Below are 288358 nucleotides of genomic sequence, written 5' to 3'. Positions count from 1 at the left end.
TGTATTTCTGCATTGTTCTTTCATCCCAATATAAAAAAATTCGCATCGCGCGTGTCGGGAGTGCCGCAAAGTATCGCGCGACCATTGTATTGTTCCGATTACTGAGCTTACGATTGTAATTAACTGTGATTTTGTGAGTGAGTGAGTGAGTGCTATGAAGAAACCAGAGGACAAACGAGAAGGAAGAGGAACAAAAGGCCTGGGGAAGCATAAAACGACGATAGAGCAATCATGAGGTGAGTACTGTTAATCAAATTTTATAAATATTCCGTTTACATAAACGTATCATTATAATCGAAAATCGCATTGCATTTATATCTGTCGTTCAAATTCTTTAGTCATAATACCTATAATATGTTAATAAAATATAAATTATTTATGAGGCGATATTGCATTATTTACGACTCTCTGATGGCATTGGTAAATTAATTCTGCGCTGTGGAAAGTGCAATGAAAGCCACGTTAATGGGAAATTCGATCCGTGAGAAGTTCATAATTCGTTTGATGCTTATTACCAAGCGCAACATACTTCCATGAAAATCTTATAAATCTCACACAAGCGTCATTCGAGCATCATTGTATGTGTATGTGTGTGTGTGTGTGTGTGCGCGCATCATATCGATATATCGCTTCATATTACAGGCATCGTTGCATATTTTACCCTTGTATAAGCAAGAATGGCGTTTATTTATTAATAGCTATATCAGTGTTACTTACCTGAATAAATCGACTATCTCTATAAATAAAATTAATTTTCTGTCAGGGTCGCAAGATACAAGAGAAATCAGAACGAACCGTTATAAAAAATATTTAAAAATAAAGTTTTTTATAAAATTGTTTTTTATAAAATTTAATTGCATCCGTGGATAATTTTTAAATTATGCAATAATATATTTACATTTATGAACATACATTTGTTTTAAATCTCTTTGTTGTCTTAATTATTTTGATATGGCAATATACAAATTCAATGATTAAAGCTTATTAAAGAAAAAATATATTAAATACATATTCTACATATAATAAAAATTTTTTATATTCAATTTTATCTCAATGTTTTGAGCGGTGATGTGTTTTAAATGCTGTATTTATTTCAATAATTTAAATTATTCTTTATTAATAAATTTTTTACGCGGTATAATAAAGTTTTAACTCGTACAACTAAACGTATTACTAGACTAGCTATTAAACATAAAAAAAATTGTTAATTTATTCGGATCGCTGACTGTTTCGCTTATACCACTTGGATATTTAGAAACTTACTGCATCAAGCTCATGCTAGTTATCCTTTCTGGTTACTTCAACCGATTCAACTACGCGAAGACCGCCAGTACGTAGTACCGAAGTTTATATTGACTTAATTGGTTTTAAAACTGAAACTTAAACGAACTTTTCCAAGCGCGAGTTTCGCTATATGCAATATATAGCGCAATTCTAGATGTAACATTACTCGAAAGGAATCATTGCATTAACACTGGAGTTTTATACGCGACATCATAGCCTATTAACGTAAGAAGAAAATTCCTTTCAGCGATACATCACTTTTAATCGAAAATAATCACTTAAAATTTGTTGCAATAAAAATAGATATGTGAAAAATTTTTATTATATATCGAATATTTTAAATATTTTTTTCTCTAAAAGGTGTTAATACTTAAATTTTTATTTTACCAAATATAAAAATAATTGAGATAACAAAAAAAATAAAAGACAAAAAAGGTAAAAAATAATAAAAATTTATAAAAATAAAAAAATACAGAGATTTTAATTTTAACTTTTTATTTAAAATTTTTTATTGTACACACATAACGTTACGTAATAATATATAATTATGCATTTAATTTATAGTATATAATAATGCATTTAAATATTATTAATAAGTGACGAAATAGAATAACTCATTTTTTTCAAACAGGTTTTTTAGCAAATGTAACTACAGTTTTTAAAACTTTCAGCCTGAGAGCGCGTTTTATACATGCGTGTATAACATCGATATCTCATAATTTATTGACTACTAAACAGTCTATAGCTGGGACCGTGTCGAGCCGCCTTTTGGCAGTGATAGACAGTAGGACGATACACGTGTCACTGTCCGAATGCCGGTGACTAACTAAATCCGAATCGATGCAACAGAAAATGGATTGCGTGTTTGACATAGCTGACAGAACTCGCCGAAGCGGATTATCCTACAAATGCGCAGCATCTGTATTCACTGATTCTTGCGCGTGATTGCATTGGAATTTTTTTACATTTTTTTGTATAAATGCTTTATAAAAGCCATATATATATATCTCGAGTTATACATATATACGCTTATATTTTGTCAAGAAATGATGCTTTCTTCGACATTAAATTCTCAAGTTTTTTAAGAATAATTATAATATCGTATAATAGTTGTAATAATAATTTTTGAGACGGTTAAAATACATTGTCTATAATAATATATAAATATTTATGCCTGTTGAAGAATCTACATAAAACATAAAATTACATACATTATTTTTTTTACATTATTTTTTTACATACTTTGTCGAATTAACATTTTATGTTAACGTATAAAAAAACGTGGCTTTACTCGCAAGATTGACTTCCATTTTTATACCATATGAAGAAATCCATTTTTATACGATATGAAAAGGAATTTTCCACGGAGACGCTATTATATGCTGCGCATGAAGCGGAAGTTAGAAATGAAGAAAATGTATGCGCTACGATCGACGTTCGATGCTCAAATATCGAATGAAAATATGACAATATGGGATTATTATTATTATTATTATAGGCTATAGATACTGTAGACTACCCAGAAGGTAGATTTTCCCATTTCGAAGAGCGACTACGAATACATATCTTATAGTTCTATTACAGTATGAAGAATATTTCGTCGCGAGTAGAGCCTCTATCTTTCTATCGGTTTTTATTTTAGTATATTACGTCGGCAATTTGTCATCTTCTTTGTATTCTTTTTTTGAACCGTAATTGTGTATTTAATATTTATTTGAAGAAGCGACATAACATTTTGCTGTTCAAACTACACAGTAAAAAATAAAATGTTAATTATTAACATTTTTTACATGTCCCAGAAAGTCCATTCTAAATTTTAAGTTAAAATAACTCATTCGTCATATGTTATTTATTGACAAACTAAAAATATTAAATAATTGACACTCTTTACATTTATTTTTGTTATCGTGACTTTAAGTGAGATGTAAAAATAACATACAAATTGAAAAATTACATGAAAAAATAATTGTAATAACTCGTAAGAAATGTTGAGAATATTAACGTATAATAATAATTATTTTAACTTAAATTATTTGTATAGAAACATTTGATTTTAGTAAATTTAATTATTTTTGTACGTCAAAGTTTAAGATTATTTGAAGATTAACGTTAACTTTTTTTAGAATGTTAAACTGACTTTTAAACATGTTGATTGTTTAAAATAATTAAGTTAAAAATATTCAAAATAATATTCCATTTCTAAGAGACATATATAAAGTGTCAAATTATGAAGATGACATAAATGTAGCAAATGAAAACGTTATAAAAATAATAATTGGAATTAAAAATAATAACTGGATTGTATGTTAATTTTACATTGAAGTACTAATCAAAATGTAGTAACACAAGAAAATTTTAACGTATGGACGCACATTTTTTTACTGTGTACATAACATTTCAATCACTCTTTTAAAAATAAGTATGAATTTTGCTATTAATTTAAAAGTGCAATTAATTTGAAAATTCTTTTACATTTTTTCTAAGCAACTATATATGCAGCTTACGTAAATGAATCTAATTCGTTGTAAATACATATACACATAAAACTATAATTATTTCAGCAGAATGATTTAATTTGATCAAAGTGGAACACATTGCATTGATACATGTTAATTGTTTTAACGAAATTCTAGAGTAATGAAACGAACAATTCTTCGATACATTCTTAACGTAGTATATCTAACGTCGAAATCACAACTGTAGCAATCTGCATAAGAAATTATTCGTCCGACTCACGCAAAGTCGCGCGGTTTTTCACGCGATTCGGTAACGGTACGACTTCCGGCGCAGATACGACTGTAGAATAATAAAGCCGCAAATGCGAATTCGTTTATCCAAGGAAATAGTGAGCAACGGCACAATCACTGCGCGTCGTTGGCAGTAACGAGTCTAACAAACAGGCGGATTCGCGGTTGTTTAAGGCCATAATCAGAACTCACATTTACGATGCGTCGAGCGCTGTATAGAACGGGATTAATTTAGCTTCTCATTTGCATGATTTCCGCATGATATTTACATTCTATACTTTTTACGCCGGTACGTTCATGCAACGCAAATGAGAGCGAAAGCCCGTGTCGCGTTTACGAACACGCGCTAATATAAAATGCAACACACGACATTCGTTGCTGTGTATTGTGGGGCGCGTATATGTACTGTCGGGTCACCCGCTAGCATCTCTCATTAACGCGCCCTATAATCGGATCGGATTAATTATAACGCCATAATCCCCCCCGGGTTGGGTAATAGAAAAATGTACGTACGTTCGCGGAATATTAAAAGCGTCCCCGGTAACGAATCGGCGCAATGCGGATCGCCCCGTCGAAAGATTATTATTCCAATTGCGTCTTTCCGACGGTAACACCCTTCCAGAGGGGTGGGAGGAGAGGACAGGAAGGGTTACGGCGGAACGGAGCAGCTGGAAAGCTTAATTTGTCGGAGATATCCGCGGCTTTAATACATATTTATAAAGCGCATTAGTGTCGGCTAAAGAATATTCATGAAAATCTTGGCGAGTGCCGCATCCGGGACAGATCTATCCGCTTCCATTTTCAAGAAAACAGAAGTAATACACCGAGGCGATGCCGTTCTGCGGACGGTTATATAATTTGTAATTTTCCTTAGCAAAACTTGCAATCTAGGTCCGTTATTTCGCCGGAGCAAGCGGAAGACGAACTTGACGTTCTCTGGCATTCGTATGCAAAACGAATGCTTGGCGATAGTGTGAAACGAAATTTGAAGAAAGTTCAAACAAATTATCCTTGGAGCGGGGAGAAGTGACTAAGCGACGTATTTTGTTGTAAAGGGACTTTACATAATTATACACAAGTGTACGCCTTAAAGAAGGTTAATAATATCATATGAATATTACATAAGGAGGATATTAGAGGGTCTCTAAATTATACTGCGCTCCGAGGCATCAAAACATCTTGATGCTCCACTGAATGGCAATTTTTTTGAATTTATCAACTACCTTTAAACGGTATTATTCAACAATACTCGAGTGTTGTGCAAGTATTTGCATAGTTAGGCCTCTGATGTGTCGTTAAAAGTGTTTACGAACGCACATTCGGACCGTTCCTTAGGACGATGCGTCGTTTCCCGAGATCCGCATGATTGAAGTGGAACCAGGGAGTAAACGATGAGACACGCACATACACACAAACTCACACACAAGACACGCGTTCCCTCTCACCGTCCCGTTAAAATCGCAGTAGCAGCTCCTCCCAGTCTTCCGTCTGACAAATTATCTCTTAAGCACCTAAGTAGTTTTCCGCTTCGTAAAACAAGAAACAACACTTCAACTTTCAATGAGTCCTGCGCGCTGCCGCGTCATCCCAACTTGCTAAATCCTATACCCGGCATGAATGCAGTCGTCCACAGATCGAGCATCGGTGCTCTCTTTCTCCTTTTTCTGAAACATTCGAACATCCTCTCATACCTCTTTGTGTTATCACTGATGAGATACTGTTAAAGAGAGACAACGGTACTCGTAGTTTGAAAAATCCACTAACGCTCTCTCAGGAAATATATCAGCGCAAATGTAAGAAACAATAAGTATAATTGATAATAACAGAAATGCAATTACAAAACAATAAAAATTATTATGTCGATATATATACTTATATATAAACCTGCGAAATGTTAAAATAATAATTTAATATAAACATGAATAAATAAAACAATATATAATAAAAATAAATGTAAATAATATAAATAAAAATACAAATACATAAATAGTATGTAATATAATATAAATAAGAATATAAATAATTTAATATAAACAACAGTTATATATAAAAATATTTGTATATTATCTCTTTCAACGCCAATAATTTTTTATTTATAAATAGATTATCTGGTTTCTCTTAACATTATTTTTTATTTATTGATTTGATTTTCTAAAAGTTAATCTTTTAAAGTGAAAAATTAAAAATTATATTGTAGAATTTATTGTATTGTTTAACTTTTTGAGGTGATTTTGATTCAGAATAAAATAAATCTATATACATATTTTTCTATCGTGTAATATGATGTATAGAGTGACAAAATAAATATAATTTATAAGAGCGATAAAATACACGCAAAAGATAATATTATATATAGATTTCTTAAAATTGTATAACATTGTATAATTTGTTTTACAAAATCAATTATTTAATTTCACGTAAATTACAGAATAATGTGGAAGTATTGATTGTAATTGCACTTAATTTGCATTTGGTCTTTGCGTTTGTATTGAGTAATATCCGCATGACATGTCTCGGTATATCGGTGGTATCCCAAATTTCCTGACCTAAATAATTTACGCGGATTGCTGAGCTAAATTATCCACACAGACTCGATCGATAGCCAATAATCATAGTTTCTCGATTCTCGAATTTAATGGAAAATCGAATTTTGTCCATTTGCTCAACACTCGCATTTTTCCGTACTTCTCGCATCCTTATTGCATTCTTCTCACATTATTTTATCTCTAATTCCCTTAATAAAACACGTTCAAACGAACATCCCTCGACTTTCCCGCAAACTCGATACGCAGATAAAAACTAAAACAAAAATGTATCGATATACTTTTTATAACTTTTAGATCGCACATCGCACTGAAAGTGTGAAATAATATTTACTTACATCATATATGTTTACTTGTTATCGATTTTTTTTTATCGCCTACAAGTGATTTATGTTTTAATTTAGTTTCTCACACAAATTAAATATATTTTAATTACTCACACACGCGTTATAGATGTAGTAATATAGTAGTTCTTTCAAAGAAGCGTTTTCTCTTCAAGTTCATTTATTAAAAGCACGCTTAATATAATATATTATTGGTAGATTGCGATTAAAATTACCAATGTCATAAGAAATAAATGTTTGCACATTATTTATATTTTTTTAATTCTCAGTTATATATAAAATGACGTTATAATTAATATATATCATTATTAATTCACTGATGATTTTTATTCATATTTAAAATATATTTAAAATATATTCTAATAAATAATCATATATATATATATATATATATTTGTATATAAATATACATAAAATAATGTAACATTATAATTAAAATATTTATAATTAAAATATTTAGATTCGTATATTGTCGAATTCTTTTTGTAAACGCGATCGTGGCTAATATTAAAATGTAATTCGCTTTAATTGTTATAATTAACTCGTATTGATTACTACAATTTATTAATTATTAATTTTCTTCATAAGCAACATAAAATTCATATATATATGGACATATATATAGACATGTTTATGGATTTAGGCATATATAGGCAATATGTCTGTTTTATTTATCTGTTTAATTATTGTTAACAAACACATACTTGTATTAAATGAAAACAAGCGTTGTTTAATAATACTGGTGGATTTCGAATAAAATGGGATTATCTAGGGCAAGTTTTATTCAACTGTGTCGTTCAACTGTGCAGAATTAACGAGACAGTATTGAGCAGTAGCCGTTTCGAAGCTTACACGCGTCATAAGGTCGCGAAATCGTTTGCTTCACGTGTAAGATGGCCGATCGATTCCCCAGTTTCGCTTACGAGACACGTGTTTACTCGCGACGCGTATGACCGACCGTATCGTAAAGCACGTAAACGCAAAGGAGCACCGTTGTTGAAGTAACAAGGGGCGCACGGTATCATTTCGCGGATATACGACTTTCGTAACACCTTTGGCGAGAGCACCGAGTTTCCAGGACGCTGAGAAAGTTTCGCGCGACTTAAGCCCGGGCTCTCTGTCTTACCTTTTCTCTCCAACGTATGAAGCGCGCATAGCTACCCGACACAAAATCCTTATCCAGCCATCACAAAGTTATCACGAGACGCTAGCTAGAAAAGAGCAGATCAAGTAACTTGGCGAGCGAGCGCCGCGAGAGATCGAACACCCCGAGTTCTGCCGCTCCGTCTCGGCGTGGATAAAGTACGCTCCTCATTCTAACGTCAAATTTTTCCCCCGCGTGATTTATACCCCGTTAAGTTTTGCCCTCAGGTTCAACGCCGGGAATACTGTAATATAAAAAGCTCGATTAATTGCATCAATTAGTAAAGCCATTTGTATCATCGTTCGTTTCAAGAGGACGCCTGCATTTACGTCTGTAAAAGGAGGTTCTTCGGAGTTTCTTCAGAGATGCGCTTAATTTCTGAATTCTTATTGAAGCTATTACTTTTAATCTTTTTCAGTAATCTTTTTTTTATTTTTAAATGTCACGAAAAGAAAATAAAGTTGTTAAAAATGTTGGACGGAATACATATTTTTTCCTTTATTTAAACAAATGCGTAGCACGGTACGCGTTAAAAGAGCATATATGCGACTCGATGTCGCTCATGCGTAAGTTTTCGCTAAACTGACGGGATTTATCGCCGTAATAAGAATCTTGGCGCGCGCGAAAAATATGTACCGCGATTTGGACAGTCTGGTTAGCCGTGAAATTTCCCGGATTTACATAAAGGTCCTCATTTGCATGAGCTTATTAAATTTTTGGCATCAGCAGTAAAACATCGTACGCGTGGACTACGCGGAACTAGCAGCAGGTGGACTTAATGCGTTTTAATACAAGGTGTCTCTTTGCGAGCGCGTGAGAGAGTCTCCCTTTATACACAGTCCGGTGTTTATTTAAATTTACGTAATGATAAGATTCGCCTCTCTTTCCTCGTTATGCCTCAGGACGGCCTAAATGCGCATTCTCAATGAAATGCGACGCAATCCCGATCTTGAAACGGTTTCACCATCGCAATGTAAATATTAACGTTCTCGGTACGAGGCGACAAGAAAGATAGAAGCGCCGCTGATCAAAGCTCGACTCCTTTTGTACCAGTCGTCGGCGCTCCTTTCGCTCCTCGTGGAACAATAAAATCAAGAAGCGCGATTCTCCGCGAACTTGAGGGACTAAATTTAAATGCGGGAAAGTAAAATTTGCATAGAAGCTCATCGAGCGTGGTTCTACCAAGTTATTTCAGATAGAATGAGAAAAATGGTAAATGGTTATATACGACGAGACGGAGTGATATTCTTGATAAATAGTTCCCGAGTACGTGAAATTGAATGATTCAAGTTACTCACTTGTGCGGATTCAAAATATGAATCTACTCTCTCTTATATCACCTTGAATACTTACATTTTAATTATAGACGCAAATGCGACACATTAAATATCAGCATTAATTAAGAATCGATATTTATTGTACTGATATTAATTGATTCTAATTTAATTTACTCTCGTTGTGTTTTAAATATTATTTTAATTAAAAATTTCGTTTCAGCTTACTAATTATGATAAAATTTTATTAAAAAATTAATGATTACATGTATTTTGCAGTTTTGAACATTTTTCCTTTTTATTTTAAATTGGTATTTTTTCAGAGAAACCTTCACACATATATATGTATGTCTGGAATGAAATATGTATAATTAATAAACTGCAAATTCAGAATTATATAAATATTACATTTTTTTACTCTTAAAAATTTGATAAATCACCAAAAAAATGGACGTGAATCTTCAAATTCAAATATTTCTTTAAAAAACATACTACGAATTTATCTCAAATGTAATATTATATGATAAAATGTATTTTAGTTAACATAATATTGATTGAAATAACCACTACCGTTATCGGATTCTTTTAACGAGATTCCATTAATTTATGGAGAGCGTGTACTTATAACTGAGATTATTAACTATTTATTTCTATCTTTCAATGATGATACATTTATTTAAGAAAAAAAATATTGAGATTATAATAAATGTGAGAGGTTACATGCTAAACTGATGAGATAATTCATCACTTCGTTGCCCAAATTATAATATGGCAAATTATAATATCTTCCCTTCTCCCTCATTTTGACCTGCTCTCGTTTACATACCATATGCCGCGTGTGCTGTTCTCGTGCAAGAATTACAGCTCGAAGTTTCCGACGTAAACCATCCGTCTTAAACATGCATCACCTCAGCTGCCGCGTGTATATTAGGCAACGATTTGCGGATTAGAAACTTTGCTCGGCCAAAGTTGCCAGGACACGCCGGCGGACTACGTAACTAAGCAGCGGCTAAGGAGCCGAGTGAACTTGGGCCCCTTGATTACATCCTGAATTTGTTAAACCAACGTCCTCTCTCGGGTTTTGACTACGGTTATGCCGACTCGTCATTCGACGAATATTCAGTCTGAGCACGAGGACACGCATTTTTATCTCATGTTTGTGAGACACATTTAATGATTAACCCTCTTCATAACTGCCCTCGATTATGCGCATATTTTTCCACTGATCGTAAAGTACGGAAATAAATTTTACGTCTCGAAATTGTTGATTATCGCATTATTCGATTTTGTTTGTTCCCTTTCATGAACATGTTCTGAGTTATCATTTGAATTATGTATTATCTGCTATTTTAAAATGACAAGTATAAAGATGAGAAAGAGAAAGAGAGACGCGCGTTATATCGCTGCAGTAAAAGTTTTGCTGAAAAGTCCCCTCATTTCTCATTTCAATCTCTCAATCGTATGATTACGGTTGGAAAGCCATCTGCAAATAACACAAATGTCTGCAAGCGTCGTAAAATCGTTTCAATCTTCCGAACGTTTCCGAGACGTCTTTTAAACGTCTTCTATAGATTGCTTTGATGCAGTAGCGCATAAAAAACAAAGTTTTGCAAACGCGAAAACTTTATATCCCAGAAAATCAAGCAGAAAAAAAAAGAGCACGAAGCAAAATACCTTTCGGCGCTTGACGTAGACTTGAAGAAACATCCGCTCCGATCTCTTTGAAAGGACTCGAGCTTTGTTCTAACGAATCCACGAGCCTCGAAGAAATCGGTCGCGCGAAACTTCCCCGACAACTTTGGACAATACCGCGCTCAAGGGGTCTCGCCCACAATGTATCGCGTACAATTTACCGCCTGCGTGAACTTCGCGAAACTTGCCGCCGCAAGGAAGTAACCTCGGGCCGAGTTTCGAGAACTAGTTAATATTTCAACTGTATAATATTCCATCTCTCGAAAGGACGCGCGCGACCCCGGCTATCGTCGCCGGCGGTGGTTTTCGCCAGCGGCTCGTGTACTTGAAAAATATATGCGATCTTGCGCGCGAAAAAGAGCCAGCGAGTAATAAAACGCACGAACACCCGCGAGCGGGTCACCGCCGTCATCGAGCCACCGCTGCTCGCGAAAACCAATAAACGCAAGCCCGAACTCTTCATTAAAAGTCTACAAAGCTCGCCGAAGCGCGACGTCAGTCCGCCGACGTTAAAAAGTCGCGGGGGAGTTGCTCTCTCCCCTTCGCCAGCTTGCTCTCTCTGGCATCTCTCTTCTCCCTCTCCCTCCTCTCCCCCTTTTCGGTATAAACCTAGAACCGGGATATTAAAAGTTATTCCGGGCACCGAATAAAATATCCGAACTTTTCACCGGCGAACTTTCACCGGCGATGGCCCTCCATTATACCACTGTGCTCGCGCGAGGACGAACGATAGTTCAGGAATGAAGAGAGGAAGCGGGGGAGAGAGTTTTTAAGATGAGGAGAAACACTGGGAATGGCGGCTCTTACGAAGAGGGTGGACTCCTTCATAAGCCTTAAATGAATCTTCCGAGCTCGAGCTTTCGGCGCGCCGCTCCACTTACTTTACGCCATCGTATATTCTTCCAGTTGGGTCTTATCGCGCGATGTAGCCGGGATTATTTCGCGGGAAAATTTCCTTAGACTTCGGCGGATATGCAAGATGCGGCTGTATCTCATGCCTCGGTATAATTACGCGTAAACATTATCGGGACACGCGTAATGTAATTTTTCGCAGAGAAAGATTATTAAGTGAAATCGGAGAATTATTATTAATATTTTAATTACGAATTTACTTTATAATAAATCAAAATATATTTAATTAATAATAATTAATTAAAGAGTAATTAAAGAATAGTTAATAAAAAATTGGTAGAAATAATTAATTAAAAAATTGATAGAAGCTACACATAAACAGAGTGTTTTGTGACGCGTGAATAAAATAACAAAATGTGATCGAGTAAAATAGTGGAAAGTTATCAATTTTAAAGTTTAATCGATGGCGTGATTGATGTTGGTGCACGGACGAATACGCCACGTGCAATATTAGACCGCATATACATAGTGGAGTGGTTCACGGATGAGTGCTTCATGTGCAATATTGGACCCTGCATATACACAGTAGTATCGTCTAATAACGTACATCGAGCATTCACCCATGCACTAATTTCACTAAACAGTAGCTAGTAAAATATACACGTGTGTGAGTATTAAAATAAAAAATAGTTTACATTACGATGTTTGCAATAGTACGATATATTTCCGTTATGGATTTTCATTACATACATAAGTCTCGTATGCGTCTTTTATTTATTCCACAGCTTTTGAAGATTCAAAGTCGAATATTTTTGCAGCTAAATTTCAAAAATTAAGCCTTAAAATAAAAATGAAAATGAAAGGATGAATTTTATTTATTCTTCGTCATCTATTTAAAGAATAATTTCTCTTGTATCGGAACCAACCAGCTAATTCCTCGGAAAAAATCGGAGCATGATATATCATTTTGAGATATATCCGTGGAGATTGCGGCACGACGTGTTCGCTGGCATTCGACGCATACCGAGTGAAATCAGTTGAATTCGCCATCGGAAGTCGCTAACTTTATTACTCTCCAGACAAAGGAAGATGGAACGGGTGAGAATGGATAAGTCACCGGTGAGGAAAAATGGAAGAAGGAGAGAGAAAGATCGATTCAAGGAAGGCGCGAACCAAGTCGAGGTAGCAGTCCTTCAAGAGGCGTTGATTGAAAAAAATCACTTTGAGGAAAGTTTGAATTTGCCTGAGTATCCCCGAAAGCCTTCCATGGTTGCGGCGTCGGATTCAGTCGGAAAGCATTGCGAGGGAAGGAATGCAAGCGAGAAAAAGAGAACGAGAGGTAGGAAAGAGGAAGATGCGCCGAATGGAAGTAAGCGGAACTGAATATTATGCATAGTTTTGCATCTTTACCACATTCTATTCTCACTTCCCGCGCGTTGACTCGCGGAAGGAAGTGCTTCTCTATGTCGCATAGGAATCGTCGCGTTGTCACCAAGTTAGAAACCAAATAGTTAACTTAGTTACTAGTTTCGCGACGTGATGTAGAACCTACCTATCGAAGAACCATGTTTAGCGACACTGTATTGCGATTTATCTTACTGCAAGAAACAGATATTCTCGTTTCGTCAAGCTCGAAATTATCTTCCAGCCGTGAACAATATTTTTTTAAACGATCAAATCTTGAATACTTAATTTTTTTCTTATTTTTGCACGTTCATTATTTTTTTTATATTGCATTTTATCATTATTTTATATTTTATATATTGCAAAATTTTAAATCAATTCTTTTCTTAAAATAAGAATTACGGTTATGCACAATTCCTTATAATACTGTGAAAAATAGACATAATGACAGTTATACTGCAGCGCGATAATTCGTTTAATATTATTCACGAATTTTTTCATTATTCAAATTTTCTGCTCTTAATCTCCATTTTACAATAAACCGCGAATAAGAAGGAAGAGATAATCTCATTATACGAAGATTTCTCAAATTATCCAGTGAGTTTTTGCATTTAATCATCACTTTAAATATTCAAATTACGGAATTCGTCAAATTATCAATAATATGATTGAACGGATTACAGATTCTCAACACTCGTAATATTCATTAATATTAAATACAAAATTATTAATCTACCTATAAATCAGTGACAATCACAAATGCGATCTATGTGTTTGCAAATATATATTATTGCAGAACATATCGTTCTGTATATTTTCTTTCGATATTATTATACGTGGAGATGGTATGTTATTTTTGAAAAAAATACCTGAATGGAGAGGAACTTGTTATCTCCAGGTTAAGAAATCTGGAGCGAGCATTTTCACGATAGGCACGGCTATGGACTAAAATCGCATATTCATCGATCACGCACGTGGATTCGCCCCGAACTTATTCAAATTCGACGTTTCCAATCGCGCGGCCCCGACGTGCATTCCTCCCGGCTTTTTCTGTCTTAGCTGTATCTCCATCGGGGACGTCCATCGCTGTCGCTACGTCGACAAATCCGCAGGGACTTTCGGGAATTCGGGCTTTGCGGATTTGCGGCGTGCCACGTCGAAGTGGAACACGCTCCTGTAAAGTACGGCGCATGCAGTAGTCGAAACCCACGTCGGATCAGGCAGATTCGTTACTTGGTTTTTTTTCTCCCTCCCCGCTATGTTTCGATCCTCACAGCGGAGTTTGGGTGAAATCGCTGAAAGAGTTTTCTTTGATCGTGTCGGTTCTCTTGTCCCCAACGGAGCGTATATTTCCAAGATGGAGGAGATGAAACTTTCCGTCGATTGAAGTTTCTTTAATTTAAAACGTCGCTATCGATCGGCGCCGTGAAAATTGCGCGTATTAAAATATTCCTGATCGGATCGCCGAACGAAAGAAATTGCAGCTGACAATTAATCGAACCCCGATAAAGAGAGCCGCCGAGTAAGTCGGTGCGTTCGGAAAATTAATCGCAGTTATCGAAAGATGAAACTCTCTGATGGCTTTTTTCACTTTTATAATGTTAAGGAAAGAGTAAAAATGAAAAAATTGTATATTGTCGCAGGAAAAATGATATAATGAAATAACTTGATTGAAATCAATCTACACGTTTATTTTTACAATATATTCTCCGCGGTATCCTTTCTTTCTTGTCTCACGCTCTTTTCTTCGTCCTTTGTTATTATTTGTGTTTCCTAAATTATCGATGCAACTTAATAATTCTTAGTTATTAGTCAACAGTTAAACTTTTAATAAAAAATAAATTTTTATAATTTTATTTTCTTTAGCACATTTCATGCATCTTTCGTCACATAATCTAGATTGGTATACGACATGTTTGAAAAGCCGACAAAATTTCACGCGTAAAGTATTTCCACCGCGTGAGTTTGCTCGAAAACGTAATTGGTGGACATGTAGGAAAAATGCGATATATATTCCGATTTTTTTCGTGGTAGAGCCAGTTTATTTTGCTTCGATAGAAATTTCGCCTGATGCTGCGGATACTCAGACAGCGGTATTCACATTTCCCATCAAGGTTTGCGTCCGAAAATACCGATACATTTTTTTTGGGATTGGCGGGAAGAGGAATTTCAAACTTTCCATATTTTCAGGCGAAAGTTTAATTTTGGGATTTAATAGTGAAAAGTAGTTGAACAATGGCGCACAGCAATTTTTTTCTCGTCGGTCATTCTTGAAATAATTTTCGCATGACTGCCACATTGGTTCACCCGCGAACAAACACATTTTATCCAAAATATTATATTAGAACTAAACGTAAATAAGTGGTAAACACAATGTTTGAACATGCATAGTTGTGCGAGAGGCAGAATCGCAATGCAAAATTGAAACATGCATATGGATATTTTCTTGAATTTCCCAGTGAAATTTTAAAAAAGCTTTAATTCGTTCCTATTCACATATCGGCACGCGCGTGTTACATTTCCTTCATTCAAGATAAACCTTGCATTCATCCCAGTAGTATATTGACATTCACTGAACATGTTTATCGCTTATGCAGCAATGTAATGTTTGAAACATCACATGTTTCGTGACATGGAATATTTTTATTATTAGTTACGAATTAAATGGGAATGTTATTTTTTCCTACTCAAAATGAATTCTTTTCTTTTAGAAAAAGATTTATATTTTGTACTCAAACATGTAAGATATAAATTATAAATTATTATTATTTTATATGCTTTATTATTATTTTGTAAATTTTTGCATTATAACTTATACTTTCTTCACGATATTATTGCGATACATGTGATATACATAAAGATTGAACTTACACAATGCCGTTCTGGAAAAAAATCAATCATTTGTCACTTGTAACACATTCGCGGCGTTTAATGATGTAATACTGTACAAGCATTTTCCTTTAATTAAAGGCAGAAGTGTACTGGAAACGAGGAACAATTATATCGTCCCATTGCTGGCTGATCAGTCACAAAGACACGATCTCAGTCATGAATAATGCACAAATCTTGACGAAACAGTTTTAATGATACAGCTTTTAATTCGTTTCTAATAAGAAGGGAGTTTAACTTAACAAATTATGTACCTTTCTCTTCCATTTTTTAGTTAGTATTAATATTTGATGTGAATTCGGAATGCATATTCTATTATAATCTATTTAACATTCATTATATTACACACATATAAGACGATTAGAAAAAAACAATGCGCAATCTTTTGAAATTTATTTTAATACACATTATAGAAATCAATTTGAAAATAAATTTAAATAGTTAGCTTTTTGATATAAATTAAAAATATGTTTTCACTTGCATTTAAATATAATTAGCAAATAAAATGAAATATAATTATCGTGACATATTTCGTTCGCTTTTCACTTTTAACTTTTGAACACGATAATAGTAAAAAGAGGAAAAAAGGGAAGAGAAAATTTCGGTTAATGTTTGATATCGAGAAATCACTTAGCATCTTTAACAAGATTCCTTATGTAATAATTAATTGATATAATCAACCAAATTATGTAACAAAGATTATGTTAAGATTATGTTAAGATTTCTTTTGAGAAAATTATATCTCAAATGCTTAATCAAAAGTACGTGTTAAATTCATAATTCCGTCTATCAGCGTTAATATCACACACACACACACACACACACACACACACACACACACACACACACACACACACACACACAAACACACGTCATGTTATAATTCTTTCAACCCTTCGAGCGACTTTTCTTCCCCGTCATGTCGGAATGCTACACAGTCTGTATGTCTTGCAAATCTACTGGGGGAGGGGGGGGGCCTTTACATATTTTAACAAAATGTCTTCCGCCATACGGCAACGCCATCTGGCTCATGTATTTAATTATTTATTATCCGGGAGTACTTTTGCCTTTGAAGTTTCTCAACGCAGAATGCGGGCGGGTGTACCGAAGAACGGAAATACTTTCGTATGCCTTATATTTTGCGGATACATTTTGCATATGCATATTGTACACTAAAATACATAATGGACGTAATGAAAAATGTATACAGAGCTAGTAATGCCTTAATACATGAATTAACTTGTACAACGGAGCCTGTTCGATCGCATGATTTATTTATAAATATTCGATGTCAACTGTTGGTTATTCGAGAAATGAATAATAATTTTATTAATTATAATTTCATTATTAATGATTATTAAAAAATTAATAATACAATTTTAACAATTTTATTTTTATATTTTTAAATAATAATTTTATCCTGTTTTGTGATATGTTATCGCGTTTCTCGAGTTATTAATAATCATAATACGCGAATATGTATTTAGAGATGAAATAAATTAATATAATATAAAAAAAATCATGTGTTAGGATGAAATATTATAGAATGTACCGTAACTTTTTTACATTTCTTGTCTGATAATATTGCCAATTCTTTTTTATCAATCATGTATAAACATCTAGACATGATGTGTCCGAAAATATCGAATTCTGAAATGAAGGCATTTCTGATACTTTCTATATATTGAATTATTAAAGAGATTAAAAGAGAAAAAAAAACAAATATATAGACAACAGATGCATTAAATTCATGAGATCTGTTATTCTACAAAATAACACGTATTACTTATTGATATATGATATTTTCTACAGTTATTACGGGATCGAATGGCATTGCGCGGAACAATAATTACCGCGAACAATTATTATTTGCGTGCGCGTCGTTATGTGCTGTTGAAAAATCAGTATCATATATTTTGGTTTATAGTAAAATAAAGATAGCAGCGCATTCGCTTTCTCTGTCTCTTCTCTCGCTATCATTTTTCAATTACAAATTCCGCGTGCGGCTCCTAGCGAATTCAGCGTTACGAGAGTAAAATATAATTGAAATATTGATTTTTATGCCGAGGCCGTGAGCTCAATCGGTTATTAATGTCTACACGTTTACGCAAAATAAATCTGTTCGTCCCATATTAAAATATTTGAAAATATTTCATCTGCCTTTTCTGTGAAAGAATATTCTCCGCGTGCGTTGCATTTCAGCAAATACTGTTAATACTACGATTTTATTTTCTAAATAAATCGATGTTCTATTATTATCATGATTTTTTGTTATACTTTTATTAATATGTATAATACTTATTAATGTGTATAATATTTTCAAATTATTAATATTTATTAAATTCTATCAGTTATGTATTTATAACTGTAGGTTTTACCATTTTTTTAATCTCGCGTTTTATGCATTTTTTAATTTTATGATGAAGAAATTTAGAAGATAATGGAATTAACATTGTATGATTATGCTATATATATGGTATTTTAAATTACATTAATATTATGCGTTTAATTATAAAGTAAATATTGTTTTTATGAAATAAATATTGTTCTAACATATAATATATTATATATGTGAAAAATGCTTGAAAGCATAATGTTACGAATGGCGAAACTTGGCGAAAGTGGAGCTTAAAAATCCCTGACTAGATCCTGATTTATGTGATAAGTCGTGCGACGGGTATTTTTCTGTTATCGACAATATCGCGGCTGGGTGTTTTTAATCAAGATCACCGAGCTGTAAAAGCACGCGTCTGTTTTCAACCGTCACAATTTCACACCTTGCGCGAGAATTTCCTGAAAAACAATCGGCATGGATTTCCCGGGGACAACTGCATGAAAATCCCACATTCGACCCTCTGGCTTTCGCATGGGCAAACGTTTCATCGTGGATGTAGAATGAGTCATGGGATCGGGGGTGAGTCGTAATTCCGTTTGCATTTGGGGGCTCGTTCGGGAGTGAAAACAATAAAAAAAGGTCCCTATAAACATGGACTCGGAAATGCGCAGCTCTACAGAGAGCGCTAGAACAGGGGTTGGAGGGAAGGAAGGGCAGAAGGACGAGAGATAAAAAATTGCTCTCGTTGTTTTTGATGTGTCGTGTACAATCCTTTAAAAAAATCTAAACCATTATGCGATACGTATGCCTCCTAACGCGTCACAGTTCGCAATGGAGTGTCGCTCGGTATACTTTATCGTGATGTATTTTTATATGGAAACAGGAATTATTATGGTCGTAAATAATTGCCTCGTATCGTGTGAAGAACGATACTTTAATCTGTCGAGAAGAGAAATAATATTTGCATTTAATAGCGGTCATTGTTTATGCGCGTGTTGCTGTCCAATTTCACGAATGGCAATTTTATCAAGTTTTAGCTAATCAGCATGTTGTTTAATTCCACACATGTCAAAACAATTTTATTTCTATCTCGAAAAATTTGCACAAATGTCAAAACAATTTTATTTCTATCTCGAAAATGTGAGCTTACGACACATTTAATGTATTAATAATAATTTAATTATTATTAAAAATAGAAACTTATATTAGCAAAAGGCATTTTTACAAATTTAAATATTATTTATAATATTAAGAAAAAGATATATATATATATATATATATATATATATATATACAAGAAAAAATATCTTTAATAATATGTTTCGATTCGATTAATCATTGATAAAACTAGGCTACTGAACTATTTAATCATTTGATCGTTAGGACAACTTTTGCTCTCACGAGATGCATAATCGCGATCGGTATCGCAGAAATCCCATACTTGGCGGCGGTGATTGTACATCAGGAACCGCAGGGAACTGTCCGTGGGAAATCGGTTGATTCCCCGGGAGGCCGCCGAAGAGATCCCCGGTTAGGTACCTCTTCCCCGGGATAGCTCGTCCTCGCAACATCGCTCCGCTGAATTTCAACCCTGGCGAAGACCACCTTCTTCCACCCTCTGCATTCAACCAAGAGCCATTTCCATCGTGCAAGAGAACATAGCCGCGCCATGCACGCCACTCGCTCGGAATTTACAGTCCTGCAGACTGCGGGGAAACAAACGGTGCTTCTCGGCGCTTCTCGCTTGCAAGGCGAACCGCCGAAGAGCCGTGCATAGAAGTGCATCACCAGTGCAGCATGCACTCGAGAGACCTGAAGACACTCGCTATACCTAATATGAAGATGGAGAGAGAAAGAGGGGGAGACGGAGAGGGCAATGTATGCAGCGTGAAGTTGGAAGGTCGAGCTGACCCGAAGCTTTCTCTCGATTCAACGGTTGCTTTGTACCATTACCGTCATCGTCGCACCGATGATACATAAACCGCGGCAGAAACGTCGAAGTTGGTAATCGACTGGGTTATCCTACGGCCCTGGGATTTGTCGTGTCGGGATTGTTCCACTCGCCTCTCTCGTCAGCGAGCGAAGGGAAAAATAGATCTTTTTCCTTTATTGGTGACTTCGCTTCGCTTATTTGGTGGAAAGAAACTAAAAGAAAGAAAGAGAGAGAGAGAGAGAGAGAGAGAATGTGCGAGCGGCCTTTGGGAAAAGAGCAATCTCGAGTGAAGTTGCAGGAGAGATTGGGAAAAGGAGGGAGGGCGGGCACGAAGAAGCTTTGCGAAATTTACAGAAACTGCTGGAGAGCTTCATCGCCAAGGAGAGCGAACGAACGATTGTCAATTAAAAGGGAGAAGTATCCGAGAGTGTAAATCCTATATAACGTGTGATTTCTCCATCTATTTTTCGAGATTGGCGTTCTTCTACAGGCGAAATGGCAGGAGCAAGCGCAAACGAACGCTCGATTTCGTTGCGTTTGAAGGTGAAGAAGGGATGGAAGAAAAGCGGAAGATGAAATTCTCGTTTTTATTATCTCTTATATTTACCGAATTTACGGCGTTGCAGATTGAAGAAAACAAACGGTCGCTCCGCGTGCTTTCAGTACTACAGACAGAAAGTTAACCGGGGGTCCTTTGGGAAAACTAAAGCTCGATACTGACTCGAGGAGCGTCTGCGGCAGAGTCATGCGAGAGAAAGCGCAGAGATGAGAGAGACATAGATGTATCGACTTTATGGAATTCTAAGAATAGAATCAAGAGTACTTCTATTTTACTGCAATATAGTTCTTTTTTTTATTTACCTGCGATACATCCATAAAACACGTTATCATATATATTACACAATAATATGTCGAGGTAAAATTGAAGGGAAATTATATTTCTGATCAATTTGCGCTTAAAATAATTTTGATTTGCAAATCTGGCATTTATAAAATTATCTCTAATGTATAAATAATGTTGAGTCTAAATTTTCGACGCCTAAAATTAAAACATTGCAAAACTAATAAAAAAGTTTTGATTAATTAATCATCTCTAAAAATAAAAATATCTTATGATGCGTCTGTTTTTTTATCGAGCATTAATACTGCACACAGTTTATATTTACTTGCGGTAAAATTCGCGATGTTCGTCAAAGAGAATCACACGAAATCAAATCTTAAAATTCAACTTCATTGACCTCGAAGTTTGTTTCATCTTTTATACAACATGGCGCGTAGTTTAGTCTCGATCTTCCTCTACCTTCCTACCTTGAAACGAAGTTAGAGATAGTCCGACCGATAAGAGTTTTAACTTCGAAGGCGAGAGTATTAAAGTATTTGGTTATCAGGCTCGTCTGAGAACTTTCAAGTATTCGGGACTTAGCCTTACCAATCTACAGTTTAGACGCCCGACTACCATCTTCTCGTTCGGTCGTCTCGAAAATTGCGATACGCCTGGAAGATTCTCTCGGAGAACGGTCTCGTTACATTGTGAATTCGGAAATCTTCGTTTAAAGCGCGGCTGAAATTTTGCCACGCTGCATTCGAATGATAAAATTTTCCAATCCATGAACGAAGATTGTTCAGCTTATGCAAATTATATTTAACGGAATAACGCGAAGGAAAGGGGGAGATAAATATTCGGGGGCAGCGAAACATTTCACTGTTTTGCGAGCGCGTTCCAAGATCAACATTTTTACCCTCCGACACTGTCAAATTTAAATGTCGATGTTCGGCAGCGCATTTATCAAGCTACGAAATTAATTTCACCATCCATGTGTCGAAGGGATTAATGTATTAGCAACAAAATACGCGTGATACGAAATAAACAATTAATCATTGGCAATAACGCAGTTAGGTGTGACAATGTATTGTTTTCCGATAGCCAATCAAGCAGCGGGCAGAGCGTCCGGAATTCACTATCAGTCCATCCAATTAGCAAACAATTGCCTGACATTTCTTGTTAACGTACCGTCACCAAAATCCTCAAAAACTAGCGAATCTAGTGAGAAATTCTGCTCAAATTTAAATCGTTTCCAAGTTAATTTAAAGAAATACGACAATAAAATAATGAAATTTACAGAGAGAGAAAATTATTTTTGTTTTAATATTGAAAATTATGATTGAATAATTGTAATATTACAAAACTAATTGTATATCACATATTGATATTCTATTTTAAAATATTAAGAGAAATGATCTCTCTCTGGCAATGTCTTATTTATTTTTCTTTAATTAACTATTACGTTTTAAATTTATTTTCTTTTACTTATACACATCATAGTATTGTTATTTAATATCGCGAGAAAGTGGCTGTGTAAATCGCTGCCATCTCGCGTGTGAATGCGTTCGTGCGTCTGTGGGGAACGATAAAAATAACATATATACGAGGTGAAATAGTGGTAGAGAGAGAGAGAGACAGAGTTAGAGAAAGAGAGAAAAAAAGTATTACTCGCGCACCTTCGTATTAATTCATAAATGGCCGCGAGACACGACTGCTCCTGTAGCCCTGAATGAAAGAATGAACCGGCGCGTTTTGTCTCACCCGTTGTATTAACCCCCGGCGTTATGTCACTCGAGAGTGTACTTTCGGCGTGCACGGTATGACGGTGAAATTCGCGTGGATCCTCTCAACGAGCCATGTAACATTGCTCTTAGGAATGCGCGAATATTAAAGCATAAATTGCGAGCCGCGTGCAAGATGCGTGAGGAAGGGAGACATTTTGTTCCCATGTTCTGCATTATATCTCTCGTACAGTCGAGCTCGTGTAATATTGTAGTAGAATAGACCTTCGTATCAAGATATTTCTAAGTCCCGAGAGGGGAAAATTTTTCCGCATTTCCGGCTTTTTAATTAGAGTTCCGACATCCCATGAGATATAAAAAAAATTCTTAACATTCTAAGTGCTAGAACCAATATTGCGAAAGATGTTGCAATTCTTCGTATGACATTTCCGAAAATATGATAGTATATTTTTCGAATAATTACGATATGATTACGATAATTGAATGTGAAAGAATTAATTAAGGCTCTTTAGAAATCGAAAGATTATAATTAAAATTATAGGAAAATTATAGTAGAATAGATTTCCGTTTTGGAAATCAATTTTTCGTAAATTGACTTTAAAGAGGCAACAGTATATATTTAATCAGAGGGATTTATATGAGGATATATAATTATATAAAATTAATTAACGCTGTTAATGATTAAAATTCTTTAAAAAAATAAAATATTACGGTTAAAACTATAGGAAAATTATAGCAGAATAAACTTTCGTTCTAGAAATCATTTTTTCACATATCGTAAAAAATCAATTTTGTCCAAATCCCGAGAGGGATAAAAAATTTTTTCGCATTTCCGACTTTTTAATTAGAATTCTGAATAGAATCCAAGATATAAAAAAATTTTGAACGCTCTAAGCGCTAAAATAAATATTGCAAAAGATATCGCAATTTTTCGTATGACATTTCCGAAAATGTAACATTATATCTTTCATTGAGCGATTATATGAAAGAATTAATTAACGCTACTAATGATTAAAATTCCTTAGAGATGAAAAGAATACAATTAAAACTAAAGGAAAATTAAAATAGAATACTTATAGCGTTAAAAACACTGTAAATTATTTCCATTTTAATTTAAAGTAATAAAGATATTATAAGAACTATCTTGCACTTTCAATCAATTTTACATGTATTCGTATTTTATACATATATTTGTATTTCATTCTCGTATTTTTTGAATGTTTAATGCGATAATGCATATATAATAATTATTTTTCGCTTGAAAAATCCATGACCATATGTACAAATAATTAAAAATAAGAGCTTATATATAAGCTAACTCTATATTTAAGCGGAAAATATTTATTATATACGCATTATCGTTCGCTATTAGACGTTCAAAAAATAAAAATATGGCGACTATGTCCAGATTGAAATACGAAATCGTGCGATACGCGCTTGGCCATCATGCTTATCCAGGTATTCGCCACAATTCCGTCATATTTAACTTCTATCATGATCTCAACTCGTGCCAACTGTTATGTCAGGCAGAAGAGATAGTAGCAACTGTCACGATGTATACATGATGGTAGTGTCTTACAAACCCAGAGGGAAGTGTCAGTCCCATCATGTCGGGCCGATTACTATCAGTATCTCATAATTGTGTATTTGACAAGCAGACTACGTATTATTAAACAACATTTAACTGATGTTATACCGTTATACAACACCCGTGTTACTCTCCTATAGATAACACAAATCCACAATAGAGTGGAAATATTATACATGTGGCATCGTTAATGTATGGAATAATTTTACCTTTCTGTTTGATAATAATTTTGATAGTATGATTTTTTATTTCCCCTCGTATGATGATAAAGATAATTTCCATGAGTTTTTAAAAAAATTTTAAAGTAAACGAAGATCAAGATAGAGAACAGATAACGTGTATTTACAAAGACGAGGAAATTTCTAATTATCTATAGTGATTATTAAATGTGCTGGGAATAATTATCGCCTGTCGCCAGTCGTGAATGTTGCGAGATAAAAACATTACGAATAATACATTTGGGGTATGCGTAACATTGATCAACGGGTCAAAAAGTCGATCATTTGACGGAGAAATAATGCACGGTTACGTCACATCATCAGACAGAAGGCATTCGCTCGCATCGTTATGGCATAATATTTCATCGAGCTCGTTACCTCCCAATTTGCTCTCGCAATTAATGAAATCCTACTGGCGCCACGTTGCGTCCCAAACCAATCTAGACAATAGCGTACATTCGATCTAAATGTAAGCGAGTCACGTTTGCGGCTGACCCACGTCTGTACTTATACATAATATTCTGGCAATTACGACTTTGATGCGCATCGAGTGACAATTAATATCGAGATTCGCCGTAAAATCTTGATATATCAAGCGTTTATAAATACGTAAATATGCATTCTACGTGCGATTGATCAAACAATTCTAAAATGAAGACAATTTTAACACGAAAGATTTATAAGTGAAGTCGTACTTGACTGTCCGTTTCGCAAATAAAATTTACAACCCCGTAAAACATGGTGCAAAATGTAAAAATATAGGGAAACAAAATGAAAGGATTATTATTCTATATTTACTTATTGTATTAATACGTAGCGATTATAAATTACGGGATTGTAATGAGAAAGGTATAAAATATGACGTTTGCAAAGATGAGACGACCGCGTAATTTACGATCCAGGAAATTTATCTAAATTACCGTAGAACGCGCGTTCTGCGCGTTGCGCCATTTTTCATACACACTACGGCATTATGGTAATGCGGCAATAAGCGAGCAGATTTAAAGTTCGTGTAACGGGTGTAGTTCGATGCATCCGCGGATAACACTACCAACAAAGTAACATTATCTCGACCTTTCTTATGTTAATGAAATTTCGAGATTAGAGCCGGAGCTAGGAACGACGAAGCATGTTGAAAGCTTATTAAAAATTGATTGGGTCTTTGTTAATAAGACTTTCGAAAAATGCATTATGTTCACAGTAAAAAATAAAATGTTAATTTTAACATTTTTCACGTATCCCAGAAAGTCCACTCTAAATTTTAAGTTTAAGTAATAACTCATTCATCGTATGTTACTTATTGACAAACTAAAAATGTTAAATAATTGACACAATACTTTACATTTATTTTTGTTATTGTGACTTTAAGTGTAATGTAAAAATGACATACAAATTAAGTAAAAATTACAAGAAAAAATAGTTACAATAAATCGTAAGAATTGTAGGACATTAGCATATAATAGTAATTATTTTAACTTAAATTATTTGTAATAGAAACATTTAATTTTAGTAAATTTTATTATTTTTGTATGTCAAAGTTTAAGATTATTCGAAGATTTACTTTAACTTTTCTTAGAATAGTAAACTAATTTTGAGACATGTTGATTGTTTAAAATAATTATGTTAAAAATACTCAAAATAATATTCCATTTCTAAGAGACATATACAAAGTGTCAAGTTATGAAGTTAATATAAATGTAACACATGGAAAAGTTGTAAAAATAATAACATATAAGTTGTATGTTAATTTTACATTAAAGTAGTAATCAAAATGTGAAAACACAAGAAAATTTTAACATATGAACGCACAATTTTTTATTGTATACATTTAACATAGTAAGCATTTAACAAGCATTACGGATTCATTAAATATATATGTACGCATGAATTATATGTAAATTACATCTGCCAATAAAATAACAAAACGCTTCGTCAATCTCTTTTCTTGATGAATAAAATTATTCGCATAAAATATTGGTATAAATTAAATATTATTATTTAACGTGAATAATTAACTTGCTCGCCATCAGCATTTATGTTAATTTATATGCATTATATAAATTGCGATATACACATGTATTAGTCGTATTAACGTTATCTCACGATGGTCGTAAAATCAGATAACCAAGTCTACTGGAAGGCTCGGTTTAAACACTCGCGTATTATGTGGTAACCGACTTGTATTATTACTATATAATTTCATATATGCGTAAATAATGAATCAATGCAATAAAGACAAATAAATGACCGAATAGGGAGACTCGACTCTAGATGTGTTGTATGTATTACGGATATCTGCGGATACGTTACAACCGAGAGGAAAATGCAGTCGAATGCGAGTAGATGTCAAATGAACAACGTGCACTAGAAATCTCCTAATGGAAAGCCGAAAGAGAAAAAGGCAGTAAGAGAGAAATGCGCGGGCGCTGGTTCACCGTCGATAAAACAACGAAGGTTGTTGGACGGCGGGCTTTTCATGGCTTTCTCGTAGACTAGGTACACGGTGGCTGCAGTTGCAATGCGACGGGCAGAGTTGGGTGGATTGCGGTGCAACGAGCGAGACGTGCATAGCGCGATGCGCCGTTAGCGACGGCTACAGTACGTATTGTTCTCCTCAGTTTGGACCGTTTTGCGCCTCGAAATTTTCGAGATCGCTCGCTTCACCGATCTTGCAACTATCTTGCGATAATCCTGCGGTTGATAGGCGCATAGGGCAACACAGTAGTTAAAACCTTTAATATCTTCATATCGGAGAGCCTAGATTTTATACAATGATCGCGGAATAAGACATAATATTTAAATTTTTTTATTTTTTATTTATTTATTTTCGATATAACTTTTATTTATTTATGATAACACTGATAGTTTTATATATATAATTTCGTAAATAATTATATAGCATGCGCTATGTGAAATTATTAAATACAAAAATTTTTTTTTATTATAATTATAGTGGTTAAACAGGATTATTCATACGTTGCACGGAATGGAAGGCTTTTCATATTGTCGTCGGAATTCACAAATGCAAATTATATAACGTTATACGCAATCTTGCGCGGCTTTGACTTACTGCGTTGCAGCAAGTGCACTTTGCATCCTTGCAATGGCGCGATATAATCGGTCATCGTGAGGATGTAAATTGTGCACGCGAGCAAATTTAGATTCTATTTTTAGCCGGGCTTGCGGGCTCGTGGCTAAGCTATTAACTATTTGCGGCATTGTGGTTAATTTATGTGTACAGTAGATATTAATTAGCGTATCGTGACGTGGTAGAAGCAATTAATGTAACAAAGTGAAACGTTACGTACGCGGCATTCCGAGTTAATTTCGGTGAAATTATACATTTCCTTTAAACTTTAATTAGACGCCATACAGAGCAGCATGGAAAATACGAGGAAGTCGAGAACCGCGCGCGCGCGAGGAATTAGAGGGCGAAGCCATTTCTCCTAAAATGCGATGGAGAGAAATGCTTTCGGTGAGTGGAGCCAGTGGGATGCCGGTAAACAAGGAGGAGCTCTGGAATACCCGCGCACATGAGCATTAAGAAAATTCTGCAAAGTAATAGCAAGTTGCAAACAATGCATGTACGGTTCAGAAACGTCGGAATTTGGCGAACGGGACGGTAGATGTGTTAAATAAATAAAATATGATGAAACGAAGCTTTTTGCATCGCATTGCAGACGTTTTGCATTTTCTGCGCACCTCTGTATCTAAATTATTTGTGGAGTAAAAGTAAACGGCAAGAAAACATGGAAACGTAAAGTAAATAATATTATAAGTAAATATAATATATTTAAATATTATAAATAAATAATATTTCATATAATATTAAAATAAATATTTTATATAATTTAATACAATAAATTATATATATGTTTATATAATAATTTAATATTTACATAAGCATGATCAGTATAATAATAAATAATAATAAATAATAATAAATAATAATTAATAACGCAAATATATTAAAGTAATAAAACAATTGAAATATATGTGAATGATGCGCATTATGCATTAATTGTTTGTAATTTTATTGAAATCATGAAATATAGAAAATATTTGGAAAATTAAAATATACATATCACAGGATGCACGTACACGTACACACATTTATTGTAATATGCGGCAGTTAAAATTAAAAATTAAAAATAAATTTTTGTCGGTTCTTTAAAATTTAATAGGAATTTTGATCCGTATAAAACCTATATATCCATGTATATTTTCACTGGCTTATATATAATTTATATTTATAACTAGACTTACTACGTACACCAAGATATTTTATTTTTTTTTTATTATTTTAAAATATAAGAAGCAGTTTTATAAGGAAGCAGTTTAAATAATCAAGATGCAGAGACCGTCCGATATACGCATGATCCAGTTTATCCGAAGCGTCATAGATTCGCGGTATGTACGCCATTCACGTGCGAGGAGCCGATTGTTCGCGCGGACAATGCGTCATGAACGGAAAAATTGGGTCAGCTCGAGAGGAACGGTTCTCTCGACACGCCACCCGGGGATAGAGTTTATTCGTATACACGTAACCGGGAAAATAAAAGGTTTTTGAACGGTCAGGGGGAGCAACGAGAATTCGCCCGGGGTGTTGCATGAACCCGGGTCGTCCGTCCATACGTGTGCAGTTGCTTTGCAGAATACGATGTAGCTTAGCAGAAAAGGAGACGACGCGATGGGAGAGGAGGAAAGGTGGCGGATGTGAAGTGCAATTTGACCAAGCCGATCCTTCCACAAAGCGCTTTCCTCGTATTTTCGTTTCTCCACGACCATGCTTAGCATTGCCGAATTCGCAGAGAGGTATTTTTAAAAAATGCCAGTCACTTTTCATTAGCCTACGAATTTGTGCCGACACAATATTCCTATGGAAATTCGTCGAAATAGAATTTTCTGTTGAATAAACCCAAATATATCTTTAAAATTAATAAAAGAAATTAATTTTTTGTAATACGGATATCGTGCATGTTGGACAAGAATATTAATATCTAATATTTAATTTAGTTTTAATTTTGTAGATAAAAATTTAATATTATTATTTATTGAACTTTTTCCATTTTTAGCATTTATTAGATATTCTTATAGTTAATATCATTTTTACTTATGAAGAGAAAGACATAATTTTTAATTAATCTTTATATAAATATTTTATTTGATTATAAAAAGTTTGCTACTATTTTTTTCATTAATTAAAATTGCTCTCGTTTTAATCGTTAAAATTTATTATCATTAAAATTCTATTTAACGGTATTATCATTCTTATTTTAAATAACAGGATTAACAAAGCGTCAAAGAGAAGAGAAAAAATTGAGAGAGAAAAAATCCTGTAATTCTAGACGCATTGTCGCTTTATGAATGATTTTCGTTCTTCGGTTATCAGCTCCGCACATATCTCAGCGATCTAATCTAAGGGCACGGCTTTTTATTTTCGCATTCACGCGAAAGGGAACGTTATTCGAATATCTAGAAGACGTCCTGGACTTAATCGCGCGGATTCTTCCACGCGCTCGCCATAAAAACGAACTTCCTACTCTATTATTCCAGCTAATAAGGGCAGAAGATATTAAATTTTTTACCCGTCCTAGTTTCATGTTCATTTTGTTGAATTGAATCTCGTGGCTGTGATCCTGTCAACATGTTGCCAGAAATCCGTAATTCAAAATCGTCATCTCGATATTTGCGAGCGAGATTAAATCGTGACGCTTATATCAGTGGCAATTTCGCGTTTCGCTCAAACTCGCGCGGATCGTCGCTTTACGACACCGTATTTTCGGTATAAAGAGGAAATTATCTTCTACGGGTAGCAGAATATCAAAAGCAGATTTATCTGAATGAGATGCTATCTGTACGCATAAAGCGCTCGGGCTGCTTCAAGACTCGCGATGGAGGAAAAGCCGCAAATCGTCTTTTTTGTTGCGCGCAATCACGCCGTGAAGGAATACATGCGCACACAAATATGTGCACATACATATACACCCTATATGTTTCCTACACACTCTCGGAAAAATGGGGAAAAGGCCGTAAAAACTCCCGAGCAGGGGTGTGAGAGGGAGAGAAAGAGACGGGCTAATGCGATGAGGGATGATGGAATTTGCAAATCACCCTGCACTTCACTTTTCCCTCCCTTGTTCACGATTCTCCCGATCCTCGTCCAAATCCTCATCTCCCCATTCATGCTCCTCTCGTCTATAAGCCCTGTGCGCTGCACTTTCCTCGCGTCTGACTTAAGGGTGCCGCGCATTTCACACTCGCGCGAACGTTCTTGTTAACCCCCGGTCGGTTTTAATAAAAAGTTCAAGAGCTGACGTCCCGCCGCGTTCGCGCTCGACAGTCATCGATCAGCGCGTTGAAGCTCGCAACTTGGTGTCTGCAACTCGCAACTGAAACGTGCACATAACGAGTTTCTACATTACATTCATGTTTACGAAGACTGGGGAACGGTTGGAAGAATTTAATTATTTTGCGAAAACATCATGAGATCGATGGCTGTGAAATTAACGTGGCTTATCTGTTTGACACTCGTCATATTATTAAATATATTACATTAATTAAATTATTATGATTTTATTAAAATTATATTATAGTTTAATATTGATATACGTGAAGGAAGGTTTTCGTTCTACCCTTGGTATTTGAACGTAATGATTATTTAGATATTTCAAAAATTACGCAAGCAAGAGAGTAAAAATTTATTAGAATGAGCGATTCCCGCGTGATATAAGGTGTGAATAAAATTGGCAGCCCCGTAAATTACATCTTTACAGAAAACCTGCACGTCTTTCTATAACGTAAGAGAAGACATGGATGAGATGTAATGACCTAAGAAAAGAGGCAGCGAGGAAGTATTATACCCATCAAAGAACCTATAATCTTATCCGACCCTTTCAAGGGACTAGCCGCTATCTCCCTTAATCATTTCATACGTAGCCTATTCAAGTCTTCTATCCCGATGCTCCTTTCAGGAGAGGATAGTTTTTAGTCTTTTTCCTCGTTGCTTCATGCTTCTAATAAATGGCTCGATGAAGCACAGAGAGTTGGTCATAAGATATATTCCACCTAATCGACTTTTATCTGGTCATCTTAATATAACATATCGTGCATTGATTGTCCGTACCGTCTGAAAATTTAAATTTATAATTAACGATGATAAATGTAACGCGAGAGAATTTAGGATGTGCAAAATGCGGCAAAATTTTGCGTAAAATCTATTGCTTTATCTATTTATTATTAATCGTCAATAAATGTTTAATTAATGTTTAAATTTAAACAAGTTTGTATTTGATTTTTTAAACTCTGTGAATATGTGGCTCACTTTTTAAATATTTAAATTTAATTTAAACCGTTTATATATATACATCGTTAATCATTTCTCTTTGACGTTACAGCAATTTTATTCGATCTCATGCACGCACGCTCCATTCTCATCAAACAAAAACCGCAGGAACATTTCCAATTAACGTGGCGCTAATGATGAATTAAATCTTCTCCCATGCGTCATTTCGAAATGGCATTCATTAACGAGATGCACGGGATTCTTCAGCTCGCGTGAAGAAGGATTCACCGCAAAACGTGCGAGGTGTTGACTCGGCGTTAACTCTACATACCTGGCCTGTAGTAGGTCGTATGAGGACCCAAGCACGAATTGATTTCGAGATCGCCGAATCAGCCATTAATCACGCCGTTTGCCAGGATAGCTGAAGGGAAGATAACTAGTTCACTAGTCGCCATGCGAGTTGATCGCTTGCGCGAAGCGTACGCTTGAAAGAGGCATCGTGATTGTAAGGTAAGTCGAGGTAATCGGTTGCTAACAAACCATTCAGCATTCATACTTTCTATGCGCGCGCTTTCCCAATGGAAGAACTATTCCATACACGATCGGGAAAAGTAAGCACACCTTTCAAAGAATATAATAAAATATAATAGAATAGGATAAAATAGAAAGGGGATTTTGAATTTGAAGATTGCTTTGATATTTTATTCCTTAATTGTGATATGAAATATATGAATTATACAGTGATTAAAGTAGAACATTATCAGACGTGAAAAATTAGCAAGCAGAGGTAAGCGAGATAAAGAAAATTGGAAAGCAATATCTCGTTATTACAAATTTCGCTTTCGAAACTTGGAAATGCAATTTAATAAACTCACGCTGAGTGTTGATTATAAAAAGTGGAAAATGTGTGCGATAAATTGCAATGTAATCGCGTTGATCATCTACGACGAAGTAACCTGTAAATAACTACAGGAACATGATAAATTACGATGTGATCACGTAAATTCACGTAGCAACTCCCCGCTAGAGCATGATCATGCTCGGGGAAAAAGGCAGGGCAACTTTCCTCGATTATGGATCGAGCGGGACGCAACACATCACTCGGCAAGTTTCGAAAGTTTCGAAGCTCGGCGACCCAGGGGCCGTTTGCTTTCTTTTTTATGCCGCGCCGTCCGGAAAAAAAAAGCACCGGGAGGAAGCACCCGAAGCGATCGTTTCGCAAATGTGTCACGGTCTTTAATTTGCCGTCGCCAGTCGGTGAATATATCTTCCTTTTCGAGGGAGAATCTCTCGAAACGATCGGAGTCGTTATAAAGTCGACCCCTCGGTAACCGGCAGGTTCATCGCGCGTCAATTAATCGTCGCGACGTCGCGGGATTTTAATGAATGTCCTATAACAAAATACGTTGCGCGTAATTAGAGTACCCGCCCTGGGTGTTAGCGAGCGAGACAAATGGCTGCTCGTCTCGCGCAATTATTTTCCGGCTGATGATTACGAAAGAAATCATGAGTAAGTTTCACATGAATATAGTTGCTTGAAAATTAAAAGTGTGCTTTCTCTATCACGATTGTGCATACCTATGTGGGATAAGATGCTTTATATAAATACAGACAGGCAAAATGACGGAGTTGTGTAAAATAATTGAAGATAAAATTATAAACAAAAGTTTATTCAAATTATATGTTTAAATTTATTATAAATTTTTTAATAATTATTTCCTTATTAAATTGTCTCAAATATCATCAAAATTATATAACAAATATTTTTTTAAAGACGTTTATTTTATTGCACAATTTAATTTAATTTTATTGCACAATTTAATTTAATTGATATCACTTATTTATATATTTATACGATGTATATATGCATGTATATATGGTATGTATATATGCATGTATATATGGTATGTATCTATATACGCTTTTTATAAAATTTGCCTTTTTACAAAAAGGTTTGATTTTATTTTTTTAAAATTTATTTTTTAAAGCATCGAATCTTTATAGATTGCTATTGTATAGAATAGATAAAAGTGTATGTGAAAAATATATGTATGCGTGTGTATATAATTTTATTATATTTATGCATTTAAATTAGTTTTTTTCATATTTGAAAATATTTTACAATATTTCATATAATATTTCTCCAATTTACTTTGAATATTAACTATTTCAAATATTTTCAAAATGAATATAATAGTACATAAAAAAGTAGGTCTGTTATTAGCAATATTTTAAAATTACTTTTAATTAAAATTTGAATAAGTTGATTCTTTTATTTTTACCGATTCTTGATAGCTCTTGCAAATTTTAATGATTTTCGCAGCACGACAAAAATAAGCTCGAAAACAAAAGCCTAAATATTCTCGTATCATAAACTTTATGAAATTTGCAGTAAGCCGTTTCGCACATAATGGGATAATTAATCATTGATGCAAATGGTTTTCCATCGCATCCAGCATAATGTAGCATCCGCGATATTCACGCCATTTGTCGCGTTTATATGCCGTTAATCCGATTGGCAGAGAGCCCGCGACAAAACTGGGATTAAATTGCGCAGCGCCCCGTGTATTTTCGTCCGAATTCGATAAAAGTTTTCCCAATCGTGAGCATATCGACGTCGGTTGACTCCTATCGCTACATCGAATTTAACTGCAATCACAGCGGATTTCCGTTCGACGCATTGTATAAAGATCGCGTTCAACCTTACGCTAACGTGAACTGATTGCCAATTAACGTTAATATGGTTTCACGTGTAATACAAGTAAATTCGTATGCGTAGAAACGCACAATGGAATCTTGATCATTAATCGTTAACGTACACCTTATAATTGTTTTATCGGTATGCAATAATAATAACTTAATTCTCTTTAGTGAGCAAAGTTTTCATTCTATTTTCAAGAAGATAGGAATGAAATGGGGAATTTAAAAAAAAAATCCATCAACTTTAGACTTGCATAGTCTTCGTCTCTTTCCTTCTTAAATGAACGAGAAACGCTCGGCATTGAAAGGATTAAGGCGCAGCGCACTCTTTTACATTGTACGAAGTTTTATTGTGCCTTGGTAATTACCTCTCTTAATGCCTGTACGTACACGTGATAGACGCATTCAATAATGCCAGGCATGCGAAACGAGTAAGAGAACGGACGGCGCGGTTTATTTTTCGCGAATGGTCGACGCTTGTCGACCACGTTAAAACTCGTAATAGAGTGAAACTCTCAAACTCGTGCTCGCCGTGTAATATCCCAAACTCTATCCAGTACCGAGAGTCTGTAGTGCCCGGCGGGTGAGAATGCGTCGTAAATAGTGCACTTGCAATGAAAGCAACCGGGCCGAAACCGTACGAGATGATTTACCGCGCTCTTAATTTTTCCGCCGACGAGTTTGTATGTATTACATACGTACTTTCTTGCCTCCGTACAGTTAATTCCGCGGATTTCTCCGACACGATATTGCCTCGACTATCGCGCCGTTGATATAAAATGCGAGTTTCCAGTTGCACTTTTGCCCGCAGCAGGTACTATCTATACTTTTTTCCCCGACTTTTATATACTTGAAGATTTTATAAGCCCGTAAACTCCATGTTTTTATGTAGTGATAATTAACAGTAACAATAATTAATAATTACAGGACGATTTTAAGCACATATTCTAATGTTGCAAAATTTTTTATGCTTATTTAAGTATAAGTTGTTGTGTTTTAATTGTGATTGATTTAATTAATAATGATTCAATTAATCGACTTCATAACCGCCTAGGGAGAATACATGTGACACCGGCTCATCCTGTCATCTTCCAAAATATCATGTCATGTAAAACCAAACTTCACCCGGACTTTTTTCATTTTTTTTATTCCTTATCGCCGTCTATAAAACTCGACGAGCTGCCGCAGCCCGTTGAAATTGGTTTTAATAAAGAGTGCTGGGAAAACAGCGTCCGAGGGAGAGATCCATCTTCCCTATCGATAAAAGTATCCGCTCGCGAGAGCAGGTGGAAGAGAAAAAAAATAGAGAAAGAGAGAAAGAGAGAGAGAAGCGCGCGCTCGACGTTCAATCACTGCCAACCGGATCGAAATGCAGACGATCGGGATATGCGAAAGTCCGCACCTACCGTCACCGGGGGATGAGCCATCGATACAGGTGGCCGGGAATCCACGAGCGGCGAAAAAATGCTAAAGTCAGCGACCATTGTGATCGTAATAAATTCGCTCGGCGGGTCAGGCAGCTAGTCCGCGCTCGATCTTGCACGATTTCCTCCGCAGCCGCAATTTCCCGTCAAGTGTTCCTTTGGTCCGCGGTCGGAAGCTGCGCGGGGGAAAGGGGGACGGAATTAGAGCAATCCTCTCTAATGGTAATTAATGCGGCGACGCGGTCGATGTAACTCACGTCGAAGGAACAAGTCGTGCGATCAGGTCGACCGGTTCGGTCTGCCTCGAATTCAAGAGCTCACCGTTGGGACCTGGACGGACGAGTGAAAAGCGAGTAAAGGGAAAAAGAAAAAGTCAACCCCGGGTGACACGTCGCCGGGTGAAACGGTCGGGTGTGTCTGTAGCGTGCGTGTGGTGGTATCGCGGCCAGCACTTTTAAACAATGAGGACTGATTGAATCGGGGGTTCGCCGCGCGCCTTAGTCCGAACCCTGGTGCTCTATGGACTCATGGTTTCATTCTCCCTCGATCGAGAGAGGATCGCCGCCGATCTCGAGGATGACGACGATGCCGGTGGCATGTGCGAGCGAAAACACGGACGTATATTTACCCAGCGTCGTCGGTTTGCCGGTTATCCTTATCAGTGAAGCGATCGGAAAGGCTGTTGTTATCCTCGAAGAGACAGCGATGCAGTTATCCGGATAAACTGTGTTTCCGTTCATCGTACGAATACTTTGCGCATATAAAGGGAAAGAGAGAGAGAGAGAGAGAGAGAAAAAGATACATTAGAATTGATATTCATAAGTTTTTTCTATTCTCTCTCATAATATTTATTTATTAACGGCGAAAAAAAATATTTTTCAGCTCCATCCATTTTACTAAAAATTATTCAATTAATAACAATGACAGGCAGATGAGTTATTATCACAAATAAAGCACTTTACGCGACCAAAATAAATTTATATTACTCTCCATAAAAGAAAAATATATCTATTATTAATTTTTTAATGACTGCTATAAGTAACAATTTTTTTTTTTAATTTAGTCTCAGTAATTAAAAGAAAATAGAATAACTAAGAGATGATTCTCATGTAGTCCGCGTCAAATATTACTTTTTTTACACGCGAAAACAGTTCTCAAAACGTTATCATACTATCTCTGCAGTAAGGCAGCGTTAAGTGTTAATGCAATCTCGGAACTGAAGTACCATAAGAAAGACATAGCGGGAGAATGGAACAGGTACAAACTGCGGCTCTTAAAAGCTCTCTTCAGTACTCCTGTACGGTGCTTAGCGCAACATCCCTTTCTTCTCTCTCGCATGCTTCTTCCGAAACGCTCCGAACTGCACCGCATTAACAGCGGCCGTGCACATGGAAGTGAATGCGAATTCGTAACATTTCTTCGGAGCTCCACACGGAGAAACCCCGTTTCTTATAAGGATGTTAAATTGAACCATCGTAAAGAAATAACATTGGGAAAAAGCGGGGGAAGTAAAAGATATATCGGACGTTCGTTATAGACCGAGCTTAGGAAGCACAGAAATGTGAAATTTCGCAGCGAAACGCCTCGAGGGTGTTAATTTCCACGAGCCAATTTTTCCACATCATTTTTCTAATCAGCAGCTAGTGAAGCAGACGCGCGTCTTAAGGGATTATGCCTAGTCGTAAAAGTAAAAAAAAGACTGATTTTTATGTTTTTATACTTCTTTGAAGTATATCATATTGAAAATATTTTCTAAAAATTTCAAATCATTCGGATGCAAATTGACGGAGTTATAAGTGTATCGTTCATGAAGCGCCAGAATGTATAACTTCGTTTAATACGATTATAAAGCTTCAGCTCCAATATTTTGAGAGCTATCAAGCCAATATATGAAGATTTAAACTAAAAATATATAGGCCCAGAATAGATGATTCTGTGTAAATTAAAAAATCTGCATTTTATTTAAACGTAAACTAGACGCAAATTTTAAACGCGTTTTTCTCGAAATCACTTTTTCAAAGTCGATGAGCAAGATATTTTGAAAACCGTTACACCGATTTACTTGAAATTTTATAGGCTTCTTCTACATATAAAGTCTTAATAGATGAAGGATTTTGTTTTTTAATGAATAATTTTTTTACTTAATAAAAAATGAGCAATTTTTAAGTCAAAAAAGAATATCTTAGTGTCAAATGACTGCCATTTTATCTCAAAACAATTTTTCGATTAATCCTTCGTTCATCTACTAGATTATAAATATTTAACGAATTAATCGAATTAATCGTTCGATTAATTGATTAAATACTTATATATACCAAACGAAAAGATGAATCGGAATGCAATCGTTCGATTAATTAATTAAATATTTATATATATGAATATTAATATTTATATATATATAATTATATATATAATATTATATATAATTATATATAATATTATAATATTATATTATATATAATATTATAATATTATATTATATATAATATTATAATAATTATATATATAATTATATATATAATATTAATATACATATTTATATATATAAATATTTAACGAATTAATCGAACGAATGCATTCCGATTCATCTTTTCGTTTGGTATATATAAATATTTAATTCACTATTCGACTGATTACGTTCCGACTCGCTTTTTTATTCGATATATATAAATATTACACTTAAACGTGAGTCAAAGAAGCAGATTCCGGATATTCACTGTACGTCAGCCGCTCCTCGGACGATCGGGATGAGATTTAAACGGTAGTGTCGCGAAATGGTGTAGAATTTTATGCAAAAAGAACGAAATCGCTATCGTGTCCGGAAGTCGAGATATAAATTGGCCGTTTTTCGTCTGCGCGCGAACGGTCGAAATCGTGCACGATGATGCGCATGTTGCCTGCCTCTCTCGCGCGATATTCACTGTAACGCGGCGAGTAAAGTGGCAAGCCGAATGCAATCGTTCGATTAATTGATTAAATACTTATATATACCGAACGAAAAGATGAATCGGAATGCAATCGTTCGATTAATTAATTAAATATTTATATATATAAATATTAATATTTATTATAAGGGGGGACACGTTAGGCGGAGCCAGCTGAGAATCGGTCGAAATGTGTAGTTCTTGCCGAGCTCTGTAACTAGACAATTTCATACATTAACTACAGTTTATCGAATTTTTGATATTGGATGAATCAACTTCGAATAGCACTGCTCACCGCGCAGGTTTAAAAAACTTTTAAAAAAATAATATCCGGAAGAATAGTTATAACTTTTACATTTTTTAATATTTTATTTAAAAAAATATATATAATAATATTCTTAATATTTGTACTTTTAAATAAAAATTGATTTGTAAAAATAATTATTACACTTTTCAAAAAAATTCCCAAACATCATACTTTTTTCGGTCTACTGACTAGGCAGCCCTTAAAGGGAACAGGAAGGAATTGATGTATAATGTAACTTCTCTTCTCAAAAATTGCACTCACAAGAGCGTGAATTCCTCTAAACTCTAATAACGTTGGTCATCGAATCGTTAAGTCATGTAATAAGGATTGTGGTTGATAATTTAGATAAGTGATTACTTTGGGGAGATTTATCCTCACTCCATGACTTCTCCGTCAGCTGGTTACATCGTGACAAAATTCAGCGATCAGTATGCGTGCCGCGCGCATTAATTAATGGAAAAGCGGCGGAGCTTTAATAGAGCGACAGGGAGCCGATAATAATATACCGCGCGCTTACTTGCTAATGGTTTTCTATCGAGAGTGAGGGAATAATTAACTCATTACAAGCGATCGCGTATTGATTAAAGTCCGCTATTGCGGCGGACGAATTCGGAGGGTATATAATTCGCTAAATAATTGGCTTATAATTGGCTTTAAAAATGCGAATCAAAGGTAGCATGGAGCGTGCAGTTAACTCTCTGCCAAACGCAAAGTATTGCCGGATTGTTATAATTATTATTCCAAGCGCAAAGTTTATACTTAACGCACCGATAAATCGCGCGCCGCACATTTGGCGCTGTAAATGCGATTATATGTTAAATATCAGTAAAGTAAATAAAATTACAACCGATCGCGCATGCAGCCATTAGACTTACGCTTTAAAAATATTCATTAATTATTATTACGTAATATTTAATGAAGAAGTGCGGAAACAAGAAATACGAAAATGAGAAAAATGGAAACTTGCGTTTATAATTGGCTTTCATAAATTACTGATTGCACGAGAAAAAAATAGGTCTTATCCTGTTGTTATTACACTATGTGCGAAAGTTTTTATACACATCTTAGACGCATGCGCTCGTTCGATAATAATTGAACGATACGGAAGTTATCGAGATTCGCCTACGTATTCAACGTATATTTATCACCGACATAAATTCAAACGTTTACACCACGTCTTAATGATGAAAAACGTCATCCTGGAGGCAAGAATTTCCTTTAATCGACACGAGAGTATAATTGCATCCGTTCTTGTACCTCTTATACTCGATATGTCTATGCAATTGACGACTGTGTGATATACCAGGTGATCATCATATATGTTTTGAATATCAAAAGTTGAACTACAAAAATTAATGATGTATCGTCGGAACAACCTTAACTAAGTAATTTACCTCTTAAAAATTAAATTTCGTTTTTCTCAAAATTAAATTTTAGCCAACAGAGTTTCAAAAATATGTGAATATGAAGGCAAAATATGCTTTAATTAAAATATTAAAATACTTTTTAATGGGAATCTGAGGAAGCTGGGATATATTTAATCGAGAAAAAAATTAAATTAAATTCGCGTAACAAATGATCTACGGCCAAGATAAAATCGACTTTATTCTTGGCTTTACGTACGAAGCTACTATGCAGCTACAGACAACGAAACGTGTGGCGGTACCGGGACACTCCGTACGCGTGTATTCCGGACGAGAAGGCCACGTAAATGCCTTCGTCCCCGGTTGATTGAAATTTATGTTTTAATTCATAGCCGAATAGGCGGGAATGGCAAACACAACGCAAGTGCGCAGCTCGTCGTCGATGGACCGGACGAAGGGGAGAACGAGAGGCAGAAAAGGATAGAAAGGGACAGCTGGAGAGGAGGTGGAGGAGGGAGGAGGGGGATGAATGAGAGGTACGAGATGGGATGAACGAGAGGGAAGGGTGCGAGGGCGGGTCATCTCGTTTCTCTGTTTGCTGTTAATTTACAGTGACGCGCCGCGGCTGAGTGCGTCCGGCGCTAATAAATTTCTAGAGCCACCCTGGCAACTCGACACCCTCCCCTCGCTGCACTTTTTCCCGCGCCGTCCGCCCCCCCCGTCCGGCCCTTTTTCCCCGCGCGATCCGCCGCAGCGACGAGATATTCCGGCCGCATCGAACAGCCCGCCGGCGCCGCTGCCGCCCGATGTAGCAGCTCGGAGAAAAAGCGGCCTGTAAACGTGACGCGCGACCGCACGCCGGGATTTTGTGTACTTGATCAAATTGTAGCCATTACTGTTTGTACATTACGGAATTTCATTTTAATCGCAGCACAATACAACGCGCAGCACTTGAATTGTATCAACTAATTGCGAGACACGATGTTCGAATTATCGATCTTTTCTAGGAGATAACGTTTTACTGCGGCATGCGTTAGATGGATCTTTCGCGCATGAAAGATCCAATCAACTTTTTAATTATTTCAAGAGCCGAAGATATTTCAGAGATTAACATATGCTTTGTAATTTTGTATAAAAAAGAAAAATAAAAAAAGAAATAACAAAACTTGCACGGAAACTTTTATATCTCTACCGTGTTTAAAAAATTTCGAATTCGTAAATTACATAAAGATAACTACAAAGTAAAATTAAGTAAAATCTGTTAGGATAACGAAAAATTAATAATTTCGCGCAAATAAATAATTAGAAAGTAAAGAAAGAATGAGCGTTTGGCAAGCTTTGCTGAAACTGGGGCTGGAAACGCCTTGGATAATTATAAGTTTCTAGAGTTCTCCCGTTGCTAAAGCGCTATCCTCACTTCAAACTCGTTTTCTGCAATTTTTCTACTTTACTTTCTTTATTCGTGGTTTTAACGAGACTCTAAAACTGCGTCATTATTATCGAGATAAAGTGACTTTCTTATTGCTACAATTTTTATATGATGTAAAATAATAAAACATATTTTTCAAAAGTACGATACCTTATACAAGAAAAAATTATTCTTTCTGAATTTCTCTCTTTCAGAGAATTTGTAGGACTTTTATGCAACTTTTAAAAACCAAAAAAATAATATAAATCAATTTGATTATTTCGAAACGAGGGAAATGTCTAATAAAATACCTGTTGCACCTGTTATCAATTGCGTTTAAATTTGCGTTACTCTGAAATTTTTTTCCTAGATAAGCTTTTTCATTAAATCTAATTGATTAGATCTAATTGATTAGAGTAGGGAGTATATGAAATTGTCTTAAATTCTCTCTAGTACGACTCTATATAATGTTTGTGCAACTTTATGTTTTGCGAAATCAAAACATGAACGAAATCGATATTCTCTGGTATTTTTATTTTCTCGCGTAATATCGCGCGCGATGATATAAACTCGTCGTAATGTATCAGAGCTTGAGAAGGAAAAGTGGTAAAAAGGCCGACAAACAAAGTGAAGGGTGCCAGCGACTGTAAATTTTCATCGATATACAAGGCAAAGCAGCATGAGAAATGGCGTTGCGAGCAAATTGTACTAGCAGTCAGTATTTTTGCGCGACAGAGATTTATGACGATCGACGTGTTTCCCGAATTTCAGGCAGTCCGCTATATGCTTCAGACACTTGGAAATGGACGTTATAGCTTCCTCTCTCTCTTTCTGTCACATTTTAAAACAATTATAAAGTTCGACACTGAGAAATGTGATAAAAATATTTTGTCGTTCAGAAATGCTCCTTGAATACGACAGAATGTTGCAACAAACTTTGGAATTTGTTGCATGAATTAAAGTTTCGTTGAGTTTGATTATCCACAAATTAATACAGGAATTATTGTGTGTAAGGAGAAAGAGAGAGAGAGAGACATACTGCTCTTATTTAATAAAAATTTATTGCAATGAACGCGTTATGCACTTTTAAAACGCAATTAAGTACATAGTTACCTAGTTACTTGATGCAATGGTAAAGAGCCTCATTTAGCTTTATCGTCGGTTTAAGAGTGCTCGACCATGTTTAAATTTACACGGAAAAGGAGCAGTCGACAATTTTGCGTGGAAGTTTAACCGCTTTCAAATATCTCATTAATTTCTGCCAATGGCAGGCGCAAGTTTGCTGTTCCGCTGCAGTTTCAAAACTCCCGAGAGATCATACTTCGGGACAAAATAAAGAAATGCAGGGAACTTTACTTGAGCCATCCCACTGTGGAGCAACGAGACGAATAGAAAAGAAAATAAGGGAAACAAGTATTTCTGCTTTCTCTTAGAACAGATATATGCGAGTGTACACGAATCCACGAAGGAACAAAACTAATTGTCTCCAGCACGAATAACCGCAAAATATATTAAATATACCAATGTCAATATGTAGGTGTAAAGAAAATTAGATTATCTAAGATTTTTAAAAAATCTGATAGCTAATTAAAAATTATAATAATAAATTTCAACAGAAACACGATTGTAAAGAACAATTAAATCTTTTGTAACGATGCGTATATATTATATATATCTTCTTTTTACAAGTAATTGAAATTTCGATATGGATAAACAATATCAAATTCACTGGAATTGTTGTCAATTCTAGTTTTTATTGGTTTGAAATTATTTATGGGAAAAATTGCACATTAATTTTTAAAAAGTATTCTTGTAGTTTTGACGAATGCAATTCTTTTTTAAATATGTATTTTAATATTTTCTAGCAAATTGTATTTTACATTTTGATATTAATCTCGAAAAGTATGCCAATTTATACAAGTTTCTTTCTCTGAAAAATTAAAATACGTTTCCCTTTTTCAAAAAAAAAGAGATAAATTCAACCATATGTTTATTTTAGGTTATTTATTTTAGTAGTGAGAACGCGAAGAGAATATATGAAATATCTCCTTCACATGTGGGGGTGTTGTGCGTAACTTTTGTATATTTTACGTGTAACTCTATACGCAAAATGTAAAGCAGAAAACAGGAGAACACGTCAGAATTACGAATGCCGGTTTCACTTCAATACGACTCGTATTTCATTCCGTGTCGTGAAGCAACGTATAGACATTGCTTTCAGTTTTCGAAACATCATGGTGTTTTTGTTTGCAACTACTCGCCAAATACACATGCCGTTTCTATTCAGCTCTCAATTTGTACAAGCACACATTTGTTTCTCTAAAAAGCAACTAGCTAGATGCGAGTTGGTCTCCCTTTTTGCGTCGAAAAAAAATTATTTTTCCAGTCAGAGATCCTAAGCATCAAAATTTATAGAGGCGATTGTTTAAGAAACAATGCCAATAAGGAATAGTGAATAATATCGATTTTCGAGACTTTTGAGATAGATTTTTTAAATTTCTATAGCTTGTCGAGAAAAAAATAATTCGATTTCTTGATTTTGAATTCTTGATTGGAGTTTAAAACAAATCGTGTTTCGAGAAAAAAGATATTTTTTTCTCTATTTTAAATATTGTGTGTGTGTGCGTGGGTGTGTAATCAAAATAAATAAAAAGAAATTACAGGATATTAAAAGGTATTGAACGACTCGAATCGTTCATTTCTCTGCCGGTCCCCTGGAGATGGTATCTAATAATAGAGTAGTCTCAAAGGACGAAAACCAGAACGATCGAATTGATCGGACACTCATTACGGGAAGACAAATTTGTCCAGGAGCTATAAATTTGTGAGTCGGTCGTGCGGCAGAAAGTTCTCAAGATCGAAGTTCTGCAGAAACGTAGAACCGCGTAGAGAATCGAGGCAGTAGATCAGCAACGGGCACTTTATCAGCTAAAAGTCGGACATGGCTCGGTCGGAAACGCGACGGGGAGAGGAGCAGATTTACATGCGAGCGGCGCATTCGAGTCTGTGACCTCTCGCATTCGAGGGACATATCGCCCCTTATGGATACGCGCGATAACTCGCATAACTTATGCAATCTCAGTTGCCTCGCCACATGCAAAGTGGGATAGTCCGTTATTTCAATGAAACGACGTGCTCGTCGGACGATGAAGTTGTAAAGGATATGAGAATACGAGGACGATGCTTATCATGTAAAGTTAGTGGATAAAGCCGTACGTATTCACAATATGTTTCAGAAAAAATATATGTATTATATATTTAATGCTCTGCAATACAAAATTTTATAAAATAATTGACAAATAATTACACAGTAAAAAATAAAATGTTAACATTAATTTTAACATTTTTCACACGTCCCAGAAAGTCCATTCAAATTTTAAGTTAAAATAACTCATTTATGGTATGTTTCTTAATGACAAACTAAAAATGTTAAATAATTGACACAATACTTTACATTTATTTTTGTTTTTGTGACTTTAAGTATAATGTAAAAATAACTTACAAATTAATTAAAAATTACATGAAAAAATAGTTACAATAACATGTAAGAATTGTTGTAGGATATTATCATATAACAGTAATTATTTTAATTTAAATTATTTGTATAGAAACATTTGATTTTAGTAAATGTAATTATTTTTGTATGTTAAAGGTCAAGATTATTTGAAGATTCACTTTAATTTTTCTTAGAATGTTAAATTGACTTTGAGACATGTTGATTGTTTAAAAAAATTATATTAAAAATACTGAAAATAATATTCCATTTCTAAGAAACATACAAAATGTTAAGTTATGAAGTTGACATAAATGTAACACATGAAAACGTTATAAAAATAATAACATATAAGTTGTATGTTAATTTTACATTAAAGAACTAATCAAAAACGAGGTAACACAAGAAAATTTTAATATATGGACGTCCAATTTTTTACTGTGTAGTTGTGTAAAAATATATAAATATATAAATATTTCTCAAATTTTTTATTTCTCTTATTTTTCTTTATATAAAATATTTAACGTTAATAATATAAAAATACATGTCAATTATTATATGTAAGCATTTTATATTCCATAAATTTGTTATTTCCAAAAATGGTGAAAATGATTATACAGAGTGATTATACAGATCATCATTAACATGAAGAATATATTCAATATTTTTTAACACAATTTGGTAAATGTTTTTTCAGAGAATATCGTAAATTAATTAAAAATAAAATTATCTCGAGATCCGTGACTATACATATTTCAGGGTAATATCGAAATTTGCATGTACAATTGTAATTCCCAATGGGATCTCGTGTCATTTTTAGTAATCTTTTTTCCCGATTTATTTCCCTCCCTGATGCTTCTCAGTTTGTGCCAAATGAGTATCGCAATTCGATCCGGGAAAACAATCATCGACGGAGATCGCAGCAGTTCGCGTTCTCTCGTCGTTTTCAATCGGCGATGCTGGCTTTAAATTACCTGTAGCTTTTAGTAGCGAAATTTAATTAACTTTGCTCTCGAGAAAAGTAATAATGGCTCATTTTACATGGCGGCGGGGCAAGAGGTGAGAAGTGTCAACCGGGACATCGTTCGCGTCGATTCGTCGGCGAAAAGTCTCGTTATTGCGCCATTCCTAGATGGGATAACGAAGCAGCTCTGCAATATAAATGAAACAATCTGAAACAATCGCGAATTCTCTATCGCGACGAGAATATCGAACGTATAATTCTCATCGTACCCCTCGGCCTTTTCCCATCTCGCCGATTGCGCGTGCAACGGTCCAAGTTTTAAGAAGGTCCCGCCCGAATTCGTAAAACGAAATTCGTTTCTATTTTATCTTCCCTCTCATTCGTTGATCGAATATATTCGCTGATCTCTATGCATTGGATACAATAATGTCTATCGAATGTTACTTTCAGATTTATCGTGCAATGAATTTCGTTTACACAGTTTCCAATAATGTATATCTGCGCGAGAGAAAAGAAGAGACGTATTTTATCAATATATATAGTGTTTTTAAGTAAATACGAAAAATTTAGGAAATAATTCTTTATCGAAAATAAAGGAAGATTTTTCATATAAAGTTAGGTTTTTATTTTTTTCTCAAATTATGTACAAGTTAAAAAAATAAAATTTGGTGGATATTTTCCATTAGCAAAAAGGATATTTATTAGAAATGTAGGAAATAATTCTTTATCGAAAATAAAGAAAAGTTTTTCATATAAAATTAGGTTTATTTTTTTCTCAAATTATGGACAAGTTAAAAACATGAAATTTAATCGATATTTTTCACTAGTAAAAGGAATATTTATTAATATTTTGTAATCCTGTTGTACTATTATTATGAAACTAACAACGCCTATTTTTTATTAGAACTTTTTAACAGATCGGAATGTGATCATCTAAAAATATGCGTTAAAAAGCCTAATTCCTTTAGAAACTTTTTTTATTTTTTTTATTTTTTTTGTAAAATGAAAATAGTTTTCAAAAAAAAATAAAATATTATGCACAGCACCGTACGAAGTTACGAGAAGTTGAATTTTAGAATAAAATAAAAAAGTAAATAAAACAAAATTATAGTATATCAAAAAGAAAATAAAACAAGCAATATAAAAAAAATAAAAATCTAATTTTTACTTTCCTCTTTAGAAAAGTATAAATTTTCAGAGAGGAATATAAGAAAATAATATAATATAATATAATATTTATATGAAAAAACTCTTTTACATTTTCTCCCTTTACATTTTCGATAAAAAATTATCTCCTAAAATTTTTCACACCTATTTAGAAATACCCTGTATGTTGCACTTATTTATTGCACTTTATATCTTACTTTACGTGTTACTTTTACGTGTTACTTTATACAGTTAGTATCGATTCTGCGATATTAAAAAGAAGATCACTCAGCTGCTGTCTTATCGACATCGTATCCGCGGTATGAAGATCGGTTAATGGGAAAAATTGGAAGCGTTCAGCGCGAGGGCGTTCAAGTTTGATTAAGTGGCGGACGTTAGACGCGCAGGCCGGTATTAGCGAACTTGCCGGGAACTTGTTCATTAATGGATCGGAGCTCTCACGGACGCCTTGGGTAAATCCACGTTGTAATCCGACGGGCGAGCTCGTCCGACGGCAATTGAAACTGCCAGCGGCAGCCGAACTGCCGTCCCGGGTCGCCCGCAAGTAATATACGCAGGTATAATTAGTTGCGTCGCGCACTCGATAGCGGGGTGCCCGTCGGGGTGATTTGTTGGACATGGTTATTTTATCGCTCTTGCACGTCCGCGAGACGTGTTTCCGTCGAACGAGGCTACATAGCGGCTCCGCGGATGCTTACTATAACTCGACATCGTCGGAGCACCAATAGCTCGCCGCTACGTATAACGTTCGATATTTTATTTCTCCCATATTTAACTCGCGATAGCATGTATTCTGTCATTGAGTCGAAATACTATGACATTATATTCGGTATGTCCAAGAGAAAATATTAAATTTCCAAAGTCGGGAAATATTCGAGAGAGGAATTTTTCTCTAAATAAGATAAAAAAAGAGGCTATTAAATTTTTTACGAAAATAGATTCTCGGCGAAATAGTGGTAAGATTGGAGTAAGTTAAAGGATAATTTGATTATTAATGTGCATAACGCACAGAGTAATAACACGAATAATTAGTATTCTCTCTTAGGATATATATATATTTATACAAAAATATATTATTATAACGTATAGAAAAATTATATTTTTCTGACAAAGAAGCAAACGGAAAATATTGGAGCGAAACAAAAGTATCGATATTTCAATGGTATCGTTAAAAATAGCTCGCAAACGCTACGTCCAAAATATACGTCGGTCGATGAAAAACTGCGGAAATTGATGATGATAGAAGAGCGAGAACTTTGCCGTCCGGAAATTAGTGACTCAAAGTAGAACGAGAAGCAGGTGCGCTTGATAAAAATATTAAGGTAAACCCAACTGTTATTGCCCATTCACGTGGTTATCGACCATTTAACTTTAAGAACTTGTTTAATTTTTGAATGATGTATTGGTCTTTGCTCCTATACAGCATATATATAAGTATAATAAAAATGAAAAAATTAAAGATTCAAGTTTAAAAATAAAAATAAAAATTGTGCTTTTTTAATCTCAGCTTCTAAAACATTTAAAGTCTCTTCCGTGTGTGTGTGTGTGTGTTTGATGCTGAATTACAACGTATATCATGCATCTCAAGCGCATAATCCATTTTGTGTCACCGCCTCGTGATTATTTTTTATAAATAATTAATTTTTTGTATAATTTAATGTAACCTTATTAGTTTATAATTAAGAAAATATTTTGTGTATAATAATAAGGCGAATTGGTTTAAAGTATCCCGCGTGTAAATCAATGAATTTTGACGATTCTGATAATCTGACAAAAAAATTTAAGAAAAAATATTAAGCGTCGATGGGTAATCCTGGTGTAATTTATTTATATACTTATATATTTGTGTACTAATTGAATTACGATTAATCGCATTTTGATTTGTTTATTTAAATAATTTAAATAGAAAGAAAAAGAAAGAGAGAGATTAAAAAAAGAATATTTTAGGTAAAGGTTATTTTGTCAAAATTTTTCTACTTAATAAAAACAGAATCTTTTCAGAATTTATAAAGTTGGTCTATCAAATATTCGTTTATCATTGTGTTTATCATTGTGTACATATAAAATTCAATAATGCGTGTAATAATAATTTCTTGAAATTTTAATTATTTTGCACGTTGCTACAAATTTACAGACCTTCTATTTTATAGGTCAACTAACTTTATCATTCAGCTGCATCATCAATTCCATTGTTTCGCATCGATCTGTGAGTGATAAAATTTTATTTTATTTTAAGACAACAAATTTATATATATATATATATATATATATATATATATATATATATGTACATACACGACATATTTATTTCGATTATGAATTTTAAAAATGGCTAAGATATATATCTGTGTCTTAAGATATGTATCAATAAGTGACCCTAGCGTTTGCCAGCGGAAGGTTAAAATATATGAGCTACAATATAGCCTAAATATGTATGATCATTTATCTTTCACGATTTGAATAATGTGCTCACTTAAAAAAACGACTACAGTATCTTACCATATGATCGTAAACAAGCAAAAAAATCTGCTAAGCTTATTTGATATTTAATCGGCAATAAAAAAGATTTTCTTTTCGATTTCTGGCTAGAGATTCCCAGAATGCATATAACCAGAAACAATAAAAGGTAATTGATAAAAGTAATGAACATAACTAACATATATAAAATACAAAATTAAAATACATAAATCTATTAAATGTAAAAAAAAATTATTTAGGTCATAAAATTAAATTTATTCTTGCAAAATATGAAAATTTAATAATTATAAAAGATTAAAATTAAAATAACAGTTTAAATTGTTGAAAGTAAAATATTTACTTACCTCTCAATTTCATATGTATACTCATTCATTTGTTCGTTTTGTTGGCCATTTTAACGATATGGAATCATGTAGATAAAATGTATAGCTTTATTAATTCACAAACATTAAGATGGGCCATGCGTGACCAAGCGTTCATCATCAATGGTAGATTGAAGGTAAAACAAAATAATTCTAACAATAAAATCGTAGATTATTTTCTATTAAACAAAACCATGTATGTAAAATTTAATATAAAATAAAAATAATTATCAAATAAATTATTTAGAATTTGAAACGTTTTCTTTAAACATTGATCAATGACGAAAGGGATGAAGGATGAAGGAAGTGATAAAGAAAAGACACATATGTTAAAAAAACATTTACATATTTATATATATAAAATATAATACAATTTGTTACAGTGTAGATGATAGTGTAGCGTTTAGATGTAAATATCGAGTGTAAATCGGGTAGGTATAAATCTAAGAGCATATATGGAAGGATAGGGCGCTCGGTATGTGTATGTGTGTAGTGTGTATGTGTGTATTATAAAGATATAAGACGCTGTTTCCTTTTTTTTTTCAGCCACATCCCTATCCGAAATAGGTATCGAGTGTGTAGTAAAGTGCCTATGAGGTTCTCCGGACGTCGTTTAAATCTAAAACTATATACAGGACACACTCTATATGTACACGCACACGCTACTCGCTCGATTTCTTTAAATGCACTCTCGCGCTTATGCATTTTATCGCCCCGATAGCCGCACACATTTCATTCTTGCTTTAACAAAGAGCGCAAAATTCGAGCCCAGCGACCGCTAATCCTCTACGTACAGTACATACATTTTCGATTTCCTGGCCTTCACCGCCGTTTTCTTCGAGCCCGCAATGACGTTGACGTCAACCGACTTCTCGCGCATTTGAAAACGGAAATCATATCCATTCGGAATTCGGTTCGGAATATACTCTCGATGGAATAAACATTTTTGTTGGAAATGATGCAAGGTGGAAGGGTACGTCGCAGAATTCGATTTTCCGATGTCGCGATAAGAATGTTGCCTTGAAAAAGAGACGGTATCCTGTCGAGTTTGCAGTTTATTTTACATAACTGCCTCCCCTCGAGGAGAACAACTTGATAATTTAATTCTCTTCAAACGTTGTATTAGATTATTTGAAATTAAAATCTGATTTAGCCTCTAATTATCGAGGAAATATTAATATAATAATAATATGAAGAGAAATATATTAATAATTGCAAATTATTAATTTTTCTTATAAAAGCAACAGATAAAAAATTGATTCTTTGTGTTGAAGCGCAAAGTTATTATTTTAAAAGAAATAAAATTCCTGGTAGACTGGAGAAAATAAAAGCAGATATAAATAGTATCGTCGCGTTATAAAAAGAGAGGAGAAGATATCGAAAAACATCTTTTCTTAGTCGTTTCTCAGACGCGTTGTCGAAGACACGGTGAAGGCCAGCAATCGTTACAAGAAAAAAAGATCGCCTAATATACCTACGATATCGGATCATCGAGTATAAATAGCGTAATAACACGTCGCTCTATCTTTACCTAACGTCATAATTATCTTTATTAAAGGACATTTAACTCGTGACGCTTTGCTTGATTGTTCTGTTCATATCACCGGCGGTTCCTTAGCACCCACCCACGTCGCCGACAATCCGCGACGGAGGACCTCGTCGGGATCCTCGACAGTCGACGTCGACGCATCATCGACGACGTATATCGATTCCTCGAGGACGATAACATTACGTCGTTATTCTCGCTTATCGCACAACGATTATTACGAACCCGTTCGACGAAGCTAAAACCGTTCGATTCAGCGGATTTCTAGATCATGCGTGTCCACGCAGCGGAGAAAAAGATAGACTCGAGGAGAGAAAGAAACTGTAGCGTGTGTGGAATCTCGGTCGAATCGATTAGCCGCGAATTTTTATCCGCGGCTACATGTGCTTTACGTGAGAATGTGGTACTATTGCACGTGCGCGATCTGTCCGAGAAAATTATATGGATGTGCCGAATAATAGCGCGACTCTGTCGAATCCCATCGGTAATCGATACTCGCGCAATATATATTTTCTTATATATATATGAATAATTTATACGTTAATCTAATATTTTATTTTGGAAGAGGAGATTTTCCTCTCGGAAATTGGAAAAACTTTTTTTTAGATAATCGCCATATAAATGTTCTAAAAAACGTGACCTACCTTGTCCTATTATTTAATCAAGCCTCAATAAAAGTGCTCCATTTGAAATTTCTCGGAAATACCGAGCAATTCCGCAGCGAAAACTCGCGCGTTCGCGGACATAACGGATTATTGGGGGGAAAAAATGCTGCGCTACCCGTCTCTTTGCGTAATAATTGTCCAACGTGGCGTTGTGAGTTATCGAAAATAGTTGGCTGAACAACTACCGTATACCGAGTCGAGTACCGTTGGGAGGCGACGTCATACGCGGATTTATTGTCCGGCAACGCCGATCGCATTCCATCGCCAGGATGTGATTCCCCGTCCTCGCCCGTTGAATCGGCTCCAATCGGAACACAATATTTATAAAGCAATATATACTGGCAGTTCTCAGTGATTTCGATTCGACAAGTATAGCGTGGTTACGAACGAATATCTCCGTGCTGCTCGTTGACCCTTAAGTAGTCGATGGCATTCGAAAATCTACGTTTCTCTTATCTGCGAATAATTTTTTTATAGAATCAAGATGTGAAAAAATTGAATTTTTTAAATTTTCAGTTTAATTAATTTATATATTTCAAGTTTTTAATCTTTTCATAAATCATATTTTATATAAAAGAAGAAATTGTATAAAATTATATGTCATTTTCTTTACGACAATTTTGTTGTAAATAAATAATTTTTTGGCTTTTCTGCTAATAAAGTTTATTCATACACTTGTAATAAATTTTTATTACACTATAAATTGCAACTAAATGAATATTGTCAGACACATTCGACTCGTCGCGACTGCTTAAGGGTTAAGATTCGATTGCCCTAAGATCTTCTCTACACATACAGATTTCTCTATGACACATTTACGAATTACCATTAATATTAAATTGTAAAACGTGCTACACGTGTCCGCGAGATACCAATTAATCGCGTCTATCCCTTTGAGACTTCGCTATACTAGGAGGGAGAGCAAGATGAGAGGAGATCCTTCCCGATCTTTAACACCGAAAAATGTCTTGTCGAAAATGCGAATTCGATGAAAAAATGCAAAAGTGATTTTGGCTAACAAAGCTCCTCGTTTCTTTTTCTCTCTGTTAAAATTGAAGTCGGTAACAGCGCGTGTTTAGGGACACTTCCGTTTCGTTTGATTCCGAAATGAGATAGAGTAACGAACAAATCCGAGAGTCGAGAGTCATTTAAATGGAAATTATCGAGAAAAGCTTTCGAATCGAATGCAAATCGCCATGCAGATTGTATCGATCAATACGTTCATTTGGCCCTTGAGAACGTTTACAAGTTTATTAGGCACGTCATATATATCTATATTTATTTGCATTGTGCGACTAATTGAAGTATGCAGCTAATAATAACGGAAATTACGACATGATAATAGTATATTAACATTAATCGATAAACTGACAATTATATATGTGTATATAAACAGGACTTTGGTAAAATTAAATAGTTACTTTTACAAGATTCGCTGTAAATCATTACAGAGTCAAGAATCGCTGTATCATGATATCGCAAGATATAAAATTGATAACTTAACTTATATATTGAGCAACTTATCGCATAATCAAGCGCATATCCATTTTATTATTTCTCATTGACATATCAATAAAATCAGTAAGTTGAAGTCATAATATGTTGGAGAATCGAGTGTCCCTATGTCAACTCGTGTCCCTGTGTCAAACTCGTTTAAAATCTCGAAAGTGCGAGAAAGAGAGATAGATAGAGAGAGAGAGAGAGAGAGAGAGATAGAAAGTATGTATACATATGTATATGTATGTGTGTACGCAATAGTGAAAGATGTGTCGAAAGAGTCACGCAAGTAATCTTTTTATATACATTAAATAAGAAATAAATAACCACTCACATACGATAACGAGCGTTGACAAGCGCGCGAATAATGTTACACGTAATAAACTGTACAGAATGTTACAAAGAGTCGTCAAATATGTATAATATTTATATATATAGTGTATCTATTTATATATTTATGTGTATATATATATATATATATATATATATATATATATATAACATCCTCGCGTGAAAGGCTCAACGAAAGAGATTACGAGATTCTTGTAACAAGACTTAGATTCTCGCATGAAATTGCTATCGCGTGCAAATCAACCAATGCTTATATAATCTTTATTTAAAAAAAAACGCATTTCTTATCGCTACGATCTAATTAACAAAATGTACAGACTTCGGCGGGAACCGTGCGAGCAATGGACGCCGAAGCATACACAATTTATCGTGTAATTATCGTGTAATTTGCCAGAATTATCAGAACATTATTTCCCACAACTGACGTTTCCTTAGAAACCCCCCCGAGTTGAAGTAGTGAGAAATAAAAAAATTCAATTTCGCGAGTACAATTTTCATCATAATTGAAAATACATCCCACGCGTATAAAACAATGTACGTTACACTTTTCGTGAGTTTCGTTCTCTCAGAAATTAATTCTTTGCTTTAATTACGATACGCAAGAGTTATAATGAGATTTTAAATTAAAATGTTGCCATGAAAATATTGATTTCGTTCTATTTACTTTGGACTCTCCTTTCGCTCGGGGTTTGACTCTACATATTTTTCGCTTCGTAGGAAAGCTTTGATTTTTTTTTCTGCCGTATTCCAACTGAATTTGTGGTGTGTTAAATTAAATGGGGAAATAGTGCGCTATAAATACTTCGGCTCCACGTCGTATCCTGAAAAATAGAATTCGCGAAACGTCCTTTCGCGAAAATTGCGATGCCTCGGCCGGTCCCCGATCACCAAATAAACAGCCAACAATTAAACTCTCGCGAGTACATCGAAAGAAGCTCTAAAATAATTCTGCTCCAACGAGGCAGAACCGCAGAAAATTTGCAAAGATATCTCTCGTTCGGTCGGCAACGTCGTATACGAGACAAAAAAGACAAAGAGCATTTTCAATGTCACTGTTAAATACTCCTTCTTCAGTCATCGAGACGAATATAGATGTAGTTTAATGCTTAAAAGGAATTTCAGGCATTCGTATGGTTGCATCATGTAATAATCTCCAAATCGATAACGATGAAATGGCTCACACTAGATGACAACAATGAATGGCAGTTTTATCAGGCAGTGTGATCACGGGACGAACTAATTAATTTAAGTATAAATGGATGATGTAGTTCCCAGCGATGCGTTCAGTTGCATATGTATGGAACGAGTTCGTCCGATTATTATCAGTTTTTTTCTCACATGATAGAAAAAATTATATAAACTAATATTTACAATGTATTTTTAATGCAATGTTATACAAAAAACAAGATCCAAAAAATTATTAAAAATAAAATTGCTTCGTGACAATGGTCCTTCATAATTTATTTACGATTATTATTGCAGCAATATATACCTCCTGTGTATATCAAATAATTTATTAATTCCTTGTAAATCAACATTTAAAAAAAAGAAAAACAATTTACATGAAACACGGAACGACTCATATGAAAGAATCTTGTACGATATATATCTTTTTCGAAAAGCTTTTTCGAACTTTTGATTATTGATACGTATCAACATCATCATCGAATGCGTGCAGCAAATACATTTTTACAGAGAATAGAAAATTCCCGCATTATTATCCACGTTTAATATTCCTTTTCGTCGAAGTGCAACTTACATTTTTAAATCCAGCGTATGACACAGCCGATGCGCTCGTATCCGAGAGATATCCTGTTACGATCGTCCTGCGCAAGGACGCGGGACATTACGGATTCTCCGCGATAGCATGCATTTCGAATACGCAAACGCAAATGCCCCGAGTATAAATAATAATGAGAATTTCAAGTGAGAAAATTTCCACGGCAATTTATAGGTATTTCCCATCGATCGGTGGAATTTCCTGGTCAAATCTCGAAATGCCGTATCGCAAAAAATCTCTATTGTATAACACATGCGCGAGCGGAAATCACGAAAGAGGAAAGTCGATCGCGAAATGAGAACGCGATAGATCCGATCTCCCGCGCTCGGTTTCACCGCAGGTGAAATTAACGCGTCCCGCATCCACATCCGTTTCCGTCCAGCGCAGCGTCATTAACTCTTTCGTTCCTCCCGAGCGCTTTTCAGACGAGATGAATATTTGATTAACTTTCATCTCAAAAGAGATCGTATTCGAAAATATTACAGAGGGAAAGATTAAAGATTCGACTTAAAAAAAAAGAGAAAAACAAACGCAAATCTATGTCAAAAATAAGAATGCAGAAAGGAACCTTTTCTAAATATGGGCAGCAAAAATACTCTGTACATTTGTTTAATGCTCTTTTCGCAGATGGTCTCTCTTAAAAATATCTACAACTTTTATAGAATTATTTATTTTGACTTATGAGAGAAATATGACAGTCTTCTTTTTAAGTCAAATCTTTAAATATCACAAGTCTGTAGAGAATATCTAATTCAATCAAACAATATTTCGCAAAATGAAATATTTTCATTTATTAGATTTATTTCTTATTTTAGATATTACTTCCTCAATAATCATTTTAACTATATTATATAAAGAAAGAAAGAGTTAATGTCCGGCTGGTAAGATCGAGTATCGTGTATGTGGACGAGATACTTTTGATAACGCTACCATATAAAATTACCATAATTTTACTTCAACACCTATATGTCGAGATAATGTGGATCCGGTAATTTCCACTACATCTTCTATGATATATGTTTGTATATAAGTTTCATTTATACACCGACTGGTGATTGCAATTGTCCTTTCCCACTCGCGGAAATTTGAAAATTCTCGATTGAAGGCTAGCGAAATCCTGGCGCATGTATTTCTATCAACTGCCCACTTTGAACTCCAATTTCGATCAATAACGTGCAAATGTAGATTGGTGCGTCAGCAAAATTTTCAACAGAGTAAACTTACACGCTCAAATGAAATGTATCATATAAATCACTCCGATTATTTCATCTAATCTATCTGACAACGCGCAGATTTCGCTAGCCGTGCCAGAGAAATCACTCCAACGCAGCTCGAAAAAGAAGAAAACCATCGATCGAATCTCTCGACGCGCTCGGTCGGAGAACGATAATACCTATCTAAGCCTAAGTTACGCGTCGCTGAGATTGGCATGTACTTACGCATTCCAGCTGCTGCTCGGTGTCGCGAATCATTCGCCGCGAATTCGACCGCGATGAACGATCGTCAGGACGATCCTGGATCCGAGTGAACTCGAACGACCGATCGACCAACGACGATGTTCACCTGAACGCGGCTCCAACGACGACGGTTATCACGGCCAGGATCACCGCTACTGATGCCGTGCATCCGCAGGAACTACCGGCCGTGGGCCCCGCGTCGCTGCTGCGAGACACTTTGCTGCGCACCAGCTGACCTCGCTCGATCGCGTTCGACTCGTCGCTGTCGGGATCGACCGGCGCGCCGATGTCGTCGTCCTCGCTCAGCAGCATCGACAGCTTGTTCCGCAGCGGCTTCTTCGCGCAGGGCACGTTCGCCTCCTCGTAGGGCCTGAGGATACGCGGATAGTGCACCTCGAGGTTGTCCGTGCCGGGCAGAGCGCCCTTGCTGTTGCCGCACAGGGGTTTGAACGTGCCCGCCCGAGTGGCTTCCTGGAAGCTCTGGAAGTTGGACTCCCAATCGTAACTGACCAGTCGTTCTTCCAGCGACATGCCCGCCAACTTTGGCGGCTCCTCGATCTTTACCGGGCTGGAACCCCTGCAAAAATCGAAGTCATCTTCCGTCAAGTCGCTGTTATTTTTTATTTTATGTTTTATATTCCTGTTTTTTTTTGTATTTTATCGTAGCTCTTCTAGTATATAATCTCTCTATTTTTCTATTCCTCCATCTCTTAGAACGTTTAGATATTTAACTGGCAAGAGAATGATCTTATATGAATTTAAAAAGTAATTGTAACAATCTATTGAGTCTTTGATATTAAAAATATAAAGGTTAATTTTAGATATAAATTATTTATAATGTATCTGGCAGATGTTATGTAACGATGGACGGCACATCTGATGCTACGTAAATATCACTCATTAAGTTAATGACACCAGGTGCTTTCGTAACGTCCTTAATAACCAATCAGAGAGCAAAACGTCGCGTAATTACCATTTGCATATAAACCGATATATAGCAACGTATCTTAACGCAATGTATCTTATTAAATATTCATTTTTCGCGCAAGCAGTTTATCAGCCGAAACTATAACGATATTTTTAAGAGATAATAAAAATATAAATGAGCTAATCAAAAATGATATAAGAAAACTCGTTCGAAAAAAAGCATATTTGAGGCACAAGAGTCTGAGAATTAATTTCTAAATAAGCTCCAATTAATTAGACGATTCAAACTGAAAATATATTTTCAGCAAAATTGTAAGAATATACGCATCTTTTCGTCTTCTTAACTGGAGAGACATAATAATTATCACACTATGTAATTTTTTATTAACGTAACGGTTATAAATCAATGAAAATGTCAAACTTACTGTACTAATTTCTGGATTCCCAAGCTATGCAGCACTGTTGGTAACGAGGGTAAAGAATAGCAGAGGGATAACTCAATGGGAGGATAATAGAGAACGGACACTAAACAAGTCTCTTCTCTCGGTGCCAAGCCGCCGAGCGTGATGGCCCCTCGTGATTCGGACGAGTACGTGCATTCGGCGACCAAGTGATCACGCTGTAAAAAGAAAAATCGCCTAACCGTGAACAAGCGCTAAACCACAAGAGAATCTTAAAAATTTAAAAGCTCGCCGAGAAAAAATTTTATGTTACATGAAATTGTATTATATAATGCGGATAAATTTCAATTTTTAAATCAACATAATGAGATTACATTCGCAATGTTTTTTATTATTATATAAAATAATTTCGTTACTTTATTTTATTTTTTATTTATATGCTTTTTATTATCATAAATTTAATATTGTTTTTTAATTGAATTTTGTTGCATTTTTACCCTATGTTAACACGTAATCGCATTTTAAACCCTGCCGTTCGAGTCCGTTCAAACAATTAAACTCAAGTTCATGCGTCCTGCATCTATAGCATGTCGGCACTTTACGTGATCAAAGCTTATACTTATTGCACGTTAATAAACTTTGTAACAAGCTCATAAACTTTCTGATACGTGCTGCAGGTTATAATGCAGCGAAAAGTACGTTCGCGGCAACATAAGCGAAAGGCGTGCAATGTAGCGGAAAAACAGAACAGAAAAATAAGAATATATTAAAAGACTGCGCTGTGTGAGAAGGACGTAAGTTACTTGCGAAGCGCTTAAGGATATAATCTCGGATTACTTTCGAAGGAAAAATCTCAGAGAGTTTAAGATTCTCCGCAATTCTCTTCCGTTAACCGGAGATATTTTATAATTGCATTACCTCTCTATATCACCGACAGATAAAAACTAGGTTCAATAAATGGCCGATAAATTGAATCCTGACACAACAATTAAAATAAACTCGAGCCTAGAGTATCCAATATCCCTTCAAACAATAATTATCTTTAAAAGAAGGAAAAAAAGAGTACATTCGATATTAGACAGAAAACAGCTGATTTCTGTCAACGCCCGCTTGACTCTTAACACACGCTTGAGTTGAGAGACTTGTACTTACCGGATATACCTTGACGGGTTTCTGGAGCTTCCGATACTCCTGATACTCGGGATCGTAGTTGGTATCGGCGGCGATCGGGGGCAGTTCCTCGCCGCCGCGGATCTGCCGCAGGCGGACTTTTCTGCCGAGCTGATGGGTGTGCATGATGACGGCGAATATGTTGATGCCGCTGTTCGGTATCTTCTGACCGGTGCATTCGGCGATGCAGTGGCCCTCGGAGACCACCTCGGGCTGGCCCGGCGGTATTATGTGCCGCCAGTTGGGGTCGATGCCGACGCTGAGGATGCCGGCATCGTGGCCGCGCAGCCGATCGGTGTAAAGGAGACGCAGGCCGCTGCTGTCGCTGATGAAGGAGTCCCTCTGCGGATTCGCGTAGTGGGTCTCCAGCATGAAGTAGCGCGGCCCCGTGTGCGGATTGAGCGCGTATCCGGCCTCCGGCGGATAATTAAAGCCCTGGCGAAGGGGGAGAGAAGGGAAACGATGGATTATGCAGAAGCCAGGCAGTAAATAAAAACAGGACCGCGGCTCTCCGGTCCGGTTCTTCGTCGGATCTGGTCCGGTCTGATCCACGCCGTCCCCTACCCCGGCGACGTGTATTCCGGACCCCATAATCGCTACATGCCTCGATCCATCAGCGCGGACGACTCCCGATGCAGAAATTGTCGCTTATGAAATTCGTTTCCTTATTGGCGATGCGCGCAGACCGCGAATTACGCTCGGTTAATTTTAATTTTCCGATACTGATGACGAGCGAGATAACGATTCGGTCGCTTCGAGGAATTGAGCGGTAATCGTCGCTTTAATAAACGCTCCTAGATTTATTATTAACGCGGCCCGATAATTTCGATTATCCGCGCCAGACTCTTGTTTGTTTTGTTAATGAAATTTCTGCTTTTAACTTTGGACGTTCAAATTCAGATCCGGTCAAATCATCCTCCTCCCGTTAGTATTTCTATCATAGTACATACTCTCTCCCCGTCGTGAAAATTTCATTCAATATTTATTTTGCCCGACATCTAAAATTAATATTAAATTTTTTCAGTACCAATGTCGTGATTTTTAAAAATATATTATTCATTAATTTAATTCTAAAATAGATATAAAGGGATGTAAAATAAAGATGAGAGTAAATGCACTCGATGCAACATTTATCTCGACAAATATTTAAAACGTGTGTTATTAGCATATACACGTATACTGCTAGTTAATGTTAATGTTACTCATCATTTATACTAGATCACTGAATTACTCGTTATACATGAGATGCTCCCGACGCGTCTCACGATCAGTTACAACTTCGCGTGGTATTCGTATTACCGATAACCACGAAGAAACAAGTTTGTGGTATTCCTGTTCTCACATTGGTATGCATTACACCGGACTTGAAATTATCATGAAACTCCGAACGTGTCTTATACGCTCGTGCATAATATTTGATAACGTATCAAAGTCGACGTACAAGAGTTTACGTGTTAAAGAGCCGTAGACATTTTCATTAAGGAACAAATCGTCAATTAAAGTGTCAAACGCAAGAAATTTGAAACGAATTGTTCACGTACACATTTTTTTAAAGAAACAAGACTTTAATCGACTTTAATCAATTATCACATCATTTTATTGCACAACGATTCATCTCGATACAACCATTAGATAGTTCCATCATTGACATCATAGATAATTAGAATTTTAATTACAATCCAGAGCGCGTAATCGATAAAAAAATCAATAGTTGAACGTTTGTATTTTATCTGTGCCTTTTGTATTTTCGCAGATTTGCAGATGAACGCGCTCTAGTCGCGCAAAATTTGTCAACGATGGAAGCACTCGAGATTCTCTCTCGTGTGTGGGAGTGTAAGTGAAGTTTTCGACGTACCTCAGAACCGAGACTCCAAGTGGCCGCGATCGTGTTGCACTGGAATGCGGGTTTATCAGGAACATAACAGGCACTCCCGGACATTTCGGCCGCGATTTCCAATTGGGCTTGATCTCCACGGCACTCGTACAGGATCATGTGATGCAGGTATTCGCGGCTTCCCGGCTGAATAACTGGTTCATACTGAAATACAGAACAGACGTATACGTTCATAACGAGGATTAATGTCGAGTGCATTTCGGTTGTTTTCTGCAATGTCTTGATAATTCGGAAACAACGCTACATATGTACTATTTCGCGTGCTTATTAAGAAAAGAATATTGATCGAAGAAACACGTCAAGTGCGAGGGGAAGAGGATATTTTATATAAAATTTTCTCTATTTTTATTTGAAATTTTTTATTTGAAAACTCTATGATATATTATATTGATTTACATAAATATTTAATCCAACTTTGCAATCGAATATTCGCCATTTCAAAGCAAGACGAACATCGCTCGATTAATCGGTTATTAACCATCGATATTCAATAGAATATCGATAGAAAGAGGAAAATGTTTCGCAGCTCAATAGACGTCATTTCTCGCAGTTTAAAGAAAGTTGCCGAGGTGTAAAATTGGAAAAATCGGGCTAGGACATCGGTCTCTAATGTCGGGAAAACGTGCCGCGTTTTAATTTGTTTCTCCAACAAATTAAAGACTCGCCGATATATACCATGACCATTCAAGCTCGTTAATCTAGAAATACATTGGTCGATAAAAGTTCCGCAAAACGCAAAGGGACAGTTCCCGTTTTAAGCATTTGAGTTATCGCAAGTGGAACGCTAATCGATTTCCCTTCTCCGGATGCTAAGAAAGACCCGAGATAGAAACAGAATCGCAATCGCATCGCGTAGTTGGGTCACGTTCGATCGAGTTCGAGATTCAGGTGTCGGTTGGTCGACTGGCGATAGATAGAGCGAACTATATTAGCCAGTCTCGTCCCAATGTTCTGTTCGGAAACTCTCGAGTACGGATGTGAATATGTTAAAGATTAAAGAAATAAAAAGTAAAAGATAGAATTGTAATATCAAAAATAAAGAGAGTCTTCTTACAAACAATTTGATATATTAGTGACGGTCAGTCAGTTGATTCATTTCGAATTTCCAGCAGACGTCAAATTTCAACATCGCGTTAAATAACAAATCGAATAAAATTCCAATAGGGTATGACTGAGATTTTTTTCAAATTATCAAGAGTTGTGTGAGAGAGGATATGATTCGAGAGATATAAAATGGAAATTGTTTCAAAATACTTCTTGATCAAATTATTTACTGACATGAAATGGATAAAAATGGACGAATAAAAAATTTGAAATAAAATTTAGACCAAAGAAGTAGCTTATTACATAGAAAATTCTCTGAATCAAATATTTCATAACATTCTTTTCCAATTATTTTTACTATAAATGTATAATAAAAGTCCGTAATATCACGTTCATTCGGCTTGATTTTCGTTGGGATGAGCGAAGTAGCGCGAAAAACATTAGCATAATGTAAAGTGCATCCGCGAGTCTGTCGACAATAAAATATTCCGCGCCGGAATATTTAAAGTCGTGAAAACGCGAGTCAGCAACCGCCCGTTTTTATCCGCGTATGCTTTCGTTGGCGCGGCCCGATTTCGATTTTTAACACGCAACTTGGATTATAATCGTACGCCTCCGCATCGAAATGGAACGGTGTATTACATCGACGTGGACCGATACGCAGTGGTAATACGAGGTTTACGACCGACTGCTTTATCACTGTCGCATTTATCGATGACATCTCGTGCATCGATCTGTCATCGGCGCTGATGGCGAAACCGACGACCGGAAACGGCGAAACGATCTCACCTACCGCATTGATCCTGCCATCCTACAGATCCGCCCAGCCGCTACATTTACGATGAAATTTCATAGCCGAATTAATCGATCATGCTCGATAATCACACTCGTGAATCGCTTTTTCAGGACGGCTTTTTAATGAAGCGCGCGATTATTTCCTTCTTTTTATCTACAATATTTTATATATATAAAAGGCATATGGAGTGTTTGAAAGACGTTTATGGTTCATTACAACACTTGACATAATTCAAATTAATTTCTAATTAATTAATACATTTATATAGAACGCTCTCTTTCTAATTTAATTCTGTTTAGATATGAAAGAAATCATGTTGACGTTTTTAAAATGTTATTTACGATCAAAATATTATTCAAGAAGGAAAATTGTGAATTGAAATAAGTCTTGCTTCTAATACATCAGAGAGCGGTTTTTGAAAAAAGGAAACCACGTCCCGGCTACGCGATTAATCATCCGATGTAAAATATCGTATAACCTCTAGATTATCATTTTGCGCGGCATATTTATCGGACGGCTACTTGACGAGGCATCTCGAGACGCGAAAACACGCGAGGCAGAAGAATATCTCCCATATGAGGCAGGAAGGGGGTGGGAAGGGGGAAAGGAGATGGGAGGGGCGAGTCGGCAAACTCGACGTGCAGTTTCTTCGGCATTACAAGAGCATCCACCTTCGCTTTAATCAAGTCGGAGAGCGGCGGGCGCGCGCGAGCTACCGTAAACGGGTTATATACCTGGAGGAGAGAACTCACCTTCACGACGTGGTGTTTGTGATTAATCTCCGGCATCATCAGGACACGGCACCAGAGCAGCATGTCTTGCTGCATGGGTAAACGAACCTGCACAGCAATTCGAATGGTACTTCGTTAAGCGAGTATAATTCCACGCGAAATTAACGGATAGAGATACATTGAAACAATTGATACTTTGTATATTCGATATTGAAATCACAAGGGAATATCGATAGGACGTTTTATATATCCGATGTAAAAACGATTAATATATATATGAGCGAAAATACACACATGCCTTTTAAAACATTAAAATGTAAAATGACTGATAATGTAGTTGAAGCAAAATTACGAAGGCACGAAAATGTATTGCATTATAAATATCGATATCATGTTCATTTACGAAAGAGATTACAATTTTTAAAAAATTCTATAAAATATATAATGGAAAAATTACTTTAGAGTTTTCAGTTGAAATAATTTAATTAAATACTGATTTTTTATAAAGAAAATATAAAGTATATGTTTAGAAAAATAAATTGAAGCAATTCCATGCTATTTTTAGCCGCGATGTCTTACATTACACTACTAACATCCAAAATTAGGCAACTCGTCCGAAATCTTTTTATCTCACGAATGTTAGGAAATTATATCGCTGGAACTCTGTTTTGAAAACAAGCATTATACACCGTATCTTGAAATAATTGCCACTTTATAAGTACAAAAAGTTTCTTTGCTGAAACGAGTAGCGCAAGAAGTAGAGAGGAAAATTCGAGAAACTTGGCTACTTAACGCATACACACTAGTTTAATGGTTTGTTACAACATGGTAAGAGCAGTTAAACGCAAATATATACGAGAAATTCATTACCATATTTTCCGACGCCGCGTGCGACTTACATAACAAGGTTGCAAGTTGCTTTTATGATATACGAGCCCATTTCGCTCTGTCTCAAAGCGACGCTTTCCACGCCATGCGACTATTTTGCGCCAGTTCTCATGCACGGCCGGCTGCATTGTGTGCACGAACGCGTTGCGAGTTTTTCGGTACGTATAACACGGAATAAGAACTGCATCTACCGGCGTTAGTCACATTACTTGTTTTACGCTGTTCCGCTCGATATGCAAGCCATATTGTACGTGCGAACTCATTTTGCTCGATCTCAATCCTTTGCTATATTTTAGGCATCTCTTAGCCATAATCCAACTGCGCACTCAAAAAAAATAATCTTGCAACTATAGCAAAAATTTTCCAGGTGCGAAAAATTAACTGAGGCAGATAAACGATTAGCAAATGTTGTAATATCGTATATATGTTGCACGTAATCAATCTAAATGACAGAGACAGAATTTATATCTGAACTGTTTGTGAAATTTAGAAAGGAAGTTTTTCTGTGGCGTCTATCCATGTTATGATCAATCTTACTTGATATAAAGTTTGGCTGTGGTACACAGAAAATACTAGCAGCAAGAGACAAATCAATATATAATCCTGATAACTTAATATAGTTTGTATAACGCACCTATCTGTCTATCTCTTTTTGACAATTAAATTAAATTAAAAATTAAAAAAATTAACCGTTTGCGGTTAATTTTTTTATGGTGAATTCTCATATATGTATCGTAGAAGACAGAATAAATATCCATGCAGAAATGAATATCAAATATTTATCCAATGCAGTGATTAATATCTAACAATAGGATTTAAATTTTCTAGCAGATATTGCTAGAATGTTACTGCTATAAATTCTAGCTGTGACAAACGTGATATTCTATCAGATAAAAATAGCGATAAATTTTAGTTGCGACATCTAGAAATCTATCTACATTAGCAAAACATTTTTTTGAGTGTGTATTGCATAGTAAAAAATAAAATGTTCATTTTAACATTTTTCACTTGTCCCAGAAAATCCACTCTAAATTTTATGTTAAAATAACTCATTCGTCGTATGTTTCTTAATGGCAAACTCAAAATGTTAAATAATTGACATATTTTATATTTATTTTTGTTATCGTGATTTTAAGTGTAATGTAAAAATAACATAAAAATTAATTAAAAATCCAATTATTGTACATGAAAAAATAGTTACAATAACTCGTAAAAATTGTTGTAGGACATTAATATATAACAGTAATTGTTTTTACTTAAATTATTTGTAATAGAAACATTTGATTTTAGTAAATTTGATTATTTTGTATGTCAAAGTTCAAGATTATTTGAAGATTCACTTAAACTTTTCTTAGAATATTAAATTGACTTTAAGACATATTGACTGTTAAAATGATTCTGTTAAAAATATCCAAAATAATATTCCATTTCTAAGAGAGATATACAAAGTGTCAAATTATGAAGTTGACATAAATGTAACACATGAAAACGTTATAAAAATAATAACATAAAAGTTGTATGTTAATTTTACATTAAAGTACTAATCAAAACGTGGAAACACAAGAAAATTTTAACATGTGGACACACAATTTTATACTGTGTATACATCAATGTCTCGACATGAAATATGAAAACATCCCTTAATCACAAAATTTTTTTAAACTTTAGCGCAGTATCATGACAAATATTGTACACAGAAAAAAAGGACATTCTTGTTTCGAAAATATATTTAGTTTTAACATGGAAATCTTGAAATGAGATTATATCGCGTTAATTAAAGAAAAATATAATTGCTTGAATAATTGCTTACTTGAATGAAGCCATTTTATAGAATTCAATCGAGAAAAATGTATTCTTACGATATAAGATTTAATTTTCTTGAATGGAAAAGAAACAATGTTAGAAAATAACATTTTTAAATCAAAGATTATAATTTTCTTAAAGTAGAATTAAATAATTATATATTCTTGAGGTGACAATTACAATAATAAAATAAGACTATAATATTGTTAATATTTAAAATTATTAAATTCTTCTAAGAAGATTATAAATTGTTGCGTATATACGAAACAATGAACGCGTTAGTTATAAGTATATAAGTTTTGATTTGACACTTGTTTTTTTTCTGTGCACAAATTTATTTATTCATTATTAAACATAGTGGTAGCAAATACTGATTTTTCCGGAATACTAATACATAATTTGCGCAACTTTGCTCAATTATGCTTCTGGTTCTGCGACAGAATTACACGCATTAAGGCATTAGTCGCGCTTGTCCCACGTGTACATCTCGCGTCGGGGCATCTACAAGTCGGGGCTCGTAGTCTGTCGAATTATTCACGGACTTTCGTGCATCAATGGAACTCGGCAGCTTTGCTGTTGCGTTGTGCATATCCCGGTAATACGTAGAAGCGAGGGAAAGCGAAAGGGAGACGGGTGGGTCGTTTTCAAACTGCCCGCCGCGGGGCGTAAGGGCGACCCGTATAGCGTTCGAGAGAATTACAAGATTCTCTTTTTCGCGCATCCCCTCCTACCTACTCCGCTGCCCTAAGCGCTCGAGCCATGCCGTCGGATTCTCCCACGCCCTTACGCGAAATTATCGATGTCGAGATTACCGGGAAGGACGAGCGCGTTTATTGTTTTGCGGTCGAGCACTAACTGACGGCCGCGGGCGACTCGGGGATTTTTTTTTTTTGACGGATCAACGGCATGACGCGCTTTCCGACTTCTTGCTGCTGCCAGGGACAATTTCCTCCGATCGATTGAAACACTTTTTTTATAAAAAATTTTATAAAAAATTGCCATAATTTTCAATATTAAATTTTGACAATTTTTTTATATCCAAATTTAATACAGTAAATTTAAAGGGACATTTAAATGAAGGATGCATTTGTATAAATGCGTAGCGAGAATGCAAAAACTATTAACAAAACTGCCGGCAATTTCTAACAAATGGCGGAGTATCGCAAAACCTGGAGAGAACGATGCAACGTAAACCCGTTCCTCTCATCTTCTTTGTGACTATTCTATTCATATTCATCGCGGCGCGATACAAAAGTTATTCAACCGCTCGGCAACTTTCGTGTACCGAGTTAAAAAAGAACTTTTCGCGATATTCGCGCAGGAAATGTAAAGCCAGCGATACTTTGAAAGATACCGATATCTCTTTTTCGCGATATTTCGCGATATATTTTCATGTATTTAAGTGCTAAATAATTTTGCAATCTCTTTACATCTCATTCCATATTTAAATGAAGCAAAACAAACTATATATTGTTAAATAGGAAAAGAAGAGTCAAAAAGTATAGCTGGAAGGAACAAGACTTGCCATCCCGATTATTCTGCTACAATAATTGTAACAAATTCCTCGTTAATGCGAGCAGAAGCCGGCGAAAAATGGCGGAGAAATTCGACAAACTGAAAGGTTTATACAATATTCGAGATCTGGAACACGCAAAAATGTATTCGGAACCCTCGAAGCGCACGTTTGTCTCAAACGATATTACACGAGCTAACATTTCCGGGTCGTTTATCAGCATCGTTCGGCGAATGATCTTGCACTTTTTCGCGGGCCAACGAGCGGAATACGAGTCGTGGCCCGATTCCGGTCTCGATATAAACTATAAACAGCGCAGCAGGGCAGACGGTGGAATTAGCATTGTCCGATTTCCAGCGATAGCGTCGACCTCGTAATCTACGACCCGGCGACGCTAATGAACGAATAGTTTTTGCCGGATGTGACCCGGTTAAGATTTATGCCGCCATAAATTCGGCGCACAATGCCGTCTCTCTCTCTCTCTCTCTCCTCTCTCTCTCTCTCTCTTTAACAACGGCTCCGCTCGCGTTCGATAAAAATCCAGTACGAAACGTGCGCGGATCGAATATTCATCTCGCACGCACGATATACGCGATCTACACGCACGTGTCTACGCAAGTGACGAAAGCAGAACCCTACGATGAGAGTTTTGGGATAAAAAAGCTCATTCGCGTCTCGGATAAACGAATAATCCGCCGATATCGAAACGATATCGAGAGCGCAAAATCAATCTTTATTATGTTCATGAAAGAGTTCTCGATTTGAAATTTAACTTCGAAATGAAGTAACGTTCAATTAACCGGATAATTGTATAAAAAATTGAAATAATTTTATAATTTTTATATCGATTAATTCCAGGTACTTTTTTGAGTTGAATATTTCGGGTTTTCTTTCTTTCCGCTGTTTTTACCGCAAGTCCTTAGTATGAAATTATATATTCTTGAACTAAAATTAATGTTGAGTTAATAACGAGTTAGCAACGTCGATGATTAGCGTTAATGATTTCTCGGCAAAGCCTGAATAAAGTAACTTTGGTTATCTTAAATACTTTCATGGAACCCGGCTTTGAAGCTTCCCTCCGTGCAAATCGAGTCCAATATCACAACGCCAATGGCAGATCCACTTTCGTGAACTCTAATTAAAACTCTTTAATCGTCTTTGTTCGCGCTCGCGAATTTCTCTCCGCGGTCGGGATGAATATTAACTTTGTTCTTGTTTCTTGTCACGTGCCGTCGTAATAACGCGAATCGTAATAAATGCAATATGCACACCAACTGCTCTCTTTCTCTCTCTCTCTCTGTTTCTTTCTCATTTCCTTTTTTAATTATATCAAGAGCGAAACGAAATATTTTCTCCTTCGGATAGTTCGTTACGTATTTATCTCGACGGAACGTTTTTATTGCACTTATCGCGTGGAATGTTAATTTTTATCTCACGGCGCATGGTCGTCTTACGTTTCGCAAGTATGCGAAAAATTAAAAGCTAAGAAGATGAAAAAGTTTTTCCCCACCTGTTTGTTCAAAATGTCCCAGATCTTCAGCGGTGGCTCCGCGTCCTGATTACGCGAGCTTCGTCTGGGCTGCGTGTCCCTCTGCACCAGATACAACGGCCTCGAGCCTCGCACCGCGCCGTGATCGGGCAGAACCCCGGCCGCCGACACCGGCTCCTCGACATGATATTGCCAAACCACTTGCAACGTGTCGTTCTGAAACACAAAGGACCGCCCCGAGTCAAGAACGGGTCTCGTTCCGCGCTTTTTGTTGTCGAAAAATATTGATAGAGAAACAAGGCCACAAAGAGGCTTGCGCCTTTATACATTCAAGTTCGCCATAAAAATCGCTGCTTCCGCAAAGAAGGCGGACGCGAACAAACGGGCTTCTCTGGAGAGCGAAGATTGCGCGCTCGGCTGCGTCTTTTAATCAAACCTTTCGAAAAATTTACGATCGAAAATTGCGCCAAATTATTTTGCGAGACGTTTCTAAAAATTGCAGAAAAAAATGCAAGCATGAATACATCGATATTTCTCTCGCTAATTTAAATTTTGATAAAAATAACATTCTTTTCTAATAGAAATATAATTTTTATATATCAATTATAATTTATATATTATTTTATTTATATATTATAATTTTAATGTATTGTCATTTTTTACAATACAATTCTTCAATAATTTCTCAGGCTTAAAAGTCCAGATTTGTCCTACTTCTTATGTAATCTTGGACAGCTTAAGCTTTCCGGCGCCCTTAAATTCGTAGGAAATCAGCCCCGACGCTTATCAATGATCTGCGGCCGTGCTGCGGGCATTCGCGATTTAATTCACCCTGAAAAGAAAACCGACCGAGGGTGGCCGCGCGATATATCGAATACAAGCGACACGTCCCTCGGTCTGCTTGTCGCGGTTGGCCGCGAAGCGTACACGTGTCCAACAGCGCCAAACTTGGGGTCGCTTTTGCACGCGAACGAGCCACTTACACATCTTGGGGACAATCGCCTCTAATTGAGGAACTGGCCCGCAGGCTTCGTTAACCGATTCATTCCAAAAAATGTCGCTCATTGAGTCGCTATTCTCGAGTTGCATGAATAGAAATAAATAAATATAGTATAACCGGATTTACGAGCTTGCGTTAATCAGAGTTATTTTTGTGCTTATGTTAATATAACATGTATTCAACGTTAATGTTTGCACGTAACGAGAGATTCTCTACCGCTTTTAGTCTTTTATCGATCGATCTCATTTAATAACAGGATGAAATATGAAGCAAAGTATACGGAAACTGAAGAATAATTAAATATAAATTTAAAATATCTGAAAAAGGAAGACATATGTGTGTGCAAAATGAATGAGTGTTCTTTTACTTTTTTAGCAATTACGCATATTGTTTAATTCTAATTTGTACGGAAAAGTGATGCACTTTTTAAATATAAGAACGCGTACGGAATAAAAAAATTATTAATTGGATTAATTGGATTCTCATTAGAAGGATAAAAAAGAATAATAAACATATTTCTAGCGTACGTATTAAAATACGTTAAACAAATTAAGACATTTATTTGCAGAGATTTGCTCAAATCGCGTTACATGCAAAATATTACTCCGAGAATATTAATATCGCGGAATTCGCATCCATCATGTTCTCGATCGCTATCGATTCCTATCTTTACCGTCACTAACATATCGGAATCCAGATTAAGAGTGCGCTTCGACACTCCAGACACGTCTCGGCGTGAAGAAAAAAATTGTCGGCGGAATCACAGAAGTCTCGCGCAATCGACGTGCAAATTTGCAAGCCTCTCACGTGTCACCTATTCACGTTCCTCGATAATCGACAAGCGTTCTCCTTCTCCGAGAGGGAAAGACTTCACATTGTCCGTTAACTCCACCGCGTACAATCATTGGCGCACTTACAATTGTTTCAGAGTCTGTTCTGAGACAATCGGGCGCCCGTTTTCTTCGCTCGGATCAAGGGAGAGCGGGGATAAAAGCGACCCAGATTCGACGGAATCGAAAGATTCTCGGGGCCAAGATGGAAAATCGATTAAGGCAAATGGGCGCGTTAGAAGGAAGGAGGCGAGAATCACGCGATTCATCTTCGGTCGATTCTGGAGACGTTCTTTGACTACATTATACATTTTTCGTTGTCCCCTCTTCGATCAACTGCCGATTTTCTTGTCAAGAGTCTTTTACACAAATATGTCAAAACTTTAACATTAAATATAAAAACATTGCAGATTAAAATAAATATGTATATTATTTCCTCCCCAAAATAAATTTCAAATAAACTTTATTTGAAATCTTGAAAAATTTATGATTTATTTATCCAGAAATAAATCCAACAAATATATATAATAAATACATCTTCCGCTTTTTCTTTCTGTCTCTATTTTCTTCGGATATAAAGTTTGTAATTAATCCAACAAGCTCCGATATTTCATCTTGACATAATTTCCCATTTTATTTCTTACAATATTAAATATCACTTTTATATTATATTTCTTACAATGTTAAATATCATAATTTTTAACTGTGCAAAATAGTTTAATTTCTTGGTCTTGTAATCTCTTTATTAATGCGCGCTTTAATTAAATTTTTCTAATTCAAATCTAACAAATTAAATTTGTTTTATAAAATCATTCGTAAAATGCTACCGTTAATTTAACTATATGACACATTTTCATTAAATTATTCTCCAAGAATTTTCCCTCTTATAACAAATAGTCTTCCTTTTATCGATTCCGATGCATTCCTATGCAAAAGTGTCGGGAAAAATAGTAGCTCGTGAATATCCTTGATCGTCGAGTTCAAAGGATGCGGTGCTATTGTAAGATACGAGTCTACCATTCTCGATTCGAGTAAGCCACGCGTTCGATCTCAGAAATCCCGATTTAAAGGATCCGCCTAACTTGCTGCATCCTTAAGTAGGTCGACAAGGGAAGAACGGTGCGGAAAAAAAATTCTCCCGGAAATAGGAAGCGATGTTGACGCTTATAGAGATCATTAAACTAGAATATAATCTATGGAAAATATAAAGATGCCTTAATTAGCACGAGAATATTTATTAGGGATATTTATTAGACGCAGGAAGTTACGATATAATGTGTATGATGTAATAAAATCATAATGAGAAGTTGTACAAAATGAGAAGAAATTATTTATAAGAAGTTAAAGTTTCAGATAATATCATAAACAGAATTACAAAGTCTCGAGTCTCGTTATCAATTAGCATTCTCATTAAATTATGCGAATAACACTCGGAAAGTTTTATACTCTTTTATGATAAAAAATTTAAATCTTAACAGACGAGAAAATATAACCGTTTGCTAAAGATTTTAAAACTCGGGGAGAGATATATATTTCCATAAAAAGTATTCTCGGCAAGATATATGGATGAGATATATAAAACGACGAATCTTGTTTGAGAAAGATAGGCTAGGTAACTTTGCACGACAAGATGTAAGCAAGAAGACAAACGGAACGGATTTGAGATTCGAAGACATCCTTCGCTAACTCAAGCAGCGTTTCTTTCGCGGAGCAACTTTGTTGTTCGTTGTTCTCACGAGCCGTAAATCTCTTCCGCTTGTTCGTTTTGCGCACCGATGTCCTTTCCCTCCGTCTGCGTATCTACGTTTGAGAGCAGTCGTAGCTCGCAATTATCCGTACCAATAGTCGTTGGGTCAAAGGTCGAGAAGGAAGAGCGGAGGGGAAAGGGAGAGGCAGAAGATCCCATTTCGCAAGTTAAGGATGTCAGCCGCGATGTGAGCAAATGGCGCGCGAGTTCCCTTGGAAACCCTGGCATAAAAGATCTGGGCCACGTGCTCCGTAGAATCCCAAAGTTGAGTGCGAAAAGGAAGAGAAGAAACGGGAGACGTGAAGGAGGTTGATCAAAAGGGAGCGTGATTCTATAATGGCGATTAATCGAGTTCGCTTTATTAAGCGAGGAAGGTTACTGTTATTGCAAATTTTTATCTTTAGACTCTAGGAAACGAATTTTCATTCTGACGTTAGGTAAAATAATTTATCGAACGACGATGAAAGAGAGTACTTTTACACTTATGAATGATACAATGTCATCGTGTAATTATTTCAAAGCTTTTCTGAGAGCCAAACATAACTTTCTTCATCTATTCTAGCGTTAAACTAAACTTGTCAGAATTAAAGGTTAATGTTCTCCATTTGGAATCTAAAGGTCAATGTGATATTGACGTTACTAAAAGGGTTGCAATAAAGGGATAACGAATGGGAATCATTCAGTACCCTCGTCGAGCACGCGAACTGGTCTATTCCTCCGAAATTGAAAAGCCACTTCTCTCCTTTCCCCTCTTTGAACTTTCCTCTTCCCACTCTGTTCTTCCACTTGGGTATTACACTAGAAATCGTATCTCACGGCTAACGTCACGCGGCAGTCGTTGAATTTAAGGGGCGTATCCCAATTTCTGGGTTAAGAGATATCACTCGCTATGTGAGCAAATGACGCGGCTCTTCCTCCCTCGGAAAATCCCTTTCTCGGAAAATTTTGGAAGCTCGATATCGTCCATTGCCTCCGCTTTCAAATCTTTACTACGGGCGATAAGTCGAAGGAAAAAGGACTCGCAAGGCACGACCTCTGTGAAAGATGGCCTTTTCATAATGAGCATATTCGAGAAATGGTTCGGAATTGATGTCAAAATTTAAAAATAATGACAGATATCGCGAAATCAATTTCAGTGTCGATTTAAAATCCTATAATAATGTTTAATTAAATATCATTGGAATAAAAATTATATTTCATTCCCTAAACTTTATTAATTTCTTCAAAGTGTCAAATAATGTTAAGATAATTTGTATATACTGTAACGGAGATTTCTGTTAATTGCGAATGTAAACAATCTCCGTCTCCTCCTTTATGGAAACAATCCCGAAGTCAACACCGACGACAATCGTTCCGCTTTGACGCGGCGAAAGCAACTTCGTTTTCTTGGGGTAACTTTCGAACGTGCCCGGACTATCTTTCTTCTTCTAAAAAAAGAGAGAAAGAGAGAGAGAGGCAAGATAAGAGCATTGCGAAACTTCGAGCAGCGAGCAGTTTGCTTCTCGCCGAAAGAAGAAGATGAGTCCGAACGCCCGTGGGATAGACAAACCGATACTCGTGAGTAGCTTTTGCCGAGGGCAACGTTAATTGCCCGAAGTAGAAAAACCCAACGGCCGGTTATCGACGCCCGCGTCTCCGTTTTTCCCCCTCATCCCTTTCCCTCCGGCATCCGTCTTGTTCGCCTGTCGTCTTAGTCGAACGCGCGTTCGCATACAACTCCCGATAGGGAAAACTAATATTGAACATTCCTAAGTAGAATGCAAAGGGTGCGACTCGGAGGGTGGCGAGCCACCCCGGACGTCGGGAGAAGCCCGAACTCGAACTTGAAAGTTTTAAAAAGCAATTAAGGGCTTCAAACTCCCGACACATTCGCTTCTCGCCTGCCTACGGCCCCGTCCATGCCGCTCAAATGCCTTATATATCTCTCTATTTCTTGCTTCGTTCGTCATCATTCTTTCTCTCTCTCTCTTTCTCCTTTTACCCTGCTTCGTTGCCTCGTCATCTGTAGCAGGCATTCGATGGCTGACTCGTCGCTATCAAAATTGAATTATTTCGTTACTCTTAAGAGAGCTAATATTTTTTTCAGGGGGATATTTCGTCGATAAACAACCCCTCGATTACCTACAGTGGTGGTCTAGAGACATCGTTAAATATAGATAAAAAGAGTGCGATAAAATGTTAAAGATGCTTGATGACTTTTAATTGCTGTAATTTAGACATTTTAATACTTAAAAAAAACAATCGACTCTAATTCGGGCTATTTAAATGATAAACTTTTGAAAAAGAAATCAAGATGATGAATAAAATATTCTATTCTTTTAAAAAACAGTTTATTTTATAAGTCAAGAATTTTACCTAATGCGTGAAAAAATCACGTTCAAGTGCATCAAAGAATTTTTCATTAAGATGAAGGGCGAAAAATACATGTAAGCTAAAGAAAATATTGATCATTACGCGAAATTCATCGCTTTATTACAAATATTTAAACGTGTATATCATAAATAAGGGTAGTTTGCCATAAAGTAGATAGAAGTTTGCTCGCATACTCGCCACCTGGGAACGACGGAGGTGCCGAATCGATAATCTCAGTCTCGCGAGATCTAGCCGGGGTATCTCGAATTCAAGTACTCCCGCGAGCGTGAGCGCAATTTGCAATAAAGCAATACACGGGCTTCTACATATTTATCACCGTGAAACGTAAGGAGAAATCGATAATCGCGCCGGAATATCCGATCCGGATGGCGGGATCGGATCGGCTCTCCCCGACAACCGACAGTCGAACTCGTACTCGATGCCCCGTAACGAAAACGCGCGTAAATCTCGGATCTTTACCGCAATCTTTTTACGGGGTGTCTCAAATTCTGCGGAAACCGTTAAGGAAAACGGCGAACGTTTAGAAACGAACGGATATCGATGGTTCCCTTACGAATGCTTGAAAGCTGAAGGATTTTAATTTCCGGATATGAGCACTGAGAAAAATCGTTTGATTGTACCAACATGACGTGTATGATTGAAGGCATTTTGATTAAATCAAACAAGAATTTCTAGTTATCGTAATAAGACTCGATTTTTTATAACTAGAACGTTTCATAGATTTTACTAAGGATTGGATTAGTATTTTCTGGTTGGATCTATAAAATTTCTTGTTACATTAATTTCTTTGCTTGTTTCTTAACTTAACTCGCATTCAATATTTGCCATGAAATGTATATAAAAAACTAGTATTAACGTTAAATCCAGAGTATATTTTTTTTCTCTTACGAGCAGTAGTGCTAGAAAGACGCTATAGCTCTCTGATTATGTGTGTTTGAGCTGCATCCTCTTCTTGCATCACTGTTTATCAATTTAATTTCTAACAAACTGAATTTAAAATAATTTATTCAATAATCTGGATTGAATTTATCCAATAATCTTGTTGGAATTCAAAATATTAAACAGACTTTTGAAATTAGATGGAAGAAATTTTAGAGGACTTGGTGCTGGGGAGTTTAGTATTATTAACCAGAAAATTTGATAAATTTAACAGGAGGAAATTAATTAGATTCATCTGATAATTCCTACAAGAATTCTGGTTCGTCCATTTTCCAACAGACATACTGCTTGAATCTACCAGAATTCTAATTAATCCAACCAGATTTTTTCTCAGTGAGGAAATAAAATCCTTCATTTTCAAATTAATTTCAAATAGCTTCCGGTAGATGTTTAATAAACAATATTAAATATTGTATGCATATAAAATATATTTAATATCAAAAGATTGTAAAACGGTGGCCGAATCTTGGTCAATGAAGATCGATGAATTTGCTGAGGATTATAAACAATCAGGAAAAACAGCTGTGCGAAGCTAGGACACCCTGTGTACAGGGTGGCGTATGTGTCCGCCTCGGCTGGAATACGATATGCACACTGTAGGTGGGTGCAGTCATTTGTAACGCCAACGCCATTGAAAGTGTCGCGGTTACCGTAGCCCGGCGCACCTATGCCGATTAGATTCAAATAGCTATCAGTGTTTCGCGTGCTACGCGAGAAGAATACTTTACGCCGCATCGATTTTCTTGGCGCCGCGTGCAAACCGAGCTTCGTACCCTCTCGCACCATGTTTAAACTGCCGTTAAATGCGCTTGTCTGACTCTCGTCGCGGGTTGATAAGGAACGCGATTCCCTTATATCCACAGGACTAAAAATCAGAATTAATCTAAATTTACATAATTCATTATATTATTATGTTGGATCAAGACGGCCGCGATTTAACTGCCTCTCTGAAAAATGATAAGGTGGTGATTAAAAAATTGAAAGGAAATTGAAAATTATAAGGAAGTGATTAAAAAATTGTTGACTACGTTATTTGAAAATCTCAAGGTCTCTGAGAGAAATAAGATTCTCTTCAACGGATGTATAATAAAGTTTTAATCAAATCCTTAACTGATTTTTAATGATTAAATCGTGGACGGAGAGGACACGAAGAAAAGGATAAATTCCTTCCTTCGTATAATATCGCTTAAAAGACGAGGAAATTAAGTCAGCCGTGCCTTTTGACGTGATAAAGGTCGCGTAACATTTTCTTTAATTAGACAGATGCGATATTCAGGAATCCCGGTGATATCTCTTACTTCGCGTCGACCTAGGAACTTGGAAGAATCCCGAATAGAGCCGCCCGAAGTGTCAAGTGCGAGTAAAATCGCTTTATCATGGCGACGGGAGAGCAATTCCTTTTCCCCGTTTCTGTTCTGCAAAGTTCCCCCCTCTCGTAAAAGGCTAGATAATTTTGGAATCGCGTGATTAAAGTTCCCTCGCGATTAAAGTTCCCGCTCCGTTTGAATAATGACGCGAAAATGCGCGCACGTCGACGAAGATACAAAAGCTATCGGCGCTTGTTGTGTTAGTTTCCGTACTTCCGGCGATAAAATAAGCGCGATCTCGCACGGATATCCAACCGCAACAGATAAGACGGCACGATTCCCGTTCAGACGTACGGATGTACACGCGTTTATCTCGCTATTATGTTTTTAATGAAGTTTAACAACAGAATTAAAATTGGCGGTACTTGGCAAGAGGTAACGCGATAGGGTGAGCTTCTATTTTGATTAAGAGTGATTCTTTGTTTGCTACAAGAAATTTTTGCATATTAAATTAAATTAAATGTTATACATTAATTATATATTAATTAATAATTTTATATATAAATTATGTATTAATTATATAATTGATTATATAATAATTATACAATTATTATATAATAATTGCATAATTTATTATATATTAATTACATATATTATATATCAATTATATATTAAATTAAATATTATATATTAATTATCATCTTTTTAAAATTTTATCTATGTGAAAAGGAGAAATGTCATAAAATTTACTGGATAAATTTTCATCATTGGATCTTTTGTTCGCGAAATCATTCACAGATAAATCCACGATAACACGTGAATATTTACTTTAATTTTCTTCCGCATACTGCACGTATAAAAATATAAGCGAGTTAGAAAACGACTATCCATTATCTCCTTTAATTATCTATTCTTCCGCAGAAATGTATTCATGCATATTGCCTATTAACGCGCAATTTATGTTCATGGATTTAACGGGACGTTTTTTTACCTTTAATGCTCGTGAGACGGATATCGGAACTTAATCATCACGTATAGCGGCGAACTACGTCGAGAAGAGCATTGATTGGATACACCTGTATTCGCCGCGTCGAAAAAGGGAGGGCTTCGCTAACAAGATTCTATCGCTTTGCCTGGTATATCGTTGGTGCTCTCTTCATCAACGTGAAGCCGATGAGCCAACATCGGCGAATACGTGGCCACCGGCGTACCTGAGCACATCCTCTGGTATGTACCCAGTCATTAACGGGTAAACTCCGTCTAAACTTCCCGGTGGATCCTGTCAAGGACCCCGAGCAATACTCACGAGCGTTGTTGCAACGTAACTAAGTGCGCGCCGAATTCGCTCGCCGATGCCTGAACTTCAGTGGCCGATATGCGAAGATTAATGGCGATCGTTTCAAGTTATTTCGGGATTAACGACGCATCGATTATTCGGACGAGCCTAAGATGTATTTGTCAAATTTTCAATCACGTGCTCGATTCATTAGAATAATGCAATCGATTTTAAATCAGGTCGAAGACGCGTTATTCATCCTACGTGTGTGTAAAAATACATCTACGTAGACGTACGTTTATTTCGCGAGACAATTAACTGTTATTTTCACTAGCGGATTATTGATCATTAATTAATGTTACGATTGTTTAATGAAATGATGATTGAATAAAACATGCGTTTCGTTTCGCGACTGCCGCATTCGTAATTTACATGTTCAGATTGCGTTAAAATATTAACATCAATAATCCCGTGATTAAAATATTGATCATTTATACAGCATGCGTCTGTATGCGTATGATTTCATATTCGCACATAACGAGAGAAGATCTCCTTCACGTATTAGCGCTAATATATACAAAATAAGAGTGCTTGTTGCTCCATTTTATACCCAAAATCCTTCATTTTTAGAACAGAAAAGAGTAAAAATAATATCTAAAAAATCCGGAATAAAAAATTAAATCGCAAAACCTCCCAGATCCTGCACTGAGAAAAAAATCTGGTTGGATTAATTAAAATTCAACCAATATGTCTGTTGGAAAATGGACGAACCAGAATTCTTGTAGGAATTATCAGATGAATCTAATTAATTTCTCCCTGTTAAATTTACCAAATTTTCTGGTTAATAATATTAAACTCCCCAGCACCAAGTCCTCTAAAAATTTTTCCATCTAATCTCAAAAGTCTGTTTAATATTTTGAATTCCAACAAGATTATTGAATAAATTCAATTCAGATTATTGAATAAATTATTTTAAATTCAGTTCGTTAAAAATTAAACTGATAAACAGTGATGCAATAAGAGAATGCAGCTCAAACACACACAATCAGCGAGCCAGCGTCCTCTTTCTGACATTACTGCTCGTAAGAGAAAAAAAATATACTTTGGATTTAATGTTAATACTTGTTCTTTATATACATTTCATGGCAAATATTGAATGCGAGTTAAGTTAAGAAGCAAGCAAAGAAATTAATGTAACAAGAAATTTTATAGATCCAACTAGAAAATACTAATCAAATCCTTATAGTAAAATCTATTAAACGTTCTAGTTAAAAAATCGAGTCTTATCATGATAAATAGAAATTCTCGTTTGATTTAATCAAAATGCCTTCAATCATATACGTCTTGTTAATACAATCAAACGATTTTTCTCAGTGTGAGAACAATAGTAGCATCTTGGGAGACGCTACTATTTGTCGCTTACGCAAGGTCAATAAACGTAATAACGCGGGCCGCAAATAGTCGGCCAGGTAAAAATAGCTGATGGCAACAGTCAACCGTCGGAATCGGAAGGTGGAGGCAACCCCTTATCGCTTATCGACGCGCAACGAAGCGGCGCGGCATCAAAGCGCGAGTATTCGCGTCAGCAAGCCGCGTGTCGAGGTGAGCACGAACGGCGTTTGTATAATTAACGAGCTTTGCGGTGTGGAGAAGGAGCGGGAAAGGGCGGTGGAGGAGGTGGAGGAGGGACCTCTCTTCCGCCTCGCGGCCAGGCCGGGTTCTAGCGGGTTCACCTCCCCTGGTAGAATCGCATGTGTTCGTTCCGCGCGCGCCACTTACGCCGAGAATACTGAATTATTCCGCAGCCGCGCACACGCGCGTGCCTCCCTCGTCTCGTAATTCTTCGGCTATCGATTCCGCGCACCGCCGGTGTATCTCCGTTTTCTCTATCTCCCTTTCTCGTTTTTTTCCCCCGCATTTTATGCAACGCGGAAGGCACCGTTTACCACGCCAAATGACCGAGCATCGGTGTTCGCGTTCGCGCCGCGTCGGCACCGTCATCCGCTATGGAAATCGCCGTGAAAACAGTCCGAGAATAAGTCCCGCAGCTTTCCACCCCCCGCGCGTTGCGCTCATATGCGCCAACTTTTCCCTCGGAGAGCGTGAATCTTCTCTTCTTTTTCTTTTTTTCTTTTTTTTTCTTTTTCGTCGATAGGAAACGTAACGATATAAATAAATGCAACTGCGAGCACGAGGGTGAGAAACCTAAGAGAAGTTGCACCTGAAAAATCGCGCCTATAGCGTCATAATATTGCAATCTTTTTTAATCCACTCAGACCCTATGTGCACAATTATGCACAAAAACTTTAAAATCATTTGAAATAGTTATTTTTTAGAATTAATTTTCCTGCGATCTCTCGGTGGAAAAAAAGATATATATATATATATATATCGTCGTTTTAAACCCTTAGCATCAATAAAAATTAATTTAATAAAATTTTACAATACAGAAAAAATTCAGGTCTGAATGGATTAAAATAATTGTACGCATTGTTCTGTCAGCTGACGCGACGGAAAAGCACGTGATGTGTAAACGTAAGCATGAAAGTTCTCTGAATCAACGCTCGACAGATATTCGAAGGACGAGTAACTGTCTGCTGACTCATGATTATAGGGTTTACAAGCTTATAGAATGTCAGATAACAGATGTCAGAAGAGAATGACCACCGATGAGTTCGCTGCGTGAAATGCACGCGTAGCAAATGGAGTTCTAATTTAATCTGATGCACAGCGTGCTTGGCAAGGATATCTCGACGTTGCTTAGCAGGCGACGGGACAAGACGACGTCCTAGCCTATGACGTTGACTGTCGTGTCAACGAACCGGGGAAGGAATCCTTAGGGACCCCGTCGCCGACAGGGCAGACAGGAGGGCACTAAAGTTCGCGTAATTTAGGTACGGCTAGACTCTACCTTCGGTATATAACCGCGTCAATATTAATCATTGTCATCGTCGTTGTTGTCGGCGAAATCCGAGAACGCGGAAACATTCGGGAAAATCGGAAACGATAGGCGATCATATCCTCGCAAACGCACTTACAACGCGATAAAAGGAAGGAAATTTGGAGGAGAGGCTTATTGTCGAAAATAAACGTTGCGAATCGAATCACTATGTGAATCGTCCAAATCTTATATCCAAGATATAATCGATGAAATGCATCGAGACATCCGTCTTGCGATTTTCTGTTTTAAGCGCTACTAAACAGGCCTCGTATTATTCTGTTTTAATGTCTCGATGCTCGATAAATACGATAATTTTTATACTTTTAATTTTACATTTATTTAAATAGAATCGAGATATGATTGAAGATTTAATCAAGTCTCGTGACATATTCATATAATTTGAAGTCCATTTTCCTAGTTCTACCTAGTTTTAGCGTTCAATTCTAAAAACAGAGATCGCCGCCAAGATTATATATGTCCCCGATGATGCGAAAGACAGAAAAGGGCGGGCGCCCAGCTCGCGATAACGACTGGCATCAGCGGCAGCGCATCTTCTCGCAAACCTCGCAAGCTTAATGCGCGCGAAAGTAGAAAAGATAGAACTGAGGGAGGAGTCGCAGGGGGCAGGAGTGAAGAAGGGAGGAAAGCCGAGAGAAACGTACTATACGTCAAGACAATAAGTGCCATTAAGATAACGGCGGTGGGGAGGCTTAGATAACCCCCGCATGAACCTCCTTCGCGGATCCGGTAATGGAGGATTCCGTTTTATTCCGCCGCTATTTTTGGCGTATCCGCTGGAAACTTACGGATGTCCTTACTTTTTGGTGTAACGATCCAATCTTGGTCGATGCGCGAGCGACTAGCCATCTCAGATAAGCACGATAAAGCTCTCTTCATTCGGGAATGTCCGAATGTTGGCTCCTCAAAGTAAATCCACTCTGAATCTTTGCCGCAAGATGAAGAAAAATGCGGCGCACATTTTAACTTATTTCTGTAAAACATCGCTCGCGAACACATTAAATTATAGTATACGGCGTTACATGATCTATTCATATTCTAATTTCTCGTATTGCGAGTTCAAAATTTTATATTCTTGCTTTTTTGTTGTGGAAAAAATTCTCTCGAGCAAGGATATGAATAAGACATCGCTTTTGTGTGCTCTGGAAAAATTCAAAGAGCCAGTGGAAAAGTAAGTTTTTCCTTTCGATGATTTTATCTTAAACTTTGACGGAGAACCTATGTACTCTCTCCTCTCTATCAGAGTTTTTCACATCAATTTCACTTCGATTCTCTGGAGAATATCGCGTATTTATACTCCTCATCTCGTGCAGAATAATAGTATGGTTCGTGATCTTGAAAAGAAGAGAAAAAAAAATATTGAAGTAAGGGGGAGAGAGGAAAAGAGAAAGAAAGTGCCTCGAGTACATTCACGCACACATGCACTTTTGCGCGTCTTATCCCGATCAGTAATTAGTCCGATCGTTCGCCGAGAGCCCAGGGGCCGACTGCTGATTGGTATTAAAGGTATTGCTGATTGGATGAAATCGATGCTACTGCGATGAGCAAGGCTCTTTCTCCGCCGAAAGCTTTCTTTGTTTCCTCTCCTTCTGCCTGCTCGTCCGGAAATATGATGGAAAATGCTCTGGATATTATTAGATTGGACGTGTAAGATTAAGAATTATGTTCCTTATCTCTTTTTTTTCCAACAAGCACAATAACATCGTTCTATTTGAAATGGTATGTAATATGCGATTTATGAATTATACAGGATAGGTCATTTTAATCTACGCACTGAAATATCTCAAAATCCATAAGTTTAATTTATCTCAATATTCATAAGTTAATATCTCAAAATCCATAAGTTTAATTTATCTCCCATAAGTATAATTTTTCTCATTATTTTGTACATAAAAGTATTAAGATAATAAAAAAATGAATATTTTACTAGATATTTTATGGTTTATATAAAATTGAAAAATTATTTCAAACCTCATAAACTCGGAAAGTACTCAATGAAAAAATACTTTATTATGGTGTTTTGGAAAGCTTTTGAAGCAAGCTACAAGAATATGCAAAAGTATATAGGATGTCCCATTTAAAAAGTTGGAGATGATTTTCACGTGACTTTCAGATGATTTTTCAAGATCAAACTAATGGTATCATCTTATATCCCCCTTCAAGCCAACTTTTGTCTGAAACATTTTTGTCTTAAATTTATAGATTTTGAGATATTTCAGTGCGCAGATTAAAATAGCCTACCCTGTATACAAGACGCGTATGAGTTTACAATATTCGTCATCGTTAAATAATAACCAGTGAATTCCTGATTCTCGTAGGAATACAATTCTTTTCTTTCCCTCCTAAACGAGGCTATCGGCTACGGATTTGAGAGTCAGCCCGCAAGAAATACGCGACTTTTGGGGATGCCTCGTATATCCTGCACCGTATTTTCGATCCCCTCGCAAGAAGTTCGTCGGAAAGCAAATGACGCGAGTACGCTGAATACGAAGCACGGAGCACATTGCACAGTGGTTTGCGGTAGAGACGATGCCGGTGCAAGGGGGATGCAGCTCCTCGCATTCGCCTTATATTTCGAGAGACGGCAGAGAGGTTTTTGCGCGCGAGGGGCGAGGGGGGAGGAGATGGTATACGCGATGGAGAGAGGAGCGTGGAATAACGCATGGATTGCGAGAGCGAAATTGGAGATCGAGTGGCGAACGCCGAAAGAGTGGCTGTGCCACTCGGCGGCGCAAACGGGACTATTCTATCGGGCCAGGATGGAAAATGGAAAAACGCATGTATGTGCGAGGCAAGGGGTGAGACCGAAGATTGGCGCGGCGCGAAATAAGCCGCGCGATATAAAATCCCCGACATCCGCGCTCTCGGCGTTGGGATTCGCATGCCTGGCTCGAGATTCGTATATATTTCAGTTCTCATTGAGTCTCGGTACGGAAAGCGTGCACGCGCGTCGATCCGATAAAAGGATCATTGACTTTCGATCGTCGATTCGGAGGTCATAAGCCGACGTTCGCCATCTCCGCTCTGTGCATTTTCACGCGGATTAAGTAAATATCAACGCCTCGAAGAATGGACCCGTGCCACGTTGCTGGCTCGGAGGGAAAAAGGTTGAAAAGATGTCAGGCCGAAGATCGTGAAACGATAAGCGAACAAAGTCATTTTCGTTTTTTCGAAAGCCGAGAAGAGAGAATCAATATTGAGAAGAGGGGGTTGTACGTTGAAAAGATATTAGCTTCCACTATCGAAAATGATTGGTTCACGAATGTATAAATCACATCATTTCATAATCATATTCATTTTCAAATTAAAGACATGTCAAGAATCGCGAGAAGTGAGAATAAGAATCGGAAGAATAACCGAAGGAGTATTTTTCTTTCAATTTCTTTTCATTCAACTTTTTAAAGTTGAATGAAAAAAATAGTTCGTAAAATGAAGTACAGAATATTCCATGTGCGCCAACTTTTTCGAATTCTTTCTTCAATTCGTGCAATTTAAATTAGCGTCCTCGGTCGGAAATAATTAATATTATCTGGCTTTTGGAAAAAAGAAAGTATATACGCGCAATGTGTCAAATATTCTGACGTATATTCCGCCAAATAGTAAGTACCATAGTAAGTACAGCAAGTGCCTGAAGAATGAAAATTTCTCACACGGAAAGTTTCAAATACGAAGGTTGAAAAATCTTGGAGAGTAAAACTCTTCCTCGCACACTTCTCATTCGAGTTCGCAAGCACGGACAGCGAATTTGTCGCGAGAATGAAGGAAAATAGGTGCGAAATGTCTTAGGCGATCTTCCTCCAAGATCGTGCGATCGCTAAAAATGAGGTTCCATTGAACACCTGGTTATAGAAAAATAGATAGATGCGAATACTCGGCGCGAATATTTTTCCGCGATGTGCGCGCTTGTCTATATCGATAATCAATAATTATGATAAACGATAAATTACGCCCGAACATTATTTTCATCTCGGACAAGCTAATACTTTGACATTACAAAGAAAGAAAGTTGACGAATGATTTATATTGATTTTAATTACATTATTAAGGATATGGTTGATGCTTTTTTTAGCACAAGTGCAGACGTCGTTTTCCATATTTCGTAGCCGCGACTCAGTTTTCCCAACATTATTTTCTGCCCGCCAAGCAAGACACAAACTCCCTCGTCACGTCAGTGACGCGCGAACAGCTGAGAGACGCGTCGCGCGCGATAACTACCGGCGCTTACAGTTTATCTGCAAAAGAGCGACGACGCATATTAACGTAACGTGGCGTGACGCCCCGGTCCAGATACGACTTCCACGTATCTGCAGTTTGAACTTGCCGCCTACACCGTAAAACTGCATTCGGAATTTCTGCTAATATCATTCCGTGCGCTATTAAGCCGTCACAGCACGAACGACGAGTTTAGAGCGAGCGCTTTTCGCGCAGTCAGGAAAGTTAACTTGAACGAGATGCGTTGGGAATGTATAAGTGGCGAATAATGTTAAAAAGCCGTCGTGCGAAAATGGATTGTTGCGTTTCTCTTTTATACAGGGTGTTTCGGATCAGCCGTACTACCCATTTAAAAACTAGAGAAGTGGTTATTTCAAAAAAGTAAAAACATTTTCTTTATAAATCGGGTGCGCTCTATCGAATGGTGATATTTTCAACTTCTGGTTCCCCTATTTTTCATTGCATATTCTAATTGATTCCTCTTATTTTGTACATAAAAGTATTAAGGTAAGATAATCGAAAAATGAATATTTTTACAAGATATTTTATGGTTTATGTAAAATTAAGAAATGATTTCAAGCCTCATAACTCGAAAAGTACTTCATGAAAAAATAATTTATTATTATAGTGTTTTGGAAAGCTCTCGAGATAAGCTACAATAATATGCAATGAAAAATAGGGGGTTCCATTTAAAAAAATGCACTTCCAGTCTGAATCGCCTATTTCCGGCCGGAACTAGAAGTTGAAAATATCGCCATTCGATAGAGCCGATTTATAAAGAATATAGAAGATAGAATAGAAGATGTTTTTTGAAATAACCACTTCTCTAGTTTTTAAATGGGTGGTACGGATGGTCTGAAACACCCTGTATATTGAGCTTATATCTTTTCTATAAGCACACGCGAAACACGAGAATATATCAAACACATGTTAAATTAAAAATGTCAAAGTTTGTTATTTTATTTCGAGCGTTTGATTAAAAATTTTAATCTTAAATTAATCTTTAATTTTAGTGGCAAAAGTAAGGTCGGCCCGCTCTTTAGAAGAATTTCAATTGCGTTGCCTTCTGTGCAAAACTGCACATTTTCCTCAATATTCGAGGAATATTTATTCGTACTTTTGCCACATATGTAATATTACATGTCCTTTACATCGAATTCTTACATGTAGTTCTCTATATAGAATTTAGAATCAATAAATAATGAAAGTTACATTCAATCTCGATATCCAATTCCGATCAAATGTTTTGCGTTTTACTGCATCAATTGACATGACATTTTAATCGTGAATTTCTTTTTAATAAAGAAAGAAATGGCAACATATTAAAAATTTAAAATAGATATATCGTTAATGCATTATTAAATAAATTATAATCAAAATGATCGATATTAATTAATAATTTAAAATAATAAAATACAGTTTCTAACATTCAATAAATCATGATTAATTAATAGGAAATTGGAAACCTGTAGAAGAAAATGCCGCAAGAATTTAATCAAATTATATCTAATTAGCAATTTTATTAAGTTTCCTTATAAATAAAAAATGATAATGAATAAAAAAACGAATGAAAAATATTTTCCGTTAATTAAAAAATTGAGAAAATAAAATAGAAAATAGAACTCTTGCGAAGACCTTTACTTCTTCAATTCTTAACGACCTGTCAGGCGACAAATCGAAGAATTAGGCCACTGGACTAATTATACCAACGATAACGATCGCTCTCCCCGAGCTTTCTCGATATCCGGCGCAGAGCATCCGAAGTAATTTCAGATCATAGCTCGAGATGGATTTCTCGCTACTCGTTTCCGTCGAACGATGCGAAATTGCACATACGGAAAATACTCAGCTGCAGATGCGCAAAGTCGGGATGGGACGCACGCGTGCACGTACGATATGCAACTTGCCTCTGCCGCCTCTTTTCGCGCGGAATTCAATCGGTGGCCTAGATTTCTCAACGATATTCGTCATTGGATCGCGTTACACGTTCGGAATATACAGAGTGATTCACGAGGATGTGACATACAGGGGAATTGATCTGTCGAAAGCGAGTTTGAGTGAAGCAGAGATTCATGAAAATCACACACAATATATCGCAAAGCTGCGAATGTTTAAACATTAAGAAGAAGAAATAAAGAATTTTTCGCGCGATACATAAAAGAAAAATAGCAACGCTTACGCAAAGACTCATAAATATTAATTTTGACAATAGCTCGATTCGCAATAATGAGCTTTTGAGAGAGAGAATGTGCGATTTTATAAATATATTGCATAATTTATGGCGATTATTCAGATTCGAGACCGCGTTTTATACATATATTATGGAGTTTTTAATTAAGTAACATGGAAAATCAAATCCTAAATTTGTGCTACCTCATTGTGAGAATCGCATTGTATAATTCCTCGTTGCCTCCGCTGAATACAAGTTTGTAGACGGGTGAGAAAAAGCCATTGGACGAACAATGTTTGCGAGAATTTCATTCCGAACAAATTCCCATTTTTTGCGCATAAGTACCAATGAGGTTTTTCCACAAAGTGCGTTTGTTCTACGTTAGTTCTACAGTTTCTCTATGCATTCGGGGACATAAATATTTCACAGAAATGGAGGGCGAGTTTAGGTCAGCGTATCAACTGCACGATGACTGTAGCCTTTGAATTTATATTTGCCTTAAGTAAGCACACTCTGTGCTTGTAAAAAACGAGTATTTTTAGAATCTTTTCTCTTTGCATATTTTATTCAAATTCCATCAACATTATATCAAAATTATTAATTACATATATTTTCGCGTGATAAATTTATTTTCTAAAATAATTTATATATATCAAAATTAAATATATATTTGTTTAATTTATTTATGCTTCAAACATAAAATGCAATAGCTTTATAACGTGTGATTTAAGTCTTTTATTACATTATATCATCGCTGATTTATTTAATAGGATCGTTGAGGGATCAAACGTGAGTTTCACCTCGAGGAAGGTACTCAAACCGTACGGGACAGGAAAATTTTCGGCTTTGCTCGTTCCAGTTTGCGGTAGCCGCGACATGATATTTCACTCGGCGGATAATATATTATGCGCGATAACCCGAGCGCGAAAACGGGAAAGAGTTGTTCGTCCGTAAGTTAGTGAAACTATCGCTGATTCCGAGATATTTGCACGGGATTACCTCTTCGTTTAACTTCCGAATACAGACGCGAAAGGGCGAGGGCGCGGTTCACCGCGATGAGGGAAGAAACGGGAAAAAATGACAAGGAGCTAGATAGGGAGATATTTGTTCAAATTTAGAATTTGAAATGTCTGCGCTTCTAATAAACACAAAATGGATAAAAAAAAGGGCACAACAATTTTATACAAAGAAATTTTTGCTATATTATAATTTTGCTTCTTATTAAATATTCTTATTAAAAGTTATATACACGTATAAAGAGAAATGTCAAAAATAAACGCATATATTCTGCATAGATTTAATAAAGATTTAATGAGGCATTTAATAAAGTATTCATAATCTAAAGAAAATTAAACTCAATAGAAAAGCTACAGAATTTTTAAATTACTCTTATATATATATCTTATTAAATTCATTAAAAAGTTATATATAAATGAGAAACAATTATCAAAAATAAATGGATATATTTAATGAAGCATTTAACGGTATATATTTATAATCCAAGAGAAATTAAAATCGACGGAGAAACTGTACAATTTTTTATTACATTCTTATTAAATTCATTAAAGGTTATATATAAGTGAGAAATAATTGCCGAAAATAAATTTAATAAGGCATTAACAGGATATTTATAATTTAAGAAATTAAAATCAATATAGAAGTTGCACAATTTTCTAACAGTACGATAAATGTACTTTAACAGTAGACTACACGCGAAGAAAGATCAATAGACGAACGAAGAACAAACGGAGGTGTCCTCCGAATAACGACGTCGTCGTCTTTTGCAACCGCTCGGATGAACGGAACGTGGAGGCCTAGGGAGAGAGGAAGGGAAGAAGAGTGTCGAGAATTGAGAAGTAGCGAAACTTTAACGCAAACTCCAAGTGAACGAAGTGTCGCCGTTTTGGAACGCGAGAGGAGGATCGAGTATACGATAACTCTCGCAGTCTGCTCTCCGGTCAGGTATCTCTCCTGGGTACGTGTGTTACCTGACCGGAACTCAAACATCGGTTACAGTTCTGCTCGCGTCGCCGATCTCGGAATCGAGTGACGCCCGATTAAAATAGATCGAATGTAGCGTCTCCGCGAACTTTGAACTGTTGCACATTGTATACCGATGGCTATTATATTTGCGACGTACATATATATCAAAGATACATAAGGGTGCCTCAGCTTTCCGCAACTCTATTTAAAAGAAATCAAATATTAACTTGAAGAGATATAGTTTTTTTTTTCATTGCGTGCCGACAAAAATTATATATTTTTTCTTAAGAAAAATGCAGATAGTCATTAAATAGTGGACATATATACACTATATTTCGGAGACAGATTAAATGATGGAAAATCGAAACTTTGTGTGAATTAAGAATTTCTGGGATTAAAAAATAAATAAAAGAAATATTTTATCCTCGTTAAATATTACGTTAAATATAACGTTTTTATTTCGAGAGTATTTAATTGAAAAACGAATTAGAAAAAAAAATTCAACGCGTATCGTAAAATACATATTTGCAGTTGGGATTTTATTCGAGAGAACCGAAATGCTTTATATATAATGAAGAATAATAAGTTATTTAGTAGGATTACTTTTTCGTTCGATTGTTCCATATTTATCTTTCATTTACAATCACGTTAAAATGCGATTCAATTTTATATTCAACAGATATCTGTCAATATTAATTCCCAAGTTAATCTTTTATAATCTATTAAAATACACACACACACACACACACACACACACACTTAAAGACATTTATAGAAAATATTTTTAAACAGCTAAAAGACGAGATTGAAGTTTAATGCGGGACCGAAATTATCGCGTATGCGTGTGTTCAATCTTTTTCGCTTCAATTAACGTAAAAGTCGCTCGTGGATAAGCATCTGAAAAATTATGCTTGATAACGCGTACAGGGGAGAGGCGATGAACTTTCGATAATAAATCCGCTGGATGTACTATCTAAAAACGCGACGCGGCACGTCGTCGTCACGCGAGCAAAATATAGTATTTCCCGCTGAATGACGTCATTCGTTAAATATAATCGAAGTCCCTGGGTGACGCCGGGATCGGTCGATTTTAATACAGCTATGCCGAACATGTCGCGGTTATAGGTCTAGCGAGTTTCCGATCCGCAGAATTCAATCCAATTAAAAAGCAACACATTGCCATCTGTTACCTAGCGCTCTCTCTTTCTCTCTCTCTCAGGTAACTCCCCCGGGACACAGACTACCTGACCAGAACTCATATAACCGCGCAGTTGTACCACCGATATAACGCGCGGATTCGTTAATGGAACTAAATTCCGAAAGCGGAAACACTCGAAACTTTCCTCATGTCGATCGCGGCTCTAGTCGATTGTCGGGCGACGTTAGAGGTAGAGTAGGTCGAATAAACTCATATGATGCTCATAACGAGAAAACAAGTATTCGGTTACAAATGAAAAAGGTTATGTGATTATAAAAATTAAGTATGTTTGGATCAAAAATAAATTTTCCTAGAAAAAGATTTATAAATAATTATATCTAATGATATATAATTATGTATAATAAAATCTATTTATATGTGATTGTGTCAAAATATTTATAATTTCATATCAAATATTCAGAATTACATTAGATTTTCTTTTCTCGATATTTTTGCATAATTCGATGTGGATTTATAAATATTTTGATATAATTATATGTAAATAATAGTAATAAATAGACCCCTTATACAATTATATAATTATATCTACACAATTATATATAATTAAATATAAATATTATATATAATTAAATATAAATATTATATATAATTAAATATAATTATATATAAATATAATTAAATATAAATTTTTTTCCTAGATTGCTATTCGTTTACCGATTCAATCGCGACTCGCTCGATGCGATAAATTCGCGGTAAGGGTGATAATCCTTAGAGAGGATCATTACAGAGAGTCGAAGAATTCGAAAGCTGTGTCGCGGACAAACTTTTTCGACGTCCTCGATTCAAGCGTAAATCTCGGAGTTTCGTTCGAGTTTGTTGGTCGATCGCTTACGCGAACTTCTTAAAAAGTACTATATCCGTCGTGCGGTATGAATTTAACGGGGAGCGAGCACGCATCGAAAGGAAGACAGAAAGGAACCGAAATTCACTCGAAATTTTATGTGTCGCGAGCGAAAGAAAGAACCAAGGTTTTCGTGCAAACTCTCGGTTGATGATCGCATGCAAATAGATAATTTCGCATCCGTATTATGCGATAAACGCGGCAAACTCCCGCAGAGGAGATGAAAATCGTGATTCAATAAATCCTCTTCCCCCATCGGCAATAAAAGACAGTCGACATGCAAACGACAATAACCGACTAATAATGTAAATATAATCCGCCACGATTAATAACCGAATAATCATTTAGCAAGAGCGAAATCAAACACGCGTATTATCGAGTCATCTCGTTTACCATAAATGTAAGAAAAATATACATAATATTAATTATATATATAAATTAAATTTCTTTTTTACAAGTTATTTTAATAAGAATTTCTCTTGCCATTCCATGTGAAATTTTGGTAAATTATCGTTGATAGCGTGAACCGAGCAATACTTGGAACAATTGTTAGAAAGTATCGGTTCTCTAGTCGGATCCTCAAATTGAGAAAGTTTTAAGGAGCTTATTGGCGCGATAGAGGAGGGTGCGTTTAAAATTCGATCGTCCGGTAAAGAATCCGTAAAGAGTCTGATATACTTCCGGATCTCTTTTGTGAACTTGGACACGTGCGCGGATTAACTCGTCAACTTTACGTGCTTCTGCTAACCGCGCCAGTTCCGATTCGAAGGATAACCGCGGACATAATAGTTGCATTATCGCCGCCAACGGGCATTTGGCCGTTGGCATTTAGGGTCGAGACGATCAGACAGTTTAAGCGGCCGAGCCGTGACCGGATCGATACGAAGCTTATCAAAGCTGTACTCGGGAGCGGTATCAGGCATGAGTTTCGTTTAGCATTTCGCAACCGAGCGAGGCGGGCCTCACGTGTCAAAGCTTTCGTGCATAATCTTGTGCATAATCTTGCCATTAATGCGAGCGTTTATCATCGCGAATGTGAATAAAATTAGGATGCAACGGGAATAATTTCACGCGAATTCCAGCGATAAGCAAACGGATCGAGAGTCTCAAGCATGTGTTTGACTATTCAACACGAGAGTAAAATTGAATTTCTGTGCAGGATTCTTTATAAAAAGAAAAATAAAAGAATAAAACCACAAATATTGTATTTAAAAAATAATTTCTAGCATTTTTTTATCGTCCCTGTTCTATTAAGCTCGCTAAACAATTTTCTGCAATCGCCATTATTGCGCTGCAATAGATCCAAAATCTCTGACGATGCGGACGCGTGACAGGTAAACGATTACATGCTATAAATTGCTGTTTGCGCAGCTGTAAAAGAAGGAAGCGATTTTTGAGTATCACCTTGCTCTCGCCGCGCCATAAATCACGTCCTTATTCCGCACGTGGACGCGTATAAATCTCGTTATAAATAACTGTAAACTATCGTGCACGGCCACGATGTAATTCCGCGGGGCACGGGGTGCCCCATCGTTCGCTGAAATCGTTTGTCGGATCTACTTTATTAATGGATCCTCTTGATCGCGATCGACAAGGCTACGGCATACTTGTCGACTTGGGAGAGATTAATTGCACTTTGTCGCATGCGAGTTATAGGCCGGTCGCCACGTGAATCCGATACTTTATTCAACTTTGAAAAAGAATCACGATCGGCGTCAAATGGTAATCCACTCTAAAGCCATAACACACACGATTAAATAAAAATATAACAATATTGATTATGCATTTGGGAATTCTTGATATATTAGATTAATTCGCGGAAACAAATATTTTGACAACTTTAGACAATTGAGATGTTAATCATTCATATTTGATTTCAGAAACAATAATATCTGCGGCATGAATAAAAAAATGTGGAAATATTATTTTGATATTGCATTATCAAAAATTGATATCAACGAGATTATAAATGGGTGCCATCGGATATACAGATATACGCGTAAATAATCCTTCGTTATGATAATCGATTAATGAAATTTCCCTTAAATCTATCTCTGTAATTCCCTTACTTACAACTTAAGCAATCTCGTTCTAAGCCTTAAGACGCTACTTAGGGCTATGTAAACGCGCGGCTATCTTGGATTCGACGCACGATTATATGAGGGAGTAGCTGGTCATTAAACTCGTGTTTCGGATTACCCCTAATTCCTCGCGGGCGTCGCGCGAAGGGAGCTCGGATTAGTTAAAGATTAAGCTGTTGGACACGTTACTGCCCGTGCTTCGACCTCGAGAAAGCCTCTCTTCGTTACAAAAGCACGCTTCCTCACCGGAAGACTAGAGTAATCGCGAGTGACTACCGTTGACTATCTCTCGACGGAATTACTCTTGACACAATTCCATCCATTTATCGACATGCACCAAGTACTGATTAAGCTGAAATAAAATAGCAATGTGATGTCAGATATATTTTATTAGTAGAGGACAAAATTACCAAAATTTGCAAGTTTTATTCCATGAATAAAAAATTAAAATTTAAGATACAAGTTTAATAATAAATTTTTATTATTATAATTTTTAAATTATTAAATTATTTTTAATAATTTAAAAATAAAAATGTTTAATTATTAAGTCATGACTCTCTCTTTAAATTATTAAATCATGACTCTGATCAAATATGACCAATAATGCTAAACCTATATTTATTCGTCTGACTACATCTATTCATTTATCTCTATCGTTTTGAACGATATTCCAAAAAGGGAGAAAAACCTATGAAAATGAATGACTGCTCGGCTAACAGGATGTAGGCGTTCGAGCGATACGGAAACATCTCGTCGACACTTCCGAGCGTTCAGCGAGTCCGAGTTTCGCGAGGATTGTAGAAGTGAAAACTGAAATTACTGAATGCACTCACTGCAACGTGTAATCTTATCACTGACGTTACATCCCAGAGGAACAAACTTGCGAGGCCAGTAAAATTACGGTAAAATCTTGCGTCGAGTGAAATCGATTATTTCAATATTTAGTTCTTAACGCGAGAAAAGATTTCATCGCATCAAACGTACTAATGTCATTATTGATAAAAACATTAATTCAATTAAACGAATTTCTCTAATTCTTCATTATGCATAGTATTCCGTAATTTTAATGTATTAAAATACTATTATATTTATTAAAACGTATTCTCGGACGCGTTAATTTTATTTAATCAAAATTTAATTAATTTATTTAACAGCATAGCGAGTCTAGAAATACATCGACTAAAAAGACTGAGTCGTTGAGTAACATAATTATATTTTCAATGCGAATCGTATTTTCTTGAAAAATAAAATATAATTAAACTTTTTATTACAGTCAGTTTTTTTCTAATACAAAGAAAAAATAAAGTTTATAAAGTTTGAGGTATATCATTAAATCCAATAGCTCAATTATAAGCACGATTTTTTACTAAACCAATCTAATTCTCGTCTACTGAAAGCCAACTTTATAGAAGCGTGTCTATACTTGTGAAAGGACAATTAAAGAAAAAAGAAGGGAAACTTTTCCGGCCAATGCACTGAGATAGATCAATATTCGGCAAACACTTTTCCCATCTATCTATTTCATCTCGCCCATATCCTCTAGCCAAAAATACATACTCGATCCTACACGTGTGGATGGGAAAAAATTGTTCCAGCTACCAAGTAAATATTTCTCGATAAATGTAAAGTCACTATGCACATGCATATCGCCAATATTTGTAATCCAGAAGCACATAGCAGAGTAACGTCATGCTTTTAGCAGGTATTCATTTCGACATATTCATAGCAAAATATTTTTTTCGAAGAATTTATACATATATCCAATACATTCCGAATATTTGTACGAGCGCCGACTTTAGAAAAAAATTTTTTAATTTAGAAATCGATTATCGGAAGATGGATAAAATTAGAATTCAGTAGTTTCACGACATTTTTCATTCGCATAATTGCAAATCACCCTCTCTCCTAACGTGTGTCTACGCAAAAATACTTTTCACATATTTGCACACAAATTCCTACTGCATTTTACACATATTTCCTCGTAGTTACGCTATGCTATTCGAATACTTCAAGTTACGCGTTTCGATAAAAATAAAAAAAATAAAAAAACATATTTCGTGAAATAGGTGCTTCCATTTCGACCGATTGACTTGCAGCTCGCGAGCCAATATCGCGTTCGACGTCCTTCAAGATAACATTCGTGCGATTTCAAGACGGTACGCGCACGAAAACAATTTCGATCGCTGCCCGCTCACATCTTTCCAATTATTGCGAACGAGGCCGAGCACTTCGCGGACTTTATCGCGTCGCCTTGGCTTAAAGAAAGATTCGATAAGACAGCGGCGGGAGAAGCAAGTCGAACGCCCGGGGATGATTGGAAAGCGCTCCCCCGACATCGATGGTCGCGCCAGAAGAAAGGGCCGCCGATAAGGGAGGTAGAGAAAGAGACGGTTTTCTGGTATATCGCAAAGTAAATCCTTCTAGGTAAATGTCAGTTTGCGAGTTTTTGGCCGATTGGAAAACTTGGGAGGGCAAGCGCGGCGCAAGGAGTAAGGCAAACTTCCACGAACTGTCATTAGTTACCGAAGAGCGTATTCCGACCTCCCAGTGGTCTTTTACCTCTCCGATCTCCCGCTTCTCCCTTTGTTTCCGCCCTCCCTGCTGTCTCTCTTTAACAAACATGTTGACAAGAGGTAGATTGCTCGCGCGGAAAAAGCAGGGAAAAGGTAACTCATTCGTTCCGTCTCTCTCCCTCTCTCTCTCTCTCTCTCTCTCTTATGACGCAGTTCGTGGTCGTTACCGCGCGCGGTTAGTTTTCTCTTTGTGTGAACTTCCGGGCAAATTTCACGAGCGAGCGCTCCCGGTACCTGTGCAACGCACCCTCTCGATCGACGCCAAGGGCATCCCTCTGCCCCAGCTACGCGGGATGCAGTCGAATGTACGACACCGTATCTAATATTCGGAGCGGAGGCCCTCCCGAGAGTAATATCGGGAAAGGAAAGATTGGAAGAGAAAATTCAATACGAATAGATCAAGCTTCGATAAATACTTGAGACAAGTATTATCTAATTAACACGATAATTGTGTGCGAATTTGAATTTTTTCATTCCTTTTATTTTATTTATCGAGTGTACTCTAAAACTAAATGAATTATTGTTCACGATTACATCTATAATTTACTTGAAACAATATCCACAAAATTCGGTAAAATTTTTGACGAGCGATATTTGACTTTGTTTGCGTTTCACATTTAATATTCTAGATTGAAAAGGATAATATTATACAAAGAGAAAAACCAAATAAAGAGTTTAATTTTGTTATAAAAAAATTAGTACAAGTACAATTTAAACGCTCTAGTATTATTGCCAGATCGAGATCAAAGCGTTTTGTGGTATGTGCAAAAAAAAATACCACTTTATTCCGCTACAAATCGTTTCTGCGAGCAAACGCGCGTCGATTACGAGGCTTTGCAGGCGTCCTTATTCCAGTTCTACCAGTGCGATAATGCTGAAATCTCGCTCTTGAGGAGAGGCTTTGATCGACAAGGCTGCGCGCATTCCCGTGCAACGTAATGGGGAATCGAATCGGCTCGACGATAATTGTCTCCAAACGTACGTAATCTCACCCTGGCCGCTTCTCAGCGCGAAATACCCCGGGTCCTTGCCTAGTTGATTCGATTTCCCATCGCGAATAGCTCCGCTTCCTTCCTTCCTTCCTTCCTTCCTTCCGGTGGGAATCCCGTTCTCTCTCCTCCCCTCTTTGCTGTCCTCTTTTCCACCTACGATACATGTTGCACCCAATAAGCCCGTCGTGCCACACCTGGACGACCACGCGCTCTCCCCCCTTCTCTCCTTCTTTCTTCCGTCTTTTCTCTTCCAATCGGTCAAATTCGATTTTCCTTTTACATCCAGCCGAGCTATTCGGAATAGCGATCAGTTCCATCGACGAGAGAGGACCTGCACTCGAGCTGACTGCTTTTCTCTCTTTCTCTTATACACATCACATGCCTTATTTTCATCTTTTTCTCTCTCGTCCGTTCTCTTCATAGTAGCAGGCTATTCGAGAGAGCGAAGTGGTAAACTAGATAGGGCTACGGATAGGAGCGGAATAGAGACGGAATCGGGTCACACAGCTAGCCAATCCCCTCTGTAAGGCATCGCCAATCTAGTCACTAGTCACACGTACGCACTCGTCGCACCTACACATAAGCGTATTGCACGCGAGGGTTTCACGCTATCATCTCTTTCTCGGACAATTTTTTCCTCGCTCTCTCTCTCTCTCTATCTATCTCTTTCTCTTCTCATTTCCTTCGTATCGCGAAATTCGTGATTAATTCACGAATTTCTCATGCTTCATATATCATCTTCGCAATTTCCACTCCGAGTTTTATAACCAATGTTTGTTCATCATCGTTCTTGCTTACCTTGTGCGTCATACTTCTTATGTGTGAGTTGTTATTTATCAATTAATTCTTTGCAGGAAGTTTCTACAAATTAACTTTGTTAAATATACATAAAAAAATGTAATTTAAATAATTTTTTCGAATCGATCAAAATACTGATATAAATTTCAGAATTTGCATCGGTAGGCGCTCTCTCTTCTTTTTCACGCGCTCCCTCGCTTCCAGGAACATTTGTTCCTAGAAGACTCGTGTGTTCTCGCCCATCTTACGATGTATCTTCCTCGAGAGAATTGCACGTGAATGAATCTCCTAAGAAACTCGTAGGCCGTGAGTGTTTCGCAAAGTGGAAATTCCCAGTGATGCCGATCCGGGGTTGCATAATGCCGCGTCGTCGCGCGAAATCCCCGCCCCCGCGTGGCTCGCGCTTCCGTTCCTCAAAGGAAAAGCCCCGCCGCGGAACTTGTTCGGTTTCCAGCGCTCGGCTCGTAGTTTCAAACTGTTTCGAACGCCGGAAACTGGTCGGATCGCCAAACTATGTACCCGGATATACAGCATAGAGCGATGTTTTTCAACGTCCCTCGACTTAGGAAATATTTTCGAATATATAAAAATACACGGAAACAGAGGGAGACACGCGGCATATATTTTATACACAGACACACAAAATAATTAAATAATTTATTAATCAATTCCTTTAGACATTCAACTCTTGTTAATTGAAAAAATATAATTCATTCATTCATAAAATTCAGAATTAATTCATTCAAAGCAAGAAATATATGTGTATTCAGAAAGAGAGAAGGGAAGAAGGAACATTTGATAAATTATAGCACAAATATCTTCTTGCTATAATTCCACAAAGAATCATCAGTCTCTAGCTACAACACTATCAGTATGCGATTTATTGGCGGGTGGAATTCCGCGGTTTTCGTGGCCGCTATTTTCGATGCAACGTCAATCCGAATTTGCGTAGTTGCGCGGCTGACCGAAGAATGCATCCCGGATGCGCATTCACGTTAGTTTGCATCGCGAAACAATGTCGAATGCTGTATAGAACGAGGAATACTCTTTCCGTTTGTCATTGTAACTTAAAGGCAACACACTTCATGCTTTCAATATTTTTCAATCGTGCTCGATTTATAGATAATAGAATAAAACAGTTGGATGCAAAAGCGCGACTCGTTAAAAGTTTGAGGATTTATTCAGTGGCAAAATTACTCGCGCAATTCCTTTAAGCATAAATTTTACTTCCATAACTTTTATTTATTTTTTTTTTTCAAAATAAAAATAATGAATGATGGATATTTCAGGCGAGAATTAAGAATTTTGATATTCGATAGTACAAATTAAATTATAAGCGCGATTAAAATATATATAAAAAACATATTTTTTTCATTATCTCACAAACTCTCACTGGCATGTCAACTGTCACGCAGGGAGAGAATATCTTTCTCTCTCTTTGTCTCTTTATTATAGTTACTGGCGCAAAATGCAATACGCCATCACGTATTTCACGGCCGTATTGTCCATGTATGATTCCGGTTCCATCAAACCGAAAGTCGCGCTATGCCAGGACCAGCAATCGTGTGACGAAAGGCTATTTCGCAAATTGACGCGGCAATAAAAGTAACTGAGTGCGGCAATCGACGGTATACTGTTCGCGAAATTCCGTCGAAACGGCGTGCCCGCGTCGCCATAAATCTACCAAACAGATCTACCGTCGCGATACCCAACGTAAGTGGAGTAGCTAGGCATACGAGCGGTAGAGTTACTCTGTACACGTTACAAGTCGCCGCGATAACCGAGTCGAATACGTACGAGCGCCGTGAAATTGAAAAAAATTGATTAATTCCGCTCGCGAGGGAAAGTTTGAATTACTATCGCGGATCGGAGCTGTATATTTTTCCGTATGTCCGCGCATATACGTGTGCACGAGTACACGATCAAGTACGTGTATATCGAGCGTATTCTGAGCTTCGAACTTTGCACGCGTATTTTTAGACGAATCTGAAATAAAGTTTTTTCCTTCGTAAAATTTTAAACGCCCGATAATTATCGAATTATTGAACGTGAAGTTTTAACGAATTAAATTTGTGTAGAGTACGTATGAATGGAACCATGTCAATTAATTAGCGTAGGCATATGCTTTATTAGCTATGGTATAAAAAGTGTACAACTCATTTTTGTCGATTAAAAAATATTTAACGCTCCAAACTTTTTAATTTCTCAAATGGAATTTTATTCCTCCTGCAACTTTTTTATAAAAATCCTATTTATGCATAATTACTCCTTTTTATCAAATTTGCTGATAGTCAATAAACAATATATGGATGGTCATTTTTTCAGATAAATTTATCTATGAATTTTTAGATAAAAGTAATGTCAAATCGTTAATTGTTATTAAGCATTTAATATTGAAACTTCAAAAATTGCATATATAATCAAATTTTTGATGAGAAAATGTTACTTTCAGATCAATCTCAGAAAACAATTTCTCAAAGTTCAATGCAAAGATTGCGAAAGATATATCGTGATAGCGCATCGTTTTCGCTCAGTAAACTGGAGCAAACGATGCCGAGGTCACGAATGAGTGCAGTTTAACATATCCGTTCATCGTAGCTTCTCGGTAGAAATAACAACCAGTTATTGATTTCACCGATATCACTAATTAATTCGTTCTTAAGCAACCGCGCTTTTAAACATCACATCCAACGAAAATATAAAATAAACATAGAAAAAGTATATACGACTTAAAGATAAATGCACTCATTTTTTCACAACTATACAGGATGAACAAAATGCAAAATTCTTTCGTTAAATTGTACATAAATATACAAAACTATGCAAACATGCTAATTTCAAGCAATCAAGCAAATTTGTATTTTTCTGTCGCGTCAGAAAAAACAGATTCGTCCCGAGATACAGCTAAGAATAATAGATTCACCTACGATTCTCGCAGTCGCGTTTGTGATGCTCCATCATCTGGAGTAAAGATAAAGGAATTTTGCCAGGATAAAAAAAATTGATCGACAATTTCTCGCGCGTGTCTACGAACTTTTGTTGCGAGTTGCACGACTGTCTGCGTCGGTGGAAAGACGCGCGAAATTGGGTTACGAGTGTAACGACGAGTTAACCCTTTATAAAGCCATTCCAACTTCGCAATTGCACGCTGGCATTGTCCTTATTTCCTATGTAGTGTCATGCCGTGCCTTCCGCGCCTCGTAGAAACGTCATTGCGCTGTTTTAAGACGCTTCCAGCGTAGGTAAGGCTCTGTAGCACGAGACTTGCGGTAATATAATTCTGTTAAAATTGATACCACAATAAACAAACATGCATAAAATTGATAAAGTTTGTGCAAAGATACAAATCTCGCCGATAATCTCGATGTTTATGATTCTTTTATCAAATATCACAATAATATTTAAATAATATCCTTTGTATTATAATTTATATAAAGTTATTTATTATATATAAATTATATGTAAAATAATGTAAATATATGTAAAATTGTATAATTTTATATATATATTAAAGTTTATAATAAACTCAATACATCCTTCAAAGCTTGCGAGCGCGCGATTGTACTTTGCTATTTATTCAATTATTTTATTAATAATTCATTTAATTTACTTTTATTTTTAAAATTTCCATCCACTTTTTCTCTTAATATTCAATCATTAAATTTCCAATTAATATATTTTTTCATTGTTTAATCTAGCAAGTTTACCGTTTATCTTTTTTTTATAAAATGATTAAAAATTTATATTCTTTTATTTAACTCTACTTTTTATTATTAAATTGTTAAATTCTTTTATTGATTTTTCTTATCCTTAATTATAATTTTAATTTAAATTAATTTTAAATTATTTTTAAAACTTTAAACCTTCAAAGTTTATATAATTTATTTATAAATCTTACATTTATGTTATTTTAATTCTATTAACTTCTTTAAATTTACAATTTAAACATATGTTTGAAAACTAGATTTAATACAAACTTTCTATGTAAACGATTTGTAAATTGAGTCGCACATTATCCGAGATAGAATTGCTCGGCTGTGTATCGTACAATCATACGGATATTTTCATGTTACGAGTCCTTCAATTAGAATATCGTATTTTTCCGCAGCGAGATATTTTCCTACGATTTTCATCGATGTAACAGGATACGAAGATGGATGCTTACTTTTTCGACGAGATACACACGACGGCATGTTTGTTCCAGAAATACTTCGGCGGATACAGTATCGTCGCGGTGTTATCAAGGATCCCGTCCCCATTTGCGATCGACAGAAATCAAATATTGAGATCGCCTCGGGAAGTTATTACTCGGCGAGTTTCGTCTTTCCGCTCGTACTTTATCGCGGCGCTTATCTCAGGTTTCTCTCGTTTCGAATTTAGAAGCCGGAGAGATTTTCCGCGATCGCGTACCATAGGTCGGCAATTTTTCCGGATTTCCAATTGCCGTTTCCAAATACGAACGGTGAATTTTTCACGTCGTTCGTTCGTTTACCGAATTGCTAGCAGTGCTCGTAGCGTGCAATGGAGAAAATTAACTTTTACGCCGCGACGTTTAACACGTGGCGTTACGTCAAAATGGAAAAAAAATCGAGATATATAAACTATACAATATTCTTGTATAATATATAAGAATATTCAAGATGCATTTTTTTTAAACAAGCGATTCGTATCATATTTTACGCATTTTTCTCGTTCCACCCTCCTTCCTCTTGGGATCTCGACAAGGGTTGCGAGACTGCATTTTGCTATACACAAGCTCGCTGCATCCAGGGTTGTATCCCCCTCTTTGACGGAGAAAGAGAGGGAAACACGACACCACGCAAAAATATTATATCGGATATCGATATGTCGCGCGATCAGATAAGGGCCCCGAGAGGACCCCGCTGACTCGGTCGTTTTTCGTTTAGCGATGGAATCGCGGTTCGCTTCTATTTTCGCAATATTTCGATGACTCAACCGTCAGACGGACATTCTCGGAGGGGTGGCGTGTCCTGTTTCCGTCTCTCTTTGTAGAGAAACGACACTCGAGATGATCGCGAAGAATTCCTCAGGCGCTTCCGGAGGGAGGAGGTAAGATCGTCTTGGCACAGATTGGCGATCGGTCAACGAACTTGCTTCTTTCAAATTTTAATCATCTTGGACTATTATCAAAAACTTGTTTTATCTTCGCTCTTCGCACATATAAGTTTCTAATAATAAATAATGTATTTTACATGTATCGGAGAGAATAATATAATAATTATAAAGGGTGTCTACTCAAATCTTGTAAAAAGATTCCTTCATTTTCATGATATTTTTATTCAAAATTTCAGAGAGAATATTATATAATATTTCAAAGATTTTTTTTATACAATTTTCTAAAATAAATTTGTTTACTGCATGCGTTTTCTGATGTTTCTCATTTATAGGAAATAACAAGAACCTTTTAAGTTTTAAATGTCAGATTTGTAAATGTACTGAAAAAAACTGAATAGTTTTTTCGCAAGATAAACATTTTTCACTTCCATAATATTTTTATTTATCATTAAAAAAATTACGATAAAGAATATATGTAAAGAGAAAGATATATTTACATTTTAAACATTAATAATTCTCTTGTTGACTGTTACAATAAGAGCAAAATTTAAAAAAATTCTCTAACTCTCAATAAAATTCCATAAAAATTTTTTAATTTTTCAAGTATAAAAGAAATTCAAGTTTTTCATGTTTTTCCGGGAGTAGACACCCTGTATAACAATGAATAAGTATAGAATTAATTATACTATAAAATTTAGTTTGACGCTTTTTCAATAATTTGCCTTTTAATCGAGATATTATTCATATCTGTATATACCATGTCCACGTCAAATATCTTTAAAGTAAAAGTAATAAATGTATATTCTAATGTAATCCGATGTGAGCCTTAAATGACGCTGATGGATTAATCACGCTTCGTTATTCTGTTGCATAATATGAAAATAAATGGTATGTAGCACAAACTGAGAAAAATGATCCCTTAATCGGTATATTGAAAAAGGGGATGTTTTCCGTTGTTTAACTGATAATCCGTTAACTGAAAACAACGCTTAATTCAACGTTACGTAAGGGGAGGGAAAGAGGGGGAATTCGATTTACCGCGAGCGAATATTTACGAACACGTACGCCGTTTATCCACGTGGCATCGAGCGCCAATCGAGCCTCGATAGCGAGGTGGCTGCAGCGAATTATGCACGCGCGGGCAGACGATGAGATCGCATCGCATCGCATCGCATCGCATCGTATCGCAACGAGCCCGCCCGAAATTGATGCGCGATAATAATACGATCGGGTGGAAAATCGAACCCCGACGATTGTGTGTTAACCGCCGATTGTCGATAACGCGCCACGAGATTTCGAGAAGTGACGACGATAATAGGGCTTAATAAGTACATAGTCGAGAAGAACGCACGTTTAGGAGTCGAAAAATTCTTATCTCTCGAAAACTGCACGTAACGTGTACTTGAAAAGTCTAATCAATTTTAAGAATCAATATTTTTTTTTCATTCATCTGTGTCTATTTTCGGGAAAGACTGAGAGGTTTTGTTTTTTCGGATAAATTTGCTTTCTCGACGAGCATAATTAATGGGAAAATGAGAGTAAAGAACGTTTTAAAAACGTAACAGGAGCAAAAATAAATTCACGGAAGAATATCACATTTTTGCAAAAGTGTGCTCTGTATATTTCTTTTATATTGAAGCAAACAAAATACGTTACGAAAGCAATATTTCTATCGTACTTTTCCCCTCACAAACAAGGGATTGCGCACGTACTAAAACAAAATTCACGCAAAACACTGCGGTGATAAAATTTTCTTCTCAAAGACATTTAAAGGGTTAAAGGGCGCGCATAAGCTTGTAAGCTCCAAAGTTAAAGGCGCGCGATATTTTTTTACACCCCTACACCCTTCTATCTTTATAACCGCGTCGGACAAAATACTGCGTTATTGCTTGCCTTTATCCTCCCTGGGAATGTATCTTACGAAGCTCGGCAAGTTCAGATGTGGACAAAGCGAAAAATACCAGCCGCAACTTTGCACCCGGTAGTTTCCTCGATCCCGAGGAAGCTTTATTTTCGCAGGTCGCGGATTACCGAGGGACATAACTGCGTATCAATGACGCTATTAAGCAAGCGCCCAGCCTCTAACAGCTATAACGGGGATGAGGATTTAGAATTTAGATCTTCGGTGGCCTCGTCGGTTACCATAAATTTCGTGTTGCGCGGCTTAAAGCAGATCACAACACTCGCGTAATCTCTTTTCTTCGGGTTAAGCCCGTACCATCGTGCACCGAGGACGGGGACGGTTCTATCGCGCAATCTATTTCCGAGTTAATTACCGGCGAAATAAAGAAGTAGGTCGGACTGTCCTACAATGGAGTAACGAAGTATCGCGCGGGAAAATTGTGATAACGAGCCGAATTTAATTCGAGACACTCGGGGATGCAAACATTCGCGTCATTTTTTACGTAGGCTGATTTAATAATCAAATGCAGTAATTAACTGTACCTTTGTATTCAACAGTTTTACACGCTTCGACGAACTGGCGCGTACAACTTTTCCCACTAATTTCGAATATATAAGTTTGCGCAGAAAAAATTAGGTTCGCTTTAATAAAATGATAATAGAAAGAGTTTCCTGTTAAATTTCGGGAATAAAAATTTATAAAAGTTTTCTCTATTATTTTTTTTTCTAAATAACAAGATATTTGCATCTTGACAAGTTTATCTGCTCCAATTAGAAGATTAATATCAAACTTTATATTCGTAGAGAAGTAAATTTCTCGAAACTATTTCATCTCTAAGTGAATCTCGTGTTAATCTTTGTCCAAAGAATGCACAAGTGCATTTATCACGGCAAAAAATAACGCGAGAAAAGTTTTCTGTTAAATTTCGGGAATAACAATTTATAAAAGTTTTCTCTATTATTTTTTTTTCTAAATAACAAGATATTTGTATCTTGACAAGTTTATCTGCTCCAATTAGAAGATTAATATCAAACTTTATATTCGTAGAGAAGTAAATTTCTCGAAACTATTTCATCTCTAAGTGAATCTCGTGTTAATCTTTGTCCAAAGAATGCACAAGTGCATTTATCACGGCAAAAAATAACGCGAGAAAAGTTTTCTGTTAAATTTCGGGAATAACAATTTATAAAAGTTTTCTCTATTATTTTTTTTTCTAAATAACAAGATATTTGTATCTTGACAAGTTTATCTGCTCCAATTAGAAGATTAATATCAAACTTTATATTCGTAGAGAAGTAAATTTCTCGAAACTATTTCATCTCTAAGTGAATCTCGTGTTAATCTTTGTCCAAAGAATGCACAAGTGCATTTATCACGGCAAAAAATAACGCGAGAAAAGTTTTCTGTTAAATTTCGGGAATAACAATTTATAAAAGTTTTCTCTATTATTTTTTTTTCTAAATAACAAGATATTTGTATCTTGACAAGTTTATCTGCTCCAATGAGAAGATTAATATCAAACTTTATATTCGTAGAGAAGTAAATTTCTCGAAACTATTTCATCTCTAAGTGAATCTCGTGTTAATCTTTCTCCAAGGAATGCACGGGTGCATTTATCACGGCAAAAAATAACGCGAGATAAGCGCGACAAGTAAATCTCGCGTGCTCGCTTTTGTGCGCGCTCCGCAGGAGATTGTTCCGTGCCTTTCGAGCTGAATAAATCGCATCACCTACCGTGATCTTCAAGTCCCGCGGGTCGCATGTGTCGTATCGCCTGCTGAAACGAAGCACTGTGTGCGTCTTGTTCTCGTAACCCAGTAACAGCCGGTAATCCTGGCTCGAATCCATCTGCGGATCCCTGCTGCTGCCCTTCACATGCCGGTCCTGAAAACAAGCGACGACTTAACGTTAAAATCCATGCCAGCAATGCCATAGAATAGTCTATAATGCATCGTCGTGATGCTCACTCGAAAAGTTGGATCGATCGTTGCGGCAAAGATATTCTCTCGAAGGGAGACAAAATTCACCGGACTCGCTCGTACGATACTTTTATCATTATAGAAATTTTTCAGCACGCGATTTTTGACGTAGGCAAAATGAGGAAACGCAAAAATACGCTGCCAATAATTCTCGAGTTTTTATTATGAGGAAGTAATATCGACAATATCGGATATTCCAATATTGAAGCTTCATAACGAATGGATTAATATTGCTTGACATATATTCGACGAATATTCGTCGAAAATTCTAATATCGAATGACATGTCACGTGCGCGCGCGCGCGCGCGCATGGCACATACACGCACGTGTTACCTTTTACTTTAACAAATCGCGACGTGCAGCAGTTCCTCGACACTCATAATCTGTCAATTTTTTTTCCCGATCCTAGGACACGCGGAAGGCGAGATTTTTCCTTTAATCATCAAGGCGGAATTATCTGACAAGCGGAAACGTGTCACGATTATTCCATCCTGCTTGTATTAAATTTATCCGATGCCGTTATCGTTAACAGTTAATCGACTGATTGGTCGTACGTAAATGAATAGACCGAGCACCGTAATTTGCGCGGCCGACATCCTCATTCGAGCCGTGTTTACGACCACCTCATTCTGTTTCGCGCGCGAGTGACGCGAGATTGGATACAGACGCCTCTTGTAATAATAATCGATCTCCAACGCAATCGTGGACCGATCGTGGGACCGACGTTTGCCTTCCCATGCTAGACTATTCGCATTTACAGTTAACCGACACGATCTGTCAAGAACCGGCAATCCTGCGTCCTGCGACTCTCTCTCTCTCTCTCTCTCCCTTTAGTGAAAATATTAATTTACTATCCGCGATCCCCGCTGGCGACGTCGGCGAAACACATGGCTTCGTGCGTTTTCTCTCTTTTTCCTCTCCTCGCTAATTCGCTCCACTTTTCACCCACCGCGATTAACACTCTCTAAGCTCGACCCTCAGCGCTAACTTGGCATTTAAATCGCCAAGTTCTTTTTTCGCGATTTATACGCCGAGTTAGTATCACCATTAGAATTGCAGTGCTAACGATTTTTTATTCTGCTTTTCGAGCAAAGTGCAGCCCAAGATTCTCGCTACCTATCTGTTCTAATTTAAGCGATGCGACGTGAATTTATCTTGATCTTCGACTCGAAGATTTATTTTTCTCAGTTTAATGATTCGGATGTTCTTAATCCATCGCGTACTTTGATAGGGATTCTCTTTAAGCCGATATAGAGTCTGTACAATATTTCACATTTCCTGCGAAATTTTATGCAGGCATATTATCGTGCGAGGCTTGCTAAAACGAAATGTCATCTGAGAAAAAGTGCCGATCGAAAGGCAAAACTATCGATGCAACGTGCATCATAAAAATATTCGCCAGGTTATTATTTTAAATCAGAATTTTACGAGACTGCATATTATATCCTCGTGACATGTCCGACTACAAGTCTTAGTATGCCGTTTAAAAAATGTCAGCAAAGAGACGCGGTAAACAACTTGCTTCCCATGTTCTGCCATAAATTTCGACAATAAAAGTCGAATGGCCGAGCCTCGTAAAATATTACGTTTAACAGAATAAAAATATATTAAGCTGCTTACGCTCCGAGTATTTTATTCTTCCTCAACTTCAAGAAAGAAGAAACAAATTGCTGAATAATCAGAAAATGTTCAATAATAGCTGAATAATCGGAATAGCGGTGACTTTAAATTTTTGCTAATTTCCCAACTCGGCTCGGCCGCTTTGTTCCGAATACCATCGGCATCTTTTTATCGCGCAATTTCTTGCACGATACCGATATTAGAATGCCATTCTATCGTCTTACAAAGAAACGGCCGTTGCCGGCAAAAACGAGCGGCGCCGCGCCTGCTTCGCCTTTTCCCTCGCCGATCGAGTTTCTCGTTGGCTACGACGATCGTCGAACCGAGACGACTACCTTGCGCTCCCCGTTGCAAGGGAGACAAAGGACGAGAACTGAATGTAAAAGTTGGGGCGAATTTACACGGTAGACTCTCGACGAATCACTCAAAAACTGCGCAAAAACGGGACAAATCACGTAAATATTATTGTCGTCGAAAGATCATTGTTCGCGTCGAACGATTTTAGACACGGTTCTTCATTTTCACTCGCCTTGGATATTGAGAGTAAATTATGCAAAATAAAGCGAGATTTAATTTCACTTCCGACTGAAATTATCAAGATTATTTGCACGAAATGTGCTGGTACTGTTGGACGTTGCAGTTTCTCAATCGAGCTTCTTCATTGGACTGATCACACGCAATAACAACACAAATTGCGAGTTTCGCGTTCGAAGTGAGAAATTACGGAGTTATGAAACACGGGATGAGAAAGTTGCAAGTTGAGAATTCAGAGTTTAGAGAACCGACAGTTTACTCAGTCGAGAATTGAGAGTTTATAGTTGACGTTTCAGAGGGATATACAAACTCGACATATCTGCGTGTATGCATATATATATAGCGTAACGCATAACTGAATTATTATACAAATGGCGTACAAAGGACAAATCTTGCCGCGTCCTTCCTCCCTTAAACTTTTTCAAAAGCGGCGAACGTCCGGCTAATGTCGAGTAGCCCACTTTTAGCGCGATACACTCGAACAAAAACGCGTTCATCCAATTTATTTTGGATGATTCATCCGCGGTAATCATCGGGAGCGAAGCGTGTAAATTCGCCTTTAGTTAGGCGATCGCGAGCGAGCGGATCCGGGGACGCTTCTCGGTCCCTTAAGGGCCGAAGACGAGTTTTTCTGCCGAGATTCCGTGCCGTCGCCTCGATATAATTATCGCCCTTTCGGGAACAAGAAGCGCGCCGACGCCCCTCGAACGACTTTTGTTCCATTGTGAGGATCACCCCCCCCCCTCCTCCACCCCCCCCCGTCCTCCGCGGCTTTATTAAAATTTCATTTAACCGCGTACCTACGCGTGCTGCGTGACTCTCGACGAGTCACGCGTGTTATGTCGCCTCCACCCGGTATACACCGGACACCCCTTGTCCCTTATTCTTGCCCGTTTTTTTTTCTCGACTGCCCTGGTCTCACCTGGGCAGCGCTACGTCATTTTTGCGGCCGTCAAAATGCGCGAAGGAGAGAGAATAGGTACGGCTACGTCGACACGCGTTAGTTTCAGCGAGGCGAACGCGCGAAGGTACATATCTCGGTGAAGGGTGAAAAATGAGTGAAGAGCTGAGATTAAAGCGCCATGTGAACTAGACATTTCGAGCTTTCTCGGGCTCACGGGATATCTTTAGAAACTGAAAATTGCAGAGACTATTATTAAACTTACTTGTCGAATAATAACATTAATTTCGACATGTATTTAAATTGATTAGATTTTAATCAAAATTTGCATTTTTTAGTATCGTCAATTTAATACGAAGAATGTACTATTTAAGTCAGCAATGGAAGAAACGCTAAAATGAATCAATAGCAAATGATCACTTAAATTATATATAATATTATTGATATATTTTTTTAGAAATATATTATATATTTAAATAAATTAATTGATAAATAATATATTTATAAATTCAATTAGATGTACACGTAGCGTGATATCTATCCTATTTTTCCCTTTTGTAAAAATAAAAACGGAATTAATTATTACTTCGATAGTCGAGTCATTTTTATTCCATCGTTAATTTTACGCGACTGCATTTTTACGATTGCGAGTAATTCATTCATATGTTCGGCTGGCTCATGGCCGTGTATCTCGCAGTCCGAGTTCTTTTCGTAGTGCGACTGCCTGCGGACGGTATGCGGTTACTCAAAGGTAAGAGGACCGTCTCTCTGACGAAGGATTCGAATTCTTGCACAAGAAAGGGCTTTACCACCGGCGACGCCAAGGCTTTGAACCTTAGACAAGATGGTATTGCTCCCAAGTTCTGATGAAAAATTGAAAGAGAGACGCATGCGTCCGTAGTTAGATGCCTTTCGTATCTCGTAGCTACGTTATTGAGCCATACTTTATTGCGAGGAAGAAATATACTATATTTCTAGAAAATTCGCGAATCGACAGCAGCAATGTATTTGTGTACAAATATAAAAATAGCGTCGCGCATTATTTGAAAAATTCGACGTCGATCCTTTTTTCAATAAAAATATATTAGGTATCGTTCGATATTAATTCAATAACGTCTTAAATTTCGTCTCGCCTCTTATTATTGCAAAATTCCGAGGCTCGCCGCGATGGAATTTCCTCGCGAAGGAAAAATTCCTTGCGACATCGTCGACCGAACCGCGGATCGCATTATCATCGACCGCGCCATGAAAAATTACACAGGAAGGACGAGCGGTGCCTTGTCTCGGCTCGCAACATGCGCGAATTCGCGCGAAACGATGGAGTAATAAATAATTTGCGGACCTGTCTCTCTCCCTCGCTCCCTCGCACGCGCGTAACTTCTTCAATTTCCGCCCCGCCGTCAGAAGCGGAGAACATATTTTTTCCAACCCCTCCTCCCCGGACACCCTTTCCGCCCGCGATCGCTTACCCGAGACATGAGCGATCGAAAAGTCAGACCTCCCACCCGCGAGGTTCTTCCGATACACTCGACCTCCCGATTTTTCCATCAACCCCCTGCCTCCCTCCTTTGACGTTCTCGCTTACTAGTGAGAGCATTCAATCCTTTCCTTCCATCGAGCATCCCGCGACATGCATCATCGATTTTGCGGGGGCGCGAAGCTGTCATGTAGGTCCTGAACATTTTTAGTCTCGTGACACAATCTTATATTATATAAAAAAATATTTAAAAAACTATTCACATATTTCGAATCAATCTGTATTCTCTCTATAAAAATTTCATCGTATTGGTCTGGACTCTATACAAATTTTATCACTGAAATCTACATTCGTTTTTATTCTCTGATTATTTTTAATTCTGGAATAATTCTGTTGTACACTGTAATTTTTTTTTTTTATATTTGCCAATTTTTCTTTGACGATCGAGAACGGATATCCGTAGAGTACGTGCTTGGCCTCGATCTTTTTCTCTTCTTACTTTTATTACGCATTTATACATCTCTTTCGTGAAAATACGCTGCACAATCAGGATGAACTCTCGGGCTAGTTACGTTGCCCGAAATTGCTTGTTATTCGCGATTGGTTCTCGTACGTTCGTCACGACGCGAATCCGTGGTCGACGACCGATAAAAGGAAATCGGATCGGGACACGTATGGCAGTAAACTCGCGCAATGTACGGTTCTCCATTTCACATTGGACGTGCACGTGGGATACGAATTTTCAGCCGTAACAGCGAAGTGGTGACAGCGATGGCATTTCTTTTCTCTCTCCCTCTTTCTCTTACATCGCGCGATAGTTTTTCCGGAGACAGAATACATACAGCTGCGATGCATCCTATGGTCATTTACTGAAGAAAATCTTACAATGCAAAATCCTTATATCCAATTTTTTCATAATGATAAAATCGCAAAAATGCATTTTTAGCGAATTTAAATTGTATCTAGAATTTTAATTATATTTGTGAATTTAAGAAAAATTATATAAAAGTTGCTATGCATGTTGCTAAAGCATACATGGCATACGTATATTATGTATATAAGCTGTTTCTAAATAAGTGCGAAAAATTTTAGATGCTTCTTTGAAGGAAAATTTTTCATAAAAACAATAAGAATATATTTCTCTTTGAGGTTACACCCTCTCTGTTCAATTTTTTATTAGAAATTTTTAACGAGCTGAAAAAAATGTGATTATCTAAAAATTTGTATTAGAAAGTTTGATCTTCTTTAGAAACTTTTTTATTTCTTTTTCAATAATTTTCAAGAAAAAAAATATGTTATGCACAGCATCGTGTTAAATGGCATAAGTTTCGAGTTACGAGAAGTTGAATTTCTTTAGAATAAAACAGCTTTTTATTAATGGAAAATATCACTAAATTTTTCCTTGGAAGAAATGCAACTCCTCAAGAAGAGATATAAGAGTGTATCTCAACATTCTGTGCATATCAAAATTCTATTCTCGAATTGAAGAAAAAAAAAGAAATATACATTCCCGATAGTATCATTTCTCTACAAAAGAAGTTTGATAAACCAATTACATTCCAAGTCATATGCGATATTCTAATAATTAATTTTGCCTTCGTACTTTTCATATATAATACAATAGCCAGCCTGCGCTCCAGCGGACCATTAATATGATATATAATTACATATAAAATAAAATATATATATATATACATGGTAATAAAATAACGAAAATAATAAAACGATAATAATAATGATAATAACAAAGATACGCCGGCTATGCTTTATGATATCGGCTATTGATATTCATACGGCCGGATTAGTCTGTAATCGTCAAACATCACTGACATCAACAGGCATTATCGGCATCCAATTACGTCGCTTTGTGCATACTGGGAGCTTTGTTTCCGCGAATGTCCGTCTTTCCGTTCTATCGAGCACATCATACGAGAGAGCGTGCGATCGATGGCGTTACAGAGAGAAAGAGAGAGAGAGAGATAGATTGGAACGCGGATAGAGGGAGTGAAGGGGGGGGAGGGGAAGGGGTGATCCAATACAGTTCTATTCCAGGTAGGCCCACGCTGGCGCACGTACGCATTCAGTAACCGATTCCGCATACCGGACAATTATAGCAATTATGCCGACCCAATTCACCGCGCGCATTAATACTCCGTCGTGGTGTCGCCGATGTATCGGAGATATCCTACTGCGTCGATCAAACGGTTTCTCGCGAATCGCGCACCGAGCTCGGAGGCGAGTTACATCAATCTGCGAATCGCGACTCTCATTATATCGCGCGCGATGAAAACGAAACGAATCGCATTAATATTAAGCGGCGTTAAGGACAAAGCTGGCGCGTTATTCGTGTAATTAAACGCCCATTGTAGGGAATTCATATTTTTTTTCTAATTAAAAAACTATATAATTTTTTCGATACCATTATGAAGTAACTAAACTGCGCTGTTAAAAGAAACTACGACTGGTCGGAATACGGCGAGTCGAAGCAAGACATTGTTCGTAACAATTCGCACGTTTATTGTCCCGACAATTAAAGTTACTCGGGGCGGGAGACTGTTAAAACGAGTTTAAGTGCAGCTTAAAATGCAGAGCGGCGGGGCCGTATATAACGGGAAAGCACGAAACGCAGCGCATGAGCCCGGGTCACACAATCGACCTCCAAACCTTCGTGCTGCCTTCCCATGGTTACGCTGGCACTGGTGACTACGACCCCGAGAGATCCCGCGCACGTTAAGGAATTATGCCAATTACGAGCGTTCCAATTCGCCGTCTAGTGACAGCTTCTAATAACGAATAATGACGGTCCAGGGGTAAAATAAATTTCGCTGAAAATTGCGCGCGGATCGCTAAATCGCCCCGATCGTCGTCGATGTCGATCGCACACGCGAGGACGGGACACGATTCTATTCTTCCAGTACACAACGACCATAATTAGACCGCGAATACCACGGCAGAAAATCGACCACGGTACTAAAATGGTCTTCCGTTTCGAGGATATTAATTTTTTTCACAAACCTTTCAAAAAGCCCACTTTTAATCCGAATAATTGCTCTTCCGTGTCCCGAGGCAGTATATGACATGTATATTTCATTTTTTCGCCTCTTACACAATTTCAGTTATTACTTAATTCTTAATATATGTGTATCTTTTAATTAATTTTTTTCAACAATTATTTATTATTTATTATTTATTTATTAATATCTGTTATATCGATAACAGTCCCTATAAAATTTGATATTATTCCCTCGCAATTTCGCGTCAATATTTCTCCTCTTATTCAATAAAACTACTTGATTCGGTAAATACGCAAGTTCGATAAGTAGTGCTCGACGAAAATGGCGGGCGAAAAAAAAATTCCCTCGCCAAAAGGAAATTGGTCGCGCCTTGTTAGCGTAAACAATCGCGCTCGAAAATCGGCCAGGATTTCATTATCCTGGCAGTTGACGGGAACGAGTGCGCGCGCGCCTCTTCAGCATTCAAAAGTAATCCGAAGTCCGGAGGGCAGTGTAAATTGCTTTTCACGGCGTGAGGCTGCGGATGGGCGAGGGATCGGAAGATCTCGATGCGGCGCCGACTCCTTTGAGTGATGTGCAAATAGTCTCCCCTCTTTTCACACGTCCCTCTCCTTTTCTCTCGCCCTCCGCGCGGACTTCGCATCAATGATTGCGGCTCCCAAGGAGATAATCCTGGTTCGAGGATCCGGTTCTCGAAGAGATAACCCGAAGGAGCTCCTCTCTCGCCAGCCTGCCGTTATACGCGAGATATTTCAATGTTGATAATACAATCGAGAGAGCGACAAGAACTTTTGAAATGGTCGAATCTTTTTCTGCCGTTTTCCGCGTGCTTATTTATTTACTATCGCATGTAAATCGAATTTTAAACGTATAACGTATAGCGTTATAATGCACCGGGAAAAAGTTCTTCATGCATATTCTTGCAGTAAATCTTGGACGAAGAAGATGTAGTCGACGCGCATGGTCGGAAAAATCGACGAGAGATACATTTAGAATAAATATTTTATTCAAGAAGAGCCATATTATACTTCGAAATTCCAAGCAGCGACTTTAGACGATACCGAGAAGCGAACGAAAACAATTACTGATACGTGAGATAAGCAGAAAATTTCATGAATATCAAAAAGCGCGTGGCTGTGAATTTCATTCGGTTACTTTCGCGCATGAAAATGTAATTCGCTATTTATTGCAATACCATTCCGATCAACTTTTCGTCTTGGTTCTTTCTTGTGTTTTATAAAACCGATAAAATTTAATAAATTTTATATTCAATGTAAAAAATGCAAATAATTTATCATTTTTTAGAATAATTGCACTTAATAATAGCACTCATATATTTGAATGGACGATTAATCATCAGATATTAAAAGTATGTTATTTGTCATATTAGAAGTAATTAAGTTAGTCTCTTTACAGTCTCATTTATAGAAAAATTGCTGTGAAAGATAAATAATATATTTTAGTGCTTTTCATGTAAATATTTAATTTTATTTTAAAATACATAGTTAATGCTCATTCTTGTTTCCTTTTATTATATATAGATATTCTCATCTGGGAAATCTAGATTTTTTTTGAAGAATTCAGAGTTAATCTTTCTTAACAAATACTGAATATTTTAAATATTTAATTGAAAATTAAATTATTAACTGCAGTCTTTATTTTTTATGAAATATTTATCTTTCTTTTGACTATTATATCTTTATTAAAATTCCGAAATGTAAGATTCAATTGAAATTAATTAAATATATAATTTTATTTAAAATTTATGTGATAACTTATTTAACAAACTTAATATAATATAAAATAATTATATAGCTAAAAGTCTTGACATTTTTGTTACATAGCAAATTCATCGAAGAATATTATTTATTTAAAATTGCACATCATGCTTGGCAGTGTGTTCAGTCAATTATTCCGATCCTTTGTATTCACGCATTGGCATAATTTACCATAATATTATGTATATATATAACTATAGTAAATAATATATAAAATAAATGTGAATATTAACATTGTCAATATCTCTCTCATTGTCATCGAAATCTTGCGAATCGACTTTTGAAAAAGCGCATTTCTCGACACAAATGTAGTTTAAACCATCGTAGAAATGCGTTACGCACAGAGGTAACGCGACAAAACACACGAAACGCGAACTGGCACGTGACTTTGAAACCTGCGTCGCATTTTGCACGTGGTGCGCTTTTAGAGTCAGCAAATCGGAACGTGTACGTGTGGGTGGGAAACTTCGAAAGCCGAGGTATAAAAAATATAAAAGATGAAACCATGTGAAACCAACAGCATACATCGTTTTTATCTTCCGTGCTACAGTTGATTCGCGGCAACAACATTCACCGACACCGCATTCGGCAAACCGTGTCACGCTCCGCGGACGCCAAGTGCACATTCAACCAACGCATGCACGCGAATCGTTCTCTCGCCACTAAAACTATCGGATAGCGCGTAGCGATTCAACAACACGAGCGTAAAATGATTTCGGATCGATTCATTCATGAAAATCTTTGTTATAAATTTTACACGCGAGAGATATACACCCTAAATATACAATTTAAAAAATGCGAAAAAATCGCGATTCGATTGCTCTAGTTTCTCTAATCCAGTGTTAAAAATATTCAAAGGTCGGAACTATTGTTAAACTCCACCAAAACGGTGACAACTATGCGAGACCCGTCGAAAAAGCGATAGAAATAGTTGGCACTTCGTAAATTCTCGAAAATGCATTAAAAATGATTTAAAAATACTCCAAAAGCCAGGCAAAAATTTATCAAGAATTGTGGAACTGGATCGCAAAAGTAGAATCGAGAGAAATTTCCATTTTTGAATCGAAACTTTCAAATCTAAATTTCCTTCAAAATATACCAATGTAATTCTAACATTTTTTAGAGCGTATTTCGAGTCTCGCGAGGAGATGAAAACGCGGTGTCAGAAAAACGACCCCGGGAATGCCGATGCTTACTTCCGACCTCCGACCTTTCAATCCGCGCCCAATCCCGGACGTACAATATAACGTGGCCTTTACGCTCTCCGCGTCGCGTATTGTTCGCCTCGCGCTCCCGCAAGAAGCGAATGGAGAAAAGAAAGAGAGAGAGAGAGAGAAAGAGAGAGAGAGAGAGAGAGAGTGAGAGAGAAAGAGAGAGTCCCCGGTCGTCGCGACGCCGCGCCGCGAGTCTCGAAAGAAGTCATCAGCGCGCGATGCCATTATTCTTCCCGCCCCGTGCAGCCGCTTTTTCTGGATCGCGACTCGATCTCGGGCGTGCGACGCCCCCGCCCCCGCCGCCCGCTCACCCTCCACCCCCCCTTTCCGCCGCGCGCCTGCATTAATCACGAGACACCGGGGATATTATCGCGGCAATACGAAACGTCCGTCATTCCCGGCCGCCCCGTGCCCCTTTTCCCTTCGGGGGGAGAGAGCGAAGGGCGACTTTCCTTCTACCCTTCCCCCCCCCCTCTCGCACGCTATTCTGAGAGCGTTCCGGAGTGTAATGCGCGTTGCTCTCCTCTCTCGCGAACTCTTATTCTTTTTGCACGTGGCCTCGCCGCACCACGTGCTCTCCACCACGTTAACGACCACCGTCACTCCGGTGTAGCTTATATAGCGGAGACACGTGAAAAGCGCGACGCATTTAACAAATCCTTCTTAGAGGACGTAAGGATAATAAAATGACGATAAATCACACAGTTTCAAACGTATTGGATCTCTCCGGCTGGGATCAAGATTTATTAACGTCACGAGAGATTCGGAATTTTATTTATATCACTTCTCGGAAGTGAATGGATCCATTATTGCGTGCGTCTCTAGTAAATCAAATGATAAAAATAATATTTCGGTCAATTCGACTGTGTATTTTTTGTAAGCAGCCTTTCATAAGTGGAACTTTATATTTATCCTTTTGAGGACATCTATAAATTTAGAGACGAGTAAAAATGTAGAAGACGCAGGAAATGCAAAAAGGAAAAATGTAAAAATGAAAAATATATAAATGCGAGATTTTTTAAATAAATATTGCACCGCCATATGAATCAAATAATAATAGCACAGATTGTAATCATAAGTAAAAATCTTATATTTATCCTCTCGAGCATATCTATAAATTTAAATACAGGCTAAAATGCAGAAAATACAAGAAATGTAAAAAAAATATAAATGCGCGATATTTTTAAATAAATGTTGTATCGCGAGACGAATCAAATAATAATAGCAGATTCCTTTTTTTCAATTAAAACTGTAAAACATGTGCTATTTTCCGAAAGCGAGGATATCTCCAAGTTTAAATACTAGTTGAAACGCAGAAAATGTAAAAAAAATATGTGTGCGAGATATTTTTATATAAATGTCGTACCACAAAACGATAATCAAGTAATAATAGCGTGGATTCTCTTTGTCAACTAAAATTTTAGAACGTGCTTTTTTCTGAAAACGTCAACTCGGTCGAAGCTGAGTTCTAAAAAGACAATACTCGGCTGTACAATCGTAAAGTTGATTCGTGCAAAAAATGATAAATATGTTAAAAAAAAGATTAATCTCGAATCACTAAAGAGCATCCACCATATGTAACCATGTATTGTCCTCTCTTATCAATTTTGTTAAAATTCGTAGGGGGAGAGGACATGCATCCGAAATAATCCAAATATCTATCTTGACATCCGAAACAATTTCACTGATAAAACAGCCAATCGAGGCCTTGTTACTTCACTGTCACCCACAAATTGTTCGAGCACGTGGCGATATATCGTATCTAAAGCCAGAAGAGAACTCCGGGAAGACCCCTTTGTGATCGTAAATCGCTTTCCTGTGTCTCTTCTCATATCGAGGATACTTAAACAGAGCTTATCAATACAATATATCGTACAACGGAAATAGCATCTACGTGTATATATCCTGTTACAAATATTACTCGATATATTTTCTCCAGAATTCTCCAGACAAATTCTTTGATTTTATTAAAATTAATTTATAATTCCCTAGATAGTTTATCGCATGATTTTTGCAACAGTTTTATACAAATAGTCTGATTTTTTACACGGATTCTCGTTTACTTTACGTCGCAATTATAATAGTTTTTATTTACTTTTAAATAATTAAAACTCATAATAAAAATAATTTCTTTCTGTAAAAATATCAAACGAAATATTATTACGCGATAAATAATTTTTTTTAAATATCAATACAATATTTAAAAAAAGCATTTAATACCGAGTATCACTTTCGGAGAGAGAAATTCTATGCGTATATTGTACAACGCTAGCAGTATCTGTCTATCGCTTCGATGCGTATCAGTTCAGAACGTAATAAATCCGTTTATCTATCACTCTAAAACTTCATTCGATAACATCAACGCCGAGTTTTCCCGTTTATTCCGTCGAATGGAGAAGTTACGAATGAATTAGAGTGAATCGGCCCCTTCGACTTTTCAATTCCGACGGTCCATCGTCACTTTTTCCTACCACCAGCTCTCTCGTTTTAATCCGCGGTCTCTATCGATATTGGATATCGCGCGTGGGTGACATCGTCGTATCCGTAATAACAAACAAAAAAAACAGAGAATGGCGAAAAGGAATGAAAAAATGGCGCATATTATACTTATTATTAGCGCGTTACAAACGATTATTTTTAATGCAACAATATATAAAATGTCAATGTATAATTAAAATTCGAATTTTATACATGCTGCGTATATAAGATGATGTCACTGATTTGATTTAGTGCCTTCTATAAGTTTTATAATTATTTGTAGAAAAGTAATTTTATAATTATTTTATAATATTATTTATAGAAAAGTAATTTTATTTTTACATATTATATATTATGTCTCCATTATTCACACCTCTTTTCATTAATATTTACGGCTGCAGAAATTTTTTCCTGGATTATTATAAATATTATTACAAACTACCGATTTCTCGAAACAAGTATCATGTTTTCAAGCAATTATGAAATCGTACCGCTCTCTTGTATGATATTTCATGTGAAGTATCGAGGATACACTTTTAAATGAAAGCAACCTTGGTCCGCGGTGGGCAGCAAAAAAGCCCAGCTATCATTCGTCATTCGACCGGGCCCGATGCCCGGTAGATACGATTTTATTCGAAACCGGTATCTCGCAGCAACATCATAACGACATGAGCGGGATCTTACAAATTAAGTAGCGTGCTCATGAAGAGAAAGGGTCTGCGGTAGGCGGTGAAAAATCCGGGAGCCATCTCCCCCTCTCTCTCTCTCCGTCTCTTTTTCTCCGCCACCCGTCACGGGAGATCTGATGCTCCCGCGGGGCGAACGCCACCCGCATCAGATAATATTGAAATTGATGATAAACATTTACGGGAGCGTTTTGTTACACAGAAAACATATTTGGATCATTGTGCACGCGGCCATATAGCCTGCGCCGGCAGATTATGAATTCAAGGGGCCCGGCCGGGGCCCCTTGGGACCCCCGAGAGGCATTGTCTGGTGGCCCTCTCATCTCCATAACGGGTCCCCTCATCTGCTCCCCCCTCTGGCCTGCCCACTGCCCTCGTGTCTTCCCTCCTCCCCTCATCGTCGCGGCCAAGAGGTCTTAAACTCGCTCCTCGAACGATGGCATCTCGCTGGGCGACGGGCCCTACCCTTCTCCCTCCCCATCCTCGGCATCCTTCCTGTTCGAAATCTCTCGAGCTACCGCTCGAATGCGATCGCGTTTTGCTGCTCTTTGTGGGTCCAGCCTCGATCCCGATCGTCCGATTGTTTTCTCCTTGACAGTGTGGCTTAAATCGTATCCGAAGAGATAGGCGAGGCCCCCTTCATTGCGACTGACGTTAAACGCGCAGACGATATTAATCCTTTCGACTCAGAGTCGCTTACGCGAGATTACAAAGGAGACTGGAACCGTTGTAAATCACTCGGAGTCGTGAATAAAAATTACGAGCTCATTGCACCGCGTATCTTGTACCTTTCTATTTGCGGAGTTTCTTTTATCCGAGTGTACATAAATTTTCTATTATATCATCTAAATTGCAGCGTACTCTTTCCGGAGGAAACTTGGTGTACTTTCCGCCGCTATATTTCCTTCGAATTACTCCCATGAGGATTTCGCGACACCGTATCGTATCAGTCTTCCCCGTGACGTCGTTCACGTTTTCACGGCCAACTGAGCCGGATCTTGCACGTGTATTTGTGCGCGTGTGTTTGTGTGCGTGGGCGCGCGCGTGATCGGGCTGCCGCTACTAATATTTATCCTCCAAGTGACACCGGAGAACGCGTCCTTCGACAGGACACTTTTATTTTCCTGTCGCGATGCGAGGCCGTGTCCCAGGGTGGCCGCGGGCTCGTCCGCTTCAAATTGCTTCGACGGATGCAGTGACTCGATCCGGCTAAATAAAATATAAGCGGCCTTGTTGCGGAGAAAAGAGCACCCTGTATAATTCATCCAAGCTCAAATCTATTTTCCTCTTCTTGCTCTCGGATCTGTCATCATCGGAAAATCGTTTCGAGGGAGCGCGCGAAAACAAACGAATCAAGAGATAAAATATCGAACGAAAGTCGAAAATAAAAATTAAAATAAAATTATCCCTTAATTAAATAATTAAATAATATTAAAATAATAATTATTTATAATTAAAATAATAAAAAAAACGGAAAGGATAATATTAAAATAATAATTATAATATTAAAATAATAATTATTTATAATTAAAATAATAAAAAAACGGAAAGGATGAATCTGATTAATTTCTTCTTGTTAAATTTACCAAATTTTCTGGTTAATAATACTAAACTCGCCAGCACCAAGTCGTCTAAAATTTTTTCCATCTAATCTCAAAAGTCTGTTTAATATTCTCAATTCCAACAAGATTATTGGATAAATTCAATCCAATTATTGAATAAATTATTCTAAATTGAATTTGTTAGAAATTAAACTGATAAACAATGATGCAAGAAGAGGATGCAACTCAAACACAATCAGAGAGCTAGCGTCCTCTTTCTGGCACTACTGCTCGTAAGAGAAAAAAAATATATTTGGATTTAATGTTAATACTAATTCTTTATACACATTTCATGGCAAATATTGAATACGAGTTAAGTTAAGAGTGACTTGCTGCCTAGCGTCAAGCAAAGAAATTAATGTAACAAGAAATTTTATAGATCCAACCAGAAAATACTAACCGAATCCTTATAGTAAAATCTATGAAACGTTCTAGTTATAAAAAATCGAGTCTTATTACGATAACTAGAAATTCTTGTTTGATTTAAAAATGCCTTCAATCATATACTTGTCTTGTTGGTACAATCAAACGATTGTTCTCAGTGCACACATACATTATATTCTATACATACTCGTGATCTCACGATCGCGCGCTTTACCAGGCAACACCTCGGACCCTTTTCCCGCGCTCTGATCTCTCTCTTTCTCAGGGTTTTTCTTTTTTCAGAAAAGGAACAACTCCTCGGGTCGAGGGTTAATCGACTCGTGGACGGTGGTCCGCTTAGAGGCGTCCGGATCGCAACAAATGTTTCAATCTTCCTCGTCGCCGGACGATGGTATCGTCGCGAGCTATCGCGACGCGCGATCTCCGACGGGTCGGTCGTAATCCTCGACGAAGTTCTCGGATTTCTCCGCTTTTTTATGGCGCGCCCGCTCTTTTGACACTCGCCGGCCGCGGCGACGTACGTCGACGCCTTCCTGTGACAGGACGTGTATGCATCCCGGGACGCATAAAAGCGGGAGTTGGTTTCTCTCACACATCCTTTACCCCTTTCCTTCCTCCTTCTCGACGGATCCTTGCCGTGAACCGACGCCGGAGGTGCGTCCGTCGGATTAAGGGACTTATGCTCGCCGTGGCAGACCAGAAATAAGATTAATCCCCCTCCTCCGGCGGTTTAAATAGCTCGCGGCAGTGTGTGGTTTACTGTGACAACTGTTCCCCCTATAATGTAGTATAATTCAGGTATGGAACAGGTTGGATGTTTTTTTTTTATTTCGAGTAGTAGTCATTCCGGAAATTATTATTCATGCTCGCGCTTGTTTTAACCGTCGTTTCAGTGAATCACGTTTCATTGAATTTATATATATACGCATATTTGTGATATTTATTACTTTTATAAATTTGTAATTATTTATCGGAAATTATTCCTCAATTTTTGCGTTATGTGTTTGCACATTCGCCTTAATAACGAATTAATCTGACGATTTAAAAAATTATGTCAATAATAAAAATGAATAATTCTTGATTAAAATATTTTTAAATATATTTATGAATTTTTATACTTTTTCCTCCATCTCTCTTATTGAAAAAAATCATCAAGTGCGATTGACAGAATATTTTATAGAGCACTCGACAAACAAGTACCGCGTACTTTGTTATCGTAAATTCTAATAATAATCCCATTTTAATAGTTTGGATTTATTTTAATTACAACTTGATCCCGCGCTAATTAATACTCGCTGCGTGAGGTTACCGCAAGGATCCGCCGCGTATCGTATCCAGGAGCAGCAGCCTGCGCTCCTGCCGGAGGTCCCGTCGCGGGACGTTGCTTAAGCAAGCCCCGTACGTTATTAATAAATTACTATACACCCGGGACGTTAATTACCGGCGCAGCCTCCGCGCACAGATAGGCGCCCGGAAGAGGGAGAGAGAGAGGAGAAGGATATACAATTCCTAATTACTCGCGCGCCAGGCGTCGCTCGTTCGCGATTAGAAAACGACGATGCGAGTCACGCGAAAAAGTCGCGAGCGAGACGAGGAGCTCAATTATTCATCGTATTTCACCGTAATTGATGCCCGTTGCTGCAAATTGAGGACGCGGAAATGCCGAAGCGAAAACTGCACGTGTGCAATAAATCTGCGTAATAAACGTGCAAAGATAGAGGGAGAACGATGGAGAATGTTTATTACGCTCTAGGGTAAAATTCTTCCCAAACAACTAAATTAGAAGAGATACGTAATATATAATAGCTAATAATGTGTCACAGATAACATTTTTCAAACGTCAACTAGCCTGCTATTCTCTTGCGCGCGCAAAGAATCTTTCATCTTTCAAATATATATATTTCAAAGTAAACTTGATGATGAATTTTCTGTTTAGATATTTAACAGGTTATATATTTTCTCGGGAAAACCTGGTATTCTCTCAGGGCTTTTTGTTTTACACTGAAAGATCATGGAATTTTATTGAGATTCGAAGAATTTTTTAAAAAATTGATTGTTTTAATAATTTTACTTTTATGTAAATATTTTTATGTTAACCTTAATAGCTTTAATTTTGAAATTCTGAAGATTGTGTTTTTAATAACTTAGGACTTTAAGAGGAATCTTTTGCAATATTTAAATTTTAATATCTTGTATAATTTTACTTTTTCCTTACCAGCATCTCTTGTATTTTCTTTTTATTATTTTTTATTGAAAATATTTTATGATTAAATAACATTGTACATTCTTTTATATTTAACTTGACAAAACTTATTGTTTACACACAATATTTCTAGAATTTAGATAATATTGTCTATCTTAATTTTACGATTATTTAATCAATATCAGACATTAGTACTATAAAATCTATATTTAAAATACATAGTTATTTTAAACTATATTCATAAAAACATGGAATTTTAAGTTTTTAAAACATATTAAATATATTTTATTTATTAAAAAAAGTATGCATAATAAATTTACTTTAAAATTGCATCTAAAAATAATTCCAACTTTAATTTTGAACAAAAATACCTGGAAAATCATGGAATCTTCAGGGAATTTATTTACAAGATTTGAATATAAATCCTCTTTGATATATTGAAAAATCTTAATAAATCGAATCGATGCTCGCGACAACTTGTTTTCGACGCAGGTACAGATTGCTCGATGACAATGAAGGTCCTGCGCCGGAAGAAGGACTCGATGCCGTTTCGCGTCACCGAAAAACTTTTGCCGCGCGAGCAAAGAAAGGGAGACACGGCGATGCGATCCCTAATAACTTGCGAGACAAATCCAGCGAGACAAAGCCGACGGGATGAAAAAGCGCGAGAGTCGGGACAAATCGTGTGCAACTGCAACCGCAGCTACGCGCTTTCTCGTTTTCTCCGTCTCTCTCGTTGGTTTTGCACGCTCGCACTTGCCTCTTCTATCTCTCTTCTTCTAACTTTCGTGACGTCACTGCTGTTTCTGCACTCGCTGACTTATCACTTCCTGTACCGTGAAGATCAACAGCCCGCGATGCGCGAGACAAACGATCCGCGATTTCTCAATTTTCCTTTTTTTTCGACCTCTGTTTCTCTTTTCGAGCGAAATCGTTTCCATGGCAGGGTGAAGGGACGTTGTATTGAATAGGATAAACAGTATGATACCGTGTGACTCATCTTGGCTCGAAGCGGATTGCGATAAAACATGGCGACAAACGTATGCGACATTTCAAATAACATTTGTTTATTGTATATGCATCTCTATGAATGTAAAAAAAATTGTAAATAAATATTTAAAATTCTAAATCCAACGCAACAATACGATGCAACTGCGCAATTATATAAAAAAACAATATTTATTCGAGAGATTTCGCGATGTCATTTTTGCTCATCAATTATGCGTATGTGAAAAAATGTATAAATATGTATATTGTCATGATTAATTATAATTGTGCAGAACAGAATAAAAAATAGGGCATTGTCAAAATTTAGAGATTGAAAATTAAGAAAGCATCACATTACAATTGAAATAAACTAGCGAAAGAAATTCTATATATTCGCATTAAATCTGAAACTTGAAGATAAAGAAATTTTAATTAAAATAATACTAATTAATAATCATCACTTTTCACGCTCATATCTCTGAATTTCAGGAACAAACGGATTATTCGGAGCGTCACAGAAATAATTGCAGCCAATAATTGCAGTTATCCCTACCTCTTGCAACACGATAATAAACTCACATGCTGTTTAGCCTAATTCGCGAGTATACCCCGCGGGGGACACACGGCTACAGCTTGTCGACCGGGTATATATGCGGCGTTTTCGGGAAACTCGATGCCTTCGCGCGACATTCCCGCGGGAGGACACACATATGCACGCGTGCACACACGTGCAAGGTATGCGCACCGCTGCATAAGCCCGTTGCAACGATCTTAACTTCGCTTTAATCAACGTGCGATCGCGAATTATGAGCCCTCGGTGGGCCGTGCGACGAAAATTTCTTCCGGTAATCCTCACGCGTGCCGTTGGCCCCCGTGCAAACTACCGTTTAACGATCTGCCGCCCCCCACCTTTATATCCCGCTTATCCCTCCTCGCAATTTAACCGCGGTATGTATCGTGTTCGTGTGCTCGATAATACGCGAAAAACACATTTTGACTCTTTCCTTAAAATGGACTCGACGAAGTCATTATGGCTCAAATTTAAGAGATGAAATAATATACAGCAAATTATACGTTGCGAATCTTGACAGAGTAATGCAAGCATGATAGAAATTTGGCAAATTTAAAAATTCACTTCAAATAATTATTTATTTTATGGAAATATAATTTGTAAAAAATTCTGTGAGGAAGAGGAATAAATTTTGGTCATGAATAGATCATGAAATTGTAATAAATTAACAGATTCCTAAAATTTAAGAATTTAATTTTACATTTCTTTATATATAATTATGTAATAATTATATATCAAGAAATGTAATATATTTAATTATATATTTCTTTATAAATAATTATATATAATATTTAATTATATACTTCTTCTTAATATAATTAGAATGACAAGCTAAAGAGTTATATAAATGTAACTAGAATTTAAAAATTTATCATATATCTTATTGATATATTTATTAATTTAAGTTTAAATCAAGATATGTCAATATTAATAATTCTGATAATTTTGTCAAAAATACAGGAGAAAAATTCTCAGCTAAAATCAAGTAAAATAACCGCGAAATAATTTCGCATGGAAAAATATCGAATGCCCGAATGACCTGAAAATCTATTTCTTCCTCGAAATCTCATGGGAAGGATCCTAAAATAAATAGGGGATCAATAAAGCGCGCGGATTGATTCGCGCTCTCTCTATTTCAATAGGTACTCGCGATATATCGACATCCTAGCGCGATCGCAGAATGAAGTTTTTATCTTACAATTAAGCGGTCCGGTGGGCGATAGGCCGACGTCACGAATTTCCAGAGGCGAACATCCAACCGAGCATTTTTCTCTCTATCGCCTTCGCGATAGCACTTGGCGGTGCGCGGTGGCGAGCAATTATTGAAAAACGATTTGCCGGACCGCGGAATATTTCGCAATTCCGGTATCGACGATATATATATATATATATATATATATACATACATATATATATATATATATATATATATATATACATATGTGTGCACGCTTCGAGCTTCGCGGACCTGACGGAACCGACCACCGCGAGATCGCGCCGTCCATGACGATCGTAAAACGCTTTAACGAGAGACCGCGCGTTAGCTGGAATTGACATCTTTTTTCCTCGGTGCTAATATATTTCGGACTGCTGGCGTTCCGTGTGTGTACGTTAGCGTATTCTGAAAAAAAACGATGAAACGTCCGTCTAACTCTCGTTACCACCCATAAAAGCGAATGACATGGCAAGTTTACCCGTTTTCTGAAGCTGATCGTGTCTAAATGAATTGTACATAACAAAATATTTGACGTACTAGCAATGAAATACGAATCGCGAATCTTGTACAGCTAAATGAATCTCGCTGAATTCGAAGCATGACATGGCAAAAATAAAATTAATCGATGAATCCTAACAAGAGACATGCGAACAAATATCGATTGAAACATGATTTTACGGTGTCATGAAACTGCAAAGCATGTAAAAACCCTGCTAAGCTCATCATCAAGTACGATGTAATTAAAAATTAGCAATTATAGGGAACGAAATAAAAAGGCTAGGATAATAGACGCTCATAAAAAATAATACTCTTTCGAACTGGCAGGACGAGTCCTGCGCGTTGGGGGTCTCTCTCATGCGAGCCGATAAAATTAGCGGCAACTGGCCCCGACGTTGCTTCCCTCGAAGCATCGTAAAGTTGCCCGTCCACGAGATGCGCTCTCATCCGCATGCGGTTTGTCGCTCGGCGATATATCTGTCGCCGTTAAAGCACAGCGAGCGATCGAGATCGACGGGATGCCGTTCGATCCGCAGAGAACCGAACATGTGTGTCGAGGGCGACGCGCCGAAGCGTGTCGTAAAATGATTTCCACGAAATTAAATGAGGATATAGCCCGTCCTCCACGGCGCCAATATTTACGGCCAATATTTACGGCCGACGATTTCACATGGCACATCGATCTGATATATCGCGTTAAAACTTTGCGAAATTCCGAATACGGCGCGATAAGAAAGTTGACATGTCGCGACGTAAATATGAATTTAATGTGATTTTTTGCATCGTTATAGTTTGATGTAATTATTTTCTTAGCATTACGAGCAAAATTATAATTTTCGCATACGTACACTTTTATTATTTATTATTATTTATTAATTCCTTCTCATTCTCGTATATATTTTATGAGATGTTAATACAGTTTATTAATCAGTTACTCGTATAATTATTTCGAAGCGGATGTTCGTTCATAAGATTTATTTAGCGTCACAAGATTTCCAATCCCATTTGGGATCCTTAATTATTGTCATCATTATTAAAATACAAATATTAAGTGTACTCCATCAAGACTTATCATTTTGTTTCTCAAGTTAGACGGAAACTACGAAAAGATATGACTTGAATAAATTGAGAACAGGGTATAAAATTCTGTCGTGGTCAAAAATAATAATCAAGCACGCTCGTGTTATTTTGCAAATTAATTTCATCCTGAATGTCGCGCAAGAATTGTTTCGCGTCCGATTCGAAATAAGATAATTTCAATACAAAGACGTGTGTGAGAGAGAAAGATAAATCGAGCTCCATTCCGTTAATTCATCGTACTTAATTCGTACGTAACTTATTTACCCGGACTGCCTAGCGGTTGGACGGATGACGTTCATTTGGCCTCCCTTTCCCTTCATCCCCCTCTCCCCTTCACCGATCTTCCTCCATCAGCCGCGTCTCTTTTTCCATCTGTCTCAGGGGAAATGCCGTTCTTCCAGTCAGCTCGACGTCGCTGCCGCCAATTTCTACCGCGCTCGAAAACCGTAGGATCGCGCGGAAGTGAATTCTCCACGACGGAATCTTGTCTGAATGTATTAAGGCGAATTTGCACGTAAACCAAACGAACGAGAGTGATCCAAAGTAAGGGCAAAATAAAATGCGAATAATACAAGGGAAATAAATGCGAGTAATATCTTGTAAAGATGATCATTGAAATACAAAAAATATAAATTTCATTTTGAGTAACGAAATAAAATATATAAACGACATCACTTCGAATACGTGAACGTTTAATGCCTTGGCTTTATATTCGAGATACGTGCAAATAGTTTCTTCAAGAAATACAAGAATTGTTCGTAAAAAGCTTGCCTTGTAACACTTGTCAATTATGAGCGATATTATGCCATTCGCTAAATCACGGAAAATCCCCTTCTTCTAATTGATCGAAATAAACTTATCTGTGCAAAGTTGGCGTGAATATATTTTAGCCAAAGCTCATTTTGAGACTATATTGAAGACACGACGTTACCCACGCGCTCGCTGCCATTATTCCTCCGCTTCATATTAACCGAAGAAGCGACGTATTATCCGCTCGAATGCAATTTCCCTCTATGGGAAAATGTACACGCGAGCGCGTAATTCACAGTCGTACGTCAAACGCGATTCTCGAGCCGTCGCCCCATTGTTCGTCGTTTAAGGATATAACGTTAGCGCCGAAGATCAATGGATCACGTCTGGATGCTTGCAACGTTAAAGTTTCGCGCCAGACATTCCAGTCAGACAACCGACAATCGGTTACTCGTATAATTATTTCGAGGCGGATGTTCGTTCATAAGATTTCGCGTCACAAGATTTCCGATCCTACACAGAAAAAAAGAAATGTCAAATCAAAACTTATATACTTCAACTAACGCGTTCGTTGTTTCGTATATGCGCAACAATTTATAATCTTCTTAGAAGAATTTAATAATTTTAAATTTCAACAATATTATCGTCTTATTTTAATATTGTAATTGTCAAGAATATATAATTATTTGATTCCACTTTAAAAAAATTATAATCTTTGATTTAAAAATGTATAAATTAAATGTATAAATTAAAAATGTATAAATTAAAAATGTTAAATTAAAAAAATTAAAAATTAAAAATGTATAAATTAAAAATGTAATATTTTCTATCCAACATTGTTTCTTTTCCATTCAAGAAAACTAAATCTTAAATCATAAGAATATATTGTTCTCGATTGAACTGTATAAAATGGTTTCATTCAAGTAAGCAATTATTCAAGTAATTATATTTTTTTTAATTAACGCGATATAATCTCATTTCAAGATTTCCATGTTGAAACTAAATATATTTTCGAAACACAAGAATGTCCTTTTTTTCTGTGTACTTGGAATCCTTAATTATTATTAATTATCGTTAATTAATTATTGATCTCTTTACTCGACGAAAATACAGGTATATCGATTGTATTCTCGCATTTTCGTTCGAGGGAAGGAAACAGTATAATATGGAAAGTCCGGAAATTCTCTCGTATTCGATTTCCATCAGAAACGAGTCCAAGTTGGATCGAATCGGAATTCGTCGAGGGTCTTTCTTTGAAAGCGGACTCGCGCTTTTCGCGCGCGCGCGATTGTCATCAGAGTGGTGTCTTGTCATTTCCACTCCTCTTTGCGCTTTATCTCGGAGCTGATACTGTTCCCGGGTATCCCGTCAGACCGAAGGCACGACCAAGGCTAGGACGTTATGTCGACGTTGGAGTGTCGACGAAAGTGTCAGCGACAGCGCGGAAAAACATTGGGTCTTGCCGGCTGCGAAATATGCGTCGCGAAGCGACGAGGGGGTTGGATGAGGAGGAGAGGAAATGACAAAGTGCCACCGGCATCACGCTACGTTTCCTTCCACGTTGCGTAGTTCGACGCTGCTCTTTTCGGCGGGCTTCTTGCCCTCGTCTTGTCGGAGGGAATACAGAAGAGGTCCCTTTTCTCGCGCTCTCTCTGTCTCTTTCTCTCGTTTTCTCCTCGCAACCTTCGTTTTTCCTCCGGTCTCTACTTCGCGGCTCATTGCCGTGCACAGGGTGCTCCTCCCGAATGGCGAAAACGACACAGCTGTGGGACACGAGAGGGGAATCTCGAGGACTGTCAGAGCGACAAGCAGTAATTCATTCTGCGGTCTTCGTCGTCGACCGCGATTATTGCTCGCCAGATGATTATAATCGCGCGAGGAGCAATCTTCGAAAATAAATTGACTACTTGGAATTTTCCGAAAAATAATATGTAAACGAGAGGACGCGATAAACAGTAGAAATATTGTAATTTAATTTTAATTAAAATTGTGTGTCAAAATCACAAACAATAAAATATATACTTAAATCATGCGATGTTGTTTTCAAATGCAATGACTTGTCCTTATAACAAAGTTAGAAAAAAAATTTAGACAAATCTATCGAAATAATTAATTAAAATAATTAATTAAATAATTAATTAAAATAAATAATTAAAATAAATTTATTATAATAATTTTTCACCTATAATTTGATTTCAGGTATTTTTTAACACTTGAGAGATTTTAAAATATCGTACCCAGGAAATAAAGAATCAAAGGACAAGCAGGCAAGAAATTTATTTGTGATTTCGCATTCGAAAGTCGGGCGAGATAGACCATAATTTCGGACGTAATCGCATCCTCGAATCATGACAAATTGCACCAACGATTAATTCGTGCCTTAAGAATTCTGGGTGTTCCCCGCGGTCTCATTTCGTGCGTTAATTGGATGCGAAGAGCGGGGGGACCGGACGCTGAACTACGGGCAGAGTTCCACGGAGTTAGAAATGAAAGCGCCGTTAAAGCGAGCCATTAAACGGACGTGGCCGTTACGCCAATTAGCCGTAATACGAGTTAAGTAGCCGAATAGCCGGAATTTATCCCGGGGCGACGAAAACCGCCAGTCTGCGGCTTCCTACGGGCTGATAATCTTAACAAGGCGAGCGAGAGAGTGCGAATATGTCACCCCCGGCTCTCCCTTCCTCTCCCCGCGATTTGTGTCTTACACACGACTAGAATGGCGCGAACGACACGGCTCGACAATTTGTCGAATTCGTGGATAATTTGTTGTCACCCGGCGGTTCCGAAATTCCAAGATTCTTAAGATGCTATCGCGCTCGGAATTCTCGGCTGGAATCCCTTTCGTCGAGCGCTGACCGAGAGGTATGGGTACCAGCCTTGGAGCGGTTAATTCGTGTAAGATTGTAAAATGTAACGCCCGTGAATGATTGTGTAAATAAAAAAAAATCTATTCCAATTATTCGTGCAAGATCGAAATGCAACAAAAAAAAAAATCCTCAAAAAATTTATGCACGAATAAAAAAATATAAATTAGCATTAACATTTATTTGCACTTCTCACGCTGTTACATTTAATTGAATACTGTCGAAAATGATATATTTACTTTAAGTGGAAAAATAAAGAGATGCCTCTTTGATGTTGTAAATGAAAATCTGCCTGTGGCGAACGCGCTAAGAGCAAACTGGTGCTCGTCGGAACGACGGTGATTTCACGTTACAGATAATGCGGCGCCACTGCGCGAGTTATTTACCGTGTTTAAAGTGAGCAGCCGTCCCATTATGCGACGTACGCACACATGGCCGTGCATGCGAAGATTGCAAGCCGCGCCGGATAACAGCGCGGTCCCGGTGAACAATAAGGCGTAAAAAGGTGCGTAAGCGGTCCCAGGGATCATCGCCGTACGAAGGCAGAGCGAAGGTAAAGAGTCAAGCGAGGCAAGAGGGATGGAAAAAGAAGAGGAGAGAGAGCGAACTCGAAGCGAACGGCTGAGCTATCATTGCATCTCCTCATTACCATAACTAGTTCCTCCCCTTCGTCCCCGACGTGCCCTCCTGCTCCTCCTCCTCCTCCGCTTCTTCCCCCACTGTTTTCCCTTCTGATCTCGGCCCCCATGCATCATTCCTGATACACATTTACGCACACGAGCCTCCAAGTGCTTTGGAGGAGGAAGGGAGCTAGATGGATGGAGAAAGAGGGACAGAGGGAAGGAAAGAGACAGAAGAAGAGAGATCCGAGGGACCAAAGTTCTTCGGAAGGCCAACTGCGGCAGCAACGGTTGAAGGTCCAGAGATATGGACGTTCGCCTTATAAGATGAGACAGAATTTGAACGAACGAGCAGGGCGAGGGTGGAAAGGGAGAAGGGCGATGTGGAATCTCCCGGCTAGGTAGAGATGGTTTATGCGCATCGTGGTTTCGCCGCAAATCGTTACTGCGAGAGATGCCGTAGCTCGATTGCCCTCTAAACATTAGATAACACGCCGTGCATCAACGTGTACCAGATAGAATGACATATTATCGAAAATTATTAAAGCATGAGAAATGATATCGAAATAGATGTATAATGTTAATAATCTTGATGTTATAAAATTAAATGCAACAATATCGCAAATAAATTATTTGCCACGTATATTAAACTTTCGACTGCACACGTGCGCGCGAGCTCTCAGCTGTTAATTTTTATTTAAATCGGAATGAAAGAATTGTGTGTACGCAAACTTGCAGTATGTGTATTTATTCGTTCGTTGCGATAAATTGGCAAATTCGTAAATCGTGATATACGCGTTTTCGGCAAAAACCGTAGTGAATATATAAATTTACCGAGGCAGGTCTTATCTTTATGAATGAGAATTCATCGTCCGCCATGCTTCTCCTGCCGTTTCTTCTCTCGGACTTTAGTTTTGTTTCATAAATGTTTGCTCCAAATTATACGACGAACAAAGATAAATGGTATCTCGTGACCCTCTTGTATCATAATTTACAATTTTATTACTGTGCCACTTATCATTATTATATTTTCGACTTTTTGACGTGTAATATATAAAAAATGTAAAAAATAAATTTTCCATTCCTTGAGAAAAAAAAAAAAAAGTTTTTCGTGGAAGAAAATAGTGCAAAAATGATAAATTTAATAAAAATTTTTGGAACGCATCGTCGCGTATATTACATAAATTACGGAGAATTGTTGTTTCAAATTTATAACTTTGGGATTGGCCGTCTTAAAACGATAGTCCCATTCAATTTCAGTTTCTGCTATTCGCATTATAACGGAATTGGTGCATGAAGCGAATATTTTGACAGTCGAGAAGAAGCCGAGAGAACTGACCGGGTGAAAAGATTCACGCGAGATTGCCGACGTTTGTTGTTGGCTGCAACCGCAACAACGGCAGCTACAGCTGTACTTCGAGATATGGATGTTCGCCTTATAAGATGAGACAGAGCCCGGAGGGTGGCAGAGGAGAGGTGAGGGGGAAAAAGAGTTGGGACGATGAGAGTCGCGATGCACATCCCGTCTAACTCTTGCACATCTACCGCGAATCTCATTCTTCGCGAACAATACGTTGAATTAAGAACTTTAATCTCTTCTATAAATATTACTTTTGCCGAACTACATTAAACTTTTCCACAGTTTTATTTTATTTCAGTTCTGTGTATGTGTTTTTTTTTATTTTATTCCAGTTTATATCGTATAGAATTATTTTTATTTTATTTTATCGGCACTTACATTGTAATTCTTTTTTACTTTTTCTTCGTTTAATTCTATATTTTTGTTTCGTATATTGCTCATATACTTGATATTAACATTAACATTTTGATCTTCCTAATATCATTACTGATTATACTATTTGCAATTATTGTTTCTTGTTATCTTGTCAAAATGATCATTCTTTTGTAACTTTATTTAATTTTAATATACATTTTATTTTCATATATATAGTTACTAAAAATCTCCTCTTAAAATCTTGATTATAGCTTAATTATAGCTGTTATCAAGTTTAAATTCAAATATGTTTTCCGATACTAATAAAAATTCGATATCTCTTAAAAAATTATTCATTCATTTGCTCTAAAATAGATTTTACATTTCTGGTTATTGTGTCAATTTTATTATACATTTTATGTACATATCTCAGAAAAACTGTTCTAAGATTTTGAATCAAATATATACAACCTCGTGATCCATTTACATTTGTCTAAAAATGCTTGTGGTTGTTAGATATTCTATCCAATCATTGGACATATCCGTTTAGGTATATTCTCAACAGTTATAAGGATCATGATTGGGATAATTGATAGCTAGAAGACAAGGTGGAGAGAGGCGAAACACGTGATATAATCATGTTTGCGGTCCATTAAACTACATATTTATATACTTTCACGAACATGCTATTCGCATTTTAAACATTTTATGCTCACTACAATATTTTATACTTTACTATTTTATTCAGAAAAATATAAAAAAATTAATTAAAATTAAAAATAAAACAAAGTCTAAAATGTGATATAATTTTTCACATTTATTATTGAAAGAAACGCGTAAAAAATGTATATGGTTGTAAATAAATTAACCTAACGATGACATCAATTCAATCAGCTGTATGCAATTCAATCAGGCATAACGCTATCGTGCGAGTCGGATCGGCGGCGTGACGCGAGTCTCGCAAAATGAGGAATCTCATCGTCAACCGGAGATCGCCCGAGGCGTAAAAACGTGTCACGCACGCTTCACGCATGAGGGAAGTAAGAACGAGGTAGCAGCCGGTTTCTGAAATCTTGTCGCGGCGATCTCGTTTCGTTCGCCAAGCGTTAACCTCGACGTTACGTAGACGACGGTTGTGGGCTCGAGAGAAAAAGAAGGAAAAAAGAAGGGAGGAAAAAAATGACTAAGAGAATACATCGCGAGAGAAATATAATGAGCCGTACGTGACTTTAATAAGGGAACGGGGCGACTCGACCGGTTCCACCTAGTCTCCGAACGCAACCGAGAAATATTGTTTAATCTCGTCGCGGATTTAACGAGCATCGCTCATTAAGGTATTAATTAATGGAATTTGCGCGCGCGAACGAAGACTCCCGGGCGGAAGTTCGTTCGAGATGAAAATAATGGGATCGTTGAAACTTCAAACGGCAACGTATCTGCACGGTCGCCCTGCTCCCACACGCCACAACTTTGCTATACGTTGCTTGCAAAGTTGCAACTCGCGCGAAGATGCTATAATGTACGTGTATTAAGTCTCGCAGTATCCATACATTACGCTCTAATTCTCTTCAATCGCAGATTATTAGATCGGGTCTGACGCGGTTACGGGGGAATTAAATTTAATTGGATGAAAATTTTCGTAATCTCATTTAACGCCAACGTCAAACATGGGAAAATTGCGATTTATAATCAGCTTCGATTCGCTTCGAAGGGTTTACCTTTGAGATGAGAATTTCGAAAAGTATGAAATTTTGTCTCGAGATCACGCGAAATTCGATTATTATCGACAACAACCGATCAGTCGACTCCTTAGAGTCCTTAAACACGAATCAATTGTTCGCCAGTCGCTACCAACCGAAGACTCTTCCGATCCTCCTTGGCAAGGGAGGAGAAGGAAGGGAAAGAAAGTTGCATCGTCTTTGAAGAGCCACCAACCATTTTTGCCTGGTCTCGAGAGCGAACGGGGCTCTCGGGAATTTCGATATAATGCCAGAGTCGCGGAGGATGTGGGACGGCTCGAAGCCGGAGAACAGAGGCAGCAGCGGCGGGAACGAGAAGAGGGGAGGTTAACAGGAAAGGGTTGCACGAAGCCATAGGAGAAGAGGTAAAACTACACGGCTGCACCGTGGCTGAGTCAGCTCCGAAGTCGACTTTACACTGGCGCTTGTTACAACCGGAGATACGGAGGACGAGCGAGGATAAGAGAGAGAGAGAGACAGGTGTAGGAGAGGGAAGAACGAGGAAGATGGAGCGGGTCCCCGCAATCCTTCTCTATCCGACCGACTAAAACTCTAAGTCTTCATCCGTTTCCCTCTCGCTCTTCAACGACGTCTTTCGTCCTTTCCCTCCCGTCCCGAAGCATCCCACCCCCGTTGGCGGTGTAAGCCAGTTTCGCCCCGAGGATTCGCGTCCTAAGCCGGGACTCGTTAAGAGCTGGCAGATTTGATCCTTTGTATCGTCCCTGCAATGTGCTCTAAGGCCGTCAGGTCCCTGCTTCGTGGACTCTCGGTCTTATGGATAACGCGGGAAATAACGGAAACAATTATTAAGGATTTCCCGCGTCCGTTGTTATCCGAGCGCGAAGAAAGCACAGCGATAAAGAAAGGAGTGAGAGAGGGGAGGGGAGGGGGGGAGGAAAAACAAATGTGTGTCCTCTCACCGCGCTGGATTAAGTGTCTCGAGACGGTTATAGATCGCGCGAGTGCAGAGGAGGACGACGTCATAAAAAAGCGGATTAATCGCGGCGAAACGCGCTTCAACCCGACCGTTTCTTGCGTGAGCTCCTTGCCACCATGTAATAGCACGGCGCTACGATAGCTGCGATTAATTTCTTTTTGTCGTGTGCAGCATCGTGGCCTCCGAAGTGTCTGCAGGAGCCTCACGGACGGAGCTTCCACGAGCGCCAAGCAAGATTTTCCTCAAGAGCTCGGCTAAAACGTTCTCCCCTCCTATTCTTTTTTCCGAACAGCTACAACCACAATTAATTTCCCATCCGTCGCACTCTGATAAAATCACCAATGTCAGACATATTACTGCGTAACAGCTTTGTAACTAAAAAATAAATTATTTATTTTTTAAACCCCGAAAGAATGATGTAAAATCTCTAATTAGAATTATACAGGGTGTCTTAATAAAGGCGAAAAATTTTAAGAGATGATTCTTTGTCGAAATTAAGAGGAGTTTTTTTATATACAATTTAACTTCTCATAATTCGAAACCTATTTAGCATCGTGCTGTATACGATAACGTATTTTATTTTTTTTTTCCGTAAAAACTACTTGATTTTATGACAAAAATAAAAGAGATAAAAAAGTTTTTAAATAAATCAAATTTTTTAATGCATATTTTTAGATGATTATCTTCTGGCTCATTACAAAGTTCTAATAAAAAAATGAATAGAGGTTGCTAATCTTATTCTTTTATAACAATACGAGAAGCTGAAAAAGATATTAATAAATAATCTTTTCACTTTTTGATCCAAATTTGAGAAAAATATAGAAACTTAATTTTTATTCCCATTTTTGGAGGAGTGTAACTCCTCCTGTAGAAGTATATATTTATATGAAAATCTCTCTTAATTTTCAACACAAAGAATCATCTCTTAAAATGTTTCGCACTTATTAAGAAACATCTTGTATATGATACAACAACATACAATTATAACACAACAATAATTCTCAAAGCGCGCATTTTTTCCCACTTTCTCTCGAATCTCCTTTTATTTTCGCATTTTTATTTTTTTAATTTTGCATTCTCATTTATCCTCATAAATATAATTGCAAAGTACGATTCTTTCTCTTTGACTTTTATCGCGTTAATTATATAAAATCTTTCCAACCATCTCTTAATTATATAAATATATAAAATCTTTTCAATAAAATTATATAATATATAAATATATTCAATAAAATTATATAAATATAGAAAATCTTTTCAACCATTCTTGTTTTCTATTTATACAACGACATCAAATAAAATCAATCGAAATAACGATAAATAAAAGCCTCTTCTTGTCACCTTCGAATTAACGCTTAGATAGGATTTCGTGCCGATTTCACCGGATCCGACCGTCGTAACGAGTCTATCAATAACGATTCGAATAACTCGGCGCGATAATGGAGGGCGAGGGAAGATCGGGCTGACGGCACGGCACGATAAACGTCAGTCCTGGGCCACTTGAGCGATGTCGACACTCGCGTGGCTTCCCACACGCTAGCGTGAAAACGACGGACGGCCGCTGACGGTATTTAAAGTGCCTCGCATCGACAAGTGCAACGGCAAGGCCGGGGGTTTCCTTCGATTATCGACGAGGGAGCAGCTTCACACGGCCCCCGTCATTTCCGCTTTCTCACGGGGTTCGCGCGTATTTTCATCTATTCGCGTCTCGATACGCGCCGAGTCCCGTAAAGGAAGGTACCGTAATAATAATCAGAAACGGAGATACCTACGCGAAGATTACATCGGAAAGAAAAACGGTAAAGTCGCGCGTGCGTGCTTTCTTTTCCGGATGTACATTATTATTTCCCGTGGACAAATTACATTGCCGTTCCTTCGGAATTAACGCCAGTTTCGTCGGAATTATAGAGTCGCACTGAGAAAAAAATCCGGTTGCATTAATTAGAATTCTGGTAGATTCAACCAGTATGTTTGTTAGAAAATGGACGAATCAGAATTCTTGTAGGAATTACCAGATGAATCTCATTAATTTCTTCCTTAAATTTATCAAATTTTTTGATTAATAATACTAAACTCACTAGCACCAAGTTGTCTGAAATTTTTTCCATCTAATCTCAAAAGTCTGTTTAATATTCTGAATTCCAACACGATTATTGCATAAATTCAATCCAAATTATTGAATAAATTATTTTAATTAATTATTTTAATTATTTAAATTATTTAAATTATTTCCGTTTGTTAGAAATTAAACTGATAAACAGTGATGCAAGAAGAGGATGCAGCTCACACACAATCAGAGGATTAGCGTCCTCTTTCTGGCACTACTGCTCGTAAGAGAAAAAAAAATATACTTTGGATTTAATATTAATACTAATTCTTTATACACATTTCATGTGAATTCATGAAAATATTGAATACCAGTTAAGAGTGGCAAACAAAGAAATGTTAATGTAACAAGAAATTTTATAGATCCAACCAGAAAATACTAACCAAATCCTTATAGTAAAATCTATTAAACGTTCTAGTTATAAAAAATCGAGTCTTATCATGATAACTAGAAATTCTTGTTTGATTTAAAATACCTTCAATCATATACGTCTTGTTGGTACAATCAAACGATTTTTCTCAGTGCGATCGCGAAATTTTACGCGTGACGAAAAATCAATAAGACGGATGGCAGATATAACAACGATGTACGATAGCGTTGATGTATCTGATACGACGACGGTGAGGTAAATGAAATCGCGAAATCATAAAGTGACGACGACGGTGGAAGACGAAGTAACCGAGCGGATTATTTTGCTGACGCACCATCATCGGCAAAAAACACACTCGCGAGTGGTATAGTTATGCCCGTAGCTCACGTTACGTCGCGGCATAGAAAGGCATACATTAAAGACCGGTTGTGAGCTCTTCTAGTCAATTTATATGGTGGTTAAGCTCATCATGGCGAGCCAATTACAATGTAGTATTCGCATTCGGAACACGCACTATGATCGCTCCACTGGTGGTTAAATGCGCCAGGATATGAGCTCGGAATTGCATATTCAGTATATTCGCGTAGCATTTTTTCCTTCTTGCTGAATCGGATTAATTAAAATTGACCGTATCTCGTATAAACGATAAGTAATAATTGCATGCGCACCAAGAGATATCGCGGATGCGCTTTAAAAAGAAAATGCACTCTACTTACGTTTCCCTGCGTTCCTCATAAATCTCCGCGATCTCCGCTAAATTCTCTAACATATCTTAGAGGATAAACATGACAAGAATTTGTAATTTGAAAATATTTCATTATTTCTATGGATATATATTTAATTATATAAATTAAATCAACTCGAATTTTTTGTGTGACTAATTAAATATTGTAAATTAGTTCAAATTGTCTGATGAAAAATAAATAATACAAGGATGAAAATATCGAATAATAATAGAACATATTCCATTATTCATTAAGGATGTTTTGTACCTATTTTAAAAATATTGAGAATTTAAATATTGAAAATTGTACAGAATGTCCTTACATATGTTTAGAATCTTCAGTACAATTTTTAAATCGATTCATTAAAGCGTTCACAAGTTATAAGGATTTTAATTTACACCGAATTAACATGTGTTCTTATGGGAAACGTATAACCACGTCGATTCAAATGACAAAAACACATGGAAATAATATTCAGAATTTGTTTAAAATTTGCAAAAGTATAGATACAGAAGAAATATTTAGTCAAATAATATTATACAAGTACTATAACTGGTTAAAAAGATATTAAATATAATTCAATGAAGTTAGCCATGTATCTGTCACAAGGCGAAATTTTCTGCCAAAAGTTAATCATTTCGATTAATAAAATTCGGAATATTTCAGTAAAAACGCAATAAATAATAAAAAATACATCTTTGCACTGTAGCTAAGATCAAATTTCACACAATTTCTCATACTCAAAATATACCAAAGGTGGATATATTTGTCAATATTGATTTTCAGCTATTTTTTGCTGAGATTGTACAAAACATCCTTAAATTCGCGAGTTAATTTTGCGAGAAACAGACGAAAATATTTTTGCTTAAACGTCCATCGAGAGGATGACACAAGCGTAAAGGTAAATGATCGGATTAAAAATTAAAAGGCGGTCGTCTTTATTTATCAGGTCGGTCGTAAAAAAGACACTCGGAAAGAGCCGAAGGACAAAGCTGGTGTATCGGTAATTGGCTTAGCCGCAACACGATCGATGAATCGTACCGTCGTCGTCGTCTGGAACCAATAGAAGTTGAACCCAATTTGGCGGACCTCGGTAACTTTCCCTCGCACATCACGTCGGAGCCGCGTTTCGGGAAATCCTCGTTTCGCTCGCGGGAACTTATGCTCGTTGCGTCTAATTGCGTCTAATTCCGACTAATTGCGAATTAATGGCAACGGCCGCCGTCTCGAAAGTAAAATATCGTTACCCCGATAGTCTTGATTCGCTCTTGCCGTTTAACTAACCGCCTGTCAATTGTCCGAAATCATCTCGGCAATCTAACTTTATCCCTTTCTCTCTCTCGGAACGCGAAACTTGCGTTAAGATACTAATGCGAATCTCATTCTCCGTTCCTTCGTGAAATATAAAAATGGACAAATTGCTTTTATACAGGGTATTTTCTAAATAATGTCCAAAATTTCAGGATATAATTCCTTGGGTGACTTTAAAGAAAAAAATTCCTATGAACATGGATTGTGAAAATACTTTCTTGCAGATGGATCTTCAAAATTAAAGAAAAATAAAAGAATTCTATGATTTGCTTTCGTAATTTTTAATTGAATAATAATGTTAACAAGTAATAATTAAATTAAATGTTTATATTCTTTCAAAAATTCCGGATATATCCGAATAGTATTGAAGGATAATTCTGTTGCGAAGATTGTAAACATGTTTATGTTCATAAGGCATGTACGCTTCTGAGCCTCGATTAAGGAGCCTTAAAAATTGCGAGAAAAATAATCACAGAATTTTATTTTTCTTCAACTTTAAGGACCCATAATTGTGCAGGAAAGCATTTCCGGACCCGTGTTTATAGGATCTTTTTTCTTTAAAGTCGTCCAACGACTTTGCTTTCTGGAGTCGAAAACCGAGTCGAAAAGTCCTGAACCATTTTTTTTCCAAGATTCATTAAAAAATTAATCAGATTTAAGTATTAAGAGGATTTCTGAAAAGATGAATTGTTTAAAAATTAACACAAAACAGTTTATTTTTTTGCTTATCCAAATCTTCATATCTTGATAACGAGGAAGTTTGTCTTTTTATTGGCGCGACTTTATTCATTAATTACTGCTTTATTAAGCATATGGAAAAAAATGGTTCAGGACTTTTCGACTCGGTTTTTAATCAGGAATAACGCTATTTGCTTAGTGGGAGCTTTTTAAGATACACCCTATATATCTAACATTCAAAGTATTCCAATTATGTCCGTCTAAAAACAGACCTGCGATGAATACACGAGAATTATATCGGAATTCCCACTCGTCGCGAAAGTTGGCGGAACCTATAAAGTCGCGGGCAATTTCGCGCAAAGCATACTTTATGCATTCGGCGTCACTGTCCGCCGATTTATCGAGGTATCGTTCCGGTCTCGCTTTAAATTGCCATAAAGCGACAATCAATTACAGTAGTTACGTATCTCGGACGCGTGCGTCGGATCGCTCTGGTTTGGCATAATCGCCTGGCATAGCCGTGTTATTTATCGATAGATCGTATTTTATGGCTCAATAACCGCGCTCCCCCGTGTTACACGGCCGCGAATTTGCATGCGTATCGGATCGCTTGTCACGGACATATCAGCTCGCGATAACGGAACGGCATATTTGACGGCGGCGAGGGGCGGAGGGGGAGGGGGAGGAGGGTTCGCGATTTTCGCGCGACGCCTCTCGCGATATTAATCTCTCTAACGAATCGATCCTCTTCCTCCCCCCCCCCCTCCTCCTCCTCCTCTCCGCTCTTCTCAGTAATTATTATTTTATGCAGGTTGCGTATGTTTGACTCGCCGGATGCATTCTGTAAAATAATTGCGATAATTGAGCGAAATTATGTATAGCCGGTATTATTTGCCAGTGTATTGAATTATGATTGGTCGATAATGCGCGAGTATATACTCGCGGATAAATTTTTAATTGCGTTCCGTCGATCGCGCATACCGCTCGTCCGGATAATTTTATATCAACGCGTGGAATAAAGTCCTCGGTGCTCATAAATGTTTCAGATATTTCGCAACGGGAAAATGATGATGTTTCGAAATGACAATAATCATCGGAGCTCGTCAACATCGTCGAAACGGGGTCGATATGCAAAATAAGTGCATTATGTATTATTGAATATTATTACAGAAGTCGTTAATATAAATATTATTTCACGATACTTTTCAATAGTAATAATTTAAAAGATGAAGATCCACTGTTCAATGAAGACTTTCATGTATAAATTTTGTCGGGATAAATTGTTTCGATTTATATTCTTGACGGGCCGCTTTGTAAAAAAACTTGTCGCGTTTACTTTTCTCTATCTTCGCGCATGTGTAATCCATTAATCGCGAAGGCACATGTAGTTCTTTTATAGGGGACTTAAAAAAGGAAAAGAGTCGAAAATGCCTGGCAGAAGCGGGGTCGGTAGAAAATTGCCATCTGCTACTGCTGAAGGAAGTCGTGAAGAAATACGCTTCCGGCGCATTTGCATTATCGTTTCACGCAACAGTCTCGGAAAAAAAGGCAATCATGCTCGATCGAGATTATCTATTTTCGATATATAATAAGATATTCGATATTTAAAGTGAAATAAAAACTAAATAAAACGAGATTCATATAAAAGCTGTTCAAATAAACTGTTAGAAAATCATTACTTTAAAAGCTAATAATATCTGATGAAAGAAGCTGAAAGAAGATGATTAGAGGCAATCTTTTACTATCGATTACTTAAGCTTCGCTGCATCTGTTTTCGACATAATGCGTCTCGACGCAGAAGGACCGAGTGACTGAAAGCGAATGAGAGAACCTCGTTAAAAGATAGTCGCCTCCTCGGAAGCAGTCGAGAGATAATAATGCCAATAGTCCCCTAACACAGAGCGCTCGTTCACGCCCCACGTACGGGAATTTTGACAGTATCGAACCGCCGATCGCGACGGGGCTTAACCTATCGAGAAAGTAGCTCTCTAGCAGACGGATCGAGATGCGCGTTACATGTGCCGATCTATATTTATACGAAGCAAGGTGCGATTTATCACCTGCAAACGCAATCCCGGCACTTCCCGACTCGATCTTTTCCTTTTTGAGGTGACTACTTGTACTATTTGATCGTGTTATTTCCCGTGCGATTGGATTTCTCTCGATCTAGCTGCTGATACGATTCATTTGGCTTCGTGTCACAAAATGCATACATGAATGATCGATGATGCTGATATCACGATTCGAAAGTTGAAAAGATAGACGACTATTTACCTTTTCAAAAAAATTAAAATTTATTCCACCAACGCATTAACATTTGTTTTCTTTCCATCTCTCTTTTCAGAATAGATTATTGTCGCATTTAATCCCTTCAATCGTCCTAACTTATGTTAGTCACGCTGCACAGTGGCTATAGCGTCGCTATAGATATAAGTACACGTCTTTGCACTACGTAGAGTAATAGGAGGTATTACTTCCCTGATTAGATACTCATTATGTGATGCTCATCTGCCATTAAGATTCCAAATAAAGCAATATTGATTTGCATAACCATACGATGAAGATGCGATTGAACAATTTGAAATAATCAATATATGTTTTTTTTTTTTATTTCACGGAAATGCACGCAACTATACCGCTCTTTAAAGAATCCTAATAACAGCTGAGAGAGCGTATACGATCCTCTGTACACGATCACTGTAGCGTCGTATCACGAGATGTGCGATATGAATCAGCAACAGAAGGTTTTATTGGTAAAACACAGAAACAATAATATCGGGAAGATGAGATGCCAGGTACATGTGTACGAGCGACATGTCAAGGAACTCGGCAATGTGATATCCAACAAAAGGAGAGGGAGAGGGGGAGAGAGAGAGAGAGAGAGAGAAACGAACTACGGGACGCTGTTCCGGAATTCCTTCCGGGCATGCGAAACGCGAAGCGATCCCGAGAGTTCATTCCGAGTGCCATAACACCCAGGTTCTGACCCGGTAAGTACCGGCGCGAGAACGCGAGGATGGAATCAACTTGGCCGGAGGCTCATCGTCGAGACGGCGATCCTCAGCCGCCGCAATTTCGCGCATTCGCTCTGCCAGGGATTTCTATTGCGACTCTCCGCAACCGGGATGGGAAGGAAGAGGAGCGCGGGGAGAGGGCGAGTGGTGGAAAGGGTTCAAACAGTGCCGCGACAGCACTCGCGAGCACGAACGCGTGCATACATACGCAATACACATGCATATGCACATGTGTGCACGTGACTGCGTTTACGCTGAATCCTATTTGCCTCGGCTAAAATCGCATCGGGGGGGGAATCCCGTAGCAGAAGTGCCTTGGGAATAGCCTCCGCGCGCGCAATAGCTTCCACCCCGCTGCGCTTCCCTCCCCCCGATTCCATCCCGCTTCTCCCCCCCCCACCTCCCCGCGGCTCTCCGCAACGCGGTGCATCGCCGTATGCAGATGCATCGTTAGCATTTTTACGCAAGGACGTCGCGCCGGCGGGCTTTTATTTCCTCGTTTTTCCCGCGCACTCCTCCCCCTAGTCGGTGAGAGGTGATTTAACCCTTCGCGTCCTGCCGACTGTATACGCGGATAATAATATCTGCGAGGACTTAAAAGGCGTTTCCGTCAGCGTTGACTGGAGTCGTTTAAAAATTTGCCGAATCCGCTGTAATCATAAAAGAGAAGGGGTTGCGAATGTGGGTAGCTAATTATAATAAAAGATGTTATCGAGAAACTTATTTCTATAGCTGATCTAGAAAAGAAGCGACTAACCGGAATTTAAAACTATGATCCCTTACAAGAAATATTTAACTAGTATCGCGATGTGCTATAGATATGATCTACAAAATGTATGAACCGCAACCGTTGGCCAGGCATGTAACACGCGTTTAATGTCCAAGAGTACACGTGTCTCATTTTACCCGCGTCAATTATTCCTACATTACGTCATAAAGGGCTATACACGCGCGTATTTATAGGCCTTGAGCACAGTACACAGAGAAAAATGTATACTGTATTCAAGTAAATATTATTTATTTTAAGTATATCACAAGTTTGTGAATCCTCAAATATGTCATAAGTTCATCACGAGCATTAAATTTAATTGAATATATTCTGAATTTTAGTAAGTGCAGTATTTTAGTCAAGAATATTAAATTAAAACAAAAATTTGATTTGCTCACTACAAGAGTTGACGTAAAATAAGTTTGATTTTTCTTTGATACAACTTTATTCTTGAAGAGAAAATAAATTCTTTTTTTGAGTACATGATAATGAGATTTTCTAACACTTGCGATGAGTATATTTTAAGACTATTATCAAGAATATATTGTTGAAGAAAACTATTACTTAAAAAGAGAAAAATAAACTGAGTGATCGCTTTTCTTGGCAGTAGAATGATATTTTTCTCCGTGTACGAACGCGGTTATTTAAAAAGGACGTCGCGTTTCTCGAGGCAATGCGAGATATTAAAAATCTCATCCCGGAACGGGGTCTAAATTGAGCGAAAACTTCGCGCGGCATCTCGCGGAGAAGAGCGCGAAAGAATGCGTTAATTCATCGCTCTCGTCGCCTCATTGCGCGTTATTAAAATAGCGGAAGGTGCGAGATGCGACGATACAAATCGACAATAAAGACTGCCGCGTTGTGACAAGAGAGAAAGAGGGAGGGAGGGAGAGAGGGAGGAAACTGCGCGCGCGCGTGCGAGCGCGCAGAATATTTTAATAAAGCTGTCCGCGAATATATCGCGCTACCAGGCCGCAAAACAATACGCGAGGAACGTAACGAATTAAACATCTCGCAATTGGATGCAATTATTTGGCCTCGTTGAAAATGCAATCTACAGGAGCATTACGGGGGATTATGCGAAAGCGGGGGCGAAAGCGCAAAACGCCGAATGCGCAATTCGCGCGCGCTTTATTTCGCGCTCGCTCGCTCATTCGCGCGCGCACCAGCGTTAATCCCACGAGTCTTCTATGATTTAGCGATATCTCCCTGTTGCGCCGACTTTATTAATTCAACCAGTTATTTGCCATACTCTCTCCTGTCCCCCCCCTCTCCTCCCTCTCGTCCGTTATTCCGGTTACACGCACGAATTTCACGAGTAGCGCGCACTGTGACTGGCGGTATTACCGGGTGTATCATTTATTCAGCAAACAACCAGACGCTGGAGGCATTGCCGGCACCGCGGCGAAATTTACCATGCAAAATAATCGAGTTGAATAACAATACATATCCGCTCGAGAGGAGATCTCGACATCGCAAGATTCTCCATCGTCTCTCCAACTTTTCAAAATTGCGCCCTTTTTTTTTACAGCTACGGCAACAATTATTCTCCCGCGCGAGAAGGGAGGAGAATATTTGAGCGCCAACAACAAACATGGGCGGAAATTTCTCGATAAACTGGAGGGAATCCGTTTTTTGCCCGCGTGTAATGCATATGATATCGCAATCGGAGTGACTTTGCTCGTTACACGCCAGTCCTGCGCGTGGACAAACACACTCGGGCGATCTCTCCCTCGACATGCCGGCGTGCATATGGGATTCCAGCGGGAATCCGCCTCGCATCGCCCACGCAAATGGCGAATTAAAGTCGCGTATCGACCGGGGCGACGGCTGCGGGACGAGTGAGAAATCGAGCGGGATAGCAGTCGAGTCGTCCGGCTGGTCCGGATGCCCGCGGCTGGTCTGGTTCTAAGATTACGATCATAACGAAAAAGCTTCTCGCTCCCATTGGAGATGCCAGCCCACCTCCTCCATCTCTCTCTCTCTCTCTCTCTCTCTCTTTTTTCTTTCCCCGAGTCCCTCGACTCGCCTCCTCTTTTTTTCTCCCGTCCTCCTCATCCTCTATCGGCTCCGCTCTTTCACGACGTATGAGAACGTCCGGCGACGCGGCCGCATCGCATAGAGCATTGCACGGCATGCATTATGGAACGAGCGAGCAACGACTCTGCCGGAAAAATTGCGGACACGCGAGACGGACGCGATCTGTAAACCGACTACCTCCGCTCTCTCCATCTATCCCATTTACGGCGGAGCAGTGTTTCCCAATTTATTATACGCCGGAATCCTTTCGAGCGTCAGCAGTCATAGAGCTCGTAATTGTGTGACATTCGAGAAAAGAAACCTGTATAATTTCGCTCTTTTCCAATATCGTTTTCGATGGCTCTCGCGCCCGTGTGTGTATCCCAGTTCATCAATTTATACATCGACTCATGTATTATATATCTGCTGTACAAGAGCGAGATGCTAGAGCGTATTTTGAAGTTTAACAATTTCATCATTTCCGCCGAATATACTTATCTAAATTAAAATCATGATATACATCGAGATTCGATTTTCGTCAGGATATTTCGTCAGGATATTTTTGTGGAAAATAATAATACGTGACTTTAGGATATATTTAGCTTAATCAAATTGATTTACATATTAAACTTTTATAAAGAAATTACAGCATGTGAATAATAAAAGTGATTAAAACAAAATGATTAAAAATGAATAAGTAAAATCATGAAAATTGAAATTATTGTCTCTGCTTTCGATTCATCAGAAATGTCAAAGTATTCTGGATCACGTCATTTGGGAAACACTGATATACAGAGAGATATATATTTACGTACCGATCTACACTTTACCTACTACTTTCGGTCAATCCTCGTGATACTCGTGGAAGATTGCTTTTCTATATCCCATCTTCCCGATTACCACTGCTTTCCACTTTACAAGAAATGAGGGATCTCTGTAATGTAAATGCAGCAAACTCGACACCGACCAATCGCGATCGTATAAATATAAGCAATTTTCCGCAAAAACGAATTCCCGAATTTTTTATGATGACAGCGAGTGAAGAGCGATTTATTTACATCTTTTCTCAGAAACGTATTATTTAAATATTAAATGTCAAACACGCAACAAAATATCGCGAGTGACAAATTCCTATTTCAAAATCTATATTAAATATTAATCGCGCAATTTCATTACCCAAATATTTTTAATATCCATAGTAATAATTTATAATATTTTAGATTAAATATTATATAATATCATAACTAAATTTATAGTTCAAAGATTATATTAATTACGCACAAAATATTTTCACAGTAATCAATGAAATGTTTAATTAAAACAGAATAAAACCGCTAGCATCTCTATCGTATCATTATTACCGAAATAAAAGCATGAGAATATAATAAGACTACGAGAGACATTTTCAAAAATATATATCTTTGCTTGAATAACTTCGTCCCCGCAACTGTTCTTTGATCTAGAAAAATCTATGCGATATACCGTATTATAATTTCGCCGAGAAATTTCATAACACGATGGTGTTATATGGCTGACGCCCGAAGTAAAAATGGACAGAGGAGGCATTCGCGCGGTGTTTCCTTTGACGTCCTAATATGCGACGAAAAGCTCAGCGCAAAGTAGCAGCCGCTGATAAATCTATGCGGGATAACTGAAGAATAATGGGCGAAGCGAAATGAATGTTTCGCGACGTGGTCGGTAAAAATGGTGGTAAAAAGCTCGGGCGATACGACGCTCTTCCCTTTCTCGTTGATTCAGTTCGCTCGCCTCGCGAAAGAGATACGACGGGAGGGAAAAAAACCGGCGGAAAAAAAGAGATGAAGAAAAACCGACATACCGGCCATGTTGTAAAGAACCGGGCCAGAAACTGTCAACGGCCGCGTAACGCGCTGATGAAAGAGTGGATAGCGTGTAATCCCCTTCGCGTCCGGTCCCCGAAGAGGGTCCGCGTACCCGGATACGCGACTAACGACGTTTTAAATTTAAAAACGCCCGAGAATAATCCACGTGGCTCCGCCACGAAAATTCCCGTGAAAATCGCGCAAATTAGATTACAACGCCCGGGCCTTCGCGGGAGTCTCTTTCTCTTCTCTCTCGCTTTTCAGTGTGCCATAAACCTTCTCTCTCTCTCTCTCTCTCTCTCTCTCTCTCTCTCTCTCTCTGAATGACGTCTTGTTATTCAAAGAACCACCCCCGCCGGCATTCACGTCGCACATGCACATGATATTAACTCCGAACTATTACGGCGGCGTTGGATTTAACCGCAGTGCGGACAGTTCATGATATATCCGAGGAAAGTTTGCGGATCCGGGTTTTGCAGGCGCGAAATTAAATAGCGGTACATTGAGCCGAAGTTGCGACGACGCAATCGTACATCTTACGTCGTATGCATAAGTTGATCTTGAATAGAAAAAAATCACTTTACATAATAATTAAGAAATAATGATTCTATTATTATTATTTTTTTTTTGAACGAAAACATTGACCTTCCTCATCTATCAAAGGGATACACCTCTCGCAATAGATTAAATATACTTTGAAAGTTGAACATATAATTGAATAATATATTCACTTTTGTACGAGAGGGAGACATATAGACACAACGTGATTAGTTGGTATAAACGGCGAACACATTTATTTTATAGTCGCAATGAAGATGGGCAGCATCGGGATGATGAGCAAGTTACGGGAACCGTATTTTCGCGGAAAAATTACGTAAGGCAATCGCCTCCGCGGGCGATCAAGTCCTCGATGTTACCGAGTGTCGTGCAAAATGAGGAGAACGCGTAATGACAGGCTGCCGGCTTTAGTGGGCATGATTGATAACTATCCGATGCGCCGATCGAAACGGGAGAGCCATTACTTATCTCCCGAATGACTACCATTAAGCGCGTTCCATCGCCAATGTTGGCGTGCCAGGGCGGACTTTACAATATTCAAAGAGGGGAACTCCACTCGATCAGTAGCACGGAAATAATTATTCTCGATTACTCTCGCCCCCTCCGGCATTTTGCGTACGCAAGCGGGACGCTGGCGTGCTTGATTTAAATATCAGTGAGCTTTAATGCGAATACTTTACGCGGCGACTGTTTCCATTTGCAGCTCTCTGCATCGAATTCGATATAGCAAGAATCGCCGAGACGTATCGACGTTTTCTTCTCGAAATGATGGTCAATAATTTCACCGAAAAAACTAGTTGTAAAATTATTTAAAAATGAAAGAAAATTGAAATCTTAAAAAAACACATATCTATCATATATAGATAAAGTCATATTTATCATATAATAAACATCTTTAATTTTTGATAAAAATTTAACTGAAATTTTTGCTATCAATAATATTTAAAATCAAAATTTCTAAAAAAACACGACAATTGCTTATCGAAGAATAACGATTGCTACCCTTTCAAGGGCAGTCCATGCAGATGATCGTTCCAAGTCATAAATATTATGCTTGTTCATAATTACGCGCGATTCGTGCATATCTGCACTTTGTAACGCGGTCAGAAACGAGAAAGGGATTCGCTGGCAACCGCAGAGGAAACCAGATATTACTCGATGCTACATAAAAAGATGCTCACCTGAAGGTGGACCTGGCCGTTATTATCGACCCAGCCGATGACCATGTCAGCCCCGGCGTTGCCGTCGTCCTTGGTGAAACCGAGTCCGACGTAGCCGAGGGTCTTCACTTGGATCTCGAATGTAACATCTCTCTCGCCGGGCGTCCACAGCACCAAGAAATTGTTGTCCAGGACGGCGCTGTGCTTCCACTCGACGGAGACGACACCGCTGACGAGGAGGAGATGGAGGAGGAGGAGCGAGCCGACCGCAGTCTTCATCTTTCTACGCGGTACCGCTCAAAACATCTGAAACAGGAGCGACGCATACCTGAGGCGACTGTCTTATTTACAGACGTAATTTATGCTACTTAGAGATGTAATCCGCTTAATGGATAAGGGCAAGAGAAATAATGTTTGTTCGCATAATGTATCTTGCATTACGAGATAAGATACTCCGAGTTTCAAATTCATCCGAATTAAACGACGAGCGCGTGATACGTTATGAGATCGTGAAATATAAATTTATGCTTCGACAGGGAGATGGTTATTGGATGCTCCACATTTTTGCAACAACAGAAAAATAGAAGCGTTGAAAAAAATATCTTCTATAACATTCTTTTACAGCGCTAGATGTTCTTCGGAAATGGAGAGAGCGGTAATGCAATAAATAAAATGCCAAATGGGGCAAAAACAATATCTACGACACGGTGCAGATGGATGCATTTTCAAAGGCAACAAAACCGTTGAATTTTCAGATGCGATCGAGCAATATTGAACATGCTGCCCCGGTATTTTCCTTCGATATTGCAACAGTCATGTATGTATTTTGCGTCACTATTGTTGCCCATTATTGACGGAACGAGTGGTTTCGGACCTATCCACTGTGTTTAAAGCGCAAATGATGATACAGGTGTGCATACGTGCATCCTCTACGTCGTTTCTCGCAACTCGCGTAAGTATCTTATTTCATCGTATTTTCTCTCTCTCTCTCCCACGCCTGATACGCTCTAGAAACGATAGCGATTCGGTTAACGAGATTCGATAACAGATACGAAACTAAATAATGCAAATCTCGTAAATCTACATGGAAACCTCTCGCGTGAGCGAGGAGTATCAGACGCATTGAATGGAGGAAAAGCAGTAAACGGTGCTCTTGGCGAAAGGTAAAAAAAGGATTGCGAATCGGTTCGAAAAAATGTCGAGCTCGTCTCATCTCGACCGACAACCGGGAATAATGCTTATATTCGCGGCGCAGGAAACGTATCTGCTGAGCAAACTCGACCGCCGCCTATTTTTTTTTCCAAGCGCGAATACTCATAAATAACGATTAACGTCACGGTTAATTTATCCTCGGCGGCGTCGCTGCTCGCCGTGCATTTTCAAGAATCAGACGGAGCGGGCTTAATGGACCGACATTCAACCGAAACATTATCGTCGATTTCCTCCGGCAAAATTGGTATTGACCTCTTTATCAGCGATAGCGCGCTTTATTTCCATCGGAATAGGTAAACGAAGAAACGCGAGGCGCGAGGTGAAGTAACAGCTTCGAGGGGGGAGGGGAATTAAGTTTCCGGGCTGAATCCGCGGAACAAAGAGAAATTCGCGTTTCATCGCGCACGTGTTTCGAGGGGGAACGGGAGGGGGAGAGGAAAAAAGGACGGGCCGGATTGAGGTCGGCGGGATAACCATCCGCGCTACCGTTTATTTTGCATTTTCAGCAATCAGGCACGTCCCGCGAGGTGAAGAAAAAAAGTCAATTTGTACTTGCGGAGTAAGCGCTTCGCGCGCTCCGAGCACGACCGAGTTAAGGGCGAGATTGCCGTGGAGTGGAGGCAGCAACTGCGAGTAACTCCTCCTCGAGATCGCAGGTGCAGCTAAAATAACGCGCACGCCGGGAATTTTTTGCAGCGAAATTTATTCGATTGAAAATATCGGATACGCGCTATTCGGACGTTTCAATAAATTGGTAAAAATGGGAAATATCGGCGCGCCGCTTGCGCGAATGGTCCGATAGTCCTCGGCTGCGATACTATGGTATCCCTAAAAAAATTCCGGAATTGTCGAAACATATTTTAATGACGACATTTTCTAACAAATAAACGCATTCCTCGAATAAACCTTGAATAAAGGTCGAGAGGAAAGGAAATTTGGTGAAAATCGAAAAGTTTCGCACTAACGTAGAATGAGATGCAACATTATCATTGATAACGCTCAAAATATTTTCACACAAAATAAATTAAATTGTTAACGACAATCATTGTGTTCAGCTGCATTTCATCCATGTAATAATATTTAAATTAATTAATACGACAGCAACGTTTAGCGTGCATCTAACTTAAGAATCATTACAAAAATCATTACTTGATTATTATAAAATAATTATCGCAAAATTATCATGTTAAATATAAATGGAAGAAATGGAATCAGTACAGAAAAAGTTCCGAAATTCACGCGGCACTTTTATTTCCGCCGCGAATGTTCCACCAATATTTGTCGCACAGTTTGTAATTCGTCTCGCTTTTTCGGCGATTTTTCGCGTCGCGACGAGAGCAGAGAGCGAGCGCGTTTGGTGAACAACCGAGATGCGGTGACGGAAATACGAAATGCCGATCGCACGCACCTGCGTGTCGCACGTGCGCACCTGGGGGAGGGAGACAGAGGCAGAGGCGGGGACGGGAGGCTTAGCTACCGAGCAGAGAATCGACCGCGGATCTGCAAACGATCGTTTCAATTAACGGCGACAATGACGCGGCTAGGCGTCGCCGCAAATAGTAAGTCAATCCGGCGTGTATACGCGCGGAAATCATCGACGAGTTCGGCGCCAAACAATGGTCGTTGCCGATCTCGATTTAATCCCTCGCGATCCCGCGCGGTCCGAACCGATGTTTGTCGTGGATTGTAGTTACGACGTAATTGTACAACGAGATTAACAAGGTGCACTTTACGCGTGCGGATCCATTCGCTTTGATAATAATGTGTGTCGAGTTTTCTTTTTTGACGCTTGATCATTAGTAATAACACCATGACATAAGTAATGAGCTCTAAAAAACTGTATTTTGAATGATCACATTCGAAGCAATAATTTGGTGTCAATAATAATTATATATCTAAAAAAATCTTACAAAGGTAAAAAAATACGCCAAGTATGTGAAAGTATTCTACCTTGTATGCAACAAAATATTTAATAAAAGAAGTCCTTAAAAATAATTAATTTACAATAATTTTCCTAAAAAATAAAATATCAAAACTAAATATGAAATCAATAATTATTATTAGTACTTAAGAGAAATTTGTAAATTTGATATAATATTTGCCATGAGATATCAATTTTACATTGTAGAAATTCTCCTTAAGAAATTAAAATTATTTTTATTCAGAGAAACTTGATTTTTAAAATCGACACATGAGAATTATAATTTTTTTAGTTCCTAAAACATTTTTAATATAATGTATATAATTAAAAAAAAAACGTTTCTTATATTTCCTGAGACTCAAATCTTTCGATAAATATATAAACTCGTGCGTGGATTGAAATTTTAATTTGAACAAGATTATGAAAGAAACGACTTCAAAATATTTCGTCATTAATAATAATGACAAAACGCTGTTTTCATTATCCTTATAATTTAAAGAAAGAGTAAAACGCAACGTTTAGGCTAAGGAGCGTTATTAAGCGTATGATTTAATAGAGGTCAAGATTGGGAATGTTGCTGATAGATTGATTTACGGTACCGGTAACCGCGAAATTAAAACCGATCGATTCAATCAGCAATAACGGGATATGCGATGCGCGGGATGCGTGTATCAGGAGCGCGACGTTATACGTGGAAATAATTGAACGGGTCGAACTTGCATACAAAGGAGTAGCGCCGGCTAATCCCGCCGATTAACAAAACCGATGTATTGGCAATTGGATGCATAACACAAGCATAAACGCGAATTCCAACTAACCGACATGAATTAAACATCCGACCGAACCGTTATTATAATGCGCTAATTTTGAAAGCTTGTTACAATAGCAGAAATGGATAATTTAGTCTGGAAATTGTATCGCGTACGAGCTTTTCTGACATGAAAAATCTCTCAAAGATCGATGTACATTTATTTCATCTCAACTTTAAAAACATAACTGATTTTCATGTTAGAATAATTAAAATTATGTGGCGAGCAGATTTACTTTCTGATAAAAAGCCAGGTGAAAAAATACATTCCTGAAGAGTGGTTTTTCCTTCCACCATGGAATACTGTAAATCTATGGTATACAAGGGCATCGTCGCTACGTAACTTCTCCTCCATTTAATCCTCTTTGGCTTATCCAATGACTATTCGTTGCCGGCAAACGATCGGCAGCCCGAAAACAATCGACGCAATTAACAGTAGCAACGCGTGCAACGCGAGAAATGTCCCGCAAACGTGATGCATCGGTCGCAGCAGCTGCCGAAATCGCTCGAGTGCGGCGGAGAAGCGAATGTCGACTCGAATTGAGAGGACACAGGCGGCAGAGATGCATCCGAAAGGATGGCGGACACCATCCAGAGCGAAAGGGGATGAAGCGAGGGGGGGGAGGATAACGCTGCGCGGCCCGAAGAGGGTGGAGTCGCACGCGGGTACGGTTTGATTTGCGGCGTGTCGTTCAGTCGATTGCTCTCCAATTGCGCCCCGGCACCGACGGCATCAACCTGGCACGGTTTCCCCTTATACGGGGTGCGCCGCCAAGGTTCGCATCAAACTTGGAAAGCGGAGATTCTACTACGATAAATTCGCGCAAGATCGTCCGTAACTTTTAGCAATTAAGATTCTGCTAATATCGAGCTCCCTTGAAATTGAGTAAGGAACAGCGATTTGTCATCTGTCATGTTCTTAAAGTTTCATTTTTATCAAGATATTATAATGTCGAATATATATTTTACATTCTTCATAATCATAATTTGACATTTTTTATTATGTACAATAATTTTAAAAATTCTTAAAATATATGTATAAGCCATAAACCACAATAGTTGCTTTAGCAATAATAAAAAAGACTTATACTACAGAGGAAAGTAACTTTCTTATCGCTCCAATTATCGCAGAAATACACAAAATTCGAAAAGGGAAGATCCTTAAAAAAATTTCTTTTATATTTTAAATGTTTGAAGAATATATTCCAGTTTGATATAAACTTGCGAAACACCTTGTATATCTATCGATGGCAGAGCAACGAGATACGATGCTATGGAGGGTTGCTGCAGGAGGATGATAAACCATCCCCCACGGCCGGTGCGAACTTCTCTCCAAGATAAATAAATCGAGGACCGCTCTCGCGAAAACGACGCAAATCGAAATGTTGGTAGCCCGGTAAATCGCGTGTCGCATGTACGAAGGCGTGAATGGGGCGAGTTGGCAAATAATGAGCGTCCGATCAGGTACGGGGGACCCCATCGGGATCGAGGGTCTACTCTCGCGTGTACAAATTTCACATATATAGCACACACGTGCGTCTGTATCGGTACACGAGTGTAGTAACAATACATCGGTCGATTTTCGCGCGTTTCATATTACGCTCCTTCAGTTTCGAATCGCGAAAATGAAATGGTCTAAATTTTCATCCCTACATTATCAGTAACCGAATATCATGGTTCGTACGTAATTATGAAGTTAACTCGTTTACAATCGTTTCCCTTTAAATTTGATAGTCCTTTGATAAAAACTTTAATTGCATCTCCAACGCGCGCGTCTATATTTTTCTAAATTAATTACGAATTTAAAAATGTGTCAAACATTAATAAAATAAATGGAATAATAAAAATACTTGTAAGTAAATATTTATTCATAAGATCACTGCAAAAAATGATGCTATAAAATTAAAATCAATAATTCTGAGATATTCGAAGACTCAAAAAAAATCCAAAAGACGTTTAAAAAATTGACATTTATATTTTTATTTGCGCAAAGCATCAGACATACTTTCCATCCAGTACATGCATTCGATTTTTGCAAGAGTCTCGATTTACCAGAGAATTTTATTTTTCGCCGAGGAGGATCCGCACACATATGTTAAGCTAAATCGTATTCTCGCAAAATAGATCCAGACATGCGAGTACAATCGTCCGATCGGTGCGATTCCGTGTCGCGCATCGTTACCCCGCGTTGATTTACTTGTTTACTGGCGCGCCGGTATATATTGATTTATCCGAAAGAAAGCGCATCGCGCGTCGTTTCCGAAGTCGTCCTTGTATGCAAAAAACGGCGGCCGCGATGTATGCGGCGGCACCGGGGAACAAATAAAACACGATATCGCCGACAAATGTCAAAAGCAAAACTTGGATTTAGTCGGTCGCGCGAGCGCATTGTGTGCGTGCGTCTATGCGTGTGTGTGTGTGTGTGTACGTATGTGTGTAGGCAGGTAAAGGATCGCTTCGCGCGCTCGGAATTTCACATAAATTTTAACGCGCCCGAACCTCTCGCCCAGTCTACTAGTATTGGAAATATTGCCTCGTCGACGTATTTACGCGATCAATAAGTGTCTCTAAACATTGTATCTATCTGTATATACGTATATATCGTCCCGCTTCTTGCGTGACAAAATTTTTTAATTAAAAGAAATTATTACGAGCGAGATAATAAACAGAAATAAAGATGAATAAAAGCATCCTGTAGAGAAATTTTGTCTTTGACTGTATCAGCGATTTAGATACGTCACCGGAAAGCATCGATATCTCCGAAATATCAAATGATTGTCTAAAAGCCTATTGAATTTTTCAAAAGCCTCCGCTATCTTAACCGCGGACGCGAGGTCGACGAACTAATATCGAGCGCATCCTCGAGCATGCACACGACTGCATCCCATCCATCAGGCTGACATCGGACCTCTCGGGTGTCAAAAAAAAAGAAAATATAGAAGAAGGATAGGTATACAGGCCGACACAGGAACGCCGAACGTACCAATTAATGCCCGTAAAATCGTTCGATGTGGTGTGAAGATGTCTGGGACGCGATCCAAATTGCGTTATTATCGCGATCCGACATCCGGAGTCTGAAACGCGTTACGGATGATGATCGAGCTGAACGACAAGCGGAGATGGCGGATTAATAGAATGAGCGCGTCATCCGCGCGTGGAAATAATAACGTGGATCCGATGATCGTGAAGGATTGACACATCTTAATACGCCCGGTGGCTCTCGTAATTCGCTTTTAATCATTACGTTTCGCGTGTGACAAATAATTGCTACTCGCCTGCCATGAATATGCGAGCCTAGCTTTAACTTCCATTACGATCCGTATTCGCGAAATGGTATCTAAATTTTAAAACTAAATTTTAAAGAATAAAAGAATATATTACTCGATTTTTAAAATATTGCCCACGACACACACATACGTTGTTGCTTCAGGAGAATTGTTTTTCGGGGAAAGATATATCCGTTGCAAAATTACCAAGTCAAATTTCCGCAACGTCAAGCTGACGAGAACGTACATTGTTATAGCGATATATTCTACTACCTTTCCTCGGATATACATCTCTGATACGATGAGAATGAAGGATTAATTCCTAGCGTGCTGTGATACGCGCGACATACTTCTTTTCTCGTTCGATTAGTTAACAAAGAAATCCGACGATGGGTTCTTAAATAAAAAAAAGGAAAAAAAAACAGGCGATCTTACTCGTGCGGTTGCGACAGCTACAAATGAGCGTACGTACGTGACGTTTGGTTGTGCTGGAACCTGGTGCACCGTTTAATGCAACGGTGCTCTCGCTAATCGCGACGGTGCATGTGACTCCCGACAACACAAGGAAGGAGTCACGTGAACCGTCGAACGCATTAATGAAATGAGCTTTACCGCCTAAACGCACGAAAATGCCCGCAAATGCAGGAAGCGGGAATTTCCTTTCATATTTAATCGATTTCCATCGTGAGCGGAACTTAATGCTATCATTAAAGCCTGATTAAACTGACATAGATGAACGCTAATTCGACTTTTAGAATTTTTTTAGAATTTTTTCTTTATATATCTTATCATATATTCCGATTAATTTCGACTCCAATACTTTCAATCGAGATCCAATAAAAATTACTTATATACATATCGAATAAATCAGAATTAAATAAAACATACAATAAAAATTTTACGTAAAATTTAAATATATTTTCTGTGTATGTAAAGCAATCTTAAATTAGAATTTAATACACGTGTATACGTTCAGTCAAATGTCATGCTAGGGCAATCATAAAAAAATTAAGTCGACGTATTTCGATATAGATATGTATAAAAAAAGAATCTTTAATTTTTTCTGATTCAACTTTGCTTTTTTATCTTATAAAATAAATTGTAGGAGGGCAAGAATAGATCGCAGCAGATTTGCGACATTAAAAAAGCATTTCAAACATTATCGTTGCATTTACGTCATGCATGAAGATTAATAGCTTTGTGCACGGAAAAAAAATAGAAAGTTAAGAATCAAGAATAAACAGGTATCATCCACACTTACAGCATAATGACATTGTGTAATCCAAAATTTTCATCACAGTTTGATTTCGATTTTATAAATACAAAATTGTATTAAACAACACTACAAAAATTAATTTCCACATGTGCATTTTTTTCATATTAGTGTGAAATTTTAATATACAAAAAAAGCTCTCGTCATTAGTCTACATAAAATAGAATATATTTTGAAAATATTCCAAGTTTCATATATCTTTTCTGTTTTCAAACAAAATAAGCAAATGAATAGAAAAGAAAACATAAAAACATAAAAACTTTGATGTAATCAAATATTATTTATTACACGTAATAAACAATTAACCTTTTAATCGATCTTCTAATCGATCATAATCAACGATATCATCATATCCATTTAATCACTATAATTGTTTAAGAGACTAATGAAGCTAAAAGCAAATATACATTAAAATTAATCGATATGAATACGATGCCAATCGTCGTTATGCATAATGAATAATCCAGCTAGCTTATTCTAATTGCAAATGAGATGTATTTCATGTATAATCGATGCAGTAATTTAGCAGCTTAGTTAATGTAACGATTTGTTAATTGTCGCTGAACATGTAATTATATCGAGTCGACGAGGCACATCTACAACTACGTTTATAAGCTTAAAGTTCGATAGATTTTTATATATGCATCGATTAATAGAAAATTTAATATGTCCCGGATAGTGATCACATTGAAATAAAATCATCTTCTTTTCGAATTTTCAAAAAAAATTTAAATTATAATTCTGAGTTTTGAATTAAAATTGTTTAATATAATATAAATTTTTGATAAGAAAAGCTATTTTCCCTTGTGCTGATAAATTCACTGTATTAATTACGACAGTTTACGATTACAACGCAAAATGTAAGATTTAAGGATGAAATAACTCGACTATATCTGCGAAGAGAATATGTATCGTTCTACAATTATCGCGGCAAGTTGGTGTTATTGTTGCAACATTATGTCGCTAATTGCAACCAAACACGTAATGCTTCGAGCAAAAAGAGTAGTGAAAAAGTAGCTGGTCGACGATAATATCATCGTGAAATATTTTAACCGCGTCGAGATATATATATATATATATATATATATATATATATTAACATTTCTATCTAATTTTCCGTCGATGTGTGTTTATATATATAAACACACATCGACGGAAAATCAGATAGAAATGTTAAAAACGTCACACATTTGTATTCATTAACTTGGATTAATCGCCATCTCTGTGATGTTTAAAAATATTTTTACAATTGGGGTAGCTATTAAATGTGTTAAAATATTGCCGATTTCATTGTCAATGGTAATCCAGTAATTTTTCCACCATTGTGACTCCATTTTCTCGTTCGCTTTTAGGAAGCTTCATTAATTTGCTTATAGAAAAACCATATTTCACATATTTAATTTATATAACACAAGTCATATTTAATTTGTGACTTCATTAATGATCCTTTCCGTGAGATTTCATACAGATTCATATATTGATATTTTTTATATTGAATTACATTCAATATATTTCGAAAAATATATATAGAAATTTTTGTCAAAATAGTCCTCTCTCCAAAAAAAGAAATATCTATTTATCCTTCTTCTTGTAGACCATTTAAATACCCATCAATACAATGAATGTTTGTTTTTAAGAAAAAAACATAGAAATAATAAATGACCAAGACTCTCATACAGTTCGTGCTATTCGCAGTTTCGCGTTTTAAAAATGTCCCTGCCGAATAAGTTCGCGAAATCGTGATATTCATAATGCACTAAGTGTAAAGTTTGTATCGAAACCGCGCGAGGCGAGCGACTCTGTGTATGAGGGCGAAAGATAAACTTCAAAAGTTAAAAGTAACTTTGAAAAAGAAAGAGAAATGAAACATGGGAGGAGAAACCTGGAAACGAAGAAAAAGAATATACCACTTACAAGAGGATGAGAGAGAGAGAAAGAGAAATTTATCGTATCTTGACAAAGATTCATTTAAAATGAATGAAAATACACAATAGAAATAAGACACATGAAGAAATATAATTATATTAAACATAGATAAAAAGAAAAATTCTCAAATATAGAATGATTAATATATAACTATATAACTAATTAATGTAAATGTAAATCTTGATTAATGTAAATCTGATTAATGTAAATCTTTCAAGCAATAAAAAATAATAATAAAATAATTAATAAATATAAATAATTAATTGCGTATCCATCTCTCATGTATTAAAATATTTGATTATGTCTCTAATAATTCAATTAAAAATCCACCAACTCTAGCGATTATTTAAATTTAAGAGAAATATCACAAGAATTTGTCATTTAGTCACTTGTCAACTTGTCAATCAATATACATAAAAAATATATTTTACTTGTTATTCCACATTTCGCTTGTCATTCTATTTTAAGAAGGATATCGAGCACGATATTACTGAGGAAAATGCGATCGTTCAAGTACCCTTTGTCGCGTTTTCTCAAGATAAAGCCGTTAATTATGACACTTAGCCAATTAGCTGCCTGAAAAATGACAAGAGGACCTCGATCTCGGTGACGCCGATTAACGCAAGCTTGTCAAAAGTATGGCGAGAGAGAAGGTCTTGGTGATTCACTTCCTTCTTCCTCGCGTTCTCTCGACTTTCCCACAATTCACTTCGTGTTCGCTCGGAGGATTTAATTACATTTCTATGGACCCAGGGCAAATGAGGGAATAATGAGCGGGGAGTCTTCGGGCCTTGAAGAGCCTCGACTCGAGTCTTGCAGACACGCTTGGTATTCATAATTGGTTATTTAGCTCTCGCAGAAGACCGTAAGGGTAATCTAACTTCTTTTAACCTACGTAAAGAGAAGAAAAGAAAGCGAAAGCAAGAAGACGAAGACAGATTTCCATTTACGCGCTCTGGACAAGCCTTTACATTACCAGCCATAATTATCTATTTATTGATCCTTATCAGTCGACAGCTAAAAAAGCTCACAAATATCTATCCTGGTTCTTAACATCCGAAGAATTATGTTCGGTGTAAACTAATGAGTTATTGAGTGATCGTCTCTTACACGTCGAGCTGTTGAAAAGTTTCTCCGAAGGCATTCACAGGCACGTCGGGAACAATCATTCACAAAGGATTTAAATTTTTCAATCTGTAAATAGAGAATCATTACCGAAAGCGAATTAATGGTACGTAGTGTCGATGTAGAATGAAACTGATAGATCCAGGTCAAAAATGTAAAAAGGGGATAACACGCTCGCGTATGAGAGAATAACATCGGAATGCATAATACATCGAAGGAAGGACAGAGTGTGGCGGCAATGGAGGGATAATATATAGCCATCATATAACGTCTCTCACTATAAATATATTATGAGATAAGTCTCCGAACGCGTTATCCCTTTAAAGTGAGGTCGCGAAAGCACTACCTAGGACCAGTGGAATGGTCGATGATGACGATGCTACCGGCGGATGCTGATGTGGCTGGAACTTGAACAAATATTTCTTGTCACCTCCTTTCTCTTTGATAAAAAATTTCACGAGCTAAACTTTGTACGATGATTCATTCGCACTTTACGTGATATAGTAAAATCACAGAGTTAACAAAGTACTGTTTTCTGAGACGATTTTTGGAAGAATTTTACAAAGCAATAGCATATTTTTTTATAACATGTAAGATTTAACAAGAAATAAATTTTATTAATTTTTCTTGAAGATAAAATTTTAAATTTTCAGTCGTTTAAATTATCCTTATACTCGTGCGAACGGATTTTATCATTGAGTCTATCAAAATTATTGTCTATCAAAAGTATATCTATGATTTTTACAGTAGTCGACAACGTTCCCTGCAACGAAAGCCTGCACCTCGATTATGCACAATCAGCACGTGTAATGGATTTCATCGAGAGAATAGAGTCGCGTGCGATATCCTTGTCCCGGTCATTCACATTCGAAGTTCGTTTCAATGTTATTTCATTTAATATGGTTGAAATAATTTAAGTAAATAATTTTTTTTCATTTTTATAATATAAAATCCCTGTATATCGATATAAAATTGAGAAAATAAATGATTCCTCCTCCAAAATATCACAGATATCTATGACACTTCAATCTATCGTCTATGACTTTGAAAAGAAAATTAGTCATTCGCTAGTTATCCTAGCGAAATTAATTGAAGGAATCTCAAAATACTGATGTAATCGCGAAAATTTTAATTAATCGAGCCCACCTATCGCCGGCTGCACGCCTGGCGAAAAAATGGCGCCGCGCGAGGATGGAGGCTACGATTGGACAAAGGGGCAGGCCCGGTGCGTGACGTCTCGGGTACATTTCAGACACCTTTGTCCGAGGTACCGCAACGATGGCTGCTGCGAGAAACGTATGCGGTACGCACCTGCGGGAACGGAAGCGCAAAGTCACGCTTTCTCTCTTTCTCTCGTCGACGACAATGCGATCCGAGGCGGTAGAACGAGGCTACGGACGATTTATCGCTCGCGATGCCTCTCGACGATAGACACGTATGCAGGCGGTGCTGAGACAATGGGGCAAAAAGTGCCGATCCTATCCATCGCGGTCGATGCGACTGGGATATCGGCGACGAGAAACGCCGGACAATCCTTCTAGTTATGGTCGGGTAGAGGATCATGCGAGAGAGATGATTGTGCGCGAGGCGCAAATAGCCTCGTTGATTGAGATATAGACCTGGCGACACTTGTTGCAAGGAACATTAGAATCCCATTCTTTTTTTCTCCCTTGCATCTAAGCGCTCGTGTCAAAGAGTTTGTCTCTAAATGCGAGGCATTAAACGTTGTATCCGTCGCACAATGCGCGTTTACCACGCTAGGTCGACGTCTAATTACGGCCACATTGTGCTAGAGTGCGCGAAAGAACAAAAGACGCATAGAGGCTATAGAGTTGACTCGCGTTTCTGCTTGTGTTAATTTTATATTTTTCTGGCCTTTGTTCGGTTGAAAATTTTTCTTGTACTCCTGACTTTTATAATATCCAGTTGCCTTTCATATAACATGACACTGTTATTCTCGCCGTTACATGATTATATATGTATAGAGGGGAAACTGTTGTATCTTCAATCGACATTTTGCCAAGAATATCATGTATAGGATATATCAGATATTTCCAATCTATACGCCCTGCGCACACAACCTCCAGAGAAAAATCTTGCTTCTCTTTTTCTTCTTACCAGTTTCCAATTTTTGTTTCTAAGGTATACATCCATCGTAAATATTTGCTTGCGAAAATTTTTGATACATGCCGTCGAGCAGAAGCAAATAGATTTTGGAAATGTCATTCAAAATTTATTTCTCGAATTAAAGTACACGGATAAATTTATCACTCTCGTAACCAAACAAAATAACTATTTGTCCAATTTATAAATGTCTATAAACTGTAGATATATATTTTATTACTACTTGAAAAGTCTATGAAAAAGTCGATCCATTTAATAAATGGAATCAAACATGTGTTTAGAATAGAACCAGAAAGATGATCTATCTATCTATCTAATATATTATATTACACATTAGATAAGTAACTAAAATATATATCTTCAATTTTCTCTCTATAATTTAACAATTTAATTAAGATAATAAGACAATAATCTAACATTTTCAGATAATTCCAATTTTCAGTTAGAAACATTTTTCGACGATATTTTACAACTATTTTTCCAGTTCTATTCTAAATACGTTCAATTCCATTTAATTTAAGTGGATCGACTCTTTCATCAATTCACGAAAATCTTCTTTTTCTTAAGGGCCAGGGTAATTCATACAAGACCAAAAGCAACTTGGCCTAATCTAAAAAGTCTTGTCTTGGGTGGTGGCTTCTAGGAAGGTGAGCGGTGCAATTACTATGGAAAAATAAACAGCGGAGGGTGGCCTGGAGCGGTTTCATTATCGGAATTGTGAACGGCCCGGATGGGGGCGCGTAACTTTCGATTCGCATTCGAAAAATACAGCTAAAAGCGATTTTCCCTCGGTGAGTCGCTTCCCGCGATTCGCAATCTCACCGATCGTTTTTCTCCCGGCAACGTCCCCCGCGAGGCAAATTAAATTAACGGCTGCCTTCGGGGCGTCTTCGGAGGCGAATAATTGCGCGCTTAATTGTGGCGATTCGTTTCGAAGGACGACTACTCCTTCCTGCCCATTCGTCCTCGCCGAAGCCCATTCAATCCCCATCATCGGTCTTCAATTGCGCAGTCGCGGAATCATTAAAGCTATTCTATCTGCGGTTGTCTTTGGCCCGAGATTATCTTGGATTGTCGATTCCTTAACGATGTAAAATGACAGGAGAAAACGTACGGTGACTTTTGAACAAAGTAACGAAGTTATCCAAAATTAAAAAAACGATCGGATAATTAAATTCTAACGATATAATACATTTTAAAAACAGACGATAGAAGATATCACTTTTACAAAATAATTTGAAACATATGCATATTATGTGAAAGTCGATGCATTATTTCTCTCCTGACTTGAAGAAATCGTTGTAGGAAACTGAGATCGATCCATAATCGTACCGATGATCTATTTTTACGCCACTCCCATACGAGAACCGCATCGCGCCGGTAAAGATATATGCAAAGTGCAAGCCCGCGGCGATCCAGCAGCTCGGCTGGGGTTGCCGACGATTTTCTCTCCGCTCACCGCGAGCCTCGTTATCACGTGCTTCGGGGCGAGTTGCAAATCGACGAATAACTGCGACGATGGACCGCGATGAAGAAGCCGTGAAGAGGGCCGCGAAATCAGCTGGCAGAAAATCGCGCGATGTGAACGCGTTTCTACCGCGTAATGAGGGACAAACCGCAGACCGCTCTCGCCACAAATATGGATAGACCCAGGACCGGTTCAGGATAGTTTAGAGCCCTTGGCAGAGATTCGGGAATTTTAATCCTTGTGTAAAAAAATAATGATATTCGTCCATCACATTTAAAAAAAAATAAAAGATTTAATATATTTAAATTTTATGTGCAAAAATTCCGATCTTGATTACAGAAGCATCCCACAATAATAGAAAAATCTCTCTCTCTCTTTATACATTATTAAAATAAAGTGATATAAAAGTTTTATGATAAAAAAATGTTTAAAGATATTTTTGTTCAACGTACTTTCTTCGTGAGAAAAGTTAGGATCCTCAAGAGAAGCCCGTGGCCCCCGCAACTGCATTATCATTACATCGATCTTGTACAGATGTATCAAGGCCGGAGGTGGTTCGTTATGTACGAACGAGATTCGTGCGACGTGAATCCATCTGAGATTCTCGAGGCACTTCGAGGAATACACGAACACAGTGTTTCGCGATCGATGATCGAAGTCGTTGCGAGATGCATCCGATTACCGATGCTGAACGCGGCAGCGTATGCGGAAGTGCGTAGCCATGTAATAACATACATTACAAAATGTTCGCGCGGAAGTTGCGCATTATAAAGTATTTATATTTGAAGATGTATACATGTTTAAAATGAATATAATATATATAATAAACAGAAAATGTGTGGCAATTGTATAAAAAAATTTATCTATATTTACTTTATTATATCAGCAATCAAACATTAATTTTTATTCTATTTAATATATAATTCTAAATCTGTTTAATATATAATCAATATATAATTTTAACATTGTTAATTAATTTCAATATAATTTTAATAAATTAACTGTATCTATAAATGATATATTATTTGCCCTAAACACGTGTAAAACAATACAAATGAAAAAACAGTAAATAAATGTATTTAAAAAATAATTTAACGTGTCATAAACAATTAGATATGTTACAAACAATTCAAGTGTTTACCGTAAAAACGAGATTATCGAATATAGTAAAGCGTGCTTGACGTATAAATTAATTACACCGTCCCGGATACATATTGGTAATTGATTTTACGTTGTATTTTAATCGAATAATTTCGGAAGTACTTTATATATATTGATACGCGCGCGTAACACTTTCGCTAAAACTTGCTCGAGCTGCGGAGTAATCTATCTTATGGAGCCCTAATTGAATTCAAGCGGCTTATGATCCCGTAGAGTTACACTTCGCGCTTCCGTGTTCAACAACACCTGAACGAACACCGGAATATATTGCACGTACAGGCGGTATCTTCAAAGAGATTACTTTCAAACAACGATCAGACCTTTAGCAAATTTCCATGTAATTAATTTGAATGCTACGATTAGAAAATTCTATAATGATTCTAAATAAAATAAAATATTATTTCCCTGTACTTCGTAATAATATAACAAATACTGAGAAATACACAGTAAAAAATTGTACCATATGTTAAGATTTTCTTGTGTTACCATGTTTTGATTAATACTTTAATGTAAAATTAACATACAACTTATATGTTATTACTTTTATAACATTTTCATGTGTTACATTTATAACTTAACATTTTGTATACAAGTTAGACATTTGTATTTTGATTAGTGTGTACTTCAATGTAAAATTAACATACAATCCAGTTATTATTTTTAATTCCAATTATTATTTTTATAACTTTTTATTTGTTACATTTATGTCACCTTTATAATTTGACACTTTATATATGTCTCTTAGAAATGGAATATTATTTTTGAGTATTTTTAATATAATCATTTTAAACAATCAATCATGTCTCAAACTCAGTTTAACATTCTAAGAAAAATTACAGCAAATCTTCAAATAATCTTGAACTTTGACATACAAAAATAATCAAATTTACTAAAATCAAATGTTTCTATTACAAATAATTTAAGTTAAAATAATTAACTATTATATGTTAATGTCTTCAATATTTCTTACGAGCTATTGTAACTATTTTTTCATGTAATTTTTTATGAATTTATATGTTATTTTTACATTACACTTAAAGTCACAATAACAAAAATAAATGTAAAGTAAATTGTGTCAATTATTTTTAGTTTGTCAATAACTAACATACGACGAGTAAGTTATTTTAACTTAAAATTTAGGGTGGACTTTCTGAGACATGTGAAAAACGTTAAAATTAACATTTTATTTTCTACTGTGTATTTAAAGAAAAAAAAAGGAAAAGGCTGCTTGATTCTAACAGTTATATAAAGAGCGCATTTTGCATTAATAAAACTTTTACAATAGAAAGCATTGCACTTTTTTTGAAAAGAAATATTGCCGACACTAGGCGAATTGACTAGTGCGAAAAAGCTAAATGAGAAATGGCGAAAAGAATGGAGGAACGAGCGCTAATTGCAATTTAACGCGCCTGTGAATGAAATGTATAACATGGTTATGACGAGTGCGAGGCTTTTTCACCAGCGAAAACTTTTTCGCCATCACTCTCTCCACTTATGTTTTACTGATACGTATTCGTAACGATAAATTTTTTTGCGGAATTTAGAAGTACAAAAACAACGAAGGACACGCTGTTATTCTTCATACAACTCGAAGAGAAATTGCTTTATAACTTTCGAAATACTCATATATTTTTTATGCACATTCGATTTTTTGTTAATAAAGTATTTATCGTATATCTCTGTCGCACGAAACTTCTATTCTGCTTTGAGGGAGCTGGGTATCATGCGAGGAATTTATAAGAAAAGTTTCAAGGTACTTTGCTCCAGTATCGTCCCTTTAAAGATATGTCATCAACTTTATGACGGACACCTTCATCTTCCCCAAGCACGGCCGATTATCTATATTATCGCTCGCTGGGAAGAGAAAAGAGAAAGAAGAAAAGGAGGAAAACCATATAAAGATCGTATATGTAAATCTTTCGTCGTTTACATATTTTTAAAGTAATATTTTTTTCACAAGAGTGGAGTGTGTCTGTAAAATAAAATAATAAATTTTATTTTGCTGTCTTGAAAGAGACGTAGAAAAATGTTACCCACGTATAAAAAAATTTTTATTAATACTTGAATATATTTTTCTGTCTATTAAAATGGGTTTCTTTTCAATTCATCGTATCGCGTCGCGATTCAAAATTCTAAAGAGCGCATCCAACGTTCCCTCTTCTCGCCATCTCCCTCGCTTTACCGCACACATGACAGAATGGTTCGCGCAATTATTTCAATTAGTATCGAAATTTTGCCGCGGGGCCGACTCTAACATCAACCGGTCGTTTGCGGGTAAACACACGTAACAATGGGATAGGCCAATCTCAAAGAGAGGCGAACCGTCCGCTCGCCGAAGGCGACATTAGCTTAATTACCGCTACGGTGGAAAGCCGAGTGACCGCGTCTCCTGCTTACGACGCTCGTCTGCTAAATGCGAATTCGGTCGGTTGACAAAACGCAACGGCGAGCACGGGACGTGTGTACACACGACGATCCTCGGCGACGACGACGACGACGACAACGACGTCGTCGAGACTCGCGATTCTACATGCTGTTAGCAAACAGCACTCGCGCCGGGTAATTGTATAAATCACCGCGAGCGTGACAAACGACCGTACGCACGCGACACCGGTGCTCGGACAGCGCGCTCAAACAGTCGCTTTTATGAGCGAAAAGATCGCCCTATCCCCGCTCCCCGTTCACTCTGTTGCGCTTAATCCTCTTTCGGGAGGAAGAGGGGGGGGGAGGGGAGTTCGTTTTATCCGCAGGTATGAAATAAACCGTCTCTGGGTGTATGTTTATGAGGTTTTACTATTACTTTTTTTTTTCATCCGCATAGGCGGTCTCGCTGGATCTTATTAGGACAGAGTGAATGCAAATATAACCCGACATCTTATTTTCTAAATAAAAAACAAATTTTATTTAGAAATTAATTATATATACAGAGTTCTAAAAAGGTAAATTTTTCCTTGTGTAAGTAATACAGCTACAGTATTTTCAACATAACTCCTGAAATAAGCATTTCCGTATCTATGTCCATATAACATTTTTTCATCCTTCAGGTGTGAGGAATATCTCCTTAAATTTTTGACATACCTTTTCAGAACACCCTGTATATAATTAATATATAATATAAAAAACTTTAGATGCATTTTCTAACAATAAGATATTTATACTAAGATTATAATTAAAATTGATGTCACTCGAATTTCAGAGTAAATTGAGAATTAAATCGAATTAAATTATTAAAAATATCGCAGAGAGAGATGTTAATTTTCGAACATAAAGCCACCGTTTTTCAACGAGCTCCCGAATAAATCGGATTTAGCTGCAGCGACACGTCGATCAGTCGCGCCATATTATCGGAGAAATTCAATCGATAGTCAGAAATTCTTTCTTTCTGGAGAAAGGGAAAGAGAGACCTGTCAATTCTCGCCGACGTGCGCGACGTGTACACCATAAGAGATCAATTTCCGGTCGACGAGGAAACTTGGCGGTGGTTCAGCGCCAAAAACTCGCTAAAAAATGGAGTGCGCGTGTCGGTTGATGTGTCGCCCGCAATTTTATGCGTCGGCTCCCTTCCGAAATTTTTTTCCGACATTATTCCAACGTCATTACATTCGTATGCGCGCGGCGTTAAATATTATTACGCGACACGCCGCATAATTTTTGTACTGAATTTTTATGATGAATATTGTGCGACCCGCGCATAATTCTCAAGTTGATGCATGCGATTTTCATATTAGGCCGGCTTAAAACGATGCCGAGCCGATATGTTCACTGTGCACAGGCGAGGTATGTAATTCGAATCGACGTCGTCGTTGCATGCAGTGAAATGCACGCGATTGTATATGACAGTGCAATGAAATTCGTCGGCTAAATGCGACATGTTCGGTTTCGTCGGGGATTTGTCGAGCGAAACTGCACTAAAGCTTTATGTAAAACTCAAGACTCAGGCGCGTGTAACGGCAATTAATATTGCATGCAGAACAGAATGGGACAAGGATAATTAAATGTAAAACGCGAATAATAAATCTTCTTCGTCCCGACTTTCGTGACTTTTACGTAGAATGAACGAGGCTCAAGTTTGAAATGCATTCAGCGTTAAATATGACGCGGGTCCTTCATATGAACGCTTCATATGATTCTCAATTCGCATCGCGTGCTATCTTCGCATTAAATTGATAAAATTCAGAAATCAGACACGATCAGACGTATATCGTTTATCGTCTTTAAATGTCGGAGCACGGATCTCTACGCACTCCGTATCCATGGTAGTAGTATCGTCTCTGATTGTCGGCCATCGCATGCTACCTTGGCATTAGGCGATATAAAGCAGGCAAGCAGGCAATCGCGTTTAACATTAAATGTACCATATGAAAAGATGAAAAAAGAAATAATCCAATGGCAACAGTATTCGGTATCTGTACCGTTACACGTTCCCACATCATTTTATTCCTGCCTTGCGTGAAGATTTCAATTTTATGGGCGCTCTACAAGCGCCTCCACGCAATAAACAAAGCATCGTTCTCTCTTTAGTGACTTCCCGAAATGCTTCCTCATTGCTTTGCCGCGCGATAAGCCGCCTATTACTCGACAATGAACTTAATCGATTTATTCACTGCGAGAATAACAGCCCGTAAATAAATAGAGAGAAATATTTCGCTCGATTAATTTTAATCATTCAATTTCTATTCAAATTCCTTTTATCCTAAAACGAATAAAATAATATGGGTTATTAAGTGTATAAGAGAAAAAAGTTTTAATAAAATATAAATAAATTCGTCAGATTTTGTTAATTATGATTTAACATTATAATTTAATTTGTATCGTCTAATAACAATGGTCAACAAAAAAAATAATTTTAACTTTTTCCTCTTATAATTTTGCAGTTTTGGGCTTATTTAAGTGTGCTGATTTCGAGTACGACAGTAGTTTTGTTTTTAACAGCTCTTGTTTTTTAATATTTTTAGACTATCCCCTTTAGACATCACGTGCAGTTTTTTTAAGTTTTACTTGACTCAAAATTATTATTTTTTTAACTTTCGATATGTTTTCGATTCGGAGACTGTTTACATAATCCAGATAATTTTTATTATATTTATGGCGAATACATCTTTCAAAAATATCGAAAACCTATTTCAGAATTTATTAATTGTAATATCTTATAAATAAAAAAAAGTAGAGCTGATACAACTAAACTTATATTTTTTTCGTAATCAGTGCCTTAGATATAACTTATAATACATGTTAAAAATGTCAGGAAAAAAATTTGAGTGTTGACCAGTGTAATCTTACTTTAATTTGTGTCACTTGTTATTAGGATGTATCATTCTTGTATTTTAAATGACAAAAATTGCGGACAGTTTTCTTTACATTGTCAAAATAATTAAGAATAGCCCTCCCCCTCTTTTTCTTCGAAACTGCTACCTAACGACATCGTATAATGTAGTCCCAGGACAGCGATGCATGATAAATAAGGCTAAGACACCTTAGACGTTGGAGGGAGGACAATGAAAATTCATGAACGCGCCTTTTTTTACGATGTTACCCCGCTGCCGGAAGAGGCACTTCGTAATTGCAAAATTTCTTGCGTGCCGGTCATCGATGCGTCTTCCTGCGAATCTGAGAGAGCAATTTGCCGCGCTAAAGAGTCGCCCGATGAAAAATTCATGCAAAGCCGAGGATCTACTTAACAACAAGTGAGGTCAAAGGTAACTTTCCCGCGATCTCGTAGCCTTCTTCTTCGCCCTCGTATTCGCCTAACTACTTTGAACATAACTGTAAAAGCCACTTATTTCGAACGCCCAAGTAAAATTTTGCGAAACATACCAAATTTCAATTAAATGCAGATGTTATTCGGCATAATGTGTTAACTTTAGCAAGCTTTAACAGGCTGTTAACGTAATCGCCTCTTAGCGTTGTAAAAATTTTCTACATCTTATTTTCTTTATTATCCTCGGCGCGCAAAATGCCTTTGTAATAATTACTCTTCTTAAAAAGTCGAAATAAAATGCAAGAGCTTTTTAAACAGTCGTGTAGCTCGAGTTCTATTGTAACGGTTCTTTTTGCTTTTTCTTAAAAAAAAGCAATTATAAAGTTCTAAGAAGATTTCGCTAAATTCAAAGTTGAAGAGAGACGAAAATAATTAAAATAAATACGGTCTCGCGCGCGAACCGCTATTCTTACTCGTGCCTTTCTATTTCGAGGCAAGCTGCAATAAAGTTGCTATTCCGCCGGTATCGTCTATCGAATATATCGTGAATCGCGGACGGTTCTCCGTAATTTTGACGCCCGTCCCTTCGGCGAGAATATCCTGCCGGTCGCAGAAACGCACGATTTACATTCGAAATCAGGCTAGCTATCATCGACAGGGTGTCGATCGCGAGGAGGCTATCCTGATCGCGACCCCTCGGGCGACAGTTGCGCGCCCGTTGCTACGAAAATTGCGAGCTACCGCCCGTATCTCGCGTCCGTGGAATATTCCGGGGTAAAAAAAAAAGGGAAGAAAAAGAGGGAAGAGTACATCGAGAAGCTATAACCCGCAGCGGCTATTTCGCTCGGCCTCTGCGCGCTGCAAAAATCGTATTACAAAGAGAGACAGCTTCATGACGACTGAAAATAACGAGGACGAGTTTGACCGAGTGACTGCTCGTGACTGCGCAATTGGGAACTTTTTTTCTCTCCCGGGATTTTGATAATACAATTTTTCGAGGCATCTTTTCGATTCTTTTTCGCCGTCAATGTGTGCTTCTATCGCGAACTATGTTTAATTCGAAAATATATAATTTCAGAAAATTACTTGGAATTTATTTGGAAATACATACAATTTTGGATCGTGTTTCTGTATTATATTTGTTTCATTATTTAAAATCCCTCTTTTTCTCTCGATTTTTTTAATAAATATAAAAAGCGTAAATCAACCTGTAGCAGAAGCTTTATATTTTCCATCAACCGTTGTATAACGGGTTTTCAATATTATGTAACGATTATTATTGCATGAAAATATCGCAAATAGATTGTAACCATATACATGTAGAGAAAGTTCGAATATTCTATGCTTATATAAATAAATTCTTGAATCACATAGATTACTAACGATAAAAATGATGTGCAATAATGTAATTTAAAAAAGCTCTTTCTTTTTCTCTCTAAAATTAAATGATTTAAACATTCATCTCCAAAAAAAAATCTTGTTTGATATTTTTTGTAAATGGTCGGTATTTAGAAAAAAAGTTCATTCATCTACGGATTAAAATCCGATATCTAATGTCTCGTATGCAATCATAGCTAGTCGATAATCCAGCTATAACGATAAAGTTCACGCTTCGTTGCGATAAAAAGAAAAAAAAACTGCTTCTCTTTTAGCAAATATTTGCGAAAAAATGTTTGCGAACAATCGCGTCCACATCTCTGCAATCGATATTTACATTCGCTTATTGCTAGAATATTTCAAAGTTTAAAATTATTAATTTTGTCTCTGCTCTTTTCGATCTTCTTTATTACGACATTATTGTTGCAATCATTCTTCACAAAGAAAATAATTATTGTAAGAAAAATCTAATTTTGTAATTTATTACTTAATATAAATATAAAATCAAATTATCGACTTGGGCGGTTTTCGACAGCCTTAGATAATTAAACTTGTAATTCGATATATTACCTCTCTCTGCCTTTTCTCAAGCCAAGTGAAACAAAGATGTCCCTTATTCTTTTCCAGATAACTCTTTAATTTGTTGCCCACTAAAGTACCTTTTATTTCTTCAAAAAGAGATTCTTCTTCGAACGAGCCCTTCAACTGCGGCAAAGTGCCCAGCACAACCCCGAAGAACCTTCCTAATTCATTTTCGTCGCTCCGTATCTCCGAGCCAATCCCGGCGAAATCGTGTTACACGAACAGCAGAAAGGAATTGTCGACGACGGAATCGTCGACCAAGATTATCCGCTTAGCTCGATCAAAGCGAGCTAATTGATCGCGTTTTGGTCGCAGGTTCGAGTTAATGCGATCCTCCAAGAGCCAAAATTCCGCAGTAACGCTTCACTTCCGCGTTTTTTGTCGGTCGTTTTTCGCGACCGACTGATTTATTTCTCAAAAATAAGTAATAAAAAGTATTCGAGAATATTTTAATATTTATGAAAATATTTATTTATTATTTATATATCTGTTACTTTATGATATTACGCTCTTTTTCTCTGGATTTATTAAATGCTTAAAATAAAATATTTACTTTGTATATTGTTTGACAAGTAATATCAATGTTAAAAAGCATGGTAAAATTTTTGCTTTAAGCTTTACTCTTTGGGTTCAAAATTATTTCCTTTTGACGTCCTCTATTTTACTATAAAAATTTAAAAATGTTTAGATATCTATAGAAATATGGATAATGAAACAAATTTGCTCAACTTTAAGGTCATTAGAGAATATGCTATTATAGCCTGAAAGCACTATAATGCTCGTACGGAACGGCATGCAACTCCTTAGAATTTCGCTCTAGTATCACGAAGCGCCATTCTCTCTCTTCTCTTTTGTGTAGTCCTATCTAATTAGCCGCAGTATTGATAGTCCCCGCACTTACTATCCTAGAAATTGTTCTAAGAGACTGACAGGTCCCATCCAAATGAAGTTTCGATAAAGTAATTTCGCGACTCATCACCGACGAGATGCGACTAATATTTTCCACGCGAGATTCCACCTCATCACATATTGATAACCGCAAGAAATCTTTTTCGCACGATATATAACGATTAAAAAATAAAAATATCGTTCTATTAAAATGGCATTTGCGAATATCACTTATAATTTGTGTAAAAATATCTTTGCGTTCGTATACAAATTATACTCGTGTAAAGGCTGTTGTTATCGGAATAAATTTTCAGTCATCCCCCGTAATCGTAAAGAGGCTTTTCGATGCACGCCCGCAGCGCAAGCTTTTCGCGAAGACATGCAAAATCCACTACGGATAGCCCGCCGAAATGTTTTACACGAACGGTTTAACGCTTCACCGCCGACGCACTTTAGAAAATGGTTTCCATGGTGCAAACTGCACGTATCTCCGGGACGTGGACAGTGATGAATGGCGATTCGCTTTGTAATGCGCGCGTTGCTCTCACGAAAGTGGCTCATGGCTACCAGAGATCAGTCGCCGCGATGCACGAACCTTTTCGTGATCCGACATTAAGACATCGCTACACTGGCGTGTCCTGTTATTAGTTGCGCTAAATCAAAAATGCAGGCGGCAGAAAACCACACGTGGATAAAGCGAAATAATAAAAGAGACGACCCAGACGTACATAACTCCGAAAAAAAAAAAAATACCGCGCGAATAATGAATGCAAAAAATATTACATGCAAATTTTTGCTTGAAAAATCCCTCGAGCGAAATTTATTAACAAAATATTATATATCTCGCTCGATTAATAATAATAAAATTAATCAAAGTAAATGTATATTGTGTTATAGGGTGTCCCATTTTAAAAGCTCCACTCTCATAACTTTTTTAATTTTGATTGTAGAAAAAAATGTTTCAGACAAAAATTGTATGGCTTGAAGGGGGACACGTTTGAAATGGGACACTCTGTTTAATTGTTATATAATTGTTATATAATTATGTTATAGATAAAATAATATGAAAAATAGCGATAAAATGATATCGCTAGATACATTAACATCGAGATTTTTGTGACCGGTAGAAAGGAAGAAAGAAGCGGTACCTCCCCGTCTGTGCTTTCGTTCTACCCGATGTTTCTTAATAAAACACTTGGCGATAGGCAGCCGGTACCTAAGTGCAAACATGAGCGAACTTACACGACCTCACGCGAGACCGACCAGGGCCCCTCTCTTCGTCGTTGACCATGAAATGTGCGTTCCACTCAACCTCACGTGAGGCCCTGGAATCATCTCGCGCGCGCACGCGAACGTATATGTGTGTGTATACAAAGGGGAACGGCGCTTGGTGACAAATCGTTGTCATATCCGCGAAGTAAAATCAATATTTGCCGCCGACTGATGGTATGTACATAAGGACGAGCGATCCCGTCGAGCTTAATTCCCGCGGCTTACGACGAGTTCATACGCGTGTTCCCACGGGTGCTCCCGCTCGACGCTCCAAGTCTCGCGAGTGCAAATGGAACCGTGAAATAAGCGGCAGTAGAGAGTAGTAAGCGTCTGGACTCGCCGATTCTACAATAGCTATTCTAGCCGATTCTGTCGCGCGAATGAAAGATTACAGAAGTGAATCCTGTATGTCTCTAGATGGGGGGAGATCTCTGTAAATTCTATTGTATATTCTCGTACTGTATGTATTTAGCATTTGACTGAAGAGGAAATTTTGCGTGTGTGTAGAAAGAAGAATTAGATATTTCAAGTCAGCTCTTTTGCTGATTCTAAAAAGATTTCCGCCATCTACAACGTTCCGAATGTTCAAATTTCAAAAATGCTTCTTTTTCCTTTTTAGCCAGGTGTGAAATTTGCAATCTAAAACCTTGACGTTTATCGAAAAATCAAAATTTTCCATTTCCTCGAGAATTTAGCCCGAGAAAATTTGACAATTTTACGTTCAAAAAGTCATTTGCATAATAATTCAAAGTGCGTCAATCTTCGATGAAGGATTTCGAAGCATTACCTTAAGACTGCCTGGTGTCTAAAAGATTGAAAGATTTTTTCCTCAGACACGCTTTAGATCTCCATATTCTAAATCCTTTCTATTCTAACAAAAAAAATTTAGCATTTCCATGCAATCTCTTCTTCTCCATAAGAAATGCGTGAATCGCACCGAAGGGGAAAACCAATCGCGAGATCAAGGCGGAGGAACAAACCTCAATCTCGAAAACTCCTCAGAGCGACGGAAAATCCGCGTAAATCGCGCGGGACGTCAATATCACGAATATGCGCGACAATGTCGTAAAGGAACGGACGCGAGGAAAACGGGAAAACTTGTTTGCAGAAAAACCACCGCCATTCTCGATCCCCCGGACGAATCGAAAAGTCGCCCGTTGATCCGCTTGCGAATTCACTTTTACGATGTGACACCTGCGGCGGGATCGTCGATGGATTGTCACCGCCAAGATAAATATGTGCTTCAAGGACATTGCAAAGCTATACATAAACATATATGGAATATCTCTCATTTTATATAGAATATTAAAAGCTTTTTTAAAATTAAAATATTTATTTATCTAATTAAAAGAAAATATAACGAGAAATAAAGTTATTTAGAAAATAATCATTTTGGATGAAAAAGAAAAATATCTTTTTACCTGATCATTCAGATTAATGACAAATGTTTTTGACGAATTTAATAAAATTATACAAGATCAGAAGATCTAAATTGTAGCGTTTAATATCATGTAACAATTGAGTTTAATTAACACTTTATTATATCTTGATATATTTTTTATCAAGCACTTTATTATATTTTGATATATTTTTTATCAAGAAGTACTTTATTATATTTTGATATATTTTTTATCAAGATAAACTTTAAATAGATCATCTATCTTTCTCTCTACTTAAATAAAAAATTTCCATCTTCTCCTCTGTTTCATTCTCCGGTGTATCTTATTCGGAATCAAATTCAAAATTCATGTTCAAATAGATAAATCGATTACCTTTAATGATATCCTTACCTTCAATGAGGAAACCAGAGGAAAACTGAGCAGTCTTATGAGATAAATTTAAGTACCTTCTTCTACCTCTCGACTTTTAACTTCTTTCCTTAGGTTGAGCATGAAGTTTAGGGCAAAGGTTAATGTTAGACTAATTTTTAAACTCTACTTTTACTTTAAACTTTATTCTAGGTATAAAAACGAGCTAAAAGGCGTTTTTTATACTTGAAATGAAATTTCCGTTGAAAGCTCGAAAGAAAACTAAAATGGACTAATTAAAATGTAAAATTTCGCTATTTACGTCAGGTTTAAATTTCCAGGCTTCTAAAATTTATATTATTGTAAGGCATCTTCGTGATCAAATATCCTTCCTGGAAAGTTGACCCGAAATTCGAATCGGAGAATCTTGTTCTGCCCTATATGTTTCACGTCGTCGACACGTCGAATCATAACTTGGAAGCACCTGCTCCCTGCGTCACGGGCTTCCGGTAACCATGACGACGACACCTCGTTCTCGACGAACGCCATGACGGTTAGCTTCTTTTCTAACGAGCACCGTTACGTAGCTGTCACGGGAATAAGAGCGAAATCCTCAGATTGGCATGAGCGATCCTGCAAATCGAGAGCTCGCGGGAGTGAATGAAGGACGGATCTCTTGTGTGGTCTTAGGAAATCTCTAGATAACTATCCGGACTACGTCAGGAAACTGTAAAATCTTTTCTTTAATTAATTTTTTTTATTAAACATCGCGACGGCAACGCTTCAGGATGATCAATATTATTTCGTACCTACAGAAATTTATATAAAATTTAATCAATTGTCAGATTTCGTAAAAAAAATATAGATGCAAAAACAGTCATTTCTCTCAAGGGAAGAAAAAACATCGCATATATTTCCCTTATGTTTTTAACGTCACGACCCAATATGGCTGCTCCATAAGAGCCTTAATACCGACTTGTCACGGTATATACGAAAAGGGCGCTCATACAAAATCGCAAGCGTACTGTTTTCCTGGAGTTTTACTCCAGGGGTGAATTCCCTCACCTAACGAGGAACCTCATCGGGCGAAAGACGTGAGCGGTAGGATTTACGGGAGCGCGAAGGGTTCTAGAACACGGGCAGGGTTTCGGTGGGAGGTGGAGCACGTAGAAAGAGGATGAAGGGTGAAGAGCGCGAGCGAGAATGAGTAGAATCGCGAGTAGAATCGCCTCCCGGTGATCCATACGAGGGGGACGGGGAGGAAGGCGAGGGGAAGGTTGATGGAAGACGAGGGGTGAACTCGGTTTGCATAATGCCTCTGCCCGCTCAAGTGCGAGACGTAAGCTGTTTTACCATTTCCCCCATCGACAATAATCCCGGTAAAATATTATTTTAAAGGCGCAGGCGCGGGAGGCCCCCGGTTCGCGTAAATTGACGATGTAAGTCGTTGCAGCGTGTACGTACCAAGTATGCACTTTGGAACGCGCCGTCGCTTCTCTGCGAATTATGCAGCAGCCAGCGCGGAAATTTTAATCGAAGCTTTCCCTCTCTCCTTCCCCCCTCCCCTCCTCCCGCCACTCTTCCTATCTCTTTTTCTCGTCTCTCGACGTTAAAATGGCACGGGCTGAGAAATTCGAGACTAAAATCGTACTTCAATATTTAATTGCTTCTAGTTTCTTCCCGTTTATTGTTTTAAACGTTCGTAAATTCGCTCATCATCACTCATTGAAAATTAAAAATAAATAAAATGAATTTTATATTGTGGATAATTCATTAAAAAAGAACAATGACAGAGAGATATATCTCTTATTTATATATCTCGTAATTATTTTTATATCAACGCAATATATATATATTTTTTTTTATCAAGATTCTTATACAAGTCCAATAAAATTTTATATAAATTTAAACGCCTCTCTTATCTAACATTAAAAAAATTTAGCATCTGTCTTGGAAACAATAAAACATGAAATAAAACTATGTGCGTACTTCAAAATGATAAAATCTATTGCGAATCGAATCTTTCGATATCAGATCCAACTCCGCACACTTCGTGTACACTTCGCGCGTACTTCCGGATCGTAATGTAAGTACTCGCGCGTATGTAGGTGTGTGTACACACGTGCATAGGCGTTTCGCAAACACCACCGATGCACGAGGATTGGGGAAGCAGGTGCGCTAACATCATTCGCGTTAATCTTCGGCCCATAATTCCAGGATCGCCGAAGTAGCGGGCGAGATATCGCGATCGGTAATCGAACCATGATCGTTCAAGCTGGGATACGAAAAATAATCAACTTACGATGCTAACGGGAATTGATAGGTATCGAGAAGAAGAAAAAGAAATATAAATAAATTTAGATATTAAAATCAGCTCAGAAATTACATTTTTGTTACATACTTATTTCAATTACTTTTTTAATCTTTAAAAACATTACAAGTAAATTACAAAACAGTATATTTAGCTTAAAAAGCAATTTTAAAAGTCAAAAAAAGAATAAATTATTTTTAGTATTGTCAGAGAAATCGATTAAAGTGAAAATGTAAAATCCATATCGTTCTACATAAGCTAGATATTGCTACCATTTATTGCAAATGACTTAAAATTTGCTTGAAAATATCGTGTAATATTATGAAAATAATGAAAAAGTAACACAAATAGCGTTAAAAAATTATAATATCAATGTAATAAAAATAATAAAAATAGTAATATTGTACTCGTATCATTAATATTCATATTAATATACATATTACAATATTAATAATAATATTAAGAATATTAACTTGACAGCCATTGTTTCTGCAAGTGGCGCGAGAAAAGAGAAAGACAATCGTTATAGAGAGAGAAGTGAAGTTATATAAATTACAAGTGAACCGACGAACAGACAAGAAGTAAAAAGGCTGACCCATCACATATGAAAGGTTTCCGAGAACAAGAGAAGATTTAACAAGATTTTAGAAATTGAAGCTCGTGACACAAAATGCTCGTTTAAGGGAATGTTGTAACCGACGGAACAGATATTAAAAGAACCGAACCAGTGACAAATAAATGCTTTTATGCAAAATCAATGAATATACAAGTACAATATATGTATATAAGTATAATATAAAAATAATTTAAATGTGTTAAACTTTTCTTAAAATAGCACAATTTGTGAAGCAGTAAATTGACTTTAATATAATTTAATCGACTTTTCAATAGTATTTAAGTCTTTCCGATATTTACAAAAGATATCTGCACGTATAAAAAAAACCCGCTGTATTTTTGTGCATTAATAAAAGCTATTAATAAAACAAGTATATATTTTTTAAATAATAAAAATTCTCTAAAAAATTAAAATATTGCATAAAAACAGAAAACATTTTACAAATAAAAATCTAGCTATCTTTCTACAAGTGTAGATAATTTCTCCCCATGTGAAGAATACAATAAAAAAGATTGGATATTTTTCCAAGAATTTCTGTAATTCTTCTTTTCACGTAATGTAACATCTTTTCAATTACAACACTACTGAGATCCAAAAATATATGTTACACGTGGCAGACATGCGAATAAAAAAATTATACGACAACCGATCTTCTACCGAGATACTTTGAATAAACGATTATTTCACATTGTTATGAACAGCGTGATACTCGAAGGTTACACGTGGCGGAAAACGACGATAACTTTTAAATTAACCAATTTATCCTGGCGAAATCTTTGCAAGCTCCCTCGCGGCGCTTTGACAGTCAATGGCAGGCTCCAGAGAAGTGTTTAAACTGGGCCGCATTTGCGAACATGCCGCGGCGACAAACTTCCGCGCAAGAGACTTCTGTGTAAATTTTATGAAAGGCAAACTCTCTCCGGCTTTAGGCACGACGTAAATAATTGCGATTGTCAGACAATCGTTGAATGCGCACCGCTAAATGAATCCTTAAACGCGTTCTAAATAAATCATTTCTTCAAAGTTCAACAAAAACTCAAAACGAGCACGTTTTCGTAATTACAGGTAAAATATTGAAATGTAAAAATATTAAATTTCGAAAACGAACAGATTTTGGCTTAAAAATTAAACTCTGAGCTCTCTACGCTCTAACGAGAAAACAAAAGTTTAGATTTTCCGTTTATTTCATAATTAGATTTTATTTTAACAGAAATTCACAGAGAACCTAACTTTTACACGCAAAAAAAGATAGAACAAAAATAATTTATAGAGAATTCTGTTCGTGAGGGAATTTGTAATTTACGTTTCAAGAGCGATCGTATTTTATACATCACATGTATAAAGAGGGAACTATATATCAAATCTTTCACGGGTAAAGCCGATTTCCGTTTTAAAGTTATATATTGCTATCAAGTAAGTATATAAAAATCGGAGCCGCGCGGGCTATTTTCTCCGGGCAATTTCCATGCTGCGCACGGTCAAATATTTTTACATGATCACATATCGCTAAGATTACGATATTACCTCGATGTAAAATGCACCATATCGGTTGCAGCGGGAAACATTCAGTCATTTTCTCGTAAATGTGATAATATAAAAATCAGTTTCCTCGGAATGATCCATTTCACATACGATTTTACGTGTCGGATGCGCGTTAAAATATATAAGCGCTGTGCTTTTAATTGAAGATATATTATTTATTATTTTACAGTAATAATGATAGTATACGATCGATCATAATTGTGGTTTACAGTTTCAATTGAACGTTGCATCATCTTTATTCTGCTCAAAGTGCGTTGGACTTTTCTTCGAATGCGAAGGAAAATAACGAAAGAAAGCACCGTACTCTCAAAGGAGTAACGTAACGAGTGGGTTGAATCGGTGAAAGGCGCCCTTTAACAATGCGCTCGGGAATGTAACGAAGGAGGATTCGATAAGGTATCGCTAATCGCAGCGAGACGAGCAGCGTCCCAAAAGCTACGCTCGGAATACAATCTGGCCCGTTGAACAATCTGTTAAAAAGCGATTCGTCAGCGCGTAAGGAGAGTCCTTGAAATATAAACCTTCTTTCGGGACGAAGAGTAGCGAAGGAATTCTCAAAGGAAACGGCGATTCTCGGACGCCCGCGCGAACGTAAGCCACGAGGAAGAAGCGAGAGAAAAGGGTAGGACAGGGGATGAAAAAAGGAAGGAACAAGGAGAGAGCCACCGGTAGAGAAATTCTCTGTCAAAGGACCTGGACGCCCGGTTAGATGATGAAATCGAGCGAGCACAAGAAAAGGAAATGCCATTGCCGTTGGCGAAAGAATGTTAAAACGGCTACGAACGAGAACTGCTTCCTTCTACATTGTTAGACTGCACTTATCTGCGCGATTCGTTCCGTCAGTTTGAAATCTTATCGCGGTTGGTCGTTCAATATGCGCGAACAACGTAATATTAACTCTTTGGACACGAAGGATTGATAAATAAAGACCAAGTGTTCGCCTGAAGTTATTGTTTCACACGTTTACGAATAAATTTGATGTAATTATTAATTCATTCACTTTATATTTAGAATATCGATGCAGAAAGTGGGCTAAATAAGAGAGACATTCTCGATGCACGTCAAAGAATCATCAAATGTTTTAGTACAGTTTTATTTATTTTGCAGAGAGAATCGCGAGGGAATATTTTTTATATTTGCTTATTCCATATATACAGAGTGTTCCAGTTATATTCCGTCATCTTTCAAAGACAGATTCCTGGGATCATCTGAAGACGATTTTTCCTCAACGAAAATGTCGAGGCACTAATAATTTTCGAATTATAAGTGATTGGAAATAAGGGGTTTCGTAAACTAAGCTTTGTAGAAATAAAATATTAACAAAACCACATTCTTTGATTAATTTTAAATAGAGTTTGGTTGAGTTTACTTTAGTTGAGTTTTAATTTAAGACTTAGCAAAGATATATGATGACAAAAATCGGGAACATGCAAAAAATGATAGCCTTCATTGACATTTACGCTGAGGAAAAATCGTCTTCAAATGATCCCAGGAATCTGTCTTTGAAAGATGACTGAAGATGACGGAAGATAACTGGGACACCCTGTATATATTTTACATTTCTATTCTGAATCGAGTTTATATAAAGAGATACTTATCTGGTTCTTCTAAAACGGAGAAGCATGATCGTTAATGAAGACGTATCAAACTTAGGCAAGCGAGCTATTAAAAGTTGCTTGTCAGCACGAACGTGTACATCTCATATCGCGAAAATTACTCAAGCGACGTTACACCGCATTCTGCGACTGAACGGGATTATTGGCGAATCGGAGGACGGCTTACGGCGCTCAAAGGAGTACCTTGAAAACGATTTGAGCGGAGAAGTCAGCGACGCAACCCGAAGAGACGGCAAGACGGACTTACCTCTTCTCGTCAAAGAAGACGCAGTGAAGAGGGCAGAGGATCAGAGGATCAGAGGAACGGTTGCATGGTGCATACAAATAACCGGCCGGAGAACTTTGCGCTCGGCGGAAGTGCATTAAACGAAAGTTAGCTATGGCGTAATAGGTGAACCTGCTCGACGAGACGTTTATTGTGCCCAGCACGTCTCAGCTGGCTTCTATCTCTTTCTCTCTCTCTCTCTCTCCTTCTGCTCTTCGGACAGGTTGAAGCTCAGTCCTTTCAACACTGAGGTGGACACAAACCATTAAGCCTGATAACGACCTTGATGTCCTTGCTCTTGCTTGCATCGCCTCTGATACTAGGATAAGAGCAACGATTGACTTCTTACGTACGAATCTCCAATGGACCAATCAATATCTTGCGACGGAAATTGTAAAAAAAATCACAATTATAAAATTAAAAAAATTATATTATATCTACAAGTTGTTTTTTAAACACGAGAAATTAATCGTTGGAAGATATTCAGCTCTAAAGCATTAACGTCGGCATGAATGAGATCACTCGCACGTAACTTCGTATGTAAGTTTTATCTCCTTAAATATAACAGATTGTTGGAAGTGCTGTTAAGATCTTTTTTTTCCATGGCGCAATTTGTCCACACAATTACGCGAACACGAACGGCGCGGATAATTTATTAATGACTTGATTTAAAATTTAAACGCGACTTAAATTTGCATGAGTTAAAGCCGACTCGACGCATGCGAAAATTTTGCGGACATTGTTCGAAATTCTTTTAATTACTCATCTGATACGTTTACTATGCGCCTCGCCGTGCATTATATGCTAATTTTAACGCGATTTAAAAAAGGGAAACATTTATTCTGTCGGTATCTTAGACTGGAATTTTTAGAAAATTTATCGAGAGATTTTTTTTAAGATATGTATGTTTTTTAACATATATTTCATATTCAAAATTCAATTTAGTACTATCTTATTTTTTATAATTTTTTAGATAAATCTTTATGATAATCTTTAAATTAAAATATGTATCACACACACATATGATATATAATGTGTATTTATTTATTTTAATATTAAATTATTACCTATCTTCCCCAATCTCCCTCTCTCTTTTATATTCTCTCTTTTTTCTCTATTCTTTTTGAAATAAATCCTATTAAAGTTTAAATTTAAATCTTTTATTAAAACTGTTATTCCTCCGAAAAATGTTAATTTTTCTGAAAATAAAATTTTTAAAGATTACTGGTACTTTGATATATATAATTATAAAAAAAAATTATGCATTCATCAAAGGATCTTTAGGGAAATAAATTGAAATTTCCATGAAACATCCTGGAACATCATGTACAACATATCGGCATTGTAGCGCTAACGGGTTGAGGAAGGAGAACAGGTATGCTTGTCGAGAACGTATTCACGTACAATCTGAATGGGGCCACGGATCGTTTTAAGGAGGATTTAATAGAAATATTTATATTTTCTCTTCCGCCGCAGGAGACGGTAGTCGTATAGAGAGACCGATGGAGGGCGTCATCCCTCAGCGCGGGTGCATTATTATTTATTCATGCGGTTTGACGAGGGAACAATCCTCGGTATTTACCCGAACCTTTTCACGCTCGCAGTTGCTCGAAATTGTCTCGCTTTTGTCCGCCACACGTTTCGATGTGCGCGTGTACGTACGTGTATTTACCTCAGTGCAGCTTCGTTTCCGCGGGGTTTCGCCGGAAAATTCGCCAGAGCGTACATCCAGACATCTGGCGAGGGAGCCCTTAGGCGCTCGTCCTGAGTCTTTGCACGAAGGGCGTCGCAGTCCTGAGTTTGCCCGAAATCGAATCGCACCCTCGACGAAGAGGCATCCGAAAAATTGAGCGCATTGTTGTCGCTAGTCTCGGGAGACTGCTAACGATATTGTTGCTACAAGGAACTCTTAGTCGAGCGTGGGTAAATAGGACAACATATATTAGATGCAACGCCCCTTCTCCCTCGGACGAAATTATCATCTCGTCTTTTATTAATTTTGTGCCAATAATGCCAATAATGGCACTTGCGATATTTTATTTTAAAGTATTTTATTTATTATATTTTATATCTCTTTATATTTTATTTATTTATTATATATATAATATTATTTTGTAAACTTATTTAAAAAATTATATCTTTATTTTATAATTCTCTTTCTGTAAAAATATGACGCTTATTTTAAAGAGCAAGAAACGTCTCTCTTTCACGTGTCAATTAAAGCGATGCCTTCTAGTTTGACGCTCATAAGAAATAATTCTTTCCGTCAAACTGTGAATTTGCCGTGAAGGAATTCGCATTGCTGTCGGAAAGTCTTTGCGCGCCGATACAAAGTAGTCCCAAAGAGAAAAAGTTCCGTTCCTCGGGCGAACTTGAAGTTTTTGTTAGTGAAATAAAGCACTTCCTTCCGCGTCTTGCTAACGCCACTCGTAGAGGTTCGCGCAGCTTCACCTCACGGCCTTTGCCACCCTTTCATCGGCACTCATTCCTCTTTCAGAGTAGTTCTCCGTTTGCACGAATCTCGTTCCGATCGTGACTGGCGCATCAACATTCAAGTCGACTGTCGGCTACTATGAAAAGACTCTCGCAAAAGTCTATCCGCCGGCATCTCCGAAGTTGCGATAAATTCTATTAATGCCCCGAGAAGCGAAAAATAATATTCTTCTATAACTTTAAAGCGATAAATAATTTGCATAAAAAGAGAAAAAATATAATGCTTAATAAAACGAATTCTCAGACAAGTTTAGAAATTTTCCAGAATCGAAACAGAAGCGATAATTAATTTCCCAGACATGTCATGAAAACATTATCTGGAAAAAAAGAGAGAGAGAGAGACAGAGAGATAATTCTTAATTTATTCCTGATAAATCGGTCGAGCGCTCTTTATTAAAAGGACACGATCCGTTTGCATCGAGCAATCGGATATACCCGCAAAGAGTCATAGATAATCCAATGAAGCAACAACACGAGAGACGAGAACGACAAAGTGCACACGACGACCCGCATCTGCATCAGCGCCGCTAAGAACTCGAGAGGAGGACTCGAGGTAGGAGGACCTCGATGGGAGATACGCGACGTTGGGACGCTCTGTTCCCGGTTGAGAACTACCGGGGCTCTGCTGCGGTTTCGGGATCGCGGCGTATCCGGCGATCTCGAAACGCCTCGCATGCGGGCGAATGTATCATTATTCATTCCCAGACGACACCTTCCTCCGCTCGCTCTCGCTCGGGCGAGGGGTTATAAATCTGCGCGAATACGCGACGGCCTGGCGTGCTCCGCCTGCTGTCCTTTCTCGTCCCTAGATGCACCGGCGCGTGCATCGCGGGAGGAATGCAAGTGTCGCGCGAGGGGGCATCGATATTCGTATCCGACATTTGCCTCAAATCTCTCTCTCGCTATTTGCATTAAATGTGTTCGGGAGAGAGGAGGATTCTCGCGATGCCTGGAATTTTCAAGCGCCTTTCAAAGTTTCCCGCAAACTACCTTGCTAAAAGGAAAAGTTTAAAAGCACGGCAAATATTATATATATATATTTTATTTGTACGATAATGGCGATAAAAGATAAACGGATTTCTCAAAATGTCGCAACTTTCCGCTGCATTTCGAACGCGTCACCCTCCGGAAGTTCACTCGAGGATTAATTAAAATTCAAGATTAATCGAGAGAGTTAATTCGTTAGGAATATCAAACAGTTGCAAGTTCTCAAAATTATATCAGCGTCTCGATATTCTTGTTAAGATATTATCGACTTCGAATTAATCGAGAAATATACGTCGAGAATAAATGTATAACGTTTTCTCCGAGACACGTCGTATATATACGTACTTCTCGCGCCTGAGGCTACCGAGTGTTTCGAAGTTAATAAATGATTCTCGCGTTATCTCGCGTTATCTTCGTCCCGAGGATCCTTCGGGTTCTTCGACTGCAACGTTTCACTCGTGCGCTGGACACGAATTATTAATTATCGCAGTCCGACGAGAGGTGAGAGCGAGAGGGGCGAGCTCCACCTTTCTCTCTCTTACCCCTCCCTCCCCCGGAAAAACTCGTTCTCGCGGAACGAACGGACCGCGAGGAATAATTGCGAAAATGTGTGCGGCTGCTCTAAAGGAATAGAGATCTCGGCGCGTAGGAATGTGGCTTTCGTCCTGGGAAATCGCCGAGGGCGATGCAATTTGATGCGGAAAAAGCATGCAACCGAGAATGGATTAAACTCGATTAAAAAGCGACGCAGTTTCACCGCGTGCGAAACCGAACGTTATTTCGTCTTCGATGCGAAACAGATCGTCCGTTAAAAAAATGCGATTGAGGACTCGAAGCATTCTTCATAGCGTGGGAATCTCTTCAGAAACTATACGTTATAATAGTTTTTACGAAACATTACGTAAGGAATCAAATATTTAAATCGTCGCGTTTATTTTATGAAGTTGTAGAAAAATTTTTTAGATTCAATTTTATTGTTTTAAATATTCCTCCTTTCTCATGCAAATTCAATTTTTTCCGTTATTTCCTCAAATATTGCCGTTTCATGCCTCTCCCTCCGCCCACTTATTCTAATTTTATACTAATGTCCCGGAATGTGTACACTAAACCAAATTCCGCCTACGTCTATATCTATTCCCAGACGTTGCATCCCTATAACGTGTCCGTGCAGCTGAAGCGGATACGGTGTTCTTATCGGCGATAATCTTAATAAAATTCATGAACACGGTCCGCCGGCGACGAAAACTTTTTCCGATGGTAGACTCGCGATAAAAACCGAATTACCGGTCGCGCGCGACGCGAACGCGAGCGCGAATGCTTAGAGAGAGAGTCCGCCGACGAGAAAATGGAAAGAAACGCACAACTGCATAATGCAACGCGAGCCAGAACCGCTGCCAGGCCGCTTATACAATGGGCAAATTATTATTTCGAATTAGCTCGCCGTTAATGAGTCTACCGCGGCCAATTAATGGACCCGCATCGCACGCGCGCATCTTCCCGTAATGCACAATAATTAGAGATTGAAAGAATACATAGTTCCTTTCTCTCTTTCTCTTTTTTCCCCTCTCTCTATTCGTCCTAAGGCCTAATTTAATGGCCTTAATTGATTGCGAAGTATGAAAAATCGTTTCGACTAATGGGATGTTGCAATTGTAATTTTTGCCGCTAAAGCTACTTTCGCATAACCCCGGAACAATGCTGGAATTTCGACAATTAGAGAGAGAAGCGATAATGTCGGGATAATTGAAATCGCAGATTACTGTCCAATAATGGAATTAACTGCTTGAATTATTCTTGGCGATCTTATAATGACTACACAAAGAAAAATGTATACTGTATTCAAGTAAATATTGCTTATTTTAAGTATATCATAAGTTTGTATATCCGCAAATATAATATATCATCAAGTTTACCGCAAGCATTAAATTTAATTGAATATATTCTGAATTTTCGTAAGGGCAGTATTTTAGTCAAGAATATTAAATTAAAAATTTGGTTTGCTTACTACAAGAGTTGACGTAAAATAAGTTTGATTTTTCTTTGATACAACTTTACAATATTCTTGAAGAGAAAATAAATTCTTCTTTTGAGTACATGATAATGAGATTTTCTAACACTTGTGATGAGTATATTTTAAGAGTATTATCAAGAATATATTCTTTGTTGAAGAAAACTATTACTTAAAAAAAGAAAAATAAACTGAGTAATAGCTTTTCTTGACAGCAGAATTGATATTTTTCTCTGTGTACTAAACAGAAATATATAAAACGATATATATATTCCTGTTACTTATATGCTAATATATTCTTAAAAAAATTCACCGACACTACTGATAAATTATAATAGAAGAATAGATACATGAGAGAAGTGTGTGTCGGACATATCATATTATGAAATCGCATTTGATTTTTTTAATTGCGCGCCGAAAGAATATATCCCCCTCTATAATTACTAACGTCAAAATGACGGAACTAATTAAAAGCTGCATCTGCATTCCCGATTCAAAATAAGATGCGAACGTTCTCACATTAGACGTCCACGCGATATGCGACTTCCGCCCACTGTTGTCTCGCTTCGGAATGCACTTCAAGGCAATCGCCTTTTCAATCGGAGATTCGGAAAAAAAGCCGTAGAACTTATTCGTTCGACGGTTATAATGTAGTGTATACAATGTAATCTCTCATTAAAATTCCATTTGATGATGAGGACTTTGTAATTACGAAGATATATACTTAAAATAGTAATTATAAAGTCAATTATAGAGATGATAAATGCAATATATAATAAAAATTCCGTCTTATGTTAAAAAAATATTTATCTACACTCCAAGTGGTACCATCGAAAAAAATTTGTGAATGTCGTATTTTGATAAAAACATATATAAGGTTTAATGACGAAAATCCCTGATATTATTTTCGAATAAATGAAATACTAATTTGTTATCTCAAATAAATACGAGTTTTAATTTTAACTTTCAATTTAAAAAAAAAAATTTGTTTCTATATTTTATTTTATTTTTAAATCAATTTGCTTATTTTTTAATTTCCTCTTCTCTCCGTCAAATACACGACGAATAAAATTCCCATCTTCAATGATTGAATTAAACGACATACTGAATATATTTTTAACATTAAACGCGTTCCAATTTTCATATATCTCTCGTGTAAATGGTGAATTTTCATCGTCGTCGTATTGGACTAATAAAAACTCGAAATCGGGATCACTTTCGACGTTAAATATAGCGCTAAATGGAGGTGAGAATACGAACCAATATCCACGGTACGACGGGTTCTGCCTTGCGATTTTACGAGGTCGTGTAAAAGCGACCGAAAAAGGTAGCAAAGGAAAAAAGCGCGGAAGCCGCCGCGGTAAAAGAAGAAAAGACGATGCGAGAGAATAACAGCATCGCCATTTGCAACCGGGGACTATTCATGAATAAAGCTTTTTTTACGTTCTTATGAAAAGAAGTCTATTGTAAAAATTCGTTAGCATTAATTTCGAATCGGTCGTCGAGTCGATCTAGCGTTCATATACTCGAATAAAACTCGAGTTTGCAAGTCCCAAAGAGGCCTGCGGACATCAAGTTTTTACGCGACGCGTAAACTTTCGGCGGGTACGTAAACTCGTTGCGCTCGCGGAAGCACTCGAGGATCGTAATACCAGAATTTTACAGGGTATTAGCGACTCCTGTCGGGTTTCTAATGGACGCGAGACGAGTCGCTAGAGAGCCAGATGAGACGAGATGGCCCGCGCTTGAATAGTCGGGGTAATATACTCGAAGAGTAATTCCTCTTCGAGTACGTAAAAATTCTATTACGCGTTTCACGGGATTTTTTTTATTCCTCAAGTCACTTAGATCGCGTTGTTGGCTCTAATCAAGCAACTACTATTGAAATTGCCATTTTCTCTCTCGATGTAATTCTAATTTGTAATAAAATTATAAGTAAATTTAATAAGAGTTATAGAAGCTATAAATAAAATTAAGAATTCCCCTGGATTTAAAAATTAATTTTTCATAATTATTCATAAATGAATAAAATTTGCGCGATGTTTTCACCCAGCTTTTTAATCTAAAATCAAATTTAACATTTTAATATGTTGTCACAAAAAATAATTTTTAAAAATTCGATTAATCATGAATTTTAAATAATTGTAATTCGACAATTTATCGACATATACTATTACAATTGAGACGATTGTCAAATTTCTTAATTTGATCGCATCTGTGATTGAGGAGAATTATGCGATTCGGGGAATAACCAGTGGGATACGAATATTGACTTCGGGTAGCTCTATCTCGACCGGCAGTCATTTATATCCGTTGGCCGACGTGGCTCTGCTTGCCTTCCGATTTCGTACGTGTTATTACAGTGTAGCCAAGCACATATCACATCGTACCAGATGTCATAGATCAGACTAGGGTTTTAGAAATCAGAGAGAGAAAGAGAGAGAGCGAGGGAGAGAGATTGTTGGATCGCATCGCATCGCTTCTCGCTCGTCTTCGGCAACTGGATTACGTCAACCGAGAACCCTCGGACGTGTAATACGTCCGAGGTTTCTCGCCGCGATGATGTCGAATCGCGTTATTCAATGGCAGCTGGTATCCCGATGGAAGCGAATCGTAGAATAACGACGGAGGCCATTGCTGTCGGTATAGGGCTCACATTACATAAGTATAAGCCGGCAGTCACCGACACAATACCGACGTTGTCCAGAAGACGTCGTTCCTCTGTAAACACATCTCGGGGTTCGGATACTCGCATACTCGTGGTATACAAGGTGTTCCCAAATTCATATCCATCCTTTGTAATCCAGCAAAATTTAATTCTTAGTTAATTTTTTCTTTAAAAAAATACAATTCTTTGTAATTTTGTAATGTTTAGTTTGACAGGATACGCATAGAGATTAAACTCTAATTAATTATTGTTTAAAATTTATCAATTGTTTGCCCCGAAATTTATTTCGCGATAATTTTAATATTTTAATTTTCTTTTTCTTTCCTTTTTTTTTTAAATCGATTCCTATCAAAAATACCATGTCTATTGTAAAGATGAAAATGTAGGGTCACTCTGTATACATGCACTGCGAGTGAGAAAAATAGAAAGCATGGAAAATCTCGATGCATCCGCACAATGCAATGTTGATATTGAGCACACGCGACTCGTACACGAAGCTGCGAAATGCACACCCGAGAGCAGAACTGACAGCCACAGCCTTTGATCCCGACAACCTCGATATATCTGAGAAATGTAACGACAGCCGACAGATGCATAATTTCTGTTTTCGGAAAGGATCGATATTATATACTTCATTAAGTAGTCTGTATTGTACGTTTCTAAGGGAATTTTTTTTCTTTCAGGTCACATATCTCCAACACATCAGATATATAGGGTGTTTTCTAATAAGTGCGAAAAATTTTAGATGATTCTTTGTCGAAAATTAAAAGGAGTTTTATAAACATATACTCCTACATCCTCTTCTTGTGGAGTTACACTCCTCCAAAAATGGAGGTAAAAATTAGATTTTTATTTTCTTCTCAAATTTGGAACAAGTTAGGTTACAGAAATGAAATTAGGTGGATATTTTCTACAATTAAAAGGTTAATATTCTTTTCAGCCTCTTATATTGTTATAAGGGAATGAAACTAGTAACTCCTATTCAATTTTTTATTAGAAATTTTTAATAGGCCGCAATATGATCATCTAAAATATGCATTAAAAAATTTGATTTATTTAGAAACTTTTTTATTTCTTTTATTTTTTCATAAAATTCGTAGTTTTCAAGAAAAAAAATAAAATAAATTTTAAAATAAAAATAAAATTAGAGTAAATGCGGGAAAATTCAAAAACAAAATTATAATAAAAACCTAATTTTTAGAGTGTAACTCCACAGGGAGAAATGTACGTTTATATCTACGAAAAATCCCCCTTAATTTTCGACAAAGATTCATCTCTTAAAATTTTTCGGAATTATTAAGAAATACCCTATATATGTATAATAAGATCCTCTCTGTCCTACCTATTTCTAGAATATATTACTGTTTAATACATATAGAGTAAGCCATTAATAGAGTTTTAGAGACTAACAAAAGAACTCTAACATAATTACCTACAATTTCTAAGATAGTATCTGCTCCGAAGATATAATTTTGGTACTTCGGATTACCACTGAAATATTCAGTCAGTTCACAGGTAATGTTATTACAGGTTCTTATCCCTAACAGGTCATTATCCCAAATATATATCGAAAATTATCATCGCGTTCGATAAATTTAAAAGCGAGAAACGCGGAGTGCGGCAGCGACGATGACGAGGAGACTGAAATGGATAGCTACGCGATATTTCACCCGTGCATATAATCCCGTATCGTGAATGGGAGCTTAGCCCCCGACATCGCGGACATCGTGGCTCTAATCCTCGCCTTCCTTCGTCGCGTCGGGGCCCCCGGGACCAAAAGGGAACGCGCGTGGAGAAAGAGATTCGGTCGAATCTCACGCGCGTGAATGTGCGTGCGGTTGTGCGTCTCCCGACTGATGGAAGAGAGGAGGATGGGTGTCGTCGAGGAGAGAGAAAATGAGAGGCGATCATATACAGAGGCAGAGAAATCCCGGATAGGCCCCGCGGGGATTATGCCGGTATAATAGGCAATCCCGTAGGTAACCTCGCGTCGATGGCTCCGCTTTTTGTGCGTCGGGAAGAGAAGGAGAGGATCGTAACATCGATGCCGAAGAGCGAGCGGTGGAAACCGACAACCGCTCTCGATTTATCCGCTCGGAGAATCGCTCGTTCGTCGCGTCAGTCCTGCGGATACGCGCCGGGATTATCACGCGGAACGTCATCGAGACCGCGGATTTTGTATCTTGTGCCTTGGGGTATGGGATATATTTCAGGGGGATATATTGAATCCGCGATCGCGTCTTTCATTTTGACTGAACTTTTTTATATCAAGCTTAAACATAGAAAAAAAAACCCAGGAGAAATAAGAATTTTATAAGAGCAATTCTTCGTTATAATTTGATATTTTTGGTTAAATCTTTCTATCTTTAGAAATATAAATTGAAGAAATAATACCTTGAAATATATGATATATGATATATTACACGTATAATAAACTATTATAAATAAAAAGTATAAAAAATAATATATAAGATTAAAATATTAAATAGACGAGTGACATTATATTCGGCACATTTTGCCCCATAAAATTATACAATTATAAAATTATAAAATTATACAATTTTAATTTTATGAGTTGAAATATACGCTTATATTTAAGTAGCGTATACATTTAAAAACATTTTAAATTAAAAAAATAATAGACAGACAGACAGAAAAAGAGAAAGAGAGAGTTTTACAGTAATATATATAAGTTATTTTTCATGCTTAAAATTTGTTATCCTACTTAAAACTCTTACATTTATTTCTGCAACTTTCTTCAATCTTAAATAGCGAAAAAGGCAAGTTAAAAGCGGTAAGCCGCTCCGTTCAGTTAATTTACTTCCCACGCATGACGAACCCGATGTCAAGTGCCATTAGTGGCCCGGCACGATGTGCACTTTGCACCCTGAGCGGCGCATCGTACGATGTAATTTTAATTAACGCCGTGGAAAGTGGCGCGTCGAGAGGCATCTTGCGAATAGACACGTCGATTCATCGATTAAACGAATACGGAGGATCTTGCGGGAACCTCTGCGAGCAATACGAGGATCAAAACGCGAGATGATTCAATTATACAGGATATCCCTGCCCCATTATCGGATAAATAATAATAATCTGTTGAACAAACAACAAAAATTAATAAACGAACAATCTAAAATAACGAATAATGCGATCTAATCGGGTTTAAATTTGGAAGTGTATAAGGTGATAAAAATGGACAACGAAATTAGATAAAGATATCTAGATAGTACATTCTTTCGCAGCTCGAACCCTGTATCAACAACGCAACTATCTCCGATCGATCCGAGCCGCACTCTACAATCGGATCTTTTTCTTTCGAGCTCTACACGTGGCTATATACGGACAAAAGTACCATCGGCTCTCGGGAAGAAAGGCTAACGGAGGGAGAGAAAGAGAGCAAGAAGAAAAGCCAGAGGAAAAAGGCAGGGGACGGAGGAAGAGAGTTCCGAGAGAGGCGAGTCATTAAAACAATTAGACGAGAAGAGCGCGGTTTTCTTCGTTCACCGAGGTACGATGGCCTCTACTTCGACGATGCCATGACGATGCAACGAAGGCCGCTTTCTCGAAGCGAACCCTGCACACAACACACACACGCGTACACATATTAACACACTCGCGCGCGAGCTCTTACCTAACGTCTACCTGTGTATTAACGGCGCGTTAACGCCGGGACGTCGTCGCAACGGCGTAAAGTATAACGCGGAATTCGCGTAATTGGAACAGCCATTACGCGCGAGTAAGCGTGTTACGTGTCGGTCTCGGAACGCGAGCAAACGCGGCCCGAGCGCGGAAAATTTACCTCGCCGTAGACAGAATTCCGGATACCGTGCTCCGGAGTTGTTATTCCGGCGAATTCCACGACGACGGCGCGAACATCGTAATTAAAAAGGCCAAGAGACTGATGCCTGATTAACCGGGTTGAAAATCGTCGTCGCATTTGAATGTCGTATTACGTGATCTCTATTTCATTGTGAATTAAATCGCGTCGTCGAATAATAAGTCAACTCATGTTTAAGAATAATTTTAAAATATTGGAGTTGGAATATAATTTAATTTCTTTTTTGTAGGATTTTATTAATCACAACACATAATACGATAAATTATTAAGGAAATTTCTGTTGTAATATTAATAGAGATATTTGATATTTCTTAATGAAAACTGAAATGCGAATTTGCTCTTACAATCGCTATTACAATATAATTTCACGATTTTAATGATGAATATTAACGTAATATATTAACGTGATATTCTTCAAACAGCTCTTTTAATCTCTACATCTACTTTTAAATTCACAAGATTAAATATGTAATTCAGAATATTTAAAGATTACAATCAATGCTTTAGCTCAAGTATCGATTAATTAAAAATATTTAAGATAATAATGTAAGGTTACTAATTCAGTTTTAATGAATTTTATATCATTCAACTCATTCGAAAATATATTTCTATCGAGTAATAGAAATTAAGTTCCATTTCGAGTTGCAGGATTTTCATAAAATTTTAATGATAAAATTTAAAATGTGCTTAACATGTGCCTTAAAGATAGAAGCTTAATTTACTTTATTTAATCTCGAATCTTATATCAGATTTCCAAATATTAATCCAAAAAACCGTAATTATTTACAAATTCACGTGAAAATAATTTCGAGCATGACTCATTCTTCCAAAAACATTCTTGCTACGTTTGATATATACAGAAAAAAGACATACTTTGTCAGAAATAATTGCTTCACATGGCGTTTAAATCTGTCCTTTGCATTACTTCCACGTATTCCACGTTCTTGTGAACGTTCGAGTACTTTTATCCGCGCAAACAGACGGTAGGGATTCAATTGAAGACCCTCGGTAAAGCAAAGCGCCATATAATATGGCATATTTGAGTGTCAGCGGCATTTCAGCGCACTTTTGCACGAGCGTTTCGACGTTGATGATCAAAGGAACGCGTGAAATCGCGATCTAATATACGCGGAGTCCATAACCCGTAGACAGAAAGTGCAGCGATATTAATGGCATGCTCCATGGCATACGTGGAGCAAGACCAAGGTGCTGCATAAAGTGGAATTCGCGCAATTACAAACTGCCATCGCACTCGTATAAGTGTCACGCGAAATTCGATTCAAATATTGTATTCAAAGAGATCGCGCGAAATTAACATTGAGCATTTACGTCACGTTTCACACTAATTAATCATTGCATTTCGCACCGTCGATTATTCTGTTTAACGCTAAACAGAGCTATCTGATTCCGAGCTTTATTTACAGATCGCGATTAACGCTAACGCGACATCAACCGCACATTTTGTTGCCGAATGTGTATTAAAACTATATGCGTTCTCCCTCTCTTTCTCCCTCGCTCTCTATAATTATGGCACTTCTTATGGTGTCGCGTCGTCCTGCAAGAACCGCCGATTGAATGTTGTCCCACGTACAAAAACCCGCTTGTGGTCATCTCTCGGTTAGTCCGAGTCTTAAGACCAGTTTTATCGATGTAATGTTGCTTCATTTCTCCATTCGTGGCACTTATTATTAAACAAAATGCGTGTGTATACCAGGATCACCAAGGATATATTATTTTAAAAACTGATGTTCAATAAAAAGCAAGAAAATGATTTTAAGAAATGGATATTAAATATTTGAAAGAAATATTTTTTTTTGAGAAATAATGTTAAAGAAATAGATGCTTTTCGCAAATTTGCGTTATGTACACGGGAGTTGATATTTTCCTGCAAATGGATACAGAAGATTTTATCACGCGTGATTAATGTTAACTGATCCTGGCAAAACTGAGTCTCAGAGTCGAACGTTAATTTAAGCTCATTAGCGAGACGAGCGGGATAGCAGCATATTATCGCAAGGTGCAACTGGGCGTGGCGAATACTTTTTACGGCGCAGTCCGACCATCATTATGCGTGCATCTGCATATTCCGCGAGCATAAGCGACATCTCCGTCGTAAAATTCAAAACGACTATATCGTCTGGCTCGACAACCATACTTTTCACCTCTCGCACTTTTCACGGAACTATAAAATCTTATATTGTTCTTGTACCTCGTCCTATGCAAAATATTTCTCGAATGTAAAAAGTTCATCCGAAAAAAATAGACTCTCGATATTTATCATCTTCCGATATTTTCGGAAAAAATTACTACCAAATCCATCTATTAATTTATTGCACTGAGAAAAATCGTTTGATTGTATCAACAAGATGTATATAACTGAAGGTATTTTGGTTAAATCAAAAACAAGAATTTCTAGTTATCACGATAAGACTCGATTTTTTATAACTAGAACGTTTAATAGATTCTACTACAAGGATTTGGTTAGTATTTTCTGGTTGGATCTATAAAATTTCTTGTTACATTAATTTCTCTTTGTTTGCCACTTTTAACTTAACTCGTATTCAATATTTGCCATGAAATGTATATAAAGAACTAACATTAACATTAAATCCAAAGTATATTTTTTTTCTCTTACGAGCAGTAGTGCCAGAAAGAGGACGCTAGCTCTCTGATTGCGTGTGTTTGAGCTGCATCCTCTTCTTACATCACCGTTTATCAGTTTAATTTCTAACAAACTGAATTTAAAATAATTTATTCAATAATCTGGATTGAATTTATCCAATAATCTTGGAATTCAGAGAATATTAAACAGAATTTTGGGATTAGATGGAAAAAATTTTAGACGACTGGGTGCTGGTGAGTTTACTCTTATTAATCAGAAAATTTGGTAAAAAATTTGGTAATTTAACAGGAAGAAATTAATCAAATTCATCTGGTAATTCCTACAAGAATTCTGGTTCGTCCATTTTCCAACAGACATACTGGTTGAATCTACCAAAATTCTAATTAATGTAACCAGATTTTTTTCTCACTGTGCCAAATTCAACTTAATGTTAATTTGACGTTTGACGTAGCCGATATTGACAGATCGCTTCTCAAACAAATTTCCAACGTGGGAAGCTACAGACAAGGAAGGACGAGAGGAGAGCGGGGGGGGGGATGTAAGCTGTATCTCTTCTCGCGCACGAGTATGCTAATCACGCGACTGACAGGCGCGCATTTACACCGCGAGACGATTATATCCCGATGCTTCTCGCGCCGAAGCTTTGGACGCGCCATCAGACGAGGCCTCTCAAAGGAAACGACGCCCGATTACCATTAATGATGACCGTGTGCGTGTAAATGCGCGGCATATATGCCCTCCAGGAATGCCGCGCGTTGCTCGGGACCGGCGAGTGTCGCGCGCTCGCTCTCCCCCTCCTCCCTCCTCCCCGCGCTGCTCGCATAATGATGCCGATTTACATTCGCCGGTGATTATAATCCGCGCATTTATGGGAGTATCTTCATTGATTATATACGATGTGATAATACGCGTACATATTAACGTGATCTGATGCGCTAGTGATGACAGTTACGTGGGATGCGCCATTTCGAATATACGGATATTATGTATTTCGATACGTACGAAAAAAGACGATACGTAAATCTTGTAAATCGCGAGCGTAATTAAAATGTTCGAGGGAATTAAGAAAGATGTAACTAACTAACGCAGGATTTTTTTGCTTTAATTAAACAGATTTTCATCACGCTCGCATTTTTAAAATACGCCCCTCTAGAGTATATTATCGCCAAAGTTCCCGAGATAATTTCGTCTTACATTCCGCGAGCTGAGCGTTCATATTTCGGGCTGGAACTTCCAACGGGAATCCAATCTCGGGGTCCAATGGAGTGAATTTTGGGAGCGTACTATTTAATTGCGCGAGGTGCTGCGAGCAAAAAGCTTAAGGAGGGCTCCAGCTCCCCCAGCCTCCAGGGAGGAAGATATCCCGGGCAAGAATGCACCGAGATTTACAACGGCGACGCAATTCTGCTGGCGCGTTTACAACGCGGAAACGAGCCGTATTATAAAGACGAACGCGACGGATGTCCTCGGCGTAACGCGTCTTGACGGCGGGAAATTAGATCTCCGCGGATAAAATTGGTTAACCCGAGCGTGCACCGTCGTTCTCCTCCAGGACGGCGCTCATATGTTTCGCAAGATTGCGTGCGCTAGCGTGTATTAATAAAAAAAAAAAGAAAAGAGAACAGCCGAGAAAAGAAATTCGCCCGGATTTCGACTTACGGAGTACAGCGTAATGGAGATCGCTCGGATGGATTATCAAAATAAGAATCGTTATACCTGAGATGTTCTATATTACTCGCAAAATGTGCAAATTTTTCATTTAAGGAAGATATATGTATTAATAAAATGTAAAGCATTTTATCAGACATTTGAATATGCAATTTAAAAAAATACATATATTTTTTTATTGATGACCGCACATCGATTAAATTATTTTCGATACCATTTTCGAATAATAAAAGCAATATATAAAAAGATTGCACGTCTAAATATTGAAAAGAATTTCGGATAATTATGAATGATAAATATTTAAAGATCTGACAAAATATTTACAATCCTCTCGAATTCGTTAATAAGCTGGTTGTTCGATATCTAATACAATCGCCAAGTAAATATCCTTGCGGAAAATAAATCGCGAGACGACGTTACGAAGGGAGGATTGAGCGACGACGTCGACAAGGAACGTCATTAATACACGCCATCCACCGTAATTCTGTGAACACTCGAAACATCCGCGCGAAACGCGCGAAAAATCCCGTCGGAATTCCCGGAAAATTCAAATATTAATTGCGCAAGCCGCATACCACGAGCGACACAAACCGGATTTGAATAATGGCGCTTATATCGACAATAGCGATATACCGGTGCCATAAAATTCCTGCGCGCGTAATATCCGCCAATATCGATTAAGTAACCCGCGGACTTATGGTAGCTCGGAGAGTACTTACGGGACTTCTAGATGGACTTTTTTCGTGATGTGGAAACCAATCAAGACAAAGGGCCACTTACCTGGAACAGAAATAAAAGAATTACGTTAGTAATAAATCGCTTTCGAGAAAATAAAACGATATTATATATATAATTGAAATTGCTGATAATATCGCTGCGCTGATAACAATTTCATTAATAGCTCGATAAATTTAATGAAAATCGTACATTATATACAATTTCTTTAACCATGTTATTTCTTTGATAAACGTTATTAATCTCAAAATGTATTAATCCGACGAATAAACATGCGCTAACAAGACTTGGAGAGAACGACATTGATTATTTCAATAAAACGTATCGAGCCGAGTATCTGACAAAGCCCACCTCGTATACCTTAACGTTCCTTTTTATTCGAGAGAGGATAAGACAAGAAAAAGAAGGAGATGCGAATGACGTCTCGCGGAATTATCCTCGCTCCACGGGAGCCAGGTGGTTTCGCGAGGGCCGAGAAACGAGGCATAATAGGGCAATATGGACCAAGACTTTCCATAATTGGTCGGGGCCATCGAGAGCCCCGGTGGTCGAACAAAAGCGCGGCCATGGCCGCTCTACCTAAAAGAGAATTCTCAGCGTGCTGTCGGCGTCATAAGTGCGGCGGTCGCGCCGCGTGAGTCACGAAAACTTGTTCCCCGAAGCGGACAATGTCGGCCATATGTTTGCCGCGTATTGCGAAAGCACCATCTTGTACAGAAATCTTGCGGTAAAAGGCAGAGAGAAAGAGAATTCCTGCATGACAACTTCTATCTAAGTCAACGAGAAAACTACCTGGGGAAGGTAACGTTTAAATCCGTAGATTGCATCGAGACCACGACTTCTATGTTGATTCACGAGAAGATAAAGATTCGTGATATTCCATACATTCTCGCAAAAATAAATTTATAGGCACGCAATACATATTTTACATATTACATATTTAATTTAACAAATATATTTTATTAAGTAATTTTATAGGGTGTTTCTTAATAAGTGCGAAAAATTTTAGGAGATAATTCTTTGTCGCAAATTAAGGAGGGGTTTTCATATAAACATATATGAAAAATTAATTAAATAATCCTCCCTGTGGAGTTACATTCCTCCAAAAATTAGATTTTTATTTTTTCCTAAAATTTAAACCAAGTTAAAGAAATGAAATTGGATGGATATTTTCTACTAGTAAAATAATTATTTATTAATATTTTTTTCAGCCTTCTCGTATTGTTATAAGAGGAAACTAGCAATTCCTATTCAATTTTTTATTAAAACTTTTTAATGTTTATATGAAAAACCCCCCTTAATTTTCGACAAAGAATCATCTCTTAAAATTTTTCGCATTTATTAAGAAGCATTAAGAAGCTCTGAATATTTTATTTATCGAAAAATTATGTTTTACATTCATCATGTAAATATATCATTATTCAATATATTCGAGATTAATAAAAAAATTTAAATAATAAAATAATAAAATTTTAAATAATACTGCTATAAAAGATTGTGAAACGAAAACACATAACCAAGAGCAATTCCACACAGTAAAAAAATAAGTGTCAAATCAAAACTTATATACTTAAATTAACGCATTCATTGTTTCATATATACGTAACAATTTATAATCTTCTTAGAAGAATTTAATAATTTTAAATTTCAACAATATTATAGTCTTATTTTAATATTATAATTATCATCTCAAGAATATATAATTATTTAATTTTACTTTAGAAAATTATAATCTTTGATTTAAAAATGTTATTTTCAATCCAACATTGTTTCTTTTCCATTCAAGAAAATTAAATCTTATATCGTAAGAATACATTTTTCTCGATTGAACTATATAAAATGGCTTCATTCAAGTAAGCAATTATTCAAGCAATTATATTTTCCTTTAATTAACGCAATATAATTTCATTTCAAGATTTCCATGTTAAAACTAAATATATTTTCGAAACAAGAATGTCCTTTTTTTCTGTGCAGTGACGAATAAAATCCAGTAAGTTTCGCGCCCAAGTTTCGAGAGCACGCTTCTGGATCGTTTTATAATCTCGTTCCGAACAGCAATGATCCGTGTAATTTGATGAACAGGCGTGCAATCAGAATTGCACGTGGCCATGGTGTGCTAAATGTCACTGCACTGTCGCCCGGCCACCGACCAATCATCATTCTCGCGTGTACGCCGGATGTTATAACCGAGACAACGACTGCACATGGGAATTCCTACGCACGCACGACCGCCATGTCGTGCCGGATTTCGCGTGCGTGCTATGCAATTCCGACGCAACAAAAGGAGTCGGTTGCAAGTGCGAGCTTCGCGTGACGTCCTTAACGCAATCAGCATATCGCGGCCTCTCGTGGGAGCGTGGTTTCCTCAAGATGCCATGCCACGCTGCGACCTGCGTAAATTATTATCTCTCCTGACCCTCGTTTCATATAAAAGTACAAGGCTCGTGATACTAAACCAGTTACTTCCGACCGGTTTTTTTTGCGCGATAACATTATAAACATTGCTTAAGCGGTCCGTGAAATGTCCAGGAGGCTTTTGTCTCATTACGAGGCGGAGTGAAAAATCGTAAAACGTCATGGTATTACGTGCTTAAACGAGAGAACTCTTAAAATAAACGCACCGTTCGCCGTCGACAAATTGCGAATACGCACGTAGATTAATTCCCGCAGGCTGAAAATTAGAGATCGCGCGAGAACGGAGGAAATTTCGACGTTCGCGATAAAATTATACGGCGGCGGAAAATACGGATGGAGGAAATTCATCAAGCAGCCGCTCGCGGCGATAAGAAAAGCGCGATGTTCACACTCGCTAATCGCGTCGCAGCCACGCCTCCGGCACTCACGTGCTCCGAGATATACCCCGGCATCGCGATGTAAGAAAGGAAATCGCCCCTCGTTCGTGCCTCGCTCGCAGAAAAGTCGTTGAATCGCATTAAAACTCTCGGGCGTCCACCCCCGACGCGGCCAAAGTTTCCGTCGTGTAAGATGATAGGACACTTCTCGCACGTAAAGTGGCGTTCACGATGGAATAGGGCGCGCAAACACCATGTTCGACATGCGGGTCCATCGTCTAGGAACACGTAGGATCGACCACAACAGGTCGGAGCGACCGACACTCGTCTCGCTTCCTGCTATCGATCTTACCGCAACCGGCTCCCGGTTCTCTCACAATGATATCAAGATGTGCAAAGCACTATGCGAGCATATTCCCTGATATTCTTTCGCGAAGATTAAAGCCACTGTTATACAGGGTGTTTCCCAAGTGTTTCCATGTTTTCCAAAACTCCAACAAGTAATTCCTTGGATTATTAAAGAAGAAAATTCCTATGAACGTGAAAGTGTTTTCCTGCAAAGTTATGGGCCTTTAATGTTAAAAAAAAATAAAAAAATTCTGTAATTTTTAATTGAAGCCTCTTAAGGATGTTTTGTATGTACAATCCCAGCAAAAAGTAGCTGAAAATCAATGTTGACGAATATATCCACTTTTGGTGTATTTTGAGTAAGAAATTGTGTGAAATTTTATCTTAACAATGCAGAGATGTATTTTTTAATATTTATTGCGTTTTTACTGAAATATTTCGAATTTTGTTAATCGAAATGATTAACTTTTGGCGGAGAATTTTGCCTTGTGACAGATACATGGCTAACTTCATTGAATTATATTTAATATCTTTTTAACCAATACTTGTATAATATTATTTGACCAAATATTTCCTCTGTATCTAAACTTTTGCAAATTTTAAACAAATTCTGAATATTATTTCCATGTGTTTTTGTCATTCGAATCGACGTGGTTTCCCATAAGAATACATGTTAATTCGGTGCAAATTAAAATCCTCTCTCGAAACTCTCTCGAAAAACAAATTTTTTTAATTGAATTAAATTTTATTCACTGCAGATTATCTTCCTCTTATCTCTTAATTTTCTATCCTTTTAATTTTCTTATCTTTTTATTTAGATAATTAATAATACTCTTAAATAATTAATAATACTCTTCATGAGAAACAAGATTTATTTTTTAATCTCTAATGTAAAAAGCTACGTGTATAGACGGTTTGTTTTACATTATGAAATCACTAGGGCAGAAAATATAAAGTGCATACATTTTTACGTCCGTGCATTTTTCTTCTACTTTCGCTGTCGCGATTTCTTTAAGACCAATGTGGATCATGATAGCGCCGCGGTTGCGAAGGTGACTTGAATAATACCGTTATTACTGCGCAACTGTCGTAAAACTCGCGACCAAGAACTGCATCCGTCTCTCTGACGGTAATTCTCGAGCAGAACACGCGCGAACTCCAAGAGGAATGGGAGACGTCGCGACGTACATCTTGTTGGGAGTGTAACTCGCGAGACCGTGAGCCAATATCTATTATAATTGCCTGAGCATAGCTCACGCGAGAATGAATAGTTTGGCAAGTCTGATGCCGTTCGCGCCAACAAGATCCGAAAATTCGCGTTTCCCGGATCGATATGAAATAATGACATTGAGTAAGCATCAAGATAAATGTAATTATAGGAAGCAACAATAAACTAAATAGACCCATAATTTAGGACTCTAATAACAAGTGTGCTTTCGATGCACAGTTTTTAAAAAGCGAAAAAAGGAAAGAGAAAGGGAGACGTAATAAAAAATACAGAGACATTGCGAAAATATTTTTAAAAAAGCAGGCTGGTTATCTCAGGAAATAGAGATAAAACATTTAACGCGCGTTTTTATCGCTGTCAAAAACTGGAAAGTGTATGAACGAAAAGCTTGGATAGAAATGAAATTAAAAACCAGATATGTGCGGGACAATATTCGGAAAAAAATATTTTTTAAAAATCATTAAAATATACATGTTTTTATCGCATCCAATTCACGTTCCGCGCATGTTCCCCGAATGCAATTTCAAAGGCGCCCAATCATGAATGGCGATAAAAAGCGAGAATCGAGGAATATAGGTCAACAGTATCGGTCTGCGAGGAGGGGTCTTTAAACGCCGATTACGTCGAAGATTCGATTACCCGGATACGTTGGATGGGCATATAGCGGGCGTGAAATTAGAAGCACGCGATCGTAACGGCCGATTAGGCTTTAAGCCGACTGTCGGTACCGCGATAATAAGCTTCCGGTTTGCGTACTGGCCTGCCATTTAATCGACGTCAGTGTATCAACATTACAAAGGGATAGGAATCACGAGGCACCGCTATATTCGTGCCATTTGATAGAAATAAGTAATCGCGCATCGAATTAATTCAGGGAGCACATTAAATAAAAAAATACAAAAAAAAAATACAAATAATATACGTATAATAAAAATATAAAATATATTCAAATAAATAAAAGATCATTTTTAAAAAAACGAGTAAAATTTTTCATCGATTCTTAAATATCATATAATAAATTTCTCCAAATTTTTTCGAGAAATAAATGTTAAAAATTCCTCCTTTTTTGCTCTAAATAATATATATTATAAAAATAATATATAATAAAGATATAAAATAAATCATAAATATAAAATCATTTTAAAAAAGCGAATAAAATTTTTAATCGATTCTTAAATATCATTTAATGAATTATAAATATTAAAAATGATTTATAAATATTGAAAATTCCTTCTTTTCTGCTCTGTAAACTGCTTTTGCATTACGTGCCACGTGAATTTAGTTTGATAATATGTGAATTTAGTTTGGTAATATGAACATTCACGCATATGTTGAGGGTTAACATCTCTCGTTGACTGCACGATGCAAAATAATCATTGCCGCTGGGCGTGAATCGCGAGAAACGAGACGCGGAACAGTTATATTGGTATATGTATTAATTTTGCCAGCGGGAAGGGAAGCATTATCTGTTCTGCGACACAATAGCTGCAATTAATTGTCCCCGGTAGAGTTCCAACTAATAGGATTATTATTAATCGCGCGATAACCGTTTGTGCGCCATTATTGCGCTCGCGCAGAGAATGTTTTTTGATAAGTTACATATATACGTATAAACTATAGTTGCATTTTATTTTTATCTTTTAATCCGCATTAATCTACATTCAATTTTAAACAATACGTAGTAACTCACGTTGACCATCAGCGATTACAAATTGGAATTTGTACAACGTCATCGTGGCTGCGCTCGATCATTTCGACTCTACCTAATTCTGTCTATTTCAGAATTAGAAGACTGGAAATCCGCAGAAAGCGCATCAGTAATGTAATAATTTAACAGCGTGTACATGAGCGGAGTTGACAGGAAGCAGGGGGACATTGGGTGGCATTCGCGCGACACTGTGACTTATGTATCCTTCCGCTCCGCAATGCACACGAAGATACGCAATTTAGGATATGTTTGTATACCAAAGAGACTATAGCGAGAAAATAGAGGCGAAGTAGAAGCGGCAAACGAAGAGCGAGAGACCGGACGGTGGGATGACCGCTTCGAGAATGTGTATAAGATATAACGGTATCCACGCAGAGACCGTAGATGACCCCGCCTGTGTAAATGCACGACCTCAACGAAGACGAGGACCAGCTTTGCCCTCCTCCGTCTTACCTGCCTGACCATCTTCGCAACTGTGATTGTCGTAAAGGTCGTATCACATCGCCGAGTGCGATCGGTGATCAAGAATAATAGCAGACTTTAAATACAATTGCAATGATTTCTAATTTTAATCATCAGAGTGAATAATGGATCAATCTCTATACGAATGAAAAAATATGATCATGTTGTTTGCTTGTCATTTTTATATTTTATTATTAATACGAAATATATTTTGATTATTAGAATAAATTTGATATTTATTATTTTCCTCTTGTAAAGATTTTATACTGCATTTTTTTAATTTGCGACTAAATAAGAAATTATAATGATGATATTTAAACTCTATAAATGATGACAAGAATATGGACAGATTTAGAGATTATTTGCTTGTAATGAGTGGCTATCACATAATAATAATAATATCTAATAGTACATAATCGTGAATATTGTATATATACCTTATTTGATCGCTGATTCGCGGTTTAGCCATCCGTGACCATCGCGAATGAGCCTTCAATCGTGGTTACCGTATGTACGCGAACGCGCAACTTGTCAATCGCATCCCGGACGCATGGCATGGAAAGGCTCCGCGATATCTCGCCTAACAGTTGGCGCTTGATTAATGTTTATTCGGACGACGTGTACGCGACGAGATTGGAATTCGATGAGCTCGCGATCCCACGGATTCAACGACGCGAGGGCCGGTTATTAAATGTCGACGCACGCAGTATCGAGTACCGAGCGGCTCATAAATGTTACGGATATGTAAACGGCGATATAACGAATGTAATTGACATATAAACGGCGGTATGATAAATGCGTTCGACATGGATGCAAATCCATGTCACGAGTATTGCATTAAATAGCGAGGAATTTCAAAATACTTTAAAATATTCAACTATAAAATATTTAATTCCAAAAAACTAATTACAATATTTTTTTAATCATACTTTATAAAACACTAGAGGGAAATGTATATATTATTTATCAAAATTATTTGATTTGTATGCATTACATATATACGCACAATATAATATTTATACAAAATTAATATATATGAAAATTTTACTCCAAGTGGCTTTAAAATGCAACTCTTTCTCCGCGTGTAATATTTTTCTTTTTTGTTTTGCACAACTCGTGTTTGTGCTACACACTTGTTGCATTTTATAATGGTTTATAACAGGATCGATAATGCAAAACGTTTTAATCGATAATAAAAAAACAATATTACAATATGTTTCTTTTATCGAAGATGAATTATTCAGCTAATTATTAATTTTTATCGATTTATGATATAATTTGTTATTGATTAAATATATAAAAATAAATACACAGTCGATGATACGTAATTAATAATTAATGAAAGCATGCTATCGTGTATTGTAGCATTGTCTTAGCTTCAAATTGATTATTATATATTTCTATTTATATTATACATTTCTACATTTCGTTTCAATTAATGATACACTAATATTAGCTTAATTATTGATAAAACATAATTTGTATTTACAATAAACATTTAATCAGTTATTATATAATGCTAAAAAGATTCTCTTCGATAATTTTATATTAAATAATTTTACTATTGGTTGGCAAAAAAACAAATATTTAAACCACCTTAACGAAATATTACTTATAATTCGTCTCAATAAATCGTTAAATATTATAAGTTCAAATCTTAATTTAATAAAATAAGATGAGCCAGACTCTTTCTCGTAAATTAATTATGCTACATCGAGATGATCACTCAGCCGTAAATCTCTGCTAAAATAGAAAATTAATAGTTGACGTAAAAGTTATTAAAAATCGCTATTCACCGTTAATGGCACGAGATAAATCAGAGAATGGCTAAAAAATAACGATTATTAATTTGATCGCTAGGAAATTATCGTGTTCCATTTACCCGAGGGTCTCGGCCTACCCTACTTGACCTTACCCGATCCCGTGTACCGTGGCTGCGAAATTTATTTTAGCGAGCGAGACCGCGTCGCCTGGAAAAGCTGCGGGCATTCGCGAGCCTCGACGAGGACGGGAACCGGGACCGACCAGTATTCCTGACCTGCGGGGTCGGCGCACGTGACCCGCGCATATAGGTACCGTATGCGGCGAAAACACGCAACCCACGATGCACACGCGCAACAACACGCATATATACATATGCACGCGTTGCGCTCGTGAGGCATCAATTTACGGGCGCGACTCCCGCTTTTCGATGTTCGGTCTTTACGAGCGATCGAGAGAATCGAACGCGATATCCGATTCGACGACATCCTTGAAACGAGTCGCTGCATCGATTTTACCTCCGGCTCTAAACACGAGACGTCAAAGTGCTATTCGCATCCGGTCGCGATTTTTTTCCCTTTAATCTTTCTCTGTCAAAATTACAGGTTCTCTGGTAAATTTAAAAGCAAGCTTTATACAAACGATAATTAATCCCGCCCTGTTGAACATTTTACGAGATTATCGCGGAAAAATGGGGACTCGTGGAAGCTTCCCCGGCGAAGAAGAGATGCGACTAATCAAGAATTATGAACGATGCGGAAGCGTTTTTTGCGCGATTCGCGTTGCTGATTTACGCGAGAATATAGTCGGCAGTTTGCGTCTTATCGGCGGTGGAATAAGACGCCACACGTCCGTCTCACGTTTTCTTGCATCGCGTCGTTCACAACGCTACGGCTGACCGCCTGGTAATTCGACATGCGTCCTCGTAATTATATGTATGCGATATGAACACGATACTTCACACGCTCGTAAAGATCGTCAGAAGAAAAGCGGAGAAAAAGCGGGGCGGGCACAGGGGGACGAGGGGGACGAGTCGTAAAGGTGCTTTATAAGGACACGCAAACGGAAGCGACAGCAGGGTCGGGATGAAGGAACACACGGTGCAAAGCACGAGGTGAAAGCGCGAAAGAGCACTTCTGTCAAGGTAAATTACTAGTAAGTACACACAGGGGAAACTTCGAAGGAAGCACTGATCAGGGTTGGAATCCTGATGCTCAAGCACCCCTTTCCTTCTCCGCTTCATGTAAAAATGATGGAGATGTTGCGGTGAAAAATCATAATTGTGGCATCGCCATCCTCGAGTTAAAACTGTCACAAATGTTCCCAGAGGCAATTTTTACACTGCACTAGAGATAACGTAAATACTAGTGTCACTACTGAAGAAAAGTAATGTCAGTTTTCTAAAAAGTAATTAGTACGAGTTTTAAATTCCTCTTCTTCTCTATAATTACTATTTCTAAAACTTTCACATGAAAGGATAATATCGCGATGCCACACATTCCTGGAACATGGAAAATTTCCAAAAATATATGGAGATTAATGTCGAGCATGCTTTCTTATCTTGATATTACGGAAAATTGTTCGTGTAAAGGAAAGCTAACGACTCGGTCCGTTCCTGGAGGCCAAGGTGGAAAGAGCAAACTTGACAAGTAACGCCCATAAATGGCAGGCTGTCATTAAATAAGGGGGATACGAGCTACAGTATGCTCGGTGTCGCCTCGAGAAAAGTCGGTCTTGTTCACGCTTGGGTTTGATTGCCTTTGGCAGGTTCGGATTCAGACTTCGAGTCCCGTCAATGATCGGAAGATCGACGATTCCCTCGAACAAAGTTTTCACAGTAATCCCGTCTTGGAGATACTATGCTAATGCATTGTATACACAGTGTATATAGATAGGTATGTCAACGTAAAGTTAAAATGAGCTTTCGAGAAGTCAAGTTTCTCGAAAGTATATATAGACAACAAAATCTTATCCTTCGAACAAATTGAAGCAAACTTTTGAGCGACGAAACAATGACTTAAGTCGTTACTATCGCCATTTTTACATTAAATATATATTAATATTATAATTTGAATTATAATATTAATATTATAATTATAGTTATAATTTTATTTTTATTTAAAAAGAAAATTCATTAATATTTCATAAATATTTAAATAAAAATTTTTGACGTCATAGAAGGATATCTCACCATCAATTTCGTTATTTCAAATGCAAGAATAATTGATAAATTAAATTTGCATTACACTCTAATCTTTTTATTGTCGAATTACTGAATTATATTTCATGCATTGATGCGGTAAAATTTTTATCATCGAGCTGTCACTTTTGTCCTACTTTTAAAATTCTTTCGGATCTGTCAATGTTGTGGCTCTTACATAAAGGCAGGACCGAGAAAAGCGATGCTTCGGGTTGGCCGAGAACACAATATCGAATGGGAAGGACTATGTTGCAATTTTCGCGATGGTAAAAAGAGGGATGTCGCGCTGTCGGTGGAGAAAATCGATAGACCTTCGATATCGAGGGAGTACGGGATATTCGACAAAGCGTGCGCCCATTCTCGATGAAACGGACCGATGTTGCTGTATGAAAGCTCGCGCGAGAAAGAAGAATCCGGCAAAAACACATTTCGACAGATTAATCCCGATCTAAAGACCATCGAATGGATGTAGCGGTGACGAGAAACCATTCCGCGTTCGATTAGAAACGGCCAAAGCTCTGTCGTTATCGGCAGAATAACGCCCTGCTAATTAGAGCATCGAGAAGCTTAATTAGCCAACGAGTCCAGTCTGTTTGAACAGCTAATATCGTGTGCATTACGTATTTACGTACAATGCAAAATAATGATGTACTATATATATGTATATTTTATGTACATCAAATATTATAGACAAAAATATATTTTATATATATAACATGTACATATTGAAAAAAAATATTAATAACGAGTAGAAAATAATCGTAACAACATTGTAAAAAAATACATACTGTAAACGAAAAAATATTTTTTATTTTTAGTGTGACTTGGGATAAAAAATATATCTTTAATATGATATAAACATAAAATTTAATAAAATTTAATGAATCACGCAAATATATATTAATTCAACTGACGTTTCCAAAAGTAATTGTTTAATTTTCTCTAATAATCAATCTCTCTATTAATCAAATAATTATGATTCCAACTATTTTGGTTGGGTTATAGTTTGCATAATCTGTTATTATAATTATAATAATATCTATACAATAATTAGAAAATTATTAATATAGTTGTGCCAAAACATTAGCTGTCCTGTACATTCTCTATAATTTATACATGCAATTATATGATTATATGAAAGAATCTCTTGCGTCTAACTTTGTATTCGCTTTAATTATATATTTATAATATATTTTATTTAATTAATATATTTAAAACATTTATAATCATCAAATTCTAGCTTGATGTGCGAGCACACGAGGGAAAGAGGAAACACAGATAATGCGTGCTTTTATTTTCAAGTTACACTGCTTGTTCTCATCTCACAATGTATTCGCGAAAGACATATTAATCAGCATAAATCCGCGCGATAAATTCTCGGCGAGTTTCGCGCGTGCGAGAGGAAACGGGGAGCGCAAATCGATCACCGACCCACGCATAAAGAGCCGTGTCGAGGGAACATTTGTCCTGGGTTGTCGTCGCAACTTGCGGAAATCAGGACGGGCCGATCTAACGAAAATTCGACGGATCGCGTGACACGATCCGATTCTCGCGGCGTAACGTTCTTAATTAAACGACCAATTAAGGCAGGCCGCTCATCGAGCGAACGAAGGGACGTCGTCCTACATGTCACCTGTATATCGGAAAATGGCGGCAACACCAGGAGGCGGTGGACGTATTAGACAGGAGTGTGTTGTGTGATTTTTTTCCCTCTTTTCTCTCTTTCTTTTTCTCTTTTTTCGGGACGCGCTTGATCGATGGATCGTTCACCCCGACCTGGCCTGAACGCGAGCCCTTTCTCCACTGCTTTGAATTATGGTCAGGCCGTATATCCTTGCGCTGAAAAGCGCCTTATCGGTATCATCGGTTCGCGCGGACGCAAATTGACCACCATCTCGATGTCAGCCCCGGGGATTATCTGGCTTGTCGAGTCGCGGGGGAGGAGAGGAGGGACGCTTACGATACGGTAACGATGATCGCGGAATGACGAGCAGAACGAGAGATTGCGATCCTGCAAGGAATATATTACAGATCGACGCGATCGCGGGCTGAAGGCGATCGCTCCTTTAGTTACGCGTAATGGATTGAAAAAAATATATCAAACAGCGCGATAAGCGAGGAAATGAATTTAAAATAACACTCTGTTCAATCTACATTTGTATAAAATTACAAACCGGTTTAGAGAGATATATTTAATTTGCTTTCTGCAAAGCACTCGATATTAAAATTGCTAAACCAAACTCGGCCATGTACTCGGGGTAATTAAATCCGACGAGATAAAGATTTTCATTCGCAATAATGCGCGCGTAGTTTTTTTTTTTTCAAACCGTTTATTCCAAAGACTCGCTGGGGATATTCTCGCGAATTATCCGCAAAGTTCGCGTTGAAATTAATCCACGGTATGCGCATAATATGCGAGGACGTCGATTGTAATTCCGACGCTCAAAAAATGCTTTTTTGACACGGCTCGATAAGCGTAATCAACGCGCGCGACGCGAAAAGGCCATCGATTGTTACTCTCAATAAAATGGCTTTTCATCTGGTTAACGGACAAAGCTCGCTCGTGCGCGATACAAAAGCCGACATTGTCCTTATCTTAAACTCTTACATTGTGAAAAATTCAATAAGCCCTGTAAATAATTATAAAATAAGGTCCTTATTAATAATTTTATCAAACGATTACTTCAAAATACCATAATTATATCTTTTTATTCGCCAGCATATATAAAATTATTATAATTTATATATTTTCAATATTTAACGTTCTTTGCAGCAGATTGTTACTATTCAGGACATAATTTTTATATAACATAATTATTATTATTATATAAATATTTTTATGATATATAAATTATATTTCTTGCAATTCTATGCACATTATTTTTTGACTTGCAAGCAAAATAATATATTCTCTGTTATTGTTACCATAATAGCCATAATTTAGATTTGAAAATAGTTGTAACATGCTCCATAAAACATCTGGGTCAATGTATACATGTAATAATTACTTCGCGTTTATATATATATATATATTTTTTTTATTTAAAAGTCTATTAAATCAATTAGCTACACAAACTACGTAATGAGTTTTTGCCTTAAACCGCATCGCGTGCTTCGGGGACTACCGTGCATACCTTTCCATCTCGCCAACAAGGTAAATTCGTGACGATTCAAGACCCACGGTACTCTCGCTCGTGACGCTCGATTATTTATTTCGACGAAATACCGTTAACACGAGGAGAGCCGATGTGCCGCAGCATTCGGAACAAGGAGCCAGGAGGACACACACATACAATCGGGAACTTTGCCGTTCGTCGAACTTCGTTATTGCAGCAGCAAGCGTACCTAATTACGTGATACGCCGTGTTCGTTTGCTCGTTTGTCCTCCGGCTCGTTGGTCACGGTATTCTCTCTTCCAAGGTCTCCGAAGCTCGTTCTCGCTCCGTCTCTCTCTCTCTCTCTCGCTCCCGGTTTATCCGCGTCCCGTCCTCCTCGAAATTATACCACCTCGCTACCCCCGTACGGAATCCTACACGACGATGGAATCTCTGGACGCTTTCGTAAACTGCGCGCGCACGCGTGCGCGATATTACCGTCAAGATTAAATTGCGCGACGGTGAGCTTTTCATCTTCAAAGGGCACGCTCGTGCGTTTGATGTGGCTAGCCGCGTGCACGTCCTCCCCCGACGCGGCCCGAAAGGAAAGGAAGATGGAAAAAAAATCCAAGGAAGCCCGGACAAGGCGGAGGCGGACGTGACCGTCCTAAATAAACGCGCGAGAAAAACGTATGCGCGGAACGAACGCGATTCTCGACATTCGCCGCGTGATTCAGTAAAAAGGGGAGTTTTATTTCGAGCTGCACTTAGGGTGCGGTCATCCAGCCTCGCGGGGGATTGTTGTGGAAAATGAGTCACTCACACACTGAGAAAAATCGTTTGATTGTACCAAGACGTATCTGATGGAAGGGATTTTGGTTAAACCAAGCAGAATTTCTAGTCGGGATAAGACTCGACTTTTTATAACTAGAATGTTTAATAAACTTTAGTTACATCTATAAAACTTCTTGTTATATTAATTAAATATGGATGCCATTTTTTTCTAAATTTAGTATTATTATCAAGAAAATTTGGTAAATTTAACAGGAAGAAATTAATCATATTCATCTGGTAATTTCTAAAAAAATTCTGATTCATACATTTTCCAACAACCATACTGGTTAAATTTACCAGATTTCTAATTAATGCAACCAAATTTTTTCCTCAGTGCGGGAGTCTGGCTCAAAATGCGCTAATCCTTTTCAGATATTCTCTTGCCATTGTCGAGGAAATTTGCAAAAAGAAATATATTTTTACTTTTTACACGCTGATTTTCAATTTATTCTCTTTGTTTCTGCAAAGGTACAATTAACACGCATGATTACATTTTTTTAAATAGAATTTTTAATTAAATTTTCAAATATTTTTATTTTAAGAAGAATTTTTATTTTAATTTTTAAATTATATAATTCTTTGCAAATTATATATTTTTGTGTGCTAGCACAGTTTTTTAATTAAAAGATGATTACTTATCCTAGAACCATTTTCATGGTGCGTTAGAACATATTTTTTATTTGTACATATACTTTATCATTATTCCATATTTAGAAATATAATTATGTTACAACTAGATGTGCAATAAACTGCTGAAAATTTAACCGCGTTTTCATCGATAGATTCTGCAAAGCAGCCGCTCCGACTTCAAAGTCATTGTCCTGAATCGCGGCAGGCGGTCGAATTCCGCGGAAATGACATAATTGTCGTTATTATTGCTCGCCTATAATCGCACAGAAATCACGAAATAATGAGGCCTCCGGCAAATTACTTATGGGTTCAATAAAGGGATCGAGTGATGTACATGAGGTCATCTTCGCGAAAAGAGTCAGTCGACGAGAACATGTCGCATCGAAATCCGAGATGCTGATAACAATATATTCCCTAGAGTTATATTATATTACGAGGTTGATGAAACTGATTTATATATCGTACACAAACTCTAATATATAATATAAATTACATTAATAAAAGACACAAAGGACTCGCGAGAGTCTTCGCCGACAACTTCAATGATGGTTGAAAATATTCGGAATTACTCGAGGATGTAAGGCGATTAGAATTTCCATTTCAGGTATTACGGTTTGCCGCAATATAGGCAAGGTATAATTCGGATGGCATACAAATCGGAAACGGAGACGATGCTCCAATAATTCGGAAAATAGAGATGGTTTTGCCGCAAAATCGTACGAGACGATGCCGCGTACAAGATTCTATATCGAGAAGTTGATATCGGGAGACTGATTTTCATTTAGCGATTTCGAGGAATCGACAAATTTAATACTGATAAACGATAAACATGCCTCGGCTTATCTATTTACACGCACAAATATCCCCAATGGATTTCGAGTTTATCACCGTAAAAGCGATCAGTAAAGATATGCAAAAACACGCGCGCCTACGTTTATCCTGTATTATCAACAAATTGAATAATCTTAATTTTTCCAACACAAAATATAAAACATATCGATATCAAAAATCTACAATATCACGAATATGTTATGTATCCTCTTCAATTTATTGAAAAATAGATCCTTCGTACAATCTTTTATTCTTAATCTATAATTAAAGATTTTATCACAAATATTTAATATAAATATCGAATATAAATTTAATAAAAAAATATTTAATATAAATTTATTTAAAAATATATTTAATACACATTTATTGAAAAAAATTTCATGATCAAAAGCTAAAACTTGGCAAAGTATCTCCTCAGATTAGACGCGAACAATCTCTTGGGCGTTTAAAACTTTCTACGATCAAGCTTGCGCACGCTTTGTTCTTCACTCTCCACTCTTTAGCAAAATCTCGCAAGCTTCCCTCGCGCGCGCCTATTAATACCAAGCATTAGCATATTGACCGCGAACGTAGGTCGTCGAGCGTATCTACTGCACCGGCTGCAATTACGAGTTACGCTCGGCGACGGTTAACGAACCAACGACAGACCAACCGTCCTCGCTTTTGCGAGAGGATAAGGTATCCAGCGCTCTTTTTCTCTCTTTGCCTTTACCCCACATTGCTAACCAAGCAAATTAAAATTCTACCCGGTTTAAGTGAGCGAAGTCAGTGGAAGATTAACCAAAGTGTAAAGCTGAGCCAACGCATCCCTGAGAATCTTCGTAGTCTCTTTAAATGGGTAGCCATTCAGAAACAAGCGATGCCATTGAAACAGCTGTCACTTTTTTTTAATCGACTCGTAATGCGTATGATAGAAATAAAGAGATTTCAAGCGTATCTTGTGCAAGCCGAGCGAAGATGAGGAAGACTATAAAGGCGATTTTACGTAAAAGGAAGCTTTTACGGCAGTTTGATGTTTTCCAGAATCTAATCCACGATGCTACATTCACGCGTTTTACCACGCAGCTTCGGATCGAGCTTCGTCATCGTAAGTCCGACAGAAACTGTGTATCGAGGAAATTTGTTATGGAGAGTTTATGGGGATTTGTTATCAAAGTAGGATGTAACGCGAAAAATTTGTCAAATTCGCACCGGTGGCTGCAATAAATGTCCCTCCGATCTTCAAACGTTTGCATAAAAATAGTGCTTAAGCAATCGAATATCTGTTAATTTTTTGATATAGGCACGACGTAAGATACTTAATTTTGAAATTATAGTTCATGTTTATCTTGCAGGTGGTAATTTTTTTTTATTTATACGCAGAAAAGCGTTCCGTGCCATTTTTGCGACTTTACTCGCATGTAATAAACGCGCCACTTCGTAAATAAAAACCGGTTTCAAGCGCTTTTTCATTGCGATTTAGCGGGAACGAAAACGGAATACCTCATTCGGGCACGAAACGAACGAAAACGAAATAAATCGTTTCTACGAAAAAGTGAGCGAAATACTCTTTCGTTTTAAACCCTTCCCACGAGTGCCGTTGCAGAAAGCGCGAGGAAACGATCTTCGAAACTGGGTTACGAGACACGTGATATCTTTGCACGCGCACGCGCTTTTAATTCTCGTAAACTTAATTAAAGCGCAAAATGTCTCGGGGTTAATGAACTACAGTCGAGAGTATAATGAGTCTACCAGCATAACGAGAGAGAGAGAGAGAGACAGATAATAGAGGAGGTATCAAGAACACTTTCCGAGCTTCAGGGATCCCCGATTTCAGGGACCCTTCAGCGACTTTCGAAGTGGTTGCACGAGAGAGATCTTCCACCATCATCGAACTCCCGGTGAGCGTTTCTCGCCCCCATCGACTCAATAATCCGCAGCATCGCGTCATTTCCGCGATGCGTCGCATTATTTTCTTGCGCTCGACAAAATAGAAAGAGAGAGGAAAAAAGCAGCAGAGTTATTAAACGCTGACACGCGATTGCATAATTAGTTAACGACGATAAAAAACATTCGAACCGTCTCTAGCGTCCTCCGCTCCCTGAGGATCATTTTTTTATCCAGATTCCAAATTACGTATTTTTAAATATTTACTTCTTAAAATTGCAAAATAAAATTATTATGTATCTAAAATAATAAAAAATTAATTGTGCATCGTTTCTAGGAAATTTTAAATTATCAAGTAGAGATAAAATATAAAAAAGAATATAATTTTTTACGATTATTTAAATTGGAAAAAATTATCTAATAAACCGAAGATCATAAAAACTTGGCGGATCTACATAAGCAACTTGGAAGAAATTTTTTTAGAAGGAATACGTGTGGATCGGTAAAATGCGTAACAAATGGAGCGAGAAAACGCTGTTTACCGTTAAAAAGAGCCGGTAAGACTTTCATCAATCACCAAGTTCCATTTTTTTAAGAGGCAAACTCAAAGAAGGTGCTCTCCGCGAGAAACGTGATGGATTTCAAGCCAGCCTTTCTCGACGACGAACGATCGCACGACGATGACGACGACGACGAAGCGCCCCATACAAATGCGTCATTATAAATTCCACCTATGGCCTCTCTCTCTCTTCCTCCCTCTCGACACCCTCGCTCGGTAATTCTACACCGCGACCGATAGAGTCTTCCGCGACTTCGAGAGTAATTACCAGTGATGCGCCTAAACACCGCCCACGTTATCTCGCCCACACTACCTCGGTAGATATTCTGTTCGCGCGAGGCGTCGATGAAGAAAATCGCGGAAGGTATAAGCTGGTCTCGAAAGATACGCGTCCCACGTGCTCACGCAAACTCGTATCGTTGAGAGCCGAGAGAAATTCTCATGTCTGATATGAAAATAACCAGCGTTTATTAATGCTTTAAAATCAGATAATTAAGTCTTAATAATTATTTAGATAATTCAGTAACAATCAAATAACATCGATAATTATTGATTGGACGAATACAAATTAGATATAAATCTTCTAACGTGTAATTAGTTATAAATAAAAAAAATAATTAATAATTATTATAATAATCATAATTAATAATAATAATAAATAACAATAATAATTAATAATGTTAATATTATGTTTTCTATCATAAGATATAATTAAGGAAAATATATGGAAAAATAATTTATCTGTCAAAATAGTTAAAATTTTCTTTAATACTTAAGAATTAAAAAGAAATTTCACGCGTTAAAATTTACATTGTTATCTTTCTTTATGCATACGTGTATAAAATAGGCACGCTTCAAAAGGATTGAGAGACGTTGTATCAGTGATACATCCTTCTATCCGCGCTTCTCTTCGACCGACCAAGTCCGCAGAATCGAGGCACGACTGCTCGCGCCTATCGTCCGCATCTGCAGATATGCGTATGCATCTACAGATGTGACCGCCTACGCATGGGATACTCACGTCATCTGCATGTGTTTTGTATGCACGCACGCACGCATGTGCGTATATACGAGCGCGTCTCGCGGCAGGGTAGAGATTTTACGCCCGTCGGTGAGAAACCGCCTCGTATATACGAAAAAAGAGAAAGAGAGAATTATTGTACGATGCGCGATTTATCGCTTATTATAAATACGCCCACGTAGCGTGCCTGGGAATTTTTAAGCGCGAACAACCAGCGACGATGATACGAAACTTCGATAACAAAGTTGTATATCGATAACTTGAGAGATGGTGCAGAATTTACATTCAATACGACTAAATTAAGGGATTGAGACTGTATTGGCAGTACTTAATAACTCGACAAGCTGACGTACTAATAATTTTGAAAAATGTTTTAAAGAAAATTATCAACGAGAAAAATATGATGTTATTTCTTTCAATTTTTTATATATTCCCTTTCTCATTTTTTGTGTCTCTTTTATATTGTTTTTTAATTATTTTAATTCAGCAATCTATATGCGCGCAGTAATTAATATTCTATACAAAGACTCAATTACGATCGTGTTGCCGCGGTTATTCGTATTTTCTTTTTATTATATATATCTGGTTGGAAACTTATAACGTAAAAAAGGTGATATCGTATTTTCTTTTTATTATATATATTCTGGTTGAAAACTTATAACGTAAAAAAGGTGACAGAAAATTGCTAATTACAGCCAATTTTAGTCATCAGTTTTATAATCTACCTATAATTAACTCAATAAGTTTAAAATCTATTACGAGTGATATTGGAAATTTCATGCAAATGTATTTGTTGTGTACAAATGTTATCCTATATATTTCAGTTTCACATCCTATTTTTGTATTCAATAATTGCAAACAACTTCGAACTTTGAACAGCTGATCGAATTTAACGTTAAATATACATATAACAAGCATATGAATGGCGACGTAATTATCGTGCGATATTACATAACGAATTCAAGATAGCAGCTTAATCGATCTAAATGTGACAAAGCGACGTAAATAATAAAAATTCATCGTATCAAGTCGCGGGTCGTTAAAACTTCCCGCAAAAAATTTATTTTCGTATAACGCGAAAATACCTCTCCAGGAAGCAGATTAATTTTGCAAAAGACATTCTCGAAATAAAATTCATTATCCATATATCGATCTTATTACACTTAACATCCCGTACATTTATATTTTCATGTAGTAGCAGTCATTCGCTCGCTGACCTGTGTGTAAATAATCTCTTGTGACATGCAAAATTAAAATACATTTCCATTCGGCCAATTTTGCATTTAACCTGTAAAATATACATTGTTAACATCGACGCGTGAAACAGATTTGTCCTGATATTTTTATCTGACTAACGATTGAATGAATTCATCCAACATTGTATTCGATATATTTCGCTCATTTTGATTGGCTTTCAAAAACCTAACATAAACCGTGTCAATTTTTACACATTCAAACTATATTTAATGACAAAAAAATGTCACGTTGTCTCCGACTGCAAAAAGTAATTCTGTAAATCTTTCAGATTGTTCATATTTTGAAACAGAGAAATGTTACAACATGTCATAGTCAATTTTCTTTCAACTTCAGACGTGGTATAACAATAATAAAGATCCTCCGTTCCTACGGGTTCGATTTCCCTTTTAAATAAATAAAAATCAAAGAGAGAAAGAGAGCGCAATCGAATTTCATACCCAAGTGCACACGACGAAGGGGTTAACAGGGGGGTTTCGCGGTACGAAACGGCCCATTTGCGCCGCTCACCGAAACACGCATAAGGCCAAGCGCAATTTCGCGAGCTCGTCGATGACCCCTGAACCCTCCGGGCAGCCCTTTTACGATTATGCTTTACGAGCCAACTGCGCCACGATGTTGTTCATCGACGCGGCGCGGCCCTCCCGGCGTCGACGCCGCGCATAAAGCTGGCACATCCGAAGGAGATGAATAATAACGCGCGGCCGTTCTTTACGAGACGTCGCCTCGTAATGGGATGCCGGTTACTAATGAGCTCCTCCGTTAACGCGACGATGGGACGGGCGATCCGTTGTCGAAATTAACGCTTAGATTCCGCGGTGCTAGATAAGCTGTCTATGGTTGTACCCGACGTATATTGTAGCTGCTATTCCACCACGTGGGTGGGATCGATGAATTAAGGCGCCGACCTGGTTATTTAACGGAGCGAAACCGAGTTACTGCGACTTTTTCTATTAATCCCCATCGTTGTTTCCCCGCCAGTCTCGAGATTCCGTCCTCACCCTATCGCTATTTAGTGCCCTGGCATTTATCGATCTGCCGCGAAATGCAGATGTTTCGTGGAATATGTACGCAGTAAAAAATTGTGCGTCCATTGTATGTTAAAATTTTCTCGCGTTATCACGTTTTGATTAGCACTTTAATGTAAAATTAACATACAACTTATGTGCCATTATTTTTATAACGTTTTCATGTGTTACATTTATGTCAACTTTATAACTTTGTATATGTGATTAACACTTTGTATATGTCTCTTAGAAATGGAATATTATTTTGAGTATTTTTAACAATCATTTTTTAAATAATCAACATGTCTCAAAGTCAGTTTAACATTCTAAGAAAAGTTAAAGTAAATCTTCAAATAATCTTCAACTTTGACATACAAAATAATCAAATTTACAAAATAATCAAAATTTTACAAAAAAATCAAATCAAATGTTTCTATTACAAACAATTTAAGTTAAAATAATTACTATTATATGTTAATGTCCTACAACAATTCTTACGAATTATTGTAATTATTTTTTCATGTAATTTGTATGTTATTTTTACATTACCCTTAAAATCAAAATAATAAAAATAAATGTAAAGTATTATGTCAATTATTTAACATTTTTAGTTTGTCACTAAGTAAGATACGAATATTATTTTAACTTAAAATTTAGAGCGGACTTTCTAGAACACGTGAAAAAATTAACATTTTATTTTGTACCGTGTAGAATCGATAATCTGGTATGTCTCGATGTTAATATTGATATTGACATATTTTTAATGCGACTATAATTTTCAGAAAAAGTAATGTCGTATTCGGTTGAAGCTAATATCAAGTATAAAAGATCGATCCATTTATTTTAATGCAAATATATTCAATCGCAAAACTCGCAGCAAAAAAAAATATTAAACCAGTCTCTTTCCAATCAATCTCGCACGACCGCTTCGTGCCTACGGTGCATAAGAAGTCGAATTAAGGCGATATTAATGTCGACTGTCGTTAGTCGCGTGAGAAATAGCGGCAGGCATAATTACCTCCTGTTTCTGCGTGTCTAGTCCTTTCTTATCCGCGTAGAGCGTCTTGCTATAAACCGTTACTTGCTAAGGGCGCGTCACGATATGCGCGCGAAATGGCCAGAGAGAGAGCAAGCTCGAAGCGATTAAGTATAATGGCCCTGTTATAACGTCGAATAAATGTCTCTAATCGCGTTTAACTGTATATAATAACTAGAACGTAAAATAATTGTGTCACAGAGCTAAAATATAACAATTACTGTTTGTGTCTATTTACCTCGTACAGCTTGGTATTCACAATTAATGTTACGGTACATGAAATTATATCAATCGATTCTAAGCGAAATTTTATAATTAAAGTTGTCGACTCAATGTAAATACTCGCATGAAGCCCGTAGTCGTTGGGCAAGTTTGTCGAGCGTGCTAATTTGTTGTAGATTGGACGGAGGACTCCCGAGGACACCAGAGGATCCCTAACCAATTAACACTACCGGCAAGCTCTTCGTGTGACAAATATAATATTAGCGTATCACACACTCGGCGAGATGAAAGACGGGCGGCTACGTGCAATAAACAGCGTTCGAAATTTTTCGCGCGGTTAATTTAGCTCGCGTCGAGTATCGGTGAGTTATCGGTCGCCCGGGACGCGATGCGTGACACACGCTATCACATGGAAGAGTGCGACGCGATGCCATCATTGACCACTTCGTTGTTGAAACGGATCAGCCTCCGACCCGCCGTCACCTCGAGGGAGTTAAAAATGTTCCATAAATCACATAACGATAGGAAATACCGCTTGCCATCTGCAATGTCATTTCCGATCGTACCCGATATTCGCCTGCGTCGGTGTTAAAATATCAAAAAAGAAATAGATGCAATGCAAAATACATATGACACGACGTAGCAGCGTTTTTCAGCTAATGTCGGAATTTCCGGAATGTAATTGGAAAGCATGCGCGATGACAGCTCGCAAAAATTTCAATTAATAAAATAGTAATATGAAAAATATATTATTTTATTTTCTGCTCCCTGACCCTCCTGTATTAATATTATATCGCCATTAAAGTTTGTCGTGAAATGGATAAAAAAATTGTCAAATTGTTTAAAAACATACACATATGTATAAGACTACATTTATATCTTTATATAAAAACGATATAAATTACGTTTTATGGGCTCATAAGACTCTTATATCCCATAGGACGTAAGACGTAAGACTCTTTTTTTATTTTATCATGACAAGGTAAAGTCTCATCTTTATCTTGTCTATCAAAATAGCGACATGAGATTAACGTCTATCAATGCAAACCCTCGTCTTTGAGCAGGATCTCTCTCAGACGAATCTAAAACGTCGTAAAACAACGAAACACCATAACCGAGGACCTATCTACCGTCGAAATATGGATACATTCGTAACAAAGGGTCGATAAATCTTGGCTCCGCGTATCGTAAAACCACACACAAGGTCATCGCCTAAACTTGCGCAAGAATAATACCGAGAGTCAAGCGCATAAATAGAAGTTGCAACAAAAGATGCGCCGACACGAGGACATATTGCGAGGTAAAGCGCCATTCAAACAAGGGAATGCACGCCGGAAAATCACGATGACTCCAACATACGTCAGGGGATGCGAAGAGTCAAGCGCGATCGTTACTGTCGCTGAAAACAGACGATACTTCTATAAACGCGATAAATCGCGTATTCAACAGAAATATAAAATTTTACAAATAATATCGCGATTGGAATTTCCATCTCTCTCGTGTCTTTCAATTCTTGAGAATAAAATGCATTTTAACTAAACATTTATTTTTCCCAGCAAAATGGCGTCTTTTCCTCGTGTAATGCATTTCCCGGTATAATGCGACAGCGAGGGAAAAAAAAACATAAATCAGCCGGAGTTTAGCGTGAGATAATTCGCAAGATACTTTCCACGTGGCGCTATTAAAGCTGACGAGAGTTTCAGCACGATCTCGATCTCGATACGGCCAAGCGCACGCGTGGCGATATCGGGGTGAATTTCTCTCGTCAGGTCGCCAGGATTTCGTGGAAATTACCGCGTAACATAAATCCTGACCCAGCAACCGGGGAAACCGGCATCCTTGCTGCTCTTAATTACGCCTTTTTTTTCCTGGCGGCTGCGCCATTACGTCCGGCCATTAAGTCCGTCAAGTTAAGTAGCGACGTGATACTCTGACCCGTCCTTGCCGTAATATACGTATTTTATACATACACACACACATATATATATATATATATATATATATATAAATATACATACACATGCCTTTCTGTTATATCCTCTCGTTCCCTTTCTTTTCATCTCGCTTTCTTTTGCTTCCGTCTGCACAATGCCTCTCGAAAATACCACGGAAGGCACCTAAAATCGAGGCTTTTTTGCCATAAAGAGCCTTTCTTCTATTCTCTCGACAGCTCGCACATTTCTTCCAAAAATAATTGCCTGCCATTAAACTTTTACAAACCATTGAACCCTACATTTACGATACACAATTTCATTTTACTCACGACTCTCTATTTCATCTACATAATCTTATATACATTTTGCAAATGTATTCTTACTTCTGACATGATCTTTATTTAAGGCTACAAGTAGGAAAATACGGCTTTTCTTTATCAAAATAATCTGAAATTAATTATTGCAATATTTACACTGAGAAAAATCGTTTGATTGTATCAACAAGACGTATATGATTGAAGGCATTTTGGTTAAATCAAACAAGAATTTCTAGTTATCATGATAAGACTCGATTTTTTATAATTAGAACGTTTCATAGATTTTACTACAAGGATTTGGTTAGTATTTTTTTCTGGTTGGATCTATAAAATTTCTTGTTACATTAATTTCTTTGCTTGCCACTAAGCCGGCGAGCCACTCTTAATTTAAATCGTATTCAATATTTATCAATCGTATTTATATTTCAATCGTATTTATATTTGCCATGAAATGTATATAAAGAACTAGTATTAACATTAAATCCAAAGTATATTTTTTTTCTCTTACGAACAGTAATGCCAGAAAGAGGACGCTAGTTCGCTGATTGTGTGTGTTTGAGCTGCATCCTCTGCTTGCATCACTGTTTATCAGTTTAATTTCTAACAAACTGAACTTAAAATAATTTATTCAATAATCTGAATTGAATTTCTGCAATAATCGTGTTGGAATTCAGAATATTAAACAGACTTTTAAGATTAGATGGAAGATTAGATGGAAAAAATTTTAGACCACTTGGTGCTGATGAGTTTAGTATTATTAACCAGAAAATTTGGTAAATTTAACAAGAAAAAATTAATCGGATTCATCTGGTAATTCCTACAAGAATTCTGGTTCGTCCATTTTCCAACAGACATACTGGTTGAATCTATCAAAATTCTAATTAATGCAACCAGATTTTTTTCTCAGTGTAGATTATAATTTCAAAAATAAAATACACTCGTTATATTAACTAGTTTCAGTCTCAGTATATCAATCTAGCATTTCATATGTGTGGTACGTAGCTAGATATAATACTCGAGACGTCTACGAAGACGGTCTTTGTAGCCGAGTTATGTAACTCTGGATATATTCACGTCACAGGGTAAAACAGCACATTATTTTCACCGTTTATTCCCGAGTCACCTCGTTACGTACTCATTTGCTGCGTTTGCTGCGAGCTATCCGACCATTGGCGGATGAATTTCACCCAGCGCACTTCGTATCGTCCATTTGTCCCGTTGTTACAACAATGTCGCTCGTAATGTCGGCCGACTCTAACCCCTCTCAGTTTTCATTTCTTACTCGCGAGTTGCTAATATTATTACACTCCCATTTGTTGGCCACTCTAAAGGGACTTACATTGCAGCCCGAGTAACTCGATATTTCTCCCTCTCCTTCTCCCCCTCCCCTCTTCTCTTTCATTCCGTTTATTATCATTTCGTCTCTATGTTTCGCCAAGCATATCCGCTCTTCCTCTCGGTTCTCTGTTTCTCTCATACACGCACATATACATATATACGTACTAACACAATACGAATGATAAAAAGCGACGATTAATTGCGACGGAGCAACAGTTAATTTATACGTCATTCGTCAGCATTGTGTTTCGATTCAATAAAAAGTTTCGCTCGAAGTTAACAATAGAACAATTTTTTTCAATTCTGATTTATTTTTTATCGCAATTGTAAAATTTTTCTTTGTAATTTTTCTTGATAATTTGCAATTATATCATAAAAATATTTATAGAGGAAATAGAATTGTAACATAATCATTAACTTTTAATATTTCCTAAAGAAAATTAAACAGGGAAATTTACATTTTGCTTGTAAACATAATCAAACCGCGAATAAATATTATATATAATTATAAGCTTTAAGGACTCTAAAACTTCGGCGGCAGAGATCCCATGCTGATACTGTTAAAGTTAAAAAACCGCGTGCTACAGTTAATCATCATAGACCGCAATCGAGTAGCCGTTAAAACAGCCACTTCAGGCAGATGCACAAGACGCACGAGTTAAATTTAAATAACTGCGAGACCGCGATAAAGCATAATTAAGTTCGTCCCACAGCGGATGAACCACCAAAGTGACGGAGAAATAAAAGTAGAGGAAGAAATTTCTCCTTGAGAAGAGAATAAGAGGGTAAATAAGGGTAAGACATGGGAGAGGGTGGCGAACAAAAAAATATAATGTTCGCTCATGTATAGGGTGTCTCTAGCTAACCGTGCTTTCTTTCAATGTCGAGAAGAGACGACAAATTTAATATATCTGCCTTTCATTCTTTACACTTCTCTGAAGAAATATAATAGTAAAAAATGCCAAGATGCATTTTTTAGACGTACAGTATATGCCTTAGAATATTTGTGCGTACGATATAGTATCTCGCTAAAATTTTTCACGTGATAAAAATTTATTTTTGTTTAATATTATTTTTCTAAAATAGCCAATTTGATTAAATTCTGATAAGGTACTCTTCTCAATATACTTAAAAAATATAACAATACTTTTGACATTTCGAGATGCGACGAGTTATGGTCGAATTAACGGCGTTATGTAGTAATTTACATCTCCAAGTAGAAGAAAAGAGCATCATTAGCCATTCATTAATTTGCCATTCATGAGCTATCAAAGCTCCAATTTTTCGAATGTAGCACTTCGTAACTGTTTATATAATGTGTATCGATTGCAAAAAACAAGTATGATTAATCAGAGGTACTCTATATAAATACTGCTGCTATTGCAATAACATTTTTGAATAATTCAATGTATCTTTCGTCTCATTTTCTCACCTGACCTAGATGCATCGCACATTTAATGAAAATTGTATTCAGTCAAATGCTGATGTATATATTTTTCATGTAGTTGTGGATTCTAGACATTGCAATAATTAAATATATTCTAGAAAATTATTTATATGTTCATGCATATTATAATTATTTATATGTTCATGCATATTAAAATGATCTTAATTTAAAATTGTGAATGTAACTCGCAAAAAAATAAAAAAAAAACTTTACAAAAAGTAGCAATAATTATAAAGTTGACATCAATAAATATCAGAATAAAAAAACATGCGGTAAAGAGAAAAATGTGACTGCGGTTAAAGCTATTAGCGCGTTTCCGATTCAGGGAAAAGAGGATTTATAAACTAAGCTGCTCACAAAGAAGACGCTTGCAAAAGACTGCGAAAATGCTCAGAAGGTAAACGGAAAGTAAGATTTTGCTCTTAGTCTCGCGGCGGTATTTCAATAAATGTCGTGCAAGTGGCACTATTGCTCTCTCCCGTGATTATACGTGAGCACATCGTTGTCTTTATCTTCACTCGGAAATTTCCGTACTGGGAGCTGATGGAATAATCACTGCACCCGAAAGAATATAAAGAGATCCTCGAAATAAGTTTGTCCCACTTACAAGCACAATTGCAAACTCCGATAGAAAGTCAGTGAACTTTTCAATTACCTCTTCTTTAAATAGTTATACATCATAAATCTCTAATTAACTTGTGTCAGACGCACCCATATATGTACGATATATAGAGATAAATTAAAATTATAAAGAATGACATGACAAAATATGTGATGAAATAAAAACGTAAAAAGATAATAAAAATATTTCAAGTATTTATCTTCCTCTTTTTAATTCGCAATGATTAAAAGATTTTACTTTAATTCTCTCTCTACTAGTATTTTATTACAATTTATGATATTAATTAACGTTACATATAAATACTTTTTGCAAGAAATATAGATAAAAAACACTAATCTTCATTAATAATCTAATTTAAAAATAATATATTAAAGAATCACCGAGCAACAAAATCTGTAGAGTATGAGGTTTATCTCTGAGACCCTTTTTTTAAGAGATTAAAAAAGGGGCAAAAAAATACACCGTGTCGGGCCGGCTCTTTGACGGACATGCAGAATATTCACCGCACGGTAATTTTCTAAGGTGCGTCCTCATCGAATAATTACTATTCTAAGAAGGGATCGCGAGATCGGTGGGCAGAGATCGACCTCGTGACCGATGCGATTATAAGCAAACAATGCGGGACGATCGTCGCAGATATATATGTATATTTGCATAAAATGCCCTCTATTTTATATGCATTCGATCGACGCCGGCCATTGCAAGACGAGGTCGAATGACCTCCACCACGGAAAATTACACGCACTGAGAGCAAGCCATTCAAATGTATTAATAGCGTGACACAACCATCAATTTACCGTACTCCATTCTTCTCTACCTTTTGCATATCGTCAAGTTTACCGAGAGTGATATTCATCCTTTGTCTGATTTTACTACTATAATTTGATGGCATGTAATCTTTGTGCTCGCTCACGTCCCTGCAACTGGGTCAGTTTTGTGAAAACTTGAAGATAATAACGCGGTTTAATTCAGAACGATTGATTTGAGTTGCTTGAGAAAGTTGCTAAGATTAGCTGATAAAATTAACATTAGTTACATATTACAACATTTTCGTGTAAATATATAATATGTAAGAAAATATGTAAAACAAAAAGATTGTTATAGGAACCATGATAAATTAATTGCTACGAAATTAAAAATGTATCGGACAAAAATGCTTGAGAATCAAGAATGTCTGAGAGTCTTAATTTAAAAGTCTTAATTAAAAAAAAAATAAAAATATAACAATTAATCATTATAAGATCGAAATTACTCTACGCAATCCATTGATTGAATTTAATTATCAATAATTTAATTTGGTCATTATCGTGTTTCGTTTAACAGTCTAGTTTGGTACGAGTTCATAATCGCAAAAAAAATTCGCTCGCTTTTAAAATTGAATTTTAGAATTAATTTAGATTTTCGAGAAATGGAAATATAAAAATTTACCTCTCTTTTTCTCTTACACATACTATTTATATTATTAATCAAATAAAGTGAATAAAATATCATAAAGAATAATATGTATGATTAAAAGATGATGCAGCACAAATTGTACATATATAATTGTGTACATAAATTAAAATGCAAAAATAAATTATTAAATTGATCTGGCAAAGGCGCGGCTCGTGTAAATTAATTATTCACTTTAAAATTATTTAATTATTTTTAACGACAAGTAGCCGAGATAAATATGCGCAACAAAAATTTTTGTGAGATTGTTCTTATACCTAGTTTAATGCATAAATGATGATAAAGGAACAAACATAAATTTATAATAAGTTATATTTCATTTATGCATCTTCATCTGTCGCATTTTGTATGTATTTAGAAATATAAATATCTAAGAATATATTTATAATAAATATATCTCGCGTTCAAAAAAAATATATGTATATTAATCTGTGTAAAAACACACAACACAAAAGAGAAAATTCTATCCGATGTTCCGTTCACGCGAAACTTCCCTTATTCAATTACTATTTCACCCAATTCACAAATGTCACAACACAAATCGCATGATAATTACATGATCATAATTACATGACAGACATCCGAGGATACAATGCGTCATGTAGAGGGGAGGCCACGTGAAGGTATAATAGCATTCAGGAAGAGAACGTTTATGCCGATCCGGGGCACGTAAGCGTTACATACAGGGTGATTAAAATTAATATCGAGCCTGGTGGACGGCGAGTACGAGGCTATTAGAGTTGCAAATCTTACAATTATGCCTTGTATCACGCCCGAAGGGAAGGGGCGAGCGGGGTTGGGGGGGGGGGAGGGCGGTAAACCTTTCACACAGTGAACGTGTTCCCGGCGGTATTTCGAAAGCGTGCAAAATCGTTGTTGTGTTACTTTCACACACGCCGATGGCGAGCGACGACAGCGGCGACACCGTTATTTGTCCACGCGACCACTCAATTTACGTAAGTGCTTCGGGCAATATTCCGATAGATACTCTACGTAATCGACGATATGCAGCGACGACATATATGCGATATATTGCGAAGGCAAATATGAACAAGTCGGTTCGGCAACGAAACACGTATCGACCGACATGTATAAATGGAATGATAAGAATATAGGTTGCTTTTCAAGCTTATTTTTGATATTTTCCTTAGCATATTAACTTGAAATGAAAAATATGCGTTTGAAATATGAAAAAATGTGCCTTTTACAAATTTAATTTTAAAATTCGATTTTCATTTATAAAAATGCCTTCTCAATCAATAATAATTATAAACTCGATAACGATCGAAAAAGAAATAAGATCTCTCGACATCGAGAATAGCTCGATTAAAATATGATATGAGATATTCGAATATAGCATGCATACATATCGAGCTTTAGAAATTATTCTCAAAAAATTTAATACAAATAAAACAAAACTTATCTTGAAAAATAGGTAATTCTGATAAATTAAATTTTAGAGATATCAAAGTAGAAATTAAAAATAAAGCTTCAGGATTCAATATTTCGATATCATATCATGCATTGATGCAATCATTATCGCGATATATTCTTTTCATAATCAATTAAATATCTTGAGAAACGTACTAAAATCAACAGTATTTAAAGGCACTCTTTGATTCGTACTTAAAAAAAATCAATACGCATCAAATGTAATTTTCATTCCAGCAAAGGTGTTACATCTTAAGCAGCGATTCGATTTATATAAAGAGATGCGCGGCATCCAAGGTGTCGAGTTAAGCGGCGCATCGCGATTACAGGGAAGAATGGGCTCGACTAGTGATCGCAAGCACCCACAACGGATAATAAACAGGCTAGCACATAGCCGTGGGGTGCTCTCACGCCAACGGAAGTCGGTGGGCGCGGAAAGCGTGCACACAGGACCGACCGGATTCTCTCTCTCCCTTCGGCGCACAAGCTCGAATTTCCGCGTTTCGCCGCAAGGAACGATAACCGGACAGCCGCGGCCTCCGCGTACGGATTTCCGTGCCGAGCTTTCGGAAATACGCTCATCACCCTTTAGAGTCGGGAGATAGCGCAGGCGCGAACTGGGGCCAGAGGGGTGATGTTCATTGATAAAAGCCGTAAGATGTAATGATACGAGTCGGTACATTGCGCGATATTTCAAAAATTATCAGTACAACAAATGCGCCCTAAAGGAGGTAATCAAAAAGAAATTTTTTTCCCGTTAATGTATATTAAAAATAAGTGTTTTTAATGTATATTAAAAATAATTATTTAATGTATCAATTAAATGCACATTAATATAATTATTTAATATATATTAAAAATACATTAAAAATAATTATTTAATGTATCAATTAAATACATATTAATATAACTATTTAATATATATTAAAAATAAATTTTTTAGCAATTAAATGTTTGATCGTTCATATCAAACAATAATGTTAATTAAATGCTACTTTAATTTTGCTTACGCGAAGATGATATATAGATTCGTAGACAGAGAGAAATTGATCGCTTTAATGATAGTGGAAGCCGTGCACGTCTGCTGCCGGTGGCAGTCGATGCCCATCCTCCCGAGATCATTCGTAGAGATGACACGTAGTGGAAATCTAGACTCGGGTCGCCTGTCGCGGTCGAAATATGAATACGTCCGACTGTCCGGTGATCCTTCTTCGTTGCGCGCGCATCGACGGCATCCGGAAATTCGGGACAGCATGGTGCAAAGCTAAGCCCACCGAGTGACACACGCGGTGCGGGTATCTTTCACAGTGGGACCGATTATGTTTCGCTCAAGCCGGCGGACAGTGATCGATGACGCGCTCGTATCTCTGTCATCGGCGTCGATAAGACGCAAATAAACAAGCCCCGTCGCAGCTGGCGTTATTAATTAAGCCCGCACGCAATGCAGCCTCACATGCCCTTTGAGGCGATTGAAGTCGAGGGATAGAGTAGCGTGTAAGAGTACAAAGCGTGTCCTTAGGGCATTTCGATTACATCTCTACAATACCTGGACGAATATTTCGCGATTTTATTTATATTTAATTACTGATATTTTAATGAATAATATTGCAATTAAAAAGAAGTGCCTTAAAAATTTCCTTAATTTTAAAAAAAAGTATACAACATTAATAATTACCTCTCTATTTTAATTATTTATAATTTTTAAGGGGATTTAATTTAATTTTTATTTTTAATTTAATTTAATTTAATTTTTATTAGGAGAGATTTCCGAAATTCTTTTCTCCGAAAAGAATTTCGGAAATCCCTCCTAATTATCAACGAAATATCCATCAAGTCGAGGAGGAAGATTTCGAAACACACAGAAGCGAGGAAATCTGGGACGCGCGAGCAAGGGTCCGGGGAAAGGGGCGAGAGAGAGGAAACGAGGATGTATACACGCTCATCCAGCAAGTCTTGTATCGCGTCGCGTTCCTCGTCTCTCCTCGTCCTCTTCTTTTTACCCGCTTCGCCCTCCCCCGCCTCTCACCCCCGCGCGTCGCCCTTTACGCCGTGTCGCGCAAGCTGGCATCCGCCCACGCGTCCACCAGACCATCGCAATGGCACGTGGGAGCTCTTGGTGTTCAACCCCGATATCCACGTCGATCGTTTCCACCGTATTTATGGCATATCCCGACACGGCGCGAACGGAGGCTCTTTTCCTGCCGGCGGTTTACGTCGTCTCGCACGAATGATTGTCTTCCTCCTTCTCCTCCTCCTCGTCCTCTTCATTCCAGCCGCGATACGCCCGAAGGGATCTATACACTTGTGCCAATACAGACTGAATGGACGCTGCGATAGTCCTAATCGCGAAGTAGGACACTATTATAGAGATGCCGAGACTCGTCGGTGTTTCCGCGAGGAACAATCGCTAATTATTTGGAAATAGAAAGGTAGGTCAGTCGGTTCGTCCAAATTGGGGGCGGGGAATATATAATGGATTGTTAGCGTAACAGACTTTGCCAGTTTCGCCAATTCAGCATGTTTTTCAATATGTCGTGAGCAAACGAGGGCATTTCTCGTTACTTTAAATTCATTATTCGAAATTCTAATATTATAGCGCGACTTTAAGAAGATTCTTAGAGTTCAACGATCGAAATTACAGGTTCATTGGAAATAATGTAGTCGAAACTAATAAAAAAATATTATTTGTTACAAAAAAAAATCGATTAATTGACTAGCGATATTAAAAAAAAAAGTCGAAATTACGTTTCTATACCGCCGAAGATAATAATAAAGTTCCTCGATAAAAAGTCTAAAGTTAATCTCTTGTTATAAAAAAAATACGGAGGCGAACTTTATCTCTGATTCAGAGACTTAATACCAGATAATTCTCTCTCATTTCATCGAACGCATTTAATCTTCACAATAGCTCCTTTTTATTTCTCGCACGGAGATCACGGTAAGCGGTCACAAGCGACTATTATTCTCCAAAGTGGCTTTTTGATAGGACTATCTACCGCTGTTAGCGATGCAGCTTAAGTACATAGATATCTCTAGATAGCGTATCCGATGCGCGCGTAAAACGGATCGTTAATTTCGGATACTCCTCTATTCGTCGCGCACTAAAATCGTTATATGGCACGGCCACCGACCGGATGTGTCGGACCACCGTTGCTACTGTTGCAGAAAAAAAAAATCTGGTCGATTATTCAGCCGGTGACATCCTCGTGGAATTAGGCGTGATTTTACTGCACGATCGTTACTCGGCGCGATGTCTTACATTCTTACGAACAAGAATCCGACGAGGGCGATAGCGTCCGGTGTCCCGGATACTTTGCAAGCTTGTAAACGTATCACGTTGCATCCGGCGGTATTATTCTTCGCACAGAAGAGGAGAGAGAGAGAAAGAGAGAGATTTATTTGGTTCCTTGAGACCGAGTTATTTCCAAGCTACAAGCACTAAATGTTAAACATCGAAATGTACTATTTTTTGTATATAACTTGTAATTTGGTCAGGTTTGCAAAAATTACTATTTAAAGAGTTATATAGAAGAGCAATCCTGAAAATTATGGAATAATCAGCAAGTCCACTGTCCATCTTCTTTATCGCATCAATTATTAATAAGTTATTTTTGTAAAATTAGAATCGATTTTTCATTAGCATCAAATTTAATAATAAAAAATATTTCGAAATCTTAATTTTATCCACGTCTTATCGTATTATCATTTATCCGTCTTATTTCGTAAGAACTATGAGGATTATTATCCGTTATTTATTTTTTAATATTCAACATTAAATATGTAATTAGACGTCGAATTAAAAAATCATCAAAGATTAACGCAAAAATTAATATTAAAGAATTATATGAAAGTGCAACATGAAATAGCATGCTTATTGCCCATCTTCTTTATCGCGTCAATTATTACTATTATAATAAGTTATTTTTGTAAAATTAGAATCGATTTTTCGTTAACATCAAATTTAATAATAATAATAAATATTTCGAAATCTTAATTTTATCCGTATTTTATTTTATAAGAACTATGAAAATCATTATCCGTTATTTATTTTTTAATATCCAACATTAAATACATTAGACGTCGAATTAAAAAATCATCAAAGATTAACGCTATAATTACGAAAAGCTGTTAGCTAGATGATTATCGGCGCTTTCGCAATTTATCCAAGAACAAAGTCGACTCCAAGTTAATGAAGGAATCTCTGTCGTTAAAGCCGGTGATTTGGCGTGCGACATCTTTATCTACTCGTAATTCAGCAGTCGCGAGAGAATCAGTCAGCGTTTTCGACCTCGCCGAGGCGTCGCACAGACTGCGGCGTTTTCCCTCCGAGGCATCGCGCGCATCGATCTCGGGGTTAAACGGCCGAGCATCTCCTGGCGCATCCCGTTGGCTCCCCGCGCACGTTCGCGTATTTATGGCATCCGAACTCGGGTGCGAACGGGACCACTCTCGGTCGCGTACGACGAGAGAAAATCGCGTTACCGCGTTACCGCCGAAACGAATCGCCCGCTACTACCACCGTCAGACAAGAGCGCGAAATTCGCACACTCGCAGTCCTAAAATTGGAGTAGCGTAGAGACGCGGAGAATTCTAAGAGAGCGACGCGAATGAAGCGGCGGAAACGGAAATCGCTCTTCCCTCGCTCAAGCTCCTCTCTCTCTCCCGATATTCTCCGCGCGGAGGAGAGATATTTTAGGAGGAAACTGTCTTTCGCATATTCCACGATATCGAAAAATAGAAGATAAAATATAAAAGTAGAAGAAACATCCCCTCTCTTCATTCTATGAATAAAACACGTCGAGAGTTGACCACTAAATCGATATATTTTTGTTTCTAGGATGACGAAATAATTGTCTATGGTATGAAAAATTCAGGTTCGATTTCCGGTAGCATTTATAAAATAAGCGATACAACTGCTTCACTTTCCCTCCTTACCTCTAACTTAAAATATTTCATTGATACTTTACCCACTTTCTTTGATTAAAATATTCTAATTTTAGTTGGTGGTCGGAATATTTAGGCAGGATCGATGCTGCCCAAAAATATTTAAAGACTGATATTTCTTTTTGATATTTTTTATATCGTTTCTTTCAATAGTACGCGAACAATAATTTTAACTTTGCAAATATCATTGTACAAGTGAGCACTTGAGCATATTAAATATAATGCAATCGAAGAAAGTGCAACTAGCCGCGCAAATCGGTAAGCTTAACTGCATTATCGCGTGAAGTGTTTTACAATGAACATGATCGGAAGCCAAGGGAAGAAGCGAGCGATGATTACGTCGAAGAGAGAGAGGAGAGAGAGAGAGAGAGGCGCGAGTGCCGATGGATTTAACAGACGAGAGCGAAGGCGAAACGGCGAGTACCGGTTGCGCGCACGCGAGCGGAAAGCGAAAGGGAACGATGAAAGCGATCTATATAGCAGCCTTCCGGCCGAGTCAATGGCATAGTGGCGGACGAAGTGGAGATTAGGTTCGTCGGGAGTACCATCGTTAGGCGAGGCGTCGAAATACCGTTTTAGATCACGATTGGATACGAATTATATATGTATCGTGGGGGTGTATTAATCCTTCAATTTTATAATCCTAATATTCACAGAATTTACTTCAAGTATTTTACTCCAATTTCTTTCTCCCCAGAACTGACGTTAATATATGATATATGATGCCATAACATCAGAATTGGCAGAAAAAGTCCAGTGAGTGAAAAAAACTACACGGTAAATTCTGGTTTTTACCATCTCGGATTTTGTCCAATGGAATAACTGGCAAAAACTATAAAAATAAATAATATGTAATATTAAAATATATTTGTATGACTTTACGTAAAAAGAAATTTTTAATTTAATTAATTTAATTTATATAATCTAAGTCTTTTTAATTCAAATCGTAATTGCAAATGTTTATTTTTGATTTAATAAAAAAGATGCAATAGTAACAGATATAAAAATGTTTACCAACATCTGATCCGTTTACCTTTCTATCTCTAACAAAAAATTGATTTACTCGTTATATCGATTCTTAATTATTGTAAATTTTATTTTATATTAAACCCTAAGTTGGAAAACACTTTTTCAATTAATGAATATCGATAAAAAAGTTATCTATTTATTTTAACGTTTTTAATGAAAGACTAGATTTTCCGGATTTTTTCGGAAAATATCAGTTTTTATCGACATGGACATTTTATTCAAAAAATGTGGAATTGTGATTCAACTCTGTGTAATATACTATATAACTTTAAAACGTAAATTAACTATTTAATTGTTTAATATTCTTTTATTATAATTTTGTTTATATACTAACATTTGGCTTTAATTAGCGCGATAATAAACGATAAGATATATTTCACGTTAAAGAATAAATGATGGATTTAAAGAATTTGGAAAAGAGAAAAAAACGTGAAATAATTTTTGTTAAAATCGGCGAATCTATAATCAACGTACAAAGTATGATTATTTTAAATCGCTTTTGAAACTCGATACAAATTATATTTTCGCTTTACGGTTGGAATAAAAAATTCGATACAAATTGTATTTTCGTTTACGGCTCGGAAAATGTTCGCAAAACTTTTAAATCTTTCAGCGTCAGTTACGCCTTAAGAGCTCACTCGCTGCGGCGAGATTTTGTAAGTTAAGGTTAATTATACTCTAGGCTACTTTAAAAATGTCAACATTAGTTATTCTATGAAAGTTGAAACCGCAAACTAAATGCGTGTTCTAAAGACTTTTTTATACAATTATGCGCAAGCTACTACGTTCATAATCCACTTTCGCGTTATCTTCTTTAGTCTATTTTTTATTTCTGACATTTTTATTCTTATATTTCATGAAATATCTCGTTTAAAATAATAAACTCGATACTTTTTCAAAATCTCATCGTAAAAAAATCTTCCGAAGCTTCATTAAATTTAAAATTAGTAAAAGTTTATAACTTGTATAGAAATATACACAAGATCTGACGTAAACCGTTGGATGTGTAAGACTAAAGATCGATGCGTTAACAAGAAATAACGGATATTACTTGAACGAAATATTACTTTTAGTATATCCATTTTTTATGTCTGAGCCATGTTCCTTCTAAACTCCCAAGGATCTCGTTCCATCTCATCTACGCGAGATCACGATCCGGTGAACAAGGTAAATTGCCTCTCGCATATGCAATAGACGGATACCATGACATTCGCGTAATTTACTTGGTGCTCGATAGAAGCAGAGATCAAAACGGTAGCACAAGACGAGCGCGTGGTCGTGATCTAATTGTTTCCTACGAGAAGAGATCATGAAACCTAAGCGAAACCCTACACTCGACTTGCAACAAGCACGGTTCCATTGAAGCGATGCTTGGGCTAGCTTTTTATGCTAATTATCTCTTTAGAGAAATGATAAATTTCAGAGAAACAGAAAAAATATGTAATATAATTATTAATACACAGCTCCAAGATTATCCAAATACACTAAATTTTCTTAAAAACATGGGCAAATTCTGAAATATTTCTAATGAGTAATAAACTTGTAATATTAATATTATTATTAATATTACTATTAATATTAGAAAAAAAATTTAGACATAATTCAAAAAATTTATCTCAATTAAAATAAGCAAACAAAAATTTATCTTAATTAAAATAAGTAAACAAGACGGAAAAGTAATGTTGTTTAAGCCTCTTTCGGGAATGAAATTGTTCTCTTGAATAAAGGAACCGAAATTGCCAAATTTACGTCAGGATCCCGCTTCGCGATCCCGTTTCCAACTTCAACTTTGAATTAACAGACGCGTTAAAGCATCGGAAATCTTCTCGCGGAAAATGTTACAGCGTAACCCGACGTGTTCGCTCGAGCTTCTCTCGACTTTCGCGGAGACGATCGTCGACACGGAGAGGTTAACAGGCGGAAACTCCATGAGCAGCTTCCGCGAATGTGCGAATCGTCGGTCGGTTACAGACATCGAGAGGAACCCGAGCACGCTATCATTAGACGTCGAGCGAGCGCTTCAGTGAGATGTAACGCTTGCCTCTCGAGGAGAAATGTCTTCCATCGGAAGACTGAAAGAAAGAGAAGCCCCCTTCGCCTTTTCATGCCGTGGATTTAAGCATTTTCCGCGAGAGAATGAATTAAAATAGTCTAATTATCGAGCTGGTCGATTAACCCTCTCGTGACTCTTGAGTCGAACCTGCTCGAGGTAACCGACGTAAACATCATGGCCGATGTATGTAATTGCAACTTTTATCGTAACAAAACAACGCTGTAGATGGTATTAAATTAGTCGTTGTTACGATTGCACTCATCTAGATTGATCTTTTATTATTCATATCACTGCACTGAGGGAAAAATTTTGTTAAATCAAATAAATTAGTTTTCTTGAAACTTTTGCTTTAAATGCAAGGAATTGTTTATTTCATTTAAGCAAAAGTATTTAATTTTAATTAAATATGCATGTTAGATTAAGTACATAACAATATGTAAATAAATACTTAACTTAAGCAAATAAACGTTTTGAATACAAGTAAATACGTGATTAGTACCCACCGAATAAATAGTTTTCTTGAGTTAAAATTTTTTTATTTCAAGATAATTTTTTCCTCAGTGTGTAACATTAAATTATACATGTGGTAGATATAGATGTAATGGCGAGAAATTGCAAACTGCGATTTGAGAGCTGAAAGCTAAAAGCACTACAAAGTTACAAAATGACAGTTCGAGAGTTCAGAGTTTAGATCGGAGAGTTAAATGTTAATGAAAATGAAAGGCAGAAAGTTAGAATCGAGAGTATAAAGTTTACTGCGATACACCTTACATTTTCTTAATTATCTTGTTTAGATTAATTGGGATAGAAGAGGAAGCAGACAAGTTGTATCTCTTTACATTTCTCATATTTATTATCGACAATCGAGAAAGTCGAGGCAATTTTAGTGCGTCTATATCCATCCATTACAAGCTTATTAATCGATATTACATCTACGCAGCCCTGCTTGTAGATTCTCGAGGCTTAAAAAATTCAAAAAAATAAAGATAAAAAGATTGAATCAGAAGGCAATTAATTGCGCTTGCACTCAATCGCGATTACGATTGTTGGAACGTTGCACATTTAAGCGCTCATCTTTCGCCTGTTTGCATCGCATACTTGGAATACCTTCAAATAACCGAGCCTCGACGGGACACGAGGACTTGGACAAATTTATTTATCTGACTACGCCCTCGAGTCCTCCCTTGGCTCGTCGTTCATTCCCTCTCAATTTGTACACCGATGTCATTCGCACCGCGCGAGATAATTAAAAAGCCACGGTTGGAGCACAAAAATGAAGGAAAACTCGTTTCCAGATGCGTTATCGTCATTGCTTTTTCAAGCACGATACTGATAGCATTTTCATTATTAACGGAGGGATAGAAATATATGCAAAAACCGTATTATTTCCCTCTTTCTCTCTTTCTTCCTCTTCTTCCTCCCTTCCCCCTCTCTCTAGGGAAAGCTATACATTTTTATGCAAAACATAATTGAGTTAATAATGCATTAAAACTAGAGCGATTATATGTATCACATAATTTTCTAAATTATTATTTGCTGATCGATTAAATAATATATATTTATATTGTTATCAATATCATGTATACTTATCTTATGTATAATAATATAAATAACATATGTATATAAATAATATAATGTATAAATATCTTATGTATAATATCATCAATATCATGTATACTTTCTATTTAAAAATTAAGGGACATCGTGTAGACGACGTGATGGTAAATGACTGATAAGAAAGCGACTATATTGCAAAAAGTATAAACGTCGCCAAAGATCAGCTTATTCTCGAACGTGACACTAAAACGGCGATAACTTTCTCACGAAGTTTCCTCATTAAGGTGCGCGAGGAGAGAAGCGAGGAAAGTTTTCAATCAACGAAGAATGAGACAGCCTAAACTCGCGATCAATGATGGTATCCCAAATAATGATTCGTAATAGCGAGGATAATTTTCAGTTCACATCTCGAAACGATATGCAATGTCGTAATAGAATATTATGATTCGCTATGAAAAGCAATCTCGCGATGCAATTAAAATTAATTTGCACATTTTAAGAGAAATTACTGTATAATTTTAATGTCCACTTTTGCAATATTATATAGCATTATTATAGTAATAAAAAAATTGGTAAACATTTTATTTAAATGAGATTTTACTTGAAAATATTTTTTGTGAAAAATTTCAGAAAATAGAAAAACATAAATACGATTATTATAAAAATACACACGATTATTACTAAATTAATAAATTTTTTTTACTGGTACTAAATATTCTTGTATGTATCCGAATAATACAAAGAATATTCAGTCAATTCTTCGAGTTGCTTTTCACTTTAATACATCACAAATATACGTCATTAAAAATTCAGTATCTTTCTTACGCCGTACAAGAGCAATAATATTTAATGCTGAGCAACAATGAGATCCTTATGTGCCTCGAAGGGCATTTGGCGAAAAGGAAAGGCTCGTGAACGTGCTCGAGAGCCCATCATCGAGAACGCTTAAAGTCATGTTAGCAACGATTTGTGTATTCCTGACGGTATCGTTAAAAAGAATTCTTTTGATGGTTATAATACAAACCGCGGATTAATTCGAGCTCACGAGAATGTCTTTTGCTCGACCACAGAATTGCATAATAGTTCTTTCTCTCTCTCTCTCCAATATTCTTCCCCCACTCTATCTCCCTCTCGCTCTATCTCTATCTTACGCGGCATGCAAACTGTTCATGTTACCAGCTGTTTGATAATTCCTGCTTTTTGCAAGCTTGTTTGAAATCGCATCCTGTAACATCCCCAAATGTGCGCATATACGTGTTCATCTCTGAAATTAGCATCTGTACAAACTAATTATCTTGAGAGAGAAATCCGCTCAACGTATTAATCATATTCACTGCATATATGTATGTACAAATTAGGAACATGTGGCATATAATCAAATATTGCAGATGAAATTCAAAGGCCATCATAGACAGATAATTTGGATACAGTTACTCAAAAAATTAATGTATGTATGTAAATATGTTATAGTAAAGATTAAAATACGAGATCGACAAAAATATTTTGCACTCGAGAGAAAACAATCACTTTCTACTAAAAGCATGTCCTTATATTAATTTTATTTAAATGAGATTTAAAGATTGTCGAATTATGACTTCTTTACTATTGAAATAATTTTATCTTTAGTTTATAATCTCCATCCTCCATCTGTTTTTACAAAAGCATCCCGGGATTGTCGAGGACGTATAAAATGACAATTCAAATAGTATTTTACGCCCAGATTAATGTCGCATACGAGTAATCTGGTATAGTTGCAGCTGCACATTTCTCGGATACGGCTAAAGGGGGACAAATAACGAACGATTTAATGTTTCACCCCTCCTCTCGTAACAGAATCTATTTCTGTTATCTTCGCACGCGATACAAGCGTACAGTTGAAGCGAAAGGGATGCGACTGTCAGGGGAGGACGACCGGTGTTCCACGCGATACCGACGTGCACTATACGCCTAAAAATACTCTCGCCAGAAACACTATAATATAATTATCTCCGTGATGTATAGAGTACCCATTCACTCTTCTTAACGGTCGACATTTGTCATCCGCTGCAGATGACACGGGCTGCTTATCTGTTACCCTTCGGTTCCCCCATCGTTCGCAAGAGAGTATATTAATTTCTCATTGAAGCTTGGTAAAAAAAAATATATTTCAAAAACGATGAATCTCGAGGCTCTTCATGTTTCTCCGGTTCTTTCATTTTGGTTCTTTGATTCTTTATTTTATCGCTACTTTTGCAGGGGTTTCGTTTGAAATGTATGAAAGTTACGATAGAGTATAAAGTGATGTTTATGCTTCAAAACCCTTTAGAGAGAGAGACGAGTTACGTAAACGCGCGCATCAATAAAAACAAAATACGTTAGATCATTTTTTTGCACGCAATAAAGTGCGATGAATCAATAATTTTTCGCGTCTCGAAATGAGTTTATCCAAAATGCGCGTGGAACAGAGCGCGATCGGCGACGCGCCCAAGTTTTTCCGGGAAAAAACAAACTTCGTTATCCACGAGGGCCGTGATAGGCGCGGTGATAGCGTCGTTTATTTGATTTCCCGCTTACCAGGGCGAACGCCAAGCGAAAAAAATCTACATCAATATCGACATCGATCGACGCGGGGGGGGGCGGGGGGAGGGGGCGACATAGCGCAACGATATACCGATATACTCGATTAATCATTTCGGGTTCATACCTCGGGATTTTAGCGCGCGACAAAAGCTTGAATGGCCGGATTCCGGCGAAGCGTGACGGAACGCGAAACGGACAATACGTATGAAATATAACGGCGCCGATGAAAATTTCTCGGGACAAAAGCGGACGCGCGCTTTTCCGCGATCTCCGCGTCGCCGAATTCGTGAATTAGCAAGTCAAAGCGACGAAGGGAATCACAGTTCGATTAATTATATCGTTTTCCCGCCTCTTTCTCTCAGTCTTGCTCTCCTCTCCCCCGCTCTAAAATCCTGGATTTATAATCAATGTCACGAAATAAAGAGACTAATGGGCATCTCATTATTTATCTTGCTGCGTGCAATTTAAAAATCTCGCCGACGTTATATCAAGTTTTTTGGAATAAAACACTTAACAAAATTTGTCATAAATTTAGTGTGTCATGCAATAATTTTTTGAAATTTTAATATAAAATTTTAGTTTATAAGATTTAATAATAAAAAAAATGTTAATAATAGTGAAAAATATTATATTGTAGAAAGAAAAAAAAAATATTGATATAATTGAATGATGATATAATTATTGTCATTCAATTATATCAATATTTTTTTTCTTTCTACAGTATAATTGAATTTTTCAATATTTATATCAATATTTTTTTTCTTTCTATAGTATAATTGAATGACGATATAATTATCGTTTTCTCTTCTCTTTCTCTCAGTCTTCCTCTCCTCTCCCCCGCTCTAAAATCCTGGATTTATAATCAATGTCACGAAATAAAGAAACTAATGGGTATCTCATTGTTTATCTTGCTACGTGCAATTTAAAAATCTCGCCGGCGTTATATCAAGTTTTTTTTTAATAAAACACTTAACAAAATTTGTCATAAATTTAGTGTCATGCTTTTTGAAATTTTAATATAAAATTTTAATTTATAAAATTTAATAATAAAAAAAATGTTAATAATAGTGTAAAATATTATGCTGTAGAAAGAAAAAAAATATTGAATGACGATATAATTATCATGCTGTATACTTGATAAATACTTTGTAAATTTAAATATCAATTAAATTCAAGCAGCATTGTTTAACGCGAGCGAGTCTGCTTTTCTGATGACAGAAGCGGTGTGCACTTTTTCACCTCGCTTCAAAGCGACGAAAATCAAGAACGTCGCGACGCCGGCTTAACGCCCGCGTTGCGTCGTTAATACGCGCAAAAGATCAAAGGACGAATCATTCCGCTCGCGGGCAGTTGGGAATTAGCAAATCAAAGGGAACCGCTAATACACTTTCCTTGTGGCGAAATGACGACTCCTGCCTTAGGTAGTAGGTCTCGAAACGTCGAAAGGGCAGGCAGCGATATCGATCGCATCTGCTGTCCTTGTCTGCCGGCAGACAAAGGGCTCGTTTCCCCGATATTCCAGGGAAAACTGTGTCAGCATCGATCGAGATCGATCCCCGAGGAAAGAAAAGCAATTTTCATTGAAAACAAACGATAAGCCAATATTATTAAAGCTAATATAATCTCAATATTCGTTATCCTCCTTCAATTCATAACGCGGTAAATAATAGATTAACGAAGTATAATAAATATAATCTCGCCTAAGTTCAGCTTTAAAGATTCAAAAACGTGCCACTTTGGGCCTCTTCAAAGATTTAATAACGTACCGTTTAAAACGCGCAGTTCAACGCCCCTAATTCACAGCTGAAAAATAGATCCTACAGTCGTAAACGCAATCGATATCGACGATATACTCTATGATGATCTCGCGGGAACGAAAAGAAATAAAAAAAAAACAGCTCGAGAGAAGCTCGAGCGAGCGTCGTGCGCGCGAGACCAATTTGACATTAGCAAGTCAAAGTGCGCGAACGCGCCTGTCATCGTCCCGCCGTCCTACCGCAGATAATGCGTACCTTTGTCGCGACAAAATGATGGTTTTCGTGAAGCAGCTTAATCTCGTCGCCCTTCCCAAATTACCGGGTCGTCCCAGCGGCTGGTGGCGACTCCGCTCTCTCCATAATTTGTAAGTGCGCCTCGGCCTGCTCTCACACCAGCCCCCATCTATCTCCCCCCTCCCCCTCCCCCGTGTCCCCGCTCGTTCCTTCGCTATCTTTCATTGGACTTTCCACGGCGAAATTACAGATCGAGCGACAAAACGTGAACGCAGAAACTTGGTTTTCTCTCTCGAAAGCCCCTACCCTTCCCGTTAGCATATTTCTCGTGGCTATTATTATACTCACGATCGTTCCGAACTAGACGGGGGATGTCAGATCAATCGATTAATTCGATGTTTCAATGGCACGTCGTGGGCAAGGCGTGAATGGGAGTCGATGATCGTGGAAGATGAACGCTGACAGAGTGGCTAGTGTAACCTAATGGAATGTGAAACATTGTTGAGAAATTATCCAATTCAATATATCCTATAATATGTTTCGAAATGACGCTACAGAGAATAATATAAATATAAAATATCGAATAAATATAAAAATATCGAACGATAGGGCGTGATTTAATTTCTATGAAAGCAACACGGTTTACTGTCACGTTTCGATCACTCCTTAATTCTATAAAATGTATATATTAATTATATATATAATTATAAGTTAGAATAAAAATTTAGTTGAAAAAATATTCGAGAAATTATATGATACATATTCGTTATAATTTTAATTTTATAATTTTCGTAATAAAAATTTAAATCGTAATAATACAAACTTTTATACAAAACTATAATACATGTAAGAACAATAATGATACGTAATATATCTTCGGTAGAGTTAAGTCAACCTTGATGTATACTTTGCTAAGATTCCTTTAACAATACTGTTTTGAGAAGTTCGAGGCTGGATTATTAATTGGACGGATTCTCAGAAGTGATAGTGCAAATGCAAGAGACGAGGATAAGCAACTTTGCCAAATCGAATTATCAACTACTCTATAACAATCCAAATTCAATCGGAATTCACGAGCTTCGCTATGGTCTTAGCGAAGCGCTATAGAAGACAGAGGAATAGAAATGCCACATTATTGAATAATAATTAACTCAAGGAGCAAACGGATAAGAGAAACATGTCGAAGTTAATTACATTGAATATTCCGAGATCGTCGGAACTCGAAAGTTTAGACAATAATGATAGCTTATAACGTATACATTTGCCTTCATCGCGGGGCCAGATTTATTCAATATTTACTATCGTAGAGAGATCGATAATACGTACGATATATATAAAATGAAGAGTAATCATTTACATCTCTAAGTATAGGAATCAATCTCCCTAAAGATGTGGCATCATCCTCGCCCACTTGTCTCTTTGATTAGTTTGACATTTCGTAGATGGATAGATGCGCATACGTTACAATGAACAATGATTTCCCGTAGCAAGTCATTCGACCTTTGATCAACGTCAACGGATTTATCCCGTTCCATAATTATTATGCCGTACCCGACGCTGACAGATAATTTAAATAAAGAGTTATGCGCGCGCGTGGAATTAACGAGGACCAGGTACAGTAATGTCGGAATGACGATCGTTAATTGTTACAGCGCGAACGAGTGTTTGGCATCACGACGGCACGTAGTTGTTCATTTCGGATTAGGATAATTGGGCTTGCAGAGGGTGTCAAACATCGGGGGTCACCGCGCTCACCCGGATTTCGCTAATTGGTATTATCAAGCTTTAGCGACTAATGATATTAATTGATGCTCGCCATCGCGTCACGAGTCAACTCATTCCGAGGTATTAAAGCTTTATTTACTGGAAAAAGAATGCCAATTTTCTGTAAGTCGTTTGAGACACGATACGAGATATTTGAGGAATTTTTGGATTTCTGTATTTTTATATTTTTAAATTAATTTCTCGACGATTTTTTTTTATTGAAATTAAAATGCCTGAAATTGTTTATTAAAACGTTTATATCATTTTTTTTCGTATTTCTTAGATTATTTAAAAATTCTTTTATTTAGATTATTAAATTCTTTTGTTAGATATTTTATTATATTTAGATTATTTAATTCTTTTATTTATAATATATATATTACAGTTAAATATATAATTATACATTAAATATATTATATATATTAAATATAATATATAAATTGTAAAATCTGTCATAATTGTAAATGGTAGTAAAGTGGTGTATTCTTGAAAAACAAACTATAAAATTCTGACATGTTTTAAAACTTGAGAAAGCCGGATTTCTCGAAGAAAAGCGCGGCGAAAAATCAGATCAACCGGAGAACAATGCGCTATATCTCATGTTCTCAGATTCTAACGCCTGGCAAGCGTTGCATAAGACGACAGGATGTTGGGAAAAACTCGATGCATGCATATAAACGCAAACGGAAATACGTGACAAACGTGTGATTTGCCTGTAAAGTGAAAGGGTGTCAGGGGCTCACGTGGGTGAGGTGGCTCACGGTTGAGTGAAATAGTACAGAATGGAATAAACGCATGAGCGGCTCGTTTTGAGAGAGAGACATGACTCGAATCTTGTAAAACGACCATATAAGTGTGATATGTTAGTAAATTATCAACGAAGGATATCGCGCGTGCTGCGAGAGTGGCATAAAGTGAAGTGGATTAACGTGGAAGATGATCTGTATACAAACACATGAACGCTCTCGTCGTAAAAATAATCTCGGAAAAAGCGTTGAATTTTAAAATTGATGTAATAAATTAGCGGTGGAGAGCGAGTTTACGTTGGAAATTATATTGGGGGAAGGACTACCGGTCTCTCGTTTACGTCAGCCGCGGATGAATATCAAATGTACACTCGCCCTTTAATGAACCCTCTTTACCAAGCGGATATGACGCGTAGTCGCGCGCGCACACGCGGAAATGAAATTGCGAAAATGCTAAGTAGCGTGGTGTATTCTTGGAAGTCCTTCTGGCCGTACTTATCGGCGTACTTCAACGCCGCTTAATTTATAGAGGCATAAAATAAACCCGGGGGGATCGATATAACCCGCTCTCTCCACGCGAAATCCACGACTATAACACGTACAAAAGGAGCGAGATCCTAATCGCGTCTCGACTCGCGAAACGAGAATTCGCGTGAGCGAATCCGTTCCGTCCATCCGTCCGTCTTACACCCCCTACTCGACCTTTACCGAGCACCCCGAGTGTACGAATGCTCTCCGTCTTATCTGTCGGGGCTATTTAAGACGTCGCCCGCGATCTCCATCAAGAGAGATAGCCGCGAAATCACACGCGGATTAACGGATAAACGACGGATGTGCACGAGTACCGTAAATTTTAGACGGACGGAAATATCCCTTCGATCCGCTCTCATTGATTCGCTCGGGGATTAGACAAATGATGAATACCGAGGAGTGTTCCATCCGTTCTATCGATCGTGCTAAATCTCGCGCTTAGCTTCTTGTTTATTGGGAAAAAATCAGACCGTTACCGATATACTAAATTTGTCTACTATTCATTTGGAAATTGAAGTATTATTGTCATAGATAATATTAGTATCGAATTAATTAGAGAGTATTTTCTGCGACAAATTTAAAATAGCCTTTTAAAAAGTTCAAGTGTGAACCGTGCTCTAGTTATTTAAAAATAATGATTATGGCATTTTTAACAGACTCTAGAATTACTTGAAAATATTTAACGTTCTAAAAAGTTTTTTCATTATAGTTCGACCTGATAATTTATAGCTCGATTGAAACTTGCGTATGTGTACGTGTGACACATATCGTATAAATAAACAAATTTCGTACAATATAAAAATATAATAGTATCAAAGTTAATCTAATGAATATATTTTAGAACAAAATTTAAGCGAAATAATATAAAATGACTCTTTAAATAAGACATTAAGTAATTCTTTTCAAGTAATTCTTTTTTTAAGTGAGATATTGTATATACAAATGCTTTGCCATTCTTTCTAGTTATTCTTAGTCTTGTATAAACTAAACGTCCCACGCGTTGCTTGCCGATATCTTTACAATTTCAATGCAAATTGCGCGCTACAGCCTGCGTGACTAATTTAATATGCCACGCTACCTTATTATCGCACGTAACAGAATAAAAAGCTTCAGAATTTTCGTACCAGAAACGCCGTGTTCTTCGCAAATTGTCAAATACACGATCGACTGTAATGTACTAGAATTTTATAAAATAATAGCCTTATTTATCGCCTAAAGGACATCGCGCTTAAATTATAGTCGATATTTAATTTACATTACATCGACATTATTTTTCATTGCTTTTCACACAGAAAGTACCCAGAATATGTGGAAAACTATTTTATATCATTTATGTATTCTAAAAAAAAATAAATACTTAATACAAGTATAATGATAGTATGATATAATCGATATATTAAGAGATATAAAAAAAGTTATAGTAAGTACAAATTATATCAATTTATCGCGCAATAAAAAATAGACATGTCGATATCAATTTAAACCGCGTAATTTCGATACACACAAAATTTCTCAACTACTAAGCAATTCCAGAGAGAGATTAATGATCGGTATCTCGCGGATAAGATTAAGATCGACTAATCCTTCGAATGGGAAGCAAATTTGAAAAACAAAAAAAAAAAAAACAAAAAAAAATGTTCTCGTCGCACGGGAGTAAAGGATGAGATCCGTTAACAGATTGCTTTTTCCGCCCGACGGCTGCTGGACGGCTAAAGCGAACGGGAGAATAATCTTCATGCGAGAGCAACGAAGGAGAAAGCGAGCAGGAAGTTGGTGGAAACGCGAACGGCGGCCTCGACGCCGCGTCGCGAAGGACCGACCGTTCACGAGAGCGCGGAGCGGGCTTAAAGGAGATAGCCGATAAAGATCCTCGCGCAGGACATGTGATACATGGCCCGACGGCCGTCGCGCTATCTCTCGCGTCTCTTCACGACAATCTTCTTCTCACACTTTGCCAAGAACCTAGTTCCTAGAAACGAACAGCATTTCCATGAATCGAAACAGTTCCTGCTTGCTTCTTCCTTTTTTTTTTTCGAATCGACGCGAGAACGATTCAATTGCTTTGTGTATCTTTTCGCAGATTGATTTTTAGAAGTCGAAGATGATGGTAATATATAATTGAGGGTTGATATAATATTGATATCTACTCAAAACAGAAATATTAATGTCTTAATAATCTTTTTTTTTCATTAGATTATAAAATGAATACATCTTATAATCTAATATATATAAATTATATATAATATATATAAAATATACTGATATAATATTATATAATTATTCTACATATTTTTATAATATATAATATATTTATATAATATATTTATATAATATATTTATATAATATATAATATATATTTTTTTTACATTCCAATTTCTCATGAATATGTTCGACAAAAAATGATATTTCATTGTGTTCACGGTTAAAGATATTTTATTTCGCGCCTTAATATATGTATATCATATAGGGAAAAGATTACAATGTATGAATGATTTATTGCGAACTTCTCTAAATCATTCTCTTTCGCTATTTTCATATTTCTTATATTTCTTATAATTATCATATACATCTCTGTATTTATAGAGTCAACTAGAAAAGGAGGAAGACCCATCGCATGTACAAACCACTAAAAATCTACGCTGAGACGTGTTGGCTCGTATTAAAGCTTTATAAGACATGCAACAGTTTAAGGAGTCCTCAAGAGATGTCAAGTTTGTTTAGGATTAGGAATTGCCTCGTGAATTCAACCCTTTCAAGAATCTCACAATAATCTCAATGTTCCAATACTTGTCCCAAGAAATGTTTACTATTCTATTAAGAGATTATCCCAGTTTCGAGAATACAATATTTTCCCTATATTTTACAGGTAACATAGATATAAGAAAAGCTTATCTATAAGGAAAACCAAAATTTACACAACGTTAAGAAATCGTTAAAATATTTAACTTTAGAAAGGCAAAAGATTAGAATATGGAAATTATTGTATTCTCTATTGTATTTTTAAACTGACGTCAATCATCCTAATCGAAAATATATTGAATTGATTAAACAATACGATAATTCTTCTTGTTTTATTATATAATAATATAAATTATGAGTGTAAAAATTAAGTGAGGAAAAAATGAATAGATATATACGACTTCCTATAAATCTTAAACAATGGAAAACGTTGACTTGGATGAATTAAGATTTACGAATACCTACAACAAAAAGATTTTAAGAAAGGAAGAAAAATTCCCTGCGGTGGGCACGAGGCAAAGAGTTTCGTTCGGATTTCTCTTATTTTCAACTTGGCTGCACGACACGACAATGCTCTTAAATTCACCGCCTTGGACTGCGGACAACGCCATTATACCCGGAGAAACTTTCGCGAAAATATCCTGCGGACGTGTCCGTAGAAATTAGGCCGATCATTGAAAATTCGCGGGAATCGAGTCGCTTTTGACTGAAATTTCGCAGTCTCATCGGCGAAAAGCCTCCACAATTTCATTGACCGATATTCAAAAAAAAAGGTTTGAAAAGTTTTGCACATGCATGTAAAAATTTTAGACACACGACACGCTCCGAAAAATTCTGATCAATCTGTATCATCTCTAATCATTCTCTAAATCATCTCTATATCGAACAATTTTAATTTACGAGAATTTAATCGAGAAGTAAAGTTCTGCCAATCATTTGGAATCCTGTTAAACTTGAATCGAGTAAAATAAATTCTAGATATTAAATAATTCAGTAATTATAATATACGCACACACACGTACACGCATGCGCTCCACTAAATTATTGTTATGGAGAAATCGACTTCGTATTCGTCAAAGAACTGTCGCGAACAGAAGCAGCGATAGTGACAGCTTGTACGTGTGACACTAGTATGTGCCACATGGCACTAAATTCCCGCGATTTAGCGCAAACTTTAAATGGGATCCGAGGTCGGTTCTACCATTTTATCTACGAGTATATACGCGCACTGACATAACACGCGCCGGTGTGTTTCGCATGATCGAGAGCCTCCGTGTTTTACGATCGCGCGATTTTATTTTCCCTTTTCTCTCTCTTTTTTTTCGCCGCGCGTGCGAGATCACTTTCGCATTTCACCCTGTATTGTGCGGGCTCGAACGAAGCGACAGACTGCGCGTGACAGCCGCCACGGCATAAACATCGATCTGCGAATATTACCGTGAAGCATTACTCGCGAAATGACTCTCGCGAATGCCGCCAACTATTCCAGGTTGCCAGGTGAAACAGAAACTTGAACCGTTTGCTATCAAATTGCCGAGCGACGACTATTAATGTTTGCATTCCCTGCCATATGATTGCGAACAATTTTTTTTTCCGATGCCGTAGAAGAGTTTCGTTTTACCAATAAGCGAAGTGACTTTTATATCGAGGAAAATGTTTACCGTTGCTTTTGGAGCAGAATGACAGAAATCATATGTTTTCGAAGAAGATACGTCGATACGTGTTATTCAATGATTTACGATCTGACTTGCGTTATTTTTCTCTGTAACTTTCCTCTTAATATGTTTTATTATTGAAATAAATACGAGATATGTGTACAAACATAACTCGAATTATGTTTCTAAAAGATACTGAGCAATGGTGAGCGCAATCAATAAATAATACGTTAACAAGAATATTTTGTTTCAGTAACTCGTATTATATTAATGGAAAAAATTATTCGTTAACTCCACTCGGACGAAATAAAAGTATAGTAAAAAAAGAAAAAAAAGATACCACTTTTTTGTATTTTTTAATATAACATAGTTGTATTAAATTATATAAAATATATTTTTTTACTTATATAAAATATTCCTTTTATACATATCGTAAATATAACATTTTATATATATTATAACATTTTATATATTTTATATATATTCTGTCAAACATTTTTAATGACAAAGCTTTACTTATTCTACAGAAGCAAGGCGCCATCAAAGCGGAAACTTTTCTGTGTTACAAAACATCCAGGTACACTCAAAAAATAAATGTATCATTTTTTCTTGGAATATTTTTATATAAGTTATCGTAAAAAAAATATAGGTTCCTCAAATTCTTATTGTTGCGATTTATTTGGAAATCTACGTATCGCGCGATCATCCGTTATAGAAGAGTGACTTGTTTCGCAAAACTTCGTGGAATGACAATGAGACAAATATGTCAGACAATTCTAACAATTTTGTCAGACGAAAGTTTGACTATTGTGACGTCCAAAATTGTGCCAATCTTTGTACACGAGTGATCGTAAACAATTTTTTTCGTAAAAGGAATTACGACTAAAATATCGATCAATTCATCAAACTTTTCTCTCACATTACTCTAAAAAAATTTAAATGATCATTTTTTGAAAATTTTCAAATTTCCCAATTTTTTAAAATACATTATAATACGTGAATTCGACTTCATGTAAAATAGAAAATTATTAACCACTATAGCTAAAGAATGCTATAAAAACTCTAAAGCCTATCTAATTTAACTGTATGCTTTTCTTGGAACTCTGTATTTTCAGACTTTGTCGATTACCGATAAGATAAGTTTTTCTGGACATTTCGTGACACGGAAAGATTTCCATTTTGATGACGTCTTGCTTCTTTAGGTAAGTAAATCTTATCGTTAAAATATAGAATTTACACTTGCCATATATAAAAGAATGTTTTATATAGTAAAAAAATATTATACAATTTAATATAATTATATAAGGTTCGTTCGAATATTACATTAGGAAAAACTTACCACTCAAATATGTAGACGACGGCGACGATGCCTCTGGATCCGTTACGACTTTGACGAGCGTCGCGACGCGTCGTCTGGACCCTTGAGGGACGACGGCTTTCTCTCTTCCTCTCTCTCTTGATATACACTTGCGTTAAGAACTCGCCTCCTATCCTCCGTCGTCCTGGCGATCACACACTTCCGCCACTGTCACTCACTCACTTTACGAGCTCTTCGATTACTACGCCCTTCTACAACCGGAGCCGACAACTCTGCGGCAAGTTGATGACAGACACTCGCGCCTCTCTCGATCTGTTTATCCGCGCGTCACTTCAATCTGTTCGTCGTCGCAGCACTTTGAAAGTTGTTGCGTTTCGCGCGGTTAAAGCGAACGTCGCACTATTCCCCGATCGCAATCGACAGATTTTGATTTCGGAATCGATCGCTCGCAAGAAGAAAAACTAGAGTACGAACTTGTTTCTCTCGCGATCAAAGAGATCAAAGTCGGATCACTCGGCGCAGGATAATTTGCCGAAGTCGATTATCCTAATCGCAGAAACCTTCCTCGCTACTTCGTCCTTCGTCCCGTTAAACGTCGAAATTTCAACCGGCTTTCTCTGCCCTCTGTTCAACGAGAAGACGCGCACACCGCACGCAGGCCAGCCTACCGCGCACTACGGTACCAGCCTGTCAACTGAAGCGCCACTGCGACCTACAGCTAGGATCCGACTGGTTTCCTCGGCCTCCCCTCCACTCCGGCGAGACCCCACCACTCCTCTCCCCCCACCACCCGCCTCACGCCGTCGCGCGCGCGATTCTACGCGCGCCCTATCTTCCGTTCAAGAGAGAGATCCCCTCTCCCCCTTCTCACTCTATCGAATCTGTCTCTCTCTTTCTTCGCCTCCTTCTTCAGGAACTATCCCTTTCTCTCTCTCTCTCTCTCTCTCATTTTCGTCATTCCTGTTTCCCTCTCTTTTTCTCTTTAGCTCGTTTGCCATCTTTGTTCGCATTCCAACGGTGGTCGGTTCCTCTCCCTACGATCGTCCCTGTCTTTCCCGTGCTATGCCATGTTCCGACTGCCTAACACCGACCCTTCACGTACGAACGACCGAACGACCACCCCGTTCTCTCCTCTGACACAGCGCACACGATCAACCTCTCTCGTCTTTCTCTCTCTCTCTCATTTCTCTCGGAGAAGCCGCGACGCGCCAGAGGTGCACCCTTCGCCAAGGACTTTCCGGATCTCCCACATCTCCCTCCCCCATCCTCCGTCCGCGTCCTAACCAGCCGTTCCTTTCAGAAATATTTCGACGTCCGCGCGCATGTACATCCTTGCACCTGACTCCTCCGCCGAGTTTTCCTCGGTCGAGGAAGCGGGCCGGCCAATCCCGGGCACATGTTCGACACTTCCACTCGTGCCATTCTTCTCGGATCAGACCGGGGGGGACGCGAGAGAGGCTTGGGAAATCTCTTTATCATACTCGCGAGCAAGCGACTTCTACATCGGAGAGAATGATGTTACTCTCTTTTTTCTCTCCGACCATTGGACTTCAACGTGACGGTCAGAATCGAGAAAGAAATTTCCATCGAATAAAGCTAAGCGTAATCGTTTTTACGGCTTATCGTTACAAGATGCGAATAATGAAATAGGAATCGTGAAAGATGTTACAATTATTAGGGTGCTATAATAAATGATGAGAAATTTAGCTGAAGCTAGAATTATATTTAGAGAAATCACCAGTTGTCCGAAACTAAAATAATAATATAACACGATTGTCTTTTTAGCAAAATTATAATTTCAAATAATTATTTAATGACACACATTTGTATTTTTTAATATTATAATTAAATTTGTTAATATATATATATTAATGATCTCTATTTTACATTAATTAATGTTTATTCTTTATCATACTCGCGAGCAAGCGACTTCTACATCGAAGAGAATGATGTTACTCTCTTTTTTCTCTCCGACCATTGGACTTCAACGTGACGGTCAGAATCGAGAAAGAAATTTCCATCGAATAAAGCTAAGCGCAATCGTTTTCGCTTATCAATGCAAGATGCGAATAATGAAATAGGAATCACGAAGGGTGTCACAATTATTAAGGTGCTATAATAAATGATGAGAAATTTAGCGGAAGCTAGGATTATATTTAGAGAAATAACCAGTTGCCCAAAATTAAAATAATGATATAACACGATTGTTTTTTTAGCAAAATTATAATTTCAGATAATTATTTTTAATAACACACATTTGTATTCTTTAATAATTAAATTTGTTAATATATATATTAATGATCTCTATTTTACATTAGTTAATGTTTATTTTAATATATCGTACTATTCATAATTATGGCTAAAAAAGGTATTACGCGAAATAAATTATTATTACAAAATAACAGTTAGAATTTTGTTAAAACCGAGAGAAATTTTCACATCAACGAAAATTGATTTAAGCTCAATACATGGAAATTTCAACAAAACTAGATTAATTTGCGAAGCTGCTTATAAATTCCTTTCATTACGATGAAAACTGCAGTCCCCGGGGATTACTGCATATTTGCGGTGTGAATTTTGGTACGATCCCGTAATTACATCACCACTATTTGCAAGACACTTTTCACATAGCTCTCCCATTCGGCGAATGGCGTCGATGCGAGTGACATTTCCATTTCCACTGCGGGCAACACGCATAAATTCGATACGCGCGACGAGTTCTCATGCTTCACGAGGTTACGCTAATTTCCACTATGATACCCGCATCATGCCGACCACAATTAACCGACGATTAATTGAATATGTAGATCCTTTTACTCCGAGATATCGCGCGCGTCATAAGAGTCGCCGTCACACGAGCAAAGGTATCGCGAAATAGATCATTAGTCATTGCTATTTCACATTTTCCATTTTATTTTACATTTTCTCGGTACCTCTGTCATATATTTCAAACATTTAAAGCATACTTATCTATCTACCTACATGATTATATTAGCGGCGACATCAGCGAAATTGAAATATCACGCGTTAGCAAGTAAATTACATCCCATAAATAGGATCAGCTGTATTTCACATATATGTCAATTTGGTCGAGCATTTTAAATTTCGATGCACACATCAACACACAGATTTAAAACTCAATAACAATTAATTTCAATTACACATTATCTATTTATTTCTAAAATGACAGAACACTCGTGCAAACAATTTTGTTCATACTTGTTATGTTTTAAAAATGAGAAAAATTCAACCGAAATAAATAGCTGGTATAATTATTACAAAATGTAATCTAATACTACGATATTCTGATCATAAGCAATAACATATGTTTAATTGTAAATCAAATATAATTAAAAAGCCTTTCGGTCAATTCAATAACCATCTCTTTACTACTTTCGCATCTTTTCTCCGCTTTAATATCGCTTAAATCTTTTTACGTATTCTAGAATGCTATCCGTGTATCGGGAAAGCCTCCTTCTGAACCCATCAAATTTCGCGCTGCCGCAAGCAAAAAAAAGCACGCAGAATTTAATTCTTGCCCCTTGGCTTGAGCGTAGTCGCTCTTGAAAATTGGATTTTTTTAATGAAACCTCATTCGCCTGGAAGCAGCAGCAGCCGAAGATTAAGTTTCTCGGTAGACAATATCGGCACTTGCCTTTAACGGCCCCTAGAAACGTATTGCAATTATGCTCCATACGCGCGACAAATTATATTTCATCATTATTTCGACATTCGTAATATATAGACCTCACAGAATCAATAATGCCGTTTATACATATAAATAAATTCTGATTATACTTGACCGCGCTTAAAATTTCACGATAATGTTATCGCCGATCCTAATTTCATATATATCATCGCAATTATTAATAACACAATATTGCGAATACACTATTAAGCTTGCTAATATAACCATGACGCAGTTCAATTATTTATCATTATGAGGTTATCAGTAGTGCGTATCAAAACGTCATTTAGCGCAGATATCTTTAGCAGATAACTAAAATTTTCAGACGGGCGCCCCATAGCTATAAATACGTCACTTTGACAACTGTTACATTAGTCTTGTATAGAGGATGACATTTTAAATGTGCGTAACACACTGACAAATGCACTAATCTCGGCACTCAAGGGAGACCTTGAATCTTATCCCAACTTAAAATCACTAATCGGTCGATAAAACTTGAACTTATTGCTTTCGCTTTAATAGCACCGGATTATCGAGGCCTACTCTTAATCGTACACACGCAGAGTAAAAGTGATAATAATCGTAATTTACATCTGTTCCATAATTCTTAATTTATGAAACTTTAAATTTTCATAAGTCGCAAATACCTAAGAAACTATCCCGCTCGCACGTGTTTTAAATACAAAATGAATATGTGTTTATGAGATTCTACAAAACTTATATCCTCCCTCTTCGCGCGAATCTTGATTATGTGCATCTTAAAAATTATAATTTAATATAACACTCAATATCCTAGAATGTTCCACTAATATAAGAAAAATTGTATTTAATATTATTACTTTTAATAACACGTGAAGTAGAAAAATAAAAAATTTGTATTAATAAAAATTCTAAAATTATGATGACATGCGATTTTGTGTTGAAAAAACATTGAATTTGTGTGCGCTTTTTTTATTTGTTGTTCTCTCTACGAGCAAATTAATATTAAAATATAAAAAAAAATAAAAAATAATCCGTCCACATACACGCAATATTATCTCTAAAATAAATTTGTTCAAAAATCTCTAATTTATAATGCAGTTTATTGTCACAAATAAAATCTGCTTTGTTCATAAAAAAATATCGATTGCTTATTTTCACACGACAATGGATTAATTTATCCCGCAGTCTGCATAGATACGCATCGTCGTGAGCACTCTATCAATTCATTATGCTATATTCCGGTGCAAACAAATTTCGCAAATCCCGAGAGAACTGTCATACTACCATCGATCATATTTGCACACCAACCAGCTAGCATGTCTGGCCTCGAATAAAAAAGTTGAGGACGTTAACGACTTATACACTAATTATAGAGTTATAGCCTCGGTTATAACCCTGCCTTTAACAATTGAGAACAATTTAGAAAGTGGTAGTATGTTCACAATTCCGCATTCGAGGAGTTACATTTTTTTTGTCATACTCTTTCGACCATTCCTGGTTGACCTTGCAACCGTCATTTCTACCTAACTTTTTCTTTGCCATGATGACACGAAACAAACCCCGTTAGATACGGATTACTCAGCAGGTAAGAATGGAGAGACTTGAGCTTCAAAAGTTTGAAAGCCATTTATCTCTAGCTGTGTCAACGATTTTGTCGAATCTCTGTCGAAAGGTCAGTGTGTTTTTCATCTGCATTAGTGGAGGAGATTGAATAGAATGAATGTTTTATGATCCGAAACGAAAATTCACTTTTCATTGTAGTTCAAGGTAATTCTATGGAGCGACATAATATGAGACTATTATGCTGGAGATCTCATGATGTAATCAAAAAAATTACTAATTCTTTACTCAATCCATCTTTTCTTAAAAAGAATGTGTTGATTCTTGAAATATAGTTTCGAAATTATAAGTAATTTGAAACACACATTACTTTTTATGAACAAAAAGCTCCAAAAATGCAAATAAATAATCATTCTTGTTCTTCAATTTATCAGATTAATGAATCTTATTTTAACAAATTTGAATTTAAAATTTAAATTAAAAGTCTAAAATTTTTGTTACATTAAAAAAGCAAAAAATTAATTTATTAATTGCTTTTAATATTAAAAAATAACGTTATTTTTTTGTTGTTGTTAAAAAAAAAATTTCAAATTTTTTAATAAAAAGATTAACGATATATAAGATAATCTCAAATAATACTAATCCTTATTCGTTATTAAAAAATATGATAAATAATTTCTGTAAAATACATTATTAATGAGGATATAAAAATGAAAATTATTGAAATAATTTCTGTTAATTTTTTAATTATAATCAAATAAAATCAAGGAAAAAGAGACTGAGATTATGATTTGATTCATTCAAGTTCACCGCAAATGCGATGTTTATGCTGTTTTAGATACTTAGCTTAGGGCTATGTTCGATAACATCACCTTACAGTATAATCCACTATAAACTATAATAATATTTTCTAATAAACCTAAAGTCAACTTTCTTTTACAATAATTTAGATAATTGCACAAACATCTAACATTACAAATATCTAAAAATATAAATTAAAAATCTAAGGTAAAGTTAATACTATTTCTAAAACAATTTCTAACAAATCGACAATATTCACAAAGTTCTTTTTAAGTTTTCATTTTAAAGATCTGCACACGAGATATAAGAGAAATATAGTTACGATAATTTAACAAAGGCGGATACGTTCTTTTATTGTGTCGTACCGGTTCGGGAATACCTTGTCCCTCTTTTCCCTCGCCGGACTTTCATTTGGTCCTCTCATCATCGTCCCCTTTGAGAAAGATCAGAAATACGGGTCAGCACCGGACGCGGGGCTGCACGTGGACATCTTCCGGTTTCTCACCCCCCGACAGTGCGGCGCCTATTAGAGCGCTCGTATATTTTTACTCGACCGATATATAGCCCCACCGGCACGTTGTATTGCATTAGCACGGGAGATGCGTGCCCCAGATAACGCCGATCGACCCGGTAACGATCCCCGGTTCATACAAAAGGTGTGAATTTTAGAGCCGAGTATTATACCCGAGCACCTTGAACGTTATACCTTGATTAGGGATGTAAGAGATATCCCGATATCTCGCTGACCCCACCTAACATTCTATATCAAATATACTTTTAAAATGTGTGCATATGTGTCCAAGTTTCACACTTATTAAATTAAATTTTATTTTATTGAAAACATATTTTATGAAATTTTTAAGAAAATTATTTTCAATGAGTTATAAAACAATTAGACAAGAAAGACATTTTTTAATTTTTATTCGATAGTAATATAAGAAGATTTTGAATTTCTTACGATATTGATATCGATATTTAAGTATATTAGAGAGTTTGGATTATCGAGAATCTCTGTTCAACTTCACTCAGAGAACGTTCAATTTTTAATCACGTTTTAACTATAGCGATCTTGATGCAAAAGTTGCAGCATTATTGAGAACGTCAAAACTGGCGAGGACCCGAAAAGTTTCGTTCGATAATAATATTCGTGGGATGCGCTTTGCAAGCTTCTAAGTCCTGCTGCGAGATCGGCAGAGGACTGTCGTCCTATAATTCCATTAGTCGCGCGAGCCGGTCGTTCCCACGTTCATCGAATCTACCGGTCGGTCGGCGAGGGATGAGAATCGTTCAAAAAGTTTGCCGATTACAGCCACTTTGTACGATTAGTGCCCGCGAAGTACTCAAGCTCGCTTGTAGTTCGGTGTATTTGCCTCGTGAATTCTCACACGAGTTCGCCGCAATGTCGTATCGAAAAAATGTCAAAAAATAGCTCAGAAAAATTACTAAGCTTCCTTGCAGCTTTTTTGTTTTTAATTCCAGCAGAATCAAATGATGATATTTTATATGACGAAATTAAAGTGTGAATTATTCAAATATTAAATATATTAAATATATCTTTCAAATCAAATATTAAATATATCTTTCTTTTTCAAATATCAAATATATTTTTCTTTTTATTCATACATTAGGCGAAAATCAGAAACATGATAAAATATTTATTAGATTTAGATAGAAAATTGCAAATAAACATATGCGAAAGCAGATCCAATTAAAGAGAAAAAAATATAACGATGTCAAAAAAATCTTGTTCTTTATTTAAGCCGCATCTATTGATATTATTATGTATTGTTGTAATATTGTCATCAATTACATCATTATATGTATATCATGTATCATTCAAATGACTTTCATCTACAGATTTCGTGATTTTTTTGATAATTATTTGAAAAGTAACAATTTTTTAATTCATAATATTCACGCTTTTATATATGTATAGTAGTAATGATTCGTCAGATAAATTATTTATGCAGATTTTACTTTCATGCAACCGTACCATGTGTCAATATTTGCACGAGAACCAATTAATAGATGTCGAATGTCAAATCTCTATTGAATATTAATCCAACCTATTCTACATCTCAATCTCAGATATCGATTCAGTAACTCGATAAACGTCGAATTGATGTAATTCCCAAATGTCAATGTCATCCAAGAACTTAATTATCCGGCATAAAGAGAGATAATTATTAGATTGAATAAAAGATTTCAGAATTAATTTATATTTTATGCACGCATCTTTTTTTCAATCTCGTGTAACGGGTAAAGAAAAAAAGTATCATTACTTGATTCATTTTCTATTCGATAAAATTTACACTACTCCTTTTCTTTCTTCTCTTCTTTCTCTATTACAATTTCGCCATCATAAATCTCAAATAAAAATTAAATTGTAAACTTTTGGCGCATATCGTTATCTTTACAGAAACATTTCGCAGCTCCACTAAGTTTTGCAGAAGAAATGAGAAAACGCGCTTGAATATAAACGCGAACGAAACTTAAAATTTATTACTTTCAAAGAAATATCATACAAAATTTTTGTTCATAACGCGAAGAGAGAATTGTCTCTCACTGAGTAATGCTAAAATCACTAAAAATAAAAGATTGCTATTAAATGCAACACTATATGTGATGTTGCAGCATCATATAAACATTTTATAAAAATTCGCAATTTTCTCTAAATACAATTTTTAAAATTTTTCGTGAACAAATCATTAAACTTGTTGATAGTCATTCGCTTTTTTCGATATTTCCCAGACCTATTTTCACCTATTTAATAACGTTATCATTACCAGCAAACTTAATGGCAAGTATTAAAAGTCACAGGGAATGACATAAAGGAAACGATCTCATTTGACTTCTAATAATTTAAAATCAGCGAAAATCGTAAAATATCCCTCTGATTGAAATCCGTTAATTTTCTTTCATTTCTCCGAAAGAAAAAAATCTCCGGGTGAAAATTGTGTTCGGTTTAAACGCGTCTGCCAGGTGCTCGTGCAAAAATTGTCGCGAAACACCTGCAAGCGGATTGATACTTTTACAGGGCACCCCAGCAGGATCATCCCTCCCCTTTCTCTCTCCTTCGCAAAGTCGTTGGAAACGGTCGTCCTGTGGCGGAAATGTTTATCCCACGTACTCGCGATATTTGGAACGTTGCCACTTGCTCTACATACGTGAACTGCAGCGCCAAGTAAGCAACAAACGGCACCAGCCCCGTGCATCCGCGATCTACACCCAGATTACATTACACAATCTCGAACAAGCCCGAATATTGTATTTTATGTTCCCATGTCTTCTCGCTTCAGCAACTTTTAAAGGGCAACGAAACGTAAGAATAAGGTGTACAGCGTGTCAGAAAATTCGTATCGATACTTTAGTGGATGTGTGTGAATCTGAGCTACTGTACCGTAGAAAAAAGTGAACGTAGAAAGAAACGATAAAAAAGACATGTAAATATTATAGAAACAAATATTTCTTACAAATATTTCTATAGACCCGATATAGGTATCTGTAAAACAAAGAGTCAATAAACAGCATTATACGATGGAACATTTAATCACGTGAAAATTACATTTATATATGTATATTGTAGCTGTAAATTTTGCTTACTTTCGCTTGTAATGTACAATGTACAATGTTAATAAATAAAAGTGCGCCTTACAGAGATTTTAATATAAGCGAATGTACAAAGAAGCGCATGTAAAGCAAATTTCTTTTCGTCTTAATCTTAAGAATGCGCAAATAAAAGTGTAGATGGAGCAAGAGCAGAATTATTAATATCGCGCAAGTATTAATTTGTCCTTCTTTTAAGAGTTGCAGTTATGTCGCCGGTATCATGGTATATAGTGGCTTTATACATATGTACATAGTATATAGGCACAAAAGTAGCCATTAATGTCGTCTTCCTTTGAAACTCTTTAAATAATAATTGATAAAGTAATAATTGAAGAAACATGTACTCAAACAAGACAGTTATATTCTTGGGAAACAGGTGCTTCACATGAGTGACTTGCATCAAAAAGTAACATTACTATTCATAATATGATAATATATCACACATGACATAAAGTTTCCGAGATATATAACGAGTTAAAATAATTATACGAAGCGTATAATTAATTTTAATAAATTATTGACGTTTTATTCGATATACAGTTAATATTAAAATTGAAATATAATGTCAAAAAATAAACACCGATATATTGATACTTCGCAATACGGTATATTATAAGCACAGTTGCCTACAATCCGATGTTGGATTCTCGTACAAGTACTTTTTCAACGATCACAAGATACAGTGTGTTTATCCTAGAGATGATGTGAGTATACAAGACGGATACTTGGAGCGTTTACTTAAATTTTCATCGTTCGTTTCAATTTCGAGATAAAATGAGAACGATACATATATCGTTCCATCTCCTCTTCTTCCCCCGTTTCATCGAAGCTCGTAGCTGGCGAGCGTTAATCGGAGGTAGAAAATTCTCAATAAAGAGCCACATTTACCGATCACCCCAAACAATTTCGTCGCGTGATGCGGGAAACGGTAACGAGAGACCTGTCAGTCATAAAACTGTGCGATAGACAAAATAAAACGATAAGTCCAATATCTGTTTTTCAGATGCATCGATGCTTGGAATTATTAAAAGCGCAGTTCAATCGTCCGATTTATCGTGCAGCTCTATCAAATATATTTTTTTGATTAACTAAAGAATCGAGCCAAAGTTAATCACATCGATCGTCACGTAATTATATTAAAGCAACATGTATTATATTAGCTACTTTTTATGCGCTGTAGAGAGGGTGCATTTTATCAGCTCAAATTTAATTTTATCAATTGCGTTTCTGCTCCATAAAATTAATAATCACTTTTAAAAATTATATTCATTATACGTCCATTATCATGGACCACGCAGGCACGTATCGCGAAAAGATTTATATATTCTCTTTTAAAAAGTCAAAATGGCATCTAGTCTCTCTTCCCGAGAGAAGAGAATTATTTTTAGATTTTGAACCATATTTTTACAATATATTGTCTCTCATTTATATAATATAAATAAGCCTTTAACTTTTTTAATTATACAAGTTACGCTCTAACATTTAATCTCGAAAACATAAATTGAAATACTTCGTAATTGATTGCGTTGTTATCGGATATACGTATCAAGCAGACCATATTAAATTTCAAACGATTCGTAACCGTTTAATTTAATGCCTGCATTGTAGATTATTTACCACAATTAAAATTGTTAAATGTATTCTATAAATTCATTCATTTAACAATGAATAATATACAATAACCGTCCGTTACGTATTAATTACGTATTACCTCCTAATCATTCAAATTTCCAATCATATAATATCAAAAATAAAATATTATATACAATAAAAGCTATAATAATAATAATAATGATGGCAGAGATAATCAAATATTTGGAAGAGAATTTCGTGTAGAGTGAATTCGTACCTCCCCGAATCTTTATATACAAAGATTTAATGTTTTCAGACTGTGAATTGACATAATCGATCACGTCTGTATTACGATCAGCTGCCAGTAGCGATACGTCGTACTTTACGAAGGGATCGATATGTCCATCGTGCTTTATGGAATGGCAATGCTCGTAAACGAAGGGATTAAAGGCGTAACCTCGAAGCAACGTCCCGGATACACGAACGAAGTCAATAAATTTCTAATTTCCCACAGTGCTACTGGTATACCTACTGTGAGCTACAGTAAGAGCTTATGAATGGGAAGAGATTAATATAAAAATCGCAGGGACCCCCTTCACTCCGGGCTATATATCAGTGTATTATCCGCGATATGCGACGACGTTTTACACTTTATAACACATCGCTGCGATATTGTTTTCCGCGGTATCGTGGCTATTTTCCGCCGCAGTTTTCGCGGTCGGCAATCGGATGAGAGATTCAGCAAAATCACAAAACGCAGTGTGGCAATTGGCCAGTTTTCAAACACCTATATCAAAGTACACTGGAAATAGATTTTCACAGTTTTTTTTTTCGAACAGCAAAAAAAAATACAACATGTTATGCCTTAAAATAACTAACAAAATAAAGATAATTGATATTGACAAGAAAACTGATATTTAGTTTAATACAAAATATTGAAAAAATGAGAAAGATTTAAATTAATCTATAATATATAATTGATATATATAATTGATCAAAAATGTAATATGCAACATATCACGCAACACGTTGTAATGTGAAATATATTGAAATTTCAAACAAGTTTTGCATTTCTATGTCAATTATTTTATTTATTTATATAACTAAATAAAGATCAAATCATGTCAAAATATATTAAATTAAAAACACTAACTTACTTTTGAGAGAAAGAAAGAAAAAGAGAAAGAGAGCAAATTATCATATCAAAACTATAACAATTGTTTTATTTTCTCTTCTGAAAACATATATATGAAAATATATTGGCACATTTAATTTATAAAGCCCGACGTTGTAAGCTTTAATTTATGTATATCACAAAAATCAATTGATAACTTTATCTACAAATAATTCAAGATAATCCATTAAATTAACTGCGTTTCATTCTTTTTCTATGAAAATTACCTCATTACATTTCGCAAAATTGGCTTTGCATGTCGCAAATCGGACTAAGTAAATAGTACATAATATATTCTCTATTTTATGATTAAATTTAATATAGAACACTTGAAATTTTATTGAACATAGCAATGAACATAAAAATTTTCGATGATAAGATTTTAGATATAATTCAACTCATAATACGGTGTAATATTTGTACGGAAATGTTTATGCAGAAAAAGGAGTGATTTATGATGAATGTGAGGTCGAGTATACAAAATTTATTTCGAATTCAAAATACATTTCAACCTCTTTTCAATATCAACACAACGATATAAATTACAATATTGTCTAAAATGTAATATTTACAATATTGTCTAAAATGATTAATTTTGAAGTTGTTTGTTTACCGTAGCTTTCGATTAATTATTATTTACTATAAATATTAGGTGAGTATCGTATCCATAAAATTTCCATGGAAGCAAGATTGAATAAATTTAATTTGCCAACGAGAAACGGATACAATTTATTATTAACTATAACGATCGTCCCACTTTGATTCGAGAATACATATATGTGTGTTTTCCTATAACGTATATAAATATCTAGCAATATTATGATGTTTTTATTAAGCAAAATTTTTCGTGATTTTTTTCACATTGTAAATTTAATTATATTTGTAACGTAAAAGGATTGAAAAGAATTAACTCTTCCAAGTAATAGTGAAACTTGTTTGTCTCTAAAAACTTAATTGTGTTACGTTTACCCTCAATACTGGGACGTAACAAGATCACCTGCAATCTTGCTTCTATTACGATAGTCATATATCGATTCTTTAACAATTACTTCATATGGGCCTCTGTGCAATTGATTGCAACGGGACAACGGGCAACTTCATCCATATTAATGCAGAAGCCGCGGTGCACGACCGATAATTGATTTTTCGGGTAATCGACCAACCACATTCTTCGCTGTATTCGATAACGTATAATCCACACAAAAGCACAGGACTGATACAAATATTTTAAATAAAAACATTATTGGACACATTATTTTTCTCGATTACCCAAACCATAGAATGCCGTTTTATTTTATCGACAATATAAATAAATCCAATAGTGATCTTCTGAATTTCAAGGAATGCGTCAAAAATTGAAACAAACACTGTGTTCAATTTGATGTGAAAAATGGATGAATTTTAACTTTTATCGATCGACCGATAATAGCCAATTGTAAAATTTCTCACGTGGTATCTCTCGAAAATAAATTCGGTCGCAATTATATATTATTTACGTCACGATTGCCGAGCGCTTATAAGTTATGAATATTAAATTTCTACATGTATGAAAACCGATTAAATAAAAAAAAAAATTATCTTTACATTGATTAATAGCTGCCGTTTAGATCGAGGCGTCACATCGAAAACAAAAAGACGATTCATACTCTTAATTAATGGAATCGCTTGGTAGCGCAGCGATAGAATACATCGTTACTGTGCCGTGATGCACCGCGTGATTAAATGGATAGTCTGATACGAGTAGTAATAAACCGATGTCGTGCTAGAAATATCATCCATTTCCGTAACCCGATTGGTATTTAATTCAATCAAAGTTAATCTTCTCGAGAAAAAATTTCTTTTAATAAATTGCAAATAAAAAGCGTACAGATTATATTTCAGATTATATTTCAGTGGATTTTGTGTTAAACGTAAAACATGGATAATTTTTAATATAAAAAAAATTACAAGCAAAAAATCACACGTAAATCGCGTTTCAGATAATACCTATTGTTCTGCAAATATCCGACGTGTATATTTGTTATAACACATATTTCGATATATAGAATAATATCGAATAAAATTAAATAAGCTCTAAAAAAATACACAAATTATAGTGTATGTACATCTTTCTATTTTCTCTGCAGTAAGCTGCAAAATTACATTAATGGAAGACAATTGAATTCGTAATCTTTGAAGATAGCTGTGGGACTTTAGGATAGAATTTCCAATAATATCCTGCGACGCGAACGATGCGGGAATAAATTCGGTATTTGTCATGTGTCACGGCTTGTAAGGACGAAATTATTCCTATAGTAAGGAGGAGACATAAACGTCGAGTGTGGGCAGACGACGAATAATCCTTTCTTTAAGCACGCTATATCTCGTTTTTTATTAAAGCAGATATAAAGTCAGATTTATAGCCGCGTTACATGACGCATGATAGCGGTAGTCCATATTTACATTCGTATGTAATCCCGTCTTAAGATGTCGTATAAGTGATTTAATGATCGAAGCAATATGCAATATTAATGGCACCATCTTTATCTAAAAATCATCGTCATTTCTATCAAATGACGCAGCGATGTTATCGCCACAAATTTACGGAGTGAATAAGAACATTTACGATTATTGCGATTGCGTTATTTTCATTAAAGTTTTACGGCAAAGGTTTCATTATATTGCAAATCAACTATTTTTATTTTTAGATCAACTTAATAATCGCACTAGTTGTTCATATAAATTATAATATAATTATAAACGCTAAAATATATAGACTTGTAATAATAGTATAACAAATTTGAAACAATAAATGCATGTTAATGCATTTATGCAATAAAAAATCGCGATGGCGCGAATTATTCTTTTTCTGTCGTTTTCATCTCTGAAAGCGTTTAAATCCTTTTTGATGGAAGTTATCATACACATACATTCTCTCCATTTTTTTAGAAATAAAAATATTTTAAAAATATTATCATCAAAATTTTATATTTCAAAAAGTATAAAATTACTAAAAAAAAAAATAATATTTTGGCAAACGTAAAATAGCGCACGCATAAACTTTGATCTTCAGCTAACTAAATTAATGTTGACTTTTTTCTCGACAGAATAAGTTTATTTTTTTTCATTCAAAATACGCAAGATTTTTGCTAACAGATTTTTGGTATATTTACATTTCACGTGAACTAAAGCAATTTGTTAATTGTAATTTTATGATAAAGGCATAACGTGATATTAAACACGCTTTGTAACCGTTGTAAACCGTTGTAAATCCTCAAAGAATCGCGAAAAATCACGATTTTGCGCAAGCTAACAATGAGAATACGAGACAATCGATACAAATTCGCACGCAAATCCGCTCGGCGCACACAGGTAAGTACTCGGCGAAAGGTTACTCGTACTTATCCCGTGCTCTTCATCGATATTCCTGACTTCGTTCTACTGGATAAAAAGGTCGAAACTTCCCTATCCGTCCGGGAGCGAATCTACATACGTCTAGGTATAGGTAGATACGTACGTATGCACAGATGCACGTATAAATTTCAGACTGCGCGGTGGTGCACCGACGGAACCAGGCGAGCCACCCCTGCGAAATTTCAGGGGCGGGCGGAGGCAGGGAAAGGGAAGGAGAAAGAGGCTAAAGAGTCTCGGATCGAAAGCGAAGAATCGAGCAAGAGCGAGTGGCTGACTCGGTGCTGAATCGCGCTTAGGAAAATTCCAATTACTCGCTCGGCGACGCAATATTGGCTAACATAAATATCGCATTGACAGGCCCGTAAATAGGGATTCATTGTAAAAACGTCTAATAGCGAGAGAGGGTCCCGCTGTTGCTCGTTTGGGGGAGAAGTAGTAGGGGTTACTTTTCATTCGCCTTTATATGAATCGTATGATAACCCCAATGATATCTCGACTTCCCCTTTCCCTTCATGTTCCCCAACCCGATCTCCGCGAGCAAGAAGCGAAAGAACAGCAGAACAAATGGAAGACGATTTAATAACGGTGTTGATAATATTATATATTAATATATATATATATATATAATATTATGTATATTTATATAAATTATTTCAAGTATATATTATTTATTTAACTACTTTATAATCAGTGGTTATATATATATATATATATATATATATATATATATATATATATAAATTGATGAAAATGATAAAAGTAGTGCGGTAAATATTTCGGATATTTTTCTTTAGCCAAGTTTTTTCCGAGTTATACTATCCAATTCCATTACTACATCCATGCTTAATACGTTTCGTATGCTTTTTATTTCTTGCAAACTGCGAGACGATCTTCTATTATTATTTTAGAGTCGAGCGGGATATTTGGGTTTCATTTGCATGCCCACTTTCATTTATATTCTGTGATGGTTTCAATATTGATTTCTGCTGCAAGTCGATTTATTCCCTTTCGATTTCTGTTTATTAAATGAGTTTTAACATCTTCCAACACTTTAACAAATTTTAGAGTAACTTCGATTCAATATAAATTTATAAAAATTACTGCCAAGATTTGTAATATATAAAAGTCGATAATATTTTTTTTTCTCATTGCGCAAAAACCTTTTATCTGTGTTATTCGCATATTAATAAATATTTAAAAAAGAACAAAGAAAATCATAAATAAAGTTTTAGTACTTTGATATAATCATCTTCCCCATTTACAAATCTGTTGCGCTGAAAATATATATGTTTTTGAGATACATAAATCAGCCCCGAAAATCACACGTAATGTTTAATTCATGCTACTTTTGACGTTATTGGAACGCGCAAACTAGACGTATGACAGCACTCAAAAATTCCAGTCGAGCTCCTCATGGCAACGCGATTTCGTGAATGTAACGCGAAGCGACGAGTCACTAAATTCATCGTAAAATGTGTAATGCGGAGGTTTCGCCAGGTATCGATCTTCCATCCGGTGTCGCGACATCCACTGAAATAAGTCAAAAAAGAATTTCGCGCAATGTCAAACGCCATAAAATCTCAATTTTGTTTTTTTTAATGATTTTCTTTTTTTATACGTTGTTTCTATAGGGTAAAACCACATAATATAATGTGTGTGTGTGTGTGTGTACACACACACATTATATTATGTGGTACACACACACACACACACACACACACACACACACACACACACACACACACACACACACACACACACATATATAAAATAAAAAAATAAATTATAAATAAACAAAAAAATTGTTTCCTACCCTACTGGTTCTGCACGTTCTAGTTTCATATGTCTACAAAAACATTTGTAAATGTTCTATACACAATTTTATACACCAGTATTGTATTTCGCTGCATGCGTAAAAAATATAGAATCTCGTTGCATGTTCGGTACTATTGCGGATTGCTTGTTTTCCAACAAAGTCCGCGCCATTTCTGACACTTGAGCATACGCGATGTATCGAGTCCGCGTTAAGGAACCGCGTTTATTGCAAAAGCCACGGGGCGAGAGCCCGGGGCGGTTCATAGATTGATTTCCATTTGATTTCATAGTATGTGACGAGGTAACCCCAAAGTACCCCGGGGTGCCTTCCCTCGTGCCGGGAACAAGCTCGGGGAACCGGCCCTGAACCAATCCGGGCGTTACCTCGTCTTGTTAAAACTACCGGAATGGCTTGAACGATGCTTGGAAATCAGGACCATGGAGAAGGGCAAGAGTACCGCGCTGTCGGTTTGATGCGTAACGGAGGGTTACCCGAGGTAAACTCCGCCCGTGTTACATGAATGCATTACAACACGTTCGCGAAGATGGTTCGGTCCGTACTAAGGGCGCACCATAGTAGTAGATACAGTAAGTAGTGTACACAGCAAAGTGTTTGTCTTTCAGGATTTATCGATCGTTCCGCGTGCTCCTTCTCTTGCCTGCCGTTTTAATTAAATATCTTTGTTAAGGTGTTATAAGAACTGTTTATTTTAAAAATAAATTGAATAAGAACTCGATGATTGAAAAGAACAAGTCAAATAGTAGCCAAGTGTACCGAGTTATATAACAAAAAAAAAACGTTTACTTATAATTATTATTATTAATTTGTATTTTTATACTTTTATATTTTGTGTTTTTCTAAAGATATTTATTAATTTATTTAAAGATACTATATTTATCAATTTTAGATTTATCGAAGATATCAAATTTGTAAAAAAATACAAAATTTAAAACAATTTTTTATACTCAAATAATACCATTTTTTTCAAAATATTTTTTATCATAGATATATTTTATAAATTTATAATGGGATATCATTTGAGTTTGCATGTATATATATTTGATATGAATAAAGTGTTAGAGTAATATAATATTAATCATAAATATTTTAACTATCTTAATACGTATAATATATATTTCACGCTACAAACCATCTATTTTAAAACGTAAATCAGATTTTACATTAGACATTCTGTTAAAATATATTTATCATGCATCAATTTATATATTCATCAATCTTCTTAATTTGACAAATTATATATTAAACTATCGAATAAGACTAAACGTAATCAAATCAGGCACAATTTAAACATTACAACAAAATATTCATATCAAATACTATAATAAAATAACTAGAATGTATAAAAAAAAATATTTTTACAAACAGATTTGCATCTGAAAATGAAGAATCTATAATCTTTATCACTTCCCCACTCAATTTGCAATTTAAATATTACGAAAAAAAACTGCAAATATCATGAAAAATAATTATTTATGTTCGAGATAAAAATAAATTGTAGGATAATATAAGATACGAGTATATATAAATGTGACTCGAGTGCTAGAGAGCCTAAGAAATGGAACTTCTCACAATCAATTTACTTTAACTCGATTATCCAAGTTGCTCAAAACACGATAAGATACATCAGTGTTAAATGGCAAAAAGTGAATTATTGCGCGGATGGCAAGAAAAAAATAACAACGCGCGCGTCGATCGAAGGGGGTCAGCTTTCCGACAACTGTAGCGTGAAAACGGACGAGGCCGTGGCGAATCGTCGGCGGGCAGTCACGCCCAGACACTATATTCGCTTTTGTATTCAATCCCTCCGTCGCCCCTCGGCAATTTCGTTTACGTGGCCCAGTGGCTCACAATGGCCGATTCACAAAGGGATGATCGGGTCGCCGCCAATAAACCGGGGGTTACAGGGGAAATCGGACTCGTGCGCCGGATTCTATCGCGAGGATGAGTGGGTCAACCGATAAATGGCACGCCGTCGGCGACGGCCTCGACGACGTCGTCGTCGTCGTCGTTTGCGACAGCGACGGTGACGTGGGTGAAGTCATCGAAGTCAAATACAAAATGCTCTATATTCGAGTCAAATATAAAATAATAATTCTTATTAGTTATAGTGATTTGTTTCAAGATTTTGATAATACACATAAATTTTTTACATATTACATATAGAATTATTAAATGTATTTTTTTAATTAAGATAAAAGAAAAATGAGACAGTTCTTTTAAATAGCGAGGCATGTCAATACATTTATGCAATACGGGAAATAAAAGAGGCCATTTTAATCTCTTTGGCAACTTAAATTTCAAACAGAAATGAAAGAGACAAAATTTTTTCATCAATTTTAATCGTATCTATAACATAAATTTAATATTTAAATGTGAATGAAAAAAATCTTCTATTTTTCTTATCGTTAGCAGCATCTACATCGACGCGGCAGCATTCATGAAAAGTATTTCTTTATAAATGAGATTGCGCAAAAAGATTTGTATAAAAAGATTCACTCTAATTCACTTTAATCTCTTAATAATTGAGGGAGTGCCGGCGTCGCGCGCTTAAAAAGAATTTACTCCGTAATTAGACTAACAGCAGCGGTCAAATCATGCACGCGCAAATTCATCTTTGCGAGGAAAACGGTGGAGCACAAAGGGTTAATCCGTCTGAAAATTCGTGGCTTTACGCAGTTGCATCGTACTTAATGTGATAACAAATTAACAGAGCGAAGAAACTCGTTTCGCATATCCGACGAAATGCGTAATACACAAGGCAAATTAACGCAATTCGCGGAATAGCAATATAATGGAATTAATCTCTCTTAAGGATCACTGAGTCGTGTATAGGTGAATTACTCTCGGGAAGATTTGAAATTTTTATCGGAAAGCGGCCGGAAATCCGGACAAGCAAATTAACTTTGTCAGAGGTACTTTTAGATGATAACGCATGATAACGCTGAATGATGAGTGAACTGTAAATTTAAAACGGACTAATCCATCAGGCGCATTATAGAGAGCGGTCGACGGAATCAAAGAGCGCTAAGCTTATCTTAAATTAATCGTGACTCATAACAACGCACTGAATACAAAGCCTTTAACTTTGAACTTACTTTTGAAATATTCGGCATTATATGTGCTCGCATCTTCAACAATTATCATTTGAAACTGCATATTTGATTCGTTGTTTAATTAACGGGATATCTACAGTTCAAAAATTTAAGGAATAAATCACATTGAATTATTGCATAGCTGTTTAAAATTTTAAACTTCTTACACAGCAAAGAGGATGATATAAATACACTGAAGGAAAATTTTTTTAAATCAAATAAATTTGTTTTCTTGAAACTTTTGCTTTAAATGCAAGGAATTGTTTATTTCATTTAAGCAAAAGTATTTAATTTTAATTAAATATGCATGTTATATTAAGTTATTTTCATTTATATATTTTTTACATTTAAATACTATTTTCGTAAAATATATTCTATAATTTATTAAATTAAATATATTATTTTTTAAAATTAAAAAATTTTAAATTTTTGAGAATAAAAAATGCATTTTAATAAATATTTTGTAAAATTAAAATAAAAATATTTAATTAAAAATTATATTTTTTTAAGCATATATATTTTTTTAAACACATATGTAAAGAAATACTTAACTTAATCAAATAAACGAATACAAGTAAATATGTGATTAGTACCCATTAAATAAATAGCTTTCTTGAGTTAACTAAAATTTTTTTATTTCAAGATAATTTTTTCCTCAGTGTATAATATATGATCTTGTAAGAATTGAAAAATTCTAAGAATATAGTCAATACTACCAATATTTATTACTTGGAATATTATTGCTTTCAGAGCGTTTTAATTACAAGTAATTTTAATCTTGCTTTAATAGTTACATTAATATGTTGCTAAACTTTAGTGTTATGTTTAAATTTTTTTACATTTAAAAAAAGATATTTATATAAGCGACTAAACTTGTAATGAAAAAGCAGTATTCTATATCTAACAATTGCTCTGCATCTCGATTAGGTCATTTTTGAGGAAAGGAAAATTATTTCCGCCACCCGAGGGGTTAATCAGCACGACGCACTTCAGACGTCCAACCGTTGCCATAGGGGTGTTCTTAACGATTCCTTATTGTCAAGAGTAATCACGACACGGTGTATGGAAGGATCAAATCTACGACTAAGCTCTCGATTGCAATGAATCAAATTATCCTCGGAATTAATGCGTAGAGTCCGATATATGTGTGTTCCCCTTGAAATATTATAGTGACATCCATCGCGCGGAAAAGCTCTAAGGGAGCCACAAATCAATCTGGATAAAATATATAGTTAATCCTCTATTCGATTTCGTCTGAGAAAGCGTGAAAAATTGACCCACATCTGATGCGAGATAACATCGAAGAAAAAAATTATTTCACAGTTACGCCTATAAGAGAAAGAGAATATAAAAATACAGTAAAATAGTGATTCAACTGTTTTCTTAAAAACTGTTATTTAAATAAACGTTTAAATATTTCATTTCTGGCAAATTTAGAAATTAAAACATACACGATAAATGAATAAGAAAATTAAATTTAAAAAAAAAACTGTTGGCATATTTGCACAACTCGATGGAAATAATTTGGCCGCATTAACAATTATTTTTGTTTACAAATATATATATCGTTATGAGACGACGAAGGGATCTTTACACAGACAGGCGTATAAATACGCCCGCATAAAACTTCCAGCTTCAGCTGCAGCAACGAAACTTCCCGAGAAGCATCTCTGACAAACGCAAATTCGCCCGCGGTTCTACCGTGAACGCAAAACTTATTCCTAACCAACAATGAATTACACAGAGCTTCGCTGGCCGTCTTGACGCGATCAATAAAAAACTTTCACGATTTCGCAACGTTTTCATTAATAGTCCACGATAATTATAACGCGCGCGTTATAATAACTGTGCGTGTAGTGATGCGTTCTATAGGAAAAAGTAAACTCATTATATTTTGTGTTATTCCGGAATAAACATTCATTAAAAAGCACAAATTATCGCGGTGGAATATGCATATATTTACGTAGTATGTACGATTTTGCACAAACACTATTTAAATCGTAATTGATGCGCAGAGAAATGCATCCCAGTTGTATTTAAAGCCGCACCAGAGTGAGAGAGAGAGAGAGAGAGAGAGAGAGAGAGAGAGAAAGAGAGAGAGAGAGAGAGACAGAGAGAAAGAGAGAGAGAGAGAGACAGAGAGAGAGATAGAGCGCAAAAGTCTCCAATTAAAACATCGTTCGTGAAATTTTCGACATTTAGGTAGAGTCGGGAAATTTTGCGGTGTCGGCAATGGCAGATGCTTTCATCAGCGAATCCGCTAAATGTACCGAATTATTTACATTCAAGAATATTTACCGCGTATTGAACGTTTCGTCAACAATGTGTCTCTCGTTAAATGTTTTGAATTTGCCAACAGAAAGACGAAAATTTAAATCAACTTAATTATAACTTATTCTATACATTTTTATTTTACATTAATAATTTTCTAAAAAGTGAAAAATAAAAAAATAAATTCACACATGCAAAGATAGAAACGTGTGTGTATGTGTGTGTGTGTGTGTGAATGTGTATATCTCTGTATTTTGAAAGCTACCTTATTCTCATCACGTAAATATTTCAGTATAATGTGCTGTCATATTATCTATTCTCTTTTAATTAAACAATAAATCAAACGTTGGCTATAGCTCACATTTATCGTATGAATTTATCTAGCAATAACGGAATTTTTGTTTAGTAATATTGTTCTCTCTCTCTCAATCTCTCTCTTTCTCTTAATACTATAATCAGATATAAGTGTTGCAAAAATATTAGACACAAGCCTATCATATGACAGAATCTCGTCACCTCGAAATTTCTTTTCTCATTGGAAAAAAAGGATCGGTCGAGCGCGAGAATAAGACAACGCGATGAAGAATGACACGCCATAAGAAATTAAAACGATAAGGTCGTCAAGCGAGTCGAGCTTTTGTTCATACGATGGTCGCTTCCTCCACGTGAGTAATACGAAACGGCGGGAGGCATGAATCAGAATCAGGGGAAGCCAGCGAAAATGAATGACAACCCATTTGTATGACGTGCTCTCTCCTCCCCTGTCTCCCCCCGCCGTTCGTGTAACCGTCGCGTCTTCTTCCTCGGCCATGTCATAGGCAGGTAAAATATCGCGCGCGCACAAAACACGGTTCTGGTTACCACCCGGTGTTACAGCGATGCGCGCGCGAGCGCGCGTGGGATAAGAAACCGGAAATCTTGGTCGCGGTGCGACCTATACGGACAGTAAAGCTCGCGGTATGATTGCCGCGGGTCCCAGTTTATGCACTGACAGTGAATTATGAGGCGGACACGAGCCACACGAAGGAAAGCGCGGGCGCCACGTCGACGAGGCGTTAGACTCGTGCCAGGTTACGATCGTAAGGGATTCCCGGGGCTCTATAAACTTGGAACAAGAACAACCAATGTCATTCCGTCGACTTGGAGTCGACGGAATGAAGCGAATGTTGTCTACATATATAGCATTCGCTACTTTAGTCTCCGTAGTCTGCAAAGGCTGTAGAGCAAAATAATATTTGATGATCTCGTTAAGGAGCATTGGTGCTGTTTATGTTACAACTCGCAGTCACTATGTCTAGGCATTTGATGATTGATCTCGCAAGATGTTAAAAATATAGTTAGCATTATTAAAAATAAATAAAACGTTATTAAAAATAAATTTACTAATCTTGTCTCTTTGTAAATAAAGAATAATTTCTATTTTAGAATGTTTTTCTGCTAAATTCTCCTTTTTATTCTGTTTCTTTCTTAATTCAAGAAAAATGAAAAAGTGAACATAAATTCGCTATTTTCATCTTGTTCAACTCTATAATAGATTTAAATGTCCTATTTTTCATGAAATCAATGGAAAAGAAGGAATATTACATTACATTAAATATAAGGCAGAACTGAAAGGTTGCTAGAGTGCTTGCTCATGGAAAATGCGGTGAATAACATACCGCATGACTTGTCACAGTATTGGCTTCGCATAAACCAGGTATTATTGCCAATGCACAATCTTGCTCCTGTCCTCCTTCACACACACATTCTCTCTCTCTTTCTCTTTCTTTCTTCTGGGACCTTGTTTTTACATAAACTGGGAGCCTCAATTTACGATGCGACCAATATAAATATAATTTTTATCCCAAAGGAAATTGCATTGAATGTCGCCACACAACGATGACAATATGTCGCTTCAGAGAGAACACGACCAGTTAGGAAACCGAAAGCATCCCCAGAAGGAGCTGCTCGAAACATCCCCTTGGGATGGTTGAAATGCTCTTCCTCGAGAACTGCGCCATACTTCGTTCCTAATTTCAAATACTATCGACTCCCTTGCTCTTATTCTGCATTTCTATTGGTGTGTACGAAGAACGACTAATTTATAAATTCACGGATTCATTTATTCTCCTTAACTTAATGCGCGGCGAATAAATATATTTTAATGAAAAACTTATCATTCGTTTCGAAAATGAAATAATTCAAATACATTTTATATAAATATGTTATGAAAAGCTCTAAGTTATAAGAAAAATCAAAAGTATCGAAAAGAAAATTTATATATTTTTAATATAAATAATTCATATTAATTAATCTGGTCGGATTGTTAAAAGCTGAACATTCAAAAAAGGGCATACGGTTGAAAGTTTTTTATATTATGGTATCAAATAATTTTAAGAAAAAGTATAAAACAGTTTAGAAAAAGAAATATTCATTTAAAGATATTGAAAAAATTCGAAAATTTGTTGATTAATAGATAGAAATAGATAATAAACAGATAGAAATAGTAAAGATAATAGTAAATAGTAAAAGACAAAGGCGATTGATGGAGTGGATAAGAAAACATTCGATTGATTTAATGTTGTACATTTGGCTAGATTTATAGATTCACCTACAAATACTCGAGTCAGTTTATATGCTCCAAATATTCAACGGTGAATATATGTTTATACTCGAAATATAAATCTATCCGATCTACACATTAAATTAATTCGCTACATATGTATTCTCTCATGAAGCTTCTAAGATAAAACGCGTCCGCTACTTTGTGACATATATAGTAAACATTTACATCTGAGAAACTTTATATTCTTAACGTGATTAATATTTTTTTCCCGATCTCATACGCGCTCTCTCTCGGCAATTTGTACCTTTTAAATAATCATATTCGATATGAAATCATGGTAATCAGGAAGCTTCGATTTTAATGAGGAAGGAAAAGTAAAATATTTATTAAGATCGATTAAATTCATTACATAATATTTTCACTAAATTAAAAGCACTTTTAATTTATACATTAAGATGATAAAATTAAAATTAAATAATTATAAACAATGTTTTTACGTTAATTGCAGTTATAACGATAAGAGAACGTTACTAACAGGACGCTTGTGTGCATTAACATATCATCTGATTATTATATAATACATTAATAAAAAGTATATAATTTTAGTATTTAATTTTAAATATATAAAAAATAAAATTACTCATCCTCTATTATAATTTTGTGTATATATCTCCATTTCCTCTACGACTACAAAATCTAAAATGTTTTTTAGGAAAAATCATTGAAATTTATTAAAGTATCTCAAAATATATTTTTACTAATTTTTTAATTATTACTTTCGTACATTTTTCTATACGTAATATTTATCTTTAAAAAAATAAATAAAGCGCATTTTTACAAACATGATGTTGCAATTGCTTTGGTGTTTGCCTTGTTACCTTGCCCCGCGTTACGAATTTTATGACAACTTCGACACGCGACCATTTACGACTGAAAACATGGGCAGCGGCGGTATACTGCAATCAAGTTTGAAAACCAAAGTGAAAAGGACGTGTAATTCTGGCCAGCGAGTACCGCTCGTATTCCGATTTTATGGCCGTTTCTCACCTTGAAAAACGCAGCGAATAAAGAGAGGAAAACTGTTATAAAAGACGTATAAAAGACGTATAAATGTACGATGTGCACGGGGGTGATTTGTGTTGTATGTACAAGCCAGAAAGGGCTTATTGCCACTAGTTAGTAGCCCGAAGCGGGCTAAAAGCGATTCGGATAAACTGCGTTTCAAATTATCGCTCCTCTTCCGGAGCAGCGAATAGCGGTTCCGCGGAGACGTTTATTTCCCTCGCGACACGAGTTACGTAATCTTATATCCGTTCTCCCTTTTATGTAACACACCAAGATGCGAATCTATGTACGAGGCGTCCCGGGAACGCGAGTCAGAAATAGCCGCGCGTTTCACTTTAAGAAATTGAGAGACATTTTTCCACGGAGAATTTAAATCGAGGGAGAGAGATCTCGATAAAATATAAAATAATTAATCTTCAAAATATGAATTTTAATTTTTAATTATTAATGCTCGTCATGAGAAACGATCTTTGAAATTGTAACGCTATCTATTAATGCAAATAGTGCAATCTCCATCTTGGTGGTTTATTCTATCAAACGCAAATAATGGTATGCAAAACGATTCATTTATTTCAACCGAGTATCGAAAAGAAGAAAAGACATTATATGTAATTGATTACGTCGGATATTGTGATTCAACATGGCCGGATCAAGAATAGTAATTAGATTGACAGTCGAGGAAGGCTGTTATTTAGAAGTCTATTATGGTAGTACAACATTTGCGAACTAATTTTCGTCAGAAGTTCCTCGAGCGAAAACTGATTTGAAATTGAAATGCTGCCAAAGGGAGAAGTAGGGGACATGCAAACATAAATAGATATGCATATATATGAGTGTATTCAGAACAAATTCGATCCCTCAATCTGATAACGATAAATCATTTTTTATGATGATTGCTAAAGTTGCTCAACTATTTACAACGTACAGGAATAATACATATACAATTCCCAATTCTCTATGATAAATAAAAGAAGATTTATTAAAAGAAATTTAAAAAATAAAGAAAAATATGCGAGAGATTTTTTCTAAATCTCTCAAGAAGTATATCGACGATAAAAATATAAATTAATATTTTTCTTCTGAAAACTTTTCATATACGAAAATATTCTACTAAAATCTCAAAGTCTCAGGGCACGATGTATCTTTCATATTTTTATGATTCATTTTTTTTTTAATGAAAAATGTAAATTATTCACATTAACCTATTTTAGTTCAACTAGTTTGCAGAAATTGCTCGTCTAATCACAATATCATTTCTGCGTTGCATATCGAAGTTCGATTGAACTCACAATATATCTCGAATGCTGACATCTATCATTAATCCAATTTCAATAATTCCGCTGTTTTACATAACAAAAATAATGTATTTCGATTGTATTGTATGTATGCACACGTACGCGAGCGTAGTTAAATTTTTGATAAAAAATAAAAAATAACTGCCAAATCTTTAATTTCGACTTTATCAAATTACTTATAAAATTGCCTATAATATTACTGTAATATACCTGTAATATTCATACATATATATTCATACATATATATAAATTATGTATGATATCTATACATAGTTGAAGTAAAATTAGCCAAATCTATTTGAATTTATTTCTTTTCTCTTTCCGTTAATACTGCCTCATAAAATAAACTGCAACTAAAAGAATAAGATATATCGTTTAATAAAATTATATTTTTTCTGAGATATCCTACGTTAATAGCAATTGAAAATAAAGCAACATCAAGACTTTACGAGATATCTAACAATCTAAAAAGCTTCTTAGCTACTTTTAATCACTTAGCATGATTGAAATATTTTTTTAAAACATCAAGATTTTAATTTAAACATCTTTAATCACATTTGCCCCATAAAAATTATTTAAAAGGGAAATTCTTGGATTTTGTTTCGTATACTTAAATTACAACTAACAATTCGAAAATTGAGAGATAGCTTTTA

The 288358-nt window shown here is 36.7% G+C and overlaps 1 protein-coding gene across 2 annotated transcripts; it reads right to left on the bottom strand.

Moving 5' to 3' along the window:
• Positions 1-56192: 56192 nt before the first annotated feature.
• LOC105253537 (MOXD1 homolog 2) lies at positions 56193-260574 on the bottom strand. Of its 2 annotated transcripts, XM_025409984.1 has the most exons (11): positions 259843-260574; positions 251416-251547; positions 205524-205584; positions 154339-154623; positions 108654-108803; positions 70662-70856; positions 64969-65055; positions 62338-62520; positions 60465-60917; positions 59337-59530; positions 56193-58561 (listed from the first exon to the last, which is right to left on the bottom strand). In XM_025409984.1, the coding sequence occupies exons 4-11, from the start codon at positions 154594-154596 to the stop codon at positions 58087-58089; spliced, it is 1995 nt and encodes a 664-aa protein (XP_025265769.1). In that variant the 5' UTR covers positions 154597-154623; positions 205524-205584; positions 251416-251547; positions 259843-260574; the 3' UTR covers positions 56193-58086. The 2 variants fall into 2 exon arrangements, with proteins under 2 accessions (XP_025265769.1, XP_019883751.1); XM_020028192.2 differs by lacking the exons at positions 205524-205584; positions 251416-251547.
• Positions 260575-288358: the final 27784 nt, after the last annotated feature.

This window comes from Camponotus floridanus, unplaced genomic scaffold (genome assembly GCF_003227725.1).
Source record: "Camponotus floridanus strain SB8 unplaced genomic scaffold, Cflo_v7.5 scaffold3, whole genome shotgun sequence".
Taxonomy (NCBI): Eukaryota; Metazoa; Arthropoda; class Insecta; order Hymenoptera; family Formicidae; genus Camponotus; species Camponotus floridanus.
The sequence above is the reverse complement of the archived record's forward strand: the minus strand, read 5'-3'. Positions and strand labels throughout refer to the sequence as shown.

What these genes read in the sequence shown, in the direction of transcription:
- LOC105253537 (XM_025409984.1), bottom strand. Translation starts at nt 154,596, where the DNA reads ATGAAGACTGCGGTCGGCTCGCTCCTCCTCCTCCATCTCCTCCTCGTC. An exon ending in GGGACATTTTGAACAAACAG is followed by an intron (nt 65,056 to 70,661) that starts GTGGGGAAAAAC and finishes ATTGCTGTGCAG; the next exon opens with GTTCGTTTACCCATGCAGCA. An exon ending in AACCCGTCAAGGTATATCCG is followed by an intron (nt 59,531 to 60,464) that starts GTAAGTACAAGT and finishes TTCTTTTTACAG; the next exon opens with CGTGATCACTTGGTCGCCGA.